We start from the raw sequence: 265,180 nt of genomic DNA, 5'->3' as shown, positions 1-265,180 counted from the left end.
AACAAACAGTCAGTTTTCTTAGCCCAGGTGGATGTCAAGTCTTGACTAAATGACACAGTCCTCTAAAAAGAGTCACATTTCCTCCCTATCTTAGGAAACTTTATGGTGTTTCAGAAATCTAAGGCAACTCTAAGTTAAAACTAGTTTTGGACAGTTATAAAAACACTAGTCAAAGAATAAGAGAGATAGCCGATTCAAGTATTTTTTACAAGTGGAATAATACTAATCTGTTACATACTTAAAAGCTGTGAAATGAAATGTACTTTGATTACAGAGATACTTATTTTATTCTAGTCTATTACTTTTATATGCTTTTAAATACAAGTAGTTCATGCAAAATATTCTGTTTCTTTTAAAAAGAATATAAAATATAGACAAGTGGATTAACCTTAGAAGTGGATGAATGCAGCATGAGTATTATTTAAAATTTATAAACTCCCATATTGCTAAAAAGACTTCAAGATTTTGCTTAATAAAAGTAACTTTATTATCTGGAAACTTGATAAAAACATTTTCCCAGAGGGCAAAGTGAAGCAGTTATCCCTGGCTTTTCTTCCTTGCTGATTCTTGACCCAAAAGGAGATAAGACATATGCAGTTGGTTTCAACTAACTTATATAAATAAAAATGACATGAAGAAACAGGGGTCAGATAATTTTCTTCTGTTGCTGCAGCAGTTTCTTCATATTGTCACTACAAAATTTGCATCTGATGCTTTTAATGAAAGCATACTGTAAGCCAAAGAATACTTATTGTCTTTGTCATGCTTTTGACAAAGGCACAAGAGGAGGCATAAAAATACATAAAACCAACTGGTTTATAATAGGTATCACCTATTCCTAAATTAAACTTAGTTGGAAAAAGGACAGGTATTTTCCTCTTTATTTTTTCTCCCTAACTTGAACTAAGTGTCTTCAAGGGTCAATTTTCTCTCTGTGCATCAGGAAATGTTTATGTGCATACCAGCTCACAAACAGCCCCCTATCTCTTCTGCCCTCTGATATATTCTCATTTTCACATTAACAGTCTTCATTTGTATTTTATTTACTAAACAACCTTCAGCTTGCTTTGTTGTCTTCTTCCTCAGTTTGTAGTTGTCTTTTGTCCTCCAATTCTTTTCTTTTTCCTCAGTTTTGTCTCCTCTTTGACAATACCTTTTACTTTCCCCCTGCCCACCACCTCTTTGAAATGCAAAGAAAACTGTAGAGAGTCTTGTCAAAGACTGTCTCCCTTTTTTTGTAGCTTTTCTCATCTTGCTGTGTATTCTGTGAAGCAGCTTTCTTCTGTGACACTCTAACATTATTTTCATTCTGATAATGAAACTATGACATGCTTTGATCAGGTTTGAACAGCCAAATCATTTAGCCATCCTTCAGTTTTGTAAACTCTTCACTGGCCTTAAAACTTAAAAAAACTATTATGTATCACATTCTATACTGTTACAGACAGCCATATCTCATTTCTAAAAATTTTACAACCAGATTGTAATTTCCGTAGCCCTTACAGATTGGAACAAATATCTGCATTTTAAACTAGCTGTTGTCTTATCTGGAGCCAAAATAATATTTTAGTAGAATCAGCACTACATAGTGGTAAGGGCTACCCGTGTAGTGCACTCTGTTGACAGGATCATAGTCAGCAGACAAAGGGAAATCATTAAACCCCCCTATTTGGCTCATCTGAAGTGCAGCATCTGGTTTAACCTGCTCATGGATATCCTGAGCTAAGTCCAGCAGGTGATTCAAGACGATTAGGGGTCTGCAGGACAGGAGTTATGAGGAGTTTGCAAGAGTTTGATTAGTTGGTTTTAAGGAGAAAAGGCTAAACAGGGATTTTATAGGGTTTTAGCTGCCTTGTGAGCAAATATAGAGAAGACACAGATCCTTCTGAGAGAGACAAGCTGTAACAAAGAAAACTCAGAGTTATGGGTAAGAGAAAATTTTTCACAGTGAGGAAGGTCACTGGAACTAGTTGCTTAGAAAGGTTACAAAATCTCTGTAGCTGGATATGGGCAAAACTCATCTGGATATATCAACCCAATCTAACTTTGGGGATTGCCCCATTCTGAACGGGATGATATGCAACTCCTGCCTACCTATTTTGTTATTCTAAGAATTTTAACAAAATAAACCCACCAGAACTAGAATTCCTGAAATGGAAAAAATATGAGGCTGCTTTCTGCTTTATAGGGTAGGTCAGTAGAGCCCCGACCAACCAAAAACCAAACAGCAGTGAGACACAACCAAAGACCACCTATGAGGCAGACAGGCTAAATGCCAACAGGGAAGAAAGAGTGCAACAGCAGCATGTGCACAGCATTTTGAGCCCTACTGGTCTTGAGCACCCAATTTTCTTCAGTTTACTACATGACTGGATGATTTGGCATTAGGCTAAATGTCAAATATTGGTTTGCACATCATCCTTCACTAAACCAAAAATGGACCACTGACACAGTTTTTTTTTACCTGTCTTTCTGAAAGCTCTGGCCTCAAGCCCCACAAAATCCATCCTTTCCCCAAACTTGTAAAAATGTCACTGTGACTAAAGAGCTCCAAAGCTAACTATGGAAATGATTCAAAAAACAGGAGTCTACAGTGCTTATGCATGCAAAATTATTTGTACAGTATATTTAGTATACTAAATATATACTAAAATTTCCAAATCCCCAAATCATTATTTCTTTTATCACAGAACCAAGTTGCTAGCCCAGACTTTACCACGCTAGCCCAGATTTTACCAGAAAAGCAAAAATAAAATCACAAAACATTATATGTACATGAAAATGTGAAGTAGTAACTCAGTGCCAAATTCATAAACCACTAGTACAAATAACAGCATTAAGCAGAAATTATGTCTTCTGCCAAAAACATTCCAATTGTTTGGCTGCCTTCACAGAAAGAAGTAAGACTGAATGGGGACTCGACAAAGAAAAGCAGCAGAGAAACAGAGAAACTTGATTTACCCAGCCAACTCACATTTCTCAAGGTACCTTCAAATAGCGCCATTTTTCTTGACAGTAAAAATAAAAAGCATAAAGGCAACAAACAGTGTGGATATTGGAGCCTGACCAAAAACTATCATGAAGACTGAACATGCAGAGGCCTGTCAGAAATGTGCCAACCTTTCAAGATTCAGTCCTGTACACGGGGACTGAGAGGGGCCTGTTGGTTTCCTGCAGGGAAATACAGACCACCAGTTATGTATCTGTCAGGCTGTTTTAAACAGCACAAAAACACAGATGTGCCTCCACTGCTGTCATAAAGCAGCATTTCCAGTGCACTGCTTCTACCCAAATTATGCAACTGCTCCAGTTCTATACTGTACGCTGCAGCTGAGGAAAGGAACCACATCACCTGAAATTTCACAAACTAAAAAGCTCAGAGAAATAAAATAACACTGACTCCACATGAGCCCTATTTGTTCTTTACAAGCAAATTAACTATCCTTTTCTTAGATAACTACTTGAAAAGAAAGCTATCTTTCACTACAAGTGTAATTGCTCCCTTAACCATGCTTGCTCAGCAGTAAAAGCATAAGAACATAGAGTATTGCTCAGATGTGAACACATACATTTTGACTCAATAACCATACAGTCTTGCCTGAAGTTCAGATTTTTTTTTTCCCCTAAATCCAGTATATAGTGCCTTCATTGAATATGAATAGCAACCTCACCCTTCGTAAGCAAGAAGTGGAAGTTACAGAGAAATGGCACACTTCAGGACGTGTCCAAAGAAGAACAACAAAGCTCGGGAAGGGTCTAGAGGACAAGTCTTATGAGGAACTGCTGAGGGACCTGTGATGCTTAGCCTGGAGAAAAGATCTTACTGCTCTCTCCAACTACCTGAAAGGAGGCTGTAGTGAGCAGGGGTGTGCCTCTTTTTCCAAGTAACAAGCAATAGGTCAAGAGGAAATGGTCTCGGGTTACATGAGAGAAGGCGTAGAGTGATTATTAGGGAAAATTTCCTCACAGAAAAGTTTGGCAAGATTTGGAACAGGCTGCTCAGGGAAGTGGTGGAGTCACCATCCCTGGATGTATTTAAAAGATGTGTAGATGTGATACTAGGGAATATGGACAAGTGGTGGTCTTTGCAGTTCTGCATTAATGGTTGGACTTGATGATCTTAAATGCCTTTTCCAACCTAAATTATCCTATGATTTTACATTTGCTACACTCCAACAACAACATTTCTGAGCATTTTCAGCACTAAGGCATTGACTGTGTGCTTTACAACATGCTTAACATGCATGATATATCGTATGCCTCACATGCAGTTGCTCATTCAGGTATGATTACTAGGTTAGGGATTTTGGAAAATTAATGCAGATGCTTCCCTGAAATTTACTGCAATATCAAAGAAATCTGAAAACCAGCACAATTCAAAATAACAAGCCACACATTCAGAAATGATCTTGGAATACCAGAGAAGGACAAGATATTCTGAGGTGGGCCAAAACTCAGTGAGAACCAGAGATGCCTCAGTAAAATAAATCTGTTGAGAATGTCCAGAATTTAAATGTAAGCTAAAGACTGAAGAGGCTAAACCTGCAAACATTCAGCACCAGAGCAATTGCTCCACTGTTTCCTGATGTTGCACCAACAGTGAAAGGTACAAGATGAAAAGGAGCCACCACAGACTGAGAATCAGCGCCGGGCAGTTGAAAATCACAGGAAAAAACAAACAAACAACAACAAAAAGAAAAAAATAAAAGGAAAAAAAAAAGAGGCATTTGCTGAAGTTAGATCATAAGTCACAAAACAGATATTTCTGACAGTGGATCAATTTCCCTGCCAAACTTTAAGAAAGCAATGCAAAACATAATCACATCTGAGGCTACCAATCAAACTGTGGCATGTTTTTTATGTCAGGGAAAACATCATATTTATCCTTTAACTCTTGTTCAGAAAATATCCAAAACCTTCTCTCAGCTGAAACCTACAAAATATGTCAACTTCACCCAGTAGGCAGGAAGTTCCTGCTGTGAAAAAAAAAAAAATCCGTCTAAAATGTTAGAAGTTACAAACAATGTAAGTAACAAAAGTTACTTCTAAGTAACAAAAAAGTTACTTAGTTACAAAAGGTCTTACAAAGCAAGATACAGAACAAATTTAAACACAAGCAGAAATGTCAGAACACACATAATGAAAACTCTGTAATTTCTGCTGCTTTTCAGCCAGGTCCAGGCTGAAATGAATGAATGAAATAGTCCAGTTTTGGTTTCATTTAGTATTTGAATATATGGATAATTCTCATTCTTCAATCTTTTGATTATTTATAATAATATGCAACACACTGAATGAAGAAGCTGGACAAATATGTTTTTTAAAAAACTCAACTTTGTTCACTGGGTTTTGAAGAAAGTTCCTTTTAAACCCTTAGTAAGCACATTATTCAGCCAAAACCATGAACGTAATTTACAGTGGAGAAGCCCTAAAGAATTCCTCTGAGAATATAATCTACAAAGAGTTTCATATAAGTTGTGGGTTACAGAACTGAGAGAAAAACTTCTTAGGGGTTCTAAGTCTTAACATCAGATTCTCTCCACACAGACAAGAGGAGAAAAAAATCCTAGAAAAAAATTCATGACCTAGGATTATCTTGCAGTTTTCAGTAAAAATTATTCTCTTTGGGTTGTTTCTTGGTTTGGTCTTTTAACAGATGGATGTTTTATTCCTTCTTGCAAGTTCATTCTGTATTCCAATACCTTGCATTAATTATTCCTTGATTCATCAAGGTACATTCATGTTTTCATTGCCAAAATACTAGAGCTGAATATTGGCCCCAGACCAGTTATTCCTGGGTGGAGCAAAGGAGTTCTAAATCCACTTACTAGATGAAGGAAGAAAAAGCCTTGCACAGTACTTCTGAAACTCAGGCTCATTGTGATGGCTACTTTCTCTTGCACATAATTGTGCTGAATATTTTGAGCTTCTTTGTCAGCTGTTGTAGTTACTATGTAGTTCACTGCTTGGCATCGCTAAAAGATAAAAAGAAATCAAGACTTCATCGCTACAGAAGTGTAGATAAAATACAAGATTTTGAAAAAGGGAACATCTGGCCTACAGTTCAAAAACTCAGAATAATTCTGAAGATATTCCTGGACATTGTGAAGTTGCAAGATTGCAGGTTACACAGTTTTATCTCCCCTTTCATGCTGAAGGAACACCTGACAAAGTTAGGAACATGTACTACTAAGGCATCTGTGCCTAATAATAACATTAAGAAAACTCCTAAATAACTTCCTATTTCACAGTCCAACTGAGAGGAAAGAATAAAGTCTTCTGAAATATTTTCTGAAATTCCTTATAAATGAAAGCAACTTTTTTTCATGTTGTGCTTTCATAACTCCTTACTGTCAAAGGCAAATCTTAACATGTCCAGACTTAAATGTAAAGAAAAAAAAGGAAAGGCATAATTTTTCTGGTACAAGTTACGACCCTTTGACATTGCTTTCAGTGGTCTTCAATTTCTTTTAATTCCTTCCAGACTTTAAAGCCACGGTATCTAATAAGTTATTTCTGTTCATCCAAAGAACGTATTCCACTGTACTCAGTTCTTCAGCTGGACTGTGCATCTGCTGAGCAGTCATGTTTGGGAAAGGAGGAGTTGTGAAAAGGTTGCTGTTTTTGCAATAACTTGCTGTCTGCTTGAAAAGAGTTAAGTGAATTCAATTTAATTTACTCACCACACTGAAATTCATGGAGGTGTAAGATTAAATTTGTTTTTTATCAAAGATACTATAAATAAAATATACCTAACGAAAAGGTGGTTCAGTATTTATAAGGTTTTCCACAGTGCTTTCAGGACAGATTGAAAAAACACCTACACTCAGATATCCATTAATAGACACCTCCCTAAAAACATGTTTCTCAAGACACTTGAGAAGTCCAGAGACCCCATAACAAGCAAACTCATGCTCTTTAATCAGATAAGCTAAAGGTTTTTTCCAAAACATTTTTGATAGCATCTGATATTTTTATCAACTTCTTTATAACTGGAGTTTAACATTAATCAGAATGAATTTCTATAGCACGTGGAACAATATTTTTCTTTTATTTACAGTATAATTCCTGTATTACTAAACGGTGACACTTTCACATATAATTGTATTCTACAGGATTACAGTTTTAAAAAAATCCATCACTGGTTTTTATTACATGTGGGATTTTTAAGACCTGAAGATGTACAGATAATTCTTAATTTCCCCAACCTCTCTAATGACCTGAATGGTTGTATTATTGGAAAAAAAGTGTCATATGTTACACTAATGGGATTCTTAATAAAGTACCTAGTTTGATTTTTTTTTTTTGGTTTTTCTAACTTTTAATGTAAATTCGGATACAACTGGAGGGGAACCTCACTATGAAAGCAGCCTATGCTATTTATAGTAAGTTTTCTCGCCAGTGCAAGACAGTGAATGTTTGCCAAAAGAATTGTACATCCAGGAGGGTTTTTGAAATATGAAAGATACTTTTAAACTATGAAGAGAATTATAATTTTTGCCTAATATTTAGTAACCTTCAGATAGTGTAATTCCACTTCAGATCCTGGAAAAACATTCCGGAGACAAATATTAGTCTACCACTGGATAGTGAAGAGGAGGAACAAAATTACATTTCAAGGGGAAACTGTTTTAATTAGTTACCTTGTACACCTGCACAGCAGTCACCTTCAGTACATTGTGCAAAGTGTTACACCCCACAACTCTGCTTATTCTTGCTACCATCAAATTCTGAGTCCATAAATCAAGAACCTCAAGATTGCTCCCAGGCATATTTAGATCACCCTCCATTTATGCTGCTGTAGTGCAGAAAACTAACTTAAAACACCCCTAACTGGTTGACTGTACATGCCACAATAATAGTCTCTGGAAACACCCATGGCACCCTAATCCATAACCTTTATAACAAAAGAATCCTTCATGGATGCTTCATTCTGTTATATTTCAGGATACATGAACGAACAGGTGGGCAGGGTCCATTACTGCCCTTTCATAACTGCATTGAATCAGGGAAGGCCTCACTATGATCCTGAAAGAAATCCATTCATATCAAAAAATGAAGGTGAATCTATTCTCACAGGTAGTTGTATTTCTGTATCTGTACTTCTGCAGTCTAATCAATTTTCAGCATTTGGAAAGAAAGCCTGATTACATGGAAGCAGAGCTCAGCGATCTCATCACCAGCCCAGCAGATAAAAGCTGCCTGTGCAGAAGCTTACCAGGCACTATACTAGAACTCCATAGTTGCTAAACCACTTGGCATGCAAAACCATTTACCCTGAATCCTACACGAGAAATCGAAGATCAGATTCTGACCCTGTAGCACTGGCCCTTCCTTTGCTGAAGCAGAACAAGCTACAAGCTTATAAAAACTTTACAATTCTGGAACAAAACAAAAGACCATTTGTAATGCCAGCACTTACTTAGAAGAGCTGCTCAGTGACACCAGTTCCTCACCCTGCAGATGTAGAGTCACTACTCACTGCCACAACTCTCTGATGTAATCTAACGCAAGTAACAGTGCAAACTCCTGACCTCAGTGACACTGGTACTTTGACAGAAGCCCAAAAAAGCTGGACTCTGTAAAAAGCAGCAAGTGCAGAACTCCTTGCTGCCAAATAAAGTCAGCTCATAAAGACATGTTCTAGAAGCCACCACTTGTGAAAAATGTCCAGCTTGATGAAATACTTGTCAGGTCTAGTAACACTTTTTTTTGTGAAGCGGATGACATGGCAAGGACTCTGTTTTTTATTGTCCTAGGACTCAAAAGCTCCAATACACTACACAAGAAAAAACTCATCACTGCACACAGCTTAATTATTAAATGTGTGTGGTAAGGTGAATGCCAGCCATTTCAGTTCACTGTCTACATGTTCCAAATTCTGACTTGAAATTCAGTTACTCAGAGGGTCTTCTTTTTTAGTTCAAGCTGGGCCAGATGCTCAACTGAGGTACCCAACACAGAGTCACTTCTGTGAAAACCTGGAATCCATTTTATTGTCCTTTCCAGTCTGAAAAATAGTCAAATTTCCTTCTCCTGAAGACATACCAGAGATCTGATTCTGGATAAAATAAGCCTTGCTGATAGGAAGTAATTTATTACAGAAATGTACTCTCAAATCATGGGCTCCACCATCTATGTGCCATTTGGATCCATCAACTACATCTCCAGCACGTGCAAGACCATTTGAATAGGGCCAATCTAATCTCACAGTGTTACTGTGACAACAGATCCATTCTCACCCACAGACCTCAAGTAAGTTTTGCATTAATCTCTACTTAGCAAAGGTATGTGAATTTGGCTACAGATAATACATGGGAGGATGCTGAGAGCATTAATACCTATTCACTCCTTTAAAAACCCAAAACTACTCTAACATAATAATGCAAGTAAAGAATGTGTAGTAGGAAAGATGGTGCCTATCAGTTTCATTTCATTCACTTTGTATTTTCTGCAGTAGCAATGTGTTTTGCAAGTGAAGGGGTTTCATTTTACTGACCTTGGCATTCATCAGGACCATACTGTGATTTATATCAAGAATTCCAGGCCTTTATCTGATCTTATAAATAAATGTAAAATACATAAAACAATTATCCTAGTGTAAAATTGAATTTTATCTCTCTGTAATCAGCTTTTGTCTACAATACATATTTCTATGTTTGAATACAATTCAAAATTAATAATAGGTATAATTTATTTTCTGACTTTTCATTATCTTGACATTTTAACAATCTTTTTTTTATATACTCAGGCTTTAGTTTTATCTAGGGCTTCAACCCCACAGTTCCTTTTTAGACATGTACAATGTGTCTTTCAGAATATCCATTCCAGGAATAAGCCTGCTGAAAGAACACACTGGCCATTTAACAGACCAAGAAAAATTATTAAAAAAAACCAGGGCTTTATAACAAAGAAAAACACCAGATTAAAAGAGAAAATTTAGCACTGCATGTGAATGACAGACCAAGAAAAATTATTAAAAAAAACCAGGGCTTTATAACAAAGAAAAACACCAGATTAAAAGAGAAAATTTAGCACTGCATGTGAATGACAGAAAAAAACACATATTAGAAGAAATCACAAGTTACAGTGAAGAATTAGAAGTAAAAAGTAGAGTTCTGAAATTGGTGATTCTGGAAAATTATTAACAGACAGCTAAGATGTAATTTTTTAATAGCTAAAAGAGACAACCAAGGAAGTCTTCTTCCTATTAAAGGGCAGTCACAACTTTATATTGAATGGCATAGCATTAGTAATGTAATAGAGATTATTCTTATCTGGACATGAGGCTTTCAGTACTTTACAAGCAATTTTTTGGCCTTAAATGTAATTTATGCAAATGCACCCATCTAATAGTTCACTTTCTTTTCTTAATTCTAATAATTAACTTCAACTAACAATCCTCAATGTTTTACTATCTCAGACATACAATACACATGTTGCCTTCAAAGAAAGTACATCTCAAATCAAGTTCTCACCACCATGTAAGGCTTAAGTAGACTTCATAAGCAAGTGCCACAGTTGACACAGAAGACTTCATTTAAAGCAAAAAGCTCAGAAGTAGAGCTGGTCAAAAAAAAAAAAAAAAATACACAGACATACACAATACAGCATTAGAGAATATCATAAAAGGATTGAAATGAATAAATACAAAGAATGTAATGACTATGACTATATGGGCTGACAGCAGAAGTGTCACTTTCCATGCAGGGCAAGAAGTCCAGAGCCACTCTGCACAAAGCCAGGCTGGCCACACCACAGCTGTCAGTGCAGCAGCAGCGGGATTCCTTCACGGCTGCTCGCTGGGCCTTTGTGATTAGAAGAGGAATGTGATAACCACGGTGGTCTAGACTGCTACAAGTAAAAACAACACGCCCCAAAATGAGCGGTCCTTGGTCTGAAGTGGCTGTGGTCAGGATGAGGCATGTTTAGGAGGCAGTCCCTCGAATACCTTCTGATAAACACATGTGGAGAAAATAACACAAAAGAACAGTGTAGTTAACTGAATAAAAGGTTAAAGAAAATAAACAGTATTTTTGCAGCTTAGCATTTATTTGTGAACTGCTGGTGCAACTCTATGCTTGACAGAAAAGCTATGAGGCTTTTGGTAGCTTGACAAGACAATCTACAAGCTTGAATGAAATGTTCAGCTTAAGGAACTAGAATAAATCTGATGACTGATGTGCTACTGAACGTGACAAACTGTCATCTGTTTTAAACAGGATCTCTGTAGGATGTACTGAAAGCAAAATTTTCCCATTACCTTAAACATACTAAGACTTTTCCCAATGAATTCTGGCTAATCTATTAAGACAAAAGATCTCCTCAAACTCTTGGCATTTCAATAAAATAATGAAATAGCCATTTGGTTTACTTGTATAATTAATTCATGCTTTCATGCTGACACTGTACTCTGTGATTAATTTACAAGCAGCCACAAACATATACAATAAAAAAATTACTCTAAATTCCTGAATTAACTATAAAATTATAAAATATGCACAATAAGAGATTAAAGCAGCTTATCTAAACACTATTTGTACACAGACTTTCACATGTAGAAATATCAAATTATCTATTATCAAAGTGGATTTCATACAAAAATAGATACAGGCATTCCTTAATAGCTTTTGAAAATCAAGAAAAAACCTACTGTCAAATGGTATTGCAACACATAGCAGTGATATATTAAAAAAACAAAACAAAACAACTTTAGTTTTAATTTGGCCAAATCCTAAAATATTTTAAACCATTAATTTAATGATATACAGAGACACACATATAAACAATGTAAAATAACATAAAAAATCCTTGGAAGATAATTTATGCTATTTTAAAAACCATATAAGCAAAAAAAAACCTCGGCAAGATCTAGGCTGAAATAAGAATATCCTTCCTCTACATAAATAGTCCCTGTAGGAATTACTAAGGGGTTTTACCATCTCCTTATGCTAGAGATAATGACTCAAATCTGTCCTATAAACACAAAATATGGAAAAATGGATTTTGTGACATCCACCTGGAATCTCTACCTTATATACAGGGAATGGGCAAAACTGCTTACTGGTGGGTAAAGTGCAGTAACATCAGTTTGAACTACACTGTGTTCGCAAAGCTGAGCAGGGAAGCCAGCACAACTCCTCAGCTCCAAAGGGGAATGAGAATGAAACCACCCCCATTGTCATTCAACCTTCAGAAAAGGCTAAGTGTCAGAAGTGCATATAGTTTAAAATACATCATCTATCAGCTGAATTTCCCTCACAGCTGATTAATGGGTTTTCAAGTATAATTTCATGTAACACATTTCTAAGAACAAATAGTCCATATTGTTTAGCTCATAAATGTAAGAATTAGACTGATTTACCTTGCTAGTTCTCTTTACTGCTATACCAGAGCACCATAATTACTGATAACTGGCCCAACAGAAAAACTGTTTCTAGGCATGAGCCAGATTGCAAGTATAATACCACATGTATTTACTGACAGAATAGAGTTAAGATTTTGAAAGATGTTTTGCCATTACAGGCTTGTAAATAAACAAATAAATAAATAGCTAAACTCAGAATATGAAAACATTGCCCATTCCTGCTGCCAAGATACAAATTTAGGTAATAAAAAAAGTTTAAGGACCTCAGTCAAAACAGTTTTGGTTATAAGACTGCAGCTACATTTCCCTTCATCTCTCATTTGCACACAGAAACCACTGAAGACCAAGAGATGTCTTCCAAACAGCTGTTTTACAGCTCATCCATACAGAAGATCACAAGCCTCTGCACAAGCTAATGTTTTGTTCTGTGTTTGGCAGGAATCCTTTACATGCCTCAGTTACCATAATCTCCTTCCCCACATAATGTAACCTGTTAACAAAAAACGCTGTGACAGGGATAAAATGTCATGCTAGAGGCAACTATCAGTAGGTCTTTGAGGTACTCTATACAGTCAGCAGAAAAATGTATTATGCTTATATCAGAATTACAAATTAATCTGCTTCAGTTACCACCTGTGATCTTTTGGATTGAGAGAGAACCAGAGCCTAGAAGCTCTGATTCTTCCCAAAGCTTTTCACAATTGCTAGCTCTACTTTTCTATCATCTTCCCTGGGTCAAAACATCAGTCCTCACTACAACCTTTGCTATTCAACATGTGCTGTACTTCCCTGCTGAATGCTTCAGGCAGTATACAAAGTCTCTCAGAGGACTCAGGTGCTGATACATAAGGAATGCTGAATGCACAGAGGTGGTCTCCGCTTTCTTCAGAGCAACTGCCAAATTCAACTGATGCATCAAGCACAGAAAAACATTGGTTATCTGTCATCTTTTCATAATGTTCTCCATGCACTGGCAGGTGCAAGACTTGGTGTTTCTGTATTTTGTTTTTTAAAAACATTTAAAGGCCAAGTTTAATGAAAGCTTGTCTTATTTCCCTCACCTTTCAATGACCAGTAGATCCACTCTGTTGATTTTACCATTCATTTTATGCATCATACGAGATTATTAAGCTCTTCTTTTGCTTCTAAGGGCAAACATTCATTGGAATGTAATTTTCTGAACACTTTGTCTCTTCAGCTCTACCCTGTATTTCACTGAAAGCTTTACTGTCAAACGTCTTCTGAAAAAGACTCCCTCCTCTACAAAGAAAACATCCTTTTAACATGAACATGACCTAAACTTTGAAATCATGCCCTTGAGAGGCAGGGAATGCTTATTTTCATAAACACTCAAGTAAAATACTTATATTCTGCTACAGTTTCCTATTTGTGCTAATATCACTGCCTCTGGTACTAAGTAAATCAAAAGTCAAAGAACACAAGAACGTGATGGCTCAAAACAAAAGGGCATGATCATTCTTGAAAAAAACAATGGTGGCTTAAGACATCACTAATGCCAAATACATATGTTGCAACTTCATTCACATGTCAGAAGTCACTGCTGCATAGAAGTAAAATTTCTTCTAAGGTATTATTAGAAATTCAAAAATTGTGACTTCCTTAAGTAAATTGTATTTACATAAATTTAGAAATTCCTCTCTTACAAATTTAAGCTGTATATCCATCTGCCTATCATCAATGCTGCTACAAATTTGCCTTTCATAACACATTCTAGAAAAGAGTATTTTTAGTGTTAAAAGGATGAGTTACTACTTGCACTGACTCTGGTTTGGATGTCATTAACTTCCTTCATAACTGCACACATGGTACTTTGGTGTTTTGGGGTTACAGCTAACACACTGCTGCTATCAGTACTCTGAATATTGCCTACACTGCTTCCACAGCATCAAGGCTTTTGTTTTCCACCAACTCTGTCCCTCCAGAGAGTAGCTTGGGCATGGGCAAGAATTTGTGAGGGGACAGAGCTGACCTAAACCAGCCAAAAGGATATTCCACACCATACAATGTCATGCTTAGCAATGGAAACTGGGTAAAGCAAAGAAAGGGGGTATGCAGTTTTTCTTCCAAAGCAGCAGCTCTCTGAGACTGGCTGGACCATGGTGCAATGCAGGTGAGAGGTGGCAAGTGATTCCATTTGCATAAATTTTTGTTGGTTTTAGTTTTGGTTGGTTGGTTTGTTCTTTCTTCCTTTTCCTTTGCTTATTAAACTGTCACTGTCTTGGACTGTGAGTTTTCTTCCACTCTCCTATTTTCCTCCTCAGCCTGCTGGGGAGAGCAGCAAGTGAGCAGCTGTGCTGATGTTTGGCTGCTGGCTGGGGTCAACCCCACACATGACTGTTTATTTTTTCCCTTCAAAGCACAAGAATGTTTATAGCTGTGATTTGTGTCTGATTTTTAAAAAAAACACTGAAACAGTAACAAACTGGAATCCTGTCTAGAGCTTCATTTCCAGACTGCAACAAACAATTGGGTTTGAATGACTGGAGTGCTGTAATACTTTGCTACCATGAACCACAGCATAGTTTGGGTTGGAAGGGATCTTGAAGATCACCTATTCCAAACCCCTGCCATGGCCAGGGAAACCTACCACTACATCAGGTTGTTCAAAGCCCCATCCAACTATGTGCCACGTGAAAGAAAAAACGTAATTTCATTTTTGCAAACCATAAGCAAAAGTGACTACTAACCATTAAAACAAATAAAGCAAACAAAATTATACAATTCCAGCAGAATTCTAACTGAATATTTTTGAAAAATGCTTTCACATTCTTGCTTCTATGTCCATTCCCTAACATCTGAATGCCAGTTTAACACACACAAGGAACAGCAGGTAGAAACACATTTCCAAAGATTATTTCAGATTGCAATGTAGCCCAGTATTCATACAGTCATCAGACAAATCTTCAGGCTTTAACAATGACTTAATTTTTCTTTTGAGATTTAAGGTACAGTATAGGAGTGTTACTGTGCAGAAATATTAGTCAGAGCAAAAACACCAGGGACCCACACCCTTCCCATTGTTTTGAAATGTAAACATCGAGACACTTGGAATTTCAAATAAAAAATGCAGGGCATATGTTATAGAAATGGCGTACCTGTTACAATCAAGAATACTACTAATCTCTCAGATATTTCAAGCATAGACTTATTGGAACAAACCCAGTAAAAACTCCCACAAGAACAATTTAGGTTATTATTATCCCTCAAAAGTTTTCCTCCTTTTCCCCTTTAAAATTAAGAACTGCATTTCAAACTTTCAAATAAAATTAGCATCTTGCTGTTTAAGAACTGTTCTCACACTAGAGTAACTTGGCTATATACAAAACTGCATCAGTTAAACCAATTTCTTAATAAAGTTGCAAAAAACTTGGACATTTTTCACAGTTCTACAAGTGGCTGACACAAATGTCAACAAACCTAGTTCACTGTATAATTTAGTTGAGCCACGTAACAGAAATCTGGGCTGTGGGTGTGGACACACAAAGTGCAAAAGAGGCAATATGCAAGATTAGCTACTACTGGTTTTGAATTTCTGAACTGCTCTATTCAACCATTTTCTATACTCAAAAATATATTTTATAAAAAATCAGCAGTTAGCATATATGAATAACAAAATTACAAAACTAAATCCCAAAACTTGAATTTTAATCTGCTTTGTAAGCTCCTTAAGAGCTTCCCATAGGTCCTGTTTTCGATGGTTTCAACCAAGATTTGCCTAAGGACATGCAGTTGGCTCAGAAGTTAACAGAATAAACGTGGCAAGCCACATGGGCTCTCGTCCTTGCAGCACTCTGGAACAGATCAGGGCATTTCACCCGATCGCCTGCCCATCATGAACGCACAAAGCGGTCCCTAAGCATCTGAGCACACAGCCACTGCCTTGACTTGCGCAGCTAACGGTAGGCATTTAATTTTAAACCCATATCCACTGCCATGAATAAAACATATCACAGACACATGCGCAAGAAGCCGCTCCCGCCCGGCGCTCGGGTCAGAGGCTGCAGGCTCGCTCACCAGCCGGCTCACAGCTGGCCGCTGGCACAGGGCTCCATCTGCCGGTGCGCGATCCTGCACACCGACGGCAAGAGCGGGTGGGGGAAGAAATAAATCAAAATCTCAACAGCTATTTCATATCTCTGTTTGCTAATGAGATATTCAGAAGACATAATGTGAGACTATTCACAAAAAAATACTCTTTCAGAAGAAAACAATCAACAAACTACATTCCACGTTAGGCTGAAACTGTTGTACACGTATGAAATCTTCTGTTATTCTTTAATATTTGTAAAATATGTCTCAAAAACTGTTACAAAGAAGCACCATTTTTCTACAAGATGTAGCATATGACTACACACTCCCAATCCAGATGTGGAGCGTTATTTTTCCTTCTTAATGCGAGCAAATAAGCAAACACAGATAACTCTCAAAAACTACTGAAAACTATGTCACAATTTAAGATATTAGAGGTGGCCTTTTCCATTAGAAAAGGAAACTCCTCAAACATGCAAAATCAAAGTTTCAGAAGGTGACTGCTGTCCCTATTCAAGGGTATTTCTGTACAGTGGGAGATGAAGCTGAAGCTTATTATGTCTAATTTGACTACTGCTGTCACATGCAGCATTTCTCAAATTGAGCCATTTAAACCTTGCCTTACCAACCCACTGTGCCTTCAATTCATGTCTGGGAGTGAAAAAGAGCAGTATCTTCCTCTCCCCAGGGTCCTTTGTGCCCATCAGCCAAGGTTACTGAGCTCTGGCTGCAAAAGAGCAGACTAAACAGAAAGAAGGAGAAGCAGTGCTACACCTTCCGTGCAGCACTTCAGCAGGTGCCTGAGCTTGCCAAGGGCCAAGAGCTGGCTGAGCTGCCAGCCCAATTCTGCTCTCCAAGGCATGTCTAGCAAGATCAGCAGCTAACTTAGAACCCGGTGCAAGCAAAGAGACAGTGCAGGAAATGGACAGTGAGTTGCACCACTCCACCCCACTTCTTTTCTTTAAAACATCTTGCCTCACACTCAACACCATGTTGAAGGCAGCTGAGCAGGGTAAGGGAATCCTTGAAACACCCACATCCCTCACACAGTACCTAAACACAGGAAAAGATGTCAGGATTTAGTTTAATTAGATTTAAATTTAAGATTTAATTTAGTCAGGAACACCTGAAAACAACCAACAGGTGGTCACAACAAGAAGGCAGGGATGGAGTACACAGCAGTAAAACTGAGGCACTATGTATTATCCTGTAATGCAAGGAGAACTGGTGAACAAGGGCATCAGGGAATTCACACAGCTCTTCATGTAGCTCAGTTTTTCCAATGTAGCTTGTTCCCCATAAATGACAATTGAAGAGATTTTCCATTAATCTCCTACAATGAACTTTACACAGCACCACAAAATGAGAACAGAATACTATCTTTTTTCTTTGTTTTAAATTTTAACCTGAAGAGAAAGCAAATTTTAAAGCTTGAAAGTGGCTTTTCCACTTGCTAAATTGAAATTTTAATCAAAATATACTTTAAAATAAAACTGAGCAGAACCATAAGTTTGCTGATGTCTCTTTAAGGAACAATGACATAAATGCAGGCTACACTTGAGAAGGATATAGGTGTGGAACTACATCCTTTTTCATCATACAGTCAGGTGCAAAGGGAAAAGTTAAACTTCAAGATTCCTGTGGTTTAATAAAAATAAATACCATTACAAACAGATCTAAGAACACAGACGCATTAAATACTGTTTGTTTTTCTTCAGATATAGATCATGGGAATGGAGATATTTAACCACTTCAAGACTAATTTTTATTTTGTTTTAATCTACGTACAGTCAGCAATCTCCTGGTATCATGACAACTAGCACAAGCAAAAAAAAAAAAAAAAGGTTCTAAATCGGTATCTAAGTATTTCATTGGCCTACTTTGATTACACTAAGCAACTGAATGTCTATCATAGTTCCTGTATCACTCATCTAGTAGTATTTGTAAAAAAGAAAATAAAAACAAGAACACATTTCTGTAGCTCTAAAAGAAAAGCTACAAAAATTTCAATAAATCTTAAAATTGTGGTGGCTGTTTCACAGTGCAAATTTCCTCATTACAAGGAAGGTACCAAGCAGCAAACTGATCACACAGCACTTATGTCAAATCTCAGACAAAGAAAACCACATCCTAATACTCTGCCATAAGAGCAAATGGAAAAAACTGTCTGTGCCTGTGCACACACAAGAGGCACACTACAGAAGTACATGATGAACAACACTGCTTTGTTTCTTATGCTTGTATCTAAAAATTTATATAACCAATTTAACACATTCCCATCCCCATATCATTTCATGCCTAAAATTCCTATAGAACCTGAAATTTTATTTGAGTGTGAATCACAAGAACACATTGAGAAGCAGCATCTTAAAGCAAGTCCAACTGCAGATCACAGAAATTTTAAGTTAAGAACACTATTTAAGAAAAGTTGTGACTTTCTAAAAGTGATACTAACAACTTTATTAAACTATTCTATGGATACTAATGATTTTATTATATCAATGCCACTAATGATGGGATGGGATAATTTAGGCAACTACAACAAGCATAAATTATAATATCTGACACAACACTGCATTAGATATGTATCTTCACATATTGCCATATAATCTCTCTCAAACAGCACTAACTTTCAAAAAGAAGTATATAACTATATATAATACCATTACTGAGAGAAATAAATGCTTAAAAAAAGAATACACTTATTTTTGCATAACTTCTTTTAATAGCTTCAAAGATTCCACTGGAATGTCTTAGCTTTTCTAATTATGCTCAGTGTTCTCAGATCTCTCAACTGCATTCAGCTGCAAGAGGAGATACTATTTCTCTTGGTAACTAGATTTACCTTTTTGGTAGTCAATTCCTAAAATGAAGTTAGATGTGTAATACATAGGAAAAAACCAACAGAAACATAGTAAACATAATACAAACTGGTATTTTCTTTCCTCTCAAATACAATAGGCAAGCAAGAAGAATGATTTCACTTTCTCACCTGTTGAAACATCAGAATTAACAAGGAAAGGGGGTCAAACACACACTTGGAAACAATGCAATGAAAGAAACTAAAGCAGAGTTGATTAACCCCAAAGGAAACAAGTCAAGTACATCATAAAAAAAAAAAAAGTAATACAAAGTTTTAAACATATTTAACTTTATGCACTAAAAACTGAAACAACAAAAAATGGTATTTTAAATTGTGTGAATATTCTACATAAAATAAATATTTTAATACTTTTCATTTCCATACACCCCAACTGCCATGCCTCGGAAAGCCCTATGCACTTTTCACCAAGCCAATCTGAGCTTAGGATCATTCTTTCGTGAAATTGGCAACTAAGAACATTTTCAAATTCTAGTCCCACCAAGGGCAATTCATACACATGCCCACCCATGAAGTAATTCTTCAGCACTAAATACTCCATTTACAATTGGACATTTTTATTTATAAGCTAAAGTACAGGTGAACTTGTAAATTGGCTTAAATAAATTACTACCGTAAATTAAAAATGCAGTCTCTTTGCTTCAAGTGCAGCAAGTTTTGATCCCATGTTAAATTCTTTCACACTGGAGTACCATAGAGCATTTCCAGGACAATTTTGATTCAGATACAACCTTGCTCTCATTCCACAAATCCTCATGGTAGCTGCAACCCTCTCCCTACAAAGACCTAATCAACAACCAAGCCTCTTAATCCTTCTTTGTCCTAATACTACATTACTGCACCAGACTAGATTTTTCTAATTTATTTTACACTTCACATTTAAATTAGTGCATAGCTAGTCAGAATATGACTATTTAAATGAACATATAACTTAAAGATCAAATTCTGTCTTCAACAGATTTACATAGAAGGACAGAAAGGATAACATTTGTCTACCAGCATGTTATGCGGATGTCCTTAACTCAATTTATTATTGATTTCATGGTGCAAAAATTAATGCCCTCCAGGAGCTGAACTCTTTCTTCCAAACCCACAGTGTAACCCCGTGCTTTTGTGACCAATGGGAGTACTGCCATTCACTTCAAGGGAAGTTGGATCTGTTCCTGGGTTTGCGACTCTAGCATGAGATACCGAACAAAATGATACCATAGCCACTGTCTTGACTGTTTTTCTATTACATAACAGATATTATGAACCAGTCTCATGTATTTTAGTCCATGCTAAAAATAAAACAAACACACTGATGATAATTTTAACTACATGTGAAGTCAACAACAAGGATTATATGCCTTTTTTCAATGTGATTTTCCAGAATATATTTCAGCAACTATAATGGCAACCAGCCTGTAAGTCAGTCATGGACCCTACTCAGCCCTTCAATCCCTTCCCTACTCTAGAGCCCACAGGAGCATTCCTGCAAGTCATCTGGTGCTTATGTAGTACACCCAAGCCACAGCACAGGTACAAACAGCCTCCCGTCACCCACCGACCCAATGAACTCCTTCTACATGCCTACCAGGGAAAAGCACAGGTAAACAAACCAAAAATTAACAAACAAAAAAGGGAAGAAAATAAGCTGTACACATACTCTGGTGGCCAAAATGAAGTATCTTAGGCCACAGATACCACAACTCTAAGTTTCAAAATAAAAAATGCTTTCAGAATAATTAACTGAACTAGTGAGTTTTAATTCCTCTGAAAAGCAGGAAATATTACAATGCCTTTGGCAAGACTCAGCCAAGTGTAACAGTGCACAGTAAATACAATAAGCTGTTTTCATGTTTAGATGTTCAATAAAATAGAGTAAACCCTTAAGTAACACAGACTACATTATGATAGGAATCCAGTAGCATTCAATTTACATGATCTTGTCTGTTACTTGTACTTAGTGACTGTTTCACATCATACAAAGTGTTTCAAGAAATTTTATTTTAGAGACCTGCAACCTACATGTGAACATTTGAAAAAATATTATTTGATTCATTAATACTATGAAAATGAAAGATCAATCCCAGCAATATCTCATGTTGCAGTGGGCTCACTCTGACTGGAATCCATGTGCCCATCAAAGCTGCTCTATCACTCTCTTCTCAGCTGTACAGGGAAAAGAAAAATATAACAAAAGGCTCACTCACCAGTTACCATCATGGGCAAAAGAGATTTGACTCAGAAAAATACTAAACTTTAAAACACCTTCCTCCCACTTCTTCTTGGGGTTAACTTTACTCCCAGTTTTCTCCACCTCCTCCCCATCACAGAGCAGTGGGACAGAAACAGGGTTTCCACTCAGTTCACCACACATTGTCTCTGCTGCTCCTTCCTCCATGGGGAGAGGACTCCTCACCCTCTTCCCCTGCTTCAGCATGGGGTCCCTCCCACAGGAGAAAGCCCTCCATAAACTTCAACATGATTGCTTCCCATGCACTAATTATTCCCAAACTCCAGCGTGAGTCCCTTCCACATGGTTCAATCTTTCATGAACAAGCTCCTCCAGCGTGGGTCCCCCATGGCTGCCCCTGCCAGCAAACCTGCTCTATCATTGGCCTGTCAGGAGCCTGGTACAGCACAGGCTTCCCATGGGGTCACAGCCTCCTTTGGGCACAGACACCTGCTCCAGTGTGGGATCATCTCTGGGCTTCAGAGGCACAGTTGCCTCACCATGGTGTGCACAACAAGCTGCAGGGGAATTTCTTCTCTGGTGGCTGGAGCACCTCTTCTCTCTCTTTCGTCACCAGCCTTGGTGTCTGCAGAGATTTTTCTCTCATGCTTTCTAACTCCCCTCTCCAGCTGCAAGTGAGAATTCCCAGTCCTCCCCCCTTTCTTAATTCCATTATCCCAGAGGTGCTCCCACTGCTGCTGGCAGGGTCAGCCTTGGCCAGCAGTAGATTCATCTTGAAGCAGGCTGGCATTGGTTCTGTCAGACATGAGGGAAGCTTCTAGCATCTTCTCACAGAAGACTCTGTAGCTCCCCTGCTAAAGAACTTTGCCAATACACATATATAATAATAATAATAATAATAAAGCCAATACACATATAAACTATTTTCAAAATTCTAATATATAATATTCTTTACTATACCAAAGGCCACCACTCTGCAGAAACTGTCAGTTTGCATTTTAACCTGTCTCTAAGGGACAAAGGTCCACATCAAGAATCATCATGGAAAACAGAAGCCTGCTGTTATGAAGCAAGCAGGGAGCTTCCTCACAAAACTAGCAGGGAGCACGCCAAGCATGCCGTCACTTAAAAAACTGATGGCTGAAAGCAGCAGAGAATCATCTTAACAACTGAGCATTCACACTGGTTCTTTCCATAGCTGTATCTGTTCTGCAAATAAAGGTTCAATACTCTGGTTCTTTTACTCCTTCAAAACCATCTTCCTTTCAAAGGAAAAGGAGAAAGGCAGCAGTCATACTTACAGAAATATCTGTCAGTTGCAACATTAGCTTGCGGTTAAATCTGTCAATAGTCTGAGCAAACAAGGGTTGTTTGCTTGTTTCAAAGGTAAGTTTCAAAACATCAATTACCCACATAGGATAACAGACGTAAAAGTGAGAAGAAGCTTCTGCATTGATTTGGGTGATCTGCACTAAAGTGAGCATCAAGTCAGATCACCAATTCATAGCTTAAAATCATTGCACTATGGCATTTCACTGCCATCAACACGCAGCATCTGTTCTGCTCTGTGTTTAGCAGACTAAAAAATAGGTAGCATTAAGATCCATTAGCATATCTCTCAAGTTTGCAACTAATTTTACACATATCTGTGATCTATAGGCAGGATGCTCTTCCCCTTCACTCTCAGCTCACGTGTATCTTCTTGCTTTAAATTCTAATGAATAATTTGTTGATTCTTTCCCCAGAGAACTATCAAACGTTTATTTTCTCTTCTCCCCTAACCTCTTCTAGCAAGATCTGAAAACTCCCTTATTTTTTTACTAACCTAGGCACTCTTTGAAACTAAAACCCCCACAAACTGCAAAAAGCAACATGTGGGTCATGTGGCATCAGCATCATACTATTTCTGCCAGTAATACAATATGCTGGATTTGTTTTGCTGCAAGAGAAATACTAAGCCTGAAACAAAACCTTGTTTTGCTTCTTACTGGTCAGGGAAAGAGTTTAACACCATTACAATGCATTTCTAATTTAGCAGCATCTAAAATGACTTTTAACAAGCAGGGAGATAGATTAACAGAATGTGAAGAAAAGTAGCAATTCCTTACCCCAAACAGGCAAACTAATGACTAAAAGAGAAATTAAGTAAATCCAGAAACAAAGCAAGCAAACAAACAAACAAAAAGGCAAGAAATATAATTAGTTATCATGTGAAAACTGGGGAAGAGAGTTTTAAAATTTGATTTGTTAGCCACTACTATTGGGCAGCAGTCGCCATTACAAACTGTAAGGAACTTGCAGCATCACTGCAAGAAAACCTGAAATACCTACAGAAACTAATAGCAGCAACTGTCCCTACCTTCTTAAATACTATACATAATTTCACATCCCAGTCCCTCTCTTCACTTTTCCTACTGCAACCAGAACTGCAGTAACTTCTTAGCTGGACAGGCAAGACAAGTTTATATCTTTCAAGATCCTGAAATCAGTGCTAATCTCTTTACCAGTGACAGGGCAGAAGAGCTCATAACCATCAAACTGATGGCTCCTCACTGATGTACATAGCTCTGTCTCACACAGCTGAAGAACCTTGTCATGAATGACAACATTCTGGGTACTAAACAGCAACATAAAACAAAACAGAACTTACTATAAGCAGCATGTTTAACTGGCATGACAGTTTTAACTCTTGTTAAACCTCATGGGATTTATAAGCTAGTATCATAACATATTTAAATAAACAAATAATCTGAAACAAGTGGTCTCAAATTAAACCAGAGTTGTATATTCCCAGAGCAGAACTGGTCAAGTACGGATGCTCAAGGACAGGTACAAGAACAAGGCAAGCACATCACTGCACTTCCCTAAACCCCACAGATCCTAGAACCTCCAAGATTTGCAGCTCTGAGATCTTCTGAGCCAGAAAGCACAATGCTGTGCTGAACTGATTTTTCTTCCACAGCTAAAGCATTGCAATTTAAGACTGTTCTAACTGGAGGTAGAACTTGCTGGAATATTCAAAAGTCTCTGTGGTGCTGCAGGACACTCTGAATTCCCAAACTTGGGCCAAACAAACTCTTACAGCAACACATCTCCAATCACCTCAAGCCCCTGAAGCTGTACCTAGGCCCAGCTGTAGTTTTTCCATGGACAAACATCAGAGGATGTTCTGTCGCAGGTAAAATAGTCCTTTGGGTACATTTACAGAATGTTTTTGTCCCAGACTCTTCACACTAAGAAACCATAGCCTTTTTCCTCAGAAGAAACAGACCCTCACATCACCATTCTGAATTGGTGGAATTCTGAATAGCAGGAATTACAACAGGAGCTGAGGTATACAGCTCATCTGGATTTCGTAAGCAACTTTAAATCATAAATATTTTTAAAAAGCACAAACTTTATTTTGACAAGTTCTTTTGGTGCGGTTTTTTTTTTTTTTTTTTTTTTTTTTTAATGCATTACTACAATGCCGAGCATCTTCCACAGTTTGTCCTCATCTGACATTAAAGATCCAGCACCGACCTCCTGAATTTGTTCGGGGCAGGTTTCATCTCGGACTGTCCCGACCCCCTCCCGGGAGGCGGCAGCCCGTCCGTCCCTTCCCGTCCCGCAAAGCCGCAGTCTCTGGGACTCCAAATCGCGCATCCCGGCACGGCAAACTTGCTTCCCCCTATCTCCAGCTGCGGAGCGGGTAGCAAGTCGAGCAAGCCGGGTCGCCCGGCGGCCACGGGGAGGTAACACTAACCCAGCCAAGGGGCTGCCACGGCACATGCAGCCGGTCAGTGCGCAAGGGCCCGGCGGCGGCTCGGTCCCGGGGGCGGAGGAGGCCGGGCAGGGCCGCTTGCCCGCGGGGAGGCGCTGGGGGCAGAGCGGCCCGACCTAACGCCGCCTCGGCGGGACGCGCCGCCGCCGCCGAGCCCGGCCGCAGAGGATGGGGCGAGTTCCAACCCGAGCGCCGCGGGGCGGCCCCGACCCGGCCCCGCCGCCCCGTTACCTGCGCACTCCGGCCCCCGGGGCCGGGCGGGGGCGGTGGGGCCGGGTGGGAGCAGCGCAGCTCGGGGAGGGGGGTCTCTCCTGCCCGTCCTGCCCCCGCACAGCCAGTTGTGGTTTCTTCTCGGGTGTTAGCGCTGGCGTGCTGCCCAGGATGGACGGAATTTCCTAGTAAGGGATGCAGTAACCACAAACGGAGTGACAGACCCTGCCAGGGATATCGAGGGAAAGAATGCAGTGGTGCTCATGGTTTCGGAAGAGGCCATATGGAAATAGGATTAAGCCTAGAAGTGCTTTAGGAAACCTGCACAGTGGGAAGGTTGCCCTTTGTGGGACAGGAGGGAGGGGCGTATGGAAAATAAGGGAAATGTGCCAGAGAGACTTCCAGTTGCGGAACTGAATTAGGGGGCATAGATTTGGAATTTGAATACTGTGAAACAACTTATTGTTTCCTAACAATAGCAGAGGTTGTTTGGTTTTGTTTTTTTTGTTTTTTTTTTTTTTTTAAGGAGCAGGTGTTATGCTACTGTGTGAATATCTGTGTAACTTACATGCACTCTGGCCATTATTCTCTTTGATGCAGGGACACGTGCAGAAAACAAATCTATCTGACCAGTTTCTGCACTCTGACGAACTCCAAACTCTCTTTGCTGTCGAAATACTGTAGCAAAGTCCACCTTAATACTAGATTTGCTATTTGTACCCAAGAGAACATTGCACAGGGAGACCTACATCTCTGGAACAAAAAAGTGGTGATGCTTCAGCATCTGCTTTTTGATGAAAGGGAACACTGGAGACTTGATCGTCCAGGAGTATTTACTGAGCAGCATTATCAAGGAACCAAATCAAGGGAACTAAGGGAAATGCTAATGAAATATTGAAGTTGAGATTTTAATTACTTAAAGGTCAGCACATTCAAGTTTTATTAATTTAAGGGAGTTATTCTGTATTCCCACAGCAATCTGCACTCAGCTCCTATATAGATCAAAAATTCATGTTATTGTTTATTTGCTGATGCATTCAAGTGATATAACTGAACACTATACCTGACTATTATTCCTTTTTGCAATCAGGGTTCTGGTCTTATAACATTTTATTAACACTTCTCTGTATATTTCCTACGTTCCCATCCTTTTCAGTAGCAATAATCCTGTTGCTTTGCTCTAACCTTTGTTCTGCTTTACAAAAAGCTACATTTCCTTTTAAGGCTGGAACCTCTAGTCAGTTAGCAACATTTGTGGCTAAACTATCACAAAACACTCGCAGGCACTCAGCAAACTAATGTATCAGAACATCCCTCTCAACTGTCTTGCCCATCAATGGTGCTGCCTCTGGGATGAGCCCATGCTGTCCCCCACATTGTACTCGGACATCTTCTGGAAAGCAGAAATTGGCCTTGCCGAAAGCAGTGCTGGGGGCTGTCCGCAATGGTGCTATGTCCGACCCCTTCCACCCCGTGCCCTGTCACCGTTTTGTTTACTAAGATGGGCCCACAGGTCCCTGTAACACATGTAATAGTTACTCTCCAAGTGACAAAATACTCGTCGAACATCGAAGAGATGGAACCAACCTTTAGACTAAAGGTTTTAAAAGGACAGTAGATTTCAAAAAGACAGTCTGTGAGCCCAGCAGCACCACCGATCCTTCCTAGAAGTTGATGAGCAGAGGATGTGCGGGTGCTAGCTGGGTCCCAGCAGCGGTGGGGAAGCAGGATGCGCGCTGTATGGCACCAGCCCCGAGGCGGGAGTGCACGGCCCGAGCCTGAGCAGGCGATCGGCTGCCGTCCCCCGCCCCAGCCCGGGCGATCGCAGCGCCGGCCGTCCCGGCTCTGCTCTGAGAGACAGAGGCTGCCGCAGCTGCGAGCCGTGCCCGGGGCCGCCCTCTGCCCGGGGCCGGCTGCCAAAGGCCGCCGCGGGGCCGCGCAGCCCGGCGCCCCCGCCCCCGGCGTTCGCGGCTCCCCCTCCCGCCCGCAGATAACCGCGGCCCCTCAGGCGCTTCCCCAGCCGCCCAGCGCGGACTCGGCCCCGGCTCGCAGCCGCTCTCCAGGCGCCAGCTCCCTCTCGTCGCCGCCGCGGCGCGGGTAAGGATGGCTCGGCAGCCCCGGGGCTTTCTGCAGGAGGCCTCTCACCAAGTCGTCGCCGGAGGCTCGGCGGGTGAGTGTGCGCGTTCCTCGTGGGCGGGAAGGGTCTGCCCGTCCCCCGCCGGCGCTCCGCCAACTTGAGGCGCAGGCGGCCGCGCCGCCTCCCCGTTTCCGCGCTGCCCGGGCGGCGGGGAACGAACTGGCTCAGCAGCGGCTCCTCCCCCGCCGAGCGGCGCAGGCGGGCCCCGGAGGCGGCCCAAGCCCGGGGGTCCCGGAGCAGCTTCTGTGACGGTGCTCGGCCCGCCGGTGGGGCAAGGGGATGAAGGCGCGCTCCCTGGCTCCGCGGTGTATCTGCGCCACGCACGCCCTGCAGCCCCTCGGGCGATAAGAGTGGCGGGCGGGCCCCTTCAACGGCAGCAGCCGCCGGTGTCCTGCAGCGCAGCCGGCCCGAAGGGCTGGAGCCGCGCGCGGGGGAGTCCACGGCCGGGATCCGCCTCCAGCGCCTGGATACGGGACAGAAAACGTAGCTGCCCTGCTCGGACGCCTTCCCCGCGACACTTTTCGTCGCTGAGTTACAGAGAAACCAATGCAGGGCTACAGTGGAATTGCGTTTCTGTGGGGTTTTTGAAGTGCTTTAGGAATGTCGACATTACTCGTTCATTTGTAGTCTGTACTGCAAACTACAAATGTCAAAATCGTACACGTCTGTTTAGCAATGAAAGCGTTGCTGGTCAATTTCTTCAGGTTTCTTGCCTAAATCCCAGTGAAACTGAAATATTTAAATCGGCCTGAAGTGTAGGGGATTTTAACACAATATCCTGCTCTTTCAGTCTGCATATGTAAATCCTGTTAATATTTCAACTATGTGGTGTGTTTTTAAGTGATCCTTAGTGTCTCTTCTGAGGTCTAAATGCTGTTTGTCATATTATGTTTTACATGAAAGAGAAGAGCTACGTGGTAGTATTGCTGTGTCTTATATCATGCTTCAGTGTAAAGTGTGCAAGAAAAATTCTCCTGTGATTGAGATCTGTGTGGCCGTGATACTACACGTGAGCTGGCCTTCCATTCCCTCTAATTCCCCTTGTACCTCTAAATCCACCTCTATGCATTCCTGCCACCAACACACATTTGAGCAGTTTATTTTCATGCTAGTGACTCTGTATGCCCTTTGTTTTCAGCCTTCTCCTTTGACAGCGAGAGATGTCATAGCAGAAGTGGGGAAGTCTGGTGTCCCAGTGTATTCTGTGAGTGCTGTCCCTGCCCTTGCAGTGTATTATATGACTGTTTATGTAGCTTTTCTGCAGCCTTTGAAATTCTAAAGGTTTTTTGGATTCTGCTTGGTACCACCCCCATCTTCCTATAGGAGAGAATGGAAAGGTTTAATCTGTCCTAGACTGTTGAAAACCCTTCATACCTGAAGGGATACTGAGGTGTTTTGCCACCAGATGTTTTGCAAGATGACACATTTATCTGTCCTTAGCAGTTGGCCTGTACCTTAGTGATTTAGATGGATCTAATGCACTGTGTTACCATCCTCTGGCAGGAGCTTGTTTTTGTTACAGGTTCTCTTTGTAGAAGAAGAAATTGCCTAACACAACAGATAGAAAATTGTCATTTAGATAAATGAAAAATATTTGGTAATCTGGTAGGCATCAGTCTTAGGGTGAGAGAATTTTCAAGGAGACTATTGATCTGCATGCAACACTTTAAAAAAAGTATAATGTGAGAGGCCTGTTGTATCTAGTCCAGAGACATAGTGTTAAAGATGCTTGCAACCTTTTGCTTAATCTCCTGTCAGGCAGGCAAGTTCCTTGGCTGTGTCACTAGCCTTAAATTTGTGCAGAGATTTCTATTAATTGGTTTTGAAATAAACCAGTAATTATTTATTATCTGAGTCTGACCAACACTAAAATTTTTAGATGTGCGCTTGCTTCAAATGGGAGCTCAGAAGTGTGTTAAAGGCAAATGGCTGAAACTTGAAAACTTGCTTGACAGATGCTTAAAACTCAGTTGTGTTTTTTTCTTGCTAATTTATAGAGGAAGTAGAAGGTGAAGGTTGGAGTTTTGAGCTCTTCAGTCTAAAGGTTAAATTTCTTCGGCAAGTGTAGATACAACATGGAAAGGGTGGAAGCAAGGAGAAAAGGAGAAAACTAGTTTCCCAATATTACACTGACCATCCTATATTGTTTTGGCTGTCTCTGCAGGAGGACATAGGACCCGTGAAGGTGTTTTGTTCTGTTTTCTGGCCTCAGGTGAATGCCACAGACATCCTAGTGTGACTTTGCTGTCTGTACCATACCCTGGTATTTAGAAAGAAAACCAACAACAAAAAAAAAAAAAAAAAAAAGCCAAAACAAAAACCCAAAAAAACCCAAAAAACCCTAACAAAACAAAGCCCCTCCAAAAAACCACCCCCAAAAACGCCCAACCCCCAAACAGACATAAATTAGTCTTAGTTAAGACTTTAAGAAAGTTTCTAAGAAAGACACTATGAGTTGGACTCTGTCAAAGCATTGGTAGGAAAGTACTGAGGTGGTTTGGAGTGAATGGCACTGCCCAATAGGTGTAATTGAAGGGTCAGAAATATTGCCTGCATAAGTAAAATGAGAGGTTATTTAGTATCTGCATGTCTGATGCAAAAGGATCTGATAAGAAATAATTCTGCTAGGTTGAGTGGAAAATTATTAGAGATAAACCTAAGCTGGCAAAACAGGAAGAAAGGGATTTTTTGACTCTTTGTGGGAGATGACAGGACTTGTTCATGGACTTAATAAAGACAGGGGAAGTGAAAGAAAGAAAGAAAGAAATCAAGCGTGACCCCTAGTCTACAGGACTGATAAAATGGAAGATACTGGCATGCTGGAAGAAGGAGAGAGGAAAGTGTTCAGTGTTTTAAGAGCAAATATATCAGCAAACCGTTGGCTGTCAGAGGCATTGCTAAGTTAAACTTGAACAGCTCTCTGCTGTAACTGAATTGTAAAAGTCAGGCATGACAGATCTCGTGCATACTTTGTCTGTGGCAAAGAGTGCATCTGCTTTCATGTGCCTTGTAATCTGACTTCATGTGAAAGGGAAAGCTCTGCTTCATGAGAGCAAATGAAATTTTAAATATGAACGAAGTCTTAGTCTTAGCTTACTTCTGCTGGCATTGTTTGCTCCCAGCTTTCAGATTCCTCAGTGACGGTTAATAGCATAATTCAAAAGACTTGGTTTTGTTTGTTTGCCCGAGTGTATGAAAATAGTGAGGAAAAAGACTTAGACTGAAATGTAATTGGGACACTTCATTAGTAAGTTCAGGCCCTTCTAGTACAGGGAACTGCAGGCACGCTCCTTTTCTCTAGTGGTTAATTAGTAAGCTAAGGCATGTGTGGAATTTATAGCAAAAAAATGAAACAGAAAATAAACTCTAAACTGTAAGGATCATTGTGAAAAGAACAACTTGGGAGCCTCTGATTTCCTTAGATTTACAGCAATTCTTCAAAATGTTATTTGGGAAGCTCAGTCAGTGCAGGGTTCAAGTCATAAGAATTGTTTCTCTAAAACACAAAGATCAAAAAAATCCTTGTTTTGCCTGCCTGTATGGAAAAGGCAGAAATTAAAACAATAGTGTTGAATACAAAGTCAGGGGATATTTATTTCCTCATAGAGAGGAACTGAATAGTGCAAAGTATGTTATGTGATACCCAGATTAATTTGTCTGTTAAAAGACATACTTGTAACAGAGTGTTGAGTCAGTTTGAATGATGAAGTGCAAATGTCATAAACAATTGCACAGATAAGGCAGGTGGCTTCATACAGTTACCGTGAAGATTTTAGGATGCTTCTGTTTGATAGAGGTGTGTTCTTGTTTTTTTGATAACAAAAGACTGCAGATAAAACAATTAGCTAAAACCACATGTAACATAAAAAAAATTTAATTTATATTTAGTTGTATGATAGCCTCTCTTTCTTCCATACATGTACAAATAACCTATAAACATTTTAAATTTTGAAGTTAAAATTTTGAGTAATTTATTTCATATATTTAGTAAGTGATAAATAGATGACTTGTTTTTCAGATCTGTAATGCTTAACCAATCTTTAAGAACTTTTTTGCTGAAAATTCAGTGTGTTTCTTTGCCTAATTCCATTTAATAAATGAACATGAGATACAAAATTAATTACTGTAAAATGAATATGGAAAAGTCAGGAAAAAATGAGTTTTAGAACAAAGCAGTTACTTCATAGGGATAATTCAGGCTGATCTTTTTTTCCCCCTATTCTTCATGTTTTCATGAAACTGCAGGGTTTCTGCCTCTCTGTACTTCTCGGCTTCAATTTTTTAATATTTTTTTAAATTCTTTTTTGAAGAGTTAGGTTTCCAGCTGCATTGAAACCTAATAGGATTTGGGAGTCTAATTCTCTTAAGCTCCTTTGAAAGTCCAAACATTTTTTCTTGACTGGTGTTTTATTTCAGGAGTAGACAAAGTTGATTAACCTGGATAGCAGCAACTTCTTTGAACCAGATCTATAAGCAGGAAAGCCACTTGTCAAACTAAGACTGTTGAATGTAGATACAGTATTAAAACCAGTGTTTGGTCTTCCTGTTGCAAGAGGCATTAGGCAGGCAAAAATCATTACAAGGTACTCTAGCCAGCATAATCTGTGAAACACCTTAGCTTACTTGGTCCCTATGAATGGGAGAGTATGATAGATGTACAGGAAGCACTTGAAACAACAGGAAAATTGTCTAATTATTCCTCTCCCCCTTGCTTGTTTTTATTTTTATGACAGTTTTATGGGAATTAAAGTTAGGAAGAGTATTCCATGTTTCCTTGGGTATTTTTTTCTTCCTTTTAAGCCATGCAATGGGCATTCATATGTTACTAAAATAATTGGTTAATGCTCAGAGGTAATTTCAACTAGCTAAGTACTTAGCTACACCTTGTAACTTTCTTGACTTGAAACCATAAAATTTTAAAGTGCTTAAACCTTCATTTTTCCATTTCTCTGAAGTTACTTAAGGCTGAAATATTACCTGAGGCCACAGTTCATGCTCGGTGTCTTGCTTCATGCTTCACTGCCTTGATTTGGTATTTCAGATGTTAGCAAAGTCTCTAAATTGAAAAGCTAAGGATGGGAAGTAGTCATAAAGTAATAATTTCAAGGAAGCATTCTACAAGTTAAAGTACTCCAAAGGAATGCACTAGAAGCAACCAATGAAGCCAGTTTTCTCTGCTACTCTGAGAAATTAATGGTGTTGGACTTGGAGATTTGGATGGGAGTTGATTGGTTGGAAATATGGTGAGGAGAAGTTCGGGTAAGAGAAGACCAAAATAAGGTTAAGTGTGTGTAAGCTGAGATATCAGATATCCTGAACCTCCTCCAGTATGCTTGTAGAAATTTGGGGGACATAGGAAGAGTTGGGAAGTTAGGACTTGGAAAGATTTCTGTCTGTTTCTGCTCAGACAACCATCCATGCACTCTATGTTTTATGAAGCCTGCTGAAAAGAAAAGATGAAGTACCTGTGCAAGATCTGTGTAGGCCCTATTGCTTTCATCATGATACAGCTCAAAGAGGGAGTACAGTAACTGGGACAGTTTGACTTCAGTGGGTCACTGGAAATAAGGAAGAGCCACCAGGGAAGCTCCAGGGATGCTGCTTTTGAAGCCAGTATAGTTGGATTGCTGGCTTTGGTCTCCTAGGCAATTCAAAACCATGCAATGTGATATTTTTGAATACAGTAGAATATAGCTGCATGCTGCAGACCAGAGCAGTGACCAGCAGCTGAGGGTATGCAGAATGCCATGGATTGAACCAGCTGAAGTTACCCTGTGAACCATTCCCAGTGGCAATTTTTCAGTGTATTTTCCCACCTACTATAGCATTTCAAACTTTACTTCTGTAACATTTTTCAGTCTCTGAGTCTCCCCTGTTCTACGAGGTGCTAATTCTAAAAATATCTGAATCTGAAAGACAGATTGGACTGTTTGCTTTGTATACTTCTAACTGAATTAAATGTTATTGGGTTGCCACAGAAAACCTTGTTTAATTTTACTGGAAACTAATGAAATCCTCATGAGCATTCATACATTTTGCTGAATATGTGAAGCTGGCAGCTAGCAAAATTCCTCTAAATTTTCAGACAGTTAAGTAATTTGAAGAAGCAATAACCTTACAATGTAGCTTTAGTTTAAGCAAATGAAAATCGCAATGTAGAGTCATGGAATTGTAGAGTTGTTTGGATTGAAAAGGACCTTATAGATAATTTAGTTCCAATCCTCCTGCCATGGAGAGAGATGCCACTTACTAGATCAGGTTGCTCAGGGCCCTATCCCACCTGGCCTTGAACAGTTCCAGGAGTGGGGCATCCACAACCAATCTGAGCAACCTGTTCTAACACTTCAGTACCATCTGAGTAAAGAATTTCTTCATAACATTTAATCAAAAACTTCCCTCTTTCAATTTAAAGCCATTGCCCCTTATCTTGTCACTATCTGTCCATATAAAAAGTGCCTCTCCCTCCTAAGTTCCTTTATGGTACTGGCAGGCCACAGCAAGGTCTCTCTGGAGCCTTCTCTTCATGCTGAAGAACTCCAGCTCTCTCAACCTGTCTTTGTAGGAGAGGTATTTCACTCACTATCATCTTTGTGGCCTCCTCTGTGCCTGCCCTACAGCTCCATTTTATTCTTGTGCTGAAGACTCCAGATCTGGATGCAGCATTGCAGGTGATGTCTTACAAGAGCAGAAGTGCAGAATCAGCTCCCTTGGCCTTCCCCCACTGCCCTTGGTGCAGCCCAGGATAAGGTTTGCGAGTGCACATTGCTGGTTCATGTCCAGCTTTGCATCCAAAAGAATCACCAAGTCCTCTGCAAGGCTGTTCTCAATGACTTATTGTCTCAGCATCTACTTATGTCTTTCCTTGCCTGACCCAGGTGCAGCACCTTGAACTTGGATTTCTTGATCTTCATAAGGTATTTTTAGGCTCCCCCATCAATTTTGTCCAGGATCCTGGATGGGATCATGTCCCTCTGTTGTGTCAACTGCACCACCAAGCTTCATTTCATCTGCATATGTGGGGATGTCTCAATATCTCTGTCAGTGATGAAGACACTGAAGAGCACTGGTCCCAAGACAGAACCCTGAGGGATGCCACACATCACTGGCTTTCACTTAGACACACTGCTGTTGACCCCAACTCTGTCTCTGTCCAGGAAGTGTTTAGGGTGAACTGATCTCACTTGATTGAGTCATTGCAGTATACTAGCAACTCAAGAACAGCCATTTGGAGCTCTTAAATGTGTTTCAGGCTATGTTTGGGGATTTATTTTTAATGGAATAGCTTTTGTATGGGGGGGGGTTAAGATATGAAGTAATTTTTTCATGTTTATGTAACAGTGACAGAAACAAACTTAGAATTTTCGTAATTTCTAACATGTTATGACACCTGTAGTATGTTTCTGTAGAAGCTGGGACTCTGAAGAGAAGAATTTTTTTGGTCGGTGGGCTCAGATGCAGCTCATATCAAACTGCTTGTTGAACCTGGGGATTAAATTTCAGACTTGCTCTGGTACTCACTTGGTTTGAGAATCCTGCAGCAAACTCATAATTCCAAATGTGTTGTTGTTCCAAATAGAGTACGCTGGGATACACGGGTAAAAGTGAGAGGTTGGCTGAGCTTTATTTAGTCTGGTGTGTAGGCCAATGGGACAAAACATTTTGTGCACAGAATCCTCTATGGGTGTAATAAGGCACTTATCCTTCAGATGTTGTGTATATGGTAAGCATGAGGGTGTTCAGAAATGTTATCAATTTCCTATTTGTTTTGGAGTAAAAAGTTTTTTCTCAAAAACCTCACCTCTTATCTCCTACCTTCCATAAAAGCACAAACCTGTCAAAACGACCAACTTCACACCCAGAAAACGGAGTATGAAGTTATTTGTACTCATTCGATCTACTGCCCACAAGATGGCAGTGCAATACTACAATAAGATGCTAATGTGTTTTGGGTTTATTTCTTACCTGTGGCAGAGTGTTAAAAATGTATGTTGAAGCTGTTGCTGATAAGAAGATAAGCATATGTAATTTTGAATTATAATATGCAAAATAAAAGCTTAAATATGTCAAATGAATAATGATCAATAAATGCTGATTCCATGTGTGTATTGCAAATGAATTAAGCACAAGAATTGTAAGTGGTGATGTATCACTGATAAAGGTCAATAGATGTTTGTAATGCTAAGATACCATATATAAATAAAAAACTTGGGCTATATTTGTGTCCCAGTATAATCAATATGCAAATAGCTACTGATTTCCACAGTGAGAAATTTGACTCTTGATTATTTTAATTTTAGCATAGATTTTATGCAATATTGCAGAAATGTCATCAAGCTCTCAATGCCAATCTATAACCAAAGTAAAGACTGCTGTGTTACATACACACTGCTTCAAGTCTCTGTTAACTTCCTTCAAGTATTTGCAGGCATGAGACCTACAGCAAAGCATAAAAGCTTAAATATACACACTTCTTCAAAATAAGCTATAAAATTTCATTGTCAGATTTTAAAGTTAAATAATATTGTGGAACAGTGTGTTATACATGTAAAAGCATGTAGGTAGTGAAAATAGTTAATGCTGGAACATGCCTGTTGTAAAATTTGTAGGCAAAAATGCTTTGTCTGCAGAGGCAATTCTGAATCTGTTATAGCTTCTGTGAGCCAAGATTATATTGGCATAAAGAAAAAAATTTCATTACTGTTTATTGTTTCATTAGTTGTGCTTAGTGACTGATGTACATCTTCAAATCCATGTTAAATTGTTGTAACACAAAAGTTTATTGTGCAGTAAGAATATAATTCTAACATATGGCAACAAAACATGACTTTTGATAATAGTAGATGTGTTTTCTATGGCAGTGTTCTAGAAGAGAAAATGAAAACTGATTCTGGTTATTTCTGTGCATAAAATCTGGCAATTTTGCTTGTTAAGTGATGAAATTACAAAGTTTTCTTTAACTGTAGCTTAGTTTCTGTCACATTACCTTGGATGTCCTTACAAATGTAAACATTTTTTCTTTATGCTTGCTGCTTTTCCATTTCAAGCTGGCAGGGTGGGAGACACTCAAAATCATACCCCTGAGACTGGAGGAACTTGTCTGTTATGAGACTGAAATTCTCTCTGAAAAATTATTATATTGACCTTTTCAGACTGGTTGAAGTATTATGATTAGGGTTGGTATGAATGAAAAGGGCTAAAAGGTCTAAAGACAAGGGGGAAAAAACCACCCCTTTTCAGACAGTGATGTGACTCCTAGAACCTGGAAGTTTTGAAAATCAGTATTGCAATGAATAGATAATAGGGATGCCTCTAAGTATTTTCAAGTATTTCAGCCTTGATTATAAAGGCCTTAAATGGGCTCTTCTTCAACTGAAACATACAATTATTTTTTTTCCCCTTGGAGGAGATTAATTGATATTTGCTGCCTGTGGAAACCAACACTGGTCCTGTTGTTTGGTAAAGTAAATTAATATTGGTATTTATGTTATGAAACTCTCACTCTCTGGTGTCTAATTATTATTTGTGCAAGAAAGTACTAAGTATCAGCCATCTTAAGACAGTATTTTCTCTACAGAAAATCTGTACTACAGGTCACCTGTTTTGGCTGTGTTGAAAGTAGAGTAGTTACAGGATAAGTGCCTGCCATATTTTTCTGCAGCATGTCTTATCCTGGGGAATCATTACAATTAGATACCATTACACCAACATCTGAAACAGGTAATTCATGTTTCAGTTGTCTACAGTGGTGGTTTTCCGATGAGAAAATAACTGCGAGAGTCTGAATGTTGTTGAGAAGTCCCTCCCATACAGTGGGGAAGGAAAGGCAGGAGTAATTGGCCTTTAGTTCTGCTTTTCAGTCACTGAGCTACACTGTTAACAGCTGCTTTTGTTTTCCCTCTGGATCATTTTCAATCCATCAATTTTTGTCAGTAAACACAGTTTATGGGTCATCTTTTAGTCTTTAGTCAATGAATCATTTCCCAGTTCAGTGTGTTATCCTAGTTTCCTGGACTTTTTACTGTTTTTATTATACTGAAGTATGCAGATGTGTGGCTGGTGCCCCCGAAGAACAACACTCCCAAAAGCAAATGAGAGTCTTAGCAGCCCTTTCAGTTTTGGGCAATTCTTTGTGCTATTTATTTCACTTCCTCTTAGACACAGTTCTGAGTGGCTTTGCAACAGGGTTACGGTTTACTTATTTTTCTATTACTAGCACTTGTTTCTTAATATTTAGTTAGAGGGTTGATTTTCAAAATTAGTATATATTTTGAATGTGTAGTAAATATCACTCAGCTTTGTTTTCTCGGCTGGCTCCAGATAACATACTGAACTCAGTAAAACATGAAGGGCATGGTGAAGAAAAAATATGGTTCTAACTGCCATAATCAGAGACACAGAAACAAAATTTAATTCTTCATTATGGATTCTGTGGTATTTGATGTCTCTTCCAGCTTGTGGAGCTATGTGATTAATTTCTGAATTTAAAAACCAAATCTTATCCTCAGTATTTTGGCATTTAAGCTTGAAAAGATAGCACTCCTGATCTTTGGATGAATTTTTGGATCTGAGCCATGAAATTATGAATGCTTGAGATTTGTGATGATACACTGCAGGTTTTTAGGTTGGTTACATGCATGTTCTCTAGAGGCAGGTTTGCAATGCTGGTGGTGTACACATGTATGTAACATAACCTTGTGGCAAGAAGTAGAAAACAAAGAGTCAGGTTGCTTATAGGTTTTTAGAAGAATTTATTTTCCAAGACATTGCCTTACTATTGATGCTGACCAGTGGCAGCACAATTTTGTGTGTACATCTTAATTTTGTCTGAATTGCATAATAGTGTGTAAAGCAAGAGTGCTTGCTTTGTTCATGCAGCACATTCAAAACATTGTGTCCAGTGCCCATTTTAGGTGCTTCTGTCACCATATTCTTGGTAGCCTCTGTTGGCTCTGGGTCGCAATACTAGTTCATCCTGGGATCAGTTCATCATAAAAAAGAGGAGTTATGAAGAGGAATGGGCAATATTCTGAGAGTACAAGACTACTGGAAGAATATGACAGCTTTGAGAGTCTTCACAGTTCTGCCCTTCATTCATCTCTAAGTCTCTGGTTATTGCAGAGCCAAAGCAATAGGACTTTTAAGAAAGTACTCTGTTTGCAGACAAGTGCAATTAAGTGGAATTAGGATTCTGAAGGGGATTGGGGCTGTCACATTAAGCAGGGGGAACATGGCTACCACTTATTTATTATACCTCTTAATAAAAATTTTACAAGGCAAAACTATAATGCTGAGTGGGTAATGAGACAGTCCTTGCTTAAAACAGTCTTTTTTGCATTTTTTCCTAAGCAGTGAAGAAAATAAATACCAGTATGATATATGTTTTAACTGGCATGTTATTCCTTATTGTCAAATATGATGATGGCCATCCCAGAAGACAAAAAGAAAACAAATCAATCTTTTCTGTTGATTTTTAGCAAACTTTTCTCCTTTCTGCAAAATTTCACTTTTTAATATGATGAGAAATAAAGATTATTGATTAGGCATTTCCAAAAGGGAGGAAGAAAACATATAGGCTTTCTGCATATATAAACTTATGAATGTTGTTAGAGACTAGACTAAATGGAAAGAAATGTCTTATTTAGAGTATGAAACTCTTCTAAGTTAATGTCCATAAAGTTTAAATTAGTTCAGACTTTTCTTATTAGAATAAATGTTTCCTTTTAAAAAGCATGATAATCATAATCAAGACTAAATTTGTTCTGTTATTTATTTTCAAAATGATTGTACATGTTTAGCAGACTTTTGATTTAAATCCCTAAGGATATATTGGAGACAGATGTTTAGATGACCTAATGTTTAAAGTAAAGTTATATTTGGACACTCGATTAAATTTTCCTTAAAATCTTTCCATATATGTTAGATTGTGGAGCAATGCAGAAAGTATTGAAAGATTTATGTTGAAAAGGTACTGCATTATTTTTAAAGTAAGTTATTAGAGTTCAGTAGATTTTATTTCAGGCAACTGTCAAAAGCAGAAAATGTTTGATTATAAAACAACATGTTTACAAATGAAAATATTGTGTCTTGTTGCAGAGCTAAATGGGAAACAGATTTCTTTAAAAGTTCATTGATTTCAAAACCAAATTTACCAGGCCATTTATAGCTGCCTCAAAACTTGGTAAAGATTATGGTAGACCTTAAAATGTAGCATCAGTTGAAGACTGCATTATAGGCCACAACAGTTGCAAATCTTTTCACTACTCTCTCGTTTTGAACAAGTAAAAGCTTCTCAAGGTGCACCTAATAATGTGGATGACTATATATGACTACTTATGTGATAGTAAACAACATTTTGAAAAGTCTCAATATTTCATCATCATAATTATCAATATTGACCTAATGAGAAGGTATTGATTTACGGATGAAAAAATAAGTATCTTCAGTCTTTTAAAGTTTATATATATTGGCTTTTATTGTGTTTAGTTAAACAGGCAAGTTACTGAGTTGCTGAACTTCTGACATTTTTAACTGTAACTGAAATATTGTACTAAGAGATGCATTCTTGTCACTGGCAGGATACTTTGTGGGCTGATGCAAGTGTTGCACAAAACCACTATTCAGATGCTTAGCACTCAGCCTGCAAAATAACCTGTGGCCAGATCTTGAGAACGTTTCTGTAGAACAACATTTTTTATTACTTTTTCTGTAATTTGTGATTAGGAAGGCTGATGTGGGCAGCAGAGCTGAAAAGTATTTTATGCAGAATGGACCTTGTTAAGTTTAGGCAGGACATGCAGCATTTTTCTGTAATTTCATTGAGGTCTGCTGCATTAGAACTGGTGTAGCTCTCTTCTGGGAGAAACAGAAATTGCAATATTTGGAGCCTCTTATTTCATGTAGGAGTGGATGTTGGATCAACAGTGGTATAAAAACCATGTTTCACAATGGGAATGAAAGGAGATCTCATCCTGTTCCTGAAAAAGGAGCTTTCATTCTGTCTTTTTGACAGAATCTTATTAGATGAATGTGCATTAATCATGGGCAGTAACTGTTTAGTACAGCATGGATCTAATCAAAACCTAATGAATGAAAGTGTAGTACCTATGTGATGCCATTTACTGTAAGCAGAAATTATTTTTCTTTTCTTCCTGAATTAAGATTTGGGATATAGATTATAACTCTGAAAAATAAATGGAAAAATATCTTCATAAGACTCCCAAGAAGTAAAGAGTGGTCAAAAAATTGGAAGAGACAGCCCTTAAACATCTTCTGAAAATGTCACTTGTCAGTTGTTGGTGTGAAGATAAGGAGCAATATAGAATGAAATTATAAAAAATTTGCAGATAAAGCAGTTTTACAGTCTTGTGGTTAGATTTGTCTACATACAGATTTTCTAAGTTCAGAAATATTCTTTAAAAGTATTGAAAGAATATTGATCAGTTGATGCATAACACTTGCTTGGACTTGTCTCTTGCTTAGTCTTGCAGACTTAGAGTGAATACTTGGAACTGGGCTGAAGTAACTTAGGCAACAACTTTTATGCTTGTGTAATCTTACCTTTTGTTACATAATGGCTTTTCCCTTTTTAAATATATGTTTTTCAGTGAACAGAAAAAATAATGACTTTCTGTTTAAATACTCGTGATCTTCTCATGTTATATATTATCACTTACACATACAAAATTTGACTATTTTTCTTCCTTGATTGTGCAAGAATTATGCTACTTGAGCATTTTCCCTGAACACTTCCGTTGGTGTGCTGAGATTTGCAGGAGTGATTAGCCCTTTCTTGTGCTTCAAGACAGACACCTGCAAGGAGAGTAGACAGTTTTATTGGGATGCTATGAAGGTTTTATGCAGCTTGTAGAGAAACCGGTTAAAAGCCTGGGAGCAAGGAGGATGAGATGGTTTTAACTTCCTCAATGTGTGCTTTTTATTATTTTTTTTCATTTCCTGTAGTCCTTTGTAGAAGTAGCAAGGACCCTAAAGACTAAATGCTGCTCTGTTAATCAGACTTCGTTGTTGGCATTCTGTGTGCTGAATAAGGATAACATCCTTGAGAGAAAACCACTGCTGTCAAGTAGAGATGGTATCACAATCATTACCAGCCCATCCTAAACTGGGTTTTTTCTGTTCAGTCTAAATCTTGTTTACATCTAAATCTTTGTTTCCTACATTTTAATTAATCTATAATTGCACCTGGAACCTTAATTGAAAAATCCGTGAAGAATTAAAAACTTAGAGAGAGACAATGTTCTACAAATTCCTTTTCAGCAATAGGGCTGAAACCTTATCTACTGCAACTGGAATTAGGGATAGCTTGCTTTGTCTTTGTTTTGACTACAAACTCTATTCTGGTTAAGAGATTAAATTCAGAGAGAGAAATAAATCACTGCATTGCATTTTGTATGATGATTGAACTGTTTGTAAAAATTGAACGTACTTTATATGTTTGCTAACTGTTTTGTAAACATTTCAATATTCGAGTTTGTAGTATAAATAGTTTTGACTATGGGCAAGATTTGGACTGCTTGCATTCTGTATAAGCAAAACCTGGGTGCGTCTTGCTCACTAAACAATTCAGAGCAGACCCAAGGGATTTGAGTCCAGCAAAAGAATTTGGAGCTTCCTTGGCTTAGCCCGGGAAACCAAGGAACCATGAGTTCTCTCTTCCAAGAGTTTGGTTTTTTTCCATTAGGTGTTTTTGTGTATTTTGTTTGTTTTTTTGTTGGTGGTGGGGGTTTTGTGGTTTGTTGGGGTTTATTTTGTTTTGGGTTTTTTTTTCTTGTTTGTTTTTGGTATTGCTTTGTTAATTCTTGCTGTCTTCCTAGGTCTTTGAATCTTGAAAAGATTTTTTGCAAAATGGTAAAATAGTACAGATTAAACATGCGAGAGTGTAATGGCATATGAAGTGTCTCTGGTGGTCAGTTAAGTCTTCTGAAAAGTGAAATAATAGTTTTAACTGTTTTGCTTTCTGAACTCTAATATGTTAACTTTTCATGTGTGCTTTCAGAGGAATTGTTGTCTCTCATTTCTAGGGGAACTGTAGGTACCTGAACCATGAGATTAATCAGTATCCCAATTCCACTGAAATCAGTGGAAGTTTTTCACTCCCTGAATCTCTTCTGAACTGTCCTGGATCTGTATCAGATATCCTGTGAAGTCCATCATGTGAACATGCTCACTACTAATGCCAGGTGGCTACTCCCTGTATGTATAAAGGAATGGACTGGTTGCCAGATTGTTTTCCTGGCTGTGGGTTTGAACTCTCTGAAGTGTCCAGCTGAAGTCAGGCAGCAGCTTTCTAAGCATTGCAGTGCCTGAGCTGATGTCCAGCTGGCTACCAAAGACCCCATCTCACCCAGGTTGTTGAATCTAACTCTATTAAAAATGTTATTTTTTAAAGTTACTTGTAAACCTGAGACAATCTGTTAGGTTATGTTTTTATGAAATCTTGCACAAGACTTGTACTGATATCCCACCTGTGTTTGGACATTTGGATAAAAGGTTCGAAAACTTACTGTCATTTAAAAGAAATACCTCTGGAGGAAATGGCTTCTGTGATAACTAATTAATTATATTTCTCTTACAGTTTATGTTCTCTGTTTATATCTGTGGGGTAAAAAAGTATTTCTGTAATAGGCTGTAGAGATCATAGCTGAAAAATCTAGCAAACTGAATTTGTACTTCTGAAATGTGCAACCTGCTGTCAAGTATGTCAAGATATAATGTGTTTGGCAATAACTGCTGTATGGTACACAGAAGGCATCCATAAATCTGGAAAACTCATAACTCCCGAGTCTTGTATACAACAGTTTTGCATCCAACAAATTTAAACTTCTGCAGGAAAGGAGGAGAGCTGTTCTGATGTACCACTGACATCTTTTCCCATCACTCCTTTCATGACTGCAGTATTTTCAATGTGTGTGTCCTGTCCTTTTTCCAGAATTTCTAGTCTCAAACTTAAACAAAATTCTTCTTAGTGTTTCACTTCTTTTACACAAGTTAGGTATGTAAAGTCACATTGACACCATTGTGTTTTGGACCAGGCTTCACTGGCCTTTGACAAAAGGATCTGGGGTGCGTATCTGGAAATAGTTTATTTCTAAATGGTGAGCAAATGGTAGTCTCCACTGACATCAAGTTCATGGTCTCCACCTCTCCTGATTTTATTGTAAGCTAAAACCTAAGCAGTCTTCTGTCCTATTTATAGGCTATCTGTCCTTCAGCCTTCTGAACCTATCTATACTTAATTAACAGTGTTGCTGTTTTGTCTTCCCTTTCTAGTTCAGACTTCCTAACTGTGATGTAAGGGAGTTGTCAGTGGCTGCCTTAGAAGTTATTATTTCAATAAGACCCGTGACTTGTTCAATTTCTCTTGTTTTTTATTGAGATTTGCATCCCCTATATGTTGGTCATCTCCAGTTGTCTCCCATTTGGAGGCTGAAATCTGTCTTCTGGGGCTGGATTGAGCACAATTTTCCTTACATTGTTTAGTGTCCAGCAAATATTTGGTGTTTTTCACTCTTGTTTGAAGGATGTAAGCTGGCAGTGGTCTGACAGTCCTAACATCATTCCAAGTCTTCCATTTAATGGAAGTAAAGTTTATTTTGCTTTGCTTCTGTTCAGCAAATCTGGCTTTTTCTAGAACTTTGATGGCCATACTTTGTACGTAGAACATCAGGTGGTTGAGATATTTTTCTAAAACATGATCTGTGCCAAGCAGGATCTAAGTGGCAGGATACACTGACCGTACAGTTGTGTGCTTTGTTTTCCTCTGTGTTCTTGCCAGAACCTTGATAGTACCGAACCTGATGATGGGGAAAATATTTGTCATCAGTGATCTCCTCCAAATTATCTTCTTTTGTATGTAGTTAAAGTATTCCTTTTTTCACATCTACAAACTAGGTAAATAGTTGAAGGCCCTGAGCTTTTTCCATGCTTTTGTAGTCAGTAAATATATTCACTCAGTTGCTTCTGCTCATTCTAATGCCTAAAGCAATAAAATTCCAAGCTTTTTAGATTGTCTCTTGAAGAAAGTTCACTATTTATAAGAATGAACTTTATGTATGTTGAACTTGTTTTCTGGAATTTCCTGTCCATTCCTTGGCTGGATTAGTTTTGTGTGCTGATTGTATACCAGCACTAAAACACCAAATAGGGGTGCTTGTCAGTTTGATATTTTGTAGTTTGTCCATTTATTGTTTGCTTTTAAAATTAACTTGTGTTATTGGTGAGGATAAAGTTCATGAGTCCTGTTTTTTTCCTTAGCCAAAAGCTACTTACAAGAACGTTTTTCTCATCTTACTTGTCATCTCAGTTGCTTTCTCATCTCATAGTTGTCATCTCAGTAGCTTTTGTGTCACTATCTGGTGCGAAAATTGAGTGCACTTAAGTTGCCAGTATATTCTTCTGTTGCAATGTTCCTCATTGACCTATGAAGAAGAGAGGTGGTGCTATTTATCTATGCCAGTTCATACTGTGTCAGCAAACTCTTTGAAATGATGCTGACCTTTTAGAAAACTGATCCAAGGAGCTTAAATGACAGAAACTGAATTGCTTTTGATAGGATGGTTTTCTGTCAGTTTATTTGCCTGAGCTCTGGGAGCTGGCAGGGATTCCCAGTCAGTGGCAGAAGAGCAGGTAATGAATGGTTGTGGTAGAAGCAGGCTTGTGTGATTGCTCACCTGTTTGATCTGGCTGCAGTGGGTGCCAGGAGCACTTCCGCTTCTGAACTTCACCCAAAGCTTAACACACATCAGCAATTTAATTTGCTTGCTCTATTGTGGTAGCTAATGAAGCTGTTTGTCACCTTCCATATTTTCCCTTGTAGGACCTGCTTCTCAGGTAACCTGAAGCTTTAACAAATACCATTAAAGGAAGATGCGTATTCAAATAATCCACAGCAGGAAAAAGGACTTTACTCAGCTTTGTGTGAGGATTAAGAGGGAAGGAAGGCTTTACTTTTTTTTTTTTTTTTTTTTTTTTCATTTTTAACGGTTTTTTTGGTGTGTTTTTTTTTTTTTTTTGTTTTGGTTTGGGGTGGTTTTTTGGGTTTTTTTGGGTTTTTTTTGATTTTTTTTTCTTGTTTCTTGTTTCTCTGGTTTTTTTGGTTTTTTGTAAGAAACTCGTCTTTGTAACACTAGTTTGCCACTGAACATATACTAAACTGAGTTAAGGTCGGGTGAATGTATTTCAGGCTTCATATTGTACTTTGCTCCAAGTATAACCCACTTAAATGTATATGAGGTGAAGAACCCCAGCAAGTTGTATCTATGGCAGTTGAGTCAAGTTGTCATCTGCTTCCCAGCATGTAAGTCCATCACTAGAAGAGCCAGCCCATCCAGAGCACTGACAGATAAAACAAGGCATAAGACACTTTCAGATATGCCTTCTCTCTGATGCCAGTCACTTGATGTCATGGGCTGAGGCTGGACAGGCTGAGAGCTTGCTTACTCTGCCTTTTTTTTGGATTTTGGACTGTTGAGTTTGATGGTTTTCTGGTATACTACATTGGTTGATTAAAATTAATTTTTCTGCCTTACAGTAGTTCTCTTAATTTGCCCACAAAAGTTTTAGCATCCTTTAAATGTGTTCTTGTTCACTATATTTTATAATCTTTATGCTAGATTATGTGTGTGATACTTGTACTTCAGCATTTAAGATAGAGATGGCAGTGTTGTGCTTCTCTGCTGTCTTTTTTTGGAGACAAAAGCAAATTTCTTACTGGGATGCTCAGGCTGTTATATTTTTGCTGAGATCATGTATTCAAACAGAAGCCTAACCATGCAAGGGGGGTGTGCAATGTATGGTCTTTTCAATGAGAAGGTAATTATGTGTTATGATAAAAAAAAAACCTGAAATTAAGAAGCTACTGGAAGTAGTTAAAGATGAGTCTCTAACTGTTGCAGGAAAGTGTGGTATTAGTTGAAAAGTTCTGTTATAGAACACTTGATCAAAAATATATTTAAAGTAAAAGAAGCTTTTTTTTGCATAGAATATTGCCTGTGCTAGCTCTAGATTAAAATGGAAGAAAATTGGCTTTTGAGCCATTCATAGTCTGGAGTTCACAGGCATTCATACTAATTATGAAAATATTATAAACACTCATAGAAACTATTACTTTCAAACATTGTCACTAATGTTGTGGGTGCCAGAGCACAAATTTTCTGGCTTGAAAAAGCCCCAGTTCTGTGTTTGAAAGACCTACAGTGTGAATGTGTTCTTGATGGAGCCAGAACACTGCCCCTGAAAACCTGGAACTTTAGCCTCATGTTTGGAAAGCAGGCAGATGCTGGCCTTGGTGGTCATGCACCTGTAGGCACAGCGCCCACTCTATGCCATCGCCCTGCACAGCATCTGCTTGCACGCTGCAGTTTGAAGTCTGACTGCCACTGACTACTTGCACCTTGGCTTTTTGGATTTGTATTATTATGTTAGCTATATAAGCAAATGCTTCTTAAATCTTTTACTAACACAACCTTGCAGATGACATACCTCTATTATTCTGACATGCTTTTGCTTTTAATTCTGTAGTTTTCTTCCTTAAGTTTTCCTTCCCTCTCCATTAATACTTTTACACTTGGATGGTTTCCCTCTAAACTTCTATTCTTAACTCTGAATAAGAATGTTCATCTGTTAATATACATCCTAGTAGCTCACACAGTTATTAGTAGAATTCAGTAGCAACTGAGTAGATTTGAGCACCTATTAAATCCTGAGTAGATACAAATGTGTTACTGCCAGAACATACATATTTTATCCTGCAAGTCACATCTTTGATACTTAAGGTGTTTGAATGGCTGTCACAAAAATATGTGAAATAGGGTTGGAAGAGGGGCCAAGTATGATACATTTGTGTTCTCATTTTTTTCCTAATGGCTGAGATTGTATTTACAACTGCAGAGCTATCTGACATTCATTCATTAAAAGGATATTTAAAAGGGGACATTCACATTCTGAATTCCTGATTCTCCTGTTGCCTGATAGTCCTGATTCTCTGTTGCTTGTTGAAATCCTATTTCACCAATTCATTTTTCCTTCCTCTGAAGCAGGGATTTCCTGAAAACTGGCTCCAGACCAGTTTTCATATACAATATAAATATTATAGGATATAGTATGATGGTACTACTTGTGTATGTTTGAAGTTGAAGAATCATGAAAAGGTTTTGGTTCAAAGGGACCTTAAAGGCCAGCAATTCCAATGCCCCTGCCAAGGGCAGGGACACCTTCCACTAGACTAGGTTGCTGAGACCCCATTCAAACAGGTCATGAATGCTTCCAGTGATGGGACAGCCACAACTTCTCTGGACAACCTGTTCCAGTGCCTCACCACTCTCACAGTAAGGAATTTCTTCCTAGTATCTGACATAAACATTCCCTCTTTCACTTTGACCCTCGTTGTATCAATGGCAATTTTTAGAGTTATCAAGATTATTATTATTTTTCTTCAGTGTTTTGCCATTTAACCTTTAATGAATGGTTAAACGGTTTCATGGGGTATTTACCACCGTTTTGTTCTTAAGATGCAAGTACTCTGCTACTAGGAAAGCATTACCTCCATTGTACCTTGTTGTTTGAAAATTCTGATACATAGATTCTTTTTTTTTTTTGGAGTCTCTAAAGTAGTGATTGATATGCACTGATTACACCATTGATTTTGTTTGTTTGGGTTTTTTAAGTATTAATCAACTTCTTAAAAACATTTATATATGCAATTAAAAGTGATTTCCCATCAAAGGTAATAATTGGAACCATGCCTCATATAAAACAGATCAAAAATCAACTGGGAAATCTCCAACTCTTTATCTTCTCTATAGCTATGCTTCTGCTGCACATAAAATCATCAAGACTAAGAACAACAGCAAGAATGCTGAAAGATAGAAATATTATCCTAGTGGGCATGAACTGTGTGTTTAATTGGGTGCTAATGTGCTAATGATGATACTTCTAAATGCCAACAATTTTGATGCTCATCAAAGCATGCAAAAGAAGGAGAAGGAGATTCTGTTATGAAGTTATCACAATATTTTCTGAAGTTTCAAGGTATCTGTGATGGCCTGGTGAGACTGCAGCAGGTCAAAAGTGAGTATATGAAGATGTCTCTTTTTAGGAGTTCATGTTAGGGGTTTGGAATGACTTTATCTTGTTTTTAAGGAGGGGTTGTCCAGAAATTTGAGGTAGTGCCTTTTGAACATGACTGCAAAAAAATGCAGGTTATGTTAATCCCTAATTTAAGGCTTGTTTTAGCTTAAATATGAAATATTTTCAACTATTTAAAATAATATTTCATTATTTTTACTTCCTTGCTAAGCCTTCTCCCATGCTAAGTCCCTTAGTAGTATTTTGTCTAGAAGGGAAAAGAGGGAGATGTGAATAATGTGTCCTCCAAATGTACTTTGTCCATTTCTATTTACTGGTGATATGAGCTGATTATTAGTGACTACACTGATGTTATGGTGTGACCTGGCCACTATGTGTTGGTTTCTTTAATGGAGGGGTCCAAGTTTTTAATGTTGGAGGCAAAAAAGTTACCATACTGCAGCTGATGGAGTTTTTCTCATGATACTGTATCATTCTTTTTCCACAGGCAAAAGTATGTACAGACAACTCTTGTGAATTTCTGTAAGTAGAGATGCAATGTTTCCATGTAATACAAGTACTAAATATTAGGAGATCAAGGGAAGGTGAAGATTAGTCAACAAAATGCGGATATGTGTAAACTTGATTGTTTAAAGTTCTTTTCTTTTAAAATACAGTGCCTGTTCAGATCACTAATACATTTTAATTGTTTCCATCTTTCAAAATATGTCTAGCAAGTTCAGTTTCTAGTTGTTGTTATACAAATAAACTGGTATTAGAGGCATTGCTTTCTTCCTTTCAAACATGCTTTCAAATTAGGGCTTAATGTGGTTTGAAGATTTTGCCAACACACTCTCCAAGATCCTTCTCGTATAAGAGGGTGGTTGATTACATCTATCTTTCTTCTTTGGTTTACAAATGCCAATATATTCCAAAGAATGCAAACCCTGGGACCATTTGTCATCACACTTTGATTGTAGTTCACTTCATTATTGTATGTAGGAGGAAAAGCAAACAATTAGATGCCTGAACAGTGGAGGGGGGAGTTGGAGTGTCAGGACATGCTAAACATTCTTACTGCATTGCATACTTTAACCTCCTATTGTTTTCTCGTTGCTTTTAACACTTATCTGCCTGGATGTGATAGTTGTAAATACATTAAAAAAAAAAAAAAAACCAAAAAAAAAACAGAACTGTTTGGCTGAAATACTAAGTATAAACTGTCTTGAAACAAATGGAGTCTAAGGGCTACAGACCTTTAGGATTTAAATCCTACCTAATCCTGTGTGGGTTACGCAAATGAAGCAGAGAATTTGGTGTAAATGCAATAGCATGCAGCATTTCTTAGCATGTTCTTTATGGATTTAGTCTCAAAGCAGCAGTTTCAGACCTTGAAAGTGTCATAGGTGATCTGGTGAGTAAAGCAACATTAAGACCAGGACAAATGCCCATTCCTCTGGTGATAGTGAAAAAAGCTCAAACAAAACAGTAACCTCAAACTGAGTCAAATATAGCATTTCAGTGGTACTTCCTTCTGTTCTCGAATGCATATCCTGAAACAACTTGCAGTCAATAAAATAGGCTGTAAAGCAACGTACAGTATTGCATCTTTTCTTTTGATGGGCATTTTCAAAATTACACTCTGACTAAAATATAAACCAAAAGAACTGTGAATTGGATCTCTGCCCACTAAATTAGCTAAGGTGACAATTCCAGAAGAAAATATGTTAAGTCATGGTGATGAGAGGTACATACTCCACAGAAGAGCAAAACTGAAGATCCAGCTCTTCTCAGACACTTTAAGTGTTTTTAGGCTAATAATTACTTCCATTTCAGAGTTAAGGCTTCAAGAGTGTTGTTTTCCACTTAATCTGCCTCAGATTTTCGTATTATTAGAACCTTAAGAAGTGAAGACAGCTTACTGGAGGCTGTGCACTTGTCCATTTTTTCAAGGCTATTTTTTTCTGCCAGTGGTTTGTAGTTTTGCATTCCAGTGACATTGGGAACTGTTTTCTTAATTGGAACATGTGGAAATAAAGGATATCAGGGGTGTTGAGTGGCTTTTTTTTTAAGCTTTAAGTCCCCTGCTTATATGGCAGGATTTAAATGAGAAAGATGTCTGAGACAAAATATGATACATTTACTTAAGAGTCCCTCTACTGCTTCATCCATCAGTCAACCTAATCTGAAAACACAAATTTCAGCATCTTCCTTTTGCTGATGCTTACACCTAAAGTTCCTAAGTAGCTATATGATTTTTAACTAATATTATTTGATTAACCAATTTTTAAACCAGCATTCGCCACCTAAACTGCTTCAATTACCCCTTAAATGAACCACCACATGCATGCAAAGATCTGTTAGTAGCCAGTTTACAGGCTCAGAAGCAAAAACTCTGGATTTACTCCGAGTCTCCATTTGGATACACAAAGCTGCAAGAGTCCATTTGTGCTGATATAGGGTCTGAAATTTTAGGAACAATCATTGAATAATTTGGCAGTTGGTTTGATGCAGCACTTAGGTGAAGTTGGCAGGAAGGTTCCCCTTTGCTTCCATATCCATTAGATAGCCCTTTAACATGCCAGCAGAAATTTCTTCTGTCCAAAGAGCACCTATCAGCTGGGGTGGATTTATAAATAAGCTCTCACCTGAGCCCATATTCCCTGCTCTCACTGAGCTGCAGGTTTTCTTTTTAAAATGCAAACCCAAGTGATTTTTAGTCCAGAAGCTGGCCTAAGGCCTGCTTTGTTATGCATGGTTTTTCTAAAATTTAGGGGGGGGAAAAAGACACTTTTTAAAGTTTTTTCGGTCCAACTTGGGAGCTCAAGTGCCCTGAGAATCGGGATTCTCATAGTCAGAAAAGCATTTGCACAAGTTGTCACTTTTCTGTTCCTGACCCCTGTTTTCAGCAGGTCTGCAGCTCCTGATCAAAGAGTAGGAATGCTCAGGCAGCTTTTAAGATTCTCCTTATGCTTCTGTTAACTACAGTGCTTCCATCTGTTGTCCTCAGAAGCTCACACAACCTGAAAAGCATAGATTTTCAGCTCTGGATTGCCTCATTAGGATTAAGAGGGGAAAAAAATTGGGTTTTTTTAAAATTTGAATTTTTATTCTGAATTCTGTATTAGGGGCTGCACTTAAGCAGGTCTAAGAGATGATGGGAAAATGTATTGGATTATCTGTTTCATGATCTCTTTGCAATTACCCTTCTTGGAAAAGATGTATGTTAAGAAAGCACAACAAACTTGTGCACAACTTTATGAAACAAGTAGTCTCCCTTACCATACCTTAAGACTTATCATCCAAGTCTGGGCATTTTTTTTTTGTCTTTTGTCTTTTTGTCTTTTTTATATGTATATTTGAAGCTTTGTTTTTAAATCAGTAGCAGCTGTCTTCTCAGTTTTCCTCCCTAGGCCAGTTTTTTTTTTTTTTTTTTTTTTTTTTTTTTGTTTTTTTTTTTTTGTTTTTTGTTTGTTTTTTTTTTACTTTTTCATTTTTCAAAGCTCACATAATGATTTTACTTTTTTATATGCCTTGGAGATACAATTCTTGCCTTTGTGGACTCTTCTTATGATTAGGAGTAGCTCAAATCAACAAAATTGCATGTTCACTCCATTTCTCACTTAAGAGTTTCATTGTGTAACTTTCTTGAAGGCACTTAACTGAGATCAAAATCGCAGTCAGAATAGGGTATACAGCAATAGTTGGCTTCTGCTCTAGTGACTCAATCATTTGTTATTTTTTATTTTTAGAGTGAATTTGATAATTTAGAGTACCTTTTAATATCTATTGTGATAATCCTCATCAGGCTTGTTTTAGGCATTGTTTGGTACTGAATAATAATTGGTTATGGAGTAAAAGTAACACTTATGTGTGGGAAGAAGAGCTGAAAATGAAACATGATGCTTGAAGAATTATTTTTGGTATCACATTCAAGCAGTGAGATCAAAAAGCTGTGAAAGAAAGAATGGTGAGAAGTCTTTATCACCTGGGTTCTTTAACAGCTCATTAATAGAATAGAATAGAATAGAATAGAATAGAATAGAATAGAATAGAATAGAATAGAATAGAAGGAATGATCCTGTTTGACCAGAAAAATGATCTGTTACATGATTTCTAGTTCAGTTTCTAGGTATCACACAAAGTGAATTCCCACTCTTAACCATGCAGGCACAGGTGTGCACCAACACAATGAAACCCCAGCTAAACAGGAATAATAATTTATTAGAAGTATATTTCTTCAAAATATTTGACTATTGAGAAGATGTAGCATATGGGTGTGAGGAGATCACTGGACTTTATTTTTTCACTGCAGTGCCATTGTGAGATAGGTGAGATAAGGTGAACTTTTCCATTGGGGACATGTAAGTTTTGCAAAGGCAAAAACAATTGCTTTGTTTGGGCATGCCCCTGTGTTATCTGGTTCTGCCATGTCTTGGATCAACAGGTGAAAAAAAGCTTTAAAATCCATATATCACAGAAGTGTCAGATAAAATGTTAAGAACATCCAGTCCTTTTGTGACTAGATGTTCTTTTCATGTCAAAATTTAACTTACGTATTTTAGGAATTGCAGGATAAGATATGTGTGATTTTGTACATCTGGGCAATGTGTTTAATACAGAGAATGCTAAGCTTTTGTCCACATAGTCCATATAGAAAATAAAATGCATTATATGGTTCATAGGAATGAGACTTACTGGAAGCAGGCTTTCAGAACATAGAAGATGTTCTGCTGCAGCACAACCTGAGGTTCTGCTTTGAGAGACCATAGTTAACTCTGCTATTTTTGTTTGACCTGGCTTTTCTATCTTTGCAACATCAGAGCTTTGTAAATGGACAGGGAAAGCATAAGTAACTTAAAAAACTTAATCTGTTGTGCTATGTTGTTTGTTAACTTTTTTATATTTGTGTCCCTGAATTTTTATTTATTGGTAGAAAAATCAGACTACATAGTAGTCTGTCCTTATATCTAATTCTGGGTAGTCAAATATTTTTCTCACATGAGGATAAATAACCACTCCTATAAGTTTAGTCAATTTGCTTTAAAATTAAAGAGGACAAAAAAATCTTAATGTGTGTACATTTTTTTAAAGAATAAAAAGTATGCAAGGCTAAATGGCTGTAACCAGTTCACAGCTGTACTGAATAATCTAAAGACAGTATATACTGGGGTAGTCTAATGCAAGGTAAATGTTAAGGATTTAAAAAAAAAAAAGTTTTCTCAAGTTTAAAGAATTTCTTCTCTGTGCATAAGTGAGAGCAAAAGGATGGATCATGCTTTCTTCACAGAAAAAGTCTACTGAAGTTCTCTGGACTACTTGCATTATTACCATTATCTGTACTCATCCCAAAGCATTACAGGTGAACATTCCAAGGAACACTCATAATATGTTTTGTTTGCATAAGCAAGGAACTGCAGGACCGGGATACTTTATTGACCAAGGTTAATTTTGAGAAATGTAAATGAGAATCAGTTGCTGTGGGATTTTCAGTATTTAATTATTTACTTCATTTATAGTACTCTTTATAGTTGTTTCATGCTCCACAATGTTTATTATAAAGCTAGCTTATATTTTTCCCATGAAGACTCTCCACTGCTCAGAGAAAATATCTTTGAAAACATATGTTGTTACATAAGAGCCTGTTTGTGGGAACTTCAGGGAATTTGTGCTGACTTGCTTAATCATCCTCTGGAGAGCAACAACCCCTACTTCCTGTCTGCTTCTATTACTTGTCGCTATGCCTTAAAAAGAGACTGCAACCAGGAAGAAAACATTTCTGAACCAACAGAAAACACTTGAAAATGAAAGGGAAAAAAAGTTAAATAACAACTATGTGAGAGCAGTTCAGTGTAAATAATAAACTAGCTTTTGAATGTTGCTCATTTGATCTGTATAACATAATGGTAAAAATACAGTGTGCAGCTTTCCCTGGCCTTCAGCATAGCTCAGTGAAAATCTGATGCCAGCTTGGAAGTAATTTCCACAGATGTGGATTAGTATTTATTTGATTTGTCTCTAAGGTAGTCATGCTCACAGAATACAGGTTCTTAAAAATTGGGACAGATGTGTTGCTGTTGAGAGAACAGTTGAAACCAAGATGAAATCTGTGTATTCATGTGTGTTAGATGCTCTTTAGATACATATATGAAAAATATCTTTTTTATGGCTGAACCAAGAGAAAAAATAGGCCAACTGAAATATGCAGCTTCATATTTAGGTAGCATATTCCATATCCCATGTGTTCTTTCAACAATGTAGCAAAAAGAGCTGGTGGTTTATACCCACTGAGACTGTCCTGTTAAAAAAAAAAAAAAAAAAAAAAAAAAAAAAAAAAAAGCAAACCAAATAACAACCCCACCTATGAAAATCCTTTTTCATAACTGAGGGAAAACTTCTGGCTTGTGTAGGGACATTCTCCTTGATGTGTCTGTAATGTACCTCCAGTTCCTGCTCTAATACCCAAGAAGTGTTCAGTGCTGCTCTGTCCATTTGAATCTAATTTAATGACCCTGTTTCTAGAGCAGAGTAATTCATGTTTTCTTGAAGTGGATTTTGCAAACAACACCAGAAAGGTGTAGGAACTGAGTACAATCCTAAAACACTGTATTTCAGTGTTGTAAGTTAGAGGTCAGTTTTCATTTAATATACTTTTTCTTTGGGTTGATATATTTGATGAGATTGAGGTATTTCTTTTGTTGGCTAACTGAAGAACGACCTTAAGCCAGCCTTTTATTATCCTGGTCCTAATGAAGTTGCTGAAGCAGTACTCCATCTTTCTTGACTTGTCAGAAATGTCCTTGTCCTGAATCCTTAATTCCCCCTGGTTGGTGTGAGGTCACCTTTCAGATTTTTCCCTGGGATTTTTTGTCTTCTAGTGTGAAGAAATGCAGATGATGGCTGAAACAAGTTTTTAATCTGTTTGCTGTAAAACCTCTCTTCATTCTCTTGTGAAAAACATGAACTACATCACCACTTCCCTGTGTCAATAAGAAGCCATAGCTGTGAGGTTATTTCAGGCAAGAGCCATGGATTAGGTGCTCACTTTCAAGTCTCACCAATCTATTTGCATAAAGCTTCTAGGATCAGACTTTCTGGTCAGCGCTAATGTTTAAAATGCATTTCGAGGTGGCTGTCATGTCATAATGCAAGATCCTTTTCTTCAGAAGCAAGAATACACACATGCTTGCACTGTGTTCACTCGGAAAGTGTTTCTCTGTTGCTGGTAAGAAATGCATCACTATAGAGTTGTTTGGGGACCTTCTGGCTCCAACCATGTTATATACTCCAGGTTTTGGAAGTTCTGTATCCAAGGGGAAAATGTATGTGCAACCAGCAGTAAGGAAATTAGGAAGTTAGATGATCCTCCTTCCTCCTCTCACCTAAAGATGAAACAGAATTAAATTCAGACAACACCTTTCTGTGCAAATAGGCAGCCATGCTGATACTGCTTGGTTTCATTAACTCCCTCAGAAGAAAGAGGAGGGGGAAAAAAAGGCAAGTTATGACATGTATTGCAAGTGTTTCTTGCAAGACAAATTTAGAACCAGAATGAAATAGCAAAGCAGAGAAAGGAGAGAAAATCAAAGGACAAAGGATGGGAAATTCTTAATCTTTAATCCATTAAATTCTTATTATATATTTTGCTGTTTAAAGGGAACCAAGGCAATAAGTAAGAATTTTCTTATAGATTGAAAAGAAAAACAACTCAAGAAGTAATTTTTCAACACTGATTATTTCTGATATCTCTGAAATTTCCAAATTATATTTGTTCTAAAAAATAGTGGAGAATATTCCCCAGTTTTGAAGTTCTTACTGGAAAAGGCATATCCTTATATATGTGCAAAATCTCAAATGCCTGTGAGACAAGAAAGTCCTGGCCAGTGTTTACTTCTTCCTTTTACCAGATAATGAGTATATTGACAAACTAATGAAAAAGTCTCAGCTTTAGCTCAAAAGCCTTTTAGTCAGATATGGAGTTGGGGACAAATTTAGTTCCTTTTGCATTTTGGAGAAAGGAAAAGAAGTATATTTCATTATCATTTTGGCTTCCAAAATAGCACATGGCTTGCTGTGTTCAGGAGTATTCAGCTCTGGAAACCTTCCTGTTTTCCTTTAGTTTAGAACTGTCCCTTTGTTTGTGGCATCTGTGGAGGATTTTGAATTAAAATCCAGGAGTGACAACAGCACTCCCCTCTGTGGCCTTTTCAGAGCATCACCTTTGCAGCTTGATTTAAACTACTGTCATAGCCGAGAGTGGCATAGCTGATGCCCTCTGCAACCTCACAGGAACATACAGAACGTGTATTTCTAAAAGAAATCCCAATTGAAATCTGAGATTCAAGTTCTACCTAAGCAATAATTTTAAGTAGCTCCATTTCTAGGTATAGGGTGCTAATTGGGTGGTATTGATATTATACTAAATGAACATGCATCATTGAAGTCTATTGTTGCATTGCTTTGTTTAAAATATGTAGTACTTTGCCAGCAGCAGCATGCTGATGGAAAACTGTCACAACAGCGATCAGTACAATCTGGGAGTTAAATTTGACTGAAACATATGTCTTCAATTTTAATAGCTCAACTTCCCAGATGCCCTAGAGGAGAATATTGCCTGAGAAGGAGCTTTTCATGTAAGAATAATTTGTGTTAAGTAGCTCAGTGATCTGTTTGTTAGGTTAGAGCTGACAGTTTGTTTATATTTCTAAAGGGGTATGATGAATGGGGGAGAAGTTGATGCTAATTAGCCTAAATTGTTCCTAAGAATGCAGAGCACTTTGCCAGTTTCATTGTTTCTGTTTCTTTGCACATTTTCAATAATTGAATAGAGCTCAAACCATTCATCAAAATTTTAGGTAAGATGGAAATAAATGAATATAGCACAGGTTAGTCTGTGATGGAAGATGTCACTTTAGAGGTCAATTAGATAAGACATCAGACTAGGACTAATGTAGTATTTTCTAGTGTGTTTCTATGAATATAGCAATGTGAGTCATTTTAGATAAAAAAAAAAATAATTCTCTCTGACATTATACTAGTATTAAGTATTTCTTTCAAAGCTTCTTTGTCCCATCAGCATAAAACTTTTATCTTAACTCTCAACTGTTATCTCTGACACTCCATGTGACAAAACATGCTACTTTTCTGTTTATTGTATATCAGATACAATAAATCTAAAAAACCAGCTTTTGGGAGACCAAAAATATTGGTCAGGTGTGATATGCAGAAGGTGTTAGCAAAAGGGGATAAAATGAATCAGAGGCTATACAAATGTAACAGCAGAGAAGCTTTTATTATTGTCAACTTCAGCGTGCTGTACAACTCGTTGTTTTTAGGTTTGGGTAACGTAATTCTGCTCAAATTTGAAACATCCTATTCATACACAAACCAATAATTTTATAAGAATGTGTATTTGTATCAAACGTTTCCTTGATAAATTGAAGTTAGATTTGGGGGATGGGGACTTGGAATGTTCTGTTTTCAGTCCTTATACAAGACCATTCTTTTTTAATTTATGCACATATAATACCACAGGAAGAGATGGTATAAATTTGTGGACTGTGGAGAATGAGTGAGCATTTTTGAATCAGGATCTTTAAAAGGGGTGAAATTTGAGTATGATTAAGTTAGGAAAAAGGCTCGCTTACGGCGGAAGTCAGAGACTCTGTATACATTATAGGCATGTCATGGCTTTTAAAAAGTTATGTTAGACTTCTATACAAATTGCAAAGGAATTTGTATAACCCCAAACAAAATTCTGTGTGGCTCTGAATTCTGCAAAAGTACAAAATAAAGTAAAAAGGAGTGAAATAATAATAGTAGTTAGTATTCCAGTCAGGAGTGAGTGTTGCTGTAGGGCAGGCTGCATGGGTGTTTTGTTGGTCACTAATTTTCTTGGAAGGAAATGATCCCATGGCTTATGCTATCCGCGTTTGTGCATATTTGCCCTATAATTGGCATTTATTAAGGGGACTTTTGGTTTGATGGATGACTGTCAGGGTATTGCCTGCTAGCTTTGATGCGGATTGCTTTTGCATGAGGTTTTTTTACATTAACTCATTAGAAACTCTGCTCTGCTTCAACGTTCTCTTTATTTACCTTCTGAAAACGTGATACTTTTCAGCCCGAGTTTCAAGGGACTTAGTGTGGTTGTTTTTGTGTACCAGTGTTTTAATTTGGGCAGATGAAAAAGATACATAGCAGAAAAATACTAAATTTTCAACCTGTGAATCTTAAAACTTTTAAGTGTTTCAGCTTAATTGCTTATCTTTGGAATGCTAAGCTGCTAGGAAAATGTCTTTGCTTTATAGCATTGACTTCTGTGTTCCTAAATTTTTTTTTTGTTTTAGGGGGAAAAAAGGCAAGCAAAATCCAGTCCCATAAAAGCAGCAGGTATAGTAATATTTTCACAGCAGGTCGATATTCAATGAATGTTCAACAAATCCAGGATTGGTGTCTGAGACATATTAGTGGTTTCTTCAAGGCTGGATTGATTTGGTCTGTTCCTGTAATGTATCTGGGACATAGGACTGTTAATTAGATTAATTAGCTATAGCGTGATTTATAAGGCAGTTATAATAAAACTATGGTTACCAATGTATTTAATCTCATTGCCATGTTTTGATTCGACATTTAGAAAAGCATACAAAAGAAGTGGAAGTTGTGCATACTGACCCTGTCACTTTGGACGTTCCTTTAATAAAACATTTTCTCTACAAGTAGCTGTGCAAAGGACAACTACAGCTTGCTGCACTAAGCAATGCTTCTCTGAGCGTGAGGAAATAATTGGAATGTTCAGCAGGTTAAATTCTTCCTCTGGGTTCACATAGCAAGAAGAAAATTTGATGGAAAACTTCCTACTTTTTTATGTTTTCATTGTTTACTGCCTTGATGTTTCAATAAGGCATTGCAGATCTTGTGCTTGCCACCCAAAAAAGAAAAAGGAAGATTTTTTTGAAAATTCCTGACTTATTTTCCTGTTTTCAGTTGATGCACGTGTAACACATTTCTTACAAGGCATAGCAAATATACAATAAAACTAATATTGTGTGCGATTCTATATAGTTTGGATCTGAAGGTTTGAAGCAGACAATCTCAGAGTAACTTTTCTGCAGTGTGAGATATTTGTGAAGGATCTGAAATTCATTTGCATTTATCCCAAAATGAAATGATGGATTTACTTGTTTCCAGTCCTGTATATTACTTGTGCATGTTTTTAACTTGCATGAATGGATTCTCTGGACCTATCTGATGTGCTGAAGTCCAAACATTTGTTCAGGGGTTTGCAAGCTCACAGCTCTTTGGCTTGTACATTCAGTTGCTGTAATTAGCTGTAGCTGTCTGAAGTCTGGAACTTTTCTGTTAATTACAACTAATCTTGACCTTTTATGTCATGAGGAACTGATTTCTATTTCTGGCAGTAAGACTTCAACGAGTATAATAAAGAATCTATTAACCAAATATAATCCTATTCTTATGAATTTGTAAATTAAAAGGCCTATTAACCTCACTGAACTGGAAAAAAGTTCATTGGCAGTGTTTGGAAATTTCAGCTCTCTTATTTATTTTTCACATCTTGATGTAGTACCTACAAGATATCAATGCCAGACAAAAATGAAACTAAGTAACCAAATATTTTGTTTATTTAATTTTAAAAATTAATTCTGTCTTTTACCCTTGTGTAGCAGAGGGTGGGGAATAGGGAGCAACAGATTTGTCAGAAGAACATTTACTTGTGATTTATGCTTTTGAGTTCAGCCTGAGAGAAGCCCCAAATACAAACCTGAGTGTGAATTATTAATGTTTCTGTTGTTGTAATACCCATATAAGAAAGCAAAAGTTTATAGAAACATCAAATGTAAGCATGGAAAACAATCAGTTGCTTATTCTGAGTAAAATCTGAGTAAAAGAACAAGCTTATGCTTGTTCTGAGTAAAAGCTGAGCTTTGATTTTTACCAACAAAGAATTTGAGTAACACAAAATCAAAAAGTTGTTGCTATCCAGAGAATTTTGTTTTCACTGAAAGAATAATCAGGTGCTTAATTCTTGAACTCGACCAGCCCCAAGTAGTTGGTGACAGTAGTGATCAAGCATCCTCTTTCTTACACAGAATGAACAAACAAATGATGAAGACCACGTCGTTTGTTCACATACATTTACATGGCTTATTTACTACAAAGGCTTGTCTAATAAGAAATGCAGAGGACTGCACGTTGGACTTTGTCTTATTTTCCTAGTTAAGCTGCTCTTCTGCTCTGTATCTTTTAGCATATGTACAGCCAGTTAGAATGGCACATTGAGTACAGGTGGGAGAGAAAGAAAGTTTTAGGAGGATAATACCATAGAAAAACTGGTTTGGTTCTACTGCAAAGCATTTTTCAAGGTCGATCACAAAGATCATGGGGTTTTTAAAAGGTATATTCCACAAATTGTCTGGTAGAGAAGTTTCTTATGGTTGATCATTCCACCCTTTAATGAAGTCAAAGTTTTTTCCAAAGCTGAGTTACAACTGTGCTCTACATCTTACTCTTTACCCACCATCTCTTAGCTTCTACTTCTGTCCACACTGTTCTGCTGGATGCAACATTTTCTTCAGCTCCCACCTTTCTCACTCTTCTCTGCATGGACCAATGCAGAGAGAGGTTAATGTGGATAGGTGATTAGAAACGGAGTTGTGCTTTTGGCAGTGAGCAGCTGAGGTTGTGATCCAGGAATCTAATGGCAGCTCCAGGTGCCATTCCCCCCGGAAATGCATGGCATAAGGAGGCCTCATCATACACTGAAGCATTAATAGTTTTGAGTTGTGCCCATTAGTCTCACTTAAGCTTAGAATTCAATAATTTATGTTAATGAAACCCCAAGTTATCTCCATTCCTTAAACCTTTTGAGTTCTATTCCTGCTTGTGAAAGTCCACACCTTTAGTTTACTTGAGGAACAAGTTGATTAATACTGTCAAAGGGGGGGGGGAGGTGAATTTTTAAAGGTCAGTACTGACTTGGCAAAGTAGTATGCTGTGTGTTGTCACTTAAACCTGGAGAATCACTGCTGTTCCTGACAACACCTATGGTATAGAAAGTGGAAGATGCCTAAAATGTCTGTTTCAGTTAATGAGCTGTTTTCTCTGCTTTAAGAAGTTTTTGTTAAGTATTTTGACACCCTGAAAAAGATAGCAAAGGACATTTTTTTCTTACATGAAAAAAAGTGATAAATATCACTTGTAGCACCACATCTTAGAGAACCAAAGTCTGTGGATAGGTAGACAATAGAAGATCTTAAAACTTCACATTGGAAGGATGCAGAGAAACAGACTTCATCTTCTTATGTAGCCTATAACACAACAAACTCTAGATTCTAGTGTGTGTTATTCAGGTGTCTTGGACAGAAAGTATAAAACATTTCTGAAAATCGAAGTTTTTTATTTCCTTTTCCGTACCTTCCTTTACAGAGGCCAGAGATTCCCCTGCAGTCACTTAAGGTAACAGTACTCAAATGGCAGCAACCTTCTAAAATGCTTCTTGAGGATCTGACTGTAAATTGCTGTGGGGGTCTAGGTCTCAAATTATTGTGATCCTATGTCAGGGACTTTCTCTTTAAATTTTTTTGTGTTCAGGTAAATTAGTACCATAGTAATCTGGTAAACCATGCACCAAAAATATGAAACTTACCCACTGGTACATATATATGTCAATAATTCTGCCTAGAACTTTGCACAAGTGTTGCTAAATCATCTAGTGTTTGGCAATAATTAAGGAAATACTTGTAAAATAAAACTGAAAAAACATTTTTTGCCAAGGTGTTTTTAAATATGGTCCAAACATGTCATAGATTTGGTTGAGATTAAAAGAATCCAGTGTAAGTAAACCTTTAAATACTGTGTGAAAAAGAGACTTTGGGGTGCATATTTGAATTTGTTATAAAATCACTTAGTATACATTAAGTCAGCTTGAGATGGCCAGATCTGAGATGTCTAATTCCACCTCCACTGTAAGGAAATAGGATGCAATCTCCATTTCTTCATGTACCATGCTGCCACTGGCAAACCCCATGGCTGTTCCACATGTAGATATGAAAAATAATGGTTTTAAAAGGAAAATTATAATTAAAACTGAGCCTATATCGCTATGGAATGAGAAAATAAGCATCAGTGCTGTTTAGCTGTTTACAGTCAGAGCAAACATGCTTTTGTTGGTTTTGGTTTTTTTTTTTTCAAGGACTCTGCAGAAAATCTTTCTGTCTTCACTGGCTTTGCATATCAGGCAAACAGAAGCTATGTTTAGGCTAGTAGACCTGGAAGCATTTCCAGCCTCGAGGGTCTGGGCGTGTCCAAGGCTTCCATGACCTCATCTTCCATTGCAGCAAAACTCAAGCAACAAACTAAGCCTTCTGCCTCACCCTGCACCTATGTATCCCAACAGTGGGTTGAGACCCAGATTTCCTCCAGCTCCTTTCTGCTGTCCCCCCAGGTGCTATTGATTGATGGGAGGGAAACCTGATTATGAGGCCAGATGGGAGCCAGACCATACAATAGTTGATCAGCCTGATCCTGGTGGTCAGGAGGCCAAGGTACACAGTCACATAAAATGCTCTGCATTAGGCACCCAGCTTATTAAGCCAGGTGCAGCCAAAAAGTAACTTATGAGCAGGAGTAGGTTGTCTACCTCTCAGTAAGTAGAGGAAGTTATTTGTGATGTTGCTGTGTATTAATCAAATAGTATATGATAGCATGCTTAAAGGCTTTGGATATCACTTCTGTCTAAATCCTCAAGAGCTTTAATTTTACATAGCAAAGGAGAATAAATAAAGTTGTATATAATAGTGCATCTTCAGACAAGTCATGGTAAGCCATTAAAAGTGATTAAGATGCATTTGTTACATCTTATTGGCTAGATTAACCCTTTTCCTGTCTACGAGAAAGGATTCACAGGGAAGAAGCCCTTTGCTTGTTGCAGGTTCTAGTCACTCCTGCAAGCCAAGCCATTGAAAAGAACTGCATGTATTGCAAATAGTGCTTACTGCATTTTATTCCTGGCTGGGAGACAGTACTATAAATAAATAACTTTATATCTGGTTAAAAATAGTTACATATGTATATTGGGAAATTATAAAGATGTAGGAATTCAAGTCTTCAGAAGAAGGATAATTTCTCACAGGTTTCTAATGTGCTTATTCAAAATGTTAATTCTAACTATTATTTGCCACTGTTAAAAGGCTGCAGAGATGTTCATATAGCTGAATTTTCTTAAGTGAAAAATAGAAAATTCTGTGGGGTAAAAAAAATAATGTGAGCACTTTCAAATTTGAGACCAGACAAAAGAAAAGCTACCCATTTGAAATCTGGAGAACTTTACAATGCTTCAAGTAAGTAAAAGCAGATGTTGTAAAGTTTAGAAAATCAAGACATTATTTTCCTGTTTCCACTGAATATTTCTAAACACATTATAAATAAGCTTTGAAGTAGTATGAAATACTGTGTTTGTTTTGCTGATAGCATCTTTTCATAAAAAAAAAATTATCAGTGCTTGTTTAAGTTATGGGCTAAATGATATCTGTGTGGCTAAACAACTAGCTGTTTGTCTTGCAAATACAACGCTAAACTACTTGCTGTGTCTGAGCCCTTCAAAAGCCTATCTGATTGATCTTCAGAGTTTAATTTTAAACAGATTAAATATTGCCTGTTTACAGAATGCAAAAATTAGAGTAATCTTTTGCAAGTTCTTCAAAAGAATATGATTTTCTTTTGTTGATGTAAGAAGTAGTTTTAAATCAAGAAATTGTTCTAAAACACTTAACTAAGTCAGTGAAACTGTTGTTTTGGGTGTCTGGCGCATTGTTTACTTACAGTAAATGTTCATAGGCTTTAATAAGCAAATAAATCAATCTATATTTGTGATTGTAAAGGCGCTCATTTAAGATATTGTGCATTAAATCTTTTATGGAATTCTATTAAGAGGAGACCACTGAACAATGGACTTGCAGAAGATTTGCCACATAGATAAAACAAAGTGTTTCCAAGTAGCAATCCAAAGTAGTTCCAATCCTGAGTTTAAGGGATATGTGTATCAAAACAAGATGGGTATTAAAGGGAGACTTAATTAAATTACTTGCAATTAGAAGCCAGTCTTAATTTTAAAACATTCCTACATGACAATATTGTCATTCCTCAGTGAGTCCCTAGAAGAACAGATGTTGAGAATGACAAAAGAATTAAGCAGTCTTGATATTTGTCACCCTATATTATCACACTTCACACCAAATTAATTCCTATTTTACAGCTCTAAGTTCCTGAGCCTGAGAGGGGAAGAAGAAGAAATTTTAGATAATTTTTGCAATTCCAGTGCAAGTTCTGTGGTGAGCAGGCAGGTACACAAATTGCAGGAAGTACTGATTTTGAGTGGTTGATTATGTGAGAAATACTTTGACTTCAACATCTTTATTAATTTGATTAGACTACAGTGTCAGAAACTGTAATCATATTCCCTTACAGATTTTTGGATCTGAGATTCGAATATGCAGAATGAAATGAAACAGTTTTAGCCTTTGCAAAATTTTCGTGCTGTCGATTCCTTTGCATTCCTTAGATGATGAGGAGGAAGCATCCATGTGGCATTCCAAGATCATTTATACAGATGGAAATAGCGTATGCAACACACAAACAAATACCTCTCAGGTTATTTTAGATGGCCATATTTGTGTTAGTTGTTCTGGACTCTCTTAAGAGCCCTTAGGAGTCCTTAGGTGTAATCACGGCTCAGTAAAATACCTGTCACCTGACCTGCTCTAGCAGCATTTCTGAGGGTAAGTCAGACCGTGCAGAAGAGTGCTTGTTTCTCTGACTGCAAAGTGAGTCTGCTCAGTTGATTCACAGACATCTGTGTTAGTTCAAAGGCACTTCCTTACACGAACCCGCAGTTTAAATAATGTTTCCTCTATGTATTGCCTACTTTTTAAAATTCCTCTGTTTTTTGAGGGCAATACTGTATTTTTATCACAGAAAACAGGTAAATGAAGCCATAAGAATGTACAGTGACAGCTCAATGGAGTAATGAAAGAAAATTTTGTTGACTACAACTGTGGAAGTAAAGCTTGGCCTAAAGATGAGACAGAGGTCTCATCTTGTCTGGATTAAGGCTCTGTCTGGACCAAAGCTGTCTCAGACCTAAATCAGTTTGGAGTTTATGTAGTCCTAATTCTATTAAAAAGCTCACACATCACTGACTATTGACTACTATCAGTATTGCTCCATGATGAGGCTGTGTATTACTGCATCAGTGAGAATACAGTGCAGGGAACATCAAGAAAGGGAAAATTTATCTTTTCTTTTCTTTCCATTCATGTAATTGTCCCATCAGTATTCTTAGAACTTGTATATGTCTCAAATCTGCATCTCAGGGCAATTGTGTTCTGCATGTAAAGTAAAGTAAATGCAAACTGCATTTTACTTCCTTGAATTTTTTGTTAATTCAATTATGTACTCTGAAGCTGGCTATTCACCAGCCTGCATGAAGCAGCAGGACCAAATCAAAGCATCTCCTGCACTCCATTACTGATCTATTTCTATATCTCTTGACTTCTGTGGTAAAACAACCTTACTGACATTTCAGGTAGGACAAACCATGGGAAGTCATTTTCATTTGCTAGAATTGTAAATTCCTCTGTTCTGTTCTTTCCTTATATCTGTAGACTATTTGGCACTATGAACCCTGAATTTTTGTTGGGATTTTTGGGGATTTTTTTGGTTGTTGGTGGCAGTGGTTTGATTGGGGACTGGGCAGGGTAGGTGGGGTTATGACTTTTGGGTTGTTTGTTTGTATTTTTTACTGTAGTCTGTAGATGAATGATGAAAATAGTACAAGTTCCCAAGCTGGCTGAGGACTTGAATGTAGCACAGCTAGTATCACATATGCCAACTTTCAGCCATTAAAAGGTTTTAATTTGGCCTTCTGAGAAACTAAATTTTGGCTTTATAACCATAATGATTAAAAAAGTTTGAGAGGAAAAGAAGAGCATTCAAAATATTTATGGAAACCACATACTGCTAGGAAAATCTCCATCATTGTATTTAAAATTATTTTTTGAAAGTGGAAAAGTCCTAAAAGTATTTTGTAATTTTTTAATGAATAAATTCTATTAGCATTCTTTGCCTCTTCTTGCATGAATTAGTTCATTGCATTTTTTACCCTTGTTTTCAGAAAAGAAGCTCAGAATTCACGTACATGTGAGCCACATATTTTTCTCATTTTTTAAAGAGTCCATTTCTCACCTTTATTCTTCTAAAAGAAATGTGAATCCATGGTTATCAATGCTTTACAGGATGTAGTATGGTTATATAGTTATTGCACAATAGTTCGTTTTAATAAAGTTCCTAAAGTATTTGGGACTTAAGAGCATTGTTGCTGTATTCAGGAGATAGACTTCTTGAAGTGGAGGGGTCACTGTAATCAGCCCAGATTCTGTACTCTTTGCTTGCAGAAGCAGGGCACAGTAGAAAATGTTACTTTTTTTAGTACACTATAGTAGATGTCTACAGTAGCATGTATGTATCACATATATTAATATTTGCACAGAAGATGTAATAAGCAAAGATGTCACATATAACACATACAGGTTCATAGAGAACATACAGAATTTCTTTTTGGCATAATGTTTCTTCCACACTCCACCACGTCTTTCAGCAGTTCACAACATAAAACAACGTGATGCTTTCATTTTTCTCTGCAACTAGACCTGCTGCTCACCACTTTCCCTGAAAGCATTTACCTGTCATTCTGGACTGTTCTGGCATTACCCTTCCATGTATCATATTACTTTCAGCTCTTGCCTTGGAGCACGTCTCTGAAAAGCTTCCTTTACAGAAGGCTCTGCAACGACTTTTGGAATGCAAAGGGCTCTGCTAGAAGTGTGAACTACATGTAGACATTGTGATGCATTTTCCATTACCAAAAATCAGGTCTTCACTAAATAATAGGGTGAATTAATTAAGAATATATAGTAACTAACCATGTTCTTTCTTCTTAACAGGAAAAGATTAATAACTGCTCCTGGCTTAGAACATCACTGCTTTCTGTATTTTTTCATCTAATGTTTCCTATATTTCTTTGGGACATATTTTATGTTTTTCAAGCTCGAATATTATATTGATGTGTCCTGTCTTGCCATAAGTTTACAAACTGTTTCTTGATGTGAAAGAAAGGGATTTTGTTTGTTGTAGTGACAGTATGCTGTTTTGGCACACTGTGTTTAGGCTGCTAGAAGAGTATTATTTAAGGAGGATGGAAAGTGGAAATTTTGAGACATGCAAGCCTTAATGGACAACAGGACAAGCAAAGTGATAGACACGTGAGGAGGAATATGTGTCAAAAATAAGAGTTTGTTTTGAAGTCTGGGGCTTACTTCTTTCTCAAAAAAAAAGGCAAATATAATTAAATTTGGGTACATTGCAGTGATCAGTGAAGGAAATGGACATAAGTCACAGCTGGACTGTTAACAGGGCTTTTTTTTTTTTTTTTTTTTTTTTTTTTTTTTTGATTTTTTTTTTTTTTTTGTTTATTGAAGAGAATGTGTTTTTTGAACACTTGCATGGGTGGTGTTCAATTACTTTCCTGGGCATCCTGTTCCCCCCTTGGCCACCCTTTCAGTGAAGAAAAATTCCTAATATTTAATCTAAACCTTGGTGCAACTTGAGGATATTTCTTCTTTTCCTCATGCTTGTTACTTGGGAGACCATCCTCCCTCCCCCTACCCCCAGCTACACCCTCCTTTCTGGTAGCTGTAGAGAGTGATAAGGTCTCCCCTGAACCTTCTTTTCTCCAAGGTGAACAACCCCAGTTTCCTCAGCCATTCCTCACCAGACTTGTGCTCCAGACCCTTCATCAGCTTCATTGCCCTTCTCTGGACATGCTCCAAATGTCCATCTTGCAATGAGGAGCCCAAAATGGAACACAGGATTTGATGTGGGATCTCATATCAGTACAAGGGTAAATTCATAATCTTGAGCTGTGAATGAAACATTACAGAGAACCCAGGAGATGACAGTGCACACTGTCATCTAGGTAGGTTATCGGTGTTAAAAAAAACCACCTCAAACTAGTGCACTAGAATGGTCCCTGGGTTTGCCCCAGTCTGCTTGGCAGGTTTAAGGGAAGGTTGTTTTTTTCACTCTGAGTGGTGCATGGAAGAAACAAAAAAATTCTTAGGAAGTTCAATAACAAACTTTTACTGGAAAACTTTAGAACATTAAGGTATAATAAGGTACTTGGTAAATTTTGAAACAACATCCAGACAAAATAAGGCACTTCACAAACTTTAACTTAACAAGCTTTCATCCATCCAAACAAAGGAAGGCACATAGAAAATTTGAACTTAGCCAACTTTGGCCTGTCCAGATACAGCAAGGCACTTACTAAAGAAGCATTGACTGAAATTTTTCAGTCTGCTTCGCAATATATTTTGAGAAGAAGTTAGGAGAAGAAAGAGAGAAAGAGAAAGAAAATGGATAAGAGTAGAAAGATATTTCCACTCATGGATTCAGCAACAAGACTGAATTGGTGCAATTTTGATGTCTGTTGGGTGATGGTCACAGTCTAGATCCATCAGGGGTGGGGGAAGCCCACAGAACACAAAGTTCAGTGGATTAATACATGCTTTGGATAGGTGTAAGCAGCCCGGTAGCTCCCATGGGAGTGAGTTTTACCTTGTCTGAAGCAATACACTGTGGATCTGTTGTGACACAGTGGATCATGTGCAGTCCTCTGGTGGAAGGCCCCAGAAATGAGTCTGGGAGTGCATCAGGGGTCTTTGGTGGTTTTATGACGCCTTTTAAGACATGACAGCTGCCTTGAGTAGTGGAGCCAGTTACGGCCTTCAGAAGGTATGAACACCTTCAAGCCTACTTGTGAATGTCCCAGTACTTCTGTGGAGGGAGGCTTACACCTGAGCCACTTGTGTAAGGGAGGACATTGGTATGATTAAAAATGCACTATCCTACCTCACAGGATCTGCTTCTTTTTGGCCTCTCCCTTACCTGGCTTAAGCCCCACCTTTCTGCTAAATAAAGATTGATTTGTTGTTACCATCCTCTGGTGCTCACCCCCTCTGCACCTGGGCTGTAACCCTGCACATTGTCAGCAAAGCACTTGCTGCTTTTACAAATGGCAAATTGTTTGAGGCATTAACCAGTAACATTTCAGTCTCTCACAGTCCCCAAGATAGGAAGCTCTTCAACACAATAACAATTTCAATGCTTCCATGATTATGTACATTTTTCTTTCCACCTGCATTTTGGTGGCTTTGCATACTCACTTCAGACTTCTGTTTCCTCACAACAATTAAATTTATCACTGTTCTTGAAATTAGTTTTTTTCAAATTGATGAATGTACAGCTCCATCATAAAATAGAGCCAGGAGCTCTCTGTCACTTATGATATCTACTTTAAATCCTGGCCCTGGTTGTAATAGCTGCTACCACCACGGCTGGTGGTGTGAAAAAAACTCTTACCTTCAATATATTTTTCTACTTATTTATCTTCCTCACCTGCTTGATTACTAAACATTATATGCAGCCTAGCAAAACTATTATGAACATTTTGCAATTAACATAGTGAGTTTATAATGCTATTTAAGAAAACCTAGTTTTACTATAGTAGAAAACTTTAAATTCCAGCTTTCCTCCCTTCAAATTTGAAGTGACAAAAAATAATCTCTAAAAGCAGGTGAAGTCAGTCATTAAATGTGAGACACTTCTGGCAACTGGGGGTAACTGATTCTAAACCCAAAGAACCCTTGGTTGAAGATGCACTTGTGGTACTTCCCAGCTGTTCATTTTAGCTGGACGTTAACCAGTCTCTGCTGAATTGGGCTAGAAAGAGAGGGGGGAGAATTTTGTGAAGCCCACCTCTTTACCAGGGCTCCTCCTAAATGTACATGTGTGCTGCATGGTGCTGACAGGCTCTTCATCCATGGAAAGGAAACTTCCAGTCCTGACTACGTTGGCGTATAGAGGCCATAGCATTTCATCACAACTAAAAGAGCACCATACGGGTTTATTTCTATAAATAGGGGGTGTCAAATGGTGTTAGGGCTGTAACATTGTAGACTAATTAGGGTTTTTGAGGAAGAGACAGACTTTAGCACTTCTTAGACAGTTCTAATAAATTTAATTTAATTTGTTCAATTTTCCTACAAGCCATTTTATATGGGGCCCCATATTCCTGGCTATGAATTGTGTGAGGGAACTGATACTTGAATCCATATATATATATGCACACAGGTTGATCTATCCATCTGTTTTGCTTACTATATATGATATAGAAAAGCGGACCAAACAACTACACCGGTCATGTAGAAGATAACAATGTTATGTATGTTTTGTTTTGTTTGCTGCAGTGAAATTACACTGATGCACAAATAAACCCAGTGTTCTCAGCTGGCTAATTTAATGACCAAGCATTGAGTCTCCTAATTTTATTCAGCTTTCCAGCTTTTTGTCTCGGGACATTCAGTGTATTAAAGATACATGCAATTCCATTGAGGTTTTCTGGTTATCTTGTGAGGCCAAAAAAAGGATAAATTTCTGGTTGTTTGTTGAATAGATACGCAGTATTTTGTACTAAAGATATGAGATGACTTTTTGCATGAAGATATTTCTTTGTTGTCGTATTGGGGATGACAAAGGAGAATATAACTGAGATAATGACAAATCATTCAACAGAGTAGGATAGTGTTTTCCAATCAGAAGTGGTAGAAAGCTTTACCTAAAAAAACTGTGATGTAAGAACTGAGAACCTGGGAAGAGTCATAGAATCATATCTGAACTATTTGACCAGACAATGAGTCATGACTCATGCTTAGTCTGAGAATTGACATTTGCCTACTTTAGTTTGCCAGTTATTGAGGACACATTTTTTTTGGGCGCGAGGATAAAGGGGGAAGGGGAGGATGAGGGGTAAGAGGTGCGTGTGGCTGTGTTCACTTGGGGGTTTTTTTTTTTTTTTGTGGTTTTGGGGGTTTTATTTAGTAGAATTCCTGCCCTTATCCTTTCTATACATGCTGTAGATTTTTTGTAAAATCTAGGATTTCTTGGACCATTTATTTGTACCACATCTCTGCGTTGCTATGCATTTTCTGTTTAACTACACTGGCTAAGGGAACAATGTTCATTCTTAGTTGCCAAAGCTTTTATATATGCCACATGTGCAGTGGTGATACCAATAAGACAAACTGCAGATTCATCTGATAAATTGTATTTACTTCCACCTTTGACCACCTCACCTGCTTTTTGCCACTAATCTATCTCCACTGGGATTTCTTCCACATTCCAAACCTTGGAGCAGCTTCAAACATCTGCTAATTTAAAACTGAAAAAAAAAAAAAAAGAGGAAGAAACAAAACAAAACAAAAAAAGAAATCAACCTGCCAAAGAAAAATTTCCTGCCTTTCTACTAGCCAATGAATTACTCTCTGCCTTTCAAAATACAATGGTCTATGTTAAAAAACCCCTGGACAACAGTCAGCTGTACCCCTGGCAAAATTTAGTACTGTATAAACCTTCATATTTTGGACACTTTTGCCTTCAGTAAGATATTCAATTTTAGACCTGGATAGTTTTATTTATAAAATTCTGTTGGAAGGCAGTGAATTTCAGTTCACTTGTGCAAATTTAGCCTGTGTGCCTGCTGATGTTAGTAGGATTAGTGTTGGGCTGCTGTGAATGTGAAAAGCAGTTGCATATGCCTTTGCTGGATGGTCTGGCCTATGTTTACGTTGTGTTGAAATTATATTGGTCTCCATTATTAATTTTGTGTAAAGGTTTTATGACTATTCAGCCTGTGAAAGACTAAAATTTAATTTTAACAGGACACTGTATTGGCAGTGCTCATATTTAAGTTCTGATGGCTCTGTATTGTTAATTGTAGACCTGTATTTAAACTTTACATTAGGCCTTTGTTTCAAAAGTACCCTCTGAAACAAGATGTTAGTTGGCTTTTGAACAACTTTCTCTGCCTAAGTCACAGGCCATTTAGTCTCTGTTAATGGCAGATTGTGGTCTTAAGGGGAACATGAAACAAGTGGCTTCACAAAGCAGTTTGATATTTGAAGCTGCATTTAAAAACAGATTTTATGAACTGCTTGGTTAATGCTACTGAGGAGAACAGCTAAACATGAGAGTTCTAATATGGAAAAATTAGAGCACCAGTAAATATGTGGAATGGTTTGGGATAGCTGCCCGACATCTGTGGTATGAAGAGCTGGCCAGGAAATAAGCTGCAACAGGCTGTGCTTTACAGTCTGCTGTTTTCTTGGCTCCATTATCGTATTCAACAATAAAAATTAATGTGCAATATAATGTTAGATAGTCGCCATTATTGTGAAAATATGATCACATGTGGAAGTATTTCATAACCATTTGCAAACATCTCTTTGCTTTTAAAAGCATACTTATGCACTGGCTTACAGTATTTATTGTAGTTTAATAGGGAGTGTATTTTTAAATAATTACCTTCCCAAAACTGTTGACCCCACCTCTTCAAAGAGACCCTTTGAAGAGGTCACCATTTTTGTGATGCACCCAAAATGAGCAAAATACCTTGGTGTCCTGTATATAGCTGTTCAACAGGCCCCTTGCCAGCTGAGTACATTCTTTTTAAAATTGTTGCAGATACTGGGACGTAGAGAAGTAAACAAATATTAACCACTTTAGTTAATGGTAGAAATGCTCAACACTTATTTGCTGAATAGTCACTAGAGGGAAAACACATTTTTTCCACAATAAAATACAGTTATTGTGAAAAATTCCAGACCAATAAAATTAAAAGCTGATGTGTTCTAATTGATTTGTGAGAGTACAGTGAGAAACCGTAGAAATTACTTACCAGTGCTGCTAAATACATCTAAAATTCATATTGGAGACTGCCAATAAATACCAGCAAAGATTTTGAAATAAATGCCAGATTTTGAAGGGTGTATTTAAATTATACTTTTAGAATTGGTTTCCATGTATGTAAATATAAACACTGTTGTGAAAAGAACAAAACTCATCAATAAGAATTTTGTAAATCAAATTTTTTCATTGTTTGTGATATAGTTGTACAAACCTTCTGTGTCATTTAAAACTTGTTTCAGTGTAAAAAGTTTTGCTTAAGATGAATAGTCTTGCACAGGTGAATGTGACAAACACTGTGATTAATAAATCATTTAATATCTCTTCCCTTAGAAAGAAGAGGAGGAGAATATGCAGGGAGGATTGGGAAAAAAGGAGAAAAAAAAATATTAACTAATATGCAGAGGAAGCACGAAATGAGGATCTTTTTTTTGTTTTCCTTTCCTTTCACTTCTGCTGTTTTAAGGTCACATGGGATTTAAATATATTTTCAATCTATTTTTGCCAAGGATCAAGTTTTCCTAATGGTAACATGAGGGAGTAATTGGCATATGTAAGGTATCTTATATTTCATTGTGTGATTATGAAAACATGTATTTATCTTCTCAGTATTTGTCAATGTGTTCTGTGTTTCTCTGAAACTGTTCTCTAATCCTTGCTCTGTTTCTTTCATTAAGTAAAAAAACATCTGGAAAGGCAGCAAGGAAAAGGTGTTCTGAATAATTTTAAATAGTTAGGTAAGTTTTTAATATATATATATATATATATATATATATATATACATATATATCTATAAAATATAGGCATATATACACATATATACACTCATCCCAAAGTTAAACATAAAACCAGCACACTACATCATACAGAGATGTGGAACTTTATAGCAGTGCAAGAATGGAATTTTTTAGTGTTTTGTTTCTCTATTTAGTGTAGCTTTTGGAACCACAACAGAAACTTCTGGAGCAACTTTCTAGAGATCAGTTGCTGGGATGTATTTTATTTCTTTAGACTTAATGTATTTCTGCTGTTCTTGGAAATCAGGGGAAACACTTAGCTGTTTACTTAATCATGCTTTTAACCAGCAGAAGCAAGGAAATTTCACATTCTGCACTCTGCTGTCAGCTTTAAAAACACTATTATAGGGTATCAGATTCACATCTGTGTTTCCATGGCAAATAAGGGTTACCAGTAGTGTAATATTAAAGGAAAAACAATGCCATCAAAACTATTTTGAGAAGAAGCAACTTGTAGAATTGATGTTGCTGCAAATAGATTTCCTACTTGCTGTTTCTTTAGTCATTGTGTGTGGAAGTAATTTCAGTCATTGGATAGAAGAATTCCTAAAATCTGAGCTATCTTTTCCCAGCTCATTTAATGGAAGTAGTCTATAGCTTATTGACCAGTTCGTCCATCTTGATTCCACGTAACGTTTTGGAGAATGTTACTCAGTGCATCATCATCATCATCATCATGATATCTGGGACATGCACATGTTTATCACTGTGTGATCTGTCTAATTTGGATCATTTGCCTGTCAGCATTATTCCGCACAGGGCTTGCCCTGCACTCTCTGTGAAAGGCTTGGCACAGTTGTAGCTCAACCTGTGCGATAAGTGTGTGCACGCTCTTAGCAACCTTCCTGGAGAGACTAAAGAAACTACAGCTCCGTTCAACTTCACCTTGATGTTAAATGATACCAAAAAATGTAGGTCATGGGGAACTGTATTCTATTGTGGATTTACTTGTAGATTTTTGGTGTATTTCTATTTTGTTTTCTGTTTCTTCTGTGAGAAATGGCTTTCTGAACAGAGAGCTGCCATTCCCCCAACTCCTCAACCTGGACATCTCCCCATCCCCCACCCCCCCAACAAAAAAAAACCAAAAAAAACCAAAAAAAACAAAAACAAAAACAAAAAAAAAAAACTCAAAACCAACAACAACAACAAAAAACCCTATAAAAACTATTTACATCATGTTGACTAAGGATATTTTTCCCAAAGAGCTTTCTCTTGCGAGCTGGCTTAACCTGATGAACTATATCAATCTGGTTCTCATTTCTGCAACCAATTTGTTTTCTAAACTACATACAGCCAGTTGCATAAACAAATCCTATTACAACCACAGAGGCAGCTGCCTCAGTTTCTGCTGTAACCAGCCATTTACAGATGATTCATTTGCTCAGACATTTTTTTTCCCACATGCTAAAGTTCCACTGTAAGAAACAGAGGTCATAGGTTATAGAGCTGTGTGTGGAAACAACAGAGAAATGGTGATGCCCACAACACACTTCAGTCTGGTGCTAACACAGGTACCAGAAAAACGGAGTGAAAATGCAAACATAAAGTAGGAAAAAGGGAATATAAATGGAAGGGGAAGAAAACCTGATTTCTTTGAATTTTTTATTCATTTTGACTGAAATTAGAGTTACATTTACTAAAATTGCATTCAGTTGTCACTTCCTAAATTGCACTTCTTTTCAAATTCTGTCAGTGTCTCCTGGAACAGAAAGTTGAGAAATGTTTTGCTGATATATTTTGATTTAAACTGTTGGGATACAGTCAATTTTAGAATACTATTGCCAAAACATGTGTAACCCTTCATTTAATTTGTTGTAATATCTTGTAAAAATAATATACATTTTGCTGCTTACTTACTAGGTTGTTACTATCTTTCTCAAGCAGTAAATGCTGGAGATTCTGACTTTTTTTTCTGCTTTGATCTCAAAGTTTAAATGCCATAGTGCTAGGGTTAGAAATACTATGCAAGAGTCTTTACACGAATCCCATGTTTCATTACATGGAAACACAATATTCTGATTGCAGATTTTGGAAAAGCTCGGCTTTGCATATATAAATTCAGGGCCATAACTGCAGAGTCCTCCTTTATTAAGTCTGTTAATAAATATTTATGCATTTTAGCTTCATTTCACAGCACAATGATTACTTTGCATTGAATTTCAATAGGGACTCAGGTATAAAAAAGATCAAAGTTATTTATTTTGTATAACATCTTGCGGCTTTGGAAGAAGAGAATGGGGATGTTTTGACAATAAAATGTGTGGCATTTCCTGTTGGTTGAAATTTTGGATCACTTACTAAGGTAATATTTAATGTTATCATTGGCAAGGCAAACTTCTATAGGAAAATATCAGTGCGAATTTTACTAGTGAGATGGGAGTACAGGCCATAAAAATTCTCAGTTTCCCTTTTAAAAACTTAATCCATTTGTCCAACAGGAATGAATACAGAAGGACTAGAGGTTTTGAACTTCCCTCACATCTGGGTATAGCAGTGTATTTTGACTCCAAGCACAATAAAACAATCGTACTTGCTGGTGGTATATGACATAATGACCCAAATATGTTTTTAAAAAATCATTTATTGCTGTACATAAACAGCTAAGTTAGCACAAGGGATGATAAAATAACATTGGTAATTCTTCCTTTAGCTGGGAACCATTGGTGGCCCATTAGGATTCCAGATGTAGCCATGTGTGCTTTTCCATTTGTTTTCCAATGTCTAGTGCTTGGGCCCTTGGTACCTTGGCTGTGGTTGTCAAGCGTGTTGGCTTTTCAGCTTGAGGTCTTCCTGGAGAAACACACTGGCCTACCTAATAGCTATAAAGCAGCTTATTGTCTTGGGCCTAGTTTGTTGGGACTAGCTGGAGTGAGGGCAGCTTCCTGTCAAAGGTCAAACACCAGCTTGACCGAGTTTTCTATGGTAAACACTAGTAACTGGACCTCAAAATCTAGATGTTAAAATATAAAGAGCAAGATGTTTTAAAACATTGTTTAGAAGACAGCAATCTGTTGCAATTAATATCTATTGAGACTACATTGGATTACATTCTAGTATTAATATGTGGAAAATATTTTCTATTTTCTTTTGCAGTCAGTTAGTTAAAGGACTTTAAATGGAATAATGAAAGAGGAAAAAATCACTAGAGGAAGTAGCAATTATAAGCTCTTTGCCTAAAAGGTAAAATAAAACATTTACTTTTTTTTTTTTTCCAATAAGTTGGGATTCACAGCTGTCTTCAGATATAGATAGTCTTGTGATATTGATTTAAGAAAAAAAAAATTACCACATCAAACTTACAATAGGAAAAGGCATGGTAAGAGTAGAGCTGCTCTTAAATTAGTGTTGGTAGTTGTTTGTATAGATCCAGGCTGTCAAAATGGTTGACTTGCTTAGTCCAGCTGAGTTTTCTGGGACTATTTATATGAGTAGCTCTCATCTAGAAACAATGGTTTGTCAGCCTGCCCTTACCTGATTTCAGTGAGAGTATTTGAATGAGCATTATTCACTGTTATTACAGCCTACAGTAAGGTGAATGAGTCTGTTGAAATTGAAGTTTAGTGGTCATGTAAAAACCTACATTGTGAAAAATGTTGATTTAAAAAAAAATTTCTGAGCTTTATTATATATGTGTGTTTTTGAACAGAACTGAGTCCAAAACAGGACAGCATGAACATTCCTGAACTGTTTGTGAATATATATGTGTGTTATATCCTTGTTTTCATTGGTGTTTTCATCTGTATTTTATATAGTCATCTGCCAGTATAAAACAAATTGATCTGATTTTTTTTTTTTTGAGGTTGAAGAACATCATAGAACTCTAAGGTACTTTGTATCAACTGTACTAACTGTGCTTACCTGGCATTAAGAATATTTTGATTTTCTGAGCTTTAAATCCAAGGATTTTAAATGCCCATGGGGGAATTTCTGAAATGTGAACAGTTTTATATGTAAGCTAGGCTTAAATTTTCCATTGCAATTAAATCAAACCACCTACATCCGTAATAAATGTAGGTGTCTAGCCCCACTAGTAAGTAGAGTAACACTAAACCAAAATTCATTATTCAAGATGCAAAGCACAAAATCATTACCAGAAATCAGGTGGATCCATGTGTCTGAGGAAATGCTATTGGCAACCTATTTATTTCCTGCTTATGTTATTTTTAAAGCCAAACAGCGGAATATTGTTCTTCTGGTGAGAAACTGATATGAGTAGCCCAGATTAAGTAATGAGGACTAGTTGTGTGCCTAATGCCTTTTGGAGATCAGTTTGAGTGGGTACAGACCCAAATTAGCCACAGCCTAATTCTCTAAATATGAAGCTGTGGGCTAGATGGGATGAGAACCCACCTGTCCCCTGCTAAAGCTTCTTATGCAGCAAAGACTGCAGAATTTCTGAGGTCACAGCAAGAAGGTGGTTGCTGGTGTGTTTTTGGGACCATCGCATGCAACGGGAAGTGTAATTTTTTGGTGTTTTTTCCCTCTCTTGTTATCACAGCTATTCTCAGAACAGAAAATAGCCTTGCTGACTTTTCAAAAAATATGTGAATTAGTACTTAAAAATTAAAATTGAACTGAAAATGCATGGGTTGGAGGGAACATGGGTGGAGGGAGAAGAGGGTGTAGAGAAAGAACAGCGAAGTAGAAAGCCCAAGAGGATGAGACTAGCCTCATCTTGTGGCACAGCGATGCTACCAATCAAGAGCAGTTACCAAGTGTTAAGTTCTTTTGAGCAGAACTGGCTGAAGTTCCTGTGTTTATAGATCATCAGGATCTCTACTTCCCTGAACTCTATATATTTTAATTAATTATCAGGTTGTTTAATTCTGTACCCATATACCATGTTTATATTCCAAGTTCTATATCAAAGCGTGTTAGCTTTCAAATGGCAAGACTACCAGAAGTTTATGATGTCACTTAGGAGCATAGAGAATTCAAAGTACAGTGAGAAGTACCTACTTGGGTATATAATGGTAACAAGATTTGTGAGCATGTGTGGCTCTTTATTTGTACCATTAGATTCCTGTAGTCATGTGTATGATGTGCTTTTATAAAGTGCATGTTTTTATTTTTATCTGCTTGGAAAATACTAAGAATAAAATTGCAATCAATATGGAAATCTATATAAAGAAATTCTTCTGTCTTCTGTAATACTGTGAGCTGTGATGCAGTCTAGCTCATTCCACAGCTGAATCACTGTAATAGTTCCTTTAGTCACTTCTGCTCTAGCATTATATTGCTAGACACTTTTAGAAGAGAACAATTTCTTTGCTATGTAAAAGACTGGAAATTGGTTAAATCCCAAGCCTTTGGTTTTTTTTAAATTAGAGGTCATGAAGCTATCAGTAGAACGTTATTTTAGAAGCCATTGAGACTGCTGGGTCAGCAGATGTCTTTGAGGTAAGCAAGTCCTTGTCAAGGTAGGCTAATGACATCTGCCTGGTTAATGGCTTCTGCTCTCTCTATTACATGCATTGTAATATCCAGTGGCCAGTCTACAGATAAAAGTGTCACATTTTGAACTGCTTCTCATAGGATACAAAGACATTAAATCATTTAGGAAATCCAAGGTTAAGGAAAGCATTTGTTTTCTTTTTTTGGCATTTGCACTCCTTCACCATCGAAGATAAACACAACAAGCCGGCAGTACTTTGAGGATTCACATCACCCTTGACCTGTTCTGGGCTTAGTTGGAGCCAGCTGCTGTACAGCTGGGCAGTGACTTGCAGTGTGTGTAAGGACACTTGCATACTGTCACTGCTGATAGCATACTGAGATACTGACTGCAGTGTTAAGATGTTTTAGTAAATTAGCCCAAGATTATACTCCTTTTTGAATTGTTTTCTGTAGATGTCAGAGATTGAGAAGAGGTCTTTCTAACTCTGACTGGTGAGAAGTTTTAAAGAGCTTACCTCTTCTCTGGACTGTATTGCAAAAATAAGCTTTGGAAACATTATAGTGCTGAACACTGTTACAGATATGCTGTGAAGAGGGGGGAGCTCCATAGTGTGAACAACAAAATGGAAAAGAAATAAAATATTTGATTTTGTTAGTTGTTATAGATGGTTATCTATTTTTATCATGTCTGTCTTTAGTATAGCACAAGAAATAAGTTTGCAATGCATACAAAATATTAACCAGTAGAATTCACATATTGCTGAATCTTGTACTCACTATTTAAGAATTTGTCATTTGAAATTTCAGAGTACATATTGTAAGACTAATTGCATTCTGACTGCAGAAAGGCAGTTGCTGATGGGCACAGAAGGAGCTTTTGGAACATTAAGCTTAAATATTTGCCTTCAGGGTTAGCTGTCTCCTGAATAGAACTCCTTGGAAATGTGTGCAATAAGTTGTCCCATGTCTTATTTTATAAGCTTTTAATCCTCTGCTAATTGTTTTATATTTTTCATGGAAATCAATATGTTTAATTAAATCAACATTATTGAATTTAAATGCCAGTGAAAGACTTCTGTCACTTATATTCAGACTAAGCCAAACTCAGTCTGCTTAATGACAAGGCGACCTATTTTGATCCTATTCCATCTGCATCTTCTTCTTAAGAGCATATTTGTGATACATTTCTATGAAGTGGAGTGCCAGAGGGAGGCTGTGTATTAAGTAATAATTGATAATTATCTTTAGTTATGACACTTGGTGTCATTCAAGGATCCAGAGTGTGTTTAAGCATAAGGTGATACATAAAATGGTAGGTAATGACAGTTTGCGTCAAATTCTGGTGCTAAAGAATGACTTGTAGGTGCCCAAAGATTTCTTTGGGGATGCCCTTTTTTTTCTAGTAAAGCCAAACTGCTGAAGTTGGATGGGTTTGGACTGCGTTCAGACTGAGAACCAGCTAGAAAAATTCTTCTGAGGGGTGCCTGAAAGTGTGTGGGGAAAACCTCTGAAGCTGTCTAAGTCAATAGACCTCATTTTTAGGTGATTTGCTTCCCATCCTTCTGTAAGGGGCAAGGCTGGGGCTCTCTGTGTTTCAGCTGGTAGTTAGCATGTGAAGTTATCTCCGATGTTACTGTAAGTATAAAGGATCTTGAGATCAGCAGATAAATTGGAATTATTGTGTCCTTCCATTTCTTTCTCTTTCATTTCTTCTCTTACAGGACCCTTAATTCAAAACAATGGGGACTTCACTTGCTTCCAGTTGGTTTCTTCAGCAATGCTGCTGGGGGGTCTTTGACTGGGTGTAAGTCTTAATCCTTCCCATAGCCAAAGTGCCTTTATTGGCTTCTATTGTATGATTATTTAAACAATGTCAGTATGGAAATTGCTCCTTGGCAAAGAATATGCAGAAGGGATTTCAGATTCAAGTCTGTCTGTTTTGTGTTATGTGTGAAGAAAGACTTGCATAGACCCCACTCTTTTTTAAAATGAATGAACACTCACTTTACTACCAGTCTTTCTTGAGTTTGTTCAATCTTTTTGAAAAAAAAAAAATTAGCACAGTAGTATTTTCAAGAGGTAGTTTCTGTGGCATATACTCAGTAATTTTCACAATTTTAGAGTATATATAGACATGCTTTGTTTTGGCAGATGTTTAATTTGTGTGTATCTCAACTGAGAAAGTATGAAACCAAAAGAAGAGTATGGTGTTCTGCGTAAAGTAAGATTGTTCTTGAAGTGTCTGTTTGCAATTAATTTATGATAATTCACTCTCTAAATGAAATTATTTCTCTAATAATACTCTGAACTGAGTTCACTGTTTACTTGGAGCTGACCTTAAATTACCTGAATCATCTTCATTTAAGACTCCTAGTTGTCTTGAAAGAAGCATTCAGAAAGAATGAGCACTTGGATTTATAATAATTTTCAGATTGTGTTATTGTTTATTAAAATATTTTTGTCTTAGATTTTAATATTCAGTCTAGCAATGTACAGTAATTGCTACTGACTGAGAAATTACAGTCTGTGTCTGAGGGAGAGCCAATTTTGTTGTTGAATTTCCAGAGCAGAAATTCTGTGAAACTATGGACAGAACACACAGGGTTTTCCTTCATTTTTTAGACATTTTAATTGGCTGGAGATTCACTTTTATACTTCCATGGACTTGTACATTGTTTGATGTCCAACAGGCAGATCAATAATACCATAGTAATTACATTATTAACATAGATAATTGTTTCATGTTTTTTAGGTAATAAAGGCATCTAATAACCTAGATAAAAGCAACTAATAAAACCATAGTGTAGTTTAAGATTTGTAGTTTAAGAGGGGATCAAGCACTAGTTGAGTGAACTCAGTTTTCATTAAACAAATGTCTACTATGCTTTCTTAAACAAGCTTTTAACCTTTGAAAAATTAAATTTGGTGGCTTTGTAGCTTGTGCTGCTATTGGTATGAAGAGACCTTAAAAGAAGGTTTATTCTTTCAAGAATGTAAACAATTTTTCTATCTGCTAATATAGAGTATAGAAGTCCAGGGAGTGGACTATTAAGCCAAGTTGCTTTATCACTGACTCCAAGTTTATAAAGTTGTTTTTCAGTGGATTTACATGAAAACATAGTTGGAGTGACTAAAGGTGACATATCATTTGTTTGGCATTAGATATTCTATTTATTGTAATAAAATTTTGTGTAATTGTGCGTGAGAAGAATGAATAAATGGGCATTCAGATGGTTTATAGGTAAGTTTTTAGAAGGTTATGTTTCCGGCTTATTTTTATACAGTGGAATTTTTGATGCTACAGTAAATTAAGAAGTTGGATGCTTTTCCTATGATATCCTATTTCACTAATACAGAGTAACCTTGAGCCACAGTAGGGCAATAATTACCAAACTTAAATCAGAGACATACTCAGCCAAACAGCTGTTTTGAGTTTGTTAGGAGATCCATTTGATTTACTCTCTTGGTCAACGTTCATTAGTTTATAAGACAAAATTTCACTGGAGATTTTAACCCTGAATTCCCAATCTTGTTTGTTGCCTGCTGTAAAATTGTGTGGTTTAAATGTCATGGCCACTCAACATGTTGGGGAGCTACTGTTGTGTTTTACATAGATCCCAGTTTTCTTGACAAGTGGTTTCAAATACTAAAGGGTGCATGTAGAATTCAGTCCCAGGTAGAATTCAGCCCCAGACATATTTCTGGATGACCTTTCTGTTCTGTGAGAAAAGAAGGGGGAAAGTATTGTGTAATGCCGCTGTCCTCCACTTTGGTGGTTTGTCAGCTAACATGGTTGATCACATAATTGTGGTATTTGGCAGACAAATTGTTTGTTACGCAAATTGTCACTGGTTTTGTATATTTTACAAGGTCATCACATCTCTGCTATCTCACCCTGAAGTTTCATATATTTCTCAGGTTTTGTTGTGAAGTTTGAAACCTAATGCTGGCCCCTATCTAGCAGTGAACTCAACTGGTCTTAACCATGTCTCTATTTCAACAACTGTCATTGTTTTTTACAGGGCTACTACAGCAGTAACATCAGTCATAATATGGTGATTGTCACAAGCTATCTTAATGGCATTAGAGGTTACTTAAAGGAGAATGCAGGCTTAAAATGCTGCGTTTTTTTTCCTGTGTTGCAGAAGTTTTCTTGTAGTCATTCTAGTATTGCTGGCTCTCTGGATTTTTTATTTTTCTGTTACATGTGATGAACATGTTTGTAAATTTTGAAAAATGACTGAATTTGTACATGAAAGTGACAGGGCTGGTAAAATAAAGACTTTTCTGATGCATTTATTTTCAGCATCAGTTCTGTTATTGCAGTATGTTTTCATTCACAGTAGTCCAAAAAACAGGCATGGGAACAGGAAATTGTTAAATGTATCTCATGTCATTAAAAGTAGGTTAAAACTTGTCTTTGTATTAAATTGTTGATTTTTTTTAAAACTTCACTAGTAGCATTTTTTGCCCTTTCTGTTTTATGATTTTCCATTTAGAAAAGATAGTCCTATACCTCATTACTCAAGTTCCTCATTGAGCACACCCAGCAATTTTGTGTTTGTCCCTTATTGTCGTACAAGTCAACACCTCTAAAAAAATGGGACTACAAAAGCTGCACTTTTTGTGGTGCATGCTTATCAGTTGTGGAACAAAAAATAATAATATAATTTTTTGCATACTGTAGTTTTTTGCATGGCCTTTTTCGTTGTCAGATCACTTTGCAATAAATAATTGCATATTATCCTGCTCGTAGCAAGCAGAATTTTAATCTCACCGCCTACACATCACATGAAAATATTAGTTTGGGTGCTCAAGGTTGTCAAGGTAGCTGCATCATAACTTCAATCAATGTAAGTTAGTTGTATAGGAAACATGAATATGTTCTGATTGTACAACAGCCAGTTCATTTCATCCTCAGTGTCAACGAGTGTCTCTGGGTTTTCACTTGATAGAAGATGCACCGCCCTGTTATCCCAACAAGAGGAGAAACAATTTGGAACAGGACTAAAAAATCCAGAATATGTAAAGGCAGGCAGGTAGCTATCTCAGTAAAGAGAGATCTACAGTGTAACTGTCTTGGAGCCAAGCTTTCACCAAGCTCACTTCCATTACACTGACTGGCTGTTGGGCTCTGGGTGATCTTGTTTCGTTTATCATAACCATTGCATATGGTGTGCCCTGCTTTTCCTGTGCAGCTATTGAAAGGCTTAAAGCAAAAGGCTGAAAGGCTTGCTCTAAAAAAATTATAAATGGATTTGCTGGGCTATCTTTTTTGCTCTTGAGGAAGGTAAATAATCTCTAGGACCTGGAAATTATTCTTTCTGAAGGATTAAGTTTCTAGAAAAGCATCTCTATAGAGTACTTATTCTTTAGAAAGGCTTTTGTGCAAAGTCTTCATCTTATGTTGTACTGTTGTATGTTGTTGATGCTGTTGCTCATAAATTACAAATTAATACTCAAAAGAGAAATTAAGTGTGTAGTTAAAACTTTATGGCACCCTATATCACCATTGTGATAAATCCATGTATATATCAAATGATAGAAACAAGATATATTGACTGAAGTTGCTCAGTGTATTTATGGATATCCTGACGATGCTGTCCAAGACATCTTCCTATTAATTTGTTGTGAAGACCAATTCATTCAAACATAACTAAAGTAAAAAATATATATTGATGTTCCAGCAAAAGAGGAATGAAGATAAGCTACTGTAAATGGCTATTTCCTATCTTTGTTTATGCATTCAACCCTGATAAAATTGGCCTTTTCACTAAAGTCAAAGGAAATAAACTAGTGATCCATTGACTCTGAAAACCCATCATCCTTCTGAATGTAAAATAGCTTTCAACAGAAAAAGTCTTGAGCTGGTTTCTGAAAAGAGCAGCTGCTCTTCTCTGGAAGAGAAGAACTTTGAGAACTTTTTTCGCGAGAACACTCTGGAACTTTTTTTGCACACAAACAGAATGGTGTGATATAGGGACACCTTACTTTCTACTACTTTTTTACAATTGTATATCAGGCAAGGTTGGGAGATTTCTTTAGTGTTTTTACTTTTTTTCATTACATTATGAACTTCAGAAAATAGATCTGATTTTGATCTAAGTCCCTAACTCTAATTCCTTACATCTGTAAAAGGACCTTAGGTGAAAAGAGAGTGTGGTCTTCCTCTGGTGGTTTTTCTTAGGCTCCCTTCTGCATGCCAAGAGGAAGCCTAAACTTGGTGGGTTTTTTAATCTTGTGCTCTGAAATCCCTTTCCATTCTTTCTGCCTGCAGTTTATCACTCTGCAGTTGTCTCAGCCAGGATCTGAGGGTTCTTTCTCAGTTTCCCGTATGGGGTCTTTCATTGTGCAAACAACTTCCAAAACAAACAAACAAGTAAATCTTGTCCTGTTTTTACTTAGTTGATACCTGTGTTTTAGAGTTTCTGTCTTTGCCTAGAGACAGGAAGGAAAAAAGCCAGTACACTTTGGAAGCCAGAGGGCTAAAGAGGAAATTTTCATGAAAATGGACTGTGCTTTTGGTAAATGTTTTTTCATCAGAACTTGTAAAAACTTTTGTCAGATATTTAAAAGACTCACAGAAATCTCCTTTTCAGGTAGATGGGAACACACTCTGTTGATGCTAGAGAATAGAAAATTTTTCAGAGTTTCACTGACATTACCTACAGGAAGAAAATGTTGCACATTATTTTTGTACTTTTCAATCATAGAGTGGTATTCTTGCATACTTTCATTCCTGGCAGAAAAACCTATACATTAGCCAACACACTGCATATTCTCACTTTATGAGATATGAGGCAGGTGCAGACTTTGCCAGTTGTTCACCTTACCTAAGGTGATAGATTAAACAAATGCTGTCTGGAGCGTACTAAATAAAAATAAAACCAAAAATTCAATGTGGAAAACTCAGAGAGTGAACTTCTTTTTGGGACCATCCACAGTGGTGAGTGAGCATTCTTTTGGCTCTTAGTCCTAGCAGAAAAAGAGAAGACAAACATTTCTGTTGTCACAGCTGAGCCCACTGATAGGAAGTTATTTGGTTAGTGGAAATGTAATTTATCTTTGTTTCTTAGTGACAACTCCATGCTAGACCTGCTTTATGATCCTCAGGAGCTATGTAATGTGTTCAAGTGATTTATTTGCTAACTTAAGCATGGTTAAATTTGTCTCTGCAGCTATGATACTTATATATTGTGAAAATTACTTGCTAAGATAAGGCAATATTCAAAACTAAACTTAAGAAACTTTTGAGGAGTATTGGAAAGGAAAAATAGAAAACACCAGAGTATCCTTATTTAAACTTCTTAATGATGCCTATGTGAAGATGGTAATTCCTTGGTACATTGTTAAATAGTTAGAGAATATAAAGGAAAATTACAAAATTAGTCCATGTATTAATTTGCATATCCACTGAAAAGGTACTGAACTAAGATGATGACTCTATTTCAGTGAAGGAAATCTGTTCTTCTGAATAGTAAATGCTGAGAAATACTCCCTGAGCTTCTGCTTGACTGGTATGAACTGTCAGTCATTGATATTGTAGAAGCTTGGTTTACTGGCTGTTATGATTATGGGGAGAGAAAGAGAGAAAGACTTTGGATGCTCTTTTGTATTTTCCCATTCATGCTGCTTATTCCAGCTTTCCTGTCTGATATAAATTTCTTTGTATAGATTTACTTGCCATCTCTGTATTTTTTTCATAATGCAAAGATGGCAAATGCAATAATAATCAAAGGTAGGTGTCTTTCTGCATGTCACTTACAGCACAATACAAAAAAGTACACTTCACCAAAGAGACTGTGAACCAGTCAATCCCCTGTGATTTTGTCAGGAACCGTGGAGCCTCTTCCATGCAAAAAATCGGGAGTGGGGTGCGGTGAAATCTACAACAGGAGAATAAATACAGATGTCTGATAAAGAGGGAAGAATTAAACTTCACATGAATGATGTTCTAATGATGATTGCTGATCCCTTTACTTCAGTGGGCCTCATGCCTTATGAACTAAATGATGGTATTCATAGGAGTCTCTGGCTTAAGAGAATTATATCAAATCCAGAGTAATAGCACTTGGAATGAACAAAAGATACTCAAAAGGCAGTGCAAGAAATATTTAGATTCCACTGGCTAGAAACCACAATAAACTTCTTAGAGATCCCCATTAATTTCCGTCTGGAAAAAGTCTGCAATGAAGATGCAAAAACATTGAAGAAAATAAGTTACCATTATAATAATTTGAATAGCAGAAATTAAAAAAAAAAGGCAACAAAATTATTTTCTAATCAGTAAGACCTTCATTGACAAATTGAAATACAATAATTGCCTAATTAAAATATATAGCCGTATTTTGGAAAATTCTGATACTTACTGCAGAATTACAGGCTATTGTGAAAAAACCACCCAAACAAACCCAAAATTGTAATTTACACATCAGTGGAACTTTATGTGCTTGGGTACTTTTGAGTGCTTTAGAGGAAGTGTAAAATTCAATTGACCCTATTCAGAAGCAATCTCCAAAACCACTTACCTGTTTATGAAATCTTTAAAAATCTCAGAATTATTTTAAAGTAAAAATAGTGACGTTGATGTTTCTTCACTTTAAATAGTTCTGTCTACTTGAGACTGCAAAATTCTCTGCTTTTTCCTCCGATATGGTAAAAATGTGTATGAATGTTGAATGTTGTAAGAATAAACCTGCTACTGAGAGCTGGAGCATAAGTGAGGGTGAAGATTTCCTTATATGTGAAAATTTTGCACAATAACTAAAGCAAAAGCATACTAATAGCTTTTTATTGACTTAGCATATACTTTAGGAGTTCTAACAGAAGAACAAAATAAGTTTTATGGTTGGTGGGAGAATTCCAGGTAATGGAAAATAAAGAAGGTAAACACTTTCTAGTCAGCAGGTAGTTTTGTTTTTAAAAACTTGTCACAAAACTGTCTTTAACAATGGGAAATTTCTGTGAATTCGTTTTGTAAGTTTGTACTACTAAACTTGGAATGCTTATATTCATGGCTATAACTATCATTGTCATGAGAACTTTTATGTAGGGAATGTTTCCTAGATAACTACCTGTCACAGAATGCAACAAAAATATGATAATATGTCACAATTTTTACGTAGCTGTAAATGAATGTTGGGAAAAGCTAGGGTCACAGGTTTTGTTATTTTCATATTAAACACAGTGCAGCTATAATTGATTTTAAATAAAAGAAGATAGTTTGGGAGGAGCATAATTTCTTACTCAAATGCCCATATTTAATTATGCCATGATTTCAATAATATCTACTAGGTAAATATTGTTATGAGTTGCTTTTAGTATGTCTAAATTCTTTGCTTCTAGGACTCCTACTAGTGTAAGAAACACTTTAGTTTTCTCTGTAGTATTCAACTAGAATTTATTTTTGTAGATGAGCAGTTTTCTTATCTTTTCTTCACAAAAAATCTACAACGGTAATAATCAGCTTTAATGAAATAAAATGTCAATGGCATTTCCATTTGAGAAGTCTCGTACAAAATATGTGAATCATTGGTTACAAGTTGAAATTATATATTTATACACATTTGTAAAAGCCTGTGTGCATATATAGCACACAATGTAGATAGAATAGTGAATAGTGAATAGAGGCATCGATGACCTGAAGAAATGTCTGATTTAACAAATGTATATCTTTAAATTGGAAATCTAATTATTTGCCTTAGATTTGCACTGCTCAGGAACTTAATGCAAGACTACGTTAAATAAACTTATTATTTCCGTTTTTCATTTAACTCGTGGGTTATGGTATGACCAATCTGTTTTATATCCTCAATCAACAGATGATTGTATTTGGTAATAATTTATCAAGAATAAAAATCTGTTTTTGAAACTAATCACCTCATGTTAGGTCTGCCCTTTTTCAGAACCACCATCTGATATTCATTTTGTCTGCACGACAAACATACTGATGAAAATGCATCTACCACAGGATATAGCTGGTGGAATGAAGCAGTTCTACTCTCTGTATATATTTAGAATATTTTGTTTTCTCAACAGATGGAGCAAATTTTAGTATTAAAGGGAAAAAAATCAATTTTACATAGAATATAAACAATTTTTAAGAAGTACGTTTTGCATTTCTGATTAGTTTCTAGCAAAACATCCCATGGAATTTGAGGGTCAACTTGGGCCATATCAGGGAGAAACGATTTAAAAGATTGCTTTAACTGCTTTCTGCGTTTGCCATGAGAAGGCTGTATCTGGAGGTCAGAGAGTTCTGAGCAAGTCTTTGAATCTGGCCTACTGAATTTAAATGCCAGGGTTTTCTTTTGGATGTTCTCCACAGTCTCTGAAGTGGCTGTGTTTTGAACAGATTGAAAGCACAGATGAATTCATGCCCTGTGACTTCTGCCCTTCTCTGCTCAGAATTCTGGCCATTGCCTAACATGATGTATTCTTTTTTTAGGCTGTCTGCTGAGTCTTTTAATTATTTTTGGGACTTTCCTAATCAAAGCTTCCCATAACACTAAACTATAGGCTTGATCAAGACAGCATGAAAGCCCAATGCATGGTGTACTTAGAATATGGAGCACAGAATTATACTCTGTATATAGAGTAGTTCTGTGCTCCATATACAGTATATATACTATATACAGTAGTTCTGTGACATTAACTTCTGTCCCAGGAGGTCTGAACTGTGTATACAAAGCTCATTTTAATTTGCAGTGCCAGCTAGAGTTAGACTTTTTGACCCTACTGAAATTCTAGTCAGGTTTTTATAGTGCAAAAAACTTATTAAATTTTAAAGTAAATCTCAAAAGAGGCAATAAACTGCTACAAAGTAATGAAATTATTTTTTTATTTTTAATTTTTAAGAACTGCACGTACTGCAGCTGGAATTCTTTCAGTGTTCTTTTCTTCCCCAACTGCTGTATTAAAATAAATCCAAACACTTTCCCAAGGAATTTATAAGTTGTTAGAAAAATTAGGAAGTTAGGAATTTTCTGATGTCAAGTTTGTGTGACAGAGTATTTTTTATACTACCTTTTAGCAGGCAACTATCAATGTGATTTGAGATCACAATAATCAGTATTTACAATTCCAAGTAATGTATTCTGGAGTCAATATTTTACCTACAGATGAACTGTTCTTATTCTACACATTCATTTTATTTTTGGGAGGTGTTTTTTTTTTACAGGCTTCAAGCTGGGGGGCTTTTCATTTCACTATAACTCTCACCCTTCCTCCACCCTAATTTTGCTGGTGTCTTGGCCACCATGACAACAGGGATTTTATCTGACAAAAAGTTAAAAAGCTTTGGAAAACAAAGAGGCTAAAAAATGAAATACAGCTGTTTGCACACAAATATAAACCAGAAGGCCTCAAATCCTTTCTACTGATTGGCTGGATTACTTGAAATGTGGCTCATTGTTTCATAATAATCAGCAGTTATTTTTCCCTATTAAAATGTATACTGGCAAAGTATTGGAAACAGCTTTCCCAATCCATTTCTATGAGGAACTGAGAATATAAAACATCCCTGTAACTTTTACTGCTTGTATGTTAAGGGACCCACCAAAACAAAACTGCCTGGGTTCAAAATCCATTTTTTATATGCATGCATATTAAAAATGGTTTTATATACTATTTTTTAATACTGAGGAGTCTTTTTCAGAGTAGCATTCATCATTATTTGTGGTGCTGTGTGTAGGCAAATATGGCATCTTCCATAAGTTCAGTTGTAGGTCTCTTATATCTCTATAGGTGTGTTGATCCTGTTTTATTGAGAAAGGAAATGTTGGCCAGGATTCTGGAGTTACACCCAAGCTTTAAAGAAAAATGATGGGAGATTAATTTCCAGTTGGATGCCAACCAAAGACAGGCAGAGATTTACAGCTCCTTCATTTATCACATCACATCACAGCAGGCTCAAGTCTACTGTTGAAGTTCACATGCCCAGTATGGTTTTAATTTTAACTGTGTAACAGTACTTCACCTATACGTACACAAAATTAAATAAAATTCTTAAGGTGTTGTTTTCATGGTAATTTCAAATAATATTACTGTGGTATCAGGGTATCCAGAGAAATGGAATAAGGCTACAGTATAAAATAAAGCAAAAATTCTGACACAACGTGTAGCCAGCAACGTGGGAATCTGCATCCATGTGTTCCCTAGAAAGAAGAAAGATTCTTAGTTTGCAGTAAATACTCAGCTACAAATACAGCAGAATTATACAAATTATTGAGAAAAGACAGATGATTCTGTCTTCACTGCTGAGGTCCCTTGGGTGTGAATGTAAGCAAGGAGCTCCTGCAATTCTAATTTTTTGGATATTCTCCATACTGGAAATCAGTGAAAGGCTGGCAGCTTGAGTAGTAGTGTCTTTATCAGTCTAAGTGAATTGAATTTTTTCTCTTTGTTTTTGCAATATTTTTCTTTTAGAATGCACTTCAATCTTGATTTGAAAAGATAGTTAATATTAGCTTTTTTAAAATACAGTGTTCTTCCATTTTTTTATTCATTTGTCCTTCTTTCATGTAAAGCAGGAGTCATTTAATTTGTGCAAGTGTGTTCCTACTCACACCTCAAGCACTGAGGTGGTAACTCTGAGAAAGAAGTTATTACTTACATCTCTTTCAAAATGTAAATACTTGAGTACTGTGGAGCAGTCGAGCTCTTCAGCGTGTCAGGAGCTTGACAAAGCTGACTGGGCTGAAACTAGGGCATTGCCTGATGCTGTTGACTTATGGGCATGAGAGTCACTTAGTACTCAAGGACCTGGAAAATTATTCTCATTCTAATGATCTAGCTCTTTGTGGAAGGATTAAGTTAAAATCCTAGTAATACTTTTTTAATGATACTTCTGTTTTACCTTGATGCAGTGGGTTTTGGATAATATGCTGTATGTTTTGATATATTTTATCATCTAAATGTTCTTAAAGCATCACGAGCAAATAAATATTTGATTGCCTTATGAACATTTCTATTCTATACACATAGGATAATAATAAATGGAGAGGTATTCATGTGAGGTGTGCTTTAGAAAGTCCTATCTGCTATGCTATGTCATTGGAATTTGCTAGGAATTTTTTTAATAGAACTGAGAAGAGTAGGATACATATAGAACTTTTGAAATACGTCCTCTTCACCACCTTTTTAGTTTCAGTATAATAAGTTGTGTAGGGATACCTTGTTTTTCTCTATTGCTTTTTTGCTTCAGACTTGGTAAAAAAAATTGGACATCGAGAAAAGGTAAGGAGAAAAATTAAAAACTCATTGCTGTCAAAATTTTTCTTCCAAATCTGAAAGAAAATATTCTGATTTAGAAAATGTTCTGCATAAAAGTCAGTTTTCTTGCTGTTGTATGTTGGTTCTTCAATGTTCTTCAGTTCTGAAGAAGTTTTTCAGATAAATGTTTACTTCAAAAACATCAGATTAAAAGAGAGCTCTTCTTGTTTCTAGATTTTTATTTTGGAGGTAATATTTGAAGTTAATCCGCAGTATTTGAATTGTTACTAAAGAATTAACAGTTGAGTTTTGTTGAATGAGGAAAAAAAAAAGGTGAAACAACTATTGTTTCTCCTTGCCTTCCAAGTTTCTCACAGGGAGAGCAGAGTCCTGAGAAATTTTATTTGCAAAATTATTTTGCTTTGGTCAGACTTCTTTGGGGAAGAATGTTCCTAGAGCAGCAGAACTGTATTCATTTGTAGTTATCACAAGAACTTAAAGTATATATGTAAAAAAGTATATAGATATGGTAGATTTGTATATATGTATATATGATTCTTGCTAATGAAGTACTGATTTCAAATGCACTCAGTTTTAAAAAATAGAAAACAAAACCAAAACATCAACAATGAATGGTTTTGGTGGTTCTGTTTGCTTTAATTGTATTGCTCTTTATCCGGCTGTCTTGATGAGGTTAATATAATTTTGCATTCAGTGGCCAGTTCTACATTTTGAAGTTTTCACACATGGTTTGAGTTTCTAGAGGTTTCCTTAATTTTATCCATGCATAAATTGAATGTCTAGTCTAAGCTAGTTATCTAAGCTTCCTGTATTAAAGTGCACAGTGAGAGGCATCTTGTCCAAAACTGTCCTAAGATTGGTATCTAAAGTGGGGGAAAATGTTCTCCTCTGAAACTTTTATCTGTCCTGGTTTAGTGGGAAATTGTTTCCTTAGACTAGTTTCTTGACTTTTTGCCTAAGGTGGTAGATGAGATAAATGCCACCCCATGTGATAAAGAATATAGTTTTAAGGCTTCCTCAGTGCAAGGAAACTAGGCTAGTGATTTTGGAGTGTCTTACACACTTAAGTAGTCCCATTGGCCCCAGTAAGCTTCTCACTCTTCAAAAGAGAAACACAGGAATAAATCCATGCAAGACAGACTCAAACCAGTAAGTTGACTTCTGTTTACTACAGAGTAGTTTTGGAGCACTTTGCTATGTACCCACTCAGTTCTTGATATATCGTATCAGACTCTTGAGAGAAGGAAATTTAAGTGTGGTGTATTCCTTGGTACTGCTCCATGGGTTTCTTAAAACCACTGTACAGAATGAGGAGCTTAGTGATCCGCAATTTTAATTCTAGCTCAGATTCCAAAAGCTCAATGTTAAGAACATTTTATTATTGCTTTACAATTTAGCCTTCTGTCAATAATTTGGCCTGCAAATCAAACAAGCATGTCTTCCTAGGGCTAAGCATGGGTACAGTGCCATGGTTCAGCTGATGCATGTTAACTAGTTGAACTGAGATAACTGGATTCTGTGGCTGTGCCCTTTTTATTTCTCTAGGAAAGTCATAGAGCGTCTCTGGTTCTGCCTTGCTTAGAGCCAAAAGAAATAGAGGTAGAGACTGAGGCAGACTAGAAATCATAATCTTGGCAGTGCACTGAAATTCATTTATTTAAGCACAAGCATACTATGTCACAGTTGCTCCCAACATAATTTGAGGCAGATGCCCTCAGTCTGTCCTTCTCCAAACTGAGTTTACAGTTCCTATCACTATTTCCAGCTGTAGGAGAGGCAAAAAGTCTGAAAGCTTCAATATTCCCCCTTTTCATAGAAATGTAGATGAAAACCTCACTTATCTCTGGGAAAATGTGTATTTAGCCTATATTTGCTATGTATTACTGCAGCTTGTGAGAAACTATACATCCTGTTATTTTACTTTTAATATTAGATTTCTAATTCATGTTTGTATGAATTCATATCTGCCTGTCTCTGTAATCCTGCTGGGAGGGTGAGAAAATTATTACATTTCAGGTAAATTGGATCAGTAGGAAATATTGCTTCCTTATCCTCGAAAAACCTGTAACTGTGTAGTACCAGAATACTCTTAAAACTTAGATCACAGTTCACAGCATTGTGCACAGAGTCAGGTGTCTGGAATAATGTGAAGCTTGAACGGCATGGGAAGACATTTCAGTTTTTTAGCATGAGCCTATGCATCTGGTTTTTTTCCTCGGTCAATGCAATAGGATAAAACAGAGGGAAAATGGGTAGTAAAGGGTTGTACTCATGGAGAGAGCAGGAACACAGACATTTTTAACAGTGAATTGAAAACAGGGTGGACCTATTTGCTTTAATTTACTGCTGTGTATATCTTTTCACATCATTTTACTGATTTTATGCATTTCAGTGTGACTGTGAGGTCATAACTAGGGTGGACATTCAGGATACTTTCAGGTCTCATTAAAATTAACCAGAACTGAGAGTTCTTAACATCTGGTCTCATTGGGTCCATCCTTAGCACCTTTGTGAAAGGGCATTGTAAATAAAGCTTAGTAGATTTAGATGAAGTTATATGGGAGTGTCTAATATTGAGGAGATGCTGTATTTAGTGACTGAAAAAGGAATTAATTATTAGGCTTCTTCACATCATCAATTACGTCATATATATGTTTACTTTCTCACATCCCTTTTTAATATGATTTCAGAATTATTGCATTAGGAGACAAATATTTTTGCTGAGACTAAATCTAAAGGAAATATGACTTTATAGTGAACCCCAGTAATGATTCCTCATGTGAGAGAAGGTGTTATAAGACTTGAGTTTTGAGCAAGTTGGAAACTGTGATGTTGGCTGCATGTCTCAACTAAATGAATTAGTTGGCCATTGAGAAAAGGATGTGCTTTTAGCTGAGAAACAATTGGACAGAAAAGATGACTGCTATGCCAAACCGAGTGAAAAGCCACTAGGGAAAATACTCTGTGGCAGTTTCTTTTGAAGTGAGTTTCTAGATCTTTGGAAGGAGCTTGCCAGGGCTAGATTGGAAGTCCTCTGTAATTATTTGACTGCCAGAAGTTGAACTTACACATAGTTGTACAACACACACTTACATCAGGAACAGAGTGAGATTCGGGAATAGACAGAACAGAGTAGCCATGTGCTGCTTATGGTTGTTTTGTATGGCACTGTTACCACAAAATACTGCTGACTCCTGCTGACTTCGAGGCACAGCTGCTAGCAAATTGTGCCTCTAGGCTCACCGTGTTCTCATGCACTGTGGCTGGAACCAGGGACTGGCAGCTCTAGGTATCTGCAGCATCAAATTAGGGGGTGATAGAAAAAGAACCTAACAGGAGGATGTCCAGGACACCTACCTGCTGCCCTCAATTTAAGAATGGCAGTAGCTAAAAATTACAATTTTACAAGTATAACAAGAGCACAAAGCTGAGAGTCAAGCAACTGGAGCAGCCAGTGGGAAAAATTAGTGTGTCTGAAGGCAAAGTCAGTACATTGGGACTATGCAGGGGATTCTTGATCCACTTTTCAGTTGAGATGCATATTCTAAAGCTGCAGAGTGAGTGCTTCATCCAGTTGGGATCCAAATTGAGAATGTGTCTTCTGAGAGTGGGATACAGCAGCCCTCTGTTGTGTAATTGCTATTGACAAGCACAAAAATTCAGTGTGGTTTAAATTCCCTCCAGCCTGAAGAGATTAATCTGCTGCCTTCCAGGATGCTAGATGAGTCCCCTGCTGCTGTGTCCAAGAGAGTAATTATACCAGTAGAGGTTCATCTTTCACCTGTGCTGCTTGGAGTGGGATGTGATGTTGCAGGAATTCAAGAAAACAAACAAACAGGAGCAAGCTGGAGTTGTGAAACTAATAGAAGAGGGGGAGCAAAGTAATTTCTCTGTTTAATGATAATTCAATGCAAAATTCCAAAGATAAAGTAAAAAAAAAAAAAAAGTAACCAGAAATATAAATTTCCAGATGCTATAGTCTCAAAAGTAATACAATAGCAGCTATAACACAGTATATCCTCTGTGAAATGACAAAAGGAAAACTACACTGGCTGAATTTTTATTAGTGAGAACATGGGAAACAGTTCCATGTGAATAAGTAGCGAGACTATGACTGTTTCCAGCTTCATTTTAGTTTTTAGGCTGTGGTGCTTGCTGCAAAATGGATTAGAACTGTTTTTAAACACAGATTCTCGTTGTGGAAAATCAGCTACTGGCAGCAGTGTCTTGCTCTACAGTGGAGTCCAAAGGCGATTGTCCCAGTGGCTTCTAACTTGCTCTGGGCTCTGTAACGTGATTACATTGCTGTGGGGCTGGCTAGACTGCTCATCCTCTGGGAGCAGTTTAACCTTTAATTTGGAGGAATTTGCACTGTTACATGTCTGTGTACAAAGGTAATATCATGTGGTTTGTGCTCGGGATGTGCGTTGTCTATTTCCACATACTCTTTAAATTGAGCCTGTGTTATGTGAAATCAACATATTCTCTTCAAAGACCACCTACCATCAGGATCCTGACATCATGTTTTTCTTGAGAATCAGTGAGGTAAATGGTACAGATCATGCTTTCCAGCTCTAACTATTCTTATATTAGTTTGCTAATCAGACAGAGCTGTAATAGTTGAAACACTGATCTTTTTAATATAAAAATGTTCATGTGTTACGTATGTTTTATCCATTCTTTTATTTTATGTGTACATTTGGGGCTTTCATCATGTTCCCAATCCCCATTGGCCTTATTGACTTTGCAATGATTTAAAGATTTTAAGGGTTTTAATTCTCCTAGTCCTTTCCCTTTCTGCTCTTAACGTTTCTGTGTTTCAATTTTATTTGCCTCAGGAAAAATTAATAAGTAGTAGCTATTTTTAATAAATCTTCCATTTATTTCCATTGCATCAATCCTCAGCAGTATGAAGAACTCTTTTAGGTTAAATATTCTAGTTTATGCTTTGTTCTCCTGCTGCACTTGGTATTAACTGTCAAAATTCTTATGTCATAAAAATAGAAATCTTAGTCAATTATTTTATTAATCATTTAGCATTTATGTAATTTTAATCCTAATACAATATAGAAATATAATTTCCATTTATTTGTATTTTCTTTTTCTATTTGTATTGCTTGTATCTACCTTAACTTGTTTTAAAACTTAGTCCATACAATTTTTAAATCCTCTATATTTTTCAAAGCTTTTTCTTTGTAAAATGAGTCAGTTTTGTTCTGCCTATCCAAGTAATCGCTACAATTGAATTAAACTTTTTAAATTAAAAATTTATCCCCATTCAAATGTATCATTTTAACTGTTACATGAGATGGAATTAATTTCTGTCTCAACTCATAGTCATGGCAGATCTCTAGTTATAAGAACAAGGAAATCTAAACAGAGGTGCAATAAAAAATTTCAACCTTCTGCTTGGTGTATATATTTATAAGAAATTTTGAGATATTTTACTTTGTCTAGTGTACATATCATGTGGAGCTTTTTGTCTTGCAGACTCAGTTTGTTGTTAATAGTATTGCTGTTACAATTATCGCGTACATGGCTGTATTATTCTAGTAATAAGGAGGTGATCTGGTCCACCTTAAAGCAGGTCAAAGTCAGGTAAAACTGCTCAGGCCATATCCAATTGAGCTGCCATATCTCTAAAGTCCAAGATTCCACAACTGACCTGGGCAGCCTATTCCAGTGTTTGACAACCCTAGCAGTGAAAAAAATATTCCTAGCATTGTGGCAGCTGTATTGGGCTCAAATCAAGAGTCAAGAGTATTTGGGTTAGTTTATACTTCAAAAACGTAGAACATGTTTAAAGTCATCCAAATAGCTTATTCACACAAGAATGAACCATTTTTCCATACCAGAACTCTTGGCTGACAACGCTGCTGGAAGATCTACCTTCTTTACAGTTAAAACTTCAATTCAGCACCACTCTTCTTGTCATTGTGTTACAACTATGAGCTGTTTAGAGGACTTGATATTACAGTGTAGATATGAGATAGTGAACACCACTGTAAAAACTTTTTTTGGATAACATCTAATATAGGGACCACAGCTAATTAAAGCTGAGGTGTATCTGCTCTACAGACTTGTTTATTTATACAGGGAACTACTGCCATAGAGTGTTCTATGAGATTAAACATTTCTATGCATCATTATTCTCAATCATCTAAGAAGTCTTCTGTATCTTACCATGATCTGTGCCATCCACATTATTATTTGTGGCACCAAGAAGTTTTCTATCTTTGAAAAACACTAATAAAGATACAGATATTAAGAAATGTCTCTCTATTGTAATATAAAGAACTACATGGAACATATTTTTGCTGTAATTATGGTGGTTTTGCCCTGAAAGTTATATTGTTATATCATAGTAGGGTTGGAGGGTTTTAAATTAGAATTAAAAACTTGTACAGCTTGATTATTTCTTTGTGCTCATTCTTAAGGATGTAGCAATCATTGCATTGGGATGTTGGGAATTCTGACTCTTTCAATGCTTTTTAAAACATGAACTGTTCATCATAGGTGTAATTATTAGAATAAATCTTTTTAGTCAATACCGTTCTAATATTAAAATTCATCAGGAAAAGGGCTGGATTTTGTTGTATCATTCTAAAGGTAGAATTTCAAAATTCAGATAAAATTGGCTTTGTTTATCTTGTTCAGATGGAGGTGGCTCATGGTTTAATTTAGGGAAATACTTTGCAGAGACGTAAGAGAAAATGAAAAGGAGAAGGATTTAACTGTCATGTTTGGTGGTTTAGGGCTGTTTTCCTTGTTTTTTTCTTTTTATTATTTTTCCTTTCAGTGGCAACTGTTTGAAGCTGCTCAGCAGTTTGGAATGTTAGAGTAACTCCCAGGGAGCTGGATTAGTGGGCAGGTGATGCAGTCATGAGTATTACATATCTGTCCAATTTTTCACATGGATATTACCTTCATATATATGGGGTGTGAGTGTGGGCTCTGTACATATATCTTCCAGAAACTCCAGGCAGCTGTATTTTTGTTGATAATGTGTATGAAACATCACAGTCAGGTGGTGGGAAAACAGTGCATTTCATGAATTTATTAAATACTGTGTGAGTATCCATTTACATTCTAGCTATGACAACATAAGTCTGAAATTTCTTTTTTTTTTTTTTTTCTGTAAAATTATCCTTTCTCCTAAGAAGGAACATCTTCACTTTAAAAACTAGACAACAGGATATGTTCAAAACTTGATGACAAAATAGTATTAGAGTCTGCAAGTTAATAAAGGGCAGCCATGTGATGAACACAATCTAGTTCTACTTTTGTTGCAGCTGTCTTGGGTCTAGAAATTAGAGATGTTTCTTACACACCAGTGCAGGCTGTCACTTCTAAGTGTTTCCAGACTCACTGTGTGTGGTGCGTGTGTGTGTGTGTGTGTGTGTGTGTGTGTGTGTGTGCTTTAAAATGTACATGTAGCCTGTCTCATGCACAGGGGACAATGCAATTGTAATTCTAGAATCATGTTCTGCAATATTAATTCTTCATTAACCCTGACTGATAAGTAATTTTGTCTCATGAAATAGTTGGTGCTTTTTGCTTCTTCCTATTTAAAATGGTTAAATACTCCCATGAATTTCAATCTTTCTTTATTGATAGTGACTTACTTAAAGAAGCAACAGGTTGTCATTGACAATCTGTCTGTGGCCTGAGAAGGAGGACAAAGTGAATGGGCTTGAACTGGCTTATGTTCTGCAGCCCAAGACAGAATCCCTGCAGGAAGGCTGAGGTCACAGAGAACACTGCTGTTCTCTTATACATGAACACAGTGTCTCCCCAGTACTGACGTGAAGGTGAGATTATGAGTGGGTCTTGTGCCCTTCTAGGCACTGTTCGGGGGAAGCAGAAAGTGTTTAGCTGGTATGTCCTGTCCTTTTGTTCTTACACTGATAAGTGTTATAAAATGACTTAGCCTTTTGTTTATGGATCACATGAAATCAAACGGATTTTTTCAGTCATCCTTGTCATGCATTGCAGAAAAGCTTATGTGAAGAGTCAAAGCTGTAGTATTTCTGTAACATAGGTCAGAAGTTTTCTGTGCCTGTATTTCTGCTATAATCTGTCTCACAGAATAGAAGTTTCTGTATGAAAACCAACCAGCATGAAGGAGTACTGTGTTTTATAGCTAAAACCATGTTGGAAGAACCACTCTGAGAAGGCTTAGTTAGAAACAACTTTGGACCTGTGAAGAACTTTCTAGGTTTCAAATGGAGCTTTAAGTGTTCATGATCCAAACTGTGAGAGTGCGACTGAAAAAGAGTCATTGTTTTTGAGTTCTTAAAGTGGGGTAGGAAAAAAGGTCTAGGTTTCAATGGATGGTTGCTCAGCACCATTTTGAAAATGTAGCTATTACTATATGGTGTGTTAGCTTATGAGCCTAGAAACTGTGGTGTCCAAAGTCACAAGTCTGTTTCAAAAAGATAATCCCTAAAATGAATTCAAGTCATTAAGTATTGCCTGGTCTAAAACTGTGTGAAGACATTTTAATACAATTCTGTTCATGCCTTTAAGAGGAAAAAGGTCTTGAGGTATTCTAAAAAAAAGCATAATGCATTAAAAAATTTCATAGTTTTAAAAAATAATTTATCAATAAGAAGTATTTTTCAGATATATAGAGCAAGAACTTGGTAGCCAACCAAGAATGGCATGGTGTACGTTTATGTAGTGTAATTTCTGCTGTACTTTAGTAAAAAAACCTCATTGATCGTTGGCTGCCATAGTTCTTTATGGCAATAAGTTCATTGCATATCTCATTTGAAATATATAAATCACCTGCATCATTGATACTCTTGATTTCAAGGATCTTTCTAAAGAAAACATCTATGTATAGAAGATGTGGGTTTTTTGGAGGCCTTGTAAAATCCATTTTCACTTGATTTTTGTCATAAATGTGGTGCATTTTAGAAGACCTAAAAGTTCCCTTGGATCATTTCTTCTTTACAAACTTATTTATGCAAAGCCCATTGGTATGAAATTAGTTTGTAACTTGATTCTGAAATTACCATCTACCTACTGTGGAATTGGTAGGAGGCATAGAAGTGGTTTTGTGACCTGCTGTAGTATAAAATTGTAGCAAACAGACTTACGGGCAGTACAAAAGTACTGTAAAAATATTTGATTGCTTCTTAAACCCAAACAGGGACTTATAAAAACAATAATAAACATGTATGCAGCCCTCTAATATGCTTGGTTGTACAATTTTTGACTGGAAAAGCATAAGTGAGTAATTAGATAATTGCTGCCTTGATTGAGCTTAATAGGAAACATTTCAATGAGGCTAAAACTACACAGAGAGGAAGTAGGCTTTTATAAAGGGAAACATTCCTTGTCATGCAACTGTCAGCTTTTGCCCACACGAAGAGATGGAATTAAGTGGATCTATGCAAAGGAAACAAAAAGAGGGAAGGAAAAAGGGGAGAAAAAACCAAAAAGACTAGCATAATTATGCTTGTACATAAACAGTGTCTTCTGATACAATTTCTTGATGATTCCAGTATTGATAACATGTCTTTTATAAACATCTTGGCTGCAACAATTTATGGCATTAAATCCATAGGAGAGGTTAAGTTTCTGCTTTAGAAAAAGAAACAGAGAGTTGCAAAAAATTTTTCTCATTCTGAATAATTTAGTGTTTTTTCAGATTATCTTCACCTGCCAACAGCATAAAAAGTAGTATGAGATCTATTTATTTTTTTTTTTTTTGTCAGTAAAGAAGGAGTGCCCATAAACTATTCAGGAACTTCTCTGCAGAACTACTTGTGTGTCAGGAGCCAATTTCCTTTTGATGGTGAACTGGGACTGCAAGACAGCTGTGGCCAGTTTTGTTGTGGATACTTCCAGAGACTCCAGCCGTACCTGCTGTCAGGGGTGGCAGTGTAGCTCATGGGCATTTTGTCCACACTAATGCCATCCTGGTGTTCATCCCAACAATTAGGAAAAATGTTTTTTCCATGACTGGCTGGTATGATAAAATAAAACTGAACAGATGCTCTGTTGTCTAGTATTACCTACCCCTGGCCCGAGGCTGTGCGGCTGCTGCTGATGAAATCACCCACAGCAATTACATAGCTTGTAAGTCCATTACTGCTCCTATGGGCCCAGAAATGCAGCTAGGGCCAGAGAGTGGGAGGACTGAGACATGAGGTGAGCAGTTTGCAGGAGGGTGAGAAGTGTGTTCATGGAACACAAGTACTGCTTTCTCCTTGCGGAAAAGGCCTTTCCTTGTTTTGCCTCTTGGGACATGCGGCTGCTCAACAGCCATTTACCACCTAAGAAGGAACATCTATTTCCATCCAGCTAGCCTGGTCTTTGTTCATAAATCCACTATAATCCACTGAGTCTCTATTTGACATTACTATAGTTTCAGTAGTTTATATTTAACTGTTATGAATGCTGTCTATGGTAAGGACTGTGCTAGTTTTAATGCTCTGATCAGTGACTTGGAGAAGGGCACATCTCTGTTGCAAACAAAGGTGCTGTTCAGGTTGAACTGTCAGACAGGAATGTGTGGCTTTTGTTTTGGGAGCTGTGGATAGGACAGGGAGAGGTTAAATTCTCTGTTAAATGTTGCATCAGTGTCCTAATGTAGCATTAGCAGATGCTGAAATACTGTTGATTTGTCTTTTGAAAGCAAAGCCTGATATGCCACCAAATATTTGTATTTATTAAAGATACCGCAGCAGTCTATGGTGTGTAGGGTGTTCCCCATTGTGGCATTTTTTGCTAAAGGTTGTAGCATTTCAATGCCTAATTAAGGAATTTTACCTGTCTTAAGATGGACTAGACTTCATCAGTTGGTGTTTTGCAACTTAGTGTTTAACTTTGGGTATGCAAATATGAAGTATTAATATTTCTTTAGTGGGAAGAGGTTTTGCATGGCAGTTTTCAAAACAGAAAACTTTTGCATATGTCTAAAGAAGAAAAGGATGATTTCCAGTAGGTTTACTTGTATTTGGGCACTGGGATGGGAAGAAGAGGATGCTGAGTTCCATTAGGAATGGACTGTTGATTTCAGAGGTGCTTTATATGCCAAAAATGAGAATGAAGCTAGTGTGAGTGTGAGCTCACCAATGAAGATAAGATGGTGATAGTTTCCATTTACATGCACTAAAGCTCTAATGTGTTGCATGAAAGATTTATGCAAAGGCACTAGCTTTGTTTTTTAATGTGTTTTCTTGCATACAAAAGTTTACTAAAAATTAAGTTCCTTTTTTGTAGACCAGAAATTAGATAGAATTTGCATATTTTCGTACAGTGCAGCCAGTAATTCCCTTGAGTTCCTCATGGAATTGTTACAATTGCTGCTGAAGCCTGGTGTCAAGTTTGTTTAGCCTAGAAATAGTTGGCCTGAGGTAAAGAGCTATTGGAGGTTGTCACATTTGTAGTTATAATTTAGTAATTTATGTTTGCATGAAGTATGACAAATTGACTAATGAGTACCCTAAAGAGAGATGCCAGCCTGACATTTCATATGCAGAAGTCTTATGGCAATATCAAGTGGACTGACTACTCTACAGGGCAGAAAATAACTCTTCTGCTCCATTCTTAAATTTTATATTTTAGTTAGGTAGAATTCCTCATGTAGTCTTTTTTTTTCCAGAAGCTGCTTTAGCTGGAGTTCTGCATTATGACAGAAGCTTGACATTCTGCCAGAAAAGTTGGAAATGAAGGCAACTTAAAATAAATACTGGTGATATTTCTCTTTCTCTCTCCCTTTCTCCTTCTCTTTCTCTCTCTCTCTCTTTTTAAGGAAAGGCATATGTTCTTATCCTAACTTGTCCCAGTAGAGGGTCAATTACAACCAGTTGGCTGCAAGTCCAATCCAAGAAAAATACTGAGTACAGAAACTTCAGCAACAGGTACCAAGGGCCTCTAGTACAGTCAGTCATTCCCAGTACATATGAAATGTGAACATAAAGCCTATGGGTAAGATATTTTTAGGCCCTAAGTTTCCCATGATGGACCAAAATGAATCAATAAATTAAAGCAGACATTTTTGTGTGGTTAGGTATTTTCCTGGATAACTCTTAAATGTCCACAATAGTATGAGATTTTTTTATATGAATCGTGAGAATAGAACAATGTCTTATTTAGAAAAATACGCCTTGCCAAATGTTCACGTATGGGCAAATATTCTGTAACTTGTTCTTGGAGGGTCAAGTAAACATTAAACTATAGAGCTAAATGAAAAACCAAGCATGTATGCATAATAATAACCAGGCAAAGGAAAAAATACACAGGTGGTCTGCTTTGCTGATGTCAGTCCTCACATCCTTGCACACAGTGTCTTAGGACCAGCTTACACTAATGGAATTCACCTCTGGTGGAATAAGTTGCTTCCAAATCAACTGAAGTGTAAAGGCAACAGTGCATTAATGCCTGAGTTCTATCAGATTGACACAGGAGCTTTGGCTGCTGCACAGATGAAGGGTGTTGAGACCAAGACCTATGATAGTTTTTAGCAGTATCTTTGGGCAAGTATGTTTAGAGACCAAATAAACTTCAGACTTAAAGGTATTTAATTTATTCCACAGAAAAGCTGCAGGAGGAGCAGTAAATGTAACTCATTTTTGATGGAAGCATTTAATTAAGCTGGTTTCTCTTCTGTGCTTCAGTATTTACAGAATGGAGAGGGAATATATGGCTGCTAACATTACTCATGCTGCATGTTGATTACATTTGGAAATCTAATATTTCTCCTTTAGAGGAAGCAATCACACAGATTTGAAATGGCCCTGTTCCACCTAATCTCTATGCAGGAGACTTTTTGGGGCAGCCTTTGCATGCATTTTCTTTCTATGGTTTATGCCTGTGTGCTTTCAGCATATAACTCAGCCATTCTTGGTTTCTTGGGTGTATGTGATAGACCAACATCTTGATCATTCTGTTATTTTTCAAGGAGTGGAAACAAAACTGCACAACTCTTAGGCACTAATTGAAGATCCAAGGCTTCCCAGCCACAGGAACTAATTGTTCAAACCCCCTATAGGCTCTGTAACACATTTCAGCAGATTACGTGAATTTATCTGTTTCCAGACTGGTTAAAATATTTTTAATGGAACAGACTTCTTTATAAAATATAAAAATGCAGTTTTGGTGCAATAAAAAAGTTTTGTGGGTGCAGGTAATTTTTGATAACTTCTCAAGAATAGGCATAGAAATGATTCCAACACTTTTCTGAATTAATTTAAAAAAATGTGGGCATTTGATATGATAAAATGTTTTATTTCAATGATTTTGTCTGGACTTGTGTATGTGTGTTTTCAGTATTTCTGTATACATATTTATTTCAGCTTGTAACATTACATTTGATATCACAATATGTTTTATGTTTTAAAAATATTATAATTGGCATGCTAGGAAATAAATTTTTTTAATCTTGGAAAACTGAATATCACAATACTGCCAGAAGGAAAATTTGACATTATAGAAGGCAAGATTAGTTTAGTAGTCTTGATATTCTTTCTCTTGAATTTTTATTCTGTGGAAGTACTTAAAATGTTGCTTCTCTTATTTTAATTTTTCCCTCTCTCACAAGTATCAAGCTTGCAACATAATGAAAATTTTGGTTAGATTGACCCTACTGTCAAACACTGCAAGAAATTTGTCTAGTCCTTAAAGTTGCTAACAGATGGCTTCTGGTGATACTAACTGTATCCATTATTCTAGGACTGTGACTATCCAGTTTTCCCCTTTTTAATGGTTCATTACAACAGGTTTTCATACGAAAATTGCCAATTTGCATTCTCTTATCATTCAGGTAGGTGTTATTTACTTCTAAAAATATTATTTTTATTTATATATATTTTAAAAGTTATTTATTTTTTAAAAGAAATTTAGATGGATCATCAAGTACAGAGGCTTATTGTCAGTCATGCTGACACTTCATAGTCAGTACCCATCCAAGATTTGCAGTTAAAGTGCTAAGACAGAGATTCAGGAAGTCTGTCTTTAGTTTCTCATACTTTCAAAATCCTTCTATCTAACCTTCGGCAAAATATTTTTCTTAAGGAAAAGGAATAATTTTTCATTCTCTCAGGATCTTTTCTAATAATCCCTTCATTTATTGTTTGTAAGGCATTCTGATGAAGGTTGTTGGACAGCTGTATCTGAGGTCATATCCTTTTCCTTGTTGGTTAAATGTTGAATGAAAGGTCTTATCTATTAAGGAAATTACTATTAGGAAAAAATTAAAATACTGAAAATTATCATAGTAGGGCCTAAGTGGACTTTATTAAAATTAAAGATACGCAGCTATCCCAGTAAACAGAATGCTGCTCTCTTTGAAGGTATTTTTTTTTTTGTTTAGGCATTGTTTGCGAATATCATGCTTAGTGAAAAGGAGAAGCCTCTGGTAAGTAAAGCAAAGAGATAAGTGGTATATCCACTGACAAAAGAGTGATATTGCAATCAACTTGATTTAATGCATTTTGGTGCTTGTCTGAGCTACTTTGTGAAACAATTTTGGCTATCAAAATGATTGAAAGGCAATCTGTGAATTATTTGAAAATCATAAATAATTATTGATGTTTACATCTCAATATACTGCCTTCAGTGAACCTGAGACTCAGTGTGCCTTATATTTTATGGCTGTACTGTACAAATCTGACAAAAACATACAAAACTCCAAACAAGACAGCTGTAAAAGCACACTGTTGTGTTTGAGTTCGGTTGTGAAAAACTAGCATATGTCAAGGGATCCACACTATTAATCAACTCACTTTTGCAGAACAGCAAGCTGATGATTTCCAAAATGTTAAAGGCATTAGACAGGGACAGTCACCACTTTTTTTGAAGAATGCTATCTTGGAGATACTGCAGGACAGTAACATTGAAGTTTAGTGTTCCAAAGAAGGTTAAAATTGCGTGGGAGTCTAGCTTTGGATGAAAAAAATTTGGATATGATAGGTGTGAAGTTGGTAGGTTCAAACCACTTCTTTTGTCTACATCCATTTCATAAGGTTCAGTGTTCTGCAACAGGCAACGAGATCATAAAATCATAGAATGGTTTGGGTTGAAAAGTATCTTAGAAGCCATCTTGTTCCAAATCCCCTGCCATGGACAAGATCAGTGTAACACTCCTAATACACAATGTTTTTTGTGACTCAGGAGGCCATTTATGAACCAAACGAGATGGAGAAAAATACTGGAAGGACCAACTGGATATGCTGCAAGGACATGCAGAGTCCATTATGACAGATATGCATTCAGTATTCCCTGTGAATACAGGGGATGAATAGTTGGGGAATTCTCATTATCTATTGATTAGACTTTGCTGATCCAGTAAATCTCAAAAAGTACCCATAAGTGTATTTACTTACATAGAAATTTCCTCCTCATGAACTACACTTTGTTATTTATTTTCCTGCTTAACTGTTCTTATAGTCAAAGATACATCATCATTTGTAGGCCTTGTTTCAGAGTTCATCCTCAACACTGGCTTTTATGACTTCTGTAGAACTGTACAATAGCAGTAGAGAAAATCAACTTTGCTAACACTCATAAAGGAAGACAAAATTATTATATGGACCAGACTTGTTTGCAGCAGTCTTGAGTTTGGTGGTTCTGGCTGCAAACTTGTATCCTGAATGTGTTCAGCAGGCACACTGTTGTTCACATGGAAAGACTCTCCAAGTAAATTCCCTACATAAAATCTGCTTTGAAAGCCTACATCTGTAAAAGCTTTTTCAAAGTGATACTTTCAATGTTATGGATGTTATCCCCACTTATAGTTAGGACTGTTAGAAAAGACTTGAATTGAAACCTAAACTCTGATAGCATTCCAAATATTTTGTTAATGTCATTTTTTGGTGCATAGAAATAAAGCTCATGTTTAGAGTTTTGGACAAGTGAATACATTTTTTGTACTCTGCAAAAATTATTAGTTTCTTTGTTTCAGCAGGAATTTTCTATGCAGATGTTTTTGCTTCAAACTTTGGCATATAAATTGCATGTTAGACCAAAGTTGTTGTCACTTTTTCTGAGAGCTAGAAAGGAAACACTGTATTTCATGAAAATGCATTCCATTTTGATATTTCTCTCTTTTTTTTTTTTTTTTCATCTCCTTTGACTGACAGTTTAAGGTAGGAACAAAACTTATAAAACAGGTGTGAAGGGAATAAAGGGAAGAATACAGTCATTGTTCCAAGGCAAGGTTACCTTTCTTGTTCTGAGGTCATTAGAAGGCTATCTTTTCCTGTCTTTTACAAACAAGACACCCTTCAATGTCTTGTGATATTACTTCATATGGTAAAGCTATACCTGTGGGTAAGTCACTTATTTCAAAAAAAGCAAAAGCTGTTTTGTGTAAACAGGGCAGTACCTCTTTGATTTGAATCCTCTGTCCCTAAAATAACAAAATTAATCATTACATCATTTTCTTGTAAAATTAGAAAATAATGCCTCTGTGAATTTGTAGCTGATTGAATTGCAGATAATAATTTGAAGATAATTGGCTTTGCTACATCAGTAAACAGTTATTTTCAAACTGTTCTTTTTTTAGATTCTTAACTTCTATGTCAATATTAGCCAGTGTTTCTGATTCCTTCTTTTAAATCCTCATTTCCATCCTTGTTTTGCTAAGCTTCTTACTACCAGCGGCTACTACAAAGTATCTTCAGAAGTAGACAGCAAGAGGGAAATAGGGAAAAGCTAACACCTTAGTTATTTCCAGGACAGTCTTTGTATGCAAAGTGAAAAGGTAGTGTCTTGCTTACCAAACTTCATCATACTTATCATTAAATCTCTGGCTCAGCTGCTAAGCTAGCAATGTTTTCTGTATGAAGCATGTTTTCAAAAGTTTTGTGCGTCAGAGTTTTTGGGGTTTTTGCAATCAAAATTCTTAGGAAGGCTATATGTTTTCAGTTTCCAAACTTGGAGAGGCAAAGAGTTATAATACCAGATGTGACTCTTTACAAAGCTAGACACATTCATCAACTTCTCAATGTGTTGGCTTCTAATTCTGCTTCCTTGTCTATCTCTTGCTTATAGGCCCAAGGAGCATGCTGTTTCACAGACATAAATTCTTGTGAATTTAAAGCCCTGGGTATAGTCCAGTATTCTCTACCTCCTTTGGCAGCCTCCAAGGATAAAGAACAAAACAAGCAATATGTAGCCAATTTAATTGGAAGTGAATTTATGATTCTGCATTTCAGTGCCCAATGTATGGTGAATTTCCTGGTAAAATATTGCATAGAAATGTGCGGCCTGGGTCTGAGATCATAAGAACAGTCAACGCCATCACATATCTTCTTATTGTACATGCAAGTTGGGCTACTACAAAGGTACAAACGAGAGCTTCAAAACAGTTGCTCTTCTTTCTTTTGATTTACAAGTTAGTGAAGGTAAAAAGTAATGCAGAAAAATGGGATTTCTCCTTAAAAACAATTGGAGAACTTTTTTTTATTTGTTATTGGTTTTTTTCTGTATTTTCAAAGAAGTTAAAGAAATCTCTTTTCTGATTGAGACAGCAAAGTATTACAAGAAAGAAAAGAATTAACGTTAATTTTTTTTTTCTTCTAAATTTCTATAGCTTGGGACATTTTCATTTGTAACAGCCTTTAAACTGAACATTTTGAATATTTATGAGTAGAAAAGTCTCTAAATCTAGCAGCTGTTTAAATCACTTTAGGGGGCTCTAAATGTGCATTTCTGGTGTTGTAGATCTGACGAGTGTTGTTGCACGATGGCAGCAACAAACAGGCAACAGCTCTAGTGTTCATTCTGGCTGCTCACATTTCCTTCTAAGCATAGACAGCTGCTTCACAGTTTGAGATTCCCAGCTGAGGCCTCTAAGATTAATGACTCAGGGGAAGAACTGAGCCCATATAACAGTATTTCTTACAGAAAATAGGGGTGTGGAGACAGAATATTTTACAAAAAACTGTGCACATCAACAAAATTTGTCTGATTTGGAATCAACTTGTGTTCCATTTTCAGTGATGCTTCCAGCTTGTAAAACATGCAAGTTATCGTTATGCCTTAGTAGATGCCCAGGTGAATGGAGGAAAAAGATGATCCTTCCTGGAAAACAGTCATTCCTGGACCTGCTTGAAGTTTTGAATCAAAAGTGGAAAGTATAAAGTTGAAGTGATAAAAACATTAGGTGCATGCCAAATGATGTCTTTTAATATGAATATCTCACTTCATAAATCAGTAGTATTGAAATTTGCAGCACAACATTGATTTATTGCTTTCTTTCTCTGCAGTTTGAAGAAGCAACATTTTTGCTTATATTCAGGAACTGTCACACAGACAGCAAACATTTGGAAATCAGTTATTCTGCTCCTCCTGATAACACATACATGTATCATTTCCAGAATCCTTTGCAGAAAGAGATAGTTTTCCTACAGGATATCCTACAGGATAGAGGCAGTCACTGATAAGATAATGGCAGTAGTTTTATGCAGCTCTACTCCCTTGAAAAAAAAAAAGTCTTTTTGAGATATTTTCTCAGTAAGAATATCTTCTGGAACAAAGCATCATATTTCTTATCTCTTACACCCACCTGAAGCAAACCTAATATATACTACAGGTACAACTTCAACCTCCCAAGTGAAAGTATTATATAAACCTAGAAATGTCATGATATGTTTAAATTACAGTAAAAAACACAGCTGTATGAATGTGTCAGAAGAACAGTTATGATCTTCATAAACTTTTGTTTAGAGATTTTATAGTGCACAGGTATATGTAACCAATTAGTAATACAAGAAAAAATACTGTTCAGCTGTGGTTGTTCGCAGAAATAATGCTGCAGTTTTTTGTTGTCTGAAAGTCTAAATAAAATTACAGAAAACAAAAAAAAAAATTGTGTGCATTTGTTAGGTTCCATCTTATCCATAATTTCCTAGTAAAATATAACATTTAAGCATTAAACTTGCAGATATTTTAAAGATTTGGTTTTGCCCATGTAAAATTTCTAGTTTCAGAGAACACAGATTGGCAAAATTTGACATAATATTTTTAATCACTGAAATTAATTCATTTAGATGGCAGATATAGTATTTTTGTGTGTGTTTGGTGTCTCAGAGAATATTAGTAGAAACTGTTGTTGAGTGTCCTTACCTTCTAAGTATACCGCTGGGTCTTGCTGCCTGTAATCAATACACTAATTTCTGATCTATGAGTGATAACACAACCTTTAAATAAGATTAAGAAAGGAACTTGTATTTTGAGTTATCAGATGACCAGGATCCAGCTATATAAATAGGAAATTCTCTTTCTCACAAATGTTTATCGTGGCCTACTGTAATTCTGATTCATTTTTCTTTTGAGTCACTAGAAGGGGGGAAAAATAGAAAAAAAAAAGAGAGAAAGAACAAGTTGGAAAAGAAGTGAAAAAGAAACCAGAAGTCATTGGCAGAAAGAAGAAGTGTTGGTGTGATAACTCACTACATATATACACATTTGTTTTATCATGTAGGTTAGATACATGCTTGCCTACATTGTTCTTTGAAGGACTGGCTCACATATGTGTCTGGTGTTTGATAAACTCACAGGCAGCAGCCATCTGAAACATAGGTAAACATGTAGTAAAGTGCCAGCATTTCTCATACAGCTGCTTTTTTTCCCTCAGTTTAGTCTGTTGAGAATGGAAGCATTCATCATGGAGATCCTTCAGTCTTTTTAGGATTAATTTCTCTCACAAATATCGAATGTGATACCTTTGATATTTGGTATTTTATCCAGTGTGGTGGTGAAAGGGAAGAATTTTGCTAATTTGCACTAGAAGGCTCCCAGAACGTGTTAGAAAGCGTTCAGTCTTGCGAGGTGGGGAAGGGGGGTCATGGAGAAAGAAGAGAGAGAACCAAGCCAATCCTCCTTGTGGCATGTCAACAACCATGCCTTAAACAGGCTCATAGATCTGCAGTCTGAGATGGCCAGAGTTTCCTACCCCCGTTCAAGCAGAAGAATAGCTAAATGTCTGACTCTCAGGATTGTCAAATTAAGCAATCCCAGTGGCTGCAATTTCAGAATAAAAAATGAAGGAAGTCTTGGTTACTTGTTTAACCAAGTATTTATCTACAGTGTCGTTGCAATACCTTAAGGGATCCATCAGTGGTGCACAATAAGGTGCAAGAGCAGGAAGAGTTCCTATCTCTGAAAATCTTCAGTAAACTTCTATGGATTCTTTCTGGAAATGTCTCTGTGCAAGCTACATTTCCATCCAAGCCCTAAGATTTGCTCCAAAAGTTGAAATGTAGCAGTTTGTCAGTCTTATAAAGTCTTCTCTCATTCTAGGTTAGTCAGGAATAAATTATTGCAGTGTACAGATCATGACTCATCAGTCTGCTAATAACAAAGATAACAAATTGTTATCTCTTCCTTAAAATTATAGTGAACAGGTGGTAGGTCAAAAATGTTAATGTCCACCCTGGTCCTCCACAGAAAGAAACAGGTCTATTCATAAATGCATTGGCAATCATGTTATGAGATGAGACCAAGAAGAAATTTGAAGAATATGCTGTTCCAACAAAACCCACTTCCCTTTACGAGCTTCTGTCTGCAAAGAAATTACACAGCACAATTTCAAGGGCAACTTGAAATGCCAAGTTATATGCCTGTACCTATAATATCTATGCAGTGCTATATGAGTTAACTTTCTTAGTAAGCTTCTAAAATTTGAGGTCATAAGTCAAGAGAAGTTCACTATTTCCTTGGTGTCTCCACTGAAATAAAATGTCACTTTTTACATAGTTTGTTTCATCAGACTTTTTAAAATGATGCTTGTCATCCACTCCCTTGATTTTTGCAGAACTTTGTCATAGTGTCTAATGTCTTCTTCTAAGTTGCTGTACAAATCAATCAGTCCTATGTAAATGTTCTGACATGAATATTTTCAGTTAGGCAAGCTAACTGAATTTCTCAACTATCTAGAGTGTCTTTTGATATTATGTATATTATTAAGCTAGTCTCATTGCTGGTAATATATTTTGCATTCCTCTCTAACAATGCTATAGGACTGATAAATGTGCTCCTCTTAAGACTCCTAGGATACATATAAGACATTCAGTGCACCTTGTGTCTTCTTTCTGTTTATCTCCTGTAGCATTTGGATGGTACCATAACATCTTGTTGATTTTGATTGTACTGTACTTGTTGAAAGATTTCTCAGAATATGTAGAAGATTTAGTGTAAATTGATGAAGATTTCACCATTTTGAAATAAAAGCAATTTTGGAAATGTGGAAAGCATGTAATTTCTCTACCCATAATGAGAAATACACTACTGTATTTTTATTGTGCTAGGTGGGATATAAGCCTGTGGAAAGGGAGAGGAAAGAGTAAGTCATTCCTGTGCCTCTCCATGAAGGTTCTTCAGCTGTTTGGCTTTACTATACATGCAGAGTGCCTTGTCTGACATAGGTCCAATGGATGAGAAATCTGGCTTCCTCCTGCTGAGTAACGAAAGGAAAAGACAACCAGTGAGTGGTTATACATATGTATACATATGGAGGTTATGCCACACAACGGGGTGCCTGTCTCTGACCTAGTCTTAGACGTGCTTGAATTGCTCCAGCGCTTTCTCTCCTCCTCTCTTGGCTTTCCTGTGCTTCACTACTGGTGGTCTTCTGTATTCCATGCAGATGTTTTCCCCATGTTATTTCATGGTTATTTTTCAAGTGGTTTCTTAGGAGAAGGGATGGAGAGTCCATACATGGGAACATCTGCTCTAACAATTTTTCAAAGGAAACAGCAGATGGCATTGCTGCTTCCTTTTGATCTTGCTAGAAAAATCCTGTGCCAATTGTGTTGCTTTAAGTTTCAGGCTGCATGATAATGGCCTACGTGAGCATTTGCTTCTCCCTTTCCTCTCAACAGTAGCACTACTTGCAGATGTTTACTCTGCAACTTTCTGTTTAGCCGTTTTTTCTTTTTGTGACCCTAACTCCTACTAGGTGTCATGTTTGTTGTTTTTTCTCTCCTCGTAGAACTTTATAATTAGTGTCATATCATTGTTATAAATTCTCCTTATTCATATGCAAATGGTGGGGAAATAAAAGATTCATCATATTCTTCAACTTTTATTTCTCTGTGGTTCAACCTCTGCGTATAGTGAGTTGGGAACTCTATACATATTCTTTGCTCTTTTTTGTAAGAAAACTTTATTTCTTAAGGCAATTTTGTAGTTTCTAAATAGAGCTCTTCCTTTTTATGTAAATTTTGACATCCTGACAATTCAATGCACTTAAGAATGTATGAAATTTGAAATGTTTAAGGAATTTTTTAGACACTTTTTGGTCATTTTATTAATTGAATTTTTATTTGAACCCTCTTTCCAACACACAGTTTCATGCTTGATCATCCTGATACATTTATATGGTTTCTTTAGGTACTTTTTGGTCAAATCTTACTGTACAGGGTGACCAGGTTGTTCTTTTTAATAGGTAATAATATGAGAAATTAAATTTGCATGCAGGAGGTGAAAATATGATGTAAAAACCAGTTTATAGTGAAGGAGAGCTGCAGTAAACTTTGTGTGATAAGGCTAAGACTGTAACCAGAAGGGCATAGTAACAGATATAGGAGTAGTCTCTGGGGACTATTCTGGAGTTTACTGTCAGGCTGATGTGAAATTCAGGAATGTCACTTCCCTGAAAAAGCCTGGAAGATTAAGGTGGAGCCTTTGAGGCATACTCTCAGTTCAGAGTTGTAAGGCTGTTAATGGAAAGTAGAGTATGCATAATTTTATCTTGCTTCTATATTATCCTAAATTGCATTTGGACACTTAAGATGGAGGCCAGTGTGACTCCTGTATTGAAAACTTTGGGGCATTTGCACAGGCTCCTATTTTCAGCTGTCCTAAATTCACTGTTTCATTGTATCTGATCCTTCAACCTCCATTTATTTCTGCTGTACTGCCATAATTTTTATTTTATTTTTGTTTAAACATGAATTTTCTGAAGCAGTGCATGTCAATGGTTATCTTACAAAGATTTCATATCCCTGTTTTAAAATCTTATTTAATATATAGTTTTATAAAATATCATAGGTCAGTAATGTTCATTTTTGTTCCATATGTTTAATTGATTATTGATTGCTGGGTATTCTTTAGAATGTTGAGGCTAATTCATTGGGGTGAAGGGGGTGAGGGAGTGGTTGTTTGTTTTCAAATATTAATTTTAAAACTTCTGCAAAAGAAAGGATCTATTTATGTAATAAAATGCACAAGCCATTGGCCTTGAATGTTGTGTCTTCTTTAGTGGAACTTGGCTTTCTATATTAAACATCACATATAGCATGAAATTATAACTGAAAACAAGAAATAAGAAAAGAGTAACATTTTCTGCACACAGTTGTAAATGGCTTTGGTATATTTTTACTATCCAGAAACCATTAACTTAATTATTTTATAGTAGGTTGATTTCCCTAATTGAAAAAAAAAAATTTCAAAGGGGCATGAAATAGATATCTTTTTGCCTTAACTGAGTAATAAACAAAATTTAAAAATAAGTCTGGGTATCAAAAAAAGATGCCATTTTGTCCACATCCTGAAACTGTTGGGAAATTGGCAGGTATCAAAAAAGGAAACTTGCGTTATCCATGTAAAAATTGCTCCAGAAGAACTCTTCAGAAATATGCTAATTGATTTACATGTATTTTTATTTGATGCCATCAAAAATAGGTTCATGCTAGCAAAATTAATTGGCTCCATCAGTTGAAAAATAATTTCAAATCAGTTTACAGCCTCTAGTATACAGTTTTTATATCTCAGGACCTTTCATTTGTATTGGACAAAGAGGTCTTGCAACTTGTTGTGGAATATTTGGCTACTATCTGGCAGTACTGAAATGGCCTTTGCAGAGACCCTTTCTATGGTTTTTTGCTATTGGTACCATAGAAAAAAATTGTGGTTACTGTATCCACTTAATAGCATGGCTGATATGAGGAGAAATTGTCAGTGCACTTACATTGGAGTTTTGTTTGTTTACTTTTAAATATTGATCTAGCATTTACTGCTGAAGAAATTATTTCACTCACAGCTTTGCATTCCTCCCTTGTTGGCACCGTTATGCTTGGAACAAGGAGGATTTGTGTGAATTCACTTCAGACTTACATCAGAGGAGTCAATTAAAATTACTCTGGCCAGAAAACCAGAAGGACTAAGGTAGTGCATGGAATGAAAGATATCACAGTGGCTCAAAGATTTATAGTAACATTGTTTATTATTTATATTATGATAGCTTTTAGAGCGGCTGTGACAAGTTGGTGTTAGCCAAGCATTGTAGGCTCTTATGCTATTAGTTGGTCCTCACCAAAAGGGAATTAACTTATTTCTGCCAGCTAGAAGCAAGATCTGCTTCTCAGACCAGTCCTCAAATGCTGTTTGCAGCTTGATTAGAAGCAATTGTAATTCCTGAGGTTCCCATATTGCACTAAATTTGAGTAATACTGGAGGGCTTGAAATTGTTCTGTCCCTAGAATCTCCATATGTCAGATTCTCCTCATTTCACTCTGAATGCTAGACTTATTTAAAAAGATAAAGAAAAAAATAACAGAGAGGATTTAGCAAAAGATGGGTGGTAATATTTTCAACTTTAAAATGGTAATTCAAGTTACAAAACTGAAAATAATATACAACGTGTTTCTACTTGCCAGTGTCTGTCTAGTTTCTGTTTATGATTTCTCTGAAGTATCTTAACTGAAGGAGCCAGAGATTTGATTGAGTGGTCTTCTGTCTCTTAGTATTGTCATTTAAAACTGAACTTGCTTTTTTTACTCAAATTGCACTTGCCAACAATGGCATGAACTACTTAATAGCACTTCACCCCTTGAATGTGATTTCAAAATCAATTTTTAAAGGTAATCTCTTGTTTTCCAAATTAGGATTGTTTCATTCCAGTAAAATGTCTAATCTGAGTTCCATTAAAGATGGAGACCGTTCTTCAATTATTTTTCTTCCTTATTTTATTCTCTTTATGATTTTTTGAAGAGAAAGGAAATTCAAATAGCCATAGCTCGAAGCTTGACTGTGACTTTGTCTTTTTTGGTCAGGTTTATGTCTACTCTACAGTGGAGGCAATTTAATCTAATTTTATATTAGTTTTCTAACAATCCAGGCAAATTTCCAAGAAAGGCAAATATTCTTTTGTTAATGCACCAACTTGTGATTTGAGGACAGATGAACTTGGAATGAATATTCTTTCTACCATTATGTGATCCCTACCATGTTTTATTCATCTGAGGAACCAAGAGGACATTTACATTCCATTTAATATGTGCAAGTGTAAAGGACAAGTGGTAATCTTGCCATAGTATTTCACGTTTCTATTTTTGGTGTTTAACACAGCTTAACCTTGAACATTAAGAGTGTAGCTGTAGCTCCAACACTAACATAAGCATGCCAAGCATTTATATCAGGCTAGATTACTCACCACTGTTGAAGCTAAATGAAACTTTTATTCTTTAACTAGTCCATTTGAAAAGCTAATGAGAATTCAGAGGTTGAAGAAAATGGGAAAAGTGACTAATATCCTCATTTGCAAAATTTATAGAAAAGTGGACCTTCTTAAAAATCTCTATTCTCTTGTTTTGTTGTGGTTTATTCGTTCTAGAAGGATGGACTGTGGCACTGTGAAAGGTGTGTTGTTAAATACAGGAGTGTTATGGCATGTGTGGAGCCCATAGCAGATGGATATTGGGAGGGGAAGACAGGAAGGGAACATATGAGCAGCACTGGGAAAAATGAGAGGAGGAGGGCTCCAAAGAAATCAGATAAGGAGAGGCAAGAAGAAAGGTGACACCTGGTGTCAACAAGGACAGGAGGGGGCAATGACAGGATTTGTTTGAAGGAGAGTGGTATAATGTCTTCAGTTTCACAAACTCTGGTGAGAAGGAAAGGTATAATGAGGAAGTGAAGCAGAACAAGTAATTTGCTGGCACTGAGTTCACAGGCATTGGAACAAAAAATGCAGGAGTGCATTTAATTAGCAGGTCTTGAGTAAATAACTAATATAAGGCTTAATTAATTGTTGTGTTAGGGTGTTCTATCCTGCCATTCTCTACAATTGCATGTTAATCGTTATTTTCACCGCTTTGGTGAAAACAGTATATTTAAACTGTTACATGTTTAAGGTTTAACGAATAAGATGTAGCGCATGGTATCGTGACAGAGTGCTAATTTCTGTGCCAGCAATGTCACATTTTGTCTTGCATTCTGTAATAGTGCACATGCATGTTGTGTGATGCCATCTACTAAAGTAGCCTCTGTTTCAGAGGGAGAAAAGTTTCTCTATTAGTAAATGGAATGGCATCAGGTCTCTCTGCTGGTGTTGTATGGAAAAGACAACATCCCTGAAAGCTTTACATTCTCACATTGTTGGAGCTTCTAAGTTTTGTCAGGTGCTGGTGGCTTGGACCTAACACTGAGTTGTAACTCAGGAGACAAAACAGTTGGAAAACTTGGAGAAAGGCTCTAAGGGTCAGCGAAATTTACTGTGGACAGCTGCTGCTTCAAAGCAACTTGCTATGCAGAAGCCTATTAAGTAGTAGTAGGTTACTTTCCTGCTGTTTCCCCAGCATGATGAATGACATTCTGAAAAGTGAAAGGACTTCCTGTGCCACAGAGGTTTTCCCTGTGACTTCTTGCTCAGACGCAGTTGCTTTCCAGACACTGACTGTACTTCCATCTAAATGTTGTTATGGATCTCTGTAACTGAAGTGCACATGATGCTAGAAGGAGTTTGTTTTCATCTGTAACAGGTACTTTAATGCCATTATTTACAGATTGTCCTATTTATTTTCTAAACCATCCTTTAAACTCAAAACAACACCACATTTTTTTACTAGGAAATATGTTCAAGCTGCAGAGTTCAGTATGGGAATTTTTTTTCCCCAGAGTTTTGCTGTGATTCAACTTGGAAATTTAACTTCATAATGTAATGAGACGGCAGTTTTGAATTTCACAGTATGCATGTGTAAGAGTCTGTGTTTGCACACATCCTTGTATGTAATTCTGCCCTATTAAAGCAGAGTGCACTTGAATGTAGGGTAGGGTCAAGTCCTTGCTTTGTAATAACAGTGGATTTTAGTAAGATAAGAACTTCTAAAAAGCATGTGAAACCAGCAAAAATCCATATGAAATCAGCTAAGATAATACATCTTATGAGCCAAACTACTTGATGACCCTAATTAAGATGATTATCTTCCCTTCCATACTTAAATGTGAAGTGTAAATATTGATGTATCAGTAGAAACATTATAATGGTGTAGGTTTGGGATTTTTAATTTTCACTGTATCACAGGAAACAGAACATGTAGCTAAAAGACAAAAATGGTCTCAATGGAACTTTAATCATTAAATCCAAATATGTTTGAAGACAATGGAGCATGTCCTTTTGCACTCTGAATCATTCAAGATACAAACTGTGGCCAAGTCTTCAGCAGAAGCGTTTGCTGGAATCATTTAGGAATGTGAAGAAAGAAGGCTCGTGTATTCCTGCTGTGTGCCTCTCTTGTTGCCTTTTGTTCACTCCCCTTTATAACTTTTTCAGTCTTTTGCCAATCATAATCACATCTAGCTGAGGGTTGGAAGCCTCAGAACTGTTCAGCTTCAATAAATTATGTGAGAAAAGGATGAGATAGGAATGCATCCACTGGCTCAGAGCAAATATCCAGTGAGCTCCCTCTGGCAACAACCATGAGTAAATGGGTAGGAATGTTTCTTCTAGTATCTTTTCCTTGCTTCTGGTAATCACAAAATGGACTTCCTGCACCCCATCTTTGTCAATCAATTTACTCTTATTTACTTGCTGACTAGCAATGTTTGAGGTAATAACCTTGTGAGATATAACTTCCCTCTCTGAAATCCACATTGACTCTTTCATTTTTTAGAATTAGTGGCATGTGGACAAATATGATATGTTTTACTATTCATTTCTAGGGTTGTGTCAGGTACAGAGGTTGGACATTTTGGGGTTTTTTCCCCCCAGTTCTGCATATCTGCATATCTCTAGTCCCTGTATAGGGTCTTGTTTGCTGTTTCTTAGTACCATTCTTTCAGCTTCTCCAGGCATTTTTCCAATACAAAATCAGCAGGAAGAAAAATTACCTTTTGTGTCCCCCTTTCCTCCTCGTCTAAGTACATCTCTTTGAAGAGCCACTCTGGTGAGAGCAGAAACTGCAAAATCTGAAATCCAGGATCACAAAACATCCATATGTGTTCAGCACTACTTTGTTTTCTTTTTAAGTTTTTCTTGGGTTTCTTACTGTTTCTTTAATTGGTGGGCAAACTCACACAATCAAACATCTCTGCCCACATTTATTTTTATGTGCCAATCTCTAGGGTGAGGACTGATTTTATTTCACCTGCCTCATTACTTAAGAGAACTTAATTACTCCATTTACATTTACTGTGAGTAAATAGTGACTGTTATAAGAATCCCCTGCATTAGCATCTATGCCAACCCCTAAAAGTAAGTAGAACTGAGATTTAGACCAAAATGTATTTTGTGTTCAGTTATTCTGCTTTGAGATACTTTTACTCGTGTTTACTTGTGGTTCTCCACTGTATAGAATTGAAAACCTACATGGCAGTGCAGCTGTGGATTCTCCAATGCTCTTTCTTGAAAATTAGCCAAGTTGCTTAAACAATTTATAGAGTGTGCCACAGCTGACCAACAAGTAACTTATGGGATTTCAGAGGGAATCAAAAGATGTGTGTACAAATAATGTAATATAGCTGGATTTTTAGGAGACTTTCAAGAAGGGTCCTCATCAAAAGTTGCTGAATAAACTGGCAGAAAATAAGGAAAAAATATTTGTATTAGATAAGCAGCTGAAGAAAAGGAAATAGAAAATAAGTGTACATGGTCAGTTTTCACAGTAAATGGAAGTCACCTGTTAGTCTTCTCAAAAGAAGGGAGGGATAATGAGGCGACCGTCTGTCAGTGATAGTGTTACAGAAAAACATTAAAACAAGGACCAAATATAGAGAACTGGAAAAGGAGATTACAAAGTCCATTTCATGTCTTTGTGAAAGAATGTTAGATAAAGTCAGTGTAGGTTACTGTGAATTAGGCAGAGAAGGTGAGGTATCACTTACATATGAAAAGACAGATTTTTGAGACATCTCATCACTAAGATCTTGGGCTTATAATACTTCTAAAGAGCAGAAAAAATGTTTTTACTATATTCCTTTAGCAAAAGATACAAAAAGAAATAGTCATCCTGTAAAAAGATTAGCTTAATATCAATCAAAAGAAAACCAATTCAATGTCAGTAATTACTTGCAAGGGAACATAGAACAAAACAACAAAATTTATGTTTCTTTGTACAGCTGTTGTATTACTGTATTTTGGAGACCATATAAGGTTACAGTCCCCCTCTGCCCCTATAAAGACATCTTAGAACTTGGCAAGATTCTGGGCATGGTGGCAAGGCTCACCACGAAGCAGTATTCATACAGGGGACATATAAACAAGTCAGACTTTTAGTTTTGTAAATAAATCCTGAGGAATATTAAATATAGAATGAACCACCTCTGGTGTGGGGAATTCCTCAGCTGTAAATTAGCGAAGTCTGTTGTAGGGGGGAAGGGAGCACTCTGCTCACTGTTTTTAACCTCTCTGCTGTCAGGTACTGGGCTAGATGGAGTTTTAATCTGGCCCACTACAACCATTCTTTTCATCATATGGGTTAACAATCTGAATTAGCCTACATTGTGGTCAGGTTATGCCAGTGGAAAAGAGTGGCAAACACTGTCCTCTGCTTTATTTCATGGACAGATCCTCAGCAAGTTCATAGCAGTTGAAGACTAAGCCCTGTATGTAACTGAATGTAAAGTACAATGTGTCCGTAGTTTGAAATTCTTGCAGTCATTCTTTAAAACATACACTGAAACTCAAGAGGGTCAAACAGTGCTTAAATTGGATGGAAATCCAGATAATTTATGACATGGAAAGCTCAGTTAGGGGCCCAAACAATGTTTCTTTTTCTGGTGACATGATAATACAGCCATCTACATATAATTTCTGCAAAATCATAGATGCATTTCCTTTATAAAAGTGCTTTTAAGAGAAATATTCTTTTTCACCCACCACCTTTATTTCTTTTCCTGTTATTTTATAAGAGCAGGAATAGCCATTGTTCGTGATTTTTTGTATTCATCTTCCATGCTCAGGAGACAAAAGAAGCAGAATTCTGGCCAAATTACAGATTCGCAACACTGGTAAATGTAATTGATAAAATGTAATCTTTAAAGAATACTGGTTGTGTGGCCACATGTGCTGAATCATTTTTAGATCTAACACCTAAACTCCATCCTAATGCTGGCTTCATGCCAGCATTCATGGTTCATGGAAGCATCCACAGGACTACTTATGCATTCCCAGATGTGGTTTTGTGTGCCTTCCTATTCATAGAGGTTTGCTGCCTTCCAAATTAGTAGAAAATCTGCAACACATATGCTTCCAGAAACTGTCTCAAAATATGATGATTTAATACAACATTCCTTTCTGATTAGGAAAACTACTTCCAATGAACTATCTGCTTAAAGATTTTTATCAGACATTCAAACTACTGATTCTGCTTTTAAATGATGCTTTCCTTGGCTGTATATTACCTCATTCTGACATCTCATAGAAGGAGATTAGTTTTCAGCTTGTAGAACACTGGTTTAAAAGCATTCCCTCTTTTATATTAAGCATAGGGAACAGCTCATAAATTAACACTTACATTGTACTGTTATCAGTGTTCTCAGTGCCTTGAAGCATTTGAGCTGCCTCGATGCACATTAACCACAATAATTGTCAGTCAGGCACACAGACATAAAGGGTATCTGATGATCAGTATTTTTTACAGTGTGACTACACAGAAGATATTATGGTTCCAACACACGAAACAAAAGTGTGAGATAATGAAGATAGAAACACAAGACAAAACAATTGATTCTGTGAACTTCAGTTTGACAGTGCAGATGGTGAATTTTTTCAGTGGTGATCCCAGGGTTCTGGGCCTTCAGTGGTAAGGTTTTTCTCCTTATTCTCTTCCCATTTGAAAATATCCTCTGTTTTACCATTTTCTATCCAGAGAAGCTGATCTCCAACAGTGTAAAACCCAGACATTTTTCTCCCTTGATTCACAGCAAATATTAGGTGTAAAATTGTCTTTACAAGCAAAGGTCTTGATTTGTTTTTATTACCATAAAATGTTTTGTACCACAAGACATTCAGAGTAGTTTTCAAATACAGGATCCCAGAGATCATATTATAATAATTTGATTTGAAGATTACTGGTTGAAGGAGCTACTGAGGTGGAAAATGAAAAGGAGTTTTTGTAATTTAATATGAGACCCATCCATGAAATAAAACCTTTGATAGAATTTAAAAATATGTAGGACTTTTACTTCTTCGTCTCTAGTGAAGGAGGGGGGGGAGAATCTTTCCACAGACATTTTGGGATTTTATTAGTTTTCCTATCCATTGCTGTTCACAACTTTCTTCCCAAACTCACTGAGATTTTCATATGTTGAAGATTTCTCAGAAATTGCTGCTGCAATGTAATGCCTAATCACCAACAAATATACAGGCATTTCAGCCACATAGGGAGAGGATTTAAGATGATTCACCCTTGGATTAACACCAACCCCTTCAATGCAAGGTGATGAGTTTCAGTCACTTATATTAATTTCTCAGCCAGTTTTGTAGAAATGCTAGAAGCTAGCACAGCATGTGAGTAATATGATACACAACTCTACTAATATAAATGATAGCTTAGAGTGGAGTTGGTGAACAAATGATTTGCTAGTGTAACCTAATACTCCACTCTAATTTGATGTTGCTAGAGGCTGAAAGGAGACACAAATGCAAGATGTAAATTTCTGTTTAATGCAGTGTTTGATGGCCACAGATGGCTACACTTGTAGGCCAAGACAAGTAAAAAATGATAACTTTATGGACTGCAGATATTTTGCAATGTTTTTACTGCCTCGGGAAAAAAAAAAAAAAAAAAAAAAAAAAAAAAAAAAAAAAAGTGAAGTGAGAAGCATGGAAAAGATGCACAAATTATTTGAATCAAATACAAAATTCAGCTGATTTCAGATCTGATGCTATAAGGCATCTGAGTCTGTTCTAATGAAGGTTGTCACCATTTACACTCTGACTTCCCTGCAATATTTTCTGTATAGTCAAACATCTCCATTCATCAAATGATGTAACACTTTTTTTTTTTTTTTAAGAGTAACTCCGTAACTACAGGACTTGACTTTAGTTGTTAATTCCCAGCATCCTCAGAACATAATTCATTCTTGCTCCTTGAATGAAATTATCCAAGTTACCAGTTGGTGATTTCCCTGTTACTGGTCTTTTTTGAGTGGCTGGATTCAAAAAGGCCAAAAAAGTCTGTTTAGCATTTGCTACCTTACTTTCTAGATCTGGAAGCTCTTTGGGTTTTTCAAGTTACCTGGAGTAAAATGAGAGCAGGAAAACTCTACTATCCCTCCTGCTTGTAGTGAGATCCTCAGGGGACTCAAAGACTGGAGTTCTGTGAATTACATCCTTGTACACATATGGAGGGAGTCCTTAGGTTGCCTTCATTCATTCATTAGTGTTTAAAGGGATAAATGTTTTAACGTAAAGGTGCTAAGAATTCAAGAGATGACCAAATGCTTGAATCTGAAAGTGAACAAAGAAATACTGGCTCCTTTCCAAACCTTCTGAATCAACCTGCAGGGCTTCATTTTGTGAACTGAACCCAGCAGGATTCACAGAGCTGTAGAGAGAAATCTAACACCTAGTCCAAGTGAGACAATTCCAGGATCCAGAAAAGGATTCCTAAACCACACGAGACATAAAACTTACTCTGTGAAAGTATTGTTTTAACTTTCTAATCTTTATGCAATTTATCTATTTATTTTCTATGTCCATTTATTGTCTGTGTCCTTACTAACTAATAGTTACCTAAGTAACTATTCTTTACTTCAGGACAAATCATAAAACCCGCAGTGAGGTTTTCTTCAGGCAAACTGTTGTTGGAGTCTCTAGAAGGCAGAACTTTGCTCCAGTAAAATCTGAATGAGAGTCTCATGTTATGACCTTGAATGACTTTTATTGACTTTTAAATAAAGTACTTAAATAAAATCAATAGAGCTCTGAGTTAAGTCACCATTCATTTTTTCAGAATTCTGCTTTCTTCATAATAAAGGACTTTTAGGTTGCAAAATAAGGACTAAAGAAATTGTAGATGGCTAAATTGTGCCAGAGTGGATTATTGAATTAGTGATGTAGGGGAAAACCTAAACAGAAATCTAGATAGATTACAGGAAATCAGACATATTTAATTGATGCACTTGGAGAATGTATTTTTTTTTATGTTGTATATGCAAAGAGGAAGTTGAGAAATACAGTTTTTGCCTCTGGAAGACAGATGTATATACCAAAATATATAGTTTCTCAGGAATATTGTTAAGTCTTTAATCATTAATTCTTGTGCTTCCCTGTATTTATGGAGTAGACAGAGAAAATTCAAGAGAATATTATGAAAATTGTTCATATGCATATATATGGTGCTGGAAGTGGAGGTGTAGATGGAAAACAGTATTTTTTGCTTTGAAACACCTTTCACCTGTTTCACCTTGAAATTTGTTAGCTTTATTAGTAACTAAATAAGGGATAGGGTGTTGCTGCTGTAGTATGTTATAGCTCTCTCTAAGATCATAAGTATGATCTTGAATATCAATTTGAATATCAATTTGAATATCAAATTGAATATCAATTAAAAGAGTACAAAATAGGAAAACACTATTTTGATGTAGAGTTCTCTGATGAAACAACTACTGCATGTCTTCCCTTGCTTAGCTCTGTTTCTTTTTTTAAGGCATGTATCCTAGTGACAAAGGATCCACAAACACTTAGAAAATTGTTCTAAGGGTAACAATCACAATGATAAGAAGTATTTTATTTCCAGTCTTAATTTATTTGAGTTTGGTTTCCTTTTTTTTTTGTCTTCTTACAGCTTTATTCACCATGAAAATGAGTCCTCTGTTGTCTAACACATACATACATGTGAAACAGAGCAAAGTTCCAACATCACATTACAAACTATGTGTAGTGCAATAAGTATTTTAACTCACTTTGTCATATTATTAGTCAAAACCTTTTTGCTTACTTTAATTTAGAGCATCTCATAGGTGGACATTGTTGTTAACAATTTTTCAACGAATTTCATGCAACTAAATCTCTGTATGTGTCACTGTATTCTAGCAAAATAAATGAGACACATACTGTGCAGTTTCACCAGACCTGGAGCAGACGTGGAAAAGATATAAATGTGTCAGTATTACGGGAGGGAAAATACATAAATGCACATGGTGACTCTCTTAAGTCTTGGGCTCAGTGTGATACTAATTCATTTTGGTGACATTTGGAAAACTTCTCCCAACATTAATAATAAGTTTATAGTGGGGGGTAATTCTGACAGACACAGTGTTGAAATAAAAACTTGAAAGAATGTCCATCAGATTTTACAGGTGCATAGAACGTGTATTTGCAGTTGATTGATGATCTTTTTGTTAAAGGTTGACATAATGCTGAATGGAATGTTTTGTTTATATATGGTGGTCTAGTTTATTGACCAGTACCAAAATGTATGACCAATTTGGGACTTCATACAGTGTCTCTTTTTCTTTTTCTTTTTTCTTTTCCCTGGAAGAAATTTCTGTATTTGTCTTCTCATATGATTATGAAGATATGGATGCTCTTTGATTATTTTATAAATATTATTTTCTTGAAATAATTATTCCTTTAAATGTTATTCACTTGAACTGAAAATTTTGATGAACAAAACAGAATTTATGCAATATTTAGGAAAAGGATTCTGGAATCAACCTTCTGTGCAAATGTTATAGAAATTAGGTTTTTTTCTGAAAAATGACCATAACAGTTGGCATGTAATTTGAATAGATCTGTCTTCTGTTTGACTATTTCTTTTTAAAATCACTTAAAGAAAGAAACCTGAAAAAAATTGATCCGAAGATGTCTGTCCCCAATGGTTGTAAATGGAAGAACTGAAAAGATGGTGCCAGTATTTAATAAAGAAGTTGATTTGTTTCTTCTGTATGATCAAATCAGTGGAAGAAGGGTTGTCTTTAACCTCATTTCCCATTCAAAATCTTAAGACTAAAATGAACTCTCAACTGCAACAGCTACTTATCTAAATACTGAATTGATTTTGAAATTATGAAGTGTTGTACACTCAAAACCATTATTTATATTAGTGTAAAACTTAAACTTCCGTCTTAACTACAACATGTACATTGCTCTTACTTGTAATAAGTATGAAATGAGAACCTTTTCGGTTCTTCAATCAGTTTCGTTTGCTAAAATTGGAGTCTCTAGATACCTTTTAGTCAAAACTGACATTGACTCTGAAAGTTGGGTGTTTAAAAGTTTAAACAAAACTGATTAAAGGATCTTTGCCCTTAAAGTTTTAGCTATGATTTTTTCTTCCTTTAGACTGCACATTTGTATTTGTGTTTATTCAGGAAATTAAAAGTATATCAGTATATTGGAAATATTGTGCAGTTTTTTGGTCTGCTTTCATGTTCCTTGTCTCAAAATATGATGATCTGTATCATTGTAAACTCAGTGTGCTTCTCTCAACAGAGAATTGACTAGGACAAAAAGGGAGGTGCTTATTAAAAACATTCCTCTTCATTAGCTGTGCCAACAAAACATAGAATCCCAAACTGTTCTGCCAGCCCTAGATCATCGAAGTGTAGGAATTGAGATATAGTCAGGGAAACTACCTGGTTATAATCCAACCAAGTCTGAAGAAAATCTAACAAAAAATGTTGAAAAATAAGAACTGAAAGGCCTGCGTGTATCTAAGTTTCAGATACAGCAGTGTGTCAGTTAATCTCAAACCACAACAAATGCTCCCAGGCATGAGGTGGGTCTGTGCAGTGACCTTTGGGACTGCCCAGTGCGGGATCAGGAGTGCGACTTGATGAACCTTGCGGGTCCCTTCCAGTCCAGCATATTCTATGATAGGCTCAAGTTCTCTTATTCTTCATAAATGCAGAGTATTTTATACATTTTTTGTTTTTCACCACACCTTAAGAAAAATAAAGTTAGGGAGGTTAATAGCACCCAAGTGGATCAGGTAATCTTAGCTCATGGGCCTTCACAGAGAAATAAAGGATGTGTGGTCTTTTCATGGTCAGACAGTTAGTTTGTCTTGTGAAAAGACCAGATTTCTCTCTGATGTTCATTGTATAGACTCCTATATTTAAAAAGTTAGTGTTATAATTCTTAGATTTTCCACAGACATAGGACTTAATCTATTTAAGGGTTATTCTCATAACCAAGACCTGTGTGGAAGAATTTAGCTAAATTATATGTGCTCTATACACCTGACTTTATTTCTGAAGGAAATTGATTTAGAATCTTTTCCAGTCATATTCTGGTAATGTTCATGTTCCTACAATAAAGATGAAAGAAAGCCTTTTAACCAGGTGATATTCACCCTTCTGTCTTCTGAGTCCAATTCCATAAAGGTGTGATCCTGATGCACTGTATACAGCCTCTCAATATTCTTTAGGGTGCTGTAAAGTTTTGTTTTCTTTCTTACCAGTGTAACAAGTGACTGTAGAAGTCAGATAGTGGTATTGAGAGTGACAACACACTTTTTTCCAAGACCAAAAGCATCCTCTTCCTCATAAGGAATTTAAAGAACTGGAAGAATCATGGATACATGAACTGGCAGTGTAAAAAGGGAGGACTAAGCGAAGGAAGTTAAGCTCTATAAAGCAGAGGAGAGGGTGTTTTCTGTGCTCTACAAAATTTTGAAATGAGACAGTACAAATGAACTTCAGTATAACTCTAAGAATATTTAAATGTGGATCTTTGTTGAAAAATTTTTGGATTAAAGCTCAGATAGTGATAGGTGTTGTAACTTGTTTTAAAAAACAACTTACATCAGCAAATATGAATGTATTCAGTATATTCATCCTTCTTCACATTGAACTTTTCTCGAGTACCTCAGAAAGTAATAAACATTTTGCTTATTTCTGCGTAGTGTTTACTGGCATTGATTTATTAGGACCTGAATGAAAAGACATTTTGTTATTCTTTCTTTTGTCCTTTTAATGGATTCAGTTTGTTGTGTGTACAAGACTCAGTGTAGTTAACAGGCTAATCAACTAAGCCACATTATTAAAAAAGCTGGGCTATCCTACATGTTCAAACTGAATGTCAGAGGGAGCATAGTTAGAAGAAGCACTTTAAATTGTGTTCTCTTTTGTGTAATTGTGGGTTTATGTAGTTTAACACAGTTGCATAGAATTTTGATACTTTTCCTTCCAGACCAAAGATTGTTTATCAATGTTGGTTTGGCTTTTTTGAATGGGTAATTCTAAATATTTGATTAATGATAACATTTTAATATTGCTTTATTTTCTTGCCCACTCTTAAAACTACTCAAACTGCAGGCTCTTTAAAACTAAAAGAAGGTGTGGGCTTCCAGTCCAGTGGTTAAATTACTTTTTATCTGCAAAAACAAGTAAACTGTAATGAACAGTGTGACTATCAATTTGACAACTGTTAACTATTGCCAGGGAATTTTCTTGGATTTGTGATATTCCTCCAGTGAATACTTTGATTTTAATTGGGTCTTTGTGACTTTTGCAATGCTTAGTTTGGCATATAACTCCCAAGTTCAGGAATAATTGGCTGGTGTTTCTGCTATTTATCATGAGGCAGTGCAGATAAATGCTCCAACAGTTGTACTGATTTGAGTATAAAAAAAGTCATCAATGTCTTTACTTTTCTGTTATTCTACAAATGTAAATCAACTCTTGTATAAACTTTGTATAACATGGAACCTGAAAATATGGAAACTGATATTTTCAGACCAGAACAAACTCCTGTGCTATACTGAAGTCGGAGTACTGGCAGGGAAATAAGTCTTTATCAGACATGAAATTACTGATTAAAATATTTCTGTACCATAACATCACTTTAAATAATATGCCATCTAAGAATGTATTTTGTGCATAATAACTTTAAGAAAAAGTGCATGCAGGTAGATATTCAGGGCTTTCTGTGTGAGGAAGTTTTAACATACATCAGGTGTCAGAGCCTGTTGGAAAACTCTATGTCATGCAATTCAGAGCAGACCTGGTAAATCTATTCATCATGAGCCGCAGACCACCACTGTGTTTGCACTGCAGAAAGCTGGCCTTTCTTTTCTGGATAATAAATGAACACAGAACTGGAAATGAGTCAGACCTTTCAGACCAGCCAAAGACAAACTATCTTTGATTCCAGTCCTCTTGATTCACCTGTACATATTCCATGTATTACTCAGGTGCTAAGCAGAAGTGCTTTTTGTCTTTGAGGCTGAATGGCCCTTTAGTTTAAATTAGGGACGTTCGCTGGTCTTCCCTGAGAAAGTAAAATAAATTTGCTAGTGGTTACTAGTTGTAAAAAGCTGTTAAAATACACAAGTTCTGCCTCATTTCCAGTGAAATGCTGTGACTTAAGAACACTCATTTATTGTTACACAGTATGCTGCCAGACGGTCCAGGTAGATGAAACCTGATTCTCTCTCTTATTGCTTTAAGCATTTCATTATCACTTGTGGGTTGTTTCGAAAGACAAGGAAAATATAAAACTCCTTGGAGTGAAGGAGTAACTTGCAGCTGAGATTTTTTTGTGGGTTGTTGGAGTTTTTTGCAATAAATTGACTGCATTTGACCTTTGACTCAGGAGGACTTTATGGTTTTCTATTACTCAAGAAATGTTTCCATAATGACAGTGCTGTGAGAGGTGAGATGTGTAAAAGAAACTGTTATGTAATGAAACATGAAGAGACACACATGAAATACTAAAAGCTTGACTGGGCAAGTCAGCCTGTGTCAGCAGTAATGCTAAGAACATCTATCATTGCAGAAGCTGGGCCCAGTCTGTGATACCTTACTGCAAGCTAGGTATGTAGTCAGATTGCTGAAGTGAAGCCCTTTTTCACTGACCTGTTACAATGATATGAAGTGTTAAATGTATTTTTAGATAAGCCATCTTGTTTGCTATCTCTAGACAGCAAGCTGTTATTGATTGATTCCTACCTTTGCTTACCCAAAGTATTTTTAGTGATTTCTTATGAATACTTGCATTAGCTGTATAGCTTTGAATTGTGCTCTTTTGTTGTTGTAATGATGACATTAAAAGTTAGACACTAACAATGGTGTGAAATAAGTCACAACCCTTCTTTTATTTAAATGCAATTAAATAACTTTTTAATCGTTTTTTAATCTATGGGAAGCTATGTCCATACTGAAACAGACCATAGAAAAGTTAATTTCATTTTTAATTGTATTTCCCTGATATTCATGCCTGACATCTCTTAAAGAGATGATACATCTTTCTCCCAAGGTGCAACTGCTTTTAGGAAAAATTGTAAAGCCTTGCAGACATCTGCTATTTACTAGATTGCTGATTCTGATTAAAGGTCTCAACACTAGACTTTGATTATCTTGTATGTTAGAAAAACAACTTAAAATAGGCAATTGTATTTGAATAAGTATCACTGTTCATTGTTAAAGTTAATACAGGATAGTTAGTTAGAATTAACCTAGCTGAAAAAAGTAGTTTTGTATTTACAACTTTCCTGGTCTCTTATGTTAGTGGCATATATAATTATCAGCTTGTTAACAGGCTGTTGAGGTTTTTCTTTCTTTTTTTTTTTTTTTTTTTTTTTTTTTTTTTTTTTTTTTTTTTTTTTTTTTTTTTTTTTTTGAGAAGAAATAGTAAATCCATGGAATTACTGGTATCATAAATCCTTCTGTTTTCAACATCTTATTTTCTGTTTTAAATTGTATTAAATTCTGCAACAATTATTCCTGGTTTTGGAGTCTACTCAATTTTTTTCACCATGCTAACATGAAAGCAAGTAATTATTAATTTTATCTTCATATTTTATCTTCATAGGATGCTTTTGAGGCAGGGATGTTTTAGCTCAATTACACAGCCAAGGAACTACAGCATCAGAACGACTGAGTGGCATACAAAGATCATACAGGAAGCATGTGGTTGGGCTGAGGATTGGCCCTGTCTTATTGCATTTTTTGTTTACAGTGACACATGAAACCATTTGTTATTTAATTTTCATTTCATGATTGTGGTAGTTTGGGTTTCTTATAAAGTTAATAACACTTTCAATAAAGCTTTAGAGTAATCCCTAATCTTTAAAATTAAATCCAGACCAAGAGTTTCTTTTTCTGTTAGCATTTTTTCTAAAATTATTTTAATAAATTTAAAACTTTTTTCATGTTTTAAATCTATTTTCTTTTTGGTTTTTTTTTTTACTTTTTGTGTATAAACTTCCCACTTTAGTAGAGACAGGAGGTAAAATAAGAAACCGTGTTATCTTCAACCCAACAGAGCTCAGTACTGACAGGAAATGTCACAAAAAATTCTTGCTTCACAATATTTTCAGCTATGAGTCTTTTTAGTCAGGTCTGAGAGGAGAGAGAAGCACAAGATATGAGACTATGAGCCCCAGAAGTTTGGGGTATGGGACTGTCCATTTTTAGCTCAAAGAAACTTGATAGGGTTTGGATGACAGTGCCACAATTACCCGATGTTAATGGGAAAGTGAGGGAAGCAGGTGATCAGCTGTGCCAAAACCCCCTAACCACATTTCTCTGCCCTCAACAGACCATTTGTATGCAACCATCTCCATTGCTGTGGGCACTTTCTAAAGTAGTTCCACGGTTTTTGCTGTCCTCACCCTTAACATGGATGATTTGGACACGTGTTTTGGACGTGGTTAAATTGCTGTCACATATAACATAAAAGTTTGGGAAAAACCCAAACTTTCTTCAGATTGATATGTCCTCACAGTGTGCATCTCAGAGGGCTTTTAAGGTCTGTGCAAAGAAATATAGTTTGCAGATAATTCCATTTCCTTTGCCACCAAATGGATTTAATTCTGCTGTCAGAGGGAAATATTTTTTTCTTTCTTCTGCTTATTAGCAGGTATTGTACTTTTTCCAGTCTTCAAAAGTTCATAATTTGTCTGTGTTTTCTAAAGTATTTCACAAAATACAGTGAAGGTAAAGAGTAAGTCAGCGCTGAACTCTTCATTCTCCAGCTTTAGGAAACAATTAGAGTAGCTTCTGGAGTGTCCTGGTTTTGTTTTAATAAGTAATGTATTGTAAAGAAGGCATAGAAGATTAAAATGGATTCCTTACACCCAGAGCTGTGCGACTGTTAACTGTCTTGGTTCTCTAGATTAAACAAATTGTTATATCAAAAGTAACTCTTTAATGTAAAACATGTATTATTTATCCATCATTGGAGATGTCCCTTCATGTTTTAATTTAAAGTTTGACATAGTCCATTTTAAATATCAGTCAATATTGCAGATATTTTAATATTGTTTAAAGTCTATATTCTATAAAGTGTTGCATTCTAGGAGGGAATTCATAAAGGTTTTGCCAAATCTTTTTTAAAAATGTCTTTGTTTGATCATGCCCTCTGATGTTTGCTTTCCAACTTTGAATACTCCAGCAAACATGTTGTAAGGACACTGTCTGAAAGTACAAGCTGTAAGCAGATACTGCTGACTGCTCACTGAATTTGAATTATAAATATTTGTTGCAATTAGTTTAATCACTGAGTTCAGTATGAAGGGGAAGAAACTGAGCAAAAACTGTCACACACCAAGGACAAAATAGCACATAATGTTATTTGCCACTTCTTTTAAATTGCAGAAATTCACGTGAAACTCATGGTTGTCCTCTACCTATACTCAGTACTTAGCTCAGTTAAAAATTTTCAGTGCAAGGAGTTTGCTCAGTTCTGTTTTAAGCCGAGAATTTTTAATTTTTAAGTAGGAAGCAAATGATGTCAGGGATATGCAAGAAAAAAAGACATAATTTTCACTAAGAAAAAAGACATAATTTTCACTACAGCTCATGTGACTGACATATACGAAGTTTATTAATTTCCTCTGTTTTAGTGTATCTGGAAAGAAACCTTCTCTTTAAAATACTCTATGTCAAAAAAACCCCAAAAAATTACGGACTTGCTGTAAATATGGTTGAATGGAAATCCTGAACAAAATTTTGCAGTTTTATAGTTATTTCTGATTTCCACAGCATTTCAGTTTGGGGGGGGGGGGGGGGGGGGGTCGCGTTGGCTGGCTATTTAGTTGTTTAAAATATTTCAAGATTGATTGCACATTTACTATTGAGTAAAAATTTATTATTGGTATTTTTCAAGTCTTCTGGTAGTGGAAAGCCATAGACTTTGTATTTTAAGTCTTTGAAAAGTGTAGTGTAAGGTAGGTTATTATGTGCCTTTTGTTTCTCAATGTGAAACTTAGTGGAATGAATTTTCAGATTGGAGCATTAATAACAAATAAATCTGTTTGCTTCACTGAAGGCAAGCAAGGGTGAAATGACAGTGTCAAATAATACAACACCATGAAGGCATCTCTTAGAGGTTCCTGTGCATATGCCTTGTTTCTTGTGATAATAATGCTTTGTGGTGGCCTGGTTTCATGCATGTTCCCAAAAAATTCTCTAATTGTTGCAAAACTAATGTGGGTTACTCTGTGTTGCCAAAAAGACTTCATAAAAATGACAGTACAAGGGAAATCAATATTTCCTACATTTTTCTAAAATTCCTCAGTATGTGGACAAGGATGAGATGGTTATAGAGAGCTTCAGATGCTGGAATAAAATAGAAAATGTTCTTGAGAATATGATTACTGAATGATTGCAAGTAGAAGATAATACCTTTAAGCATTTCAGTAAGATGTATTAGTTTTTCTTCTTTGAAAATCTATTTTAATAGTCAGTAAGCAAGTGCCTATTCCCAAAACCTTTTTCCTCTCTTGCCATATTAGACTAAGTGGAATGGAGTCCCATCATATGTCTTCAAGTCTTCACTCTGTTTCTGCACAAGAAGGGTTGGGGAAAGTAGCAGCATTGGCTTGGTTTGAGTTTTGACACCAAAATCCTGAAGTAAAGCTTTTCCCTTGGTCCTAAATCACAGGCACTAATATAACAAAAAGTTTTGGCAAAATTTCATCTAAATATTTCCCTGCTCCTATGTCAAGAATTCATCTGGAAAAAAAAACAATTTTACTTGAAATTGTACAATCAAAGGGTCTAATCCATGCATATATTTATGTTGAATTATTAACTCACTGACTTAAATTTTATAGGGTAGAGGCATTTTCGTCTCTCAGAAGTACCAATGCGCAGCCTTACTTTTTCAGTACAAAAACAAGATGGTTTTCACAGCAGAGGTCAAAAGAAAGGTTAGTTGCACAGCAATTTTTGTCTTTGTTCTATGTGTTTTCTACACTACCAGTCAGCCCCTCCACCTGAGGCTTTTCTCCTACATCCCAGGCTCTTAAATATGCAATGTTTACATTCAGATTTAAAATTTAATAACCAACATTACAATGAAACAATGAAAAGGCATGAAAAGAGATCCAAAGGCTCTGTAGGTCTGTCTTTATAATATTCAGAGGACCTATGTCAGCAGTAGAGCAAGAGCCAATTCTCATGTTTACATGTCTCTTTCAGGAAATCAATATAATATCTGAAGTATGTTTTAATGTTGTTAAAACTGTAAGCAACTTAAAAAGTAATCCTATTCTACTACCTTTATCCGCTAGGTGACAGCACAGCTCTTTTACCTTTTTTTTATTATTATCCCTAGGTGCTCTTTTAAAAAGTAGTTCAGCACGAACTTTTAAGAACGTGTTCTTTCCAAGTGAAAAGTACGTGCTGTGCATGCTTCTTTTAATGAGTTAAATTTTTATATGGTAAGGAAATTTTTCATAGTATAGTTACTTTAGTTAATGCAAATAAAGTCCTTTATCATTGAGCAAAGTTGTTTAGCTGTGAAAGATGGTGTGGAGTAGCTTAACTGTGGTCTGATAAATAGCTGTGGAAAAGCAAGTCCTGGAAATAACTGGGGAAGAAAAGCAGTTTTTAACCCCAAGGTAAGATATGCAGAACAATTATACTTTTGACTATGCTACTGGTCTTTAAAAAGAGCTTCAATTAATAAAGCTTTCTTCTTAATAAATAATAGATTTTGCAGTGCAGTAAACCTTGTTTACGGTGATTTAATTAGAGATGCACTACTTTCGATACTGTATTTTATAGTTCATTTGTCTTCTACTCTGGTAGTTACTTCCAGTTTTCTGAAAATTCTTGAGAACTCCAAGCATTGGGAAGAAAACAGAAGAAAACTTTACAGAATTGTATTTCCGTACAAAATTGCATGCATTTTGAAAACTGATAAACTGATCCTGGCTAAAATTAATTTCACTGCTGTTCTGTGCTTGGGTCAAGTTATGTCTCCGAGTGTCCATAGACAAGTCAGGCAATGCCCCTTGCAAGATTAAATGTACTGTAAATATTAACTTTCAAATATATATATACATATTTGAAACATATATAATTAATTAAAAACATAATTTGTCAGATTTAGAAGCTACATGTTTCTGAAAGACAAGTGCACTTATTAAAAAGGCCATGAGTGCCACATTTTGTGTTTATAATACACTTTTAAAAAAATGTATTTGATGATAATATTTGATTTGGATGAGATTATTTTATGTTACACTGTCAAGTTGCTTATTGTTCAATGGTGGAATAATTGCAAGTTCATACTAAATTGTCTTGACTCTTAATAAAGAATACAAATTTGCTACATAGCAGAACAGTTTCCATCTATCATTCTTCTGCTGCATTCTGTGGATAAGTCTTTAAAACGACTACCTAAATATGTACAGTAGGCAAATAAAATAAGCAAAATGGATATTGCACAATAATAAAACATGCTGGTCAATAAATAAAATTAAATAACTTTACTAATTTGATGGATTGTCTTACCAAACATCTTCAATATCAACCTTCTAGAAATCTGTATTTTAAATATTTAGGAAAAACAGACTTGTAATAATTTATAAAACATCATTCCTATAAATACATTTCAGTATGATTTACAGAGCTGATTGCCAGCTGAAATTTTGACAAGATTTGTGCCCTGGCTACTAACCTTCTTCCCCAAAACAGTGCAAGTTTGAATAGAATTTGGCCCATTTGTGTTTAATGGCTGAGGACCATGTAAGGCTTACACATTTAAAATTTATGATAGAGCAATACAAAGGATTGCTTTGTACATTGACCTAAGATTTCTACCAACATTAAAGGCTGGATTATTTCAGGACTTCTAGGAAAATTCTGTGGTTCACCTTTGAGACATCATTTTATGTACATGTATATAACTGTAATTTTTTTGTCTTATTACAACATGGAGTATGAATATTTCATTTTTTAAAAAGAGTTACTCCCTGAATTCCATCTTTTTTTTTTTTTTCTCAGAGGGTAAATATCAAATACCCAATTCTGCTACCTAGTCCACTGCATTCCCATTATAATTTATTTTATGCATACAACAAAAACTGAATGCATACATCCTCTGGCTGCACTGCATAAGAAGCACTTCTGTACCTTTCAGTTTAACTGTAAAACAGTTAAATGAGAAAGATCTCATACCTGATTTTAAGCAATTATACGCATAACAGACACTAAACAAAGAAGTTATTAAGTTCTTAACTGAGATAGAAGAGATTGCAAACAAAATAAATTTCCAAAAACTTTGCATTTTTCTACAAATAATTTAAGAATTAAAGTAGCAATTCTATTCATAACTTTATAGTTAAAAATGTATAACTTCCATAATAAACTGGTATTTTGGAGTGGTTTTGACTGTACTCAGACATTTAAGAATAAACTAAAGAAGCTATGAGGTTTTTTTTGTGGCAGAGACTTTTTAAACTATGTATTTGAAAAAATAGTTCTGCTTTCTTGGGGTGTCCATACATAGAAATGAGTGGTTTTCAGACACATTTTTGTTAGTCTGTAAACCAAAGAATATTTTGGTTTTCCAGACAGAATTTTCAAACCCCATAGTTCTTAAAATTATCAGTGTTCTCAAAGTCGCACCTTTACTTTTGGAAATAATTGCTTTCTGAGGATGCTTTTCCAAAAGGAAACTTTCCTGAGCTCTGTCACACCATTAGTTTCTAAGCACAACAGAAGTTACCCAAAAATTTCTTCTTAAGGGAGGCTGGTACAGTACAGCTTCATGCACCAACAACCTGCTTCTGTTTCTTACCTTCCTCATATTACACTAATGACTTCAGGTAAGTTGCTTGTGATTTATAGCAGTCCAAGAGAAACATCAGGTTGGTCATGCTTTTAGCAGCTCTTTCTACAAAATGCAATGTGAAACAATACCTTCAATACCAAAGTCTGGTCATCTCTATTCCATGTTTCACAGGAAAAATTGATGGGTTGATTCTGAACTTGCTGAAATCTTTAAAAGCAAGGCTTTTCTGTCAGCTTCAGAAGGTGTTGAGTCAAACTCTTTGTTCTGATCCTGCAAGGATTTATGTGCACACTGCTGTATATCCATTAATTTCACATAACCAAATTCATTACTGATTTGAGGTGCCTGGGTTTTAACAGTATTTGTATTTTTACTTGCAAAAATTATGGTTCCATTATAAGTTGTGGTTCTGTCATTCACAATCAAGGCTTAAAAGCTATTTTTCTTTCTTTGCAATTTTTAATGCAATTTTGTCTTTGATTTTGTCTTTGCAAAAGCAATGGATACATTTAGAAACATGCAAAAGAAAAAATTCTGCAGCATAAGAAAAGTAACAGATAGTTGGAGGCTGAGGAGTAAAACAGTGTTCATAGGGTATATAAAAAATGAAATACTAAGATTAAAACGAAATGTAGTAGGTGGAAAATTCAGATGTCTGCAGGTTTTTTAGCAGCAACAATTACCTCTGCTGTTGGAGTGGTTGACAAGCTCATAATAGTGGAGGTATTTATCCTTCTGACATCACTGGGAGAACAAGCCCCGTTTTGCAGCAGAACACTAGGGCACAGACTCTACAAGTTATTTGCATTGTTTCAGTCTCCTCCAGGACTGCATGAGCCTTTGCTCTATATGTACATCATTGCACCATCTGCCATCCTCTAGCTGAATAGCATCTTGGTTTCTTGCTACTAGCACGTAATGTTGTGATTCTGCCATCTTTTTTTGCAACACAGACAAGAAGGAAAGTTTTTTCTCCCATTTTAATTAGCAAAAATTAACATCAAAGTGACATTTGTATTTATTAGTCTCATTCAAAGTGATTTATGAAAATGCATTAGTTAGCTGAACAATGAATGCCTCAATCTTCTATTCTTTGTACCTTGAGGTGTTCTGTCTGTTCTTCCTGAGTTCCTTCCTAACACCATCCTGTAACCTTGCTAGCTTTTCCTATGTGCTCCTACATTTGGGCAAAGGCAGGATGAGCTGTGGGTAGTTTGGTCCATTGACTATATAATCAGACTAGTAAATAACAACAATTGCAACTGGCTGTGTGGCTGTTGTCAAGCAATTCCTAATTATGTTTCACTTTTGATAAAAGCTATTAAGACTGTTAGACTGGAAAAGTGTCTAGTTTGACTTCCCAGCAACCAGTTTATTTTTAAAATTAATCAAATAAATAGAAGAATCCTGTCTGTTTAACATAGCTATTCCTCTGGAAAATATAATTGAAAATGACCAGTGAATTTAGGGTGTTCAGAATAGCTGAGGTTGGAAAGTGTCTCTGGAGACTCTCGAGTCCAGCCTCCTGCTTAAGGCAGGGCCAGCTAGAATAGACTGCCCAGAGCTGTGCCCAGTTAGGTTTTGAGTAGCTCTGAGGACAATGTCTCCTCAACACCTGTGCGCTGTGGGCAGCCTGTTCAGTCTCACCATTACAGAATACTCTTAGGTGAGGCAGAAATTCCTGTATTTCAGTTTTCCCTCCTTGTCTCTTGTCCTATGGACACCACTGAAAAAGGGCAACCTCCTGCCTTGTGAGGTATTTATACACACGGATGAGATGCCCCTGAGTCTGCTCTTCACAAGGCTGAACAGTGCCGGCCTCTTCGGGTAGATACATGAGAAGCTCCATTCCCCTAATAACCTTCTGGGCTCTTTGTTTTATTCACTCCAGCTTCTCTCTCTCTGTCCTGTACTCTTCAAGTACAAGACTGCACATGTTTTCTGTACCTGTTCTTACAATTCAGGGCTCTTGAATGCATTTAAGCTTTACTTAGTAGCAGTAGCAGTAATTTTTTTCTTCCTTTTTGTATATCTACCCAAGAAATTTTTAAAGTATATTTGATTTGATTTTTACTTGTTCATAAAATAATAAAATATGCAGAAACTAAGAAAGGAATACTAGCCCATACTGTAAGGAGAATACTTTTCTGGTAATGCAAAGGAGCAGCATCTTTTCTAGCACTAATAGCACTTTTTATTGTTCTGCATACGTGAATTTGAAATCAAGGAATTTGCTGTGTTGAAGAAGAATAATGTTGGAATCTAGTCTTCTGATTATACCTGAAATTTTAATGAGATTTCTTCAGGCTACTGACGTCCCTTTCACACAGAAGTGCTACCACTATGTGACATTTCCAACTGTCTGAATGCATTTTTTACTGTGTTGTGAGTGCAAAAAGGAAATTACCTCTGAGGATTTCTCCATTTGTAGAAGTACTTCGATTTTGAAATTTTACAGGGATCACCAGTCAGTGTTAACACAGCCTCTGAATCTACAACTGCTGTGGTTATTATTTATTTCGTATCATGCAGTTTGTTTATGGAATCGTGTTTTTTCCAACTACAATAATCATAATGCACTGTGCCCTAAGTGGCACTTTATTAAAACTTCCCCTCTGAAATAAACATTATTAAAAAAAAAAGAAGTTATCTTCTGTAAGATACTTGTCTGTCAGGATTCTTGCTGATCAATATACTTTGAAATGCAAGTAATAGTGGAGGAGTTCCCTTCAGTCAGAAACATTTCTGGGGAACCTGCAGTTAGTGACATAAATGAAAAAGTGTAATTATGGGCTCTAATTAATATTTAGCTAGTTTGATTGAAGAAAAGATAAATACTAATTTTACAATTAATTACTGATTCTCTAATTTACACAGGGAAAAAGGAAAAAATTGTTTTTAAACAATCTGTATCTGTATATAGTAATTATTTTTGTAGTGTATCAAATTAGTTCCTTATCCAGAAAGATTACAGCATTTTCCAGAAAACTTGTTATTCTTTTTTTTTTTTTTTTTTTTTTTCTGGATAAGCACATAAATATCCAAATATTTAGGTTGGGTCAGATTTTGAGGTGATCAGTGCCTATAAGGATGCACAAATGAGGGTTGCTTTCTTCTAATCCCCTTTGTTCCTAGCTTCTCAATTAATGTAAGCAATTAATACACAGAAAATGGACTTAAAAACTTGATTTGAGTGATAATTCCAAGTACTACAGTTTAAAGAGAATACCTGCCATTAAATGGCTCAGAAGCAGTTAAGAAAGGAAACATCAGAGGAAGACAAACTTAGGGGAGCGGTTAGTGGAGAACTGATAGAAACATTTTCAGTAGAAAAGCATTTTACACCATTTGCTTTACTTTGAAAATCCCAGTGAGATTATATTAAAGCCTCAGTTTTCCTCCTTCCTTTTTCAGGGGGTTCATGGGAGGTAGAAAAAAAAAAGTTTAACTAAATAAAAATCTTCACATTGTATTTCTGGAGGGCTTTGCTAATTATTTGAATCCAGGTAATTCTCATGCTTAATTACCACATACAGTCTAAGAAATTATTCAGGCAATATATATTGAATAGTTTTTACATGTTTATGTGCAAAATTAGTAAACTATGTATATTTTGCTAGTTTTACAGATCTATGATACTGTTTGCAGTTCAGTATTTCCCCAGTTTTCATCAGTCAGTTATGATTCATTCATATGTTGAAGGAAAACTGTTGTGGTTCTCTCTGCACAAAGGATCATTCTTGCTGCATTTCTTCTCAGTCTCTTCTTAAGTTGAAAAAGAGACAAGTGCTACCCAGCTTTTGTCAGAGCTATGATTTTTGTCCAGCAATATACACAAGCTTCTATTTTAAAACTTGAATTTATTTTTTACTTTTCTAGATAAGTTTAATGGATCTGTTCCATTAAAAACATGGCTACAGAATGTCTACACATTAGGGAGATTTCATATAGCTCTTGTTGCACCTGAAAAAATAGTTTCACTTTCAGCACTAAATAGAGAGAGAAGAGCATCAATGTTCATGGTTTTACAGTTTAACGTAGCAGGTGAGAGCTACTCCTCAGAATGGTTGTCATGCTAGTTTCAAAAAGTACAAAAACATGTGGGCTTTCTAGAGCTGAGAAGTCAGTGCTGGCTGTGTGCCAGTATAAGTAAAATGTGTAGAAAAGTAATGGCCCAGAGCAAGCTAATGAATGACAGTGTCGCACAAGATCTTCAGGGAACAACAAGAATATGCAGGTCTTAAATATTTATTTGTGCTTTTGGAGAATATGTAATATGTTTTCTAATGTCTTTCAGGAAAAAAAATAACAAGGGTCTTCAACTGGAAACAAATATGATTTAATGAAAAGAAAGCAGTAAGGCATAAGATGTCAAATTGGAAAATAGTGTTTATTCAGAAGTAACAGCATTAGTAAATCAAGGCTGTGAGTTGTTATGGTTCCTACTGCTGAGCTGTGCATATACAGCTACAGTCTGATTCATTGTTCACAAAAAATGGCAAGCTACAACAGGTGGATGGCAGTGATAAATTTAAATGTAGAGAAAGGGAAAAGACTAGGCAGTTATCAGGTGCCAAGTGTGCAAAGTTTGAGTATAGCTGTAGCCATCTAAATTTTGACCTGGGTTAAACTGTCATTACTGAAGTTTTACCCTTTTTGTTGCCATTGTATAATGTATGCATTGCCAGATTCCTTGAATGTCTGCTACTGTGCAATATCAGCTAAAAGAGCCGACTGGGACAAGAAGTCATTGAGAACAGCCCTGGGGAGAAGGACTTGGGAATTCCCATGGGTGAAAAGCTGGACAGAACCAACAGCATGCACTTGCAGACCAGAGGGACAGTTGCATCCTGTGCTGCATCAAGAGCAGTGGGAGCAGCAGGGCCAAGGAGGTGGTTCTGCCCCTCAGCTCTGCCCTCATGAGACCCCCCTGCAGTGCTGTGTCCAGGTCTGGAACCTTCAGCACAAAAAAGAGAGACCCAGAGGAGGGGTACGAGAATGATTGGGGGCTGAAATACCTCTCCTACAAGGGTGAGTGGAGAGAAGCAGGGTTGTTCAGCATGGAGAAGAGAAGGGTGTGGGTAAATCTCATTGTGGCCTTCTAGTACCTTAAAGGGGGGTTATAAAAAGGAGGGAAAAGAGCTTTTTATATGGACAAATAGTGACAGGACAAGGGGTAATGGCTTTAAAGTGAAAGAGGGCAAGGTTCAGCTAGATGTTAGGAAGAAATTCTTTGCTCAGAGGCACTGGAACAGGTTGCCCAGAGAGTTTGTGGATACCCCATTCCTGGAAGTGTTCAAAGCCAGGCTGGATGGTCCTGAGCAAACTGATCTACAAAGTGGTGTCCTTGCCCATGGCAAGAGGATTGGAACTAAATGACCTTTATGGTCCCTTCCAACCCCAACCATTCTGTGATTGTATGATTCATGCAGGAATATTGTTCTGATTAATGTTTATGTTCTATGCACATTTGCTGTATAGCACTGATGCAACACTGCTCTACAGAGATGCAAAACTTAACATCTGAACTTTGACTCTGAAACATGATTATATCCATGGCAAATCACTATTCAAAGACTATTTAATAGAGAAAATGTCCTAATTGTTTAGTTTACAAGAGAGAGGGGAAAAAAATTTTTGTAGTTGTGATAGCACTTGATAATGTTGAGCTTTGAAAAACACACTGTATTTAAGTTAAAAGAAAGGTTGCTGTTTGGTGTACTTTTCACTTCTTTACTTCTTCAAAATTCCTACTATTTTTAAATAGCAAGAATGCTTGTTTGCTTATCTGCGGAGGAATGCTTTGGTACCAAATTACCAAAGTAGGTGGATGAGTGCTATTGTTTAAATCAGACTAATAGCTCAGAAAGATATGTTGCTTTCCTCAGCACAGCTTTCCATTTAAAAAGAAAAACTGCTTTTTTCCATACATTTGTAGTCAGAACTGGGTTGCTTTCCAGTACAGCCTTCTACAATGATTACAGTCAGGTGCAGAGGTACCAGCCATTATTTTGGAGGAAAACAGTGAAGTTTTCTTTATTGGGCTTCATGGTAGGAAACCAAATAAAAGTTGCAATCTAGGCCATTTATAAATTAAGGACCCTGCAACATATACAAAGTGTTTATTCATGTGCTTATACATATACCATAAAACCAGTGGTAATTAGCTACACAGATCATATCCTCTCCAGTTTAAGTATCAAGTTTCAATTCTCTCATGCAGCTCAGTAGTGCAGGGCTGCCGTCTCACAGACTTTTCTAGTGGAATTGTTGCAGAGTGCAGGGCTCCTGGAGATGATCTTCTAAAGGACTTCTGTGGTTCTTGCAAGAATGAATTCTTGGAATTAGCTCTGAATGAACAGACTAATTTCATACTCGTGGGCTATCCAAGACAGGAACATCCAACCTACAAGTTAGACTTCATAGAATCATGGGATGGCTTCAGTTGGAAGGGACCTTAAAGATCATCTTGTTGTAAACCCTCTGCCATGACAGGGACACCTTCCACCAGATCAGGTAACTTACTTAAAATATCTGCAGCATTAAGCTGTGAGTGTGGAATATAAGGAATATCAAAACAATTAGATATTAAAAATGGACTGTTCTCTGTGCCTGCTAATTTCAAAGTTTTCAAACTGTCATTTCATGCTTTTTCAAGTCTTACAAAATTTTCATGTTTTGTAACTTGAGGTTTCTCTTTATCTGTCATGCCAGATACAGACAGAAATGGAGGATGAAAAATGCTGAATATAGATTGCATAGAGAGAAAAGAGGGATTTGGAAATTAAAACCAAGCACAACTCCAGGATTTAAGTTATGCATTGTTTGCCCTAATTAAATTTAAGATTTGCTCTGTTATAGTGAACATATTTTTCAGTGATTTATGACACTGAGATTGATAAAAGTCAAACAGCCTATGTATCCCACATTTCACTTAATTATGCCTGGTTTGTTTTAAAGAGTTCGTTAAGTAGTATCCATCTGTTAGAACCAAATCACAAATAAAATAAGAATAAGAGCTAATATGTTAATGGCCTGATTTTATTTAAGTAAGTGAAAGACTATTCCCATTAGGGATGCATCTCTTCTCAAAGCAATCTGTATAACTAAGTCTTTGGTCTCCCAGTTTTTATATTAATTAACTGTACATTAATGAGATTCCTTGCTTTGTGTACAAGAGGAAGATGGTGGCTGTTGCATACTCAGACTTTAGTAAGACGTTTAACAGCCTCTTGTAGACTGATTGTCACAATGTTGGTGAATTGTGAGCTCGACCAGTGGCCACTGAGTGAAAAATTGGCTGGATTGCTGGTCTGTAGGAGTTGTGATCAGTGGTGTGATGTCCAGCTGGCAGCCAGTAACCACTGATGTTGCATGGGAAGCAATACTGTGGATAGCACCAGAGTGGAGCAGACCAGGATTTTATGTTAGACTAAATGGAGGTCCCTCCCAAACTAAATTATGCCATGATTTCACGCAAAACAAAAATAACCAGTGTAGTGGTGCACAAAAGCACATGTTCAAGAAAAGCACATAACAAAATTTATGTCACTAATAGCTGTCATCACTAGCTGCAGCAAGAATTCTCTGTGTTACAGGCTGAATTTTCAGTGTTGTAGTTTTACACTTGTGCTTAAGGACAGTCAATGAACAAGTGTCTAAAGCAGCTTCTGACACTGCTGCCCTGACACTGTCTTCATCAGTAGAAAGCTTCCAGTTTCTACATAGCTGAGTGTGGACACTGGGAGTCTTGCTTCAGCCTGTGTTGGTGTTTGCCCCAGACCACTACACGCAGTTTTACGTGTGCACCATTGGTTCCTTCTGTGAGATTTCATATGGAAACACTATCTGACATTGCTGAATTCTGTTTTCTTTCTTCAAGTCCCAGAATTTGCCCATGCCTTCATCCTATTACAACCTCTTGCTGTCCTAAATTAGCTTTCCTTTCCCCCATTCCCTGTAAAGGGTGGCCAGTCTTTGGACTTCCAAGTCTGCATACTGCCAACACCATATGTGGCTGAGTGCCAGAAGTAGCAAAGAACTGTGAAAGCAGGGAACTCTGGGACAAATATCAGATATAGATGAGAACAGTGACTTCCTGACACTGCAAAACTCCACTACATTACACCTAATCAGACCTTAGTCTCACCCAGCAGTCCATGTTGAATCCATGGTGCCAGTGGTGTGATGCAACAGCGTTAGATGAGCTGCACAGTACCTCAAAAGCTATATTGTGTCTGCTATTTTTTTGACATCACATCAAAACTGGCAATTCAGAGAATTAGCTCTAAAGCAGAGTAGGCTATGATCTCTGGCAGTTCAGGAAAATAAGCAAAGAAACTTATTTTTCTCTCTTCTCAAAAATCGCTATTCCCTACCTTTTCAGTAGGGAAAGCTGTCTGCTCTGCTGTCAGTTCACCAAGCATTCTCCAAACCCTAACAAGCAAAAGGAGTCCAAATGAAAGGATAAGACAAAGCCTGGTTTTAACGAGAAACATATGTAATTTAGGTATTTTGGGGCCTCAGCACTAATTGCTTAATCTTGTCATTCTTTTCAGTTGTGTTAAATTATTTCCAAATATAAAAAGGTAGCAAAAGGAGTTAAATTAATTAATTGGGTCTGTTAGTCACAGTACTCTAATAAGAATGTAAAATGCAAGTGCTGTATCTTTAGGAACTTTGCAGGGAATTTTGCTTCTTTGATGTCATAATATAGAAGCATATGTCAGCATTTGCCTTCTGCAAGCACTCAAACTGGTTTTGATTCTTACAGGGTGGATCTTGCAGGGTCTGTTTATTCCTAACTTTCACAGTTTGTGAAGAGGACAGGGCTTGAACTTGCCAGTATACAGGAACTCTGATTTTCCTCTTCATTTGTTTGTTTGTTTGTTTGTTTGTTCTATTGTGAGCGGAGGATGGATTGATGGTGTGGAGAGGAGAAGTTTGAACAATGAATTGACTTTGAAGTGCACATTTCAGGATATCCACTGTTTAGATGCCAGGAACTTGGATGTGTAGAACACTTTTCAGATGCTGATTGCATTACACTACTTGGCTCTGACACACATATTTTTACAAGGGAAGTATGGACGTTAAGGGATATAGAGTTTCTTTATTAGTATCAAAAGTAGTGTGGCCCACTACACCATAGCAGAAGCATTTTTTTCAGGTGACAAAACCCTCTAAAGATACCATAGCTATGTTGATACTTAGAGTTATGCTTTTTTAATTGACACATAGCTGACCACTGTCAGTGATTAGAGCAAGTATTAAAGAAATCAACAAGGGGATTATAGCATGCTTGCTTGTTTTGGGGGTTCATTTTGTTCTGAAAAAGGATCTCATTTTAAAACATTTAGTGGAGAAAATACATCTTCTGCGAGAAAATATCCTTAAGAATTCAGTGACATACATAGTTACTGATCAGTAAAAATCAGATATTTTCCCAAAGGAAGAAGTTGAAAATTTCTATCATTACAGTCAGTGGTGGTGTCCTCATACTTTTAGTGGAAAATTATTCCTTCTTAACTGGTGGTATTTATTTTTTTAAGACATTTATCTCTTGACAAGTTCAGTGTTACCAGCCTCTGTGCCTCTGTTGGAGGATTATTGCTCTATATTTATGTTAAATAGAGCTACACCTTTTTCCCTTCTACTTCTTCTTTGCATTTTTGTTTTGTTTTGTTTTAACGCTGTCAAGCTGCTGATGTAATTAAGGTTTGGAAAGAAGAGAGGGTGTGGGCGCCTGAAAATGTTAAAGACAGGTTAATTCTAAACATGGCTTTGCATGTTGACATTTCCCAGTTAACAATCAGCTTCATAGTGGATTTCTCTTGAATCTTTGCCATGATATACTGCCAGCAGATGGGAGTGGTGAAAAATACTGGGAAGACCAGTGACTGCTAAAATAACACATAATAGTGGTGCTGTCATCACCTGTTGCCACAACATAGAATTCAACAAAAAATGCATGCAGCAGAAGACCTTAGAATATTTGACATCATTGTGTATACAGGTCACACTCAAGAAAATAATTTATATATTTTTTATTCTATCCACAGATACTTGATAATTGATCATTGTGTTTTAGTTGACTTGACACCAAGAATCTGGTTCATTCTAGTATACATATAGAACTTCTCTGAAATATTTAGAAAATGCTTCCATTCTAATAAGCAGGGAGTTCACTCCTGAGTATCTTAATATTTAAAGCAGTTGTTTCAGGCCTCATTTTGTATTTGGGATGAATTTTGTATTTTAATCCTATAGTAAGTGTTCTTAACATTGATGGGACATTGGAGAAGAAAAAGAAAGATGCATCTAGTTTTTGATCTCTTTGCAGAACTACATGTATCACGGCACTACTTTGCTTGGATCCATAAAGTTTGAGTATATTCTTCTAAAGACATCTTTTGGAATTTGATCCTGTCTCCATTATAGAAAAAAAAAAAAAAAAAAAAAAAAAAAGTTACAGCTTCAGTGAAAATTTTGGACAGCAGTAAATCAAAGATCAGGTTTGACGGTTTTTTTGCACTGCAAAAATATTCCACTTCGAGTTCCCTGTGTAAAGTATGAGGAAACTGCTGGGCATTGCCTTGCCTGAAAATAAGTACAAATTTCTTAATGAAAACCCAAACTTAAAACTGGCAACATGTCAACTAACTTTTGAAAGTAGTGTGTTCTTTTGTCAATGTGTAATGTTACAACTACTGAAACAGACAAAAACCCCAACAAAATGTATTTTAAAATCTCAGGAATATTCAAACACTGGGTGAAAATCTAAACTTTTTGAGCCTTAATGTTTGCTTACATAAAAAGAAATAAATATTATTTTAGGTGTGTAAAAAATTAAGCTCTGTTGTGAAAATACTTTTAGTAGTCTAAATTATAGCAGTTGAAATGGGAGAAAACATTGTCTTAAATTTGCTTTTAAGTAGTATTCATTGTTAAACAGTAAAAAGAGTCTGTTTTAAGAAAATTTTTCACTAGCTATCTCAAATGGACCTAGAACATTTGTACAACATTAGTTTACCTATACTTTTGGTTAATAAATCTTTCCAGTATGTAGGAAACTAAAGGTAATTGAGGTTTTCATTAAAATTTTATACAGCCTTATCAGCCACAGAATTGTCAGTTCACACCAAATGATAAAAATCATGGATTGTTCAGTTTATATTGCAGTAACTAGTGGAGAGTTTGAAAAAATCTCTTCAACTATCTTGATGGGACCCAAAACTTTTTCATAAGTCATTCAATTACAGATTAGCAAAGAGTGCTAGAAAGACAGTTTTCAAAACTAAAATGAACACATTTTGGTATGTTAAGGTGCAGCAATTCTTCAAACCTACATATCATTATAAACTAATTTCAGAATTTTTCACTTTTTTTGTGGTCAGTTGTCTCATTTTCCAGGCAATGGACATTCAATACTGAGCTTTCCCCAATGAAATGTTAGCTATTATTTTTGCCAAATTTCATGTATTTTCATATAAAATCACTGATTTGAAACATATGTTTATAGTCATAAGTAGTGTTTTACAGCATATATACTTTATTTTGGAGTGTATTTTGCCTAAATATTATTCACAGATCTTGAACAAAAGGAAGTTTTCAAACAGTAATTATTTCTTCTTGATATTTCTGAAACATTTCTTCCCGTAAAAGCAGGAAATTGAAGCCATTGAAATTTAGTGAAGAAAATGAGCGAGACCTCAACCTAGTATATCTGGGCACATTGTGACTGCATGGTTTCCCCCAGTGTATTTTCACAATACATTTTTTGCACTTCTCCTTATTTGTAGTGTTGTTCACTTCAGCAGCCATTCCAAAGCTGACTGGTCTAAGAGTCTCAAACAGTAGTTGTTCCATGTCCTCCATATATATTTTAAACAAAATTGTTATGGGTTTTTAAACTGTTTAGATATTTTTATCCAGAAGAATTATTTATTTTTGTTGATTCAGAAGAAGGATAAGTTTTTATTCTACATTATTCTACATACTTTGTAATGGTAATATTTTAGGATCATTCCTATTCTTGCAATTATGTTTTCTTTAGGCAGTCTCAATCTTTGACAATTTTTGGAATTCCAGGAGTGTCCCAGTCAAGAGTGATGTATTTTCAGTGTAACATGGACTAGTACATGGAAAACTGCCCTTATCTATATTGCACATTCAGCATGACTGTGCATATCTCTATTTGCTTTCTTCACCTGAACTGAAACTGGTACTCTCATTTCATTATTCATACATCTGTGTACTTTGATATGTCTTTATACTGGTGGTAAAAAGCATGAAAAAAAAATCCACATCTTGTTTATAACTGTTCCATTATTCTCAACTTTAGGAATTATGAGACAAAGTAAGCAAGTTTAATTGTTTTTTAAGTCCTCTAATTTTATTTATTCATGCATGATTCTCCTTTAGTTACATATGGAAATAGATTTGACTCCTGGTTTAAATAAAATCTTTTAAATGAGAGAGGAAAGATGCATGTCTTTGTAATAAATGATGAATAAATCTGTCAGCTATACACTGGGTCAAGCACCATATACAGTACATGTACACTGCGTACTAGAAAAGAACATTGTGAGAGTAAGATTGAGGTGCAACAGTAATCTCTCAAGCTTTGTGGTCTCGGGGAGAAAGTTACTTCTGTATACTGCTCAAAGTAGAGTCTTTTCTTGAAGAATAAGGCTTCCAGCCATACCTGCTAGCTAATGTATGTTCATGGAGGTAGCTTATTTGGTTGCTTATGTATCTTACCACAAATTACTTGGAAGGTGTGCTAACTTCTTTGGAGATCTGATTAACTAAAACTTTCCTAGGGAAGCATGAGAGGTTGGAATTTTGAAAAAAAAAAAAAAATGAAGGTTTTTATAAATTGTTTTTACATACAGAGAAAGATTAAAAGGGATAGTTTAGACAACAGAATCAAATTTTGAAACCCTTCTACTTGGTATATATCTTTTCTATATTTTTCTTTTGTTAGCTAATCCTTCATGAAAGGACCTAACTCAAAACCCAGGTAATTTGAAGATGTCCATCTCAGTGGGTTAATAAAATGACTTGTGTGATCAAGTCCTAATAATTGAGTAATTCAGCATACACTCCAGCTGCTGTGTTAAACAGCTTTTTTATTCCATAAGGGCCTTAGTTTGACAAGCTTTCAGTACACCCTGACTACAAGGCTGTAACGTAGTGTGTTCTTTTCTCAATATGTAATGTTACAACTACTGAAACAGATGAAAACCCCAACAAAAAAGTATTTTAAAATCTCAGGTATATTCAGATATATATATATATATATATATATATAATCCCATGCTGCTGAAATCTCGGGCTTTCACATTTTGTCAGATGGATTGGTACAATTACATCACATTTTAAACAAAGTATTCTCAAGCCATGTATGATTATTGATACAAGACTTGTGTGAATGATAGAATAGAGCAACAAGGTATATGAACTGCTTATTGGTCCTGAAGCCACAACAGAACTTTCAAAATCCTACTGGATTTTGGTGCGCATTCTGTGCAAAGTAGAGGTAAAAAATAAAAGGGGGGCAGATCTGTGACTTCCTTTACAGTGAGTGCCACAGCTCCTGCAAGGGCAGCTTTGTGTCAGCCAAAGAGGCACGTGCTTGGCTTTCTATTCTCTATAGGATCCCTTGTTGTGTGAAATTTATTTACTGCAATGTTGAGTAGTACACAGAGAACCATAAACAGATGATCTAAGCTCAGCATCAGTTCCATTCTGACACTCCAAATACTGAGCAATTTGTAGCTTTTGCAGATAAATCCAAAATACTAATGCTTCAGGTAGTATTTCTATAGTGAGACCAAATATTTTTTCAAAGATCTGTTCTCATATTTTTAATTTGTATTTTGTTGAAAGTCTTGTAATGGTTGAGTCCTTAAGGACAGGTCAGAAGTCTTACAGACTGTTGAATGTGTGACAAAGAGGCCATAAAGAATCTGGTCAGATGTAGCTGATTAAAGGTAAATGAAGGACAGCTGCTTTTTATGTTGCCAGCACATCTTTGATCTGCCTTACCCCTCAGACCTCTGTGGGCAAGGTAGTTAAATACAAACTAGGAGGCCTATTTTAAAGACATTAAAACCCTCCAGGGCAATCGAGTGACAGTCCAAGCAGCCATAAGCTGTTTGCTTTATTCATTAGAGAACTTTAAATGTGTCAAGAAATAAAATTATGTCCATGCTCTTAGATCAGCATTAGCAATGAAGATTACAACAGCTCTGGGACATATGAATGGGCAAAATTCTTATGAAAACAAGTTTACTGAGAAGCATTTTACTATAGCAGCAACGAAAATATCAGTTACACATTTTTGTTGCAGGAATATTGATTCAATATGCATTGGAATATCTGAAGCTGTAGTGACACAAACATCATGTAACCCAGGGCTGACCTCAGTGGTCCCTTCAGTTATGGTTTAAAAAACTTCCATTTCAGACACACATGAAGGAAAGAATATGTCATATCTGAGTGACATAATAGCCTGTAATACTTGCTGAAAAATTTATGAAGAATTTGCACAATATATAGCCTTTCACTTGTGTCTAGAGACTCAGATACTGAAGTTTGTAAACTGCAAGTGTTTATTTTATAACACAAAGTTTTAATGCTAATACAGCATCAGAAACACTAACTAAAGAAAAAGATCAGTTAGCTATATAAACAACTCATAAGTGCTGGTCATTTTGGAAAAAGTGACTTTGCACAGAAGTATTTGTGAATCCAACTCAGTGTATTTTTAGAAATTTGTTTGATATCTTAATGTTTTTACTATTTTAAAGTTAGAATTTAAATGATAGTTAAAATGAATAAAAATTCCTGTGACATTCTAAATGGTAAATTCTGGTGACCCATGCTATATTGCCTCAATAAAATTTAAGAACTTGAAGAAAATATTTGCTTTTTTTTAATGTTGTATGCTGTGTTTTGCTCCCTTATATTTTGTGCCAGTACCTAAATGTCACCTTGTTTGACAGCATAATCAAACCCTCCATGCTATTTAGCCTCACTGGAACAGCTTTGGTATTTAAAATAAGGTAAATGTGTCAAAAGTCTAGAATTCTAAAACTGTATTTTTGACTATGTCATAAATGCAAATTTTGTGGGTGTTACCATACAAAGAACATTTCTACGTAGCATTTTGCCTCAGAAAGGCTCTGTGTGAGTAGTGCAATTGGAACTGCATCCCTGTGAAAGTAGTACATGCTATTGGAGTCTGGAAGAGCCTTTCTTCCAAAAACATGTAGCTCTAGTAGAAGATGCTTTGTTATGAACCACTGATTTTTGCTGGTTGATTTGACAATTCCTTCTAGACTCATTATAAATATATTTAACTATGTATAATTTAAAATTAAGTCAGTCCTCCAAATCAACATAGATTTCTCTAATGGCACATATATACATATCAGACAAGCCATGGGCATGAGGTTCATCAAGTTGGTAAGTCTGTGAAACAAGGACTTAATTTTTTCATGTTAAAGTATGCAGCAAATAAAAAATCAAATTAAACTGGAAGATGGCCTTTGTTTTTACTGAGTACTTAGAAAACATAAATTAGCATTAAACAGTTTAAGTGAAGCGTGTTAAGAGATTCATAGAACTGTATTCTAGGCAGGAGTAGGTATAAAGATGTGATTATTGCTGGCAGCATGAGCATAATTTCCTGATTTGACTGGTTGTGCCTTGAATGTTGTAGAAATCAAACAATGAATAAATTTGTGCTAAATTTAGGGCAGTTTACAGACATACTTTGAACATAAAAGCTAGATATTTTTTACCCCATAGGCAAGAAATACATTGACAAAATATTGCAGAATTCTGCTAAATGTAAGGTAGGTAGACAGTTGCTCATCATGGTTTTGATGAGCATATTTACAACTATCCCACTCACTGAATCAACACGTCTCACCTTGGCTGAAAAAATGTCTATACTAGGGTAGAACTACTGTAAAGGGAATTACAATTGCTTGATAGGACCATTTGTCAGCAATCTAAACATCCAATAAAAATAAGACAGAACAAAGGAACTAAAATATAAGAATAATCTCAGGGAGCTTTATTTTTTTTTTCATTTTTCCAACAAAGTCCCTGAGGTAAGACTAATACTTTCTTAATATGTTACTTATTGACGAATGTTGAATTTCAAATATTGTTTTATCATTACTATAATAACCTCTCAGTACTTGTATACACATGTATTATCTCAAGGTGGAATTTGCCTTTCCAAATACACAAAGCTTTGTGCATGTGTGCCCAGGTACAGATCACAACTTAGGTTTGAGTATCTTTTATTCAGAGCAAGACTATTTAAGAAGATGTGTACCATTTTCTGTCTTTATTTACTTAATTGCTGTAACCCAATTTTCAAGCTCAGCAAAAATAATAGACTACAATTACATTTGTTTTATATTTGCAACAGAACTGAACAGTTTCTCATCTGGTAATAATGTTCTCTTTAGCTGGGCAGGCAGCAGTGAAATGCAGCAGATACTAGCTAAGAATTGTGAGCACCAAAGATGAGCAGTTTGAACTTTCTGATGTGAGCAGTGAGCAGCAGCATGTTTCTAGCTATGTCTGTGTATTGGGACTTAAAGGCTGAAGGGGGTTATGGCTGAGCAACAGCTGGTCCAGACAAAATGCTGCCTGAAACACTCATTTCCAGCTCCTGTCTTCCATACATCTAGGATGTGATTCTCCTGCCTTTGCGGAATCTTTACTTGAAACCTTGGAGATTAAAATGTTTGTTTGCTATACCATATAACAAAAGCCCCATTATTATTTGAACAGAAGCTGAATTGCTTTCATGGAGAGAGCTGCGAGAACACTGACCTTTTTCAGCACAAATAGTATCAACCAAACAACAAAAATTTCCATCTGCTTCTGAAGTCCAGGGTGGTTTGGTTTTCTCTTTTTGAAAGCCAGGTAATCACTGTTCTCAACCCTGCTTTTGAGGATAGCAATTCCAGATAGCAGTGCTGCACTGACACGTTGCATCTTTTAAGGAACACTGTTACCTAAGAAGAAGCTGAGTATGATCCGCCTCCTCCTGCAGACTTCTTCTAAAATGTGACAGTAAACCAACAGCTCCTCCTGGAATCCTCCTGTGATCAGCCAACACATTTTTAAACACAGGCATCCTTGTCTTCACCAAGGGGAAAATCATGTTCAACAACTTGTTTAATTAACATGTTTTCTAGTGTATTTTCTCTGTGTAAACTAGGTCTCTGAGGAAGAATTACTCATGAATACAGCACTGCCATTATGGAGTACTTTTTGGAGTAACTTTCCATTTCTCCACATTTTCTAAGGAAAGCACTGATTTGGCTCCTTACCAATGTTTGTGAGGACCTCCAAGGTACCATTAGTTAATCCCATAGCACATCACTAAATAGAATCCTGAGCAAGAGTTAAAATAAGTGTCACTTTCTTAAGTAAAGGCTAACAGGTAGATCTTTCTCAGCACAGTCTGTGCACGCTCTTGTATAGTTTTCCTTGGAGCCTCGTTGATGTGTACTACAGCTGAGAAGGGCACAGCGCATTACTGCTTCCCTAGGAAGGGAGTGAGCCTTGGCTGCCCAGTGAACCTAGCATTTTGTGGACTTTTCTGAGGAAGATGTACCCTTACACAACAGGTAAAATCTTTATGTGTCTGTGAAGATTAAGTCAGATAGCCAGCTGATAGAAATTAATTCACCTGTGCAGAATTTACCACAGGGATGCTTTTTTCCAGGCATTGATTGTTTATGAATTAGTGCTGTTACAATCAAGAAGACAGTCTGTGCTCCATCCCATCAAATGGAGTGTTTTAGCCAAGAGAAAAGCATATTTAAGAGGAATTTGTCATTGTTTTGATTGGGATGCAAAGATCAACACAAGATTCTTTCTGTCAGACTTGTATTCTCAGAAGGAAATGTATAGTACACATAAAATATTTATGATCATTTTGTACATTGTAACTATATCTATGTAAAAGCCAAAATAAATATCAACTGTTCCAGCTATACAGTATACAGTGCCTGATGTGTTTATTGCCACATTTTCTCTGACTAGTCTCCTGTCTGTTGTGTTTCTCCAGTGACTGTGTTATTCCAGGGAAATGAGTAACACAAGGGGAGGAGGGTGCATAATGGCTTCTACACTGTAGGGGGTTGTCTGAACTAACACATGGATCCTGCTCTACATCTCTTGATTCTGTGTTGAATCTGTGTTCGTGTATGACGCAGAAAACACATAGAGGGTGAGCTGCTCAGGTTTGTTTTGAAAGAAATCAGTGTCCATCACAGACACTTCACACTTTTCAGTTCATAGATTTTAAGGATCAATGAAATGCCGGAGATAAAAATAGAAGTCCTCTCCTAAGGCATTCCAAAGCCCAAATGGTTTGGTTTTATCTGTGTTATTTTGCAAGAACTGTTAGCTAGATTTCATTCTTTTTCTCCTTATGCAGTGAATAGATGAAGTATGGAAACCCTTGCAGATACAAGGAGAGCTATAAGCCTGTGCTGCTGAAATCTCAAGCTTTCACATCTTGCCAGATGGATTATTACAACACACTTTAAACAGTGTCAAAATATTCTCAAGCCATGTATGATTATTGATACAAGACTTCTGTGAATGATGGAATAGAGCAACAAAGAACAAAGGAGCTCAAAATAGCCACCAGTCACCAAAATGTTTGCGTTGAAGAGATGTATGTGAAATTGCCAGTTTGAAATTTTAAGTGTGAATCTTGTAGGGGGAAATGTAATGTAACCCATAATGGGAAACAATTTAAAGACAGAAGATATTAGTTGGGAAAGGGAAAATGATTTACTGAGCAGGGTCATTTTGGGGGTCAGCATTTTCTGTCATTTTATTCCCTCCATGGGCTCAGTTACTGAGCAGAATGTTTTACATAATAGCATTCTGGACTCCCTTCTTGGTTGTTGATATTCCACTTGTGTATGCTCAGAGCATGTCAATGATGACAGCTGGTTATTTCTTCAACACCCAGATTTTGATTATGTCTTGTTTTATGGTCAGTATTTGGTTTTCACAGGGAATGTTTTCCCACCCAGAAGACAACAAATGTTGGACTGACCCAGTAATTGTTCTTTCCTATATTTCCTTTGGGCTCTTGTTCAGCTAGTTGGATCAGAGTTGTTTTAAACATAATTAGGCCATCATATATCACTCTGGGTTAGTTTGCATGTGACTTCACCAAGGAGACCCAATGGGACTATTAGAGTACTTTTTGGACAATATATCTGTAACTATTTTAACTACTTTATCATGGAAATAAAGTTTGTAAACAGTAGTCTTTACAGAGTGACAAGTTAAGATATATTGCATCCTAATAGAGATGTTTAGTAAATTAGATTTTCATAGTGCTAATTGAATTTGTCACAAAGCTGATGAACATTAGCTAAAGAAAGGGCAATATATTTTATTTTATTGAGCACATCTCAGAGTGCTTGTAATTTAGTAGGGCCACCACACTTTCTGGGCAGGCTATCAAGTAGGATGTTGTAATGATTTGCATGACTACTATAGTAGATGGAAAAATGTAGCTTGTGTTTGTAGCTGTTCCATTAGTGTCTTGCACAGTGTGCAGTCCTTTGGTGCTCTTCAGAGAGCTGTGTCATAATCCCTGCATCTTTTGAAGAATTTGGTCTGGTGAAATCAAGTAACTGTACATTGTTTAAAACCTGGTGTGTAATTATGTGATGAGACAAAGGAAAGACTGAGAAAGGCAGATAACCAATAGAATCCTGAACTTATCAAAACAGAGCTGTTGCCAAGGACCTTGGAATTCATCTGATTCAGTTGCTGGAAAAATGCCTGAATTAAAAATTATCCTATGAGGACCAAGAAAATAGAGCCAAATTCTGGCACTCTACAGTTTTCTCCCAAAATGGTCATTAATGCTGCAAAAACAGAATAGGGTGAACAGCCCTTGGCCCCATGCTTGGCCCCCTACTGTGGGCTCTATCTGCCAAAATTAGAGGGAATAGAAGATCAAAAATGGGGACAGGGGGAGAAGGTTGGAAAAAGAGAGCTTAGAAAAGGAGGGTATTTGGAAAGGGAAAAATTCATAGACTATGCCCCCTGCCAGCATTGAAATACTCAGTTGCAGCTCCACTCACAAAGCACCTGTTGGCAGCTGTTGGAGAAGTTTATAGATTTTGGGACAGTTCCCTTATGTGAAATGTGATATATGATCTTATTTTAGTAAAATAGAAGCAATTCTTGGACAATAATTACAGCAATAAATATGCCTGCAAAGTAATAATGATGACAGCTTTTGCTTTCATTGAAAAAAATTGCATTCTTTTTAATGAATCTCATTACTACTAATATTAATATTCTTTGGCTGATATCACCTATGTTGTCTTCCTTTTATCCAAAATTGAAAAAAACTCCAATGCTGTATGGAGTGAAAAGAAAATACAGCAAAACAATGATCATAAATATTAACCTGATGCTGCCCTTCAAACTCAGTTGCAGGAAACTATGGGTCAGGGGTGTGTGGAAAATTTTATGTTTTTCAGTCTTTACACATTACAGCGTAATGATAGAAAATAATGAATTTTTTTCTGTTAAATTAGAACTCACAGCGAATATTTTATGTTACGAACTCAGTTTAAACATTTTAACATTTTCACGTTTTTTAATGTAAATTTCTGTTAAATACATTTAATTGTAATTTTAGCATTACAATTTACACCCTCCTTCAGTTACTACCTCCAAAAAAAGTTACTTGTGTTCATGTGCAAAAACTTTTGCTGTTCTTTCTTGTTGTATAAATAGTTTATTATTCCTTAGGATAAATATGTAACAGTTATCAGTAATATATGTATTCAATATGTGAGGTGTATTGACCAGAAAAATTATTATTTTTAAATATAGGTATTTAATATATGTTGAGCGAAAAAATTTATTGCATTTATTGGCTACATCTCCTTTGACTATAATGAGAATCCTCCCTCTGCTAATGCTCTGGTTCAATTTAAAAGGCTTACCTAGTAGGTATCTGTTTTACTCAGAAGGTTTGCATAAAGTTGAAATAGAAAGTAGATAATATTTTGAAATGTAATGCTCTCTGATATAAACTTTAAGCCACATCCCCAATTTTCCTGTTCTACCTGAAACACCTAAGTTATTAGTTCTAAAATAATCAAAATATGAAACTTTATGCCTTCCTTAGATTATATTCAATAACGAAAAGAGGCTCAGGTTTCTGAAACTGATTACATACTGCAATGTGTGCCACTCAGGCCAAGCCTGGTTCCTGCATGAAGCTCACCAAGAGCTTTCCTCCATCAAGTCTGTCAAAGAATAGGACCAAAATGCAAATTCCATTAGTTCAATAGTTTTTGAGTGCGGTATTTCAAAATGCGATTTTCTCCTCGAGTTAATTTCAATACTTTTCTTAGACAAAGAAAGTAGTTGAGTTGCCTAGCATGTAACAAACTGTGTTAGAGACTGTTAGCTTTAGTAACACCTAAGCTCAGATGTGGTGTGTGTCATTAAAGGAAGAGGACAGGATGTGGAACTTAAACCAGTGACATCTGAAATAGAAGAGCATCTAGTGGAACATTAGCAGTGCTTAGTTTCAGTGGGACTGTATGCTATACCTAAAGAAAGGAATTTGCAGATATTTTAACTTGAAGTAGAATGCTTTCCTGAATCAAGATTTTTGGAAATTTAGCTCTGACTCATCAAAAGACACATTCTTTATTATGAAAGCATTGTAATTATTTTTACAATAATCATAAATAAAGTAAATAAATGCATTCAAACGTTGTAATAAGTATAGTCTTCATAACCTGTTTCTTCATGATGTAGCACTCAATTTATTACATTAGGTAAAAAGCGGACATTTAAGATTGCTAAAAACCAGGGCACAGAAATTTCAAAGACCTTGTAATTATTATCTAGGAATATATGCAGGTATTTTCTTGGCATTTCAAAGTCCTGTAAGATTTGTGTAGTAGTTTTTATTGTGTCTGCAGATGGACAGATTTCTAAAATACACTTTTACAGTGGTCCTGATAAATATAACTTTTTACTGCTTGTTTGCTCTTTGGAATGAGGCTGCTATGCCAAATGGAAAGGAGAGTAGGCAAACCTGGAAATTTAACTAGAACATTCTCCCTGGGTTATGTATGGACGTTTCATCAGATGTCAGGTGGGTGGAAAAAATAATAGAGCCAACTTTGAAGGTGTTGTTGACAGGTGAATTTGGGACCTTCCAGATCTCTCTTACCTTGGCATTGACCCCTTGAGACTCACACTCAAAGGGGAAAAGCCAGGACCACGCATCAGCATCAGCACAGGGCAGGGTAGGACAAAGAGGCAGTGAGGCTGCAGCTCAGATGCTCAGGAATCAGCTGTTATCCTGACATCAAATGCATCTGAGCCACCAGTGCAGTCCTGCGGTGTCCTTAGGAATGATTCTTGTATGACAAAGAAGCAAGTACCAACCCGAACTCCCTTACTTTGCTACTCTCAGCAAGACTTGTTGTATTTATTTATGATGCCAGTCAAATGTTCCCACTGTTTTTAAGTTAGAAAACTGAGCAAAAACTAAGATTAAATTGATTGTGTAGGTAAAGTCCTCACTTAGCAGACTCCAGTGAACAACTAGTTCTGTTCACTGTTGAAAAGCCCAATGGTTTATTCACACTGCAGAAGCACATGTTTAATATATGAGTCATAAAAGTACTGTGTCATCAATGATATGTGTAGGTTTTTACTTTGCTTTTCAAATTTCAAAAACTGTTGGAGTCAATGAAAATTAAATTACTATTTGTACAAATGTTTATTAGGCCTTTTTTATTCTTTTATAGGTCTTGTAGAAATTTGCCTGATGCATCCCCTTGATGTAGTGAAAACAAGGTAAGATCATGCTTGAACAGGTTTTGTTGACACTGGAAGATATCCAAATTACAAGCTGTCAAAAAATAAAATCCTAGAACTTCTCCCAGTAAGGTAACTTGTGCCTCTAATGACATTTATATTTGCTTACCTGTATTTACAGCATTTGACAGATGGAATTTGAGCTGCATAGCACATTTCTCATTAGAGGTCATCTAAAGGTGTTAAATCCGCTTATGACACATATTTTTATTCTTGTAACACAATGCTATGACATGAAGATGGCTAAAGTTAAATTCACTTAGTATATGCAATATCTGCTGTAATGCTTTTATATGTAATTGGGAAATACCATATTGCCTCCAAAATAATTTTCACGGATTTTCAATAAAAGTTATAAGAGAAGATGTTCCATATTGTCTTTATAAGCTAAATAACTTAATTATTTTATATTTTTAAAATCTTTTTATCTCTCTTTACTTTTTTTTCTGAATACTTGTTCTTATGTGAATATAAATGATTAAATGACCTTGAAAATTTGCTCAAGTTAATTTGGTTTTTCTTAAGGTTGGTTACTGAAATGGAAAAAAAGAATAGCTGTGTTTCTAGTTTCTGCAATATCCTTTTACTTTCTATGCATTTCAGTTTTTATATAAATGCACAAGTTAGTGTTACTGTACATGAAAAGCAAACCAGAATGGAGAAGGATACTAGTAGAAGGACAAATCTATTCATGCCATATGTGTTACCCAGTGCCAATAATTACCATATATACTGTTCCTGGAGCGCTATCTAGGTCACAGACATGGAGGTAGAAAAGCTTCACTAGGAGACTAATCAGCCCCAAACAAATGATGAGGACAGCTGTGGTCTCTGGAATATGCTTGAATTCGTCAATTATGACTTCATATTCTAGTTTCAGTTAGCCAACGTGTGAGCTTTTTTTGGATGCATTTTTGACTTCTATTTAAATCACATTTTGTGATTTGCCTAGGACCTTGAGATGCATATTTTTCTACAGGTTGCATTTTGCAGAAAGAAGTAATCTGTCTGTGGTCATTGCCCGGTGCCAGGAGACAGTTATTGAGGCTTCAGCTGCATCAAATGCTGCTGAGGTGCTGTAGGTCCTCCTTGAGGCTTGGAGGTTGCTCAGGCATTCCTTCCACATCCCTTCATAATGTGGATGTGTTGATTCATGTAGAGACAATGCACGTGATGGTTCTCAGGGTCCTCTCTGCCCCTCCAAGTACCACTGAAACAATGCCATTAAAACAAGACTTTGATGAGATTGAAATTAAAGACTCAGAAGCAACAGGGTACAAGCAAAACAAGTACAAGACCAAATTTAAAATAAAAATTTGTCAAGTGGTCCCCAAAGGATGTGCTTTAGTGACTTCATTTTGGCGGTTTGTTCTTTAACTCACCTCTAGCTTTCAAGCTTTGATTTTACTTCTCCTCATTTTTCTCTTCGTACTGAACTAGAAGTCATGTTCTTTTGAAGTAAAAATGTAGATCATTCATAATTTAGTGTAAGCCACGTATCATGTGTCAGAAAATACATTAATTGCACATCTGTACTGGCAGTCAGCAGACATACTTTCAGTTTTCTGATAGGAACCACACAGTGGACTCTCTGAACACAAGGACAGATTTCCCCATGTCTCTTTGAGATTTTACTGAGTTTTACACACTTTTCATAGTGAAAAGGCTTTTCAGATCTGAGATCCTGAAATGTAAAGAATTAAAGAGTGTGTGGGGATGTTTGTCAAGCTGTAACAATCCTTAAAAACACAATAAAAAGTAAAAATTAGGAAACCCTTAAATCTGAAATGTAAGCCCATAAACAGTGGAATTTTTAGAAGAAAGAAGTGGGAAGGAAAGAACAGTAGCTGTGCAGAAGAAATCAGATTGTCAATCAAAGTAAAACTGAGGGACTGAATCAAATAAAAAATCCATTAAACAAATTTCTTCATTTGAAGAAACGTCCATTGAGTTAACTCTTCCACTGAGTTAACTGCAGCTCTTTGCAGAAGTGGGCAGCACCAAGTGATAGTTTTTGTAGTTTGTTGATGCAGATGTATTCAGAGATATTACACAGATTTTGCAGTAACATTTCTGCAGATCTCAGCAGATGGTAGTAGTTCAAAATACTTACATTTTGAAAGCAAATGACAAAACCAAGAATAGAATATCCTTTGATCTCATCCATCATTTTGTTCTATGTTCCTAACATCATGCTTCTTCCTTTTATTTTGTAATGGTCCCAATTTACTATAGCAGATTAATTCTTTGATGGCCTTGAAAGTTCAAATGAAACATTGGTTTTAATTCTGAACTTTCAACATAGAATGTTTTCTAATAGTTTTTTATTTACTTTATTCCTTTCTTGCAGTGCTTGTAAGTACTGTTGTGTGCTTAATCTTTCCCAACGTGGTATTGATAATCCACCGCTTCTGAATCATTCCCAGCTATTACAGTTTTGGTGATTGGTTTAAGGTTTTCTGCCTATTGGTTAGGTGAAAGGATGTATGAAAGCACCATTTGTTAATTTTTATGGTGTTGTGAGTTTCCTACCTTTTTCTCTAGAAGTGTGTTCAGTTAAAAGAGTCCTGTGGCCATTTCAGATTATTGTAATCTCATTGATCTGAATTACTGTTCTGAGGGAGTTTAGGGAAGATGTCAGAGGCTCACATCTAGTGGACTGGTGGCTTAGTGCTTCATTGATATTTTGTGTATGTGCATGTTTTTAATAAAAAATTGGAGAAAATAAAGTTTCTGTCAAAGATTATTTTGAAACCCTGGAAAATGGTTTGGCTCTTTTATGACATTTTGCAATATCTTTTCTGTGTTTAGCAATTTTCTATTATTCTACAGTAACAATGCTAGATTTGTTTATCTGCTCACATCAAGGGAGGAACAGTATATAAGTACATGATTATAAACCATAGAGAATCCAAATGCTTAATGAAGTGTTTTTTTCCTAAGTGTACATCTGAAAATAATTTTATTTTTTTCTTTGCTAGAACACCAAAGATCACTACTCTAAGAAGTTCCTGATAGCTGGATAGATTAAGATAACTATGATCCATTGTTTTAGCTTTATGAATCCCACTTATTCTTTGAAATGAAGCTATCTTCTCATTTGCAAGATATATTGGAATACTTTCTGATGAGATATTAAAAAATGATGTGCTGATTTTTTTTTTTTTTTTTTTTGTTGTGGTTGTTGTTGTTGAACAGTTTCTAATAGCTATTTTATACGTCAGTTACCATTATGATTAAGTTAGCCATTAAATAAAGTACTGAACCTCTGTTCTTGTCCTCCTAAATACAGAGTCTGGTAAGATTTTTTGTGTGTCCATGTTTGAGAAGTGACAGCAGCAGCAAGAGTTTTTCGGTACAGTCAAGACATAGAAGGTCTATTTTTTAATTAAGAGCTCTAGATGAAATTTCTTTTCTATAAATTGATGGGGAAGAAAAGTGTCTCATCTTAGGATAAAGAATTGGGTTTGCTTACTTTGTACCTTTTTTGTGTCTGAAGCATAATGCAGGCTGTAATGTTGTTTTCATCCATGAGACTTCCAAAGGATGACAAAATGACATATAGATTATGATATATAGGACAAGACGTTGCCATATGTATTACTTTAAATTTGAAAGTAGTAAAGTGCTTCTCCAGGTAGAGTTTACATGTTTTGGCTCAATCAAATGTACAAAATTCAGAACTTAATTATGTTTTATTGTTGGATAATTGGTATTTATGCAGAAGCTGACAGGTGTGTGGTTGGTGAGAGAAAGGGAGAATTATAGGGAGCTGTATAAAGGCAAGGGAAAGCTAATTGTATTTGAGGAAGCAGCCAAGCAAGCCTAGCTGGTAACTGGAGGATCTTGCTCTGGTCTCTCTGTCAGTTCCAGGTTATGGTCTGAGGTAATCTGAATTCTCAGGAAAAAAAAAAAAAAAAAAAAACCAAAAAAAAACAACCTGTTTCTTTTATTCATTTCCCCAATACTGGGTTGCTGGCATAAAAATTGTGTTTTCAGGAGCTCCATAACTTTGAATTAAATGCACTAACATAGAATTTTCCTTGCTATTACATTTTAACACCTGAAAAAATGCATGCAACCAATGGTCGTATTGGAAAATTAGAACTACAAGTAAAAATAAAATTTTAGCTAATATTTCCCTCAGTTTATGACTTGATTCCCTTTATATGTGCTTTTTCTTTTTCTTTGATTATCACCAGTATTTTTACAGCTGAATTTTAGTGACTCTACTGTTCTTGAAAACAATTTCAAAATTTCCTTTGCAAGTATTCATGCAGACTGTAAAACATAGTTTTTGTGTGGAAATAATAATTTTGGATGTGACTTGGTATTATGTAGTTAGGAAATGGAAACCTACTGAGTAATTTTTTTTAACAGTTATCTACAAACTTTAATAGAAAACACAAATGAAGACATTTATGACTAAGTGTTTTCAAATAATAGATTAAAAAATAACAACACATCAGACAGAAACTTTCAAATGCATAACATCTGAATAGAAAATGTGTCTGAAATTCCTGTGAACAGGAAAAATGTTATGGAAATTAGGTGAATCATTTACTTCTCTGTTCCATTTTAGGTGTAATTTGCCATCACTATACATTTTGAGACAAATATCTGAAAGAGAGATGGTTTCTTTCACATCACAATAATACCAAATTGTCCTCCAGATATATGTTGGCTTCAGTGGAGACAGATGAGTTCATACCACTGGAGTGTTTAGAGGTTTTTTACTTCCTCACAATGTATTCAAAGAGAGGTGAATGTTATGCTCAGTACCATATAAAAGACTTGGAGAAAGTCTAGTTTATTATTTTATTAGTAGAATCATCAGGGTAACCTTTGTCCTAACATTTTAAACATATATTCAGTAGGCAGTTTTTTAATACTTCTCTAGTTAACTCAAATAATTACAGTTCCATTTGATTATTTTCTTAATATTGAAACAGTCTTTTCTATTTTTCAATATAGTTGTGCCTTCACAATGCAGTCTCACATTGGGATGAGAATGCAATTTCAAAATAAATGCATAAAGGAGACACAGGAGAAATTATTTTGAAAGATTTTACTTTGATTTATCAGGAGAATAAATCATTAGGTATAGATTGTTTTCATGATCAACCTATCACACATCCCTGGTTTTTTTATTAAAGCTGTTTCTCACCTTTGGCAGGAAGGCTGCAGTCCATATTGCTCTACTGTAATACCTCTTCACATAGTTCATCTTTAGATCAGAATCTTCATATGGACGGACTTTTGGTCTCATGTGTGATCCTGAACATCAGCATTTAAAATATGAGGCAAATAAGTCACCTTAGAAACTGTGGAGGAAATTTTTGTGTAGTCAGGATGGAGATTTTAAATTTTGCTACTTTTTCTGAAAAATTCTAAACAAAATCATTAATCTGAAGGCCCAAATCTAAAAAATAATTTGGGATGTAAATAGAGGTTTGGAATCTGTATTACAGACCCATTTCTAGTTAGCAACTGTTCTGCTGATTTGTGTGCATGTTTATCCATTCTGTTCCTTTGTTCCAATTCTGTCATTTTGGTCTTATTAAAAAAGTTCAACTTACTACATGTGTTTCCGATCTCATTCCATCTGTTATTTTGCAAGAGCTACTTCCTTTATATCATTAATTCCTCTTTGATTTTTGGTCTTTTTTGTTTGAATGGGCAGAGGTGGAGCTTGTTTCTGAAAAACATTGGTTAAGGAAGAGTTCATTGTCCTTATACAATGTTGCCATTCCAAGGGACCATAGTTCACTTGGTTTGCATCAGGCCATGTTAAGTTCATGGTGCTTGATGCGAACTGCTCTGGTTAGACTCGTAACAGTTTTAAAGCAGAAAATAGTCTTCCTGTCCTGGGAAAATTATCAGGATACCAAAATATTCTGTGTTGGAATGAACAGTTGAACTCTCAGAAGACCTAGAAAAACAATGAGTTATGGCCAATGAAACTTTGTGCAATTAATTTTGGATTTTGGAAGTTTTCACTTCCTTTTTTCCCTTTCTTTCTTTTCAATGCCTTTTAAGTAATTTTGAACTAGAAAAACAGAAGGTTTTGTTTGAAAATATAGACAACAACATCCATTGTCATCTGAAAGAAGTGTATGAAAATATATTGAAGCTGATAGTTTCTTGAGAAATGGGGTTTTATTTTTCATTTTGAAGAAAAAGAACCAAGCAAAAATAATCCCTGACCAACTCAGCTTAATGTCTTTATTTCATCCAAATGTCAAGGCTTTTCTCTGGGATTAGATTTCCTTCAATTATCAGTGGCCTTTGGCACAATTTTTCACAGGGTTTTTGTGCATATTCCAGCTTATACTCTGGTTTTATCACTTGGATTTCAGCACTGAAATACTTTGGATATTTATGTACAGATCCAATTTTTTTATAATGAGGACTTTATAGTAATTTGGATGTGGATGTGATCCAGTGCTCTGTAATTTACCCTTCTTTTTCCTTCTATGTACAATCTGTTAGGAATTAATAAGGGCACATGGGCTAATAATTCCTGCTAGATATACTATTGCAATTTAAATCCTTCACTGATGTACACTGTTAAACAGATGCTCTGATTTGCAGGGCTGGTCAAAGTGATTTCTGTTCCTATGTGCTTTTCTTTTTTTTATTGTTATTCATAGGTGTACCACATGTATATTTTATAAAGAGTATCAAGATCTTTTGGGATAAAAGGAGCTGTGTAAGTGTGGCTTCATCATCTCCTCATGTGATACTGTGTTATTTGTGATCAAACACCAGAACTGCTTGATGATAACCCTATTTCAAATCAGTGTAGATTTTTGGAAGATCTATAACCTATATTATTTTCTTAATTTTGAAATAATTCTATCCCTTCTTTTATAGAAACTAAATTTCTACATCATCAAATCGGACTGCTACAGGTCTCTCAAGCTTTTCTTTAATTTTGATTATACATTCTGGCATCTACTCTGTTTTTTAAATGAATAGGTGGTGCTTTTTTTAGACTGAAATAACCTAAAATCATAATTTCCATTTGACAGTATGGCCTGCTTCCAGTTACATGTTACCTGTGCCATTTCACTGGTTTTACCAAAACTTCCCTCAGTTTCTTGAGTAACTTGTGAGCTGTAACAACCTAGAATTTTTAATACCCACAAAATAAACCATGTGCACCTTCAGCTCAAGATAGAACAATAATCTCTATTTACCTATTAAAGAATTCTTTCCTTGTCTGTGAGGTTTTGAGGGGAGGTTTAATAATATGAAATAAAGACAACTCCACGTGCCTAAATAGTTACTTACACACTTCAGGAGTGAACCAGAAGGAAGTGAAATGGCTCTCTCTATGTGCAGGGAGCAAGTGGTGAGACCATCATAGGGGAATTGAGAGAGGCAGTAGTAGATGGGATAAGTTTTTCAGATGAGGAAACAAGTGGACAGTCTACCAGAGAGAGCAAAAGAAAAAGAATGCCAGGGCAAGAAGGGATGTGTGATGGTTTTTTTGTATAATTTCTTGTCAGAGAGATACAGAAGGGATGCTTTGGGTTTCTAGAAGGCTGGTGGACCAAAGCAGACTTGGAGTGGCCTTGGTTCTCTTCAAGATGCAATTTTGCATCTTGAATATTATAAAATATAAAATATTTAATTTTGTTTAGATTTTTGGCTTGGTGCATCTTCCCGTTAGAGTGTAGTGCCAGTGATGCCAAGGTCACAGGTTCGATCCCCGTATGGGCCATTCACTTAGGAGTAGAACTTGATTCCTGGATCCCTTCCAACTCAGACAATTCTATGATTCTGTGAGAAGGTCTTTTACATTCCTCGAGCACAGCTCTGTCTAAGTGACCCTTACAGACGGTTCCTTGAGCAGCTGATTTGGGGAGTAACTGGTAATCATGCTAGAAGACATATTGAATATTATCCACCCTGTCAGTGACTTTTAACTATGGACTTTTGCAAGATACATTCAGTCATTTGTTCTCTTAAAAATTTTTTGGTTGTTACTTAATTTTCCCTCTTGTTTGAACAATGAGCTAGAACCATTTCAGATCCCTTGAATGTATATTTTTTCATTGTAATGACATAGCACCATATTCTTTCTATGTTTGGATTTCCAGTGCTTACAAAGTTCACATAAATATTACTGGCAACTACATGGGCAGAACTTGTAAAATGACAAGAGCTTGAGCGTTTCTCTCCTACAATCTACATTTATATATTTACGTACTTTAAAGAAATAAATGTACACAGGCATATTTAACTGTACTGGTACAGCATCTTCCTTTGTAGAGGAAGTGAAGTTTCTTTATATTTAAGTTCTCTAGCACTGGAAAAACCTGTAGTTGATTAGTTGTGCCTGCATGACGCAGTTGCAAAAAAGTGCAACTTTTTTGTGTTTTGTGATTTCCCAAGATGTACATTCTATGCTAGCAGTTTAAATCCAAGAAAGCTCTGGAATTTTTTTTCTTCCATTTGTTATTGTCTTAATTTTATGAAAATGCTTCCTTTTATAATATGAGGCTATGAATAACCCTCTTCTAGACAGAACAGGAAAATGTGATGAAAGAGCTCTTAAACTGTTATGGTGAGGAGTCATACTATGCCTTAGTTATGAGAGAATAATGCTTTTGTCATTACACTGCCCAATGGGAAAAGGAAAAAAAGGAAGAGAACCAAGGACTAAGTACCTTCTAATATATACTCATTGTAGTGTTGTCTCTTTCTCTAGTTAGAAACTACTGAAGTTAAAGATAGTATAGAAGCACTTGGGTTTTTTTGTACTATCTCAAGATATCTACAGATAAACAGGATATTTACAAGAATCAGAAGCCATGACTAAATTTTCATGGCAAAAAAATTCAAATTCAGTTTGATACATTTTGGAACTGTGGGTCATCTGACAGATCTGGAAAAATACAGCCATGTTTGTACAGAAAACACCCTGTAGTATTATAGTGTGTTATATTGTATTAAATAAAATAGATGTGTTTAATTATTTTATTTGTTTAGATTCCCTCATGCTATTGTATTGCTGTCAAAAAAGGAATCACTGTAACTTACAGTAATGTAACTTTCTTGAGTTACAGAAATTGCCTCAGTGCTCCTTACACTCTTAACAGGGAGCAAGAAATAGCATTAGAAGTCTTGGTGCTCAGTGCAATGTGAATTATCTTGTACATCACTTATAAATCTGATTGATTTCTTTTGGACTTGGGACATCTATTCAACAATTCATCTGCTGTTTCTTGGCAATGGGGATGGTACCAGGACTGCTAGCATTTTATCCAGAGCTGTACTCTTTTGACCACTGCAGTAGAACCAGGACTTAAAACCACAGCCCGTTCCCAAATGAGGTGTTACAGCCTGTGTCTGTCATATTCTGCCTCTGCTGTACCAGAGCTCAGAAATCTCCATCCCAGTGCTGAGTTCAGCTTCCTCTCCCTCTCACTTTCCCTCACCCTCACCCTCTCCTTTCTCCTTGCCTCTACCTGTTGCTTGGTCCCAAACCATACCTTTTGTCCAGTCTATTTTAAATTGTGCCCAGTGACAAGTCTCCTCTAATTTCCTTGGAATGCCCATGCATAGCCTACTGCTTCTCACAGCCAGGAGGTATTTTCTGATTTCCAGTATTTCCATTACAAAGTTTTATCCCTAACAACTACCTACGCACCCTTTACTGTATATTGTTCCCCTTTTCCTTTGTTTATTCCCTTTAGACATAGTAGATTCATGGCATGCCCCCATTTTCTTTTTTCCCAAGCCTAAATTAGTGTGAGATAATCAGAGAAGCTCTTTAAATAATCTTTTTCTCTCTATTAATACTGTATTTAAAATATAATCAGTCAAAAGAAATCATGAGGGATAGAGTGGAATGAGAGCAAGAGTGGAAAGGAGAAAATGAAGGACAAGGAGGTGAGAAAGTACATGGGATTCTATTTACAAGAAAAATACATGCTGAAAATAAGTATTTAAGATGGGAATTGGGGAGTGAGAATGAACAGATGTTAGCAAAGTTACTTTGTCTGGAGACAAAGAAATTGGATATTTAAAAAATGTGTGTATTTTAAAGTATGATTTTAAATAAGGATTAAGCAGCTGGGAAAGGTTACTTAGACTATGAGTTGGAGACATCTATGGTGTACATAAGATTTTTTAAAAACAATCTAACAAAGCAGCTGGGTGAGTTATTAACAGATGTTAATGATTTGTCAGTGGTATAAAACATTAAGATCACATTCAGGGGTAGACCATAGTCATGTCTGATTTCTCCATGGACAAAACTTTTGCATTAGACCACTGTCATGCCTGATTTCTAACCATGGATGGAACATGCCTAAAATAATTCAAGCAATGAGAAAAATAAAAAAGAAAAAGATAAGAAAGAGAAAGAAGGAAAGAAGGAAAGGAGGAAAGAAGGAAAGAAAGAAAGAATGGGGAAAAAAGAGAAAAAGAAAGAAAGAAAGAAAGAAAGAAAGAAAGAAAGAAAGAAAGAAAGAAAGAAAGAAAGAAAGAAAAAGAAAAGAAAAGAAAACTGCCTATGTTTATTTTACCAGTATTTGTTCATCTACTGCAATGTGGGAGATAGTTCAAGTATGGAAAATCAGTGTTTAATGACTTCATTTACAATAAACAGAAAGTAAATTTTCTCCTCTTTACATTTCTTTTTTTCTTACTTGTACTTGAGATAGATTTTCAAAGCTATGGATACAAGAGAATAAAACTGTATGTGTTGGAAGCACAATGTAACTGTAGCAATGCCAATAATTCTCTCAGAGTAGTTGGCCCTTAATGCTGTATTTAAGTGTGTCCCGAAAATAACTGCATTAGGCCAGTAAGTGCCAAGTAAATCTATAAATAAATAAAAAGAGAGATAATATCTTTATGAACTGTGCTTTCTGTATGTTTTTTATGAACAGATGCATCAGTGTGTATTCTAGGTCTAGAGGGGGTTTTGAGAAACAAGAGTATTCATGTTGAGTGGGATGCAAGTAAAATACCATCTCCAAAATAATCTTGGCACAATAGACGTGTCTTTTGAACTTATTTCTCAAGAGAGTAAAAAGAAACAACAAAAAGCTAAGGAAATATTTGCAAGTTTTTAGCTGCTGCGATGTTGTAGTAAGCTGATGACTCCCTGGCGAGCAGGCAGTGGGTTAGATTGTGCTTTTACAACCCGAGCTGAGCCAGGGGCAGAGCTCAGCGGCACCAGCTGAAGAGCAGCACACAGAAGGGGTTGTGCCTCAGAGGTGCTGTGACCTTCCCAATTTTCTCATTGTCTTCATAATAAATGGTTGATCCATAGCAGTACTAATTTGTTGTAACTACAAAAGTGTGGTCGTTTCTTGTACCTTTTTTATCCATTTCTCTAAATCTAGAGCAGGGGCTAGACAGTACCTGTGCCCTGGCTGCCATTGTGGGCAGAGCAGAGAGAAGGTGCTGCGGGTGCCCATATGTGCATGGTGGAGTTCAGGGTCTGCTACAGAGAGAGATGCATTTCCAAGTGTTGCATGTGCTGCTGTCCATCCAGCATTTACCAAGGCGTGGCAACTTAGATCAAGATGGTTTCCCCCAGGAGGTGCACTGGATACTTCTTTCTTCAGCACGTTAGTGAGGTGAATCAATGCAAGAATCAGTCATGGCACTTTTTCCTGAATGAGTCATCTACAGACTGGATGGGTAAAATTAAAGTTTTGAACTTGCTAAACTTGAATACAAATCAGGAAAGGAAAAGCAAGCAAACAAACAAACAACAACAAAGTCCTAAAAACCCCACATTTTTAAACTTATTTTGTTTGTTAGAAAGGAGAAGTGAAGGGAGGCATATTTCATTTAAAAACAAGGTTCCACAACATTTTCATCTCAATTGTTTTGGAACTGTGTTCTCTTGACACATACACTCCCATTCTTTGCCCCCTTGACACACACACTGGATTTCAGGGAGCTAGCACAGTGGAAGACTTATCAATTAATCATTGTCTGGCTGGGTTTCTTTTTTACCAGCTTGGTTTTCTGAATGAATTCCCCACGCAATGATGTATCAGGCAATATGAGGACAAAGGGGGCAACCCAACCCAGATCAACAGTGGCAACCCCAAACTGTATGTCAAAGGTATGCATGAAAGGCACGTGTGTACATGCTGTCATTAGAGTATGCTGTTACACCTAATCTGGTGAAAGGGTGGTTTTACCCTAGGAGAGTTAGGCCTGCTCCTGGTCCCTTGACACCCAACACCCTTCTGTTCTTTGTAGTTTGGTCCCACAATTTCCCTTGTGCCAGATCTAGCAGTTGCAAAGCTGCAGGGGAAATTGATTTAGCTTGATGGTGTGTCAGAAAATTAAGCTATTGAAAAGTATTTGTTTTCTAGTGGCTGCAGACTATTGGATCAGCTATCAAGTATTGAAAAACTGCATCCTAACCAAAGATGTATAGGTATTTATTTACTATGTCTAAATTATATATGAACTTTTATTTCTACGATTGCAATTTTTTCTATCTTGTCTGACAGAACATGCTTCATAGTGTTATATCTTCTCTTAGAAAATCAAGTTCAGTTAGTTATGGACAAATATATTCTTTTGAAGGTATAAGTTGAATTCCATCGCAGGAGAAATAAAAATAATGCAAGAAAGGTATGTTACATTCACAGGGGAATAGAATAATGCAACAATGTTGTGTAAGTAAAAAATCTTTCCTAATTTAATAATTGAAATATGAATTTTTAAATGAATAGCTATTGCTATTCATTGCTATCCTTTTCCTTTTCAGATACATTCTTTTTCTTTCCAAATTGTAATATTATCAACTTGACATATCTAAGAAGTAAAACAGCTAACAATTCCATTATTATACAGATAATGCATTGTAACAGTATATGGCATATGTCTTAGGAAATTTAGGAATATACTGAACTTTAGTTTTCAACTTTACAAGACAGGAAATTCCAATTTTGTTGTTCATTGTTGCTAAAAAGACAAGATACATGTCTCCCTCGTGTCAGCAGTGCTCCTCCTTACAGAACCTTGTAGTTTGCCATAAGCCCATAGAACATATCGTCCTAGGGGAAGACTAACTGGTACAGTTTCTCATGAATTTGTGAGTGGTATCACCTTGCTGGAAGGGTTCAGTGAGCATCAGAATTATTACAGAGAAAGCAGCAGGACCACTCAGAGAAAACCGAGTAGGAACAGGAGAGAAGCAATTGAGGGGTAAACCTCCCTGTTCTGTTTCAGGTGAACTCTTGCATCAGATCAACTGATCATGGGAGATCTTAAGGCAGAACCATCAAACCATTAAATTCATGGGTATATTAGTTCCTGCACTTCAATGTACTCATTTATCTGCTCTGCAGTACTTAATTCTAATGTCTAAATACTTGGTCAATTTGAGTGAACAAAGGATTCCTGAAGTTCCGTGTTTATAAAATTGCACAATATTGCAGAAGTTGCTTGCTGTTATTACTATGAAAAATGATTGCACACTACAAAGAGCTGTTGACTTTTCTGTGAAGTATGTGATTAGGGTTTTGAATTTCCGTATTACAGCTTTAGCAGATATACTAATTCATGGCTACTAAAAAGAGCCTCATGTCAGCCCTGCACTGATTCAGATTCAACTCTCTAACTTAGCCAAAAACTAATTCAACAACTAAAAGAAGAAAACTTGAAAAACAAACAAGCAAGCAAGCAAAGAAACAAACAAAACTGCCTAGCAAAAAGTGTAGTTAGAGAGGGAAGAATATGGAAGGAAGTAAACTGAGTCTCTCTCCAAGTAGATGTGTGTTTTTTCAGTCAGTTCTGATGAACAGCATGACAAAAATGGAACATGAAGCATTGTGCCCTAGGTAGGAAGTAAACCTGTATAAAGAAATAGGTACAGTGCCATGTGTGAAATTTACTCCCATAGTTAGGTAAAGAGAGCAAGGACATAATTTACAAGAAGCCTGAGCTCCAGAATGATGACATCTGGAAATAAGGAGAGTACATTTCATCTTGCTGTATACTGGCCTGATGATCCTCTGTAGACTGTTGGCAAAGACTAAATATTTAGGACAGATGGCCTTCTGATCCATAATAATAGGTGCTATGGAGGCAAAAAGCCTCCTGTCTTTATAGAAGTCACTTTCTTAGCGTAAGTTACCTACAAAGGCATATATGACAGAGTTGCCTGTGATAATAAGAGCTGAAGACGCTGACTCAGACACTTTCCATCCACTATTTTGATAAATCATCAGAAAAGTAGTAAAAGAATTATGATGAGTGTATCAAGCTCATATGCATTCTGAGTACCATGAAAAACATCTCGTCCATTAAAAACAACATGAAATCCTGGAGAACATCACATCTATGGAACAAGGTTAATAGTTCACATAGATTCTGCTACATGAAACCTTTCCTTGATTAGTCAAACCCAATTTTGAGATCAATTAGATGCACTAATGATGCCATTTCCACTTACTCACTTTTCAGCCTCTGAATAAATTTATCCAGCAGAAACATTTAGAGCAGCTGAATAAGAAGAGCAAGGTCTTATTGTTGCCTTTTTGTGCTATTCTGACAGCTCAGAGGACATTGAGGGAGATTTTGGCACTGGAAAATTTTCTTGATGAATCACAAGTCCTTAGGTGGTATATGGAGTAGAGGTGGATTAATGATTCTGCTTCACCTCTTCCTCACAAACTCTTATATGGCAGTAGGTAATTCTGGAAAGAAATCAGTGGTCAGAATGTCTTTTACAATCCAGCTTTTTGTGACTGCCAGTACAGACCCTGGTGACTAATAGGAATTCTGCACCAATTAGAGCAGAGTTGTGTTATGTGTGCTGGGGCTAAAACAGTTCCAGTATTCTTGGCTAGTCTGAGTGCAGTGGAAATACATTAGCAGCTTTGAAAAGCTTGGCCCACAGTTCTTCCTCCCATTTAATCACATAGCTTAAGAATAATGTAAACTTCAGTCTTGAGTGACAAATCATAAAGTTGTAATCAGAAATGTTACAGGACGAGGCCAATTCACAGATACTCTTGGAAGGCATAATTTATGCAGTTGCACCAAATTTCAATTTCAATAATGTGAACAATATATTCAGAAGCCTTTTGAAAGAGGTTATTTTTCTATCTGAAGACAAGTTATCTTCTGAACATGCAGATATCTTGAATACTGGTAGTTGAATGCTTCTGTATTGGAAAAATAAACCAGGATTTTTATCCAGAGCATAATAAAACTTAGAATAAACATAAATTTGGTCAGCTAAAGTTTTGATGAAACTTATTTCAGAAAACAAGGACAAATATATTAGAAGAAGATGTCTTTTGAAGATACATCAATCATATTTTTCAGTAAATTTTCAGATTTCAAAATGATGAAGCTATTGCTTTGGAAGCTAGTGGGAAACTGCAGAAGTGATACAGATGAAAATGTTGTGACTTTTCATGAAATACAGCTTAAAGACATGTATTTTGTATACTTCCATTAAAACTAAGGCTGTGAAAAAAAATACCTAGGGACAGTTCATTTTGTTCCTTCTGCTATAAAGTAACCTGGGGCAACGTGTTGGACAGGTGGGTAAAAGTAATTTACCCTTGATTACAGCATAGTTGAATCTATTCCACAAAGTCCTGTGGCTCAGAATAATCACTTAAGGAAACCCAATATTGGTGAATAATTTGGCATGACATGAACATTTTGGAAGGTCAGGGTGATATCTGTCTGTGACTCTAAATAAATGACAAAATATGCAACATTTCTGAGACAGTCAAATTTTTTACCTTTCCCTCAGGCCCTCCCACAAGACTGTGTAGCACCTCGGGACATACTCCACAGGACATTGAAATGGGGCTGCAATATTTTAGATGCTCTGCTCTGGACATATGCATGGGCTTGAGTCCCTGACAGAATATTTAAACCAGGTTTTGTTAGAAATTAAATTTTGATAACTTTAAACTTTATTATTTGTTGGAATTTTCTTCTGAACTAACAATTGTTTTTTAAAGTGAATTTTCCCCACAGCAATCCACTTTATCAAGCTGTAATTTTTCTTGAACTTTATTTAACAGTGAAGTTGCTGTAAATGCATCTTCACTGTATGGGTGATACCCATAAAAAGCATTTGTAGGAATTTTTTGAAGATGCTTATCTTGCTCTGTTTCTCAGGTATGGTCCATAAGGTGGCTCAGTTCCCACTCAGGGGCTTCTGACATGAGTTAGACACATATTTATGTGCTGGCGGGGTCAAAATCAAGGAATGTTTCATTGCAAGTTTTTCAGTGGGCACATAATCAATTGCAAAGTTTGGAATAATTTTAGCATAGTTGCATAGTTATTTTGGCTGCAACATTTATCTTAAGATATGGGCCTATATATCTAACATTGAAAAACTGTCTTAGAAGAAACATATTATGTGCTTAATAAGTACAAAAAATGGGGGGGTGGGGGGGGGGGGTTAATCTAACTATTATTTTTTTGCCTGTCCATGTCTTTTATCATTGTGTGTTTTCTAGTATTAAAATGTATATATTTGGTAGTTTTCCCTTCTACACCACTGTACTTTATGCTAAGCAAGTCATATACAAGTACTTAGGAGCAGAAAATTTAATTGCATTTTCTGTTGTTAAAAATACTTCTGTAATGGAAAAGAATTCCACTGACATTTTAATATGCTGTCACTTTAAGATACTGCATGAAGTGTGAACAGAGCACAGGCACTTTTAACAGGTGTCTCTAATAGTTAGTTTGTCTCTTAGAAATAGCTATAATATAAATTTTGGTGGAACACGTAGATCCAAGGTGTTTGGATCTTGCAACATCCTAACCAGGCTTTCCTTTCGTTGCTGGTGAAAACAAATTGGGTTGTGTAATTGACTTTTTTGTGAGTAAAGCTTTTATGTTTGCTTTGAGTTCAAACTCCATCTTTTTCTTATTATTCTTTTTTCCCTTAGGAGTGATTGCGACATGGGCTTTTAGGGGAAAAAAAAAGTTCAGTGTATTCATTTATTTTAGTAAATAGGACGTTTCTATTGCTTTCAGATTTTGCCAGTCTGTAACTGCAGAAATAATCATGAAAAAAGGGTGAAAGCCAGATCAATTACATTTTTTAAGAGTGTATTTTCATTAGATCTTCCAAGTGCCTGTTATGTTCAAAGAGAGCTCAAGATTGTCTTGTTCACAGAATACTTGAAAAACCCCTTAAAAGAAACAGATCTATCCAGGAAAATGTCTGGACTGTTGTATGAAGTGTGCTTACTTCAAAAAATGGCAGAAGAAGAGCATCAACACACATACAGTTTTTTTAAAATTTTCAGTGAGATTGCTACTATCTCCAGAAGTTGACATAAAAATGTCTTTAAGCAAACAAACAAAAAACCAGAATACAAACCTGATAACAAAAGTTAATACTAAGTTTTGAAAAAGAAAAAAGCAACAGTTTTGTTACATAGAAAATGAATTATGAACATTCATCTTCTAAAGAGTTTACCTAGTTAACAATTTTTTATTTATAGTTATTCTTTTCTGAATTGGCAGAAAGATAAGCAACATAACTTCTTCAAAGTTATATCTGAAGAAGTTAAGATTTAGTGAACATTTCAAGATCAAATGTTTCACTAATATTTAAGATACATTTAGATTGATTGCAGAAAATTATGAAAGTCTATTTATTTCTTAAGTTGTTGTTAAAGTAAAGGAATTCTGATCAATTTGCTAAGAATTGACTCCAGCTGTGCTGGTTTCCGTCATGTAGTTAAACAGAAGCTCACCATAGTTTGATCTACTTGTCCTCATTTTCATGGTCACTGAAGTAAAAGTATGATGGACTCAGCAGCAGTCATGTGTTCCTTGAGTATTCAGGTGCTAATCCAGAGACTGAAATAAAAACTTCGAACCCATTAGGGAAATATTTCTCTGAATTTCACATAACTTACTATGTGTGTTAATTACATATTTAAATATCTATGAAGAAATCATGTAATAAATTCTTAATTTCAATATCAAGTTCACAGATCTGGATTCTGATCTGGAATAGACAATAATCACATCATCATAGCACAGAGCTATGAAGTGAAAGAACGAGTTCGAATTCCTACTTCCTGATTTGGATATCAGTCTTGGACCTGACTTTCCCAAAACCTTCATATATGCCTTGACCTCTGAGTGTCTATGGCATAATTCTTTATTCAAAGCTCAGAAACCATTCTAGGCAAGACTAAAATATGAGCTCCAAATAAGCTCATTTCTCCAGCATGTTCACTTGGGCACGTGGTTCAGCTACAAACTGCATTGTAAAAAAGCACGAACTGATTGTGTCTCTGCCAGATCCTATTGTGAGTACTGTAGCCACTAATACCCTGCCTCTCATTTCTTCAATAACTACAACTCCTTTTAATCAAAGTAACTAGATAGTAACACATCTTTGCTCCTCACATGAATAAAGAAGATTATGTGTCTAATGGATCCATTCTTAAAATGATTGCTGTATGTGCATCGATGCTGCAGGTGCAGAATCATGTGTACTCAAGATACAGAATTTCTTTATTTTTTAACACTGTCCATGTTGTATTCCTGAACCTCCTGTCTGTGTGGCATGTGTGTAATATGTCCAATTGCCAGAAATTGAGCTGACACTTCAACTGTGGACTTCAAGAGCAATTCCAAACTAATATCCTTGAGTCTTTGAGCTGGATCTCTTTTTAGTCGAACTTTGTGGAAAAAGAAATCCGAATTGGTTTTCTTCTTCAAAAGTTACCCCTTAGGGTGCTGAATCTGCCCTGGTAACTGCAGACATTGACTGTAGCCTTGGTGTGTTTCAGCATCACCTCCACTCCCTTCAAACAATAGAGTCCTGCTTTTCACACCATTTAATATCCCTCTTCATTGCTTAACAAGTGTCAGAGAAGAATCTCCTCCCATATTTCTGTTCAAACCTTCATGGTGCCATCCAAGAATCAAGCGCTTTTGCATGAATCTGTGAAGCTACAGTTACTGCACTAGAGTTCTTTCATTGCTTGTGGTAGATTCTCAAGACAAAGTCTGACATGCTTTCATAGTTCTCAGGTCAGCAAGTCCATGTGGTTTAACTTGGGATAACTCATGATCAGTGATGATCAGTGTTTGTCCTAACAGCATTTTTCTGTTTCTTAGATCATGGTGCAAACAAGAATTCTACCCATCTTACATCTTAGACTTGCATATAGTGTTCATCACTGGCACTTTCTTCCCTGGTGGTTTGGAGTTGTTTCCAGAAATGTAAGAACAGACAAATATCAGTAGTGTAAATTTTCTAGATACTGCATCTTCTTATCATTCATGTGTAGAACTGATTATTTTGTATTTTTCTTCCCACTATAAAGCATGTGCTTTTGGTAGACATTCAGAAAATAGTGTACTCAGAGAAGGTATAGAATATATTTTAGATAAGGAATAGAAAATCAAAGTAATGAAAAGACAAAATGATTGTAGCAATTCACAATTTTGAAATACGTTAATCATAGAGTTTGGGGAAAATTTGAAAATGGGCAATTAATTTTATTCCTTTCTCCTGTAGTCTTTCTGCAAGTGCAGAAAGCTATTATGTGCTTTTGGTCACTTCACAATAGCTTTAGACATGTTAATGTTTTAAATAAACACTCAATGTTCATAAATTCCAACTGCTGAATATATTTCCTGTGGTATGCTTTAAACAAAGGTCTGCTACTTCTGATGTTTATCCCTGACATTGTTGTTAGACATACCTTTAGTATGCCTTCAGTTGTTGTTATTAAGGTTTTATTCTGTCATAAATTTCTAGATATATGTACAACAATAGGATTATTCTGTTCTTCCTTCCCTAATTTTTGTGAAACACTGCCAGTTAACTTTATGGAGGAAACATTGAAAGAGTTTAAATCTTCAAGGAAACCACTGAAAGAGCTAAAAATCAGCTGTGCTAAAAAAGGCATGTGCATGGCAGTTGTGGGTAAATGACCTTTCTGGAATGAATTTTTATTTTGTGATTAAGATACAAGTACCTGCTTTCTGAATCACCCTTTCTAGTTCAGCTAGCTAAGCTTAACTAAAACCAAAAGAGGAAGCATCTTCAAATCAAATCAAATTATGGGCAATACTCCCACAGGCTTCCTGAGCTAATTTTAGGAACTTTTCTTTTGAAAGTCCATCCCTAGTCCATTCTATCAGAATCATATAGTGGGTGATATAGTCAGAAATATTGGAAAAAAAAAAATCAATTCCCCCAGATTAGAGGGGTGTAGCTGAAACAGAGATGGTAGATCTGTGCAGTGTACATGACACATCATATGGTGCAGAGTGCATGCTGTGGTTGTGGTTGTCATTGTTGCAGGAGCTTATGTGCTCTAAATCTTCTCTTGACTAGTTTAGAAACGATTCTGTCTCTAGGGATCTATTGACTTCTGCTCTTTCTTTGATTTGCATGCAAATCCAAGCCTTCTTAAGGGCCTTGACAGCAGAGTTGATATTTTAAAACAGTAGCTTTAAGTCTCAATATAGTCGTGCTTACATGATTAAAACTTGCTGATTGTGGGAGACAAGGTTTGCAAATATGCTGGTAACGCCAATTGTGCTGGTTTTGGCTGGAGTAATTTTCTTCACAGTGGCTGGTGTGGGGCTGTGTTCTGCATTTGTGCTGAACACAGAGGTGATAATACAGAGATGTTTTTGTTATTGCTGGGCAGTTCTTGCACATAATCAAGGCCTTTTCTGCTTCTTTTACTGCCATGCTGACAAGGATGCTTGGGGTACCTGGGAGGCTGGGAGAAGACACAGCCAGGGGAGGTGACCCCAACTAACCAAAGGGATATTCCAGGCCATGCTCAGTATCTAAAGTGATAGGAAAAAGGAGGGAGGAGAGTTATTTGGAGTGGTGATGTTTGACTTCCCAAGATACTGTTGTGTGTGATGGGGCCCTGCTCTCCTGGAGGTGCTGAACACCTGCCTGCCACGGGAAGCACTGAATCAATTTCTTTTGCTTTATGTGTATGGGTTTTGCTTTCCTGTCAAACTGTATCTCAACCCATGAATTTTCATGCTTTTATCCCTCTGATTCTATCCCTGATCCCACTGGTGGGGAAGTGAGCAAGTGGCTGTGTGGGGTTTGGTTGCTGCCTGGGGTTAAACCAATCTAATAAAGTCTTCTGCTCAAAGATAAAGTCTTCTGCTTAAAGATTCTGTATCTCACAGATAAAATAGTTACTAAAGTAAGTATATTTGGAAAACCTAGCAGTTTAAATCCTGGCTCAAGTTTCACAGTCTCTGCACTTTACCTTCCTCTGGTCTGATGTGCCAGCAAATAAAGTCTTGCCATTTATGTAAAATCTAATACCAGATTTGTCTTTCCCTTCCATCTGATAAATTCTATTGTGTCAAACGAAAATTAAAAAAAAAAAAAAAAAAAGAAAACCCAAATATCTGACCCCAAAAACCAAACCAACAAAACCCTAACCAAAATAACTACCAAGAAATTAAGCAAAGAGCCTGAAGTAAGAAATACTCTTTTTAAAAATTGTGTTCTGCATATAGAATTAAATTTTCTGACCTTCAGTCTGAAATGTACTGCAAAGTTGTGATCTTTTTGGATCAAGGACAAATAATAAGTAATTTCTGTACACTAAGTAGTGGCTTGCACTTTCTCATGAAGTTACTTTGAAATATTTTTTCCTTGCATTTAATTAAGTCTCTAGACATTGCATATGAAAGCTACAGTGTTACAGTACCTGAGCATTTTAATATGAATTTTAAATATTACTTTATTATTGTGTATCATATTCTGCTGTACCTTGGGGGTCTTTTGAAAGAATGGCAGAGAAGGGACAAGTGAAATGGCATTGCAGAAATGGTCAAGGTACAGGTGAACCCCTTTCAGTGTTTCACTGTACTGGTGTAAAGTTGTACCACATATTACTGTGAAATGTTTTGGTTGTGGGCTTCAACAATTTTGTGGACCATAGGTAAGATTCTTCTTTCTTTCTCATCTTCTCTCTCTCACCTTCTCACTCACTCTCCCTTTCCTTCCACTAGGCTTCTGAATTTAACTCAGGGTTAGGCTAAAATTTAACCCAGGGTGGTTTCAGTGGAAGCCACAGCACAGTGTGGTGCTGAGTGCACAGATCCTCTACTTTTCCTGAGTACAGATCTCCTTCCAAAGCTCATCCCTTTCTTCCCTACTGCCCCCAGACTCCTGCCTCTTCTTTTCCTGCTTAAATCCTCCCTCCATTTTAACACAATCTCACTGCAATTTCCTTTCTCAGGTCCTGTAGACCTTCCTGAGCCTGTACAAGGCTGCTCTTCCCTGATATTTTTCAGGAGAGAGGATAGCCAGCAGGACTAGCTTCCACCATGTGAAGTCAGCTCAGCTCTGAAAGGGAGAACAGTGGGAAAAAAATGTTGGGATGGTCAGAAACAAAACATAGAGGGGTCAAGCCATTTGCAGAGTGGACCCACAAAATTAAGAAAAAGTATTTTTCCCTGGTGACAGCTGGGTGCCTCTGACATTACTTTTTAATCAAATTAGCACTCTTGTTTTTAGTTTTTAATTAACTTCATTTCAGTAATTTCATGTTTCATGGGTCCTTGTCTGAGGTTTTAATACGTACACATTGACATCTAATTCTGCTGCTTTTTTTTTTCATCAAGCATTTTTTTAATTTAGTCTCTCTTTTCCACAATCTTAAATTTTCTCCACAAACCTTGGGGTTTTTTCCCACAATCATAAACTGTGAACAAGTCCAGTGATTATCTATCAAGCCTATGATTTTATTGTAACTGCTTGTTCATGTACATGTTTGCTCAAGATATTGAGATGCCTAGTCTGCCATATTGCTTTATCCTTGACCTCCTCCTCCTTTCCTTGTCATGCTCCAGTCTGGATGACTTCCCAATTCCAAAGAGCACAACTCACCCCAGGCATTGCAGGCTTGTGGACCAAGAGAGCAGAGCAAAGGAGACTACCTATCCAAATTTCACCATTGCTGCTTCTGTGGTGATGTCCACAAACTATTGGGACACCTCCAGCTGTGCTGTACCCTGAGGATATGGCTGTGGGAGTCTGGGGACACAGGATGATAGCTTGTTGTCAAATGTAAGTGACCTACTCTCTACTCTGAAAAGCTAGTTGTATTTTCATGTGAAATACATCTGCTACTGTTGAAAATGCTAACAGCCATCTAAGGAAACAGACCATTGACAAATCTGCACCCCTTTTTTTAGGGCACTTGCCAGAGCCTTGGCAGTGTATCAAAGATAGACAGCTTCACCTGTAGACTAGGGAAAGAGTGAAACAGCTATGCAGGACAGTAATGTAATTCCATCAGTCCTTGATACCCATCTTGGGGATGTGGGTTGAGCTGGACTTTGGCAATGACGTCTCTGCACTGATTCTGCAGGGAGCCTAGATGTCTGACTTAGATTCAGCACTTGAACAAAAGATAGCTAAAGGTAAATAAGATGAATAAGATTTTAGTGCTTAAAATGTGTGCAAGGGCTCTGCTTTAGTGCATATCTAATTCCAGCAGGGTGTACATAACTACTAGGTTTAGGACAGATCCTGACTCAGCCAAAAGGCAGAGCCCTTCAGTCCCACTGAGGTGTCTCAGAAAGTGTAGCAGGGCATGACTTAATCCACACATTCAGGGGGGCAATGGCCTCTGATGCCCTCTGCCTGAACGTTTGGGGGGGCATCTCTGCACAAGTGCTGCTGTGTCGTGCAAACAGAGTTGTATGCTGTGGGAAGTAGCAGTGAGGACTACAACCCTCTTATGTTATTGACATGTATAGATGTCAATAATGTTTCTAGACATGCAGTCTAGTATACAGTCTAGCCATGTCTGCATCTACACTAGAAAGTATTTAGTTTATACTTTCTATAAGTTTGCCCTTAACTAGAGGTTAGAAATTATGCCAATACCAAAGCAGTAAAAAACTTTACTGGCTGTTTTGCTCTGGTGAGTACCATGAAAATCCTCATTTGATTTGTGCTGTGTGTGACAGAGCTGCTTTGTCACTCTCTTCTTAAGTACCTTACCAGCAGATGCAATGACAAAGATTTGTGAGCTGGATGATTCAGGAACATACTCATTCCTCCCTGGAGCAGGTAAATGAGATAATGGGATTCTGGAAATAACTCTTTTTTTTTTTTTTTTTTGTTTTTTTTTTTATTGTGATTGCCACCTTTTTTAAGCTGAATAGAAAGCAGAAATTTAATTTCTTACCTGCCAGATAGATTAAGCATCCATATAAGTTTTTTCATCCCATGTTTTGGGATGCATAGCACATGATTTACAGAACTGCTGACTGCTGTAGTTGCAATTAAAACAGTGCTGCCTTCATAGCTTGAACACTGAGTGCAAACAGGCTGATAGTTTAATCAATCCATTTTAAAATGTATTAACTAAACCAGCAGTTTACTATTCTTGTCAAACTCTAAACAACTGTAAATCTTCTTTTCAGAAACCAACCAGAAAAAATGTAACACATTAAAACTGAATTAGACATGGCACACCTCCCATAAGCTGTATAATAAACAGACCACAGCCCTCTAGTAATAGTTGTGATTTCTGGCATGTCACTGGAGAAGAACTCATGGGTTTTCCAAATGACCTGTGTCATAAATCACTGCATTCCCATTTACTCTGAGCACATGTATCTAATTTTTCAAGTGGCTTCTGAAATCCTGATGAATGGCTTTGAAACTGATTACTGGAATGTACGAAAAGTGGTGTCACAAGTGCCTCGTTGGGGAAAGGAAAAAGGAACTAAAAAATAGACCAGTGAAATCTGAACACAAAATCGTAATATAGACTAAGTAACAAATTAATAAATGCACAGGAGATAAACCTAAATCAACAAATGTGAAATCGCTCGCGCTTTTCTTTAAGGCAGATAAATTAATATACATTTTCAGTAGAATTAAAACAATATAAATGCATAAGCCAAGCATAAACCATACTGGTATTTTTTTAATTGTGCAGGTATCAATGTCTTGCTTTTTCAGTTTACTATGTTTTCTTTGTGTTAGCATGAAAATTTTTATCATATGGAATGCTTCATGTTAGAAAAAATTCAGGCATCCAGAAATGCATTCAAACTTATTAATGGAACACCTGAGTCACACTGAGGTACTTTTATGTATATCCTATCCACTTTCTTTATCTATGTGAACTTTTCAGAGCAGACATAACCCTCCATCCATCACACTCAAAACTGAACAAAACCTATGTAATCACTAAACTGAAATTAACACTCCTTGGCTCTCCATACCTCTCTGCAGACACCACAGGCACAGTATCCAACACAGTCTCATGTTTCAAGTGACATAGGAGTATACGTGGTGATTTCAATTTTTATTTCCTTTGTGTAAAAGACTGCAAATTATGTTACATGGTGAAAGATAATGCAGACAATTTTTATGTTTTGCTCACTGCTAAAGATTTATCTGTGTCAGCAGCTGGAGCAAATGGACTGAAGTTGAATGTGTTACATGATTGTAGCATGTAGATTCTGATTTGGTGTTGAAAGAAACTCCTTGGCAGATAAGTAATGAAATGAAACAGCAAACATGCCATCACCTAATAAAAACATCAGTTCATAAAAACTATTTACTACCTTTTCCCAAGACATCTCCTTTTAATTGATATATTTGAATTTGTCATAAGAAAACAGATTCATGTTATTCTAATAATATGTGCTGACCTGTGCTTACAGAACAAAGAATTTTTTAAGGAAAATATTACCTTTTGTCCAATCTCTATTTGCGCGGTTCAAATGGCCAACATTCATTAAACTTTATTACTGAGGTTCATGAAATTTTCTTTGGATTAGAAAAGCATAACCTTCTGTCCTGATTTAGAAGGGTGTTGCAGCTTTTCATTAACCTGGAAGCCTCCTATTTACATGGTTCACAGCCTGGTCTCAGCTCACTTGGAGGTAACAAAGGGTGTCGGGACACAAGTGCAGCAGGGGGCTCATCCTCTAGGGCTGCCATCTGAGTTTGATCAGGTCAACTGCTTTAACTCCTGCCTCATTAGGCAAAATAAAATGGAGATTATGGTGTGTGGAAGGATCACATTACAGACAGCAAACTCTGCCTCCTGACGCTCTCTCTTCATTTTGCATTTTGACAAAACCTTGCTCTCTGTGTTTTCTATTCTGTATTACAGCAGGCCTTAAATTATTTTGAAGACAAGATCATTTGTATCCCCTGGCACTTCAGAACTTAGCCATAGAGGAGTGAAGTAATAAGTGAAGACGCATTAGTCTCAGAGGCAGTTTACTTACTGCAGAGATGTCACAGTGTAGCAAGGGCTTAGATGCTGATAGACGCATTAATTCAGCTTGTCAAGCAATGCCTAGCTCTCCTTTTCTCAAAGTTCAAGTTAGCTGTGAATTTGAAAAAATCTGACACAAAAAAAAAAAGTTCACTAGGTAAATTATTACCACCTGGCACACAGGACTGAGTATTTCATTTTCATTATTTACAATTAACATGCTCAGTCTAGTCAGGTTTGATTTAGTCACTGGTTTTGGTGTTTACATAAGATTGTAACATTGTTTAGAGTTTAAGTGTGTCTGTTGCATTTTAGTGCCTGCTAGAGTGGAGATAAGCATCAATCATCAAAATTCATCTCCTAATGTGAGTTAGTCACCTGATTGTCCATTAGTAAATTGATAGAAACTTCTCAGTCTTTAAAAGTCAGAAATTGGTTCAGCATATCAGTTTGTCCAGCTGATAACTAGTGACAGATCTCTTGTGGGGAAGATAATGACAGTTCTTATCCATCACATCAAATTATGCTTTTCTTTAGGAAAACTAGGGTGTCAAAAGCAGGTGATGGTTAGTAATCAGGTATATCTCTTTTTTATCTTACTCCATTTGTTAGTAGGATTTCCTTTAACACCTTCCTCCATAGGCACAGTCAATAAAAGTGAAATATCAAAATTAGAAATAAACTTACTATAGTTTTTGTGATTATTCCTTTATAAATCAAGAGCTAGACAGAAGTACAGACAACAAGCTGCTGTCAGAACAAGAAGCTCCCCTCAGGGAAAGGGGAAAAGAGGCAACAAGTAATATGCGACAGATGTGAACATAAATTGTTTAATGCAAAGTAGAGTGTGCACAATTCTATGGTTAGAAGTATAGCATAAAATTGTTTTAAGCTGACCAAATTTTTTATTCAAGTAATGGCCAACTGAGCAATATGCACTATTATTACTTCCTATATGAATTTAATATGTCTGAATTTAAAGCCATTAACTTTCAGGAAACTGTAAGTTGCTCAATCCCTAATAATGTTTGTTCAGTAACACAGGCCACATTTAACTTCTTCTGCATGTTAGATACTATCTTCAGCATCTCTGTTCCTGATGCAGCCTGATTCATTCGCAGACTATCATGTTTCCTTGGACTTAATGAGGAAGGGATCTTAAAAATAACCTTCTTGTTGCACATTTTTGTTTCTATATATCTACCTTAACAGTTGTGTCTTTTGGGAAGGTCTCAAGTGGAAAGTTTTCTCGAAGTTTCACAGAATGAACCTGCCACTTCCAAAAACAAATGACAGAGAGGCAGAGAATATGATTATCATGAAGCAATTACTGTCTGAAAATGATTAAAAGAATTTTGTTAAAGTATGCATCATGAAGCATGTGCATAAATCATTGCAGATTCTGTGGCCCACATTTCATTTATGTCTGTTTCCAACTTGTGATTTCTTCTTAATTTTCTTTTAACTTTCTAGTCTGATAATCTCTTTTTTTCACTTCACTGTAGTGGCTGCCCTTTTCCACCAAATATGTTCCTTCTGTGTCTCTTCTTTATCCTTTTTAACAACCTGTCCCAGATTCTTCCTCTCCAGTTCATTTCTGCTTCTCTTGCCAGCAGTTCATTCCTTGCTGTCTTTCCTTTTAACTCCTTTAGATGAAGGCATCACTTTCTGCTGTAAGCTTAATTCTTGCTGAGACAGGGACACACATACCATGTCATGATAAGCCTCATGCATATAATGCTGAATATTTAGGAAATCCTGTAGTAGAAAACAGAACAAACTGCATCAGGAAGATGAAGGCAACTGTTTAAATCAAAGTTGTGCTGATTTTGGTGTGAATTGTGTGAATCCGCTCAAGAACAGTGCTGAATTACTGAAAAATGAAGTAATCTTGGTTAATAGTAAAAAATTGGCATAGGGGTGGGGACTGTTTGTTTTTTCTCTACTCCACAGCCTTGTAGGTATTTGCATCAGCAAAACAGTCTGGCAACAAGCAGTGATCTGAAGTTGGCTCTCTCATCAGAGCAGCCACTCACCAAATTACATTCCAAGTGGAAGATGTAAGTTGTTGGCAATGCTTGACTGTCTTCCCAGAACAAAGCCCACCTGAATCTGAGTAGTCTTGTCTTAAGCACCTTCAGTTCTGGAAAAGTGTGGAGGGCTCATAGGACTCATTACACTCTCCAAGTATTTATTTAATATAAGCCAAGCTCAGTTGTCATTTTAATAGGATTTGTCCTTCATTTATAATAACTTTGGCCAAAGGTCTGGTCTCAGGGGATGGAGATGGTTGGCTGCAGAGCTGTTCAGCTGTATGGGTAAGTTAAGAGAGAGAGTAAGTTATATGATGCTGAGGAGTCAAAATGGCAAATTCTCAAATATTAAATGTTATTAGCCCATATAATCAGCATCCTAATGCAACTATATTTTTCCTCTCCATTTAGAAAGCTAAGAGAGAAGTGCAGCAAATACTACTCTTGCCTGCTGTATGCAGTAAGAAAATGATACTGATATATTGCAAGAGCACAATGGTGAAATTCCTCTTTCTCAGTTTTGGTCTTACAAGAACAATAGGAGCCATGCAGTAGATCTGAGTCATCTGGCACAGCTCAGTGTGACTCATGGGGACATTCTGTAACTACAGCTAGGGACAGCAGAGCTCACTGACTTGCAGATGATATAGGAGCAAAGAGACAAAACTGGATACTTTTCCAGCATCATTAGCTCTCACCTTTGGGGCCCAGGAACAACCTGTTCAGGTCACATTCTCTCAGAGAGTTTAAGGGAGCCCTAGTGAGAGCTCAGGCCCAGGCTGTTTTGACGAGAAGAATAAAAGAAAAAATTGTCCACACCTTTTGCAATCCAGCACTAATAAATCTCTGAGTATTTTAGCATGGATGATTACCATGTGGTGATTAGAAATTATGTGGCACTGTAGACTGGAGATGGTTTGTCTTGAAAAGACTTATCTTCAAAGGAGATGGGAGAGTAATAGGGTAGGAAAAATTGCTTTTTCTGGTTGCACTTGATTGCTTTGAAAGGTGCAGAGGGGTGTGTTACAAGAACTATTTCTAGTTTTTTTTTTCCCTTCAGAAGGCATTAGCAGTAATTCTACAATTTCTAAAATTCAAGGAATGCCATCCTAAGCTGATTTGGGTGAGCAGAAGAAAGTTCAGAGCTTGGAGTTCTTTCTTGCCTTTCTGTTTGTATGGTAGTGTATAAATAAAGGGTCAGTTTGTGATCTCAGATTTCCACTTGAGCCTTTGTGCAATTTCACTACCATTGCACGGCAGCACAGCTCAGCATGGCTTGTCTAGAAATTAAGCTGGTTTTTACATGTATAAGTTTGGAGCTTTTCAAGAAAAGAAAGGATAAAAGGATTAGATACAAAAAAAAAATCTATATTTACATCATAGATATTATTTACTGGCTTTGGGCACAAAATCATTACTGGAACTTCTAGTCTAATTTACACACGATAAATTGTGTTTGAGGTCTTTAGTAAATCCAGTGTTTGTAGTGAAGCCAAGTGATTAACATTTTTGCTTGTTTTAGGCTGGTAGATTAACACTCCCTAAATTTCCTCTGATTCTCTGTTACATTTAATTCCATTGTGCACATTTGTCTATAAACTATTTTAAACTGCATCAGCTGATACTCTTAAATCAGATTTTATGTACAAATGTTTCTCTGGGTCTTGGAGATATCTGACATAAAATGTCTTATGTTCTCACTTCAGGAGGTCTGGATCTTTCAGCCAAATTTAGTAGCTATTTATGCCTTGAGAAGACCTTATCTAATGTACTTTTTGTTCACTCATAGCTTTGTGTTCTATTAAAACATGGGCAAAGAGTCTAATTTGTTAATGTCATGAAGGATGAAGTTGGTTAGAAAGGGAAGTGTACACGATTTATAATAACACAGGTATTTCCTTGCTAATCCCTTGTCAGGTTCATTATCTGTAGTGCCCCAGGCAATAGTTGGCCTATCGTGAGAGTGAAATTTAACCCACAGCATGAAATTAATCCTCAAAGACTTTTGTCTACTCTTTCTACAAATAATAAATTCAAAGTGATTTTATAAATCTCCTCTCTAACTTTACGCAGAGGTGTTAAATTAGTATCTAAACTCTGTGGCACATGTCAATCTATTGATTTACATTTAGTTAACTTACATGAAAGCATATATCAAGCATAATAAGGCATTTGAAGGATTAGTGATATGTCTATTTTTTTCTTGCTGAAAAATTTTCTTTCATAATACAGAAAATTCTACTTCTTGTAATTACAGGAAAGACAAGGGTATATGTATGCATACATGGATAAAGACATTCAAATTATCATACCTGCATTTCCTGCAGTTTCCAGTTTTATATATGAAATAACATGGTAGGGGTTTTCTTACCCTGGCTCTGTTGTAAAGCTTGTTTGAAATCTAATGAGGGCTTGTTTCAGCTAAACAAATTAATTTTTAGTCATTTACAAAGTACCTCTTGAATGAGCTGTGTAAATACCATGTAAATCAGCTGGGGTTTTTCAAAAAGAGATTTCTTTTTCTTTGTGTGCAAAGCTCTTTCTGAGGAGAGAAGGGTTGAAAGTGGTTTATTACTGGTTGATTCAGACTCTCTTCAGCATTGTAAGAATATCATTCCTCACTCATAGCACTTATCTGCTCCTATGTCTACTCAAAGCTATTCATCTACTCCTGAGCTACTCTTTGCTGCTCTTTACTCCTGAAGGCTAAGGTTTGTTGCTCACTTCAAGAATTCTTCCATTTCTGACATCAGGAAGTCATATTTAATAAATGTCTGCAATTGGCCATATCATCTGTGTTAAAGAGCTTCTTCAACATATTAATTGAAACTTCTCACAGTCATAGCCCTTGGGACAGAAACAAAGTGACAAAAAATTAAACAAGTCAAGTGTTTCATAGTACACAAATCTGGAAATACATTATTCTTCTGACATAAATTATAGCAGTGGTGTAGACATGGAACCATTTTCTCTGCACATAATCCTTAAAAGAAAATTAGTTCCTTAAGTCACACTGTATTTTCTCTGTGTATTTTACAGAAGCTATTTTTGTGCACATATATACTCTAGTGGTGAGAAGGAAAACAGCAATTACTGGAGTATAAACAGAAAGTAAACAGAACAGTGAGCAGAGGAATATCATTGAGCCAAAAAAGGACTTTAGACATGTTAGAGATGCCACTTGATATTATGTGTAAGTCTAGAAAACCTCTAAAAACTATGTATTATTTTGGTAGAAAGTCCTACAGAAGTAACTCATATAAAGTTAAAACATTTTTCTCTTATATATTTTTAAGTGCCTTTTATAGTCAATGGGAGCTGATGAATTTAAAAATTATAATTTCATACAGTATAGTACAGTAAATGAATACCATATATTAATTCAGATATCATTATGTCACATTAATACTATCCATTGAATGCAGTAGTAGAGAGAAAAGGGAAATTTGCAGAATTGCAGTGGTTGTTGATAGGTTTTAGAGATGGAAGGAACAGATGCAGATACATTGCTCATCTTTTGACCAGTATCTGCCTCAAGGTTTTCCATCTGCTCAATATATCAGGTTTCTTCAGCACCATACTTTTCTATCCCACCTATTTTCATAATTTTGCTCACTCCCTGTATATCCATCACTCATTCCCCTGTGATTGACTTTCACTATTTGCCCTTTTCCCAGACCACAGGCTCATGGGGAAAACTTGCAACAAAAGCAGCAGTGTTTGTCGATTCTGAGGCTGTGGTTTCTGCTGCCAGTTCCAATGACAAGCTGGCATCTTGTGACCTCTAATAAATGACCTCTAATAAATTGGTGGGTGATACATCTCTTAGCTGTTAGGCAGCATGGCTGTCTGCATTTTCAAGAAAGCCTTGAAAAAGAAGGCTAAAATCTGTCCCCTGCACATAATAAAACTGGAGAAACCTTTCTGCAGACCTTGAAGGTCAGCTATATGCTTGGAAGAGGTTCAGGCCACAAGTGGGACAAACTTTAGATTTTTAACAAGGATAATTCCAATGTACTCAGCAAAATTTAGGTACAGCAGACCCTTCTCATGCTTCAGACTGCGCACCTTTCAGACTCCCTAGCAGGGAGGGCTGATTCCTGCAAATACTTGGATCCCTATTTGTGTGCACATACATGTATATTGCGCAAAGATTATACCGAAAATGAAGCAACTAAAGCTATTGCTAGCATCATATCACATAGCAAACCTCTATACAGCTGGTTCTTTGAAAGAATCATAGGGCAGCTTAGGAAAAGGATAAATTGTGCTGTTCTTCTTTCAAAGAGTTGGCTTTCCCATTAGCCAGCATGTATGTGCTAAGATAAAGAGGATGGAAGAAGAGCATATGCCTACACTCTTAAGTGTTCTAATGTTGAACACTTCAGCATTTGCTTATTGCAATCTTACTCAATTTCGCATTAGACAAGACACAGAAATTTGCCAGCAAGGTCATGATCCTACTCATTTTATATATAAATACATGTATATATATATATAAAGTAATTGCCTATTAATTCTGTATAAGCATGCAGACCCACTTTTTTCCAGCAGTCATTTTTCAACAATCCTATTTTATTTATCAGTAGGCATTCAACAGTTCAATAGTTGTGTTAGTTTTATCTCTGAATCCATGTAGCATTATGAAGATTTGACTAAATGTTTACATGGAAGAGGTACTGAATGTGGTAAGGAAACAGAACAGTAGTCCCTGAGAAATAATGCATGGATAACATCAAAACTGCCTTTTCTTCTTTTTTTTTTTTTTTCAGTCCTCAAGCTCAATATCTGAGCCATGTTAGCATAGTTTTCCTGCCTGCCTGGAGAAGAATGTGAGCAGAAAGCCTTTAAAGACTTCTGTGACTATACAAAATGAAGGTGCTTTTCTAGCTTCCCACTGGTGGTTAGTGAAACAGTTTGTTTTCTGAGATAGACATCACTGTAACAGAACCTGACAATACTTCCTTGATTTGAATATTTTCATGAACTCAAAAGGAATCATTTACCATTTCTTTTTGAAAAAATAATCTTTTAATCTTTAAAAGTCACAAGGCTGCAAGAAAGCAGTAAAATCTGTTGAAAAGTGTATCCTCCAGACTACTGCACTGAGTGCTGCCCACAAGCGCTTTGCTGAAATCCTCTCTTTTTCAAAAGTTGCCTTGTTTTTTACCTTTAAAATTATCAGCACTTGGAAAAGCCTTGTTAAATCTGAAAGAATTCCTGTTTCCCTTTAGACTTAACAGTGTTTCAGATACTGATTAAAAAGGGAACTCTCCCTTTATTCCTGAAGTCGGTAAGAAATATTATGGAAAATTGTGTTAACTCTTGCAAATCCCTCTACAACTATAAAAGTACAAATGAGATCGTCCCTGCTGTTTCAGTCAGGCCTATGAACCTCTGAGCAATAGGATATTTATAAGAAAATTCCAGACATAGCAGTGGTGCCGTGATCCATATGACCCAAAGTTTCCAGTCTTTGTCTATCCTCCTGTCTTTAAGGAAAAACAGAGGGGCGTAAAATGAAAACTTGGAAGATCACAAATCATTGTTATGACTCATTATAATGAATGATTTGTGCATTACTTTCTGGAGTAGTTAGGTTGAGTTCAGGGGAAAAAAGTAATGTTCCTTTATAATTTTCACCACGTTATGCCAATTTTCAAGCAACTGTCTTTCCTGAAGAAACAACAATCTTTTTTCCACACCATCCTGGGTAATGAGTGAGTTTTTTCAGCTGGAAGAGTTTGTTGTGATATAAAGGTGCAGCCTTACACAGCTGTTGTCAAGACCCTGTTAGTATTTCCATTACAGCATTATTTTCTATTGTATAAAACTGGGATGTCAAGTACTCGAAGTTGAACTTTGGTGGTTTCAAAAGTGTATTTAAAAATAAGAAAAATAATCTCAATGTGTGGGGCTATTTGCAAAAAAAAAAAAAAAAAAAGTATCCTGACAGTTTTGTAGCAACAACTGTGATTTAACAACAGCTTTGAATATTCAAACTTATTCTTCTGACCTCAGTATGCAACCTGCATTCTAGATTCTCCTGAGTTTTGTTTAGCATTAGTTTTTGTTGTTAACTGTTAATAATATGAGTTAGAAAAATAAAAATCAATCCACTGAAGTCTGAAAATAGCTGTTGTTTTCCCACTACATTAAGTTGAATTTATGAGAACTCATTTCCTTTATTTTTTTCTTATCTTCATATAGTGAATCAATAGGGTATACTCATAGGTGTCAAAGGTTTCTCCTTGCTTACTAGGATAAATTTTAGTGTTACACACCGAAATTTCTTGAATGTGTCATTATATATCTGTGGATTCTAAAAGAACTGGCAAGCTACAATTTGAACACACTGAAAACTTTCCTTGGAGTTAAGGGAATACATCTTTGTTTTGATTTTTACAGATGTGCACTATTTCTGATTAATTGAATTGCAGAATGCACGTGCTCCAATATTTCACTAGTTTTACTATAAGTCACCACAGCAGTGAAAGTCATAGTGCTTCAGAGGAAATTTCATCCTTAACTTACCTTGTTGTGTCCTACTGTATGTTAAGAATTGCTGAGATCTCAGCAATTCTTGTCCTTATCGACTCAGCACTGGTCAACAATGAATTCCACGTAAGCTGTAATACTGGGGCACAGCTGGGTGGGTAGGAGTTGAGTTTCAGTCTTTAACTCAGAATATCCTTATTTTGCTTGTTTAAGCCTCTATGTTTTCTGTCACTTAGCCATACAATTTAATAGGAAAAAAGTAGTCTTTTTGTGGAAGCAGCACATGCATAGCAGGCAATGTCCTTATTATGTGAATTGGCTATTAGTCATTTAAAGCAGTTTGTCTGTTAATGAGAAAGGGCATGTGTGTTAATGCTTTCAAGTGGAGGTATTTAGCTGTACTTTTCAGTAGAGTAAGTCTGGTTGCATCCTTTCCAGTATTTAAAAAATCTCAGCCACAATATATTAATGAAATTATTCCCCTTTCAAATATTTTCCAGCACAAAACTAACACTTCTTTCAGCAACTCACAATTTGATTTTGGCTATTCTCCTCTAAAAATGAATTTGGATTTCTGTGTTTGGCCATTTCTTTCCTTTGGGAGAAAAGATATTTTTTGTTTTCTTTCTTACTTTGACCATAGGGAGTAAGTGTAATGTAGATTTTGTTGTGGTTTGAAAATTTTTTGTGCTAAATCATTTAAATACAAAAAAAAAAAAAAATTAAGAATGCATTCAGCTGTGAGGGGATTGATCTCATCAAAGAACTTAAAATGTTAATGAATACTGAAAAGTGTTGAACAACCCACCTAAAAATCCTCCCCCTACATCTTCATGCAGAAAGCCGCAAAGAATTCTTCAGCCTTCTCAGGAGAGGTGCTGTGAGATTTCCATAACGGACACTGAGATCAAAGCTTTGTTGGGAAAACTGTGTAGAAGTGTTTGGCCCTTTCTACAAAAATTGTGAGGAAGAATATTACTTTTTCCAGTAGCATGTAGATCTTTACTACATTTTCTGAAACTGGAAGGGTTTTAGAGCAAGGATTACTGTTTTTATTTCAGGTACTGTCCAGCAGTGACCAGTGAGTGGTCATTTGAAGGCTTTCTGTGGCTAATCAGACACGTGTTTGAGTTTACAAAGCTGTGTTGAGATTTGTCTTTACATCTCTTTGGAGTAATGGAGAATAACCTTACCATTTAAAGGCAGCAAAATTACTCCTCTAACCTGGTATTACTTAACTGATAGGTGAAATGTTCATACCTACATTTAAATTTTTTCACAACTCTAATTTCCAGAAGCTCAGTAAAGTGTCACAGGACATGAGAATTGGTTTCCAGCAAGAGTTCAAGAAAGGACATACATTTTTGTAATTGAAGTTAAACTGAGATTTAAAAATTGAACACTTTTTAAGCCAGCACATTTCACAGTGAAATCAGCCAAACCACATTCTCATTTTTTCTGAAATAAGACTGCATACGCACAGGAGAGTGCATGTCTTAATATAATTATCATATAATATATGAGTTGTTGTGAAATGTCTTCTAGTCATTAGTTTATATTCCTCATCAGTTTGTCCGTTGTTTCTCTATAAGCTCTTTTGAAGGAAAACATATAAGACTTTAATATAAGACTTTATTCAAAACTAATGAAAACCAGATTTCTTCTGTTGATGTCTTAGGCTATGAGTGGCTATTCATACTTAAAATCACACAAATAGCTCCATCATCTCTGACAATACAAAATTATTCCTTGTGTTGCCATTTTGAATGATTTTTCCAGTTTAGATAAGGCTCAAAAAGTCCACAGATTTGGGGGGGTTTTTTGTGATTTTGTTGGTGGTGGTCATTGGTTGCTCTCTTTGTTGTTTTTTTAATATATACATTCGGTAGAAATAGAGATTACAAAGGTTTCAGAAATAAACCATCACTGTAAAAAACAAAATGCTCTTTTTACCGTTACTGATTTCTGCAGACTCTTTCACCAGTGTAACTAGGTGCCGTATACACAGGAAGATGCAGACAGACAACACAAGTCGTGCTTAAATTTGCCTGTTGCTTTTTCAGTCAGCACATCCTGGCTGATCCTGTTGTGTTAAGGTCACGTGTGTTGCACAATCCTTCACACAAAATACTGCGTGATCTTTCAAATAGCTGTCTCTTTTATGATCATTGCTGTCATCTTATGTTGTGCTCAGAACCGTATCTAGGCAGCCAAAGCAAAGCTTTGGTGAGAGCTGTGCCTTGTCCATAGCACAGCACCAGCAGGGCGGCCAGCAGAGCTTTCCTGCTCTGGCAGGACTTGTGGATAGGCTTTTCACACAGAAGAACACTGGAGACTTTTCTAAAGGATAGTAAAAATATGTATTATTTGCAAGTCCTTAACCATGAGGAAAGGCTGGTACTTTCGAGGAGCTCATAGAATCCCACAGCTGCCAGTGGTATCTGGGACCTGGGAGACACAAGACATTCCAGGCCCTGGAGGCTGGGCTGGAAGACAGGCAGCTCTCGCTGCAGCTCTGTACGTGCAGTAGGTGGGGAGGACTCCAGCCTGGAGCCTCAATCCGTCTGTCCACTTTGTTGTGAAACATGAAGTCAAGTATTCTCAGCATTTTCATCCATGAAATAAAGTGGAACTTGCATAAGGTTTCTCTGGATAGTTTTTAGTGTGGAATGGAAAAGTTTTGGTTTTCGCTACTTTTGTTTTTGTTCTTTAGAACTCCCCCTCCACACACACAGTCATTAATGGAATTAGATTATTAAAATATTTATTGTTTGAACTTAGTTTCTGCTGGATTTCTTCTTGGGAAAACATGAAATTATTCATATGTAAGAGCTATGACTACATTTTTTTGTTATTCTTTTGCAATATTACCAGAGTATATCTGCATGAAACAGTTAAATGGGATAATGTGACCTGCTTCTGGTGAAGTTATTTTTTTCATGAATATTTTTTAAAACTACATGTAAAGAAAAATTTCCTTCTGATGTCATAGCTACTGCACATTTGTCCCATGCACACAATGGAAGAATTAATACAGGAGAAAAAATATCGGAAGGGTTCTTCATTAGTAGCTGAAAAACACAGCTTTAGTGTCTAAAAAAATTAAAGAAATAAAAATATATTTACTGTACTACGTTCTTTTTCCCACTGATATTTTTGATGGAATGATGTGCTGCTTAGCCTGAATATAAAAGCAAGAGAGGGCGGAAAGTAATCTATAAAAGGAAGTACAGGAAAAATTTAGTTGTTTTTCTGATTAGTGTACCTTGCTCTGGTCTAAGAGTCGCCCTCATAGAACTGGCTGAGAGAAGCTGTTTTGTCATGTTTAAGAATTCAGTTTTTGTATTTAATGATGCACTTCAGGGAAAATACTTGTTAAAAATTGTAAGTTCAGAGTAAGCTATGGATGGTAAGTTCTCTTCATTGAGGCTGAAAGAGTTTAGAACCAAATCTTTTGTGAGGATTCAGATAAATTTATTTTAGCCAATCTAAAAGGAGGCAGGAGGTGGTGATGATCTTACTGGGTCCAGTTTGATCAGAACAGCCAACTGTTCCATCTAAATTCTGCTGTAAATTGCTAAGTCTGTTGTTGATCTAGCTGTAACTTTTGCCATGAATATACCCTTATTCAGATGTGGGCAGTTGCTCCTTTCTCATCTGCTGCTGGTGGTTCCTCCTTTTGCCCTACTTATTTTTCATGGCAATTTCTGAGGTATTTTTCTCAGAGTCAAAGTACAAATCAGATAGCAAGAGGACAGAACAGACCTGGATTACAATCAGACAGAGATAAGGGATGGAATAGGCACATTTATGAGATGCAATATTTGATAAGCACATTTGTAAATCTGAGAAATCATCCGTTTGGTAGTTTTTTATTTTACCATCATAGCTGATAGCTGATGTTCTAACTGATATAAAAATTACCTCTGCAGAGAAAGCTGTCAGGGTACCTTTACAATTATTTCCATTTTTATTATTTTCCTCTTTTTTTCTTTTCTTTTTTTTTTTTTTTTTTTTTTTTTTTGGTTAAAAAGCACAAAAAATTCCTCCAAAATTCAAAGAGGTGAATAAACTTAACAAGAATCATTAATTCCAACAAAATGAAATTAATTTTGATTAATTTTGAAATATTTTTTGTAATGCTTCACTACATAAGGTTCTGGTTTATTTCTGCAATGTATATATGAACTGTAAGAAAATCCAGCTATGAAAATCTAACTACCATAGATCTGAGAAAAATCTATGGCTAGTGTGGAGAATAACTGGAATAAATTCTCTTCCTTACCTGTTCTTTATGTTACTATTTTACTATATTCTTATATGCTTTTCACAGTTAAATATCATCATAGCAATACTTGAACACTCAAAATATGAACTTCGGCAGTAGCAAAATTGTATCTTTTGCTTAAAATAATTAGTCTTTTGTTGGTTTGGAAAGTAATATTCAGCTCTTTAACAGCTCCTGTGATTTACTGTTAAAATAAGTAGCAGAATTATACTCTCAACTTAGTTATTATCCTGTAAGTAACATAAGCAACTCAAAGAACTTGAGCCAAAAAGTGAAATAAATTATATTATTGAGGTCCGTTTTCCAGTCCAAAGTTTTGCATGAAATTTAAGCATCAGTAGATATCACTCATAGTAACACCTGCATAAATGTTTAACTTAACAAATCAAAATCTTTTAAAAATATTAGGCAGTTATTTTATTTTATTGTATGTAACTGTTAGATAATGTATATTTATATAAAACTTCAGACTATACATTCTTTTATCAACATATAAGGGTGTGGTAAATACAGTTAGGAGTGTCTGGAATCATGGGAATTACTGAACGTGCAAAAAAGCTGTTCATGTTTTCAGTTTTCCAAGAACTATACATTTATTTTAAAGTTCTTTTAAAATTAAAGTTGCACAGATATTTTAATTTGTTTTGTTGTTATGCCATGTAATTATCTTCTGTATAGCATCTATATACGTCAGTTCCCAAGTTTATTTGCTCTGGTACTGCACAAACCCCAGCCATGAATGGAAATGTTAGGAGCTGTATTCAAAACCAAGTAGAGCATGTGATAAAATCCTACTGAGATGTGCAGAGAAGGAAAATACAGCTAAGGCTGCCACTCCTTGGCAAGCACTGCAGCCTGGTATAAAGCTTGCTTCTCTGAGTCAGTGTTTTTCTTTCCCTCTGAACTCTGTGGTTGAGAAACTAGTCAGCAGTGCTGCATAAAAAAAGCAAGAAATTCTGGAATTTATGCATGAGGGTCTTTGAGAATCCAATGGCAACAATCTGACAAGTCTAGACTGCTCCATATCACATTGGGGTTGTCCTACATAACTGGGACTTAAATGCTCACTATGTGCTTCAATCTAGATATGAAAATACTGGTTTCTTCTTTTTAGATTTTAAGATGACTAAAATAATGTCAATATGAATTAGAAAACTTTCTCCAGCCCAGATCAGTAAATAAAACAGGGAGGATTTTTAGGTAATGTTGTGGCAAACAGGCTTTAAACACTAAATATCTAGATAATGTAGTAGCAGACGTGCACAAGAAAACTTTGATGAGATATTCAGCAAACGTGAACAAAAAATTTAGCAAATTATAGAGGGATGTGAGAGAATCTTTTTTTCATAAAGCACAGGCATCTATTTGTTCTTCTGTAGTTATTGTTTCTATTAGAAAAGGTTACCTAGAGGACTTTTGCAATAGGAATGGGATCAGAAAAGCATGATCCGGACTGAGGAGTTTGTTGAACTCAGAATGAAATGCTGGCTATTAAAAAAACCAACAAGGACTGTGAGTTAGGCATTGGAAACAGATGCATGTGTTATGTGTTTGTGTAGAGTCATTGCTCCACAACATGATAGATCACTTGTTAAATGATAAGTGGTTCAGAGAACTGCTGAAAGAACTCAAGCATCTTCTACATTATGGAATTTCAGGCAGAGCCCATTGAGACTTATTGATCAAGGACTGTTATAACCATAAAGAAATGTTCTCTCTCATGCTAGTAAAATAACAATAATTTAGGTTTATTCCTTTCACAACTAGAAGTTTCAGTGCTGATTAGTATGGGCAAGCTAAAATATTTTCATGGTTTTAAATCATCAGTTTTCAATGCCTTTTGAACAGACCCCAAAACCTCAAATAGTTTTTCATGGTTCCCACTTTTTATAGAGATCCCAAACTTGTGTCTTTTGCAGTGAACAGGAAAGGACACTAATGTTCTCTTCTTAAACATTATCAGGGCACTTTGGTATCTAGTGTGGCACTTTGGTACCTAGTGTGGCACTTTGGTATCTAGTGGCCACTGCAGAGGTACTGTTCATTCAAAGGGGACAGGGAAGACAAAGCCCTTTGGACTGCTGCTACAAGCCAGAAAAAGAAAATGTGATGTCCCTCATGGCATGGGAGATGGATGTGGGAGCTGCAAGGAGCCAAGGGGGCAGGCAGTAAATGCCTTGGCTGGTCCCAGGTAGGAAGAGGCAACCCAGGGTGCAAAGTGCCTCCCCCAGCTCGGTGAGCGTTGTGGGGGTGGGAGTGCTCAGCACCACAGCATTCTGCCCAGAAAGCCAAGGAGAAGGAAAATGACAGGGGAGGAAAGTTAGCCTGATGCTTATTTTTAAAGTGACAAAGCTTGCAGTAAACACACAATGTTTTGGAGTGTCCAGTGGCTTCTGACACTTGTTGGATGCTGGTAGTGAGTAGGAGGTCGCCCATCCCAGCCCTGGGAAAGCATTCCTGCACATATGGCTGTTCAGCATGTCACTGAGGGCTGCCTGCCATCACACTTCAAAATTATTAGATCAGAAGTTAGTGCTCCAATGGTATTTAGAGGGGAATTTATCTTTTTTGGTCTAGCAAAAGCTAAAAGGATACAAGGCAGCCATCCAACTTTCAAAAATGCATGAAATTCAGTGGTTTTATAGTGCTTTTAGAAAGGAACGGATTTGAAGCAGAGAAAGCCATTACATATCCCGCAGTTGTGTTCATTCCTCTAAACAATCATTAAAACAGGCCAGGTTGGGGTTTTCTTTAAGGGAATGCGTTAGCTCTTCTTCTTCTACTAACAGAGGCTGCCGCTACTGTCTCCAGGAAAACAAACAAACTTTTTTTTTCAGCTCTTCCCTGAGCTTCTTATAATAAGTGCTGGTGATCAATTAGTTAGTTCATTAAAAAGTTACACATGATTTTATTGAGGCAAGCAATTCTGAATCAAAGAACCCAATCAGCAGATTTAGGTTGAAGCACATAATTGGCATGTATTTTAGAATTGCTGTTAAAGCTGTAAAATAGATTTACTAGGGAAGGAATGGATCCAAAAACCCTAAAGGAAGGAATATGTTATTTGTGTGACTCAGTGTAACAAATGGACTCGTTTAACACTAAAGTCTTATCTATATTAAAACAAATATGTGAAATAAATGTAAAGCTTCTTTGATTTAACTTCTTTAGCAAGAAGTTATCCTTCATCTGATAAAGCATAAATTACCTACAGGATTATTGCATTTCTTATGCCATTACTTACATTATTGCTATAAAAGACGTATTTTTATTGAATCATTTAAATTTAGTTGAGAAGTTGCCAATGTGTAAGCTGTTAAATAGAATTATATAAATATGTTCACTATGTTGTTGAGATCCACTGTGACTCTGGAATTAAAGCCCCAGTGCAACAAACAGTTTTGCATGCATGATTTAGTGGGGAGCCTTATACACATGCAAGTAAGACATTGCTGAGCATTTGCAGGGTGAAAGAGAACAAAGTGTGTTATTCGAAGGATGTTTTAGAAACAGTGATACTTTTTTGAGTTTACAAGGAGGCCAAATCTTGAAACTCGAGGAAAAGAGTTTGAGATGAAAAAACATTGTTTTTAAATACTTTGAGAAAGTATGAGGTGAGTTCTTGCAAGTTTTCTTTAAGAAAAAGAAAGACATTTTTAATTTTGAGCTGAGGTGAATAAACAATCAACTCTTAAATATATTAAAATGTGCATAGAAACTAGGTTCTGTTATAATTTGGATTGCTTGACTGCCACAATGTAAAAGCTTCTGTAGCTGGTATTGCTGTTGGACTATGCTGATGGCATTGAGGCATTTTTTTCAACTATTAGCCTTCCCAAGGGATCTTTTCAGACAAAATGTTATGCACCAGCTCTTATTTGAGTGTAAGCCTATTGAATAGCATTCTTCTTTCTGCCAACTTGGCAGCAAGTTCTTGTGCTAATAAAAGAGGTTACCCCAGATAGAGATCCCAGATGTGCCTGAACTACTTTTATTAGGACTATGGAGGGACTCAGTGTTTCCTTCTAACTGTTTTAAAAAAGCTGTGGGCTTGCCTTCATAATTACCCAAAGAATTGCATCACTTGAAATTTTTTCCTCAAATTGAAGACAATTTTAGCTGTGTTAGCACAGAAATACTGATGTTCAAAACAATGAATGCCTTTTGCCACAATGCAAATGTTGACTTGACCTTACTGAATTCCGTGAGAGAGGAGAAAATTGCTATTTAACCTTGAGTTAAAAATGCCTTGATTCAGTATCTCATATAAATGAGATCCAGTATCGTGATCAGAATAAATAACAATTGATGTTTCTCAGAACAGCAGTGTACCTGTGACAAGTGGTGTACTTGACCGTAATGCGAATGATTCCTTGAAACCAGGATTATTATTGTAACCATAGTATAGTGGTTGCCTGATGTAGGGCTGTTTTAGACTGGAATTGCCAACAGCAATATTCTTTTTATTTTTTGTGCTATTTGGTAATCAGCAATTTAAAAACAAGTTATGTTGCTAAAAATTAATCTAAATATCTCCATTCTATTTACTTGAATGTGCCAGCTGCACTTCTGAAACTGAAAGAAACAGGATTCTCTAACTGAGATACTTAGCAAAATAATATAGTTTGTTAAACTCACTGTTGCTATCTATAAATTATAACAATAAATAGTTTACAATCTTAAATCATAATCTTGATTTTTCTTTCAAGGCCACAAGCTTGATGTTCAAATTTTTATTGTTGTCAAAATCTGAATAGAGAAAATAAGGTTTCAATTAGAATAATTCATTGCTTGGTTTTATTGTTCATCTTATTATTGAATTATGAAAAATGAATGGTGCTCTAATATCTGATCATGTCTCTGCTTGATTTTTGTGGTAATTGTGTCAGATATAAAAATGGGCAACACACGATAGTATTACATTCCACATTTTCAAAAGACTCAAACACTCACATTAGTTTCAGTGGGCTTTGGATCAGGCACAGGGTTAACAGCTTATTTTTCAAACAACTAGAAAGAGGTGTAAATGTCAAAGGTGATAGCTATACTGTGAGTTCCATAAACTACAAAAAAAGTTACTACTAAAGCTCTATTTTTCCTTGGTTTAACAGCTTCTATGAAAACAGTGTTAATAAGTATATCAGGAACAGTATATAATAATGAATCAGAGACATAAAAAAAAAACCCTTTAAAACTCCTTTTATATAATGATTGGAAAGTTAAAAGTGACTTAAAATCCCTGACTTCTCATGCTGTGATGTAAATTGTATTTTTTTTAGGTTCCAAATTCAAAGAGGGAAAACTGATCCAACCAGTTACAAGAGCCTGGGGGACTGTTTTAGGACTATTTTCCAACGAGAAGGGTAAGAGTATATGTTTTTTAAATTGTCAATTTTATGCAACCTTTCTTAATCACCCATTTTCCAGACATTAGATCTTCTTTATATTCCACTCTTCTTTTTGCAATTGCAAGAATTTGGCAAACACAGTCTTACATAACGAGCACAATTTGAAAAGTCTTGATTAGTCTAAATTAGACTCACAATGCCATTTTTGGCTATTATAACCAAAGAGAGAATGCACAGCTGCACTGAGACAGTGGTGCAATCCCTGCTTCAGCACCGGGGCAGGGTGGCTGCATCAGTGTATTGCTGTGTCTTCACTCATCTGTCTTATCCTGGCTTAGTAACTAGCTCAGGCTGAGCATATCACTTGTTACAGGCTCTGATGAAATGGCATTCCCAGTTACCTGTGGGAGACAATGTTTCCAGGAAATGTGTAAGCAAAATTCCACAGCTTCTCAGTTTGACAGAATATGGAAAAAACAAGTATGTTCGTCAGTTGCTTGAATCATACTGGCATCATAAGATACCACTGCTCTAAGCCTGAGATCTTCTAAGGGAGTTGGGTTCTGATCCAGAAAGGCATTTAAATATAGGCTTAATTTTATGAGCAGTCCAGTTAAAGCCAGTGAATGTAATGGGATCAATCATATGCTTAAAGTTAAGCCTGTTATCCACAGGAGCTCTTTGGAAGCTAGCCTTTAATCAAGGTAACTCTAATTAGTAAAACCCAGCTTTGAGTAGCTGGCAGGATTTCCACAAACTTTTTTAATACCATAGCAACCCAATTTATTTTTTTTTTTTAATCCATATATCACAGCAACAATTTGGTTGGAAAAGACCTCTGGATCATGAGTCCAACCTAAATATTCATCAAAATGGAACTGCTGCTGTATATAGTGGTGCAGATGCTGGGTGTGGAGGCAGCATAGGTGCAGTGAGGTGCATTGACTTCTTGCATACACAAGCTGCACTGGAAAAACAGAGGCGAGACGAGCAGTGAAAATTAATAACTAGACGAGTTTTGTTTCTTGCAGTGAGATTTAGCTAAGCTGAATTACCTAAGTACATCCATATAGAACCAGATGGTTTGAAATGAGAAGGGACATACAAAGAAGTTTCATTGAGGTGTTGAAAGAGGAAGTTGTTGCAGCTGCCCTTATTAGTTGCAAATTCCTTTTTGTTGAGAGATTAATGTTGTCTTTTTCCCTACAAAAGACATTAAAAAGCTTAAAAGCTAAAAAGATTCCACACAAATGATAATCTGTGGCTTCTGAGGTTTTCTAGGCTGGGTTTATGCTAACTTGTATTGCTTCTCAAATGAAAACTATTGAGGTATTAATATTCACAATAATGTAGAACTATTTTTAAATAGAAAAATAGTTTCAATATTTAAGTCAGTGAGTATGAAAACAGTGTTTATCTCATCCTAATTTGCTAGTATATTTCATATACTAGAAAGAGGGAAAGAGTCTAAATCAAGAGACACCTTCCAAGGTAATTGATTATTCATTGGTTTTTTCCTATGGAACTCTTGTGCCTCGATACTGGAAATAATCCAGAATATTTTTAATGTCTGTAACAAGTCATGAATCTGTGAGCAGAAAAAAGATGATTACACAAAAATATTCTATATTTAAATCACAGTTTAGCAGTGGATTGCACCAAATTTCTGTTGGGCAACAGCTAATACAGAGTTTTACTTGCTTGTTTCAAAAGCAGTCAATACTCAATACAAACAGTCAATACAAGCAGTCAAAAAGCAAAAGTCATGAGTACCTGTTTCTCTCCAGGAAGTTAGACAGAGGCAGAAGTTCACATTAAACAGATGCCAGTAGGAAACACTGGGGAATAAAATGAGATTAAAAATCTCAGATGAACTATAATGTTAAATTTCAGATAAAAATAAGAAAAATAAATCAGTTAATCCTGAAAAACCTGTATGACTCCATGAGTCTTTCATTCCTGTCTGCACAAGTTGTCTGGTTTTCTGGAGCATGGTGATTACGACAACTGTGAAGGAAGTGAGGGTGGAATGTGAATTATTTTAGTTTGTGGAAACCTTTAATCCTGATAAACCATTCCTTGTGTGGCCACAAAAGTATGCAGAAGAGACCCCCAAGAAAGGGCTTCACATTTAGATACCAAGCAAACAAAATCAGTCATGAGGAGTTCAGACTCAGGTGTGTAAGTCTGTGAGGAGGGTATAAGAAACTCATTTATGTCCCATGTTTATTTCATATTGGCAATATGAAACACTCCCGATGGTGTGTGGCATTTTCTGAAAATATCTAAATATCTAAATCTATAAAGAGTTTAGGCATAAACTAAAGTGAAAAGAACTAAACTAAATGAAAAAGGGTTTAGGCATCTTTCTCCAGTGCTCTGAATTCCCTTTTGGCATCTGTGACTTTACGTTAAATCGACCAAAAAAAAATCCTAACTAAATAAAGAAACACAATGGGAAAAGAAGTGTTACTAATGGCCTGTCCCTGAAAATGTTTACATTTGAGAATATTGCTTATGCTGATTTGTACTTACATTTTTCAGTAGTAGCACCTAAAGTAAACCAGAATGTCAAAGCCCAGTTCAGGTGAGACACTTCATTGTGTCTTAATTTTTTGACCTTGTTATGTTGGGGTTAAGTATGCAGAGTCAGCCTAGTAATTTTTTATTTTTATGAACACATATGCAAATGATTCATTTGCTGCAGTGGCTCTTACTGAAAATCAACCAGTACTATGTTACTACAATATCACTGGAGCAATCTGGTGATTTCATAGAAAGCTCCATCACAAATAACTGCCAAAATTCTTCAACCATCCCTCTGATTTTGTCCTCATTACAATGAAAAGGACAGAGGAAGTAATTGTCTAATCACTAACAGAACAATGTCCATTTCAAAGAATCAGAAAACTTCTTCATCTTTACAAAACACTAGAAATCTTTGAACAAAACAAAACAAAACAAACAAACAAAAACCCAACCAAACAAAAGCAAAACAAACAAAAACCCAAAAAACAAAAACAAACAAAAAACCAACAGAAAGTTCTACAAAAACTCCCTTCCCCCAAACTTTGAGTATCTCTTTAATTGGAAATACATTTTCTTCATGGGGAATTAAATTCTTCAAAGGATCCATCCCTTGAACTCTTTTTTTGTCTTACAGGAAAATGGGAGTCACAAAACATAAAATTTAATTGAGACTCACTAAACGAAGGCTCAGTTGAGCAGAGCATTGAAGGTCACATAACTTTCCTTTAAAGGGAGGCAGAACTATTAACTTCAGGGATTTTGTGAACTTGTTTTGGGAGCTCCAATCACTACCAATTGCACAGGAGCTGCAGTGGTGGGAATCGTCTCAGGTGATGAGCAACCTCTGCTCAGCTGGATTTGCAAGGAGCTGTGCAGCAAAGATTCTATGGTTCCACTTATGAGATGATGCATGAATTGACAGATCTTTGACAATGAGGTAAACCCACCAGGAGCATGTCTGTTTATTGAGGAGTGACAGCTTTATAGCCAACATAAAAATAATCTGATGCTTATTGGGGAAAATGTTTGGATACAGGATTAACTCAAAGCATTAATAGAGAAAACTTTTCATTCTCTGTAGATCCTACAAATAACATGTTAGATTGTGTTAAAAGACTGATCTTTATACCATCATGATCTTTACTGCATTTGTACTCACTTACTTTTTTTTAGATAGTGACTTAAGTTGGAATTTGAAATGTAAGAATAAACCAATGTTCTAGCTGAATGTATATGTTGTATCTATATTAAAGACACATGGTGTTGTGTCTCATATTAAGAATGGAAAATTATGCCCATCTGCATTGTCTTAATCTGCAGTTACAGCATTAAAATGATGGATGCTTTTATTTGAAGTCTGTAAACAACTTTGTTCTTATAAACTTGGACTTTCATGGGCTCATAATTTTAACAGTAAATGTTCTGGGTTATAGTTAGGGTTTTTTGGGACACTCAGTCAAGAAACCTCTTACTTTTTCATTCATTTGTTAACTTGCCTGAAATAGGAAGGGTAGTAGTGTCCTGGATTCCAGTTTTATAATTCAACACTTCAATAAGTTACAGTTTAAAGTGCTTGTTGGCCTTTCTTAGAGCTAGATGGTCCTGGGAAAGTGCAAAACACAATTGTCATTAATTTGAGACTTCATTACTTCTGCTGAGTTATTTGATTATTTATGTTTAATTTGCTTTGGGATGGAGCAATTACCTCCACATTTACACAGTCCAATAACTTTATAATTATTCCTGTCTTGTTCTCAGCACCACCTTACCTCTCTTGTACCTATAATTGTCTGTATGACCACACACACCTTCTTTTTTAATAAGCAGCACCCTGACTCATACATTAATGGGGTTATAAAGCTGCACAAAACTTGTCAGCTATGGGTGGAGTATGTGGGAGAAGAGCCAAGACTAAGCAGGAGCTGGATGAGTGCAGAGTCATCAGCAAACATGCAGAAGCTGGAGGGCTCCTGTTTTATGTGATATCAGCGATGATGCATCAATTAAGGAATTTGCTAGCACTCTCCTTTGTCTTGCCTTCTATGCCATGGCAACAAGTGTTGGAGAGACTGCAGCAGTGCTCTTGAGCCTGGCTCTCCCACCTGGCTTCAGAAGACACTCTGCTGCTGCTAAATGCCAGCAGGTCAGGGAAGGAGACTGGCAGAGCTGGCAGCCATGCAGGTAAGCACCAGTCTCTGGCACTCACCAACACCAACACTGACCATTCCTGCTCCCAAGTAAGGGTTCACAGCATACAAATAATATCATTCACCTGAAGCCTTCAATGAAATTTCCAGCCAGGTAGACATGACATGGTCACTCAGCCAAAAACCCATTTTCCCAGTGTGCATTTATGGAGAAGAGATTAATTTCACCTTACTAGAGGCATAAATTCTTGTGGTATCGAAAGAGCAGACTTAAGGCTCTGCTTTCAGTGCTCTGAGGAAAGCACAAGTTGTAGATTAAGATGTTATTTCCCCCACACACAGAGCTATCTGCCCCACTCCTTAGTTTCTTATGAGCACTTGAGACCAGGAGGAGCAGAAGTGAACTTGGACCCATGACTGCTTGCTACATTCAGGAATCTTATTTCTTAGTAGAGATTCACCTACACTGACAGTTTCAGAACCTGTGATCTTGCAAACTGAAGTACAGGTATCTTTTCTACCTCCACTTCAGGAACAGTAACTTCCATCTGAGCACTGAGGAAAGTCTGCTAGCATTTGTACTTCAAGAGAAAAAAAATCTATATATAGATCCATCTCTCTTTTAGTCCTACTGGCCTGTCTCACACTTACAAACTCATAATACTTGTACCAGCCTTGCTAAAGTGAGCCTGAAGATACTAAAAAAAAAGTACTGCACCACCAAAATGTCTATCTGTATATTTCCTGATGCATCCAGATAGTTCATAGTATATTGGTAATTTTTCGTCTTTTCATCTGTCATGTAGCAGAATTATTCTGTGGATCACATTATTCTACACTGGCATCTTCTTGCCATACTATTGTGTTTATTGCAGACGTCACTAAAAACCCGCAGAGTATCAGAAATAATTACCACATTCCTGTGTGAAATAATGTAATCAAAACATAAAGTCTCAATTAAGTTTTATAAAAAATTGTTGAATTGAGAGCTCTAATTAAAATTATAAAGGACAATAGAGTGGCTCAAACTGGGAACCTGTGTTAAATCTGCTGGCTTTCATGAATAAAATTAATGTCTTACGATTGCATCTTTAAACCCTTGTTCTTGCTTTGCATATCTTTAAAGAAGAAAGGCTCCATTTTAGAAAAGCTAGCATTTGTATATTTTCAGGGAGCGTGAGCTTGCAAACTTAGGTATGGACATAGCAAATTCTCATAGTACATAATTGAATGTATCAACTCTTTAATCAGTGCATTTATTTTTGAACACAACACTCTGCAGCAAGTGTCCTCATGCCTGTGCATTTTGGAAGCAAGGATCCACATGGCCCTGTGGGAAGTTGGTCTCACATATCTGCAGTGAAAAGAAAAACAATGCCTTAGCATAGACTAAATCAAATTCCTTGATTTGCCCCACAATCAAAGAATTTCAGAATTTCTTCTGGCTAATTAGTAAGAGTTGCTTCTTTATAGTCCACAACATATATATGCACAGTGATAGATTTTCTTTCCCTAAACTGCTCTTATGCCAACTACTCTCACTTTACCCCTTGGTTTACATGGACCTGTGTGCAATATCTGGTCTTACTGTTTTCAGTTTCATTTCCTTGTCTCTATTTTATCTGGGCTTGCGTCTTAAAACCATCAAATTTATTCTTACTCTAAATGGGTGCTGAGCCATAAAATTTAAAAGATGGTATAGCCTTGAATAAAGTAATCATAAAGACTACTTTCAAGATTAAAGGAATGCATAAAATTTGACTGACAGAATTTCCATGATAACTTAATTTAATATATTGATTTATATGATACTCAAAAGGTTTTAGATCAAATATGGCCACAAAGGAGGCATCTTTGATGTGTTTATATGAAGGTGATGTACATGAGGCTTTCTTTTGTGTATAACCAGTTCTTAATCCAGTGCTAGCAAATCTAAGTGATGCTTTTGCAACACTAGTGAGTCACAAAATAAAGATGATACTTGTTCATTTAACCAATGGGTCTCAAAACACTTCACAAAGAAGGAAGTACCATTATCTCAAGTGTACAGATGGGGATATCGATTTGTGAGGTGAGTCAAGCAGAGTCAAGTAGACCGGGACTGGAGCATGCACACGGTGGTTCTCACAGAGCAGCCCAATACCATGTTGCCTATTTGGCCCCTGATAGCCCCTTAACATCAAAGCTCTGAGGAACACACGTGTTGGACACAAAATTGCCTTATTTGATACAGGTTCAGTATCAATAATTCAGCAGTTTTCTGAAGACTTAACCAGGATTTTATGAAGCAGTTGATGAGGGCAGACATGGCTGTAGTGGCAGGTTCGGGCCTGAAGCTGGATATCCTGAGTGCAAGGCGAGCTCCCTGTTCCACAGCCCGCACTGGCTCCAGAGTCAGCAGTGTTTACTGATCTTACTGTCATGAGGTTTTCATCATCCCATTCAGGCAAGAATTCTCTGCTCCTGACTGGAGGTTCCCTACCCCCATCTTCATATGTTAACACTTCAAAACATAAAAAAAAATGGCTTTGGAATGTGAAAAACTTTATGTGTGTAGCTGTCTGAAATACAGTGAAGTTATGGTGGTGTAACTAAGGGCAGCATTTGACTAACCACATTTTTATTACTGACGGACACATGTTTTACTTGCAAAATTTAATCTGGTATATATGGCAACACAGTAAACAAGAACACTTTTTTAAAGAGAATCACTTTTGAGAATCATGTGCTTTAAAGATGAAACACATGCTTATTTATTTCCCATAGGAACAAAACACAATAAAATCATGTAAATCTTAAAAGCATCTTAGAAGTAAACAGGCCAGACATTAACTGGCATTAGTTGTTTTCATTTGCTAAGGCCACTGGTGGCACACTCACATTGGGTGTAGGATCTTCATTTTTTAAAGGTTCAAGTATTTTTTTCCACGTATTTTGATAATCGTATAGTTTTAACCTTAAAGATATGATTTCTCACGTGTTTCTGTTTTCTAATGCTATAACATAAATAACTATAATATAAATATTCTGTTTTCTAATACTATAACATAAATAACTATAACATAAATATTCTGTTTTCTAATACTATAACATACAACATAAATAACTCATTAAAACATTAGTATTTATAGCAGTAGCTCCCTGGAATCAGATGACTGCATCATAAGATGCTTATATTAAAGAAGTAAAAAGATACCTACAAGAATTGTTTGCAATCCCTTTTAATCTATCTACTCGAAAGGTCAATGGAACTGAATTGATTAATCCTTGTTATTTTAACATTCAAGGGTATTTGTCATTTTGCCACATTAGGTTCCTGATGGTTTCAAAAGTCATGTTTAAATAGGTCGGTGCAATAATTGTCCTTATAATAAACCTTCTATTAGGTCTAGTGTGTAGAAAACACCGTACTCTGCTTTAGCATCAAATTCACTGAATGTGTTCTCTGAAAATGAAGAATTTGTCTGCCAAATTTGGTAGCCCAGAAAAATGGCCATGAATTTCTCCTGCTTCAGTAACTGGCTCAGCGTGAAAGACTGCCGTGTTTCACAGGGGTGAATTGCTATGACATTCCCGGGTGTTCCAAGCAGGAGCTTGCTCCTGGCACACTGAGGAGGCATTTCTGCCTGGCACTGTTCTCCTCGCTTCAGGCAGGGACGCGGTGCTGCCTCTGAGCCCTGCAAGCTCTGCCTCGGAGCTGCTGAGCTGAGAGCCACCTAGAGTCAGAAAACTGGGAAGAGCTCGTGCAGGCTGTGCCATGCGTGTCTCCTTCTCTTTCTCTGTGCTTCCTCGTCTCCCCTAGGGCTGTACGAAAATTTCAGCTAGCGAGAACCTTTCAGGCCAGGAACCAAGTCCCCTCAGAGTTTAGTCACAGCCAGGGCTGCATGCCCCTTGAAAAAAGATTTCAGGAATTACTGTTAAAAGGCAAATTAAATTTAAGCCATACTTTTGGATCATGCTGCTTTTTGGAGATCTGTCCCTAGAAATCTTGCTTGTTCTGAAATGATATCTCTTTAGTGCCGTTAAGTCTCCAGAACTGAAACCTGTATTTAAAACACGAGAAACTGATTCAAACTGTGATGGAGAGATGGGGAGGTCTGTGTCTCAAATCTGAGCTGGAGCAAGGCTGCCATGCCCAGTTACAGGCCGATAAAAAAATCTGAAATCTATCTGAAGTGCCTTTCTTTCCAAAGGAAAAATCTCTGAAATCTGATGATTGTCAGTAGTCAGCTCCAAGAATTAGCTATTTATCAGTAATGTAAATCTAGCCATTGCATTTAACATATCATAAGCACAGTAGAGGAGGCATCGTGAGGTGCAAAATTATTTGCAGGTATGTGATGTGTCTTTCTTTGAAAGACAAGTGATTATTTACCTCTCTGTAATTTGGGCTTCTGTTAGCTATTATTTGATAACCTCTTCTTTAAAATAAAAATTCCACTGTATCAAGGGGGAAAAAAAAAAAAAAAGCAGTGACCAGAGAACAGATAAATCATTTTTATGTCCTTAGAACAGCTGACTTCACACTTTTATTACATTGTTTGAAATAGCATCTTTTCATCTGGAAGGAATCAGTTTAAAATGTGATTGTCAACACAACAAAACCAGCTTTCTGTTTAAAATGGCTGCTTGTGAAGCTTAGAACTACACTTTTGCCAGGATTTTCTTTACAGACTTTAGTTACTAGAACCAAGAGATTTTAGATGGGATGTTCACAGGAAATACCTGGCAGAAAGCATAAAATGCAAAGTAAAGCATTTTTATTTTAGTTGTAGAAAGCATGCCTGTGAAAATGAGCAACAGTGTTTTAGGTCAAAAGCTTTGTTTTTCAAATAAAAGTTTCTAAGCTGTAGTTTGAAGTGGGTGAGAGAAAAAGTTCTCATTAACTTTTTTGTGTCCTAACCTAAGTAACCAAGCAATGTACATTTAGCATATTTCTTAGACTATATCTTATTTATAATGGCACTATTATATCTCTGTCTAATCTGCGTGTCTTTACCTCATTTAAATTCATTTCTTTACTGGTTATGTCTGAAAACACAGCTTTGTCTCTTTTATACCAATCCTTTTAATACTATAGTCCACAATTTTTTATTTGTATGTAACCTAGGTTGATTTGAAGTAAAATTTTTACATCTGTAAAAATGCAGATCAAGATTCTATGCCAAGTCAAGTACTTTATTCAGTGATAAAACATTTTCACTTCAGAAATAATGAGCTCTTTACGTTTTATATATTTGCACATTATTTTAACTGTAAATTGATGTAGTACATCTTACTACAAAGATGTGGTAAGACTATGACAAACTATTAGATTAAGTATAATTTTTTCAATAATCATAGTTTTCTTATTTTCAGGGTAGATTAACTGTATATTACTTACAATAGTTTAGTAACAATTTTGTATTATTAAAAGTGGAGGTCCCTTCAATTTTTTTCCTAATAAATTAATGTGTTTTATTTTTTAATGTTGGAAGTTAAATAGCATTATACGACAAACTTCTAAAATACATCTCTGTTAGGAAGGCAGTCTTTTTGTTGAGCCATAGAGCTGCCATGGCAGCAGTAACTGCTGGGTAAGCTGATCATTCATCCCTGACACCACTGCCAGCCTCTCTTCTCTTTGCAATGTTCTTCACCCAAACTAAAGTCTTCCTGTATATCATGCTTCACATTCTGAAAGAAATTTAGTAATCCAGATGTTGAGAATATCTATGCTTGACCATGGAGGAGAAAATATTCCTCCAGAACAGTGTGCCAATCAAAATAAAAAGGCAATGTAAATAGCTAAGAATATTTGACACTTACATAGATTTTTCCATGGAATGCATCTTAAATAAAACAAGATAAAATGGAATTAACGTGGAGTATGGAAATATTTTAGAAAAGTGTGTTTCTGTATAATGCTAACTCATAGTTCAGGGCACATTGCATTCCATATGACTCAGAGAACTGAACTGTGAAAAATAGGTTATTTTGCTTATTATGTTATTGGCCTCTTCAAAGAAAATAAAATTCTAAATACATATGAGGTTAGGGTTTTTTTAGTTTTCATGTTCTTTGCTTATGCAACTTACAGCATGCTGTGGGTTTTTACCCTATAAATGTCAATACTAGCTTTAATGCAATAAAAATAGTTTTATTTAATTCCAAAACTGTCTACATCAAGTGTAGTGTGTGTCTAACACGCTGCATCTCCTTGCAGGAATGCATGCATATAAGCTCAGATAAACTGCACCATTGCGCTCTGTCTGTCCAGCCTGGAGCTGCTTTCACTGGGAGCCAGCAGGCACTTAGCACTCAACTTCTGAAGTTTTCAAGCAGCATATGAGGCAGTAATTCTGACTGAAGCATTGGCTCTGCTTATGAATACAAGATCAATTCTGATTTTTTTTTTTTTTTATATATAGTTTGCCTTCAGTGTTTGTCTATTTTTGTGTATTTTAGCTCTGCCTGAGCTTGCATACGCGCTGTTTTGTAGCTGACAATCATACACTGGGTGTTTCAAAAAACACAATGATTTTTAGGGTTTATTTCATTCTGAAAAATTGAATTTTTCCATAATAAATAAACACCTTTGAAGAGTAAGAAATAGGTAGCCAAACCCAATACATCTCTTCACTGTTCCCTGTAGAGTTAAACTCTGTGGCTGGGATAAATGCTTCTACAATCCTGCTGCCTTCTAATCTAGACAGGGGCTCAGATCACTTACCATTAAAACATTTATTAATTAAATTAATTGTTTCATAATTTTAATCCCACAGAAACTAACTTTAAATCCTGACTTAAGAAATTAATTTTGATAAATGTACCTTCTTTAATTTGTAAAACCCTTCTTGCAACAAATTATATATTTTATTTATGTCTTAATTCAACTATTTTTCTGTAAAAAATACTTCATCAAAAATGTCTTAGCTATTTTAAGAGCTGATTTTCTGCACCACATTTATTGGAAATATAATTTATCTTCTTACTGATTTATCATTTAGTATATCAATAGTATTTATTCTTTTGATTGCTACTGTGATTTAGATGACTGAATCTGGCCTAATTTTTGTGGATAAAAGTTAATTACTAGTTAGTTAGCATTTCAGTTTTTGTTTTAAAATATTCTCACATATATGTCTCCATGTTTGAAAATGCAAAATTGTATACTTGCATAATACTTGGATTTTCTTATACCTATTGGGTCACAGCATATTAAAGTATTTAATCTCATTTTTTTCATACTTCCTTAATAAATGGGTAATTTAATTTAAGCATCAAATAACTTAGGTTTTCTTTAAGAAGTATGTAAAAGGGCAAACCGAAACTTTCAGTTACATTTTAAAAAGTCCTATGCAAATTAAATATGGGAAATTAAATGGGAAAAATAAAATATCTCTGACACTCATGCTAATAGTTGCAAGTACTTAATAACTTTCAAAGCTGTAATATAACAACAAGAAAAATAAGAGTGTATTTTTTTACAATTTTCTTTGACTTTCTTCAAAATTTTATAATTGTAATGCTATCTAGGGTTACATAAAGAAAAAGGTTGAATGTCAAATTTAATATGTTCCTGAAAACAATTGTATTGGTTTAAAAGGTGAAAACTTGGCTAGTGAGCAGTTTAATGTAGGGAAAGTTGCAAAATGCCAGGAATCAGTGGCAAGAACATTTTCTCAGCAACCTGTTTGGGAAAATGCAGTTTTTAAAGTAGGTCTTTCTAAGTTACTGTGAGGGAATGCTTGGAATTTTGTCTTTCTACCGAAAGGATTGGTTTTCCCTTGATTGTCATCAGTTTGCTAGGTTGTCCTGCTATTTAAGCTATTAAAGACTGGTGTGCTGCTTGGTCTCAGGTGATCCATAAAAAGGAATGAAGCCTTGGGAAGGTAAACCACCACCAGACTGGCTCGGTGTATCAGCCTTCCATGACGGAAGCTCTTTGTTGAGATTTGTTGGCAATTCCAGCAGTTTCCAACCGAAGATAAGAGCCAGCATTCTCAGATAATGCCCTCGATCACACACCTGATGACAGACTCCTGCATGCAAGTTTTTTCAGGTGCTATGTTTGCTCAGTAATCCTTCAGTGCCAATCTTTTCTAAATGGCGAGCAGGTCCCGTCAGTAATGGACATCAGCCATTAGGCTTGTAATATTTGTCATAGATCAGGTTACAGCTTTGTTACTGCACTGTGATGAATGGATGCTGTTATGCTCAAAGAAAATAAGTGCTATAAATTTAGCAGTCAGTACTAAGTGAGTTGGTACTTTAGGGGCTTGATTCACATCCTTCTGAAGTCAGTGGAAACTATTCTGTTGGCTAAAGCTTTTATATCAGGTCTTCAATTTTCTTTCTCTTTTAAGGAACACAACCCAGGGCTGCCATTAAGGTGCAGTTCCTTCTTCCTTACTATATGCAAGTTTACACCTAAACAGTAGTTTTATGGGAACTCTTACTTTACCTGTGATTAATGCTGATTTTCCGTGCAAATGTTAGGATTAAATGTGGAGGCATAAGGAGAATTGACCACAGAACTTGATAGATCACTAATGAGCTAATCAGAAATGAGATTGAAGGGTTCAAAAATTCATGAAAAATAAGGCACAGTTTTAAGGTGTAAGCCATACAAACATTATACTTTTTTTGTTACCAGCCTTGTGTGGACAACAGTTTAAGCTGTGTAGGAGCTGCTGAAATATTTCTTCTACTCACAGCCATGAAAGTTCTGCATAACTTTTTAGTTACTGGCTGGAATGTTTGCTATAGCAACTCCAATTTCAAATGGCCTAATAGTTATCCTGCTCCTGGGAGAGGAACTATCATTTTACTATAAGGTATATGGCAGTATGCTAAATGCTTAAATGTTTATGCTTATTTTTACCTTAAAATTGATCCCCTCAGGTTCAACCTGTAATTGCTATACAGACCTCATATTCATACTCTAGCTAGTGGCAGTATTACATAAAGATTTATTCTTTCCCATTGCTTTGTAAATGTTAGTGTCCTCCTTTGTGCTTCCAGTGAGATGACTTAAATAAGATATAAAAAGGAAAATGAGTATACGTGCACCAAAAAAAATGCAGGAAGAGAAGGGTCAGTAGTAGAAATACACGAAAACTTGTATAGCTTGGTGTGTTAATGCTGAGATACTTCCTAAATGAAATGCATTCTTAGGGGGTATTTGATAGAGAAGGGGTCTGGGGAACTGTGGAAGTAAGAAGAGCAAAAAGAGAAGGAAAGAATTCTGTACCGAAGATGACACAAATATATTCCTGTTGCTGTGTGTACACAATAGTATTTGGTTTTCAATTTCAAGAGAGCGAATTTGAATGCAAACTAAATTGTGCAGATCCTGGTTCTTATTGCTTAGACTATACAAATGCTCAAACACTCTACTTAAAAAAAACAAACAAAAAATCCAGGATTTTTGAGTAGTGTAATCTGCTGCTGCTTGCCTGCTCCTCAGAACCTTCTTTGATTCCTTTTGTGCCAGGTAAGTTACTTAGTTCAAAACGAAGCTCACATTGCCTTCCTGAGCAGAGCATGTAAATTTGCTTCTGTCCTGCTGGGTGATCATTATATATAGTCTACAGTGCCGTAGGCTCTATATAAACATTTCACCTTTTGCACATTCATTAGTGACCTGCAAATTTACAGATTGTTTACCAAGTTCTTCTGCACTACCTCTCTAAGGTTTTTTTGGCATATTACCTAAGCCTATGTTTAAGAAAATATATTAAATTACACACTTCTTAATTTTACAGTTGCCCTAAGTTTTAAGATGTTCAGAAAGAGAAGCAGAATTTAGACACTTGTAATTCTGTCATGTAAATCATATGCGTGGATTGTGGCACCAGATGTCTAACTGGCATTTCTACAAGTCTACATGGAAATTGTATAAAATTTGAATTCAGAGAAGACTGTAGAAAGTACCTATAATATATGGGTTAATCACTATCTATTATTCTATTTTTCTTAATTTTTTTAGATTGAAGATCTTTTCATTTTTGCAATCCAGATAGAGTTTCATTGTCATAGAAAATGTTCCAGATAGCAATGGTGAAATGTGAGGATGCCTGATAGCATTCCTGCTAGCCTTGGATGTCTACATTTCCTACCTTAACTGATGCATGACCAAAGCTTCTGCTTCTGTGATTCATATGAGACCACTTTATAAACACCTGTGAATAGAAATTCTCTCACAGGAAGACGTTAATTAAAAAGTGCTTATATGTGTGTAACTATAACAGAAACATCCAAATGACACTGCTTGCCCATCACTGAAAAACAGCTGAACTAAGAATTCTGTTAGCCCTCAGGGTTTGCTACTGACTTCATATGTTTGCTTGACAGCATTTCATCAGAAGAAAAAAAACTAAACTAAGCACCTATTTGTGTTTAGCAGAACTTTGGATAACCCTTAAAAGTGTGGGACAAAATCTGCTTTGTCCTTAGAGCCAGCCACAAAGCTTGCTTAGCAGCCTAGAGAGATCATCATCCTACCCAGAGAACATTTAAATAATAAAGCTGGCCAGAGTGCTTCAGGGAGGAAGATGTGGTCAGAGCACCACCATGTGTGTCCACAGATCTCCAGAAAGTCCTGCTAGTACAGACCCAGGACAAAGGGCAATGTGTTGCAACTTAGAGTGTGGGCAAGGCACCATGACTGGGAAACTGAAAGAATAGCTACTATAAAGTCATGAGATGAATTGCTTATGAATAAAGCTGATTATAAAACCAGTCCTTCACAAATACGTTTCACTTAAACCAGAACATCCGTACAGATAGTTCTAGTGCTCTAAAATCCAATGCGTGGTTCCATGAGCAAACTATAAAATACTATTTTTCTAAATTGTGATTATTCTTTCAGTTGAGTAAAACAGAATTAAAACAAATTAAACCACTCTTTTTGGACCACACCAGACAACTTGGATTTGATACTGAGGAGACCAAAAAAAAAAGCCATGTCCAGATAATGATATCATCACCTAAGCCTAAAGCTCTTACTGTAAGAAAGGTCATGCAGTTGTCAGGTGGAGACAGCTGGTAGGCTCCATCAATCAAATTGTAAGCATTTCCAGATCATGCCTAAAACACACCCATATGGTTGGGCTTCTCATAAAGTAAGGTTGCATCTGCTACCTTGTTTTTTAGAAATAACAGCCTCTGAAATACATTCTCCTTTATACAATGGCTTAAAGGGCTTGACCAGGAGCTGAAGATTCTTACTCCTTCTGAACACAGAGGAGTCCAGACCAGTAGGTCCCAGTTGCTGGAGTATGGTTTAACCATCATTTTAAAGCCAATAAGAGGTGGGATGTTAAAGCTTCTGTAGCTGCAGTCAGGGGGCTGCTCTGCACCCTGTCTGGGGTACCCCATGTTGGCAAGTGTATTCTTTGCAGCACCATCTCTGCTCATGAAACCCAGTTGTCCCCTGCTCGTGGGAATTGAGCTTGTGGAGTTTCATCGACCTGTTTCTCACCCAGCATAGCAACACATCAGGTGCCTGGGGTTACCCAGCATCCTGAATGAGACTTAGTCCTCACTTCTGTCTGCCACCAACCTCCCTAGGAGGAAGCCTGGTCTAAACACCCTAACCTGCTTATACATATATTTGTATTTAATTATTGGAAAAAGCACTTCAGACATGTCCAGTAAGAGTATGATCATGAGTGGCTAGAGTGCTCACTGTAAAAGTATTCCATTTATGGGGAAAAAAACTACAAAAAACATTAAACATTTCTTTCATTGTTTATTTATGCATTTTTCACTGGAACTTAATCACAATTTTTTCCCAAAAATATTTTGTTCTGAGTTTTATTTATTTGTCCATAGAGTTTCATTAGGCATCTAGATTTTGAAACAGGTATTAGTACTAAGAATGTATATTGGCATTGATGACAATATCAGTTACAGTGGGATAACTGGAATTTTACCCTAAGACTCTTGAAAGAAAATAAAGAGATTGCTGATCCCTGTGGAAAGAGGAGTTATGCACAAAAGTGAAATTCTGAGAGTTGGTAAAAAATAAGGACTAAGGACTGGCTTCACTTAAATACCATTACATTATTTATACAACTTTCATTATATTATTAACTACACTAAAGCACTATTTTTTATTCATAAGTAAATATATATAGTTTTAATAAATGCAGCTAATATTGTTCTTCCTAAACTTGTTCTCTAATGTCATTATGTTGCCATGGTCATATTTCTCCCACTGAAGAAATGCCTATTTTACTGTGAAGAGATCAGCTATCATTGCTTATGGAATTATAAACTGCACAATCTTCTGATTACTCATTCTTAAGTCTGTGCTTGGAATAGATACCAAAAGGATATATGATAGATATAGCTTTTCATTCACATTCCTCCTAAAATCCAAGAAAAAAATATTCTTTAAATATTCCTGGTAGTCTATGAGTATATCACTGTATATCTCAGAGACTTCAACAACTGGAATAGAAGGAGTCCTGAGGTCACACCTGAAACAGAATTTTAGGGAGTAACATATTGCATTACAGAATGAGTCACAAGGCCAGCTGTGTTTATATATATTGTGCAATTAAAAGTTGATGATCTTTCTCCTGATAACAATGGGGTATGCTGTACTCTGAATGCACAAGTCACATGGACAAAAATCCACTGTTTGGCCATTATCCAAAAATGACAATGACAAGTATATAAGCAAGTGGTGATTTGTCTTGCTCAGTCTGTGGAAGATTCTTTTTCCTTTTTTTGAGTTCTATTATTTACAAAGTAATACAAATGTTAGGCAATAATCAAGCATAGCGAGCTGACTGTAGTAATATAGCATTGATGGACTGGAAACCAGATGGTCTGTCAGATAATGAAGTATTATCTGGCAAGGGATTGTTCCTGAAAGCCAACATCCTCACCTATTTAGCACTCTGGAATGTCGGCATATCAGTTACCACGTTCACGAGGTGGTATGTGTTGTACTTTAGAAGCCATCCCTAGAAGAGGCATTTTAATTCAAAATTACTGCCTGATGAGAGGGTAGAGGTGCCATTATTGTAGCACAGCTGGAGTATAATACACAGCAAGATGTGAACCATACATCTGAACTTAGGTTAAAGAGGAAAACATAACAGACTACATCCTGATTTCTGTCTAACCAAAGCCATGGTTCAGGGATGCTTTAAGCCAGCTCTGCCACAATAAGAAGTGGTGTATGCTGTGTGCCCAGTCATGCATTCCTCCTTTTGTGCCACACTCTTCTTTGTGCCAGCACATGCCCTTCTGCTTCTGCTCAGGAGTCTTGGATGTTGAGGAAATGACTGGGTTAATATTAACCTGGCCACTTGAAAAGAAATGTGCTGGTAATCCAGAAAGGTTCACCATGGCTATGTCATCATGCCACGTGCAGACCTTTTGCCAGCAGAATGGACAAGCAGTTATGGAGGCAGGCCAGAGCAACTGGGAAAGGAAAATGGGGAAATAGGATTATTTCTTCTTTCACAGCAGTGCTGGTTTATCTCAAATGTGTGTGAAACCAGAATTCAATAATAGCCAAAACTGGCACATTTCCGTTGCTGTAGCTGCCACCTAGGAAGACAGAGCAAAGAACACAAATGGCAAGGGCAGCTGGTTGGAGGGCTGGTGGGGATAGTGCCCAGGGTTTGGAGATACTCCCTGGATACCAAAATGTCTCACTATGGCTGTGATTATGGCATAAGGTGGAGTGCAAAATGAAGAAAAACAATATGAACTAGAAGAAATGGTTTATATAAAGCTGACAGAGCATTGCTAAGTCTGTTATCAGTAAGACTGTAGCTTACAACTTTGATTTTAATTCCACATTCAGCCAATTAAGCCATTTTCACTACCTGCATTATTGCTAAATAGAAAACCGGCTGGCCACAGGATATTAGCTCTTTAATATTTTTGTAAGCCATTACAACTAGGAAGTCCTTTTTTCACGTAAGGGAGGAAAGTGGTACATGTTACTATTGAATGGAAAGAAAATAGTTATCATATAATCTCTTGAGATATGCGATTCATCATAATTGTCCTTTATAAGTACAAACATTCTCCCATCACTGTTAGCATTATTCATTTAAAACACCTAGAAAATAATTCACCTAGATAACATAAATCAGATAAAATGGCTTCACCTTCTATGATTTTAGTATCTATAATATTCAATACTGATTATATTAAAAATTTCTTGAAAAAGTCTGCCTCACTCAGCAAACCAATATACCAAATGGAGCTTCAAATGAGTTAAATTGGGTTTGTGGAATCATGGCCCAGTTATCTTTGCAGGTGACCTTTCTGGCAGTAGGGTGAATTTTCTGTCTGCCAGGCAGATGAAAGAATTCAGAATATCCAAAGTGAAACTAATACTTTCACACACTTTAAATATGCATACCGAAATATTATCAGTTAAAGTCTCTATTTTTCTCAAGCTTGGTTTGGGAATGCTTCAAAGCCATCATAATCTCTAGAATTAAATGTATAATTCATCCCAGGCCTATCCCTTTAGAATCAGTATTGTGTTTTATTCCCTGCAAACACTTAATGAAGTTGTTAATTGTTTCAATAGACACAAAAGTTGGTGGGGCAGTAAGTGAGAACAGATTATTGTTTTAGAATTACACCCAATTTCGTGGTCACTGTGCAACTAAAGGCATTTTCATATGGCCAAATACAAAGTAAATTGAGGGGATATCAAAATTTAGATTATACTCACTATATCAACAATGCAGACAATATTCTCATAGGTGAAAAAATTGTTAAAGATAGTTACTTAACATGAACTCATAGAACTGTACCATGGCAAAAAAGGATTATGCAATCCTAAAGCTCACCCAACAAAGGCATAGTAAGGAAGTACAGAATTTTGCCTCTCTATATAACTTTGGTAGCACAACTGACAAAGTACTGAATTAAATCAACATGTTAAAGAAAATATTGAGGAAATATGAAGAAGTCTGTGAGGTCCACAAAACTGTACTGGCAGGAAGATAAATCTTGTGTCATAAAAACTGAGGGGCTAAGTTTTTCTAGTTGTAAAGGAGGATATAGAAAAGTTACTTGGTTGCTATGGATAACTATATTTTTCACCTATAGAAAAGATTTTCTGGCATCTAGAAGGTCATGGATTTTCAGCTTTGCTCACCACGGCCAGTACCTGGAATCTGTTGTTGAGCAAGTGCAGCCTTCAAACACAGCTTTCTCTGAATGCAGAAAAACACTGCAATGATCATCTGGAGGACTTCTGCTGGAGGCCCATTACTTAAGTCTTTACAAATATTATTTAATGTAGTTTCTTGGTGAAAACTTGTATGAGTAAATGATATATCCTAAGGGGTCCCTCCTGAGTTTGCAGTCTAGTCTCATAGCTCATCCCCTGTCGTGTATGAAGCTTTGAGAACAGGAAATCTTGCACTGCCCTGAACCTACCATAACACTTGGACGTTTGCACTAGAGTAATGACTGTACTTACATCATGCTTCAGAGCTTCAGCAAGTCACTGTCAGGGATCAAGAAGGATTATTTTTTCTTAATGCACAATTGACTAGAAGCATGATAGAGAGGGTTTTTTTCCTTCCTTTTAAGCATGATTGGATACAGATGAAGATGTGATAGCATGGATTAGTCTTTTGACATAAAAAGGAAATCCATTTGGGGAGAGGGGGATTGGTTTATTGTTGGAGGCTCAGTCTTACCTATTTACAGTTTGGGGGGAAGGAAGGAATTTCTGCCTCGGTCTGGTAGGGTATATCAGAGGTTTCCTGTTCCAGGCATTGTCTCTGCCTCTTTCTGGCTCTTCTCTGCATTCCACCTAGACTATTGCTCATATTCCCTGTCTTCAAGACCAGTGTTGTGTTTAATCTGTATGAGAACAAATACAGCCAAGTGAAAGGGGGTTTTATCCCTATTGAGCATACCTTCAGTCACCCTGAAAAGAACTTCAAACCAAAAAGGCTTCTTACATACCCATCACAGATATAAATCTTAGCTTCTTCTTCTCTTGTCCTGCATCTCTCCCCACTCCTTCCTTCCTTCCTTCCTTCCTTCCTTCCTTCCTTCTTTTCTTCCTCTTTACTATCATTCTTAAGAATTTAGCATTTAATTCAGATTAGGAATATAGAGATGTAGATGAAAAGTTTTACTTTGCCAGTCCAAGCACATACAACACAAACTGCTCAATCACTCAACAAGTAACAGAACAAATAGAGTTTACTCCTCTGGTGATTTAATCAGTGATGTGTTACACTACTGGAAAGAAACCTGGTGTTAGGGTTTTCTTTTTTGGTTGGTTGGTTGAGGTTTTCGTCGTTTTGCAAGCAAAGTTTTGGATCAAGTCCAGGCAATTGTAACATACTGATTTTATCCTAACCAGTTGGCACAAGTACTTCAGGATCTGCAGAGTAAGAAACTATTTCTTCCAGAACATTCATTCTCACAGGCCTTTCACTGTAAGAAGTAATATTTTCATTCTATCTTTTTAAAAAGAATAACTGAAACTTAGATTATACTATAACTAAATGTTAAAAGACTTTTAACATGAAAGCTGATTGTGCACAAATGGCAAGTGTATGATACTGCTCCACTTTTTTAATCTCTATTTTTACCTTAAAATATAAGAATTAATGCTATACTGTGCCTGGTCCTTTGTTGCAAGACAAAGTTTTGTTAAACTTCTCTTCAACTCTTCAGGCCTGGTCTTTGTTTGCAGTTCTCAACATTTTCGGTGACTAGGCTGGTTCACATTGCATCAGTTCACCCACTTCCAAGAAAACGTTTCCAAAGGCTGTGTGTACTTCAGAAAACATGAAGACTGAGGCACCGCTGTTTTCTTTAATAACTGATGAAAATAAAATGTTAGTGATTAGAATCTATGCGGTTTTACTTGATTTGGACATATCCCACAGAAGATTTTTTTAAAAAAACAGCCAACTAAAAGATCATCCATTACCAGTGGGTAATTTCCTGGACACCAAAATGCAAAACGTCCAAGAAAATTTTGCAGCTCCTCACAATCCTCTGTGTGTGGAACTGTATGCAGTAACAGATGTTTCCACTGCCACAGAATTCACTAAAAACTGCCAGGGAATTTGGCCCAGATGTGCTATAGAATTACAGTGACCCTGGTAATAGTGAAACTTTAAGAAGCAAACACCAGATGTCCAGTAAAATGGTTAAAAATGAGATCCAAAGCATTTTTTTTTACCACATCATCACAAACAAATACAGAGTGGATAAGCTGAAAATCTAAAATACTGCTTATTATTTGTCATCTCTAAGATGATTTTATGTGCTTGACTTGCTGTCATATAGTGCCACTTGAATATAATGTCTCATAGGAAAGCTGCATTCCCAGAGGCTTAAATAACTTTGAAAAATGAATTAATTAGACAGGGATATACATTAAACTTAGTACAAGGTTGTATTTTTCTCCTTTGCTCCTTTCTGTACTCATTTTGCTTGAAAAGTGCTTGTGGCTGTGTGTGTGCTGTGCTGCTGCCTTAGGACAGCTTGCCTGCAGCCAGGATAAATGGACTGCTGTTAGTGCCATCTAATGTAGTTCTGCTTTAGCTCAAATGGTAGCAGACTCGAGCTGCAGTACCAGGGCTCCCTGCACTGCCTCATTCTGTCTCTGTATACGTGGTAAATGTACTTCTCCTACAAAGTACAAGTACTCATTACATTATGAGGCACTGCTTTGTGGTTTCTAAGGGGTCCATGTAGGCCAGACCCTGGAGACGATGGAGAGCATTGCATTTCTCCTGCCACTCTATTGATCATTGGTGATTTTTTTATACCCCCAAGTGTAAGTTTTAGACATTCATTATCAGAATATACTTAAGCCATTTTTAAGCGTCTCTAAACCAAAAAATAATTTCTGTTACAAACCCCGAAACAAAATGTAGAATTCATGAAAGGCTGGTTGTGTTTGTTAGTAGCATACATCTGTACAGGAGAATAGACATATATCAGTACTCATAAGTTAGATTAACTGTTTTTGCTTAAAGCCTGAATACAGCAATACCCTGCTCAGTTCAGTCTCTGGAAAAACAAATGGTAACAAGATTTTTAACTTGGAACTGGGGTTATAGCCTTCATAGATAAAAAAACAGAACAATATAAAGGGAGAACTACAGGTACAAAAAGTTCCTGGGTGCTTAGAGAAAAAATTAAGGAATGTATAGTCGATGAAAGAAACAGGGTAATTATGTGCTCCAAAGTCTCTCTTCAAACATATTTGCAAAAGATGTGGTACAAATGTTATTAAAACAAAGAGGGCTACTCTGACTTCGGTAAGAGGTGATTCACTGGAGAATTCTCCATAGCTCTTGTTACTCCCTATCACATAAGAAAGGGTAAAAATTTATTTACTAAAAAGTATGTTCTTCCCTGGAGGAAAATGTCATCATAAACCAACCAGTGCACCATGACAGAATAGAAGTTAAGCTAAACTACAGCTTTCAGAGATACTAGTGCTAAGCAATTTAAGAATTCTCCAATTTTTTATTTATGCAGCTTTTTAGATGATCTTCAGCTGGACTCAGGTGATACCCTTGTCTGAATTTTGTACCCCAAAAGGAGAAAAAGAGGCTGTTGACAACACTGCTGAGTTTTTCAGGGGCTTTTGCTGTGTCCCAGTTTTACATAGTTTCAGTACAAAATAATGGACTTGTAGCTTTTCTTGAACTATAGACACATATTGTATTAAAAGCTCAGTGACACTCATGGACTTTTTAAAGTTTTTACCTTATAGCAAAACAGAATCCATTAAAAGAACCTACTGTGTTGTGTATCAATGCTGATCAAGTTGGATGCTTTTTTTTTTTGGAGCATTGTCTGTGGATGCCCGGCACTCTAAACCACTTTATCATGTGTTCCTTCAAGACCTGCTGCAATTACAGCCCAAATCACTGCTCTTGGAGCTCTCTGCCCACACTCATCTTGCAAAACTGCTTGCAGCAGAGACAGTTTCTTGTCTCCCGCAGCTGTTGGCAAGGAAGCAGCCTGTTACCCCAGTTAAGGAAACATAGATGTGTTCTTATGTCCTTGCTGGCTGTACTGTCCATAGGTCAGGTCTCTACACCAGCTCTGTAGAATACCAGGCAATCACTGAGTCGTGTCTAATGTTGCTTACATCGACTTTGTAATGCTCTGTGATGATGGTGAAGAAAAGTAGTGTGGCTGCAAACTGCAGTTACACTCAGATGTGAGATTATGGCAAACAATGCTGCTGTAGAGGTGTAATGGTAATCTCTGGCTAATCTGTCTGAATTCAAAATCCAGCACAGAGTGGTTATCAAGCAAGCCTCATGGCATGTTTGTGAGTTACAAAGGAAACAAGATTCTCTTTTGGAAACTCAGAGAAAATTAGAGATCTAGAAGAAAAGCAAATTTGATCCAAAATTACTTTCTTTTTGACATGTTGATCATTATAAAAGTACTTTTATTTTAAGTCATAAAATGCAGAAAGTTTTGAAACCAAAAAAAATCACGCTGTAGACTGTAAAATAACACGTCGTATTTACTTGAATTGCTATATGAAACTATTTGTTCATTTTTTCAAACTAAAATACCATTTATGCTTTTAAAAGTAACTTAGGAGGGAGGGTTCCTTTGTTTTGTTTATTCAATGCCCAAGTGGCAAAATTTCTTTTCTGCAGAAGAATTCAAGTTGTGAAGAGTGCTGGATCAGAAGAGTATATTGAGAAAAAGAAAACATTTCAAAAGAGATGTTCAGGTTAAACCTGCTGAGGCAGGTCTGATGCTCAAAGAACACATTGCAAGCTTTTTTAAAAAATAAATAATCCAGTACAAACTGCCACATCACCAAGAAACAGACTCCATCACTTTTTAAGAAAAAACCTGTCAGATTTCTTTACAGATGTCTATGCAGATGAGGACACTGTTGGCAGGTAAGACACGACTACATAAAACAAGAGCAGATCACTGAATAATAAAATGCAATAACAATTAGGATAATTAGCAATTAATAATATTTAGGAGAGCAACTTCTACACTATTCTTTGCACATCTGCCTTGCCTGTTGATTTGGTCTCAAAAATTATTTACATAACTCTGCATTACAACCTTGTAGCAGGATTTTCATCATAAAAGTATATCCCTGGTGCAAATCCTTGAAAAATCTGTTTCTAATAGTTTAACAGTCAAAATTTGTTTAGAATCCTTTGGTAAATCTTTGGTAAATCTTCTTAATTTCTCAATTATTTAACCTTACCTTCCTGGTCCATTTTGTCTTACAGAAACTCAGAGTCAAGGTTAGTCACCTTACAAGGTAATCACATGACATCACAGTGCTTTATGTTGTAATATGTGCAAGAAGGACAAGCAAAATGTCATCATAGTGTGGGACTATCATAGTGCTGAAGGCAGAATCTGTTTGAAAACATTGCTGCATCTTGACTGAAAAGGGACTTTTCGTGTTTGAAATGCATTGTAATTAAAGAAAAAAGAAATTAAGTTTGTATTAACTGTTAACTCCTTTTGTTCTTAGATGAGAGTAACACTGTATTAACCCATATAGTAATTTTAGGATGTTTTAGGTGCATGAGGAGTAAGAGGGATCCTTTTGGGCATTGTTCCTGCATCCATGACTGTCAGTGTGTAATGCAGATCTTCACATGACAGAGTTTTCTTAAGCAGTGTAACCTGGGCTGGGATGAGCCTGTCTGGAACAAGGGGCTGGAGCTGGGTTTCACACCTGTGCCCACACTGTATCACACTGCACAATGGCCCTGCAAAGGTGAAAGAAAAGATCTGTGACCCTGCCATTGTATCTAGGGACACCAGCTGGCTGTAACTGTGGGAAATTTGTGCTTTTCAAGGATTTATTTTCTTCCTCCCGAGTACTTAAAACTTTTCTGATTTCTTTCATATAAGAGCATCCATATATGATTGCAAACACAGGTATTGGTGTTTAGGCAGGCAGTTGCCATCCATACAAGCTTCCTCACACATCTGTGTGCCTTTCACTCCCATGGTATGTCTAGATGCCACAACTGCTTGCCAGGTGGAAATTCAAGTGCCAGCATGTGCACATGTTCATGGTGCTGTTCGCTGCCTTGAATAGTGCTACAAATTCTGCACACTTCAACCTCAGTGCATATAGCACTTTTGCTCTCTACTGGTACAGCTAGCAACAGTATTGCTGTTACAAAATCAGGGATCTTTCCTTATTTTCCTGCTGCAGGTACTGTAAAGGGAGTAAGAAAAACACCCCAAAGGTCAAGATGTTAGAAGATGAAACCAAATTGTTTAATTCATGTTTGCATATATTTAGTGATACCCTATTTGTTTTAATACTAAAAAGAGTAGTCGTGAGCTTTTTTGGAAATTGGGAAAAATATGCATGATTTTAGTTTGTTAAATATACTGCATAAAACCACTACTGGCCTAGTTTTACTTTAGACTTCAGGAGATGGATATGTTTGAGTTCAAATAATTGCAGACAAAATTTTGCACCTGCAGTTATGGTTGCCTGCAGTTCAGTTAAGTTTAAGTATCTACATCACTGATTGCATCTGTAAGTTAAAAACATCTAAGTAACCTAAATGACAAGCACAAATAATTGCAGGTGCAAAACTCATACAAACACAAAATGATCTCTAAATGTTGGTCTTCAGAATCTCATTGTGAGTTATTCACTGTATCATGAACCTAGATTCCTCTGGGAGAGTCACTAATCTGTATAATGACACTGAAAGCCTCTTGAATCTCATATTTAACTAGCAGATGGGAAAGAATACATGGCGTCATATAACTCCCTAGGGATTATGCATGTGGATATTGAAGAGTATAACTTATTCCAATGAAGGCTAACATTAACTTGCAATCAAAAAATTTCCTTCCTGAGCCACATTTTTTTCTGATGGAATTAAAACAACTTAATGTTGTATTTTTATGAAGTCACAACCAATTTAAGTAGAACACATTCCCAGGGTAAGCACAGAAATTTTGCTCATCTCATGACTTTTCATTTAATGAATCACAGCATCATTTTGACACAGAGAAATGCTGTCACTCTTTTCCAGAAAACACATCTAATTATCCTCTCTGTGATTTTTTTTTTGGGTTTTTTTTTTTTTGGTGTTTTTTTTGTTTTGTTTTTTTGGGGTTTTTTTTGTTTTTTGTTTTTTGTCAGATACAGATTTCTAAGCACATCTCCTAAAACATCTATTTTTTCACTCTGGTATCAAAGTTAAAAATCATTTTCTTGCATTCTTTAGCTTCAATAGACATAGGTGTGGAGCTACTTTAAAACAGTGACTGCTTCCTGCCGTACCAGTCACGGCAGTACTGTTGGCAAAAGGGGAAAAAAACCCGTAAATTCTCTTCTAGTGTTTGAACAACTAAAACTGCTTCTGAACAAATGAAACATTCTGCCAATCCTGACAATCCAAAATGCAATGAAGAATTTTTCTGTTTCAGAAGCTCTAGGCAAAGCTGTTTTGGCATGTCTGTAGCTTGTTCCTCTTGCAAACAAAGGGGCAGCTAAAGGGAAAGTCTTTGGGGGAAGAAATGCTGTCAGTTGTAAGAAATGAGACATGTAGACCCATTCTACAGCCTGGCTAGTGATTACATGCAGGTAATTTTTAAGAGCCTAAACCAGCTGCCAGTGATAATAACGCTGCCATTTGCACTGATTTCAACAGGAAATACATCAAACAGACCAGCTTAAGGCTTCTCAGAAGCATGGGCCAAACGGGTATTTCGTTCATTGGTGCTGGGGCCAGAGCAGAGGAAGGTGCTTGGAAGGCAGAGGCAGCGGTGGCAGGAGCCCAGAACGCTCTGCTGGGCTGGCAGCAGGGCAGCAGCAGTGCTGCAGCAGGGCAGCAGCAGCAGTGATGCTGCAGCAGAGGGGCTGCAGCTGGCAAGGTCCTGCCTCGCTGCCTGCCAGCTCCCACCACATTCCCAAGCAGCCCCATTACTCCCTGGAAGCGTTGCCAGCCCAGCTCCACAGGCCCTCAGCTGTTACAGAGTAAGGAGCAGAGGTCTGAGCCTATCTACATTTTTTAACATGCAATATAATTTAGTTTGCATTAATCTATTCGGCAGTACACAGTAACAATGTACCACGTAAATAACTAATTTATAATCATCCTTGGGGACAAAAATCCAGAACAAGATGTCCTTCTCCACTCATGGAAAACTGTTGAAGTTATGTTGTGTGTTACAATGCGAGGCTATACCTTCACCTTCCTAAATTATTTTTTCTTTGCTTGGGTATAGCAAAACACAGAAAGCATGTGAGAAATATGTAAATAGTATATAAAAGTAAAAAAAGTATAAAAGACCATCATTTGAATAGAAAGAAATTTAAACAAATATTCCTTTTTGAATTCTCACTTTTTTACTGCCACAGATGCAAGTAAGGAAGGAAAAAGTTTCATCTTTCAGTTTCTTGAGGGATTTATATTTAGGTGCGTCCTGTAACTCATATAAATTCAGAGTACAGCTTAGAAAGCCAAAAAATTAGCAAGGGTTTTGACCAAGAGATTGAGAGGTGATTAAAACTCATGGAAGAAAGACTCATTTCTCAGTAAGAATAACAGTCACATGGATGATGGATCATAATAACTTCATAATCTGACCCACATGCAGTAAATACAGTGATGACTGTCATTTTGAATAAGTGAGGGGGATTGATGCTGATTATTAATCCATTTCTTGGCCAGTCTGATTGCTTCTGAGCCAGCTTCTCCACTGTTAGTGCTTTCCTGAAGTATCTTAATAGCTTTCACCGACAGCCTCTTCCTTTTTAACCAGGCACTTTTCATACAGTGTGCTGTCCTAACTTATTTGACAGATTTCTTTCATTAATTGGTCTGCTTCTAGTATTCCTGTAGCTGGAGGCTTGATCTTCTTTTAGCATGTCATGTAAGAGCATTACTACAGGCACAGGGTCACATATAATTCCTGTTTGCTTGCTGCAAAAATAATTTATATTTTTCCCTATTTCCCAGGTGTTGCAATGAAAGCTTTGTAAAAAAAAAAAATTTAAAAAAAAAGGTGGAATATGCTATGAAAATATGGACCTAGTATTTAGTGCCAGTGTCTAAAATGGTAGATATTGTATTGCTGACACAGACTAAATAAAGAAATAGAGTTGCATAATAGAGATTCAGAAGCCAGCTTAGCTAATTGTGTCAATGATAGGTTTATATGGGGCTCCTGTAGAGATGTGCATTTAACATTTGCAGTAGGATAATATACATAACATACTTCACAAGAAAAAAAAATTCTTTTTGGAGAGCAAGAGTGCCCAAGCCTGATTTTCTGTGAGTGTGTCCAACCTTTAATATCTCTTCAAGTATGCTGAACTCTGTGCCAGTTGTCCCAGAATGACACTCAGCCTTCCCTCTAATATACCTCCTCCGTTGGGGAAATAGTTGTAAATGCTGGGGTTGAGGGTGGACTACATGTGTGAACTGGTTAGTGGCTTGCAGCTCTCAAAATAAACGCCTAAATATAAGTCCCTTATTCTCAGTGGTGGGCACTAATTTGTGCCTGCCTTCACTAAGCACTTGCTTGTTTTTCTACACCTTCTGGGAATTTAAAATCTTTTAAATATCCAGCTAGGTCAACACAAAGTTATGTTATAGTTATGTTAAAGTAATATTGCCCTGTGTCCAATTATTTATTTTCTATTAGTAATAAATTCACATGCTACATACCATGAAAATGAAAGGTACCTTTTCCCTATATAAATTAAATTTTAAGCAAACTTAATTATATTTAGACATATTTTCTTCCTCTTTTTGAACAACACCCACCTTTTTAACCAATCATGTCTTCACAATTCCTTCCCTTTTTTAAAATAAAATATTTCCTAAAATCTGAAAGTTGTGCATTTGTTTCATGTAACTGATGTGGTCATGAAAGCCAGGTCTTTTATTTATACTTGGGATAATGCAGAGGTAATGAAAGCAGAATTGGACCTAAGAGGTTTTTTGTTTCAATTATAAAACAATGTGGGTAAATGCCTTGGGTTTGACAGCACCAAAAGAAAGGGAATATTGTGCTTATGCCTTCAATCAGCTTTATTAGATCCTTAAAGGGAAAATTATGTGAAAGGCAGAGGAAGAAAACAACAAGCTAAGCAAGATCGCAATTCCAGTATAATTCAGAGAAAATAACTGATTTAGGTTGGTCGTCTTGCCAGGGTGAATGACTCAAGGCTTCCAAACAAGAAATGGAAACCAGAAGGATAGGGAAAGCCTGCAAGAACAAATTGAGAAGATGTGATTGACTGTAATGTTTCAAAATCAACTGCTGCAAAGATGAGTTTGGGCTCTTGCCCAGAATACAATTGAATGGTGATGTTCATTTAGACCCTTAATGCTGAAACAAAATAAGATGTAGCTGTGTTTCTGTTAGAAATTTATTTGTTCTTTCCAGTGTCTCTAGCTAGGGATATGATGTCATCTCCTCTTTCTTCTATCAGACCCTGCAATGATTTCTGTTGCTGCTGTTTCATAATTTTCTGAACAGCAGTTTTTTGAAGGAAGGCTTGAGTCCACTTGATATTATCTCTCAAGTGTGAAATGTCATCACTGTTCCTTATATGACTTTGAAAAAATTTCATACTCTGAGCAAATAGGCTAACTCAATTGGCCAAGCAAAGCAGAAGTATAAGATCATTGTGTGTGTGTGTGTATGTGTGTGTGTGTGTGTGTATGTACTTTTTGACTTGCAAAGTCAGTCAAGTTTTTGTTACTATCATGCTAGCTTTTTTAATTAAGTAAATGGTTCATTCTGCAAAGATTAAAATAACTCTCTTTAATGGGTACAATTTGTAAAATGTTATTTGTAAAAGTTGTGGGCAGCTGCTTGTCCTCCACCTCAGGCACAGGAGGTTCTAAAAGCAACTACACTTTATGCAAAAAATTAGTCAGTTGACAATAGGCAGTGATGGGATGGCATTGTCTTCTACTTCCTCCTTTCATTTATTCCTTTCATCTTACTGGCTGTGCTTACTAACCTTTTTTCTGTTTCTATTTCAAATCAGGAAGGGAAAAAAACCCTAAACCACAGCTCATAATTAAATACTGAGCTAGCTCTTACCATGTTTACTGAATTACATATTGCATATATGGATGTATATCCTCAAAGTTTCATGTGTTTTTAGATTTCTAAACTTAATGTGTTCCATAGGAATAGACCTTAACTCCTTCTTGTCTGTTTTCCATGAAGAGATTTGCTTCCAAAGAGGAAGGAGCAATAAAGGAGTGAAAGCCACTTACAGAGCCCTTCACATTTTAGGGATTCATAGAGCCATGAATATAGTTACTCAGCTCTGCAGGTTCTCCTGGTTCACAGTAGAGGTTCCCCCAGCAGAAAGCCTTGTGTCAGCCTTACAATAAGCAGATCAGCCTGACATCAGGTGCAGAGTGGTATCTTTGCACATATCTAAAATCTCTGCTGCAGTGTGGCTGCTCCTGGTAAAGTCCTTTAAAAAAGGACTTCAAACCAGGAGCCCTGAGGGAGGGGGGAGTTACCAGAGCTCTGAGGGGGTGATGGAGAGGCTGCCAAGCAAAGCACCTGGGCTGCTGTGAACCATGAGGAGCACAATGTGAATAAACAGGGCTCAGCTGGGGTCACCTCAAGCATTTGCATGCGAGTGAGGAAGTTTCTCTGAAGAGCCTGCACACCAGGGCACACAGCGTGGGACATAAACAGGAGGAACTGGAGATCTGTGTGCAGCTACAGGGGTAGGATCTCATCAGGATCCCAGGGATGCAGTGAGTGCACCGAGTGCTGCTGTGGAGGGACACAGACTGATTAGGAAGGGCTGGCCAGGAAGACAACTGGAGTGCATGGAATTCTGCCTGTGGTTGAATGAGTTTATGGGTAAGGATTAAAGAGCAGACCGATAGTGGTGACTTGGTGGTAGGCATCTACTATGGGCTGCCTGACCTGGAACAACAAGCAGGTGGGGTCCTGTACAGACAGCCAGGAGCAGCCTGATGTTAGCACGCTCTGATCCTTAATGGGGACTTCATATTTCCTGGAGGCACAACATTGCAGGGCATAAGCAATCCAGCAGCTTTAATGATAACTTCTTGATACAAGTGAGAGTCAATGAGAAGTGTTCCACTGGAGCTCTAACACACGAATGAAAAAGGCTGCATAGGGGTGATGGTCACAGTGAGCCTTGGTTGTTGTGACCAAGTGTTGTGGTGGAGTTCAGATCCTGAGAAGAGGAAGCAGGGCAAAAAGCAAGTTCACAGCCCTAGACTTCAGGAGAACAAACTGTCACTTATTCAGAGGTCTGCTTGGAAAAGTCCCATGATAAAGGGCTCTGGAGGGAAGAGGAGTCCAGGAAACCTGCATAATATTCAAGGATCACCTCCACTCAAGTCCATGCCAGCATGCAGAAAGTCAGGCAAGGATCTCAAGAGACCTGTGTTGTTGAGCCTTGTGTAGGAGGTCCTGGGAAAACTCAAACATAAAAAAGAAAGCATACAGAAGGTGGAAGCAGGGACAGGTAACAAGAGAGGAGTATGGAGACAGCCTGAGCATGCAGAGACTTGGTTAGGGAAGTCAAAGCCTACCTGGAGTTGAGCTTGGTACAAGATGTCAAAAGCTTCTGTAGGTACTTACTGAGTTGGGTTGAAAACTGGCTGAATGGCCAGACCCAGAGGGTGGTGGTCAGTGGGACAAAGTCTAACTGGAGGCCAGTAACTAACAGTGTACCCCAGTGGTCAGTACTAGATCCAACTCTGTTCAACATCTTCATTAACGTTCTGAATGATGGGGCAGGGTGTACCCTCAAAAAGTTTACTGGTGATACAAATGCGGGAGAGTGGCTGGTATCCCAAAGGGTTGCAATGCCAGTCGGGTGGACTTTGACATGCTGGAGAAATGGTCTGACAGGAACCTCAGGAACTTCAACAAGGGGAAGTGTGAAGTCCTGTGCACGAGGAAGAATAATCCCACACACCACTGTTATATTCGGGGCAAATCAGCTGGAACGCAGATTTACAGCATAGCACCTGTAGGTCTTCATGGACACCAAGCTGGGCATGAGCTACCTATGTGGCCTGCAACCAAAGGCAGTACTGATATCCTGGGCTGCTTTAGCTGCCAGCAGGTCAAGGAAGGTGTTTACTTCCTTCCCCCCTACTCAGCACTGGTTAGACCACAGGTGGAGTGCTGGGTCATTCTGGTCTCCCCCGTACCAGAGAGATATGGACATAACACAGAGAGTTCAGTTGAAGGACCACTAAAATGACTAAAGGACTGGAGCACCTTTCACATAAGAAAAGACTGAGAGAGACAGAACTGCCTGGAGGAGAGAAGGCTCAGAGGGGAATCTGATCAATGTGCATGAGTACCTAAAGGAAGGGTCTCAGTGGTGCTCAGTGACAGGACCAGAGGCAATGGACACAAAGTGAAGCACAAAGGGATCCATATGAAGATCAGGAAATGCATTTTTACTATGAAGGTAGCTACGCACTGGCACAGGTTGCCCAGAGAAGTTGTGGTATCTCCTTCCTTAAAGAGTAGTCGTTCTTTGGAGATACTTAGAAGCTGTCTGGACATGGTCCTGGACAACTGGATCTAGGTCGCCCTTCTTCAGCAAAGGTCACATGGTCTTGGGTCACATGATCTCGAAAGGTCCCCCTTCATCACCAACTTTTCTGTGATTAAGAAGCAATGGATAATTGCTTTTCATATTTTTAGTTCCCATTTCTTTAGAACTTTAAAATAATCCACTGCCTGGTCTAATGGTGACCTGAATCACTGTGTGTCGATATTGACTTGTGGTTTAATAAAATTGATTGCTGTTTAGGAGCTGCTCTCTGTCTTACAAGGTTGCTAAGATGACAAATGTACTGCTCAAATTCCTACTATATCCTTTCTACATTCTCTCTGAAAAGTTTTCTCTGATATCCTCAGAGGCTGTGAAAATGCTACAAGGTTTGTATATCCAATAGCTGCATGCATTTTGAATATACAAAAAGGAAACCTGGAAAAGGAACCTTTTGTGCTGTGTAAGGCTGGGTAATGCTGCTGCAAGTTTTAAGACTTGCTGAAGTCACAGTTTTAAGACTGATTTGTTGCTCTACACTGCATATTTCTCTGCTTAGGCAACTTTTACTAATGAAAAAATCTGGATCAAGTCTCACTTTTTGTAGTGAGAGAGACACTAGTGAGTAAAGCAGTGGAGGACATTAATTTTCCAATTCCAATCATGTGGAATAGTAGAAATTGCAAGCAGGATGTCTGTTGTAGATATGCTTGCAGGGGTTTAGGCTGAGCTGAAAGGAAGAAAGTGTTTACAGGGATCTGTGTTTTTGTAGCTGATCCTACTTGGACCTCAGTTTCAGTTTGAACTTAAAATGTATGCATCACCTTCTTGAAGTTTTTTGACATTTCAATTGCTTGCTGAGTTAGCAGTATGCTCTGAATATGTATGAACCACTAAAGACTAAAATATAAGGACTAAGAATAAAGATCAAGACCAGCCTGGATGCGGCTCAGAGTAACCTGGTCTAGTAGAAGATTCCCTGCTTATGGCAGGAAGGTTGGAGCTAAATGATTTTTAGGGTCCCTTCCAACCAAACCATTCTGTGTTTTGATTGCATGCTTCTATGGATCCACTATATTTATATTGTTATATCCATATCTATAGGTATGTCCATATCTATGTTAATAGATACATAAATATGTATTTGTATATTTATCTTTGGAAAGTAAGACTTTGGGGAAATTTAAACATCTGATGACAACTGAATTCCTTAATCTCCTACCTTTCAGTATTTTGTCATTAAACCATCACATGTTAAATGCTCAGTGTCCTTTTGTTGTGGACTGGAGTTCATACATTGCTTTCTTCAGAGTAAGGATTGTCCAACCCAGAGCATCTTAAAAGGCCTAAATTACTATATTTATATTGGAGATGCCCAAGCAGAGAACTCCAGAGAAGTGTTTGAAGAAGGATGGGGAAAATGGTATAGCATTTGTAGTAGAGATCAACTGTAGGATAATCTATTGATGTCATGTCTCTTACAAAAATATTCCATTTATGAGGATGCTTTAGAAAGGTGAATCACCACATTCCAACATCACCACCTTTCAACATTTTTAAAAGCACAAATGCTTCACTTTAAGTAATTTTTTTTTTTTTTTTTTGTGTAGACAGAATCCTCTTACAGTCCTGAATAAATGTGTATACATTCTAAAGATGGACAAATTGTAGGATATATTCTTGTTGGCTAACAAGGTGACTTATGACCTTAAGCTAAAACAGGAACAATGCAAATTCGATATTGAAAAACTTTTTTTTCACTATGAAGTTGGTCAGACATTGGAATAGTTTGCCCAGAAAGGTGGTGGAGTCACCATCCCTGGAGGTGGTGAACATTCTATGATTCTTCTTGGTGATTCCATTAAATCCCTTTCTGAACTCTCACCATGCACTATCCAGGTTAGTGTGCAGACCTAGAAGACAAGGACTACTGTCTATTTCTACCCCACATTTTGAAAACTGCTTGTCATTCAAAGCATTTCCAAGACTCAGCATTACGTATCCGCACTGACCTTGTAAACAGAGCTCAGGCTGCCTGCAGATGCCCTGTGTGCTGGCATGTAGCAGATTGTAGATAGATAGACACAGAGATATGGAGACATAGATATATATACACACATACAGTGACAAGGTACTGCCCAAATGTTTTTTTCCAAGATAAAATGCATGTGATCTCTGAATAGGTAACTCGGGTTAAAACTATGTGCTAAAAGAAAAAATACATTTTGAGTCATGTTTAAAATTATACTTCAAAATACGCCTCAGCTACCATCTGAAGATGAGCAAGAAGTGGTTTTGTATGCAATTTGCTGAAGTCACAGTTTTTTCCAAATCTGTATTTTGTGATTTTGTAACTTAAGTTTTTAATATAAACATTGCTGTGCTAAGCAAATTAAAACAATGACATAATACTTCTTTTTCGTTGTCAAAAATGTTCCTCCTTTTCATGTTCACCTTTTAAATACAATTTCTTGTATTTCAGAATAAAATTGATTGATATTTTACGTATTTATTGCTGATTTCTTTATATCATCTCACCAGCACCTTATATAATTGGTAGCACATTAGCTGTTTAGCAAGTAAGCAGAGTATCGTTATTTGTCTGTATGCCTGGAAATGCTGAAAGTTTAATTGCTTTACTCAAAAGTGAAAATAAAATTGATGGTATGGTATTTATATATTTTTTATCCATACAAAAATAATTTTTTTTTTCTTCAATAGATTTCTTGGCTTCTACAAAGGAATACTTCCTCCCGTTTTGGCTGAGACACCCAAAAGAGCAGTGAAGGTAAAAACCCCATGCTTCCTCCCTTAAAAGTATAACTAGGGACAGTGGCAGCTGTAAAACATTTTATTTCTCCCCCACTGACTGAGATTAGAATCTTAAACTTATTTGGCATATTAATCCTCTGATTTTTACTAGGAGGAAAGTTTCCTATTGATAGCACAATAAAAACTGTCCTTGATTAAGAAGTGTAGGATAAGGCTCGTAAATGTTAAGCTAATTTTGACCTGTGTATCAAATGTTACTGAAAAAAAAAAGGTTGCAATTATTTTATATTGTCAGAATTAATAAAATGTTTAAGTTATATTTTAGCCTCATAATTGCCTCTGGTTTACATATTTTGTTTTACTGAAAATGCCTAGCAACTTGCAAAACAACTAACAGCTTAATAAATTAACACAAGAAGCCATTAAAGAAGCCACTAATAAGTACTTATTTAGTAGGTTTGAAGTGCTGCCCGGAGTTTTTTTTGTGCTCCAAAAAGCACTCTGCTCAATACTCTAACCTTTTAAGAGTTTGAAGATTGTAATGAATACAGCTCCTCATTGTGCAAAATATTTTACTCCAGCTGTCTTCCAGTTATAGATGCTAGCCTATCACAGTGTATTTTCTGTCAAATGCTCATCTGATTTTCTTTTATTATCCTTTATTTTGATTTGTAGAACAGGATTTTAGTAACATTTCTAAGCAAAATACTTCAATACATCAATTTTTTTTCAGTTGAACCATTCAACCTTTTTAATTAAAACCTAATTATTAAGAACATCATTCTAAAGTTCTAAATCTATCAAAGCAGCTATTTTGTTAAGACCAAATGTTTCTTAGTCTTTTATTTCAGAACTCTGAAGTCTCCATAGTTGCACCAAATGTGTCTAAAAGCAGTTATTATACAGAATGTCTTGATTTTCCTTTCTTTCTTGTTGTTGTTTCTTTCTAAAAAGGCTGCATATGATTCTGGTCCTTAGTCTGCAATTAATCATTCACATTCCAATTCCTTTACAGAGGAATAATATTTGTATAAAGTGACAGGATGTGACCTTGTAACAGAATCCTAAAGGAGTTCTGGTAATGTCATCTTCTTGTTTGCACTGGCATTTTAGATGCAAGTGACATATGTCACTTATCTCAAAATTATTTAATAAAACCAGAAAAATTAAAGTCCTATTTAATGGCAAAGTAGCAGTGAAGAATAGATGGATAATATTTAGAAGATTACTAATAACTTGTTTTCTTCATATTGTGATGTAAAGTAAATCTGACTGTGCTTTTTAGATTCCAGCATGTATTTAGTTAAAATACTAACCCATTTGATTTCTCCTACTAATTTGAGTCATTCATAAACTTCAAATCACTTTACTCAAATTTATTAAACTGGTTTAAACCCCATGATATTCAATATACTTATAAAATCATAAAAAGATTTTCAGTTGGGAAGGATCTCTGATCAAAGCAGAGCTGCTTCATGGTTACATCAGGATGTTCATATGCCTTGTCTAGTTGAGTTCTGAAATCTTAAAGAATGGAGACTGCAGCCTGTCTGTGCTCCTTCTCCAGTCCTTAACTCTTTTACTGTGAAGAATTTTGCCTTACATCCAGTCCAAATCCTCCTGTTGCAACCTTTGTGTGTTGACTCTCAGACTTCTGTTGTCAGCCTCTGAGAAAGTCTGACTCTTACATGTAAAATTGGGATGGTGGAAGACAGAACTTAAATCACCTTATCTTTCTTGTCTCTGGGCTAAACAGACTCAGTTCTTTCAAATTCTTGCACATCAAGATCTTGCTCAAGGCTCCTTTAATGTCTTACTTGTCCTCTCTTCGTGGGATGCTTTCTACCTGGGTCTTGGACATTTATGTGAGAGCTGAGTTTTTTGCAAACATGAGAATCAAGCTTAAATGTAAAACATGTGAGGGTTTTAATTAAATAGTTGAATTCTTTTATCATTTACAATATTCCTTTAAATTTACTGCTGTTCCAAGGACATCAGGGTAACTTTTTTGAGACATCAGCTGTATTCTACATTAGAAGAATTCAGTGAGAGAACAGGGCTGAACAATAATGTCCTTGTAAGGACCTGTATAATGAAACAATTCCATGTGAGACATCATATGCCAGTACAATTTTTAGCATCCAAAGCGGAATTTGTACCCATGCTTTGACCTGAAGAGAATCCAGCCTATCTCAAATTTCCACTAACCTTATTTGGCTATGACCCCAAAGGAAAAGTCATTGCTTCCTTTGGCCCACCCTCCAACCTTTACTCTTCTAGTAGTTTTCCTCATCTAAACAAGCCTCAAGCTGTCCCTTCTCGACTGCCTAAATGACTAGTGAGATTTAGAGGAAGACTAAATTCAGGCCAATGATTCTGAGATTTGAGAAAGCACAAAAGGAAGAGGGGCATTGTCTAGGTTCCAGTAGCTTCTTTTTATATTTGTAATTAAGTTTTTTGAAAGCTTCTGGTTGTAATGTCATAAAAGTGTGTAGAGAATAGACAAGGGAGATTTTGTACTAAAAAAAAAATGTACTTGTGCTACTGGAATATTGTATTTATCTTGTGTGCATTTTTGCAAGTAAAAATAAAGCTATTAAAATGAAGTTATTTAGCCCCAGTTTTTCAGTTAAGTGTTGAAGATACAGCTTCATTTTTAGTCAACTATGTTCTCATGTCTGTCTTGCTATTTCTTTTTTTCTCTCTTTTTATTTCCCTTCTAAAAAGAAAGCTGGTATTTCTGGAAGATGAAAAGTCAAAGTTTATAACTTTCTGTTAGATTGAACTTGGAGGAAAGAAATGATGATGCCAATACAATGGTTAACAGATGAACTTTTGGGGCAAATTTATATTGCTCATGTGTTCCCAGACATCTTGTTTCAAGCATATATTTTTATCTTAGCATTATTGAGACATCTGGTAAGTACTTTGGCTATTTTCTGTGTAACTTCAATTAAAGTGTATCTTTGCCAGATGGACAATATTGGTTACTATATACACAAAAGCATGTTTTAAATACGTTTATTCTGAGAAATTTTTTTGCACAAAGCTATTAACTTAATACAACTGTAGAGGAAAAGACAAATTATGCTGTGTTTTTAAAAAATTTTTGGGTGGAAATATATAAAGTCATATGATACAGTATGAAATTTTTCTTTTTTGAAAAATTGTATGTATACTAGCCACTCTAGTACACCCAGCAACATTTATATGGAATTTTATTGCTAGTGATTTTTTTCTTTTAAAAATTATTTAAAGCATAGTTACTATTAAGTAGTTATTTTATTTATGACTCTAGGAAGCTATTGATTTTTAAGGTAACATTTTAAAGACCAAAAAAATTGCTGGGTAATGTAATTCTGCCTTTATTACAACTATTTTACAGATCTGTAACACTATGGAAAACATTAAGGAATACCAGAAATTCCATTAAAGGTTAAGAGGGTAACAATGACTAGAAAGATGCTGGAGAGAGAATAAAGCAAATTTTATCACAATAAGAAATTAATTTAGTTCAGGGAAGCAGCTTACCCTCCCACTTTGTCAGACCTCTATCATACCTTCAAAAAGATAGAGCTAGAGTTTAAGTAACACTTCTATCTTTTTTGGTTATTGTCAAGGCCAATGCAAAAATTTTAAACATATTTGCAAGATGCTTGCAAGATTAATGTTCAATCTTTACACTCTTTGGAGGGTAGTCAAAATCTGGGTCCCAGTTCTAGGATCTTTTCTGCAAAATGATATAATAATCCCAACTGAGGATATAAAAAAATATCTGTCCAATGACCAGAGTATCAGCCATCATTTTCCAGAATTTAACAACCCAATTTTGCTTATGCATACATATTCCATCTTGCTTTAAGATAGTGTCATTATTAACACATTAACACCCAATTCTCCATTGGTTTTGGTATGATGCCAGTGACTTTTCATTTGAAGCAGGTCTTGATTGAAAAATTTTATTGACTTTGCCATAGGACAAGGTTCTAAACAAGTTCAAATGAAAATGTGGTGCTTATTACTTATGTTCCTGTACACGTGGTTTATGGAATAGCTGGTTTGTTCTGATAGGTCTGTAGTACTGAACCATGAGGGACAGAGCTTGTCTTCTTTGGCTGAGACTCAGCACAGGCCATACAGTCTTCCTCTCTTGTCTTGAAAATTCTATCCCCTTATGTTTCTTATGATTCCCACATTTCCATTGGCCTCATTGCTCATTGCCTTCCTCTCGTGGTGAAAAAGTTTGGTTGTCTCATGCATCAGCAGATGCTGTGTAGAGGGACTGTAGCCCCCTCTGTGGTCGCAGAATTCACTGACTTTCCAAGGATCCCACCTTCATTTGAACCAGCTTGCTCTGAACTAATCAAATTGTCCCAGGTCAATATTGGAAAGCAGACAGGAAAGTTAAAAGTTCTGGCTATTTACTTTTGCTACCGGAGGTGACAGCTCTTGTACTAGGAGCTATGAACCTGCACTGATGCAGTCTTGGTGGAACTGTGGCAGGTTTTTGTTCTTCATTCCCATCATACCAGACATGCTGTGTAAAAGCCACTTTATTTTGCATGCAAAGACGTGAATATTACTTAGACAGATTACAGGACTCACAAATAGTGAGCTGTGGTTAGCTTGTGTTGTTCCATGTGTGAAAACTATGTGGAATAACACCTCCAATATTTTTGGTGTTACCAAGAATTCAGATACCTACTCTTTTTAAAAGTCCACAATTTCTGCCATCTTCCTGCTAGACCATTTTCACTGCCCTCAGATCTGTCTTAAGTCATAGCAACTGGACTGCTTTTCTAGTGGCTTCAGTAACATGTTTGCAGAATATGAATTTAAGACTCTATGGGGTTTGTTCTGTAATCTCCTTCATAAATTATCAAACTCTCCCCTTCAAGACATAAAGATTTTTTTCCCCATTGTTCATATTGGAAAACTGTTTCAGGATTCTTTTTGTTGCAGGAAAGCTTCATCTGATCTTCAGCCACATTCTACTTATGAGTATATTTTGCTTTTACACCTAGTTTCTTTATGCTACATATCTTCCTTGTTTGTCATTCTCTTGCAGCATCTCTTTTGCTAAACTAAACAAGAAAAGCAGTCACTCTCCTTCAGTCTTCATTCTTAAAATAATCTCTAAGTTCTCCTTAATGGTCCTGGTAGCCCTGTTTTGAATATGATGTAGTCTGAGTTGTTTTTTAAATAGTGGCCTAGATTGTGTGCTGTATTTCAGAGGGCATCTTCCCAATAACGTGTAAAATGTCACATATACTCTTTCTCTAGAGTATATCTTGACCCATGCATCTCAGACTTGGTGTCCACAGACAAGGAGCTAGGCAGTGAAAGTCTGTTTGCCTGTGCCAACAGGAAGCTTCCTCCTAACTTCAGTGCGGTCAGAATTGTTCTAAACTTTCTTCTTGGAAGAGCAAATCCATTCATTTATTATGCTTTGATTTTTATAAGAATTCACAGAAGGTATTCTTAAAACTAATGTGTTTGGGTGTCAAGAAATGGTAGGTTGCAAAGTGAGCCATTGCCTTTCACCATGTTGCAGCAGGTGAAGCCGATTTTACTTTTTTCTTGAGATTCAAACACCCATGAGTACAGCTTTCAAGACATCCTCTAAGGGATTGCAGATGCTCAGAACTTTGAAGTACCACTGTTTGAAAGCAGACAATTGAATGAAATATTTATTTGGACAGAGAGAACAGGAAAAGAAATGTACCTGTTGACAGTAGAAGATTATAAAAATGGCAGACTTTCCATCTTCAAAATCCACAATTATATCTCTCTGATGAGAAGCAGACTAGTGTTTGAGAAATGCAAAAGTGATTGCATCACATTACATTAAGGATGTTGGGGTGATTTCTTGGGAAAACTGTAATCTACTACTACATTTAAACTAGTATATGAAAGTTAATGCCAGAGGAAAAGTTTATAAATTTAAAATAGGTCCTATATGATGTAAGTGAGCTCTTGGATAAAACATTACTTGAATTGCACTTGTGCTGCTACTATGCATGACACACTAATAAAATCAGTCCTGAAGCCTGATTGTCTACTCTTGCACATCTAATACTGCTACAGAGAGTGTGAAATAAAAGTGGCTTACTTTTATTTTGCAGAACTGCGTGCAGCTGCTCAGGATGTGAGGTAGTGAAACTCCATTGTAGTCTGCTTTTTACTAATTTGTATAAGTAACTAATAGTTTCTTTCAGCTCAATTTCAATCTAACTTCTATTCACAGTTTTTTACCTTTGAACAATACAAGAAGCTTCTGGGATATGCGTCATTGCCACCAGGACTGGTATGTATGGATACAGAATTTCGTGTTCTGATGTAGAATGTGTGTGCTGAGCAGTCTGTCTCATCTGCTTCCTCCCATAGAAGAAGCCCAAATTTAAAGGGTCCCACTCAATTCAGAGTTTTTCAAAACAAACCTGTCCCTTGGTAAGAAAATATTGATAAGAATATATCAGAATTGATAAATTATGTTTTATATCAAATGTCCTCAAAATAATTCCCTACAACATCAAAAAATTCATGAACATGGATAACAAGAGCCACCATGGAAGAGTCTGTCTACAGCTTGTCATTCTTCATTCTTACAAAATTACAAAAAAAGTTGAACATTATCAATATTTATTTATTCGTGTCTAGTGTAACACTTCAACCTCACAGTGCTATTCTCCAAGGCACAGTACAACTATAACAAAAATACAGATCTCACTCTTGTTTTGAAAACTTTATAAAAGAAACATAAGTTATTGATAAGAAATTGCTACTTCCTTTGAAGCAAATGGCAAAACTCTCTTGTCCATCAGTGGAGTTAGGAATTCCTCTCAAGAAATAACTGGTTTAAAAACAATATGCAGGGCATACATATACACAGAAATGTTTTAATGCTTAGATGGAGCTTGCATGTGTAATCTGCATTCTCATGTGTAGATCTTAATTCTGCTATTGTACATTAGGAGTAAAATACTTTTTATAAGAGCTACTGCTTCCTGTGATGTAAGAATGTAAACCATAGGAAATATATATTTTTCACTATGATGACATCACAACTTTAGGAAACAATTGATCTTTTTAAGGCTGTGCTATAAAGGTTTTGGTAGTTTCAAGTCTCTTTAAAAGAGTATTGCTTCCAGTTACATCTCCCTTTAACTGCAGTGAGTTAATGGTCATGGAATTCTATTAACTAGGTTAAAGCAAGTTGCCTCTTCCTCTTAATTATTCCTGTTTGCAGTCTCTTCTATTTTATCTGGTATTTTTCAGCAGTTCTCATCCTTAAGTGTATAGAGAGAGACTGATACTTGTTCTCTAGCAAGTGGAAAGAACAGAGTTGAAGGTTCTATGGTACCCCAGCACTCTTCTGGGGGGAAGAAAAATAGGCTGAAAATTTGTTAGCATGCAATAGCTGCCCAAAAGTTGCTGTGATTCATAGAACAGATAGAGCAAATCTTAGAACAATCAGAAACCCCTCACATTTGTTGTCCAGTACTGTTACTATAGAAGCATTTTTGGTCCTAAGGTAGTGAGGGGAAAAGCAGACTGAGGGGGATTCTGGTCTAAACCCAGCAGAATGTTTCTAGGTACCTCAACAGACCTCATATCAGGGAAATATTTCTTATTAAAAGACAGATACATACATTAGCACCATCTTTCTACTGGCTTCAGTCTCATGGTTGATGATGAAATGTTCCCATCTTACTGGAAAATTCAATTTTTTAGTAACACAATCTTCTCCAAAGGCAGTAAGACTGGGTGTTGCCATTACCCTTCTAACTTTTCATTCCTCTTTTTCTTGAGCTCTCAGGACTCCCTGCTCAAATCCCTCTGCTTTAAGTAAGTTTTTTCTCACTATTGTTTTTTTCCTTACTATGGGTTTCTTTGAATTTCAAATAATGGATTCATTAGAATGTGTATTGGTCCTGGGACTTTTTTCAGTACCTGGAGATTTTGGGGATGTTAAGTGAAGGCAATAAATGTGTAAAGCGATCATTAAACTTAACCCCTCAGAACTTTCTCAATTGACCTAAATATTTTAACACTATTTTTTGTTTTAAAAACATCAAGTTATTTTAAAATGCTGTGCTGTGATGGAAAGCAAAGCAGTGAATATCTCCATATCTATGACTGAAATGCCACCAGCCTTCTACGTAAATGGAGTTAACTCATCCTTGCAATGAATGCTGACATTTCCCTGTGTGCCACTCATTCCCATATAAACCTTTCTAGCATTTTTAACTACTAAGTGAACATTCTGCTTGTGCAATTTGCTTAAGTACTGAACTATTTTAGTTGCTTACATGTATTTTTAAGTTAATATGTTAGTGTTATGTGCTTCGTGCTGAGTTCAGAGATTTTATTTTTTCCAGAGCTGCATAACTACACTTACATTTGTGTTATTATTCCGAGTCCACCCAAAGATAACATGAGGACATTCTTTTGCCACTTTTTCCATGTTTGCGTAATCATTTGGTGCCATATTTTCGCTTCCAGCTGAAAAAAGAATACATGCACATGGAGTGCTACGACATTTTGTTTTGATTGTTTTGGAATATGGTTTATGGCTATTGTCATACTGTCTTCATGAACTGTCAGCATCTATCAAGGGCTAAAGTTGTTTAGCAATAGAATACTGCTGCATTACTGTAGCCTTGCAGTTTGCATTGTATCCCTCAGTTTCACAATCTGATGTAGAGGAAGTATTACTCCTTAGTACTCAATTTTCATTTGAAACTTTCCTAGGCATTTGCAGTTGCTGGCTTGGGATCTGGTTTGACAGAGGCAGTTGTGGTTAACCCGTTTGAAGTTGTGAAGGTTACCTTACAGACCAATCAGAATGCCTTCACAGAGGTATGAAAACTGCTTCCTTCTCTTTTTTCCATTTTATTGGGCATAATGCACTTCGAGGTTCATATGTAGAGCAGAATGCCTGTAATATATGGGTGGATGCAAATGATTTCCCCACAAGCTCAACAGAAACAGAAGAGACCCAATAGCCAATGCCTTCAGGTAAGTAGGGAAGCCTGCAGCATTTTCAGAGGCATCAGCATCTCCCCTGTCAATATTCTGTGTCTTCATCCCTCCCAGCAACCCAGCACTGTGAGGAATTGTAATCCAGGAGTACAAACCTGAGCCCCTTGGACGCAGCACATTTACCCCAGCAGGCTCCAGATTTCAAGTGAGCACTGAAGGTTAGCATAAAACACCCTGGCCCTGTGCCCTAGACAGAGTCCAGCTGCTGGATTTTATGCAATGTTTCTTGGATGAAATTACTTACAAGACTTCACTTTTATTAGTACAAACTGGAAAATTGTTATATAACAAGTACATTGATAATTTAAATTCTTGCTTAACTTCAGAGTTTTATTATTCAAATATTGTTTCGTCCAAAGAAGTCATTGTACAAAACATTGTCCACGGTTCTGGGTACTGCTGAAAGGGGAAAAATATTAAACTGGAAAACAGTGATTCATGAAAATCAAGTGTTCTCAGGAATGCACTAGCTTCTATTAATTTTAATGCAGAACATGTTCCAGGATAAAGGGAAGGCAGGCAGTAATGAAGTTCCTTTTTCCTTTTCTCATTTAATAAAAATAACAATTGTCAAATCAACTTTTTCAAAATCTTTTGAGAAATCAGCTATACCATGGTAGAAGTGCCAAATCACATAAGCATTCACATGAAAAGGTTAGCTGAATCCCTGGTGGGACATGGTTTTTGCATATTCTGCTATTAAGTTTTGACTGAGTTAATACTTTCATGTCTTGTAGCACTCATCTACACAAATTGAACAGTTTTGGGGGGTGCACAGTAAAGAGATTTATGACCTGGCCATTTACATAATCTGTTGGGGCCAAGCTTCTCAGGTACACTCTGGAAAAATACGGCTACTGATTTCCATATGTCATAGGGTAACTGGTACCTACTCCATAACTCATCCAGAAAAGCATTTTCTTCGAGAATAAATTTTAAAATATTTGGTAAACTCCTGTTCAATTCTCAATGCATATGAAAGACATGTTTATTTGCTGTGAGTCTCCAGTCTAGACATTTTTTAAATTTAGGCAGCAAAGCCACTGAACAGATAAATAATGCAGAGCAGGAGTTTAGGATCCTGGAAGGAGAGAGACTGAAAGTAGGAAAAAGCAATGTGTGAGAGGGTCTGTCTCTCAAGAAGATAATGTGATAAAAATTGACTATTACTCCTCTAGCAGTAGTGAACAGATATTCTGGATCCTTCTGCTTCACAGTTGTGAAGATGTAATTATCTTAGCTTAAAAAAACACCTCTGCTTTTAAGTATAAACCATGGTTATATTTTGAACAAATTATTCCTTGTAAAATTGAAAAAGACCAATGTATCTTTTCACTTCATACATTTTAATTTTTTATCTACTGCAAAATTTATAACAAAATCTGGTGTAGTTTAGTTTGTAAATTTTAGCCAATTGTTTCCTTTAATTACAGCCTTCCTTCCTTGCTGACCTTCAGAATAATACAATAATCAAACTGCAGCTGTCCAAAAGCATTCTGAGTTGTTTTTGTTCAGGTGAATATTCTCTAATTTAATTTAAATGCAAAATTTCACAAAATACAAATACTAGTATAGTATCATACAAATAAAATTGTGACAGTATAGTATTTGGACCCTACTAGAAACCTAGTTTACATTGAAAATATTTACTACGTGCTCTAGGGGAAAAAAATCCAAGCGAAATTAAGTTCTTAAATCAAAAAGATTGTTCTATCAGAGACATGTTAATTTTTCATGTATCTTTCTAAAGTGTTAGAACTTTAAAATTTGCTGTAAATTAGAAAAAACTCCAGTGACTTAATACCTTGACATCAAGTTCTCATTAAGAAAATGTTAAAGAACATTCCACAGTAAAGCATGTAAACTCAAGCCCATTGGAAGAAGCATGTCCAGAGGTTATATTATACAGCATAAGGCATTACCATGCACTGTTTTTCTAAAAGGTTTAAGTAAAGTGTGTACCTATCCCATTGTGGAACTTTCATACTACATGATGAAACCTAATGCAGTTCACATATTTCTTGACTATTGTATAGAAATAATAAATATATCTTGTTTAAAAGGAACAAGGAAGAGCATGAGCACATACACTCACACCCAGACTCCAGCACACCCCCAAAGCAAATATTCACACCCTGCAGTGACAGCTGAATTGTTCTGTGGTAGCAGATCATCTTTCCAGGGTTGATAGATTTAAAGAGGAAGGCCACTATAAATCACGTATCAGCCCTTTTGTAAGGGAGATTGCTGTGGGTAAAAATAATGGTGGCTTTTTGTTAAAGTAGACTGCAAGAAGTCCAGCACCATGTTGTTTGGTTTTCCTTTTTATTTTTCCCTTTCCCTGTCGCCCTGGATAACTCACTGGCTATAGAAGCTGGTGTGTTGAATAAAATCTTCTCACCTGACATAAGAGTTATGATTAATTAACCAAATACAATTTTCTGCCTTATGATGAGAAGAATCTGACTCCAGATTCCACTGAATAGGTCTATATTAAGTAAAAGTCAACAGCTGTGTGAAATACACTAACTCCAGATGTTTGTACGATAAATTCCTCTGTCTAAGGTCCTTCCATCATCAATGATGAACTGCAGACCTTTTATGGCTTGCTCAATTGACGTGATAACACCTCCTTTGGTAAAAGGGAAGTGCTGCCAAAGAGAGTCCTCTTTGTAACTACAGGACTGAAAAGGGAAGTCAGGTGTAGACACTGCGGGTGTCTATATTTGGGCTTATTAATCCTATCTCAGGTGTTCAGCAAGTGACAGGCGTCCCCTTGAGTCATGAGTAAATCCATACTCAAGACAAGGGATACTATGGGATATCTTAATATTGAAGGTTGCTGTTTTATTTCTTGAAGATCTAACATCCATTTTTGGAGCACATAAAATGATGTTATTGCTAGTATCCATGTTTTGTATCTCCATTTTGGAATAGATTCTGTCTTGAATTCTTGGGAGTAGATAGAAAAGTAAACTCCAGTGAAATATATGCAGACCATTAGCAGGATTATATTAGTTGTGAAATATGAAAAAACAAAATGAAACTTTGTATTAAAGATTATACTCATCAGCCACTTAAATAAGCAGTCATATGCTGTGTCAGATATAGTAGCATCATTTGGCTGATGCTGTTGATCTACCACAGCGATATTTTGAAATGGAAAGCTATTAAACAAATAATTGTATTGAAATTAGTGGTATTCACAGTGGTGTAGTCAAAATTCTTCTATATTTTCATGTCTGAACCTCCTAGTGGAAGTCATGTTTTGCCTTTCTAATTATGGATTTGGTTACCCAGAGCTTTATGGCTTTATGGCTTTTTTTGGCTTTATGCATTGGAGAAAGCCGAATTCTATTCAACAATTTTTTGAAAGTAATGTTTCTATAAAGCTGCTAAAAATATGTAAAATATTCAGAGGGGGAATAGCTAATTCTGAATATCACGGTATATTCAAAAAAAAGATCAAAGGTGCATGTAGTCAGGCAGATTCTGTCTGACATGAGGCAGTTCTTTCCTTTTTGTCTTTTATGAAATGGAAAGCTGTTAAAGTACTACTCTTTTACAGTACTCAGTTCCTGCTTTCATCTTATTCTGCAACCAGAAAAATGAGGAATCTTTTTTAATTAAAGTTGTGGGTTTTATTGGTCACAGGAAAGGGAAAATAACAAATACAGTGATACTTACTATAAAATTGCAAAAATTGGCAACACTGTGTTTGTCAACAGCATAGAAATGATGCTATGTTTATTGTTTTCGTTTTGTAAAGATGATCTCTTCCTTCTTTTGCTTGACTTGTGTAGCAACCATCTAGCTTTGTTCAAGCTCAGCAGATCATTAAAACCGGTGGTCTGGGCTTCCAAGGACTCAACAAAGGCCTTACTGCAACACTGGGCCGTCACGGAGTTTTTAACATGGTTTACTTTGGATTCTACTTCAATGTGAAAAACATTCTTCCAGTCAATAAAGTAAGTTCTTCATACAATGCAATAGACAATCAGATGAGAAGTCTGACATTTTTATTCACACTCTATTTTTCTGTGCAAAGCTGTGGTATTTAGTGATAAACAGTGACTAACCTATCCCTGTTTTGCAGAAATCCATAGCATTTTAGTGGAAGCAAATTAAGGACTCGACCTTCTCACTTTTTAAGCAAAGCTGAGTGTAGTCATGTTTGTATTATTGTTTTTATGAATTTCCCTTTATAGCATGGTAGCAGTGCAAAAAGGCAGAAATGAGATACAGACATGTTGTGCTTATGTTTGGTATGTATGCAAATTTTTTTGTAGCAAACTAGCTTAGTAGAGAAAAATCAGTTTCTAGAAATTCTGTCAATATTCACATATGGGCTAAGCTTGCAGAGGTGGCTGAGCTGCAGGATATAGGTCATTCTGGCCAAGCACTGCACCTATTTACTCAAAAGAGAGTTCAGCCTAGTATCGAAGGATGACAGGAAAGTTTCATCCTTATGGGAGAGAGACAGTCCAAAACAGGATGTAAAGGGTCATGCACAGGGACTTTATATCATTTATAATTAAATAAAAAAAAAACATTATAGCTGTAATTTCACTTAAAGAAATTTTGATAGTCCTATATTACTTTGAATAACAAAGGAAACAAACATTCCCTTTACCACAAAAGGAAACTTTACAAATGAAAACATGGTAATATCAGCAACTTTCTAAATAACTGTGTGAGAAACAACTAATGGTTTATTAATGATTCAAGTATGCTACTTATTGAAGTCTGTTTTCACTAATGTGATTTTTAGATGATGACAGTTAAACAGTCACAGGTGTAGTACGTAGTGATATACGTGTAAGAAGGTGCAATTCACATCAAAAGGGATCGGTTTCTATTCCCATATGAAGTAACACCTCTTTTTTTTCTGCACTTCTGAGTAGCCTGGTATTTTTGTTGGCAGCATTGTGTAAATGGAGAAAACCTCCACTTCTTATTTGCAGATTATTACAGTAAATTGAATTGTTCAAGGGCAGCTGACCCACAAGTTTCTACAAGTTTCTTACAGTGTATCTAAGCATATTTTACAGTGCACTTTAGTCACACATTCTAAAAACTCCAGGCACAGGCACAGCTTGTTACTAAGATAGGAGTAAACACTTTTGTGTTCATCAAAAGATTAAAAAATTATAATCACTGTGCAGGAAATTCAGGAAAATATGCAGGTAAGGACAGAGACTAGCGTGTAGCTTCTATGGGAATCATGGGAAATGTTCTTGCATAGGAATTGAATAGTAATAATATTTGGTATAAGCATGCTTTCCTAGCCGTTCAGATTTTTAAAAATAGGAAATAAGTATTACATTATTAGAAAGATTCAGAGCTTTATGATCTAAAGGAAATTAGTACTTTATACAGATTTTTTACGATGCAGAAAAATTTTAACATCTACAACATGGGTTTAAATATATGTAGAAAACAAAAGGGAAATTACTTCAATGTCAGCTGATGACCCAGGTCTCCTCAAATATTAGCAGAATCAAAAGGCAATTTAAGCAGTGTGGGATTAACTGCAAATAAGTGGAGGGGTTTGCCTGGTGCTTAAACAGTGCACAGTGCCTTACATGGTGGCTTGCACAGTGACTGCGTCTGTGCTGGTAAATGGAGTGGCAATGCTGAAACTCAGCTGCCCGTGCTGTTAAACATTCCCGGGCACAGCTTCGGCCCTGGGCAGCCAGCACAGCTCTGGGTGTGGCTTAGGAACCAGGGAAGGCAAGGAACCCTTCCTAACGGGCTGGCTTCATGCAGTCAGTCTGTTTTGAATGGTGGCAGTATTCTATAGCGCTAATAAAGCCAAGAGGACTCTTCAGGCCAGCCAGCATCAGTGCTATAGACAGTCTGTACAGATAATAGCCAGTAATTCTGATCAGACTTCCATTAAAATCAGTGCAAAACTTACCCTGAATTTAAGACGTAGATCAGACTTCATCTGGCTGGTGCTAGCCAACATTATGTCTCAAGTACTTACATGCATTGAATTTCACTTCAGTGACTGCTAAATGGAAGTATTTGACAATAATTTATGACCTGTAACAAATCTCTTCTGTCAGTGGGCAGGTACTAGAGGCTTAGAGTTATCAAACCTGTACAAGGAATTTGGTAGAAGCTGGTTTGCAGTTAGTCTGAAAAATACTTAACAGTTGTTAATTTGTTTAGATTTCTCACATACTTGATTTCATGACAAAATCTAGTTTGTTAACTTTGTATATTTTGCCAGAAAAGAAAGTCTTAAAGCCAGTCTTGTAATATTGACAAATATGTAAAAATTATAATATATAAAAATTATAATATATAAAAATTGTGAAATTAGAATACTACACTTGTGAAATAATTTTGACTATTGACTATATATTTGCTCTCCACCATCTCTAACATAAGTTGAAAATATATTAAAATCTCTGAATGAATCTTTTAGCTGTCAGCTAAACTGTGCATTAAATTTGCATCCCAGTTAGGGATGTTTGCTGCCTATTTTGCCAAAGACAATAAATCTTGTAAATAGAGTGGTCAAATGATATCAATGACATGTGTGGGTTGTAAATGTCCTTAATGAATAATTTTTCAGATGTTCAGTCTATTCTGCTAAACAGACCATTTACAGCCAACCTTGCCCTCTGTTTACTGAAAATGAAATAAGCCTGATTTCTTTCAGTGGCCACTAATTTACCAACCATAGAGAAATAGCAGCTATGCTTCTGCCCTATCAATGAAATTATTTTTCAAATGGCATCTACTTTTATAGCACATTTCATAGGTGTCCAGCAGCTTTGCAATTTTTTATCATAACTAGATGTTCTTTTAAACATTAGTTCCATTAAAACCTTTGCTCACTACCACCTCCAAGTGGCTGCCACATTTCTCAACAGTATGAAATTTCCTCACACCTGTTAAAAGCCCCTTTGAAATGTAGCCAACTGCAGGACTCATTTCAAGTTGGGTGCTGCCAGCCCCAGCTACTGCAGATGTGCCTCCTGTTACAAGGGCTGTCCAGGCCAGGGGTGATGTAGGATGATGTAGGATTATGTAGGATGATGTAGGTGATGTGTGTCTTGTAAGAGAAAGGGGCTCTGAACTTCTAGAGGGAAAGAAGAGATGGGAAACCCAAATGGGCTACTCAGCTTGGTGAGTAAGCAAAATAGCAGACAATAGTTTTATTTTAGTACCTTTCAGATCCATGCGAACAGAGAAGTTCTGTGTAGGAATAGAGAGTGAAAAGTGCATGTGGTGCAATGGACTTGAAAAACTAGTAAGCCAAGCTGATTTAGGAGAAGACTAGATCAGAAGGAGTAGTGGAATAACCTCAGAGCCACTAAGCTGAGCTTTTTGAAAAAAATTACTTTTAATTTTTGACATGACACATAAATTTATATTGAATCTTTATACTAATTAAATTATCCAGATATTACAGTGATGAATTTCATAGAAAAACCTTGCCCATGAGGTTTATGATTAAAAAAATCAAGTTACAGCAAAGCAGGTGTTGACTATGGTACGTTTGGTTAGAGTCCAGTTTTGTGAATGGGCAAAAGGGGTCTTCTTTACTTCTCTAGATACCAGAAACATGGGCTTTATTTTATTTGCATTTAAATCACTGTATGTACAGAATGAACAGAAATTTTTTGCTAAGATCTTTGCCAAAAAAGGACTACTATTCTTGTACCACAACCGATTCTAATTTTTAAGTTATTATCAGTACGTTTCATGTTTTGTTAAATCAAGGTATGAGTTTTTCTGCAAGTAATAAAGGGCTCTGTTGATTTGACATTTCTTTCTTAACACCTGTATGGGCTTCATTCAATGTTTATTATGGAAGTTTTAATTTATTTTCTTATCGCTAATCTGGAAATGAAAACTTATTTCTTGGTTTCTGTTTCATTTAAAAACATATAGGTTTAGGAAACAAAAAACTGTCATATTTTAACATTGTGCCAATGTTATACACGGCAAGATCATTTGTTATTTTAATAATGATTTTCTATAATTAAAGCACCTTCATGACATAAGTAAGCTCCATATAAAGAATGTGATGTAGCAAAAAAGTGTCCTTCTGTTAAAAACTGAAGCAAAACCAAATTATGTGCATAGGAAATGTTCTGGAACACGCTTGCCTGTGACTTCCTACTTAGAGAAATAGGATTAAACCTGCTTCAAGGGACTTTGACTCCCAGATAAACTCTGGGTTCTTTGATGTCATAGAAATGCCAAAGTAGGAGGTCTTTCTAAAAGATCAAATAAAAGCCAGTTGAACTGTGAACTGTGAGTGAGCAAAGAAATTTTTAGATGCACTTCTAACCTACTTCTAACTTTTACCGTGTGCATATAGTAGGGTTCAGAAACAATCTGTTGTAAATTCTTCAGCCAATTAGCTGAGTGAATTACCACCGTTTATAATGCGCAGAACGTGGAGGCTCTCTTGCCGTTGTGCCGAGTTGGATTGTTAATAACAGGAAGCTAGCACTTCTCAGTACAGTGGATCAGCTACATGTGAAAATAAATGTAAAAAACCTGGAGGGGAATGGCAGCAGACTGAGATTAGTCTTTATTTAATTTAGCATTTGGGGGTCCAACACACAAATGAGTGTTTTAGTAGGCTTCATGGTGGAAGTTGCTGTCATTTGTAAAATATTCTGGCCAATTAGCTAATAGTGTGCTTGGATTTCTCCTGTTTTGATACAGTAATACTAAGTACATTGTGAAGCCCAATTATACAAATCATCCCCATATGCCATACCAGTCTTTCTTTATGAACTGTGTTTATAAATCCTGTGTGAGGAAATGTGTACTTCAGCAATTTAGACCATGTGTAAAAACATAGCCAATAGGATTGTCAAGAAAACAAGTTCCAGCATAGGAAATCCTAATGTGTTCCGCTAAAATAACACGAGTGTGTTGTGTGAGTTTTCTGATTAAATGCTTATTACTTTATAGTGCTTAACCTGCACAGGTCTTTCCATTTCCCTTTTTATTCTTTCTTTCTTTTTTTTTTTTTTTTTTTTTTTTTTTTTGTAGGATCCAAATTTGGAGTTTTTGAGGAAATTTGGAATTGGGCTAGTCTCAGGAACAATAGCCTCAATTATTAACATTCCTTTTGATGTTGCAAAAAGTAGGATTCAAGGACCACAGCCAGTTCCTGGAGAGATCAAGTACAGAACCTGTTTTAAAACTATGGCAACAGTCTATAAAGAGGAAGGGTAAAACATTCTTATTTTAATAAATGTCCAGACCTCTGTTTTAGTTTGTATGGGCCCATAAAAACACATTGTTGTATTTCAAATTTGATGAGGACCACTAAGCCACCCTGAACTCACTTATCAAAAGAGCCCAATGTAGCATTTTGAAAATTTATTTTAGAATTACAAGGACATATCTTCCTACTACATATGAGTTTCTACAAGAGAGTTACAAAATGATTATCACATTGTCAAAATTTATGTTCCCCAAGTAAATGCTTCATATATCTCATCTGTAATTTTTTCAACTCTTCATTTTGTAAAAGGAAAATATGAACAGAAAACATATTATTTCTCAATTTAATCTAATTTTAATTATGCAGGCCTCTGTACCTTTAAAATTATAGCTGAAATAATTAAACTGGAGACAGATCCTTGTGGTAATAACATTTTCCAACTTTTAAAAATATTTCTCAAGTGGTGACTGAGTTGTGGCTTTGATATTCAATTATATCAGTCATTTTGTCCCTATATGCAGCTGTTGTTAACAGACTTGTCTTGAAAGTAAACCCATCTCACTGATTAAAGTCATATTTCTGATTGGCTAAGCTCACAACATTGCTTTTGCGACTGAACATTGATTAACTTTTTCTCTTCATCTGATCTGCCTCTGTAAAATGTTAAAATCCAGATACAGCCTGCTATTGAACATGTGTAATTTCAAATAATTGCCTCTAAGTGCTCTGCCAGCATTTTAACAAACATATGCTACAATTCCGTTCTTCTTTTAGAGCAAGAATATTGTTTGAAATGTTTTGTTTGTTATTCTTCTGCTACAGATTTCTGGCTCTGTACAAAGGCTTGCTTCCCAAGATCATGAGGCTCGGTCCAGGTAATTTTCCTTCTGTCATTTCTATTTTGCTTTTGTTCTGGCTTTCTCTTCCCATTTTTACAGTTTCTTGAGAAAATGTAGTAAATATCAGTTAAATAAATGAATCAAAACATGTTTCACTTTGAATGGTTTCTTTTTAAAATAGCATCATCTAGTAGTATCACAGATGGATGTGGCTAAATATGTGTCTAAAAAAAACAGTTTACACATATGCATCAGAGAATTGCTGATCCAAGTAAGTGCTGGTTCATGCAACTGTTTTATTTATGAACAAACGGAAGTACATGCAAATGACAGAACTGTAACACTCTTGGAAGTTTCTTTAAGTTTCCTATTCCTTCTAATGTGATCTTTTGAGTTCGTTAGCGCTATTCCATACCTATGTGAAGTCAGCCTAAATGCAGGTTAGAGTCTCTCCATAAAATGCACTCAACTAGTCAAGGCACAGCCCAAGCATATCAAATTCCAGTTACTTACTTCTCTTATGCTCTATGGAGGCAGACACTAAAAAGCTGATAGCAGAGTTGGGAAGAGACTTGTATGGCCCTGGAAAACTAAGAGAACAAGGATATCTTAAAACTGGGGTTGTTCCTTGACCACTTCTTACCAATTATTACTCCAAATGTGGGAGCACAGTGATTGAAAGCTGTATCTTCTTTGGCTTTTAGAGTTGTTTTTTTTTTTTTTCCTGACTGGTTTTGATTAACCATGAAAGCAAAGCATTGGGCCCTCAGACTTTGTCAGCCCACAAAGGCAGTCTGCATCAAAAAGAGCAGAAGTCCCAATTTGAACAGTATCCCATTCCCATGAAATTGTATTTCCAGTTGTTCAAGCTGGTTGTTTAATATGCAAGAACACACATAGGTAAAGCAAGTAGGTACAGAGCCTGTTCTGCAGTATAAAGGAGGCATTAGGTTTTTCTGTAAATGTTTGCATATCCAATCCATCTGGCTAAGTACTAGACCATGCCTGGTTTTTGTGCAGGGTAAGGAAGAAGGTGGGGAGGGGAAACAAGGAGCTCTGGAGCTAAAAGCCTTTTCCCTCACACTCCAAAGATACTAGATTACATACAAGACAAAGAGAAGGCAGTGTTTAGCTTTCCCAGTACCTCTTAGCATAGCAGATTTTGGAATAAGATTTTCCATCTTACAGATGACTATGCATTCTGGCCCACATCCAGCAAGTCAGTTACATGTGAACTTCATTCTAAATACTTCTGTAGTTATATTGGCTAACTAACATATAGGTTTAACTTTCTGACGAAACAATAATACAGTCTTTATTATGACTGGAAGGTAATTCCTTCTTCTAACATGTGAGTGTTTACAGGAAAAGAGATACACAAACAAATCACACAGTATGAGATTTGGAATCAGCCTTGATTTGGGTTCAGATCACATCTTAGACATTGTGTCTATGATTTGTTTGTCCGTCAAAGCCTTTTGCAAACATCTGCTCTGTCTAGCTTTCTGTGAGTTCCTTTTCATTGAGAATTTCAAGTCTGGTGATGGTTCCTTAGGATAAATGATATGGAGAAACTGATGGAGTAATTCTGTGTGCCTGGTTGTCTTAGCCTATCCCTAGAAAGGTGAGTCTAGTTCAGCAGAAGCCTCATTTGTTAGAGATGCCACTCCAAGCTGCCAACTGCACCAACAGGCAAAGGCAAAGGCAAGAAGATACTTATGCCACAGTGCAGGCACTCACAAATAATATATTTTTACTCATGCAGTCTGGTTCCCTTTATCCATGTTCTCCAACTAGAAGCTTCTCTATGTGTTTAGTTATATATACATAAATGTTCCCTTTTTTTATCTCTCACAACCCAATTGCAGTCTGGCTTCACTAACAGTAAAGATATTTTATGGCTTTCAAACTGAGATTTTATACTGTTACCAATTCTAGCAAATAATGCCATTTCATTAGATCAAAACTTCACCTGTGGATTTGTAGCCAGGAAAGATTATACTCACTTCCACACTGTGATTTTCTGCTTTAGACATAGTGAAAAAACAGGTAAAAATCTCTCTTGACTCTTACCTGGAAGTGTTCTTATCATCCTGAAGATGAATTTTTGCCATTCCACCAGTCAAGTTGCTCTTTCATGGCCAAATCTTGTTAAACAGGCACACAAATATACATATATTAAGACTAAAAGTTTCACTTTTAGAAGAACAAAGGAAAACATTAATCTTGAAAAAGTATTAGGAAAAATCACACTGAGAGTGAATTTGATTTAATATACAAGCTATTTACATCAACTTTAAGATCTAATATTAAGTAAAACTGTTATGGTTTATGAATTGGTGAATTTTTATTGAACTCAGGAAATAGACTTATTCATTTTGTAAATACAGCTTTGCCATATTCTTGTTTATGTTACACTAGAAATGCTCTATAAAATTTTGAAAATACTGGATTTTCTATGTAGTAAAATAATATCTTTTCTTCCAGGTGGTGCAGTGATGCTTTTGGTTTACGAATATGTTTATGCATGGCTTCAGGACACAGTTAATCACAAGGAGCATTTCTGAAAAATGTACTCTTTAAAATTGCATGCATTCTAAAATACACCATAATAAAGCAAATGATTCTTATCCTTTATAGTGTTGAATACCCTCAGATTGCACTGATGTTAATACAATTCCAAACAAATATGGTCTCTAGGTCCTGATCCAAGAAAACATTTAAGTACATGTTTTTCTGTAAGTGCATAATTAAATAGCACTTGACATTTGTAATGGTTTTGCTGGACCAAGAGAAAATATAAAGCAGACTTAAAACTGAGTTTTTAAAGGACAAACTGAAATTTCTTGACACACAATCATCCTATGTAATCACACACTTTTTTAAAAGTTTCAGCTGAAATTGCAAGATAAAAACTATCAGGGTACTTTAAAGGAAAAAAAGGAATAATGCTGGGGAGGGGGCAGATACTAAGCTAATGTAAACTGACAGCTCTGTTGACTCCACATTAAAAAAAATTATCCATACTCTGCAACTATTCAGTCACTCTTGGGTCCAGTTTCAATTCAGCCCAGTATGATTTCAGCATTCCAATAAAAGGTTTTCAAATTCTTTGGAGTTTGGATAGAAAAGGACAAGCACAAGTAGCCACAACCTTAAAAACATGCATAGTGCTAAATATCCTACTTGTTCTTAGCCATATATATTATATAAATCTCATTCAGATCAAAAGTACTGAAAGTAATTAGTATGCATCAAGTTGCATAAAAAAAACAAACCAACTTGGGATTCATAGAAGAAATGAGTAAATAAATTAGCAGAAAGAAGTCAAATGCAAAACTTTTATCCACTTTGATATACTATCCCAAAAGAGCTGTCCTGTGATAAAAATGCTCAGTGCCCCCTGACTGCCCCTTTAGCCTTTCATTTCCACCATGGAATGGTGAAACAAGGTAGCACATCTGCAGTTGTACATAGCTAGCTGTACCCATCGAATAAATGCACCTTTCTGTAGATAAAAAAAGTTGCTCTAAAGCTAAATTTTTTCCTTTTCCCAGTCACTGTAAATATAAATATTCCAGGGATATACTTGCGTTCTTACTAGCCATTCCAACTCCACCAA

The 265,180-nt window shown here is 36.5% G+C and overlaps 1 protein-coding gene across 3 annotated transcripts; it reads left to right on the top strand.

The window, feature by feature from the left end:
* Positions 1–27,431: 27,431 nt before the first annotated feature.
* Positions 27,432–264,195, top strand: SLC25A21 (solute carrier family 25 member 21). Of its 3 annotated transcripts, none has more exons than XM_041401079.1 (11): positions 27,432–27,620; positions 28,726–28,791; positions 161,996–162,044; positions 206,416–206,499; positions 242,416–242,482; positions 248,714–248,773; positions 251,221–251,328; positions 255,315–255,479; positions 260,542–260,723; positions 261,542–261,594; positions 264,046–264,195. In XM_041401079.1, exons 1-11 carry the CDS (start codon positions 27,554–27,556, stop codon positions 264,123–264,125), a joined length of 981 nt encoding a protein of 326 aa, XP_041257013.1. In that variant the 5' UTR covers positions 27,432–27,553; the 3' UTR covers positions 264,126–264,195. The 3 variants fall into 3 exon arrangements, with proteins under 3 accessions (XP_041257013.1, XP_041257020.1, XP_041257029.1); XM_041401095.1 differs by lacking the exon at positions 27,432–27,620 and adding an exon at positions 49,177–49,211 and having other exon boundaries at positions 28,765–28,791; XM_041401086.1 differs by lacking the exon at positions 28,726–28,791.
* The last annotated feature ends 985 nt before the right edge of the window (positions 264,196–265,180 follow it).

Source organism: Onychostruthus taczanowskii, unplaced genomic scaffold, assembly GCF_017590055.1.
Source record: "Onychostruthus taczanowskii isolate IOZ18803 unplaced genomic scaffold, ASM1759005v1 scaffold1, whole genome shotgun sequence".
Lineage (NCBI taxonomy): Eukaryota > Metazoa > Chordata > Aves > Passeriformes > Passeridae > Onychostruthus > Onychostruthus taczanowskii.
The sequence above is the reverse complement of the archived record's forward strand: the minus strand, read 5'-3'. Positions and strand labels throughout refer to the sequence as shown.

Coding starts and splice junctions, on each gene's coding strand:
- SLC25A21 (XM_041401079.1), top strand. CDS start 27,554: ATGGCTCGGCAGCCCCGGGGCTTTCTGCAGGAGGCCTCTCACCAAGTC. Junction 242,483..248,713: donor CACCCAAAAGAGCAGTGAAG/GTAAAAACCCCA, acceptor TTCTATTCACAG/TTTTTTACCTTTGAACAATA. Junction 248,774..251,220: donor CGTCATTGCCACCAGGACTG/GTATGTATGGAT, acceptor AAACTTTCCTAG/GCATTTGCAGTTGCTGGCTT.